The 288358-nt window shown below is 40.3% G+C and overlaps 4 protein-coding genes and 1 long non-coding RNA gene across 5 annotated transcripts in view; all 5 read left to right on the plus strand.

Annotated features, from left to right (window-relative positions):
* The first annotated feature begins 33514 nt into the window (after positions 1–33514).
* Positions 33515–175976, plus strand: SVEP1 (sushi, von Willebrand factor type A, EGF and pentraxin domain containing 1). Its single transcript, XM_089488273.1, has 50 exons — positions 33515–34002; positions 53648–53903; positions 56236–56412; positions 78135–78293; positions 79466–79645; positions 84394–84573; positions 86278–86475; positions 89953–90071; positions 90836–90965; positions 95847–95954; positions 97884–98015; positions 98670–98864; positions 100873–100994; positions 101987–102095; positions 105310–105492; positions 105998–106231; positions 107404–107565; positions 109079–109240; positions 109811–109972; positions 111643–111734; positions 112342–112438; positions 114961–115074; positions 118342–118455; positions 119086–119287; positions 121634–121791; positions 123413–123614; positions 125254–125429; positions 126346–126470; positions 128476–128599; positions 130599–130769; positions 131607–131780; positions 133230–133349; positions 134627–134803; positions 135886–135970; positions 137090–137281; positions 139937–140104; positions 142597–143269; positions 144480–147274; positions 149058–149283; positions 149948–150103; positions 152397–152460; positions 153282–153455; positions 155936–156109; positions 156347–156520; positions 159904–160080; positions 161429–161599; positions 166115–166210; positions 172621–172716; positions 173088–173181; positions 174705–175976. Exons 1-50 carry the CDS (start codon positions 33538–33540, stop codon positions 174733–174735), a joined length of 11025 nt encoding a protein of 3674 aa, XP_089344399.1. The 5' UTR covers positions 33515–33537; the 3' UTR covers positions 174736–175976.
* An 11542-nt stretch (positions 175977–187518) lies between these two features.
* LOC149323189 (maestro heat-like repeat-containing protein family member 7) lies at positions 187519–200133 on the plus strand. Its single transcript, XM_089510290.1, has 15 exons — positions 187519–187583; positions 189962–190215; positions 190410–190519; positions 190782–190919; positions 191135–191214; positions 192588–192687; positions 193103–193198; positions 193550–193651; positions 193785–193920; positions 194046–194137; positions 194909–195061; positions 195666–195762; positions 196139–196240; positions 198553–198759; positions 200052–200133. Exons 2-13 carry the CDS (start codon positions 190122–190124, stop codon positions 196168–196170), a joined length of 1230 nt encoding a protein of 409 aa, XP_089366416.1. The 5' UTR covers positions 187519–187583; positions 189962–190121; the 3' UTR covers positions 196171–196240; positions 198553–198759; positions 200052–200133.
* Positions 200134–213573: 13440 nt separating this feature from the next.
* On the plus strand, positions 213574–217021 carry LOC149323190 (uncharacterized). Its single transcript, XM_089510303.1, has 2 exons — positions 213574–214113; positions 216877–217021. Exons 1-2 carry the CDS (start codon positions 213576–213578, stop codon positions 216942–216944), a joined length of 606 nt encoding a protein of 201 aa, XP_089366429.1. The 5' UTR covers positions 213574–213575; the 3' UTR covers positions 216945–217021.
* Positions 217022–236146: 19125 nt separating this feature from the next.
* LOC149323191 (uncharacterized) lies at positions 236147–248235 on the plus strand. The gene is made up of 4 exons (XR_016280079.1): positions 236147–236233; positions 236690–236749; positions 240020–240085; positions 248182–248235. It is a non-coding gene; the product is annotated as an uncharacterized LOC149323191 (long non-coding RNA).
* A 26482-nt stretch (positions 248236–274717) lies between these two features.
* The window catches only part of LOC149323192 (thioredoxin-like), a 24855-nt gene continuing 11214 nt past the window's right edge, over positions 274718–288358 (plus strand). The window contains exon 1 of the mRNA XM_089488285.1: positions 274718–274923. Within this exon, the coding sequence (XP_089344411.1) occupies positions 274900–274923 (24 nt within the window). The 5' untranslated portion in view covers positions 274718–274899. The remainder of the gene's footprint in view (positions 274924–288358) is intronic.

The raw sequence follows: 288358 nt of genomic DNA on the forward strand, positions 1-288358 counted from the left end.
TGGCAACCCTAGATTACACCCCTCAACATCCTTGATGACTTTCCACCTTGGTGAAGCCAGATAGGAAGTGGAGTTCAAATCTCCACACAAGCTTTAGGATCATCTGATGGCATGGAGATACCAAGGACTCAACTTGACATGTTCTCCATGCAGACTATACCTACCACTGAACTGTGTTCCTATACCGTCAACTGTCTCCAGCATCTACCATTAAGATGTATGTACTTCCTGGCTGTTAACAAGCATTTTGCAAAGGCCTTTCAAATCCTTGAAACATGAGATCTTTTCAACTAGAGAAACTCCAAAGTGAACCTGGAATCTTCCACCTTTTCCACAACTTATCCTTAGCTGTAATAAAAAGGAATCCTATTAAGACTTCTTCCTTATTCTCTCCCTGTATTTCCAAGTATGCATTGAACATCTTATTTTTTGTTTAAACATGCCTACTTTCGTTTTCAGGACTTTTTCCATTCTTGGCATTTTATTGTTCACTTAATGATTAATTCTTTTGGTAAGGCTAAATAAATTCCTTACAGAGCTTTGCCCACTCTTGTTGCTGGAATGCCAGCTGTGTATTCTGTGTCAATCCTGCCATCTGCTGGTTGATTTAGTAATCTACAAAGATTCTCATCTCAGACTGCTAATAAAAAGCTGGCCTTCATCAAAGTAACCATCTTCATGATGTGTCCCCAGACAAAGATACCAGTGCAATCTTTAGTTCCACCAGCTCCTGTGGTTTTGTAGACAGGTCTTATAATTATATCAGGAGACATTTGGAAGAATAAATTCAACTTTTCAGGAATAAGCTGCCAAGTAAAGGTTCTGGGTTGTGTTGTGTTTGCACATATGGCTTTAATTAAAAGCAAGTGTTGATTGATATTATCATTGAGACCAGCTGAGTTTTATAATATTTGCTTCCATTTGTTCCATGGTGGTCTACCATGAACCCATGTCATATTTTGATGCACCACCAGTCAACTCACTTATGGAGACACACCCAGCCAAGTGGAGCTTCACATGATCTGTTTTCCAAATTCCAATTTAAAATCAAGTGTGGGGATTAGCCAGCTACAAATTTTGTGATTCCCTCCTCCCTGCGGCTACTGACTGCCTCTGTTAGGCACCCAGAGAGAGGAGAAGTAACAATTTGCCATGGGAGAAAACAAGGATACGTGTGGCTGAGCAACATAAGTTTGTGGCCAAAATGGCAAACGTTATTAATGAAAAAGGACACACAAGCTAGGAAAGGCTACTGCAGTTTGCATTTGCCTGAATCTACAGGGAAGAACAAGATTCCATCCCCTTCTCTCTGGAAAGTAAACATGTAAACTCTATGGTAGATGTACTGAAAAATTGTATGGCTGAAATCGTGCATCAACAGACATGATGATGGCACTCTATCATTGTAGTTATTATTGTTGTAGTTGACAATGACATCTCACAAAAAATAAAAAATAAAAAATGTTTGTGCCTGGCAATGCCCCAACCAAAGGCTTTCCAAGGCACTGCAGATCAGAGCAGAACTCTTCAGCACTCTCCCCCAGCCTCAGGGTACATTGAGGACAGGCAGATGGACAGACTGTTTGGGGTCCTGCCACAACTACTTGTCTCAGTGTCTTCCACAAGCAACAAGCAACAGAGTGTTGCAGACGTCAATTCCCAGTGCTTTGATCTGCAGCCATGGAAACCCTTGGTTGAGGCACTGCCAGGCTGAAAAGATTGGTTTGGGGTGTCACACTGACTCATGAACATGAATCCCTAGCATATTGTTAGTCCATTTTACAATCTCATATAACTCCTGAATGTCAGCTGTGCATTTTATGTATCTCCAACAGCCATGTGGGACAGAGATGTTATGATGTTATGAACAAACAGAGCAGCTTAGGCATCAGATGCTTAGGGGAGAGGTGGCAACCTTCCTTCCCTCTGACACCCCTCACCTAGGTATGTATGCCATATGGACTCTGATGGAGTCTGTTGTCTCAAGTGTGCATGGAGTGTTATCCCACTGTGTGTGTATGTGTCTTCAAGTCGCCTGTCAACTTATAGTGACCCCATTAATTTCATCGAGTTTTCTTAGGCAGGGAATACTCAGTGGTGGTTTTGTCAGCTCCTTCCCTTTTGTTTGTGGTGAAATAAAACTGCAGTCTTGGCCAGCTTCTGTAGATGGAGTGAGCAGTGAATCATATCTAGCTCTTTGTTTCAAGCAACAAAAGTGTCTTGGGCCTGCCATGTTGAGGAATATTTGGTTTGAAGCCTGAAAATTAACGAAAAGGTTTTTTTAGTACCTGAGTTCCTGTGATACTAGGTTGAGTGAATTTTATCCATAGATGATAAATTTTTGTCATCCATAGCCGATAAATAAAACATAAATTGTTTTTTGTGGATTTTTCAGGCTATGTGGCCATGTGGCATTCTCTGAAGATGTCAGCCACAGATGCAGGCAAAACATCAGGAATAAACTCTCCTAGAATATGGCCACATAGCCCCCCAAAAAACCCACAAAATCTATGGATGCCGGCCATGAAAGCCTTTGACTTCACAAAACATCCATTGTTTTTACAAAATGGGTGATAGTAATCTCAGATGAAGAATCCCATTACTTGCCCACAAAAGAGATCAAGCTTCTGTGAGCACTCCAGGCTTTCCAGTGCTTGCCAAGGGGTAAAAGGCTCTTTGCAAAGTGTCTGCCAAGAGCCTTATTCTAGGCTGAAATGATACGCATAGCATCAGTTTCCTTTATGAGATTCAGTGTACCAGGGGAAATTTTCCCACCCTGAAGGGATATTTTCTTAGGGTCTCTGTCATATCCTAGGAATCCAGCAGTAGGACTTTATCACAAGATGCTTGAAAAGTAGAATTAGAGCAGGATAGTAGCATCTATGGCCGTACCTTAACACATGACAGTGTTTCAGTCACTCTGGCCCTCTTCCCCCACAAAAGTCACACTCTTACACAGCAGTCATACTCTTTCAGATGGAGGGAGGTGGAGGAATAGGAGGAGGGGGAGGAGGAGGATGATGGTAATCAAAGGGAATCCAAGGGTGATCTAAAAACACATTTCACCGCAAGTCACATGCAAATTTAATACAAATTGGCATTACAACAGGATTTGAAACTTTGGTAGTCTACTGAATTTACTCATTTTTGGCATGACTCGCCATTTCATTTGGATCGGCATCAGATTCCCTTTGATCTCATTTGATAATTTCATGTGAAAAAACGTGAACCCCATGAATGCCTGTGAATGGCATTCAATGTTTGTTTGATAATCTCATGCGAAATAATATTAAATCCCATGATTGCCTCCTCATTGACTCCGTGATGACCTTCTAATTTCCCTCATGGGAAAAAGTCCAATGAGATTAATTATCCTATAATCAAATATATGATAATGAAATGTTCTCTGACCTTATTAAAAAAATAATCATATTCATATAAGAAAAACTTTATAATGTGTTGTTGTTTTTCAGTGTATTTTTATATATATATATATTTCATTTTTATAGTTCAAGCAATTGCAAAACACCACCACTGGAGTGCAGCAAGAAACCACTATTTGATCCACTTTGCTAGCCACAGATATTAAAATTTGTGTTAGTCTGGCCTAGTGTCTTTGAATATTTCTTAGAGAGTCTTTAATTTTTGAGTCAGTAAAAATATTTAGATTGGATTAACATTTCAAGAATGTGTATTTCATAATGGTTAGATATGACGATAGTAATGGTAAAAACAGTATCTCAACAATGAGATAGCATGGTATGGTGGTTTGAGTATTGGACTATGACTATGAAGACCAGGGTTTAAATCCCTGCTCAGGCAAGGAAACCTACTGGGTGACCTTGGGCAAGTCACTCTCTCTCAACCTCAAAAGAAGGCAAAGTCACAGTCTCTCTGAACAATAAGCTAGCATGTAAGACCCAAGAAAACCCCACGATAGAGTTGCCTTAAATTGGAAACAGCAACAATGACAAAAATAGTACCACTGCATGATAACTGTACTGCTTATTAAGTGTGTTCATGTTTTTAAATCTGATGGGTCATCTTGAGAAAACAACTAGTGATACAGTTACAAAAAACCGTATTGTTTGTTAAGTACTGCAAATAAAGGGATATTTTCCATACTATTTACACCATGTTTGTAGCAATGATGAAATGAAATAAGGGGAAACAACCTTAGATCTATGAGAAAAAGATGCTAAGCCCAATGCTGAATGAAATGAATTTAATAGCTATTTATAAACAGCTGTCATGTTCCAGAGTGAAATCCTTGCTCATGAGAGTCCATACGACTTTGAGGAAACTCACTAAACATGTAGGATTTCCCCCCCCCCCCCCTTCTGTCTTATGATTTAAAAGAACTGTCAACAGGAAAGTCTATAACAATATGTCAGGAGAGTCTTACGTATTTGATGTTTGCACTGAGTTCCTCAAGTCTTAATTCATGAAGTAGTATTCCACTCCAGAACTTGCCAGCTATTTGTGTTAGTCACAGTTAGATTCATTTCATGTCTGTGGTTTGTCACAGAATCAAATGATTGTTACTGTCCTCCCAACAAATCCACTATTAAACTCCTGTGGCATTTAAAGCCTACATTTGTTATCGAAGAACGCAGTGTGCACTACTTGTGTCTATTTACAGTGGCACTGCAGTCTTAAAGATACTCTTGGGTTATGACATTTTTCCCCCCTGGTACAAGACAATGTGCTAGCACATGAAATACTGCTGATTGTTAAAAGCTGTGTCCATTGTTTAGCTTTTAATCTCTTGCAGTCAACTAACTTACTACTGCTGTGTCAATAACAGACTAGATGAAATAAAACCAAACCTGATCCCACTTTAATCTGAGATGAAATGTTTTTGGCAAGCTCTTCAGAGACACTGACACTCTCTGTTATGGAGCAGGGGAGGACAATGGTAAATCTGCAGACTCGGTGGCTATGTAAGATTTGTGCTTGCTGCCAACACTAACAGTTGCGCCTTATAATATTAACTGCCACCATCAACCCTGTCCTCCATGATAAAAAAAATTTGCAGTTTATTGAGTTAATCCACATGAAATGCAAGAAGGACATGAGAAGTACAGACTACAATCTGGGATAATAAAAATCATACCAACAGGTTATAGAGGAATAGCTGTATTCAGCCATATTCACAACAAAGAACCTTGTGGCACCTCAAAAGGCTAATCAATTTTATTCAAAGATTGAATGAACTAGAGCCCATATGAAGTGTCAGTCTCAGTGGCCAGATATGTTTTATGTACACATGGATACAAAGCAAGGGTCAGCGGAGAGGCAAAGCATGGAAAGCTGCTTTTAAGAAGGAGATTGACATGCTGAAGCCATTCCTGGCTCAATTATGGATGGCTTCAGCATGTCATTGCATTCATTTTTCTTAAAAGTAACTTTGTGAGCTCTGGGGGGAAAGGCAAATAGTTGGGTCAAAATACAGTTGCCCAGGTTGGTGTCTGCATTTCTGTGCAAAGCGCAAATGTATAGAGAATTGGAGGAGTAGCCATTCACAACTGCAGTAACAGGTAATAATACAAGATAAAACAAAATCCATATAAGAGTGATACCTTTATTGGCCAAAGAAAATACACAAAACACTTTATGCAAACTTTTAAAGCTCCACTGGCTTGCATGAAATAGTTTGTGTTTTCTGCATTTTGGCCGGTCAACAATGGTGTCGATTTATTGTTTTGTGCACTGTGGTTGACCAGTGAAGATATCTCTCTTTTGTGGATGTTGTATTAACTTGCTGCGTGGCCAACACAGCTACTCCTGAATAAGTTTCCAGATAATAATACAATCTTCCTAGCCTTGCCCACATTGCACATACAGTCCTCCTCTATGGAATTGAAGTGGTGAGAGACATCAATCTTTCCATCAAGATAGATAGATAGGGGATCAAGAAGAAGATATCTCCTCTGAGATCAAAGCTCTTCTTTGTTCTTAAAGGTGAATTTCCATTCTGCTTTATAACTCTTGGACCATGATCCAAGAGACCAAGGCATGGCAATTTAACCGACTTCAGACTAAGCTCTATTTCTAGATGAATTTATGCAATATAGTGCTCTACTTTTCATTCAAACATCTAGCAAACTTGACCTTATAAAACATGACCCCTGAGGTAAATTTTGCTTTGCTGTTCTAGCTAGAGGAGATTAGGGGATGCTGTCAGCAATCTCACCATTGGTCTCCCAGGAACTCCATCTAATATGAGGTAGATTGTGACTAAAACTTTCTTCTGTCCATGAAAGCTCATATAGTATTACATTAATATGAATTTAGTCAGTCATGGAGTTTGGCAAATATGTAGCAGAATAATGCTAGCAGTTCAGCAGCCCTAGGATTTGGAGGGGAATTTTAACTGAGATCACAAGTAAATTACTCTCTTCCTAAGAGTTTTTTATTTAATTTCCTAGTGGCTATGGATTAATCTGTAAAACTGTAATGGTGAATTGACCCTTTATTCACGAGACAACATCTCATCTGGAACTTTTTTTGTAGCAAGCGACTACATAACATCACCATTTCATATTTGTAAACCACATTGAAGACATTACCAGCTAGGTGGAATGTAAACATCTTCAATCAACCATTGCCTTGTTGGAGAACACAAAGACCTATCTAGTCCAAAATGATGAGGGCAGACAACAACCAATTTTTACTGTTTGTTCTTAACTACCTGTGATATGAAGAGGGATGAAGGTTCCACTTAAACACATTGCCAGATAACCACTGGTACGCAGCCAGTCCTACCATTAGCTAGAGTGAGACATTCGTGTTTGGCACCAGATCCCAGCTGTCATGAAAGTGGAGGAAATTGTTATTGTATGTCTTACCACCAGAGAAGGAAAAGCTGTTTGTAGGGCTTTATGCTTTATGCCTCCAAACAACTTGGGATTTTATCACACCAGGATTGAAAAGTGGAATTACACCATGATAGCAATATCTGTGGCCACAACTTATCATATGATACTGTGTCCAACCAGTAGTTTATAGGTAATCCATCCAATAGTGGAATGCTCATTTTCATTCATTAGCCAAACCTGTCAGTGCCCCCCAATCTTGTGACTTTTCCACTATTGAGAAAGTGTGACAAGTTCCTCCCAAAGCAATTCAGGTATGCAGACAGTCCTGCAGTGTGAGTGGGCATGATTATGTTCCTTTCCTCCTCCCCCCGCCCCCTATTGTTGTTGTTAACCCCCTTTGAGTTGATCTCACCTCGTGGTGACTTTGTGAATGGGACATCTCCAAGGGCTTGTTCATATGATAAAAATAATCCAGGTTAAATTTGGGTTGGATCTCTGTTGTTCACATGCACCCAAATCAGTTGCGGGGGGGGGGGGGGGGCTACAAAAAACCCATTTAACCCAGGGCAAGTGAACCTGGGAATTTTTCTGAGTTTTTAAAAAAGATTTACAACAGCTGCAATGTGAATAAAGATTTGAACAGACCCAGATTAAATTTAGCATATCTTGAACAGGTTCCAAATACATTCACTTTGTCATCTTTTTGGCAAGGCGAGGCTCCACCTGGCTAGCTTTATGAGAAAATGCTCCTCCTTTTCCTCTTTCCCTGGACAACCAGTTCCAATGGGTGACTTCCAGGGATTCCCCAGGAAGGAAGTGGCGTGTCCCACACACACCACAGAGGACGACCCCGGATCTGGCAATGGAGGACCCCCCCCTTCTTCAGCCAACAGCTCTCGCTAAAATCACATAGAGATGTAGATTGATGCCATTTCAAAGTGTGAATAGCAAAACCAGAATGCATGAGTGAGGATATTCTCATTGTTCTGGTAACAAAACAACAACATGTGAATGATCCCCAAGACTCCCTATCCTCCACTGCTCTTCTTAGGTCCTGTAAATTCATACATGTGATCTCTCTAATAGAGCCCATCCATCTAGAGTATGGTCTTCTTCTCTTTCTACATCCCTCCACCTTTCCTAGCATTATTGTCTTTTCTAATGAATCATGCCTTCTCGTGATATGGTCAAAGTATGACAACTTCAGCTTGAAAATCTTGGCTTTCAAGGAGATTTCAGGTTTGATCTGTTCAAGGACCCACTTGTTTGTCTTTTTGGCTGTCTACAGTATCCCCAGCACTCATCTCCAGCACCATATCTCAAATGAATTGATTGTCTTCTTATCTGCTTTCTTCACTGTCCTGCTCTCACATCCATACATGATGATGGGGAATACAATGACGTGGACAATCTAACTTTCGTACTCAATTGTAAATTTTTAGTCTTTAGGATCTTTTCTAGTTCTTTCATAGCTGCCATTTCCATTCATAGACTTCGCCTGATTTCTTGACTGCACTCTTCTTCCTGATCGATGTTTGATCTGAAGTACATGAATTCTTGTATTTTGAATTTGTCATTCTGTGGTTTGAATGTATGTAGGTCCTCTGTGGTCATTATTTTTGTTTTCTTTATGTTCACTATTAAGCCTTCCTTTACACTTTCTTCTTTGATCTTCCTTAGTCATTCTTCCAAGTCCAGATATTTTCGGCTAGTAGTATGGTATCATCCACATACCTTAGACTGTTGATATTGCTTCCTCCTATCTTTACTCCTCCTTTCTCTAAATCTAAGCCTGCTCTTTGTATGATATTTTCTACATACACTCCTCCTCACTATTCCCAAGCAAGCTGCTTTGCTTTCCTTTTTTTCAATTTTTTATCTTTCCTTTCTTTATTTTTTACCTAATAGATTGCCATTATCATGCAATTGTGCTAAAAATAAATACAGACTGAAAGGCATACAGGGAGGTAGGGCTATGAAGGTGAGCATGAGGAAGGCAGAGACCAGGACAGAAGTAGCACCATTTGACCAGCTGTGCAATAATGATTGACTTCAACCCAGTATGCTTGCATTTGCTAGACTAATGGGATTGTAGCACTTTATGAGACTGGTGTGATATATTCCTTGGTTACCTTGGGAGGGGGGTGTTGTTGGCTGTTTTCACTTAGGAGCAAAATGGTGTATCAGACTAGATATCTAGATGTATCAGACTGCAAATTCCATGAATTGTGCATTATAGTCCAAGGCATCAGAGTGGGAAAAGTTGAATTTTGGAAATGAGAAGCTTGCACAAACACATGTAAAATCATTCTGTTTCGCTCCTGTGATCAGCAACATTTCTTCTTTAAGAAATAAATCTTTTAGAAGCAGACCTACCTGATCCATAGTCCCCAGATTAATAATAAAATTATTATTAATATGAAGATTATAAAACAAATTATTTTTCAGCTTTTGGGGCTCTTAAAATATGATGTGCTCATTGAATTAAAGTACTAGATTCCATATTAAAATGTATGTCAGTGGAAGGCATATTTTCTCACAAAATAAAAATTTTCATATGTGCATTTTCTATATTTTGTGAGAAAATATGTAGTTAAATAAACATTTTCATGTTTAAATAGAAAGCAGATTAACGCAGAAGTAGGACAGAACAGATTTATGAATGAACAGATGTAAAACTGACATAGACCAGAAACAGACTAAACATCCATCTCTGCTCTTTCTCCTTTACAAACTGCTACTGCACTTTTCTCCCTGTATTTAAGAAAAAGCTTCCAGTGCAGAACAAACTGAAAGCTCATGTTAAGGGAGAAAAGCATAATGGCCCTGTCTGTGTGTCATTTCCACATGGTGTGGCTAAAAGAGCACATCTATATCTAAGGGAAAGCAACATGTAGCCCTCTGTCGTGTTTTGTGGGGGGAATATCTCAATCTCTTTTCCACAGGGACAGGGGGTACACCAGGCCCTCTCTCTCCCTGTCCCATGTTGTTTTACTCACAAGTAAAGCTACATGGGGCAGGGACCTGGGGGCACCAGGCCTTCTCCCTCCCTGATGCGCACCATGGCACATATCAGGGAGGTGTGCGGGCACTCGCTGAGTATCACCCTCCTTGTGTGCTGTCACCCACTGCAGTCTGCACCCCCTAGTGACACCACTGGGTAGGTGCCTAGTAAGCACAGCTATAGACAACTAGGGGAGCTGAAGAAAGATAGAAAGGACAACAGGAATAGACTGTCTAAATGTTCCCAGAATTGACAAAAAGGAAATCAGAAGTGGGAAGAAACAGATGTGAAGCAGAGAAGGTCAGAACACAGGTGGAAGATGTTGAAGGTGAGATGGACAGAAAAAAAGATCGCAAATATGAGTTTACAAGAAATAAGCAGAACAGTGGAGGACAGGGGATCTTAGAAGTGAGTTGAGTCAAGGGCAGTTAACAACAATAACAGACAGGATATAAAACAGCAGGTTTGGGGATATTATCAGAGCTGCATGCGCCAGGAGAAAGAGACAGAAAAAGATACCCTTAGTGTCATCTTCTGTACCTGAGCATGTTAATGGTCTGCTCTTTTTTCACCCCAGAGATGTAGAAATAAAATTGGTGGTGACGTGGCTAGAACTAGTGGATTGCTGTGCTAATTGACTCACCTTCATTTGGGGTGGAATGAAACAACCTAAAATGGAGGAGGAACTTTCTTTGGTCCACATCCGAAATGTTGGAATAGATATAAGATCTGGGGTACAGGGTGTTCTGTAGGTCTATTAACATGAAGGTTGAATTAGAACTATAGCTGGTGAATTTATTAATAATGAATGGATGGCTTACATAAAATAGAAGCCCTGCCACCTATCTATGACCAACTTGTCACTCTGAAGAAGGCTACTTATTAAGAACCACACCAGGTCAGTAAAGACAGTATGAAGTTAACGGACTATAGTAAATAGCTCTCATTTGGCCTGAGGATCATCAAGCAAATAAATGTTCAATCACAGACATTTCTGGAAAGCGCTAATCATGTTTCTTTTACAAAAGGAATTTGCCTTCTCTATTTGGTTTTAAATAAGATACAGTCACATCCCACATCCTTGAGGAGACTTCTCATTCTGTCTATCCCACCTCTTGTATATTGGAAGTCCAATAAAGTTAAATCACAGTGGCAGGAGAAAATGCTGAAAACTGCCTTACGTTAAAAGACTGTTGATTCATCCAGTTTAATATTGTCTATAGCCACTGGCAAAAGCTTTCCAGGGTTACAGACAAGGTTTTCCAAGAACTTCATAGAACTTTTCCAAGAACTTTATGCAGATGCAGGTATTGAACCCAGGACTTCTGTACTGAAAGCATGTGTTCTACCACTGAGTTACAATAATTTCCCTAAGGTTGCCCAGACCTTGGAATGGCATTTACAGTGCAGACATTTGGTATACTGATGCGGACTCCTTCTAATAGCTTCAAGAGGATATAAATAGAAAACATAAAGCTAGATAACCCAGTTCAGTCATACTCTGTCTCAACTGTACAATAAGCCAGAATGCTGTGGATGGGCAGGTAGAATAATCTAGTTTCATCTTCATACATAATGCAAAGAGAGTTAAATCTACCTGTTACTCATATTCACTTTTTATTTAATTGTCTGTATAAGAATGAATGTGGAGCTTTATTTCCATGAGAGATAACTCAAAATAGTTCATGAAATCAAATCAAAATGAGACAACACCCAACAGTAATTCCAAAATACAAAGGAGGAGAAGGGATTTTTTTTAGCAGAAATCCATTCCCAATGAGGCTCAGATTGCAACATATTAAGTAAACAGCTGCACTGAAGTTTGACATCAGACTAAACCAAAAGAATAGCCAAACCATGTCAGCTCAAAGCTCCAAGTAAGCTACGCAATTGGGCCATAACCCTGAAAGAACACTGAATTATGAAGTAGTCAACATTTTAGAGAATTGTATTCGTTCATAAGGTTGGTACTGTGGCAAAATTCATGTAACAGGAAGATAAAGGCTCTGGTCTACTTGCTGATGATGGCTGGTGGACCAGGGCACCAGAAAGGACTGTCCATGTTCTGGGATGTCCTGGTCTACCTGTCTTGTTCAGAAGTGACAAGGACAGCATGGTGTAGTGGTCTGAATACTGGGCTACAACTCTGGAGACCAGGAAACCATGAAAACCCACTGGAGGACCTTCGACATGTTACTTTCTCTTTGCTGTGAGCAAATCCCCTCTGAACAAGTCATGCCAAGAAACCCGCATGATAGTCTTGCCTTAGGGATGCTATAAGTCAGAAATGACTTGAAAGCAAACAACAACAACAGGACTTTTTGTATAAGGAATGGCCAAAATGCCCTTGGAGGGGAAAAGCCCTGCCTAACTCCAATGTTCTTGTCCAAACCACAAGCTTCCTGGCCACCTATAAGAGTTCTTCCTTGGCCACTTGAAAGGATGACATTTGGCATGTCTCCGTCTAAGCAGCCAGTCTGTCCAACAGCACCCAAGGAAGCCTCCCTGATTTTCTGACAGGTTGGTGGGGCTGACCAAGTATTATAGATTCCTGCAAAACATGTATAATATGTAAGATACTTAATGGATTAACTGCCTTTTAAAAAATGCTGAGCTAATCATAATAGGATGCTCATTGTTGGACATGGTTGCTAAGTAACAGTGACATTATCTCTACTGTGAAATGTCCCTTGCTGTCTGGCTTTCCAGAGGTCTTTGGTGAGACTAGGTCTTTGAGATGTGCAAGTCCCTCATTCTTGATTTCACTGCATTTCTCAGTACTTTCTTCCCATCCTTGTTTTCTTTTGGGTTGTGAGGCTTTGTCGTTTTGTTCTGCATTGAAACTTCTCCAGGCATTAATGCATTTCCCCCTAAATATGTACATTCATTTTTATACTCACTCCTGGGAGCAGCCCCCATCTTTTCCTGGCTTTGCTCCCATTGGTTAGTGCCAGGGTTCTAATCCAAGTATTGTCTACAGACAGAGCCATGGCAGTTGAAGTGGTATCAAACTGTGATACCCCTGTCCTATAGAATCCTGGGTTTATATTTTGGATACACACAAAGGCTGCATCTATACTGCAGAATTAATGCAGTTTGATACCATTTTAACTGCCATGGCCAAATACTATGGAATTCTGGGATTTGTAGTTTTGTCAGATATTTAGCCTTCTCTGTCAGAGAGTTCTAGTGGCACAACAAACTACAAATCCCAGGATTCCATAGGATAGAGCCATGACAGTTAAAGCAGTGTCAAACTGCATTAATTCTGCAGTGTGGCAGCAGCCTTGGTCAATTAGCTGAAGCCTTTGGACTCTCTTTCATGTGTGTGTATGTGCCTTTAAAGTCGCCCATGAATTTCCTAGGGTTTCCCTAGGCAAGGAATACTCAGAGGTGGTTTTGCTAGTTCCTTCCCCTGAAATATAGCTTGCGGTACCCCAGTATTCATTGGCAGTCTCCCCTCCATGTATTAACGAGAGCTGGCCCTGCTTAGCATCCAAGATCTTTCATACTGATAGGTAATTGTCACCCTTTTGGAAAACTGAGCCGATCCTATAATTCTCCCTTAAAATCTGCTATGTGAAGGATCAGAAGAGACAAATAAAGGGGCTGTAACATTTCTGCTCCTTTTATTTAATGTAACACAGAGTGATCACCAGCAGCATAAACAGAAACTGTGAGGCTCAACAGAATATTCACATTCACCACCTGAGAGAAATGGGGCCATCTATATGGAATATATTTTTTTCTACAGTTGAATGGTCAGATTCTATAGACGTAGGATAATAGGAACCCTGATGACAAACCAAAAAAAAAAAAAAAAAAAAAAAGTCCTGGGAGATAAGCAACTAATCTGTGTAGATGAAAATATATAATAAAGTCAGCTGTCTGTATCCATGGATTTTTTCTTCACAGACTCAAGCATCCATGGTTTGAAAATATTTTTTAAAATGTATAAATTCCAAAAAGCAAACCTTCCTTTTGCCATTTTATATGAGGAATACCACTTTGTTATGCCATTGTATTAACGGGACTTGAACATCCATGGATTTTAGTATCCACAGTGCGTCCTAGAACCAAACCCAGTGGATACCAAGGGCCCACTGTAATGACAGTCTTCATCTGAAACTCATTCCTGGAATAGCATGACCGTGACTCACAATGCAAACAGCTCAAGCAGCAGTAGTAATGAAAATCTTGGTCTGGCAACATCTACCAGAAACCAGACACCAAACAGACAACATAGCAACAACATAGAAAGCCAGAGCAGCTGCACACAAAGCAGGAGGGAAATGTTATTCCACAAAGTATTTATTTCTTTCTTTTAAAAAAAAGAAATGTAAAAATAAATCCAAGTAGAGAAGAGACAAGAAACTTGCCATTTTGTAAACATAAAGCAGGCTAACTCTATATTGTAACACTCCAAGAGTCATTCAGTTGTTTCTTCTACATATGACCACTTTAAACTGGCCTTGTGTTAGTACAGAGCAAACACAGACTGCAGGACCTCACATGTCCAAGAGAGTCTACCACAGCTTCTAATGCTAATTTCTCTCTTTTATTTTTTATGTTTAAATTTCCCAATTAAAAATTAAGAGAATCCATATCATGAAAAGAAATGTTGGGAAAAAGAAAGCTATAGCCCCACTTTCATTGTTTCCCCCAGTGTATCTCTCTGGATCTCACTGTACTGGACAAGTTCCGGTCAGTTTCCAACACTCCATTTTTAGGCAAGTTACTAGAGCGTGTGGCAGAACCCAGCTCTAGGAGTTTCTAGGTGAGTCAGATTATCTCAACTCATTTCAATCTAGTTTCAGGCCTGGCTACAAGACAGAGAAATGTTTGGTGACCTTTGTGCAAAATTGAGGATCATAATTTTTTTAAAAAAATGTATATTGGTTTTATTGGAATTTGGAATTCTAAATCCAGAAATCCAGTTTTGCTCCATCATGTACAGAGAAGAGGAAGAGAATCTTGTCCTACCTGATAGGCTGAAGCAAAAGCTAACTGCTGCAGCCTCTCCTAGCTTGTGTTGTCTATTTCATTAATACTTTTTGCTGTCTTAATCACACTTTAATGTTAGTTGGCTACTGTGCCCAGTTTTCATCTATGAAATGTGACATAGCATTTCAGCTGTAAGAAATCAGAGAGACTGGCCAGCATAAAAATACTTTCCTACCTGAGTGACTTAAGGGGACTGGGATATAATAAACTTTAATTAGTTTAAAAGATATGGGGAATCAGATCAATCTTAGGGCCCAGACAGGCCAAAATAAAGCTGCTTCAGATCACTTTGGAAGAATGCTGTTTAAATGACACATGCATCTTAAGAGGCTGGAAACTGTACCAAAGCTGCGCTCCAGTCCTTAGGACTGGATCATGGCTTTGGTGCAGCTCCCGGACTCTTAGGACACATGCATCATTTAAATAGCATACCTCCAAAGTGACCCGAAGCAGCTTTATTTTGACTTGTCAGTTCGGGCCCTTAGTTTCTTATGTTGCATTTCCATATTCATCTGACATTTGAAAAGCATCTGTATAGAAATCTGTGTGTTTCAAATACATTTTTGTCACATTTCTAAATATTTTAATTCTCAAACACGCATTCTACATGTAGGTTGGCATGCTGTTCGAACTGTATCACTAAATTTGGAGAAGTGTGAAAGTTGAGGAATAACTTTTAATAATTATTCCCAGCCTCATCCCCATGTTAGGGGAAATATATGACTGCTTGCAGATTAACAGTGTCATCATACATTCTTGTCACAAGGGAGCACTGCCCTTAGTTGTATCTGAGCAAAATCAGGATTCAGGAGTTTCCTTTTAAGTTCTTGCTTACCTTTAAGTTCTTGCTTATCTTTCTGATGGATGAGTCCCCCAGGCCTTCCATGATGGCTTGGGAGACAGCCCCATTGAAATTAATGTGTGTGTGAATATGTTAGGCTAATGTTATAAATCATGTTACAAAATATTGTTATTCATTATTTCAAGAGGAGTAATGAGGAAAAGCAGCTGTTTTCTACCAAATCAATGACTTACATGTGCATGTCGAAAGCATTCCTCACCCCTGATTCAAACAGGGCAACCCTTAAACTCTCATGGAATTTCAAGCATACATGAGGGACCCTCACATCACATTACTAGAGCCACAATATTTGAGCCAAAGTTTATAGAATTCTAAACAATTGTTTTACTTCATTTTTCTTTTTTATAAGAAGGATTGCATCTGGAAGTTTCGGGGCATAAGCTACAAGCCACAGTTCAAATCTGCTCTCAACCAGGATCTCACAATAAACAAGCTATTTCTATGTATGAGGTCAAGCTTGACCCTGAGAAGCATGACAGGTAAATGTAATGTCCACATTTGGAGATAGTATACCCAGGGACCCCCAGAACTGAGGGTGTCAAAATTGACAGACAGATGGTTATTAATTTTGCATGCCTGTGGATACTTGCAGGAAGAGAAAAAATGACTCTTTACATCCATTATCACTGAAACATCCTTAAATATGAAGACTCATATGACCATAACATGTACTTGGAAGTACCCTCCCAAGCAAATGTGTACAGGATAGATGGCAGGCAGCCTTTACTATTCTTGGGAGAGCTCAGCGGCAATTGTTGCCTTAATCTTTCTTAGGAGTTTATCACACAATGAAAACTGAACGTTTAAAAAGGGTAGATCCCGTGTTTATTGCACAAATTAAGCATAATTGCGTGATTGGTTTTCACACGACACCGCGTGTAATCTGCTATTAATCTGATAAGAAAGAGACACGATCCGGCATTTAGGCATTCTCAGGAAAATATTGTGAATTCATTTGCACAATTGCTATGGTGTGAAAGCTAATTGCTGGGATAATCATCGATTTTGAGTTTGTTGCTGAGGTGGGTTTACCTCCTGTTCTGCTTTGTGGGCAGACATGGCTAGCTGGTGAGAGGATCACAGCATTTCATGCTCTGGATTATTTCTTTTTGGTATTGTTATGTTCCTTTATGTATATGGCAGAAAATGCAGGGATGTCCGGGAAAGCAGCCAAAGGGCTGATAAGGCAGCTAGTTCTCAAACAAACAAACCCCCTCCCAGCACAGCAAAGTCAGTGTGAGCTACACAGTCCTGGAGATTCACAGTAGTTCTACCAAAAGGGATTACCAATAGAATTGTCAGATGGTCCGAGGTTCAGGATAACAGATAGGCAGGTCGATAAAACGGTCCAAGGTCAAGGTTTCCGGGTAGTCAAGACAAGAAGCCAAGGAGCCAGAGACAGAGTCTTTCCTCTAAAAGAGTCAGATATCAACTGGCAAAGAACCACACATGCTCCAGGTGCTTAAGAAGGCAAGGAGCCGGCCTTCAGCTGTGTCTGATTACGAAGACGCTTCTGATAAAGCCTCCGAGATCTTCGAAGGCCCTCTCTTTCTGCTCGACACTCATTGAAGGTAGGCACACTGCCCAGATCCTCCTCCATGTCCACAGCCTCAGCACCAGGCAAACTTGACTGCTGAATCTCTGGAGGGGCCATAGACTCTGCTCCAGCAGAACTAGGGCCAGCCTCTGGCTCCTCCATTACAGGTTCAAGCCCCAGGGGCTCTGGCTCCTCCATTACCAGTTCAGGTCCCAGGGGCTCTAGCTCATCCTCTGAGTCCTCCAAGCCATCCTCCAGGCTGGGCATGACAAGGGATGGGTTGGAGGTCATTGAAATACATAGATAAAATGAGGATGATGAGGATAAGTACAGTGAGCCCTTGTTATCCACTGGCGTTTATCTCCAGGTCCCCACCGTGGATCTGGGTGACGCAATGACTACTCACACTCGCATGTGTGAAAGTCATTGTTTCCAAACCATTAGCGGGATATTCATGCATCTGTGTGAAAACCAAATGTGCATTCTACCCTCTTTACCACATTGGTAATGCGCCCTTATCATGTTATTGTTGGCTGCGTGTGAAAACCATCCATGCATATGCGCACTTTTGCACAATGCAAACACTTTAATACTTTAAAGGGATGGTGGCACATATCGTCCCCTTGCGATAAATTCCTTAGAGCTTGAACATTTAGTACATTTATGACTGATAATTTCTAAGGAGGCTCAAGTACATAGGACTCTTGGTGGTCCAATTTTGCTAGATCATCTCAAGAGGCTCATGCCTAGTCTTGGGGGGAACTTGAGCCCCCTGACCTCCACATAGTGATGTGATGATTGTTTGTTGTTGTTTGCTAAACATACGAGATTTTGTCTCTCTCAGTCCCTTTATATTCCTCTTTACTAGCCAAATAATATGCCAGCTTCGTGTTGAAGTGTGAGAATGTTCAGATATAATCATTTGCAAATGAAGTAATGGGGCAAGTGCTTAATATCAAATGTGATTTTTATTTTTCACGTACCTTACTTAAACAGTGTCTCTCAGCAGGCAGCAGCCATTCAGACAGCCTATTATATTGAGCACTTAACACCTGGGGTGCTGCTGACAAGATGTGTTTTTTAAAAACTTTAAAGCCCTTTTCTTCCAACACTTCACTGGTTTAAGGGGGTAAAACACTCAGACGTCTTCCCCGCTGCCACCCCAATGCAGAGGGATAAAAGCTTCATCTCATCCCCTTTCACCATATATATAATTATATTCTCATTGGAAAGAAACACAGTTCTGAAAGATCTGTTCAGCAGTAGCCTGCCTGCTTTGCTTGTGGGTTACCTAGTGGCATCTGGTACTAGCCACGTTGAGAAGAAAGCCATGGGGAGGGCCAGATAGGTCTAGCTTTTGTTGCTGTGTACTTTTAAGACATTTCTGACTATGGTGAACCTATCCTGGCTTTTGTCTTGGCAAGATTTGTTCAGAGGTTTATTGTTCTTTTTCCATCTGCTTTCCTCTGAGACTGAGAGAGTGGGACACCCAGGGGGTTTCCAAAGCTGAGCAGGGATTCAAACCCTGGACTCCAAGAGTCAGTATTAAACATGCAGCTTTTCCTTTTTAAAGTCAAATAGGACTCATTTTGAACAGCCTTTGGACTACTGTTTTGTAACTTTAATGAAAAAAACAGGAATCTTTGTTTGTGTGGTTTTGTTTTTCACATTCTTTTAATATCATGGACTTTCCAGTTCTTGCTGGGGATTTGTTTTGTTTTGTTTTGTTTTTGCTGGAATCAGATATTTTGTAAGATTCATGGACCTTACTTGCCTGTTTCAGACTGAGTTAGTCCAATGTAACTTTGTATTACAAAGTTGTATTACAAGAGGCAGACCCAGCAATATGCCAGTACTGGAAAAGATCATTTACTTATAGCTACCTTGAGAAATGCAGCTAAAGTCAGAGGAAATGAGGATGTCTGGGACAGGGTGAGTAGGTGGAAATTTGGTAGAATTCTGTCCAACTGTTTTTCAGAATGTGCATTGCTTCAGTTGCACCCATAAAAATATTGCTTAAGATACTATCCTGGTTGCTTTAAATGGACACCATGGATGTGAAAGCTGAAAATCAATTTATTTGAGATGTGGTGCTGGAGAACAGTTCTATAGATACCGTGGATTGCTAAAAGGACAAAGAAATGGGCCCCAGGACAAATCAAGCCTGAACTCTTCTAAGAAGCCAATGAGCCGGTACAGACAGGCCAAAATAAAGCTGCTTTGGGTCACTTTGGAGGTATGCTGTTTAAATGCGACCAGAAGCCGTGCCAAAGCCACACTCCAACCCTAAGGATTGAAAAGCAGCTTTGGAGCAATTTCTGGCCTCTTAAGATGTGTGTGTCATTTAAACAGCATACCTTCAAAGTGATCCGAAGCAGCTTTATTGTGGTCTGTCTGTTCAGGCCCAATATGACTCAACAGAGACTACTATACTTTTGTTCTGTCATGAGAAGACATGACTCACTAGAAAAGACAATAATGCTGGGAAAGGTGGAAGTCAGTAGGAAGAGAGGAAGAACACATAGTAGACGGATAGAGCTAATCAAGGAGGACACGACTCTGAGTCTGCAAGACCTTATAAGAGTAACTGAGGATAAGGTGTCTTGGAGTTATCTTATTGACATGGTCTCCATGAGTTGAGATCAACTTGAAGGCAATTAACTACAGCAACAATGACTTCTTGGTGATATTCATCCTTCTCTACTATTGCCTTTCACCACTATTGCTGGGCTGCAGATTCCTTTGTTCCTTGTACATTGTTACTTTCTTTCAAGACAGAGGCCTATCTATTTTTGCCTATGAAATACTACAATGCCATGGGATGTACACTGCCAAAAAAGATACAAAAATACAGCCAGCCCACCACGACACTACCTTTCCAACCCATTTGAAATGTGCTGCCATGAAGTGTTCTCAAGATACTATGGATTGCCAAAAGGACAACTAAATAAATTCTACAGCAAATCAGGCCTGAGTGCTCCCTAGAAGGCAAGATGACTAAACTGAGAGTGTCATACTTTGGCCATATCATGAGAAGACATGACTCCCTAGAAAAGACAATAATGTTTGGTAAGGTAAAAAACAGTAGGAAAAGAGGAAGAGCACATCCCAGATGGATAGACTCAGTCAAGGAAACCACAGTGCTGAGTCTGCAAGATCTGAATAGGGGTGTTAATGATACGGTGACTTGGAGATCTCTCATTGACAGGGTAGCCATAAGTCAAAGTCAGCAGTTTACAACAATTAACAGCAACAATAAATACAGTCAGAACACCTATGTTGTTTCTGACTGACATTCTATCAGGGACAAATGGAGCCGTGAGAAGAGTCTCCAAGTCTATTTTGTATCCCCAGACACCCCAAGACACCCTGCTGTTGGCTAAACAAGTGATTTATAGAAGTGCTCTTGTGCATCATAAGTGTAATTGTGCAGATGATACTCTGGGGCAGAGGGAATTCAAAGTGAACATTAAAACAAATGAAAGTATGGTTAGGTCATAGATTTGAAGGAAATAGCTTTTAAAATGCCATTCTATTTCAAAGTTAAAATAACATATCACATGTGAGCAATAAAGGGATCTGAAACTAATTATGAAGCCACCATTTGACACCAGGCAGCAAATGCTGAGGGTGAGAACAGGACAGTGCTGGGCATGCTCCAGGCAACTTGCCCTGTGCCCCTATATTAGCCTCCTGTCTCCAAATACAGTGGACAATGCTGAGTTGGTGGTGGTTCAACTGGCTTCTCTGGGCAGACTGGGAAAGAATGCTATTTTGTTCTTTGTATCAGACAGCAAAATGTCTTGGGCTGATACTGTTTGTCACAAATGATTATGCTAGTCACACTATAAATGTACCAAAAAAATAAAATAAAATAAGCCCCAAACCCTATTTTAGGCACAAAGAATGTCTGAACTATGCCAAATGGTATGCAAGCATGCCATTATTCCATTTTAAGATTCTAGTAAGAACACATGGTTAACATTCACTTGTGGTTTAATGCCCTAGGCAGCAAATGCAGCATGACTCAGGAGGACTAGTTTTGAAAGTTGTTTTTCTTAAGATGTGTACAAATGTCTCATACGGAAGATTACGTATGTGTATGTATTGGCGCAAACATGTGTCTTTTGCAAAATTACTAATTCCCTGGAAATGAAGAGTATAGGGAAGAAGCGTAGAAACCTATTCATTCCACCACCCAATTGGGAGGTTCTGTTTTCACTGGACTCCTGTTGTATTCTGGTCCTTTAGGAGAGGTAAAACATACTCAAAACCTAGTATGGCTGTGTTTGAGTAGAAATATAACACTGCTATTTGATCTCCTGATTATGGTTCAAAGAAGGGTGGTAGCATCCCATTTTCTTTTCCCTTCCACCTCCAAAGCATTCTTACTTGATAACCAACATAAATATCTCATAATTCCAGTGGTGTAATATAAATTGTGAAGTGCAGGAGACCATCATGACAGCTCCTTTTACTTACCAGTTCCAATACAAGTATCTCTGGGTCCATACAGATGGGCAGGATGCCAAAATTGGCATCCAGCTTGGCACATCGTGGCCCCAGTCTATTGGCCTGTATCATCTGTACAGGACAATGCGAGACTAGGGGGGACATGGGCACGCTGACCCATGCATTCGGCCCCTCTATCTGCTAGCAGAACAATACAAAGGGCCAAGCAAGCCTCCCATGTGAGGAAATTCCACAAGCTGAGAGCAGCTACTGAGAAGGCTGTCTCCTCTGTCCTCACCAAACATGGCTCTATCTTCTAACTTTCTCCCCAAAATGGAACACAGCATATATTCTGAGGTCCAAAAATTGTACTAAGAATAGTGACTCCCACTGTCCCTTCAACACAGATGGATTTGTAGTCCAAAAACCTAACATTTCCCAGCACTGCCAAGGTGACAGTAATGATCATCACTGCCACTTAGTGCCACAACCCATAATCTGACAGTGCCTCCTGCCTGCACATAAGGAATGCCAGCAGGAATAAAAACAGGTCAGTCTGTTGTCATCTGTCTAGGCCATTTTCATATATGTTTAAGTCTCTTCCATCTTGTTTTTGCAGCAGAGGTGGTGCACGTGTTGCCTTCTGAGATGTTAGTGGACTGCAACTCCCATCAGCTGTGGTGAGCATAGACAATGATGAAAGATGGGAGCCTCAGTTCAGCATAGACTCCAGTGACAGTCTTTTTCCAGGCCTCTTGGTTCCTTCCCTCAAGAAGGAAATGGATAGCCAAAATGCTACTGGTGTGTTGTGTTAGCCATTGGATTTTTCCCAGAGTCTCATAGCAGTTGCGAGAGAAGTCAGACAGAAATGTGTCAGCTCTGACCACTATTTCTCCAGTGCTTTCTTGCCTGCTGTTCTTCCTACTGCCACAGTCTATGCCAGTGCAGTTACTCCAGTGTAGTAATTTAACAGTATTCTAGCCTATGTTTGTGTTCATTGTGTGGGAGAATGTATCTAAGACATGTGTACAATTGTGAGTGTGTGTGTGTGTCGAGTGAGAGTAAGAAATATATCATTGTATATACTCATGTATAAGGCTAGATACCTTAGTCAAAAAATGTACCCAAAACCAATCAGTCGGCTTATACACAAGTATATATGGTAACTGAAATCCCCCCTCCCCATTATTACAAATAAAATCTCATTTATACTTATTAATTAGTTTTACATTTATATTTAAAAGAAACTTAACAGTTTTTAAATTGATTTTAATACTTTATTGACTATTGATGTTGAACTTTGCTTATGCTATTCACTAGGACATTGCTAAATTGCACTGTAGTGTTCTCAATCGTACTTTTTAAAATCATATTTTTATTATTTTTATTTCTATGTTTCAAATTGTTTTTAAATTGATTTAATTGTTGTTGATAGTTCAATTCCATTTTACTATTGAGATTTTGAATATTTTAACTTCATATGTTCCAGCTTGGAAGCTGCTTTGGGCCCTAGTTTGTTGAGAGGCCAAAATCAATAAACATTGTCAATAGCAGTAGCAACACAATATTGAGAAGAAAGCCCTTCTGAGTTTAATTAGATGTATAAAAGATTGGTCTTACAGTGGTTAAGTCTCATGAATTCAGTGGAATGTACTCTCAGCTAAGTGTGAATAGGATGAGTTAGTAAAATAATAAGACTAGAAATATTGTCTCCAACATGAATAAACAATTGACTTGCTATTATTCTGCTTTCCTTTGGAGAACTGCAGACTTATTAGAATAGGCTATGATACTATTTATCAAAGACTTATTTCCATAATTTTAGCTCCATATTTTACCTCCATATTGACTGGGCTGCAAAAAATAATCTCACTTCATGCATCCCATCCTGTATCCCATCTCTTCACAAAGTGACTTCTTCCACTATTTCGACAGTGGCAACCTATTTATTTTTTATTTTTCAGAGTAGGGGAAACCTTTAGGAAATGTCTGAACTCAAGACGGGTACAATATTTTAAACTTCTTTCTCTATTGTCTCTCAACCTCTCACTAAACTTTCCCCTCAAAAAGCCATATGGTAAAATTTTAATGGTAATTGCAATACTTGGTCACTAAATAAGAAGATCTAAAAAGCAACCCATAGCAATTCTGGAAGTGAGTCACAAACTCATTTGCATTTTTGGAATTATGCTGCATAATTTCTCTTGGGTGCTCTTTCAAAATGGATTCAGCATCATGTTTTCAACGCTGCACAAAAAAGATCTTAAGGTAGGTGTTACTTTGTGTAGCTTTGAACACAAAGCACGTATTTTCTGTACAGTTAATTGAGTTTCAAATAAACCCTAATTCAAACTGTGGTGAAAAATAATTAACCTCCCCTCACAATTAAATGCAAGCTTGCACTTTTGTTATTTTTCAGTTGCTTTAACAGAAAATTGCTTAATTTGATCAGTGGTTTAATTTTTAAAAATAGACACAGTTTAAAATGCTTTCTGGTACAGATTCTAATTTGATACTTGTTTGTTCTGATGTTCAGACCTTCTGTTTTCATATTCCACACCACCTCTTCATAACTCATCTAACCAGAAAATAGAAGCTTATATTCCTTTATAATGTTTCTCCTCTAGTAGGTTTGAATGTTGGAATAGGACCCTGGGAGACCCAGGTTTTTATCCTCACTCAGCCACAGAAACCCATTTGATAACCTTTGAGCAAGGAACATTCTCCCAGCCTTGGAAAAAGGCAATGGCAAACATCCCCTGGACAAATCTTGGCAAGAGAACCCTATAAGAATTACCATAAGGCAGAATAGCAACAAAACCACTTGAGTGAGATGATATCTATAAAGGTCAAACTGATCATCACAAACAAACACATTTTTAAATTTTGACAACTTTCTTTATGGGAACAAAATGGGAATATGGTTTAGAACAAAGAAGTGGGTAAGAGTGGAGGTGAGGAAGCAGGGTTGTTTAAATCCCTCACAGCTAGGAAAACCTACATTTTGAGCTACAGCTCCCAGAATCTCACATCCAGCTTGACTTCTTAGCTGTAGTACACAAAAGGAACTTCGTAGCTGTAGTACAAAAAAGAAATTATGAAAACTGACAGGTATGGTGCTGGAGAGGACTTCTGTGTATACTATTTCTTAGATTGTACGCCATGCACAGGTTTACTCGTATCTATTTTATTTGTATGTACAGCGCTGTGCAAATCTACAGCGCTATATAAATAAAGCATAATAATAATAATAATAATAATAATAATAATAATAATAATAATATTACCATGGACTGCTAAAAAGACATGTAAATGTGTATTAAAACAAACCAAGCTGGAAGCCAAGATGACTAAACTGAAAATGTTTTACTTTGAATACATCATAAGAAGGACTCACAGGAAAAGACGATGCTTGGCAAGGTAAACGGCAATAAGAAAAGAGGAAAACCACATTCCAGATGGACAAACTCAATCAAGGAAGCCATAGCCCTGAATGTACAAGGCCTGAGCAGAACTATTGAGGATAGGATAACTTGGGAGGGTCTTATTTATGGGGTCACCACAAGTTGAAGTTGACTTAAAACAACAACAGCAACAAACCACATGCCAGTCAAGTTATTTTGCCACAGGAGGTACCAAATCCTCAAGTCCTCCTCCTTCTCATCATGCCGGTATTAATCCTGTTTCTAGACTGTTTATTTAGTGATTTAATAGTACTGTCTTTCTCCCAATGTATTACCCAAGGAAGCTTAAAATAAGACTGAAACAAAATAAAGCCAAAAAACTGCTGACATTACCATAGAAAGATGTCAAAGTACAGACTATCTTTAAGGTTTGTAGCATCTCATACCATCCCAGTTCTATGAAGAGTGATTCTGCAGTTGTTCTCTCACAGCTCTACAGTAACATAAAGAGGACCATGTTTAAGAAATCTACTGTCATCACATGTCAGCCAGTAAATATGTCTGAGTGTAATACTTTTCTTACAAACTCCAATCCTCTCACTGAATGCAACTTGCTTCTAAATAAATGAACTTTGAAATACAGCCTTGAAGGTTATTTCACAATAATCACCATAATGATTTATTACACCCAACTGATGTAAGGAAATCTGGAATTTAATATGCATTCTGGAACGGTGTGATTTGTGACTTGTGAGCAGTAGAAAAGTCAATATTTTTTTAAAAATTGTACATCTATTGTCCAGTGAGTTGCAGCCATTTTTTATATTTTATATTCTCCTCTCTAGCCTTTAATTTGTCTCTTTTCTAGAATGTAAAAAAGCCAGACAATACATTGTAAGGACCTGTTATTAAAGAACTAAGCAATTAAATATGTACAATTAAATCTAATGTTCTTGAGAAAGACATGGAGAAAAAGCTATTGACATATTGGGCAACATGCTTGAAATTGGAGTTACCTGTAATGACAGTAACTGTGTTTAAATTTAGTCCTGGCTTATCAGGATGGAAATTCCACTTAAAAGGGAAAAGAGACACATAGGTGGGGAGTACAGAATCCTCTTGAGGCTTATCTCACTATCACTGTTGTTCCATTTGCACTTTTCTTTTGGCTGGGCTCAATTCTGGAATCAGTAGCTGGGTACAGAAGTAATGATATCATGGCACAGAATATAGGGAGTGCTGGTAGATATTGCTCAAACTTTAAAATGGACTATCCCAAGTGCTGAATGCTAGCTCCAAAATAGGTTCAGCACCTTGGATAGTTCTTTCAAAGTTGAAACTAGAGCAAATATGCTGCTCCAGTGTTATGGGAGCGAACAGCCATTGGTGACAGGGAGGTAAGCCTCAAGGGAGGGGCAGGTTTAGCAAATATTCCCAACCACCATATACTTATACTCATGTATAAGTCTAGAAATTCCAGTCCAAAATGGACCAGAAAAACCTGAGTCGACTTATCCACAGGTCAATGTAAGTTATGTAGTTTAACTCTTATATAGTGTATATATAAAAGGAATCATTCCCTGGGGAAAGACAAGAGCATAATCTGTCCTGGAAGCATCAGCCTTTAGGAAAAAACACTTATTCCTGCTGGAATTTCTGAAGTTCTTTGACACTGCTTTCCTTTGCTTTATCCTTTAGATCCTTTGTTACATGTCCCTATGTTTTACCCTCGACTTATCCATGGGTCGTATCAAAACCCATCATTTTGGCTCCAAAATCTGCCCTCGACTTATACATGAGGTCGACTTATAGTCAAGTATATTCAGTATATCCTTTGTTGTTTTAATCAAACTCTCATTCCTGACTTTCTATGTGATGGAAGCAAGTTCTGTCAGTGGAGCTTCAGGCTTGTCACACAGAGATAATTGAAGCATTCTGTTTCAAATATTTTGTATTTTTTATGATTTGATTTAAATCCCATGATTCTCCCAAACCTGGAGTTCAAGGTGTCTTGCAACATCTTTAACCTCAAAAGATTACAGATAAAACCACAAAAGATGCAGCATTAAAGTACAATTAAATTAAAAGCACAGCAGCAAAGATAGCACAAGTTTACTCATTTGAAGTCCCTTCCACACCAGCTAGTCAATTGCCAAAGGCCTGTAGGTATAAAAAGCTTTGTGCAGCTGCTGACTGAAAGATAACAGCTAGAGGAGACCAACCTAGTCTCCCTGGGAGTTTCAAAGCCAGTAGCAGCTCTGTTCAGATGCTATTTGTTGTTGTTGTTGTTGTTGTTGTTGTGTACTTTCAAATCATTTCACAATTATGGTCAACCTAAGGTGAACCTATCATGGGGTTTTCTGGGCATGTTTCTTCAGAGGCTTTTAATATGTAATCTCTTATGTGGAGGCTTCTTATTGGAATGCGTGCTTTATTTTTATTTATTTTTTTAACTTTTGTGTGCTTTTAAAATAATTTTATACTGTTCTAAATGCGATTATTTTGTTCTTAAAATTGTATGGTCAAGTTTTAACTGATATCTTTTGTGAGCCACCTTGGGCGCCACTCGAGGAGAAAGGTGGCATATAAATGAAATAAATAAGTGAAATAAATAAATAAAGTAAAATAAATAACCTCAAGCCCTTCATTGTTATTTTCCTCACATTGAAAGTGATAGGTCTGAAGAGAGGAAAAAATAATAGGAAACCACTGGAATCAGAGCAAGTCATTGGAAAATCAGAGTTCTTGCTCGAAGGCTCGCCATGCAAATAGGAAATTCTGTTTGGAATTGTCAGTATCCATGTGAGAAAACTGAGATAAAAAAAAAAGGACAGCAGAATTTGGTAGCCCTCTTCTTTATATGTTGATTCAGACTAGGTAAGTAACATTCGAATAACACTAAATTGGTTGGCACATTTTCAGCCACAATCAAAATGGGCTGTCATCAATTGCTGTGTTTCTTAATTCTTTTCTACACAGCCTGATCACTTCCTGAACAAGAACACTGCTCCCCTCATCTCTTTTAACTATTTCTGGTGTTTTCTTTGTTTCCCCACCCGTGGAATTTGTCAGCCTTTACAAAATTCTTCATTCCTTAATCCTTCAGAATCATGTACACTGTTTTACAATTCAATCTATTTTACAGGATAAATTGCCTTTAGCCTAACTAATCATACATATACATATAAATTGTATTTTGTCTTATGGCCTACTGAGCCATCAACCTTTTGACACAGAGAGTCCCATCGGGTTGAATAGGGAACAGCTGAATATATAATGACTGTAGGATCAGCAGGATGGGAATTCTGTCACCCTCTAAAATATGAATTTTCATTAATCTCTGTGTGAGAAGGATTAATGTATAATTGTCTCCTAGATTTTCAGCTTCACACATGTGAGGAGGTTGCTGAGATTAAAATAAACTGCTGCATTTTCACAGTTAGTGGTTCTCAGCATTGGCTTGTCATGTTCTGACAGTAAGCGACTGCAGAACATGGGGTTATAATAAGTGAAACTGATTAATAATGTTGTAGGGCATATGTTTCATCTGGTTAACAAATGGTCCAATCAAGTTGGAACTCTCTACAGAAAATACTAAAGACAACATTCTTCTTTGTATCAGTTGCAGATGAACATAAACTGGTGGATCCAATTGTGCACATATGCTGCTTGTGAACTTTCTGTAGGCAACTGGTCGGCCAAGTGAGAGCAAAATGCTGGACCAGACAGTCTTGTGGTCTCATCCAGCAAGGTTCTTATGTTGTGAGTCTAAAAAGTTATGATCTGTATCCAGTCATGCTATGCCTTAATAGGAAACATTATTTTGAATCTAGAATTGGTCATACTTAGACTTGGTGAAATCAGTGGGACTTCAGCCCACACTTTCTTGCCCATTGACCTCCATGGGCCTACTCCAACAACGATTGAGTTCAGATTTAACATGCTAATTTTGTGTATCCTGCCATGGCAATTTTCTTGATGCATTAATCCTCAGAAGTGGTCCAAAGGCATGATAGATATATGCATAGTTTGAATATAGATGTATGCATATTTCATTGCTGCCTGTTTCATGTACATCACATGTGTTACATTTTCATCACACATTCCTTTTGAAGTATTGGAACTTCAAAAGTTGTTGTCCTTTCAGATTCTAGAATGGTCAGTGTTTAGAAAAGAAAAGAATAGGTCCACATCTAAATAGATGAGAACCAGCAAGGTGTAGTGGTTTGAACGTTGGACTACGACTCTGGAGACCAGGGTTTAATTCCTTGCTCAGCCATGGAAATTCACTGGGTGATAGTGAACTAGTCATAGGCTCTCAGCCCCAGAAAACCCTATGATTGGTTTGCCTTAGGGTCACAATAAGTCTGAAGCAACTTGAAGGCACAAAACAACATCAGCTACAGAGATGTTTATATAGCCAGCTGAAATAAAAGAAAAACATATCTACAAGAATTGTCTAAATTGTTTAAATACATTAATAGTTGTCTTAGTTTATTAATAATCTAGTCATTCTCACCAGTCTGCTAACAATGTGGGTCTACAGGCAGCGGCTGCAACCAGGGGAACAGATCAAGCCAGCTTTCTTCCCTTTAGGGAAGCACTACCTTATAGTTAAACGTTAAACAATCCACCAACAGGTTTGGGACTTGTTGCTGCTGTTCTGTGCCTTCAGGTTGACTCCAACTTATGGCATCCCTATTCCTAGGTTTTCCTTAACAATATTTATTCAGAGGAGGTTTGCCATTTCCTTTCACTAAGGCTTGCCCAAGGTCACTCAGTGAATTTCCATGGCTGAACCAGAATTCAGACCCTGATTTCCCAGAGTCTTAGTCTAAAATTCAAACTGCTACATCACACTGGCTCCATGTATGCATGTATGTATTTGGCAACTGATGGTTGCACAGAAATGTGTTATCTCCAGCAATCCAGAGAAAGTAGCAGTCACCACGGGTATCACTGCCAACTGAAATAGCTACCACTAATGAATGTGGGCAAAGAGTGTATAAGTGAGATAATAGGGACTATCAAATCTCTGTAGTAGCAGAGTGGAAATGTATTTCCTCTCTTGTAGCCCTCCTTTGCCTTCCTCTATTGCTGAGAGAGTGTGACTTGCTCAAGGTAACCCAGTGGGTTTTCATGGCTGAATGGGGAGTCGAACCCTAATCTCCAGAGTCAGAGGACCTTATCACATTGAAGGGAAACACCCAAATCCCATGGTTAAATGGGATTTAAATCCCGGGATTGTCCCACAAAACCAGGATTGTTTTCAGAAAGTCACAAAAATGTGCTGCTTTTTACTTTCAGGAAAATCCCAAAAGTAAAAAGTGGTGTGATTTTGCCCACTTTCTGCACAGGTTAATGTCACACTAATGTTCAATTAGCCCAATGTCAACTGAAAACAATCCCGCTTTTGTGGGATATTCCAGGGATTTAAACCCCATTTATCCACGGGATTTGGGTGTTTTGCCTCCTGTGTGATAAAATCCATAGTCTAATGCTCAAACCACCACACTGCTCTGGAAATAGCTATGTAGTAATCCTGGTTCAGAGCCTGCATGGCATAGTGGTTTGAGCATTGGACTAAGACTCTGGAGATTAGGGTTCGATTTCCCGCTCAGCCATGAAAACCCATTGGGTGACCTTGGGCAACTCATACTCTTTTGTCTCAAAGGAAGGCAATAGCAACCCCCCTCTGAACCAATCTTGACAAGAAAGCTCCATGATAGGTTCACCTTAGGCCTGCTGTAAAGTCAGAAATTATTTGAAAGCACACAACAGCAACAACAATCCTGGCTTGGAAGTTTAACCACAAATTTGCAAGCATAGGTTGCTGGTGGTCAACGGATTGAAAGGATGGCATTCTGCACTGCACATTCTCTTCTTCACTGTTTGCAGTCCTCAAGACTCATTCGGTGTTGGTATTGCACATGTTCCAGCCTTAAGAGGTAACTTAATAGCAATGAAGGAAAAGAAGAAAGAAAGAAAGAAAGAAAGAAAGAAAGAAAGATGAGATGAACGGGTGGACTCTTTCACTTGTAGGGAAAGCATTTTTGCAAAGAGAAACACCCCCTCCTCTTGTCTTCTGCAGAATTCTGAGAATAGTTTAAGACTCCCTTTTGGTTAACCCTTGGACTGAGCTGATAAGAGCCCTGACCTCCTAGGAAGGTAGAAATGTGTGTGAGAGAAAGAATGTGTCTTTACTGTCAACTCATGGCAACCCCATGCATTTCATAGGCTTTTCTTAAGCGAGGAATAATCAGAGGTGGTTTTGTCAGCCCCTTTCTGTGAAATATAGCCTACAGCCCCTGCCACTGGTTGGCAGTCTCCTATCGAAGTACTAACCAGGGCTGACCCAACTTAGTTTCCAAGACCAGATAGGGTCTAGTGCCTTTTGAGTGTTTAGGCCAAAAACTGCTGCTGTCTGCCTACTATAATGGAGTTTTCATGGCAAGTTCCTTCAGAGGGGGGTTGCCATTTCCATCCTCTGAGGCTGAGAGACTGTAACTTGCTCCTGGCAACCCTAAGGTGAACCTATCCTGGGGCTTTCTTGGCAAGATTAGTTCAGAGGGGGCTTGCCAAGGCCATCCTCCAAGGCTGAGAAGGACTTGCCCCAGGGTGACCAGACATTCTCCTTTTCCAGGACACGTCCTCCATTTCAACCTTCTGTCCAAGAGGAAGGCCCAAATGTCCTCCATTTTGAGCATGGCTAAGAAGCCTACATTTACATCTCTCTGTGGTAGTTTTTATTTGGCCGGGCCCTTCATTTCTTCTTGAATGTCATTCATTTCATGAAGCCATGTCCTCCTTTGCGGTGAGGACCTCTGGTCCCCCTGGACTTGCCCAAAGTCACCCCAATGGGTTTGCAGGAATGGAAGCCTGGTTTCCAGAGGGGCTAACAACTCCAACCCTTCCACCAAGGTTGGCTCCCAAAGTGCCTTCCCTCACAAAAATAAGACCAAGGAACATGGCTAAGGCCTCATCCCCACTGTCTTCTAAACTGGATTGCAAATCGGTTTGAACTGCTTTCAATGGCCATGGTTCACACTGAAGCAATTCAGAGAAGGGGGCCATGCGCTCGACCCATTTAACCCCCTTCGTTTTGATGCTGATTTTTCCCCGTGTCTTTTCTGATAAATCAATTCTGTGCAAGTGTAAACCAGATGTGGATCAGAATTGATTTCAATGTACCCTTTGGCCGTCTGGAGCGGGTCCATTTCGAACCGATTCATTCGTCGATCTGAACTGCAAGTGGGTTATTTTATTTTGCAGCAAGGAAATGCGATTGGGGCAAATGTTGGGTGAACCACGCTCCGCTGCCGAACCGATCCATCGATTTGGATGGCAAAGCGGTTTATTTATAAGTGGGAATGCGGCCTTAAAGTCTCTGAGGTATTGAAGAGAAAGACCCAAGTGGATGGCGTTAGAGCTGTCCAAAGTGTTTCCAATTTGGGCGCTTCTCCTGGTCCTCTAGGTCCCTCTTTGGCCTTTTCGAAAGCTCCCCTCTCCTTCCCCTCCTCTCCCTCCCTGCTTTCGTCCGGTGCTGCCTGCCAGACATATGGGATCCATCAGCGCCTCAGCCTCGGTGTGCCGATGTGTGCGTTGCGTTGGGAATGTTGACAGCCTGGCAGACCCCCAGAGAGTGTGGGAGTGTGTGAGTGGGAGTGTGTGCATGAAGGGGGGGAGCAAAGACTCTGGTGACAAGGAAGCAAAGTCAGCCCCAACTTCGGTGCAGAGGAGGAGGAGAGAAGGAGGAGGAGAAAGAGAGAGTCCTCTCTGGATTAGAACCCCCCCCTTCTCCTTCTTTTCTCTTTCTCCTTGCAGGAAAGGAAGGAAGGAGGAGGCAAAGAAGGGAGGACTTGTTCTCCTTTCTGAGGGAGAAACTGAGGCGAGAGTCAGGGGAGTGTGAGGGAAGGAAGGAAGGAAGGAAGGAAGGAAGGAAGGAAGGAAGGAAGGAAGGAAGGGAGAGCTCTTTCCACCTGCCTGCCAAAATTGCTTTAAAAAGGCGGGAAGGTGTGTGTCTGTGTGTATCTGTGGGGAAGGTGTGTGACAGTCTGTGTGGGGGGGAAAGGTGAACAAGGTGTGTAACTGTGTGTATCTGTGTGGGAAAGGAGGACAAGGTGTGTAAAAGTGTGGGGGGGGAGGTGGACTAAGTAACAGTCTTTGGGTGTTTGTGTAGGAAAGGTGGACAAGGTGTGTAACTGTGTGTGGGAAAGGTATACAAGGGGTGTGTGTGTGTGTCTTTGTCCGTGTGGGAGAGGTGCACAAAGTGAGTAACACAATCTCCGTGTCTAACAAAGTGTGTGTCTTCTGGGGGACAAAGTGTGTCACAGTCCCTGTGTGTGTAACCGTGTGGGAAAGGTGTGTGGCTGTGTCTGTGTTGGGGGAAAGTGGGCCAGGTGTTGGGGCGCTGAGGGGATTGGGGGAGAGTGAGGGGCTCTCTTTCCCAGAGGATGCCTCCCTGCTCCTTGCTGCTCCTTCTCCTCCTGGGGCTGGTGCCCTGCCGGGGCTGGGTGGGGCTGCCTTCTTCCCCGGAGGAGGCCTCGGGGCTCCGGGTGGGGCGCCTGGGGCGGGCCTTCAAGGCGCAGGTGCGGCGCCTGCGGGAGCGGAGCGGGCGGCTGGAGCTGGTCTTCCTGGTGGACGAGTCCTCCAGCGTCGGGCAGAAGAACTTCCTCAGCGAGCTCCGCTTCGTCAAGAAGCTGCTCTCCGACTTCCCCGTCGTCCCCGAGGCCACCCGCGTCGCCATCGTCACCTTCGCCTCCAAGAGCCACGTCCTGCCCCGCGTGGACTACATCTCCCCCGGCGCCCACCAGCCTCGCCAGCCGCAGCACAAGTGCGCCCTCCTGGGCAGGGAGATCCCGGGCATCGGCTACCGCGGAGGGGGCACCTACACCAAGGGCGCCTTCCAGCAAGCGGCGGTGAGTACGCCTCCTCCCCCGGGGAACGCCAAGGGATCTTGGGGCACCAGTCGTCCTCTTTCCCTGGCATGGCCCTCCATCTCCACCTGCTGGCCATGCCCAAGGGATCCTGGGCCACCAACAGGCCCTCCTTTCCCACGGCACTCTCTGACATTTCCGCCAAGGGATCTTGGAGCAACAGCCCTCCTTTGCCAGGGAATGGTCCTCCATTTCCATCTGCTGACTATGCCCAAAGGGATCTTGGAGCATCAGTACTCCTCCTTTTACAAGGCACTGTCCTCATAGAATCATAATAGAGTTGGAAGAGACCCCAAGGGCCATCCAGTCCAACTCCATTCTGCCATGCAGGAAATCTCAATCAAAGCATCCCAGACAGATGGCCATTCAGCCTCTGCTTAAAGACCTCCAAAGAAGGAGACTCCACTACACTCCGAGGAAGAAGTGTGTTCCACTGTTGAACAGCCCTTACTCTCAGGAAGTTCCTCCTAATGTTGAGATGGAATCTCTTTTCCTGCAGCTTGCATCCATTGCTCCATGGGGTCCTAGTCTCTGGAGCAGCAGAAAACAAGCTTGCTCCCTCCTCAATATGACATCCCTTCAAATATTTACACAGGGATGTCATATTGAGGAGGGAACAAGCTTGTTTTCTCCTCCATTTATTTCCACCTGCTGGGTATGCCAAAGGGATTCTGGAGCATCTCAGGGGTGTGAATAAGAAGGTTCAGGGCATGGAGGTGACACTTTAAGGTGGGATGAGGACACCACTGCTCCTTCAACACCTGCATTTTGGCAGCAGTGCATTATGGTGTTTGCCAGTGTCCCATGAAAATGCTGAAGAGAAGGAGTGAGTGGGGTGAGGCTCAGAGGGAGAAGAAAGCAGAGGCCCCAGGATGGCTGTTTTTTAAAAATAATAATAATAATAATAATAATAATAATAATAATAATAATTGTAAAAAATTAAAATGTTTATTCTTTTTAAATCATCTTCACCAAAATTTACCAAATTTTCACTTCAACCACATGAAACTATGTAAAAATGCACTGAGGCCATGTGTATGATATTGTAATTTAAAGGTATGATTTTAAGGTTGCTATGATATGCAAGAATTACACTTAATGATTAACATGATTACAAAAAACATGGCTAAGGATTCTGTATGGTGTGGCATGGGAGGAGGTCAAGGGGGGGGTATGACACCATGAGTTCCCACACCGGGTGACACCAACCCTAGTGACACCACTGACCATACATCCTCCTTTTCCAGGGCATGGTCCTACATTTCCACCTTCTGAATATGCAAAAGGGATCTTGGAGCTCCTTGTACACTCAGGTTCTCTGGCAGACATTTATTCCAGCCAGCCAGGACTAGGTTGGCAACTATCAGCCAGAGAACATTTTCTTCAGCCACCCCTAGACTGTGGAATGACCTGCCAGAAGAGACTGAACAGCTGCAGACTCTGTCCAAATTTAAAACAGCATTGAAGGCTAGTCTCTTCAGCAAGTCTTATCCCAATGATGTTTAAACTGTGATTTTTAAATGAGTTTTAGATATGGATTGTTTTAATAAGTGCACATCTTATTCGTCCTTTTAAACTGATGTGTGTTTTAACTAATGTGTTTTAACTGATGTTGTTTCTATGTTAATTTATTATTATTATTACTACTTCCAAACAAACAACCAGGACAAAGGAGGGCTGGTGGGGACCCAGCTTTCAGAGATTCCAGAGTAACTGTGGTAAATGAGTGCTTCAGAAAGCTTGTGTGATTATCATGGTTAAGTGAGATGGACCCTGGCCTTAAAGACCTGGGTTCAGATCATAAGATCTCTTTGCATACTGGTTTTCCAGAATTTGAGACTGTTTCCCAAACTTCCATTCTTCAGGTGTTTCGGAGTGCAACTTCCAGAAGCCCCAACCAGCTTGGTCAGCAATCAGGAATTCTGGGAGCTGAAGTCCAAAACATCTGGAGGACCAAAGTTTTCCAGGGCATGGTCCTCCCCTGGAAGAAAGAAGTTGGTAGCATGAACTGTTCATAGACTTGTGCCTACTTCCTCAGAGACATGTTTCAACCTTCTGTCCAGGAGGAATTCCAAAATAAATTCCACTTTGAGCATGATTAAGAAAGCATGGATTTACATTTGTATGAGTGTTTTTATAGCTTTTATTTGGCCGTGTCCTCTGTTTTCCTTGAACTTCCCACACTTTGTGGTGCCTTGTCCTCCTCCTTGGGTGAGTTGGTTGTGCTGGATCAAATGAGGCTTCAAGAAATCCAGAGTAACTGCTTTGGAAATTAAGGTGTCAAGTGAGTGCTTCAGAGAGCAGGTGTGGTGATATAGTTAAGTGAGATGGACCCTAACCCAGGAGACTTTGGTTCAAAATCACTCCAGAGGCATGTGAGGAAGTAGGCTCCAGTTTACAAAAGCTCATGCTACCAACATCTTTCTTTCAGTGAGTCTCAAAGGTGCTGCAAGATCCCTCTGTGTGCTGATTTTCCAGACTAACAAGGCTAGGTCTTTGACTCCCAAACCGTGAGGTGCATTGTATGACTTTGTCAAATATATTTATAGAAAGCAGAAAAATCTGTAGAGTTTTGTTTTGTACTGAATACCAGACTTGAGAAAAGGTGACAGGCTGAGCTCTAGGTGATACACTTATTTGCCTTAATTAGAAGTGTGTGTGTGAAGTATTATCACTTCCAAGAATTCCAGGAATTCACCAAAGAGCTCACAGACATGCATCACTGCCTCAGTATTGTTGTAATAGGAAACTACAATAGAGTTTTGCATGGTCTTGCATAATGTGGATAGTGATTCTTCCAAGAAGTAGTTCTGGGTAGTATGTCTGGGATGGAGATAATTTGTCAGCAGAAAGACACTTTTTGCACAATTGGTCAACAAAGGTTCTTACAAATTACAACTTAAGATGTGTAATATCATGGAGGTCTGTCGTTTCCTGGATTCAATCAGTCCATCAGCCAGTGCAGACTGCAATGATTTCACACATACTTGCTATGGCCAATTTATTACCTAACAGCCACCCTTCAGGTGAGGAGCCTCTTTGTATTTAGACTATTTGGACCTTGGAAGGCATAGTCAACTTCCAGAATTGTATTAGGAGAAACTTGGCAGAGTTTACTCTCAGTTGGCATAGTTTTCAAGGACCTATGGTCACCTGCATACCCTGGCGACAGCTGCATTTGCACTGCAGAAATAAAGCAGTTTGACACCACTTTCACTGCCATGGCTCCATGCTATGGAATTCTGGGATTTGTAGTTTTGTGAGATATTTGGCCTTCTCTGTCAGAGAGCTCTAGTGCCACAATGAACTACAGATCCCAAGATTCCATAGCATTGACCCACAGCAGTTAAAATGATGTCAAAACAGCATTATTTCTGCAATGCAGATGCAGCCAAGATGGTAGTAAAACCTTGTAGTGAGAAAGTAAAAAAATTTAAAAGTGAGGGGGAAATGGTGAGGTGAGGGGAAAAAACATCCTGCTAAGCCCACATTGAACCTGATACAGACAGTTGTGAAGAATATTTAATTGCTGAGTAACTGGGGGCTGTTCCTCTCACACATGTTCATTTCCTGACAAAAGCAACATCAGAACAGTGTGAATGTTTGAATGGTCCATCACAGCTGTGACAACTCAGAACTTTCAAATTATCTCAATTGCAGTACATTTATGGGGAAATCAGGGCTCACCAAGAGGTGATGCAGGAAATTCATAATCTTCCCATTAGCTTGCTTCTTTCTTTCTTTCTTTCTTTCTTTCTTTCTTTCTTTTTGCAAAAAGCAAATGCAAAGGAGGGGAATGATTAGTGCCATATCATAGGACAGTGTGAGGGGCTATTTAACTCTCCTATTGCTCCTTTCTAGGTTGAAAACCATGCCTATGCACACACAGAGGCTGCTAGAAGAAAAGAGAAAAGAAAAGAGATGTACAGTACAGACACTCTTTTTTTGCTGTGACTAATAGTACTGTGGGACAATTTCCATTGGGGAAATGGTGCCGGGAGAAAAAATTACCACCAACCCAACACACATACATATAGGGGCCCCATTCCAGAGCAGACCTTTCATTGCTGCTTTTTGCCAGAACCAATCATGTTGGGAAATCTGATCTCAGATGTCTCGCATCACATCAAGTTTGGCCAAACCACATATTACATTGCAGCTACATTTAACAACAGTATCTCAGCATCTACCGCCAAATGTAACAGGGTGCCTAATCCATCCACAGGCAACTGCTTGCCCTCAAAATGTTCCTTTTAAGTGTTTTCCCCAAGTTGTTCCAGAGCTGTGCTGCTGAGATAAATATGGATCTGGATGGAATACTAAAGTGTAAAAGCATCTGCATGGAAAATCAGGAGAACTGCAGGCAAGGAATGGGATCCCTCTCCGTAGTAAAGGCCCCAGCTGAAGGGTGGTTTGCATTGTCTAGGGGCTTGTTGTTGCTTGTTGTTCTTTGCCTTTGAGTCATTTCTGACTTAGGGCAGCCCTAAGATGACTGTATCACCGGGTTTTCTTGACAAGTTTTGTTCAGAGGGAGTTTGCTTTTGATCTCCTCAGAGGCTGAGGGGTATGACTTCTTCAAGGCCATGGTCAAGCAGGGATTCAAACCCTGGTCTCCAGAGTCATAGTCCAGTGCTCAAACCACTATGCCATACTGACCTGTCTACAGGGTTATTATTAACTAAAAATTGCATACATTGAGCTGCCTACCATAAAGAATACAAGAACTATGGAGATTATTACACTCAGAAATCCTGCCAGGATAGATGCTGGATTTAAAAGTAAAAAACGGGGGTTATCGCACTTATCCATTCCCAGGCTGTATGCAACCCAGACCTTTTTCAGGAACAGGAAAATCCTGGCTGCTGCAAATGTTCGGGTTGCAGATGGGCTGCCAAGGATATGGGCTGCATACAGCCTGGGAACATGTAAATGTAATAACACCCATTTTTGGAGATTATCGCATTAGCTTTGCTGCTGGGATAGACCCAGAGTGTGACTTTCTTATGGTGGCTCTGATCGCATTCACCCATCGCTGGGCAGTATGAAGCCTGTATGCAGCCCAGGCTCCTCCGGGCTTGTCTTGCATCTTTTCAAGAATGGGTGCAATAATCTCCTAAAATACAGTGCATGTAAGAGAGTTTGGAGACTGGCAGTTGCATTTAAGAATTGCTTTCATGTTACATAGATAAGTAGTGAACATGCATGCCTGAAATAGATTTCCGGCTTTTGATAATGAGGACAAAGTAGTTTAAGGAACGACTACTGTGTGCATAAGTGTATCTATGAATGAGAGTTTGAATACTGGCAAGTTCTTTCAAGTTGCTTTCAACCTTCTGTGAACATTTTTAATCCAGGACAAAAAAGTGGAATAGAGCCCATTTTAAATCTAGCATTAGATCTACTATCTGCTCTGATATTTAAACAACCATAAACCCCACATTCAAATAACAGTATGTGTACAGACAATTTGAGCTTCAAATGTGCTATATATGTAGATATCATTAATCTGTGATGGAAGAAGAAAGTTCCCTTAAAATTTTGTGTGAAATTATCTAGCCAATGCAGATATTACCTTGAAAAATGCATTGAATCTCAGTATGTGTAAAAATCAGGGTAACTTTCTAAACAAATAAAAGGCTGGGATGGGATGGGGTGGGCGAGACACAGACTAAGAGCCTGTACAGATCAGCCCGAAAGGCCAGCCTGTGGGCAGAGTCAGAGCGCAGCATCCTGACAATGCATGCCCTCACTCCACCCCAGGGCACCATGATGTTGCACACCACTCCAGACAGCATGCGGCATCATGACACACTCCCAGTGCTGCGTACAGACACACTGTTGTGACACCCTTTCAAGGACACAAACATGAGCTGCCTTTTGCGGCTCCTTTTTGCACCGTCCAGAGGCCAGTTTGGGGCCATGGCATGAGGTTGCCACAGCCCCAATCTGGCAAAAAAGGGGCGGTTTGTATAACCCCTAAGTTCTAATATCTGTGAACGTGCTGCAGGCAGGAAGACAATGCAATATAGCAGCTATATCCAAATCCCTTGTGTGCACCATTCCATGAGCAGGAGCATATGGACAAGTGCATGAGAGGAAATATATGACCACCCAGACATATGCAACTTTCAGGCAGAGGTTGAAAAGTTACTTTAATGCGAATGAATATGATGGCATGCTGAAGCTCTCTGTTACCTAGCCATGGCAGGCTACTATCATTCTACTATTGCGTGTTTATGGGTAGTATCAGCATGTTATTTTATTAATTCATCTTCAAACTAATTTACCAGCTCCTTTCACAAAGGCACTTTTATGGCCCCAGCACATAGGGGACATTGTTAGGATATCAGAAATCCTACATTCTGTTTAACACATGGATAGGCAACCTGCGGCCCGTGGGCCGGATGCGGCCCGGCGAGGCCTTGGGACCGGCCCCAGCCCGGTCCTGCTGCCAATTGCTGCCAGGGCCTTTGGCCTCTCGCGCACAGGGGCAATTGTCTATAGAAGCCTCCGAAACATGCATTTATATTATTATTATTTTAAATCAGCAAATTTTTTCACATGTCCTCCACTTTTTAAAAAAAAGTGTCCACCATTTGAAAATTTTGTCCTACATTTGTCCCAGTTTATTTATTTATTTAAATTATTAAATTATTAAATTATTTATTTTTTGGCTTCGGCCCCCCCAGTTGTCTGAGGGACAGCAACCCGGCCCTCGGCTCAAAAAGGTTGCCTACCCCTGGTTTAACAAAATGACGTTTTAGTTCTCTGGTGACAAAGTAAACATTTATTTCCAATATGTTTTCTTCAGAATTTCCAAAAATTTTGAACATTAACACTTTAATCCAAGAATTTTCCATTTTGAAGAGGTAGCTGCTAAATATGTGTATCATGTATTGTATACAGTATGTCCACCACCAGCAGCTGAAATATGCCTATTACAGATATTCCTCAGGCTCATTATGTGTGTTTGATGACCATAATTGCTGAACATGTTGCTCAGTCTTGCACCAGTGAGTTTCAGAAGCTTTGTGGGAAGCCTGCCAAGTTGTTGACAGAGGATATTAAGGATCAGGGAACCAGGAGTGAGTTCTGAACAAAAGCTTTATCTTGGTGAAATCCATTGAGTCCAAAGCATGGGGCCAGAATGCTGAATACCCCTAAATGGACACTTGTATCATAAATGGACAAAGTACTCATAAGCACTATAAACCCACCCACACAATTCACAACTAAATACATGTCTGGCTTGCACTTTTAAACACCAAGTTACATTCCGAACGATGGTTTCCCAACCTGTCAAGTGAGGAGGAATACAGAAGAGGTGACAGAGAAAGATATACAATGAGGGTGGTGGAAACACAGGGGGAAAAGTGGTGGGCTCATCTATTTTTAGTTCTCTTCCCCCACTGCTGGCTACAGCCCTGTCTACCACTTCCATATGGCTTCCAAAAGATTATTTCCAAGGGGATGAGTATTCCACTTAAAAATTCCTTGTCTGTTCCTGTTGTAGGGCAAAGGTAAGGCTTTCATTTGGCTCCAAACGGTAGAATCATTCAATCTCACTGTCTATTTCTTTTGTGTATCAATATTGCATTATTCCTAATTAGCAGCAATCAGGATTTTTAATTTAGTCTATACAATATAAAATGCTTCCAAATAATGGATATGATTCAGTAAAAAAATAAGTATTTTCATGCCCCATTAACTTTAGTGGGAAGCTTTGACCTATTGAAACTAAGTAGGTTTAAGAATGCTTAACTTTGCCTGGATTATGTTCAGAGAGTTTTAAAATATTAATCTTTTACTATTTGTAAAATATGTCAGTGGAACCTTATTGCACCATAGCACTATGGCGACATAGTGATGTAGCAACACAACCAGTGATCATTCCACACTGCATGACGGTGTTGGTGTTCTGGTATTGTCCTGTCATAGCACCTTCACAAATGTGCATTTTTACACACTGTAAATAATCGGTTAATGACACTTTTCATGCAATCAACCAGAAGCTTTCCCCTCTTCCTTCCAGGAGAACTCCTTTATTGGGTGGGATGTGGGCAGGTTGGGGCTGTGGCCAGCTAGTTCCTATCTCAGAATTTTCTGGGAAATTTGTACAGGGAATCCACAGACTGCTTCCAGTGCTTGGTTTAAGAAGATCACTCTCAGCTGCAGCACCCTATGGGATTTACACCATAATGTGAAGACACTATGATGCCTGGGTAGCGAGGAAATGGCTGAAATGCCAAAAAGCATCCCATGACATGAGTTCAGATCAAAAGTAGGCAGTTTCATCTACACAAGATGAGGAAGAAAATGGTGGAAACAGCATGGCCACCTCCTTTTCCTGGTCAACCTCTCATGAGAAAAGGTGTTACCTAATGCCAGACACAATGTCTTTCTGCTGTGACAACATGGCAGACAAACACACACACACACACAAAAACCAATTGTGAAGATAGGGGAGGGATGGGGAGGTTATGATGTGGATACCATGGAAGAGAAATCTGTGTGTGGAGCATGCTAATAGCAAGATTATTGCAGACAAGTGGCAAGATGCAGTACAATTCATTATCCCTACCACAAATGGCTGGCTAACACAGTATAAATGCAGTAAGGGTCTTAGTATGCTTCCAGGAGACCCACTGAAAACCACAGAACTGTTGTCACAACTAACTTCAGCATCACATTCCACTGATTTTGATATATTTTCTCTAATTATCACTTAAGTTTTAATGTTTATATAAATGTAGGGACGTTTCTGATTTAAACAGGAGCAGGTAAGACATATCGTCCAATAACTTTTTCATAATTTATCCTTACAGTTCTTTTTATTTTATTTACTGAACATTTAATTTATATGTAAATTCAACATAGACAAGTGCATAAATTTATTTGTTATAATATAACTTTTTTTTACTTTTTTTTAAATGTACACTAACAACATTCACATGTGAATTCCCAAGTGTGTAAGACTGCAACCTTACACATATTTATGAAGGATTAAGTTCCACTGAAATTCTTGGATTTGTTTCTGTGGCTGCTTGGTGCTTTTACTGTGAAATAGTCCTGCCTGGTTCATATAATTTTATGAGGGACACATAGAAAACAGACCTTCATTTGCTACATGCTTCCACTTTTCCACCATTTCTGACTGTTTTCTTTTCACAAACAAAGAAAAAGGAAGGGAAGACATAATAACTGTACAATGACTTTGTGTCATTTGCTGCTAGTAGCCCTCCACATGGAAGCACCTAAAGTCAGCATCAACAGATGGTGTAACACAAAGCATTCTTGACAATAATACTTCATTGGTTTGTTTCCCTTAGGTTGCAAACCTATGCAATATTTTAGGAATAAGGTCCATTAAAAACAGTGGTACTTTCTTCTGAATCAATATGCACATGATGGTTTGGGGAGTTTGTTCAGTCTTGGGGGCAAAATACACTTTTTAATTTTAACTTTATTATGCTGTGGCACCTTTATATTGTTTAGAGTACAAATAAAGTTTAAGTCCGATTTCGTATGGGATTAAATAGCACAAATGGATAAATGTCCTTGATGTCACTTTTATTGTAAATAGAAACTTATATATTACATTTTGTCTTGAAAGTTGTTAATTTTTAACAAAAATAAATCAAAATAGCTCATTAAACAATAATGTATTTATTATGACCTAAGTTTATGTCACAATACAATAGTATTTAAGATGCTACAAGTCCTTTTGTGGTCTTTACTGCAACAGACTTAATACAGCTATTTGGCAGAAAGTATATTTGTTCATCTATTGTTAAAGCAGGAGCTTTAGGATTGTTTCTTAAATGTTTTTAACTGATATTGGGAACAGAAGAAATATCAGCTCCATAAAAAGAATTCTAAGGGCCGGTACAGATGGCCCTGAAGGGGCGGCTTAAAGCCGCCCCTTTGAATGAGGGATTGGGGCCACAGCAACCACACGCTGCAGCCCCAATCCACTATTTGCCAACTCAAAAGGAGGCAGAAAATGTTGCCTCTTTTTGAGCCAGCAAAAGGTTGCCCTTTTTGCCACTGCAGCTTTTCTCTGCTCTTGCGGTGTGTAGCAGATGAATGCCGCACCGTCAGAGCACCTCAAAGCTGGTGCATGGGTGGATGGGCAGGTGGCTTCACAGCGACTTCCTGCCAGCTTGAGGGAATGAGTCATCTAAACAATATGTCCCCAAGCCGCCGGGAAGCTGCCCCTTCAGGGCCAGCTGTATTGGCTCTTAGTTGCCAAGCTGCTCATAAGCATGTTCAGCCTGAAAGTAAATGCCACTGGAACAATATGAATTTATTCATATAAAATACTATAAATCCTATACGAAAAGACTAAACTGCAGACCTGAAAGCATTTCATAAATCCTATGGTGATTCATTTTCACATAATGATCAGAATCATTCCACCTCAACATTAGGAGGAACTTCCTGACAGTAAGGGCTGTTCGACAGTGGAACAAACTCCCTCGGAGTGTAGTGGAGTCTCCTTCCTTGGAGGTCTTCAAGCAGAGGCTGGATGGCCATCTGTCTTAGGGGATGCTTTGATTGTGATTTCCTGCATGGCAGGGGGTTGGACTGGATGGCCCTTGTGGTCTCTTCCAACCCTACAATTCTATGATTCTATGAGAATCCATTCATGTGCTTCTGTATGTGTACAGGGCATACAGTCTTGCTCTCCTCTTCTGGTTGCAACCTTTCATATCATCCTGCATACCACTGTAGAGAGCTATTGAGTTTCAAGAGAGAAGAAATTATCATACAGGGTAAGGAGAGATCGTTACCATCCTGACCCAGTTCTTATCATATCTGCACTTATCCTGTCCTTTTCCCATCAGTGGTCCCATCATTGTATTAATGGGAGTTTCCATTAATACTCAGTGACAGGGCCAGGCCGCTACAGTGATGGGAAAAGGATGGGATAAGTGTGGCATCACAGTTGCACAATAAGGATAGCTAAAGGACGGGATAAGGACAGACATTATCTGATAAACTTCTCGCAATCATGCCATAAGGACAGGAGGGATCCGTCCTTTATCCCATGTGATAATCTCCAGAATTATCAAAGGGAGGGGGAATTAGGATGGGACAAAGAAAAGGAGGAGGAGGAGGAGGAGGAGGGAAGAAGATGACAGTGTTTGGGGAAACAGGGCACATGATTGTATGGCAGATTATTTTAACTTTTGAAAAAAGAAGCTTATGTGAAGTTTGTCTCTTTGGCAATAGAAGTCCCAAAGTCTGGCTTTGTGCAGTTCTCTTCCAAAGCAGATATGTTGATCCTGGCAAAAGCTGTGGCCCATTCACAATGAAGTTAGGCACACTTTACAAACTTCACCCAGTATGTTTAGGATTCAGTTATGTGCTCAGGGACATGTGGTGCACCAATAGCACATAATAATATATGCTTGAAGATTGTAGTAGCATCTCTAGGACATTTTGAATTGATTTTAGTGGTCTAAAATACTAAGCAAAATCCAAAGAAAGTTAGTCATGCTAAAGTGAACATAAGTCAAAACCACAAGTAACATAACTCGTGGCTTTCAATAAAACTTACATACAACTAACTTTATATTTAGATTATCATTTTAAAAAATAAAGAAGTCTTAATGTGATTTGACAGGATGTCAACCCCCATATCCACTGTCATTTAGTTCCAAGATCTCCCATGGATACCAAGATCCATGAATGCTCAAGTTCCATTATATACAATGGTGTAGTATAATAGTGTCCTTTATATAAAATGGCAAGATCAGGGTTTGCTTTTTGGAAACATGTGAGTGTATGTCCATGTGTGTGAATGAATATTTTGAAGCCGTATATGATGGAACCCATGGATGCAGAATCCAAGTATACAGAGGACTAACTGTAATTAATGAAAATGAGTGCTACAAACAATTACCATTTTCTTACTGAAGTATAGAGTATCAAATTTTCATTGAGGCGGATATAATTCTTTCTTTATTTCCTTCCTTCCTTCTTTCTTAATATTTTTAGATCACTAGACTTTTTGCGAAGGCTCTCTACATTCTGGTTCCTCTTGCCAACAAGTTAGAACAGAGATAGGCCCAGTGTGGAGTATGAAAGACTACTATTATGCTAAAATGTCATTATTATAATGAACTGGAAAAGTTGCACTTTATTATAACAACTACCTTTCTTGTCTTCCTGTGCCCTATTATACTACTGTCCTCTATTTTTAAACTCTATTGAATTACACCTGTGTCTTTTGGCTAATGTTCCTAGAATGTCCTTGTGGTTTCTTTGTGACAGTCCTCCTTAACTGACTTTTAAAATGCACAGGCTATCACCCCCTGTCATAAGTTTCAGTATAATTATTCATTATTGTCTGTGGGGTGCATTTTCCAAACCTGTTATCAAGAGGTCCTGACAACTTTATGAAGGAGCACAGATAAGCAGGCTGTGTGACAATGTACTTTCTATAGCGCAAAAATGAGATCGTTCAAGTAGTAATTGGAATACTGTAGTTGTAGGGTGCACCTACACTGTAATGCAGTTTGACAGCACTTTAACAGACATGGCTCCATCCTACCGAATTCTGGGATTTGTGGTTTGTGAAACACCAGCACTCTTTGGCAGAGAGGGCTGAAGACCTTGTAAAACTACAAATCTCATAATGCCATAGGATGGAGCTACAGCACTTAAAGTAGTGTCCAACTGCATTATTTCTGCTGTGCAGGTGGACCTGTAGCCTGCAGATTTGCAGTGTAATCTTTTACATATCATTTCATAAGTAAGTCCCTTTGAGTTCATTCCTAGAGAAGTTAGGTAGATCCCACTGAACATCTGTATAGATGGTATAGAAATTATTTCTCCTCTTGTTGGATAATTGGAGTACAGTAGCCCCTCCCAATTTGTGGTGATCTATTCCGAACATCCTCCCCCCCCTCATGAAAATGGCAACTTGCAAATATTCAAGTCCCATTGAAAATAAGGGTGCACAACCCCGAGTCACACATTCAGGGCAATGCACTGGCATGCACCACCATTTCATATCTCCCTGTTTGTCCCTCCTGTGAAGAGTGAGACCGCGGACTCTAAGTCCACGAAAAAGGAGGGACAAGTGTACATGTTTCTATATACACCAGATTAAGGATGCAATCTTCTGAACACTCTCCTGGCAGAAAGTTTCATGAAACCTAGTGGACATTCACAATTAAATATTTATTATGGTCATGGATTGGCATAAGTATAGATAAACCCACAATTTAAAACATTAAATCAGTATTTCGCTACTCTTACTATATTTGCCATTTTTCTTGCAAAGAGCCCAGTCTACCTTTTACTCACACAAATATAAGATACTGAGCTCATTCAGAGATTTCCTTAAATCTGACAGTAACTTCAACCTAATAGCTACCTAAAATGGGTTACATAGGTAACACACTCAACCTATCCATTGTCACAGAGACATAAAACAAAAGAAAGACCTGAAGACTATCTTGTAACAGTGCAGATTATACAGCCATTATGCTTCATACTTTATAGAGTAGAGTTCTCTGTCTGAAGGCATCTTTTGGTTAAAGTACTGACTGAGCAACCTCTGCACAGATAAGGAACTGGGTACTCATAATCAATTTCAACATCATGCTGTCTATAGCCATCAAAATATGCCTGTTAATAGCATGGGCAAGTAGTTTGGATAGATAGTTGCTTCAATTCAATTTCAGTAAGGAGGAACAAAGCATATGGAAATTATTTTTTAAATGCATCTGAGTAAGCAAGTTAGCCATACCTCTGTGATGTATCATATAATTTTAATATATTTCTAATATGTTTTTAATTTGAATTAAATCCCTTGACTTTGGTGTGTGTCAGTAAATTTCTTTCTGGAAATCATTTTCTCCTCTCTGGGAAGTGCAGTTACTCTTTATGATGTAAGAAAGAAATGCAGTCGTATTACTGTTGCTGGCTGAACTAATTGAAGGGATGCTATTAGTTATTTTACTGAGTAGCGTTAGAGATTAAAATAGTTGAGGTTTTCCTGGCAGGATTAAGAGAAACTTTAGCTGAAAAAGAAGACTTTGCACTGACAAGTTAATCAATTGCAAGATGTTATGAAAAGCAACCCTGGTCCAAAACACACTGCAGAAATGATCCAATTTGAAATTGCTTTAACTGCCATGGCTCAGTGCTAGGAAATTCTGGGAACTGTAATTTTGTGAGACATTTAGCCTTCTCCGTCAGAGAGCTCTGGTGCCACAATAAACTACAGTTCCCAGGATTCCCCAGCACTGAGCCAGGGCAGTTCAAGTGATCTCAATCTGGATTATTTCTGCAGTGTGTTTTGGACCCCAGACCCAGATACTGGATGACCTTCCTTATGACCAATAGTCACTAGAAACCACTCCAGCCTTTGTGCTTGGAATCACTTTAGGTAATGGAAGCAGAATGCAACATGGACAAAAGCCACTGTGAAGATCCCACACCTCCTGTGGGTGAGGTACAGGTTCCTTCCACCAAGCTGGGTATGATCCATGTTTCCCTCAACAGTGTCCCATAAGGGGACCCCAGCTGGGTATGACAAGCATGCAAGCCTCATCTTCCCTAAACTATATCCAATCCCATGAAAAACTGCCAAAAGATGTGATGATGAGTAGAAAGAAAACAGATGCACCAATGGTGGGCAGGTGGGATGAAGACTGAAGCTCAACTGAAGTTCAAGCAGCCCCGGGGGGCAGGGGGTAGTATGCTTCCCATGCCACCCTGAGTAAAACTATTTCACACACTCACTGGACAACTGCCCAGTCTTAACCAGCCACATCCCACCTGCAGCAGGGAGATGAAATGAATTGGGAATACGTATTTATACTAAAATATTCTGCCAACTGTAGAACACTGAATATTTTGTCAATGTTAGTTGCCTGTCCATATTATCACACTGAAGACTTAGGCGGGTTACAGACCACCCATTTGGGGTGGGCTGTACCCGCCCCTTTCCCCGGTGTATCGGGGTCTCAATGGCCAGAACGGCAGCTGCTGAGGCCCCGATCCGCCGCTTTTCAGGCTGCGGGGAAGCAGCAAAACACCGCTTCCCTGCAGCCTGAAAAGGGGTGTCCCTGGGGCTTCAAGTCCCAAGGACACCCCGCGGTGGCGAGGAGAAGGAGGAGAAAGAGGCCGCTTGGCCCCTTTCTCCTTTGGTTCGCTGGGCACAGCCATGTGAAGGCTGCGCCCAGCGGACCAAACCAGAAAGGAGCTCCAAAATGGAGCTCCTTCCTGCTCTGCACTAAGGGCGCACTAGGCGCCCTGGCGCGGAGCGAGGACGTCACTTCCGCGCCGCCCCGCATAGAAGCGGCGTGGTCGTGACGTCCTCATGGCGGCGGCCGTGTGGAACGGCCGCCACCATTTTCTGCGTGTGGAGCGCGCACTAGGGTTAGGGGGTGCGGAAGCACCACCCTTTTCTAACCCTAGTGCGCGCTCCACATGCACAAAACGGCCCGTTTGTAACGGGCCATAGAATCACAGAATCATGGAGTTGGAAGAGACTACAAGGGCCATCCAGTCCAGCCCCCTGCCATGCGCAGTCGAAGCACTCTAGACAGTTGGCCATCCAGCCTCTCTTTAAAAGCTTCCAAAGAAGGAGACTCCACCACTCTTTGAGGCAGTGTATTCCACTGTCAAAACATTCTTACCACCAGGAAGTTTTTTCTAATGTTTAGGTGGAATCAGACTACAGAAGTAAAAAAATAATAATAAATGCCAGAAATTATGAAGCCATGGTGGGGTCAGGGATGTGGTGTTTTTTCTTTGGGGAAAGGGCAAGCAGATTTTTGGGGGGCAAATTGAAATTTGCAGTATTAGCACACTTTACATATTGAAAGCCATTTTGTTGTCATTGTTGTTGACTGCTGTTAAGATGACTGAAGCTTATGTCAACCTGGTGAATGGGAACTCTTCAAGTCACACTGTCATCAAAAGCCTCCTCGGGTCTTGCAAGCTCAGGCCTGGTTGAGTTTATCCATCTGGAATGTGGTCTTCCTCTTTTCTTACTGCCCTCTTTTCCTACTGCCTCACCAAGTATCATTGTCTTTTCTAATGAACCATGTCTTTTCGTGATATGTCCAAAGTACAACAATCTCAGTTTAGTCATTGTGGCTTCTAGGGAGCGCTGAAGCCTGATTTGTTCTAGGACTCATTGATTGGACTTTTTGGTGGTCTACATTATCCATAGAACTCTCCTCCAGCACCACATTTCAAATGACTTGATTCTCTTCCTATCAGCTTTCTTCACCATCCAGTTTTTACACTCGTACATAGAAACTAAAAATATGGTAGAATGGACAATCCTGACTTTAGTGTTCAACGAGGTATTTTTATACTTCAGGATCTTGTCTACTTCTTTCATAGCTACCCTTCTAAGCCAGTCTTCTGATTTCTGACTTATGGCAGCCCTCAGGTCAAGCTTTCGTGGGGTTTTTGGCAAGATCTGCCTTTGCCTTCCTTTGAGGCTGAGAGCGTGTGATTTGCCCAGCATCCCCCAATGTGTTTCCATGGCTGAGCAGGGATTCAAACCCTGGTCTCCACTACACTATGCTGGCAACTAGTTACATAATTGTTACAAATAATGTGGGGGAAATAAATATAAGCACACTTTTCCTTAAATGTTTTGTTCACCTCTCTAAAAGAAAATATTCCATAATGAATTGAATTTCATTTTTCCAGAATAAAAGGCTTTTTTTTTTGGGGGGGGGGGGAGGAGACAACCATTTTTATTCACATTTTCCAGATCTCCCTCCACCCCACAAGGCCTGCACAGCTCTAATTCAGGCAGAAAAATATCTTGCATTGCAGTTTCCCATACAAATATATTGAGTAAAATGACCTAAACCATTCTAATGTGAAAAGTTTGATATGGCTTTCCAAACACTTGTGTTTTCCTTTCTTTAGAACACTCTCTCACAGCAAATATATTTCATATTCCTGACATGTGATTGGGGGGAAAATGATATGAAATGCAAGGACAGGGGATTTCTCCAGATGTGTAAGGTAGTATTGTATCATCTTAGTATAATTTTGTATCCTGTCAGTTACTAGCCTACGTCCTACATACAAACAAGCATATTAACATTATTTATTTATTACAATTCTTCTGAACAGTTCTTGTGTTCAAATTGGAAAGAAACAGCAAAATTAGTATATACCCACAAACTCCAGTCCCTTGACAGTAGGTTGAACAGAGACAATGGTTTCCTGGCACATTACACACATCATAACACTAGTTAACACCTCAGTCTCATGGGATCTCTCTTGCCCATTTTAGCACATCTCCTTTCTGTTTCCCAGCTAACATCATACAGCATTCCAGTAACTCCTTCCACTATTCATCTAGTTATCTACTGAATCTCCATCGAGCATCATTAAAACTGAACTTGTCACCTCATCACTCTACCCACAAGTTTTACATTTCTATTGCTCTTCCCCCATATAACCTGCTCCTTCATAGGTTTAAATATCTGTACCTAAGCACTTCACTCTGTGGATCTGATGAAGTAGATTTATGAGTTTATCACACAGAGGCAAATTGCTTAAATCCTGTGCAGAAACAGGATTTAAAAGTCTGAAAAAACCCGCAAAAGCGAGTTGGTCTTCAGACGTGTTTGTGTAAAGGAGAAATAACACAAAAATAACCCGAACAGAAAGTCACCAAAACCCACTCCTTTTTACTTTCCAAAGTTCCCGAAAGTAAAAAGGAGTGGGTTTTGGCAACTTTCCATTCAGGTTATTTTTGTGTTATTTCTCTTTCACCAAAAGTCATCTGAAAAACAACCCACATTTGGGGGGGGGGGGGGGGGGGTCTACTTTCTGTTTGGCTTAACCCCAAACATCATGTGAAAAACAACCAACAAAAGCGGGTTGTTTTCACTTTAAATCTAGTTTCTGCCGCCGTGTGATAAACTCCTCAGTCTAAAAAAGCTAAGTCTACAACATCCTCTGTCAAATATGTTTTTGTTTGTTTATCTTTTCTGTTTACATACAGTAAGAAGAATAGCTTTTTGTTTGTATACATCAAAAGTGCTTTCCATGTCAAAGAGCATAGATCACTAGGTAGCTGCACTAGTTCTCTTTCTTGAGGGGAAATCCCTTAGTATCTAAATGTATTGATTGATTAGGGCTCTCTGCTATTGCAAATTGGAGCAGCTGAAAATATTACAATGTTTATTTTTACTTTTGTGTCTTTTTCATATTATAATAGCAATCTTATTTAATGAGCATTAGTATGGTTCATGACAGCCCAGGACTTAGTTCTGCATTATATGTTTTGGACACAGTAGTTTAAACTGTGGTTCTGCAGTTCCTGAAATGAAACTAGAGTCTGTTGGTTTGTTTTTTCCCCTTCAGAACTCCCACTTCTCCACTTCATGGGTCCATTGTCTGAAGACAGTGGAGACGCGCCAGGACTGTCTGACTTCTAGACAGCTGGAGTTTAGTGACATTTTCAACTGAGAAAGTAACAAAACATGTGAATATCAACTGAAAATTCCAACATGTAACACACACACAAGCACACCATTATCTTTAGTAGGCACAATTTCATAAAGTACAGTTGTGTTGCTAAGAATAAAGTGAGACTGCATGGCAGCAAAGCTGTTCTTAAACCTGGGTCTGTTCCAAAGTAGGAGGTTAGGGTTCAGATTTTTGGAGCAGAACAGACTTCAAAAGGGCTTCTCCTGCCTGTGGCTTTATCCACCCACAGTCTGACTTCTTAACACTTTTCTCCATTGCTGGAAACTAATATAGATGTTACTTTGGATGTGAGAAAGGCATGTGGGAGTGGTGGGTTAAGGAGCCAAAGGGAGCTGGGGCAGCCAGGGAGAAATTTAGTTCCCCTTACTCATTTGCCACTTTTATTCTACAAAATGAATCCTCATGCCGTCAGTTTGTATGTGATGGGGCATATCTAGGATTAATGACAGAGATTTATTTCCACCCCATTTCAGTTATCTCTTACAGTCTGCATTGTATGGAACTAGAGCTCCTGTATTCCTTGGTATGCTTCCTCCCTTTAATACTGTAGTTTCTGGATGTTTTAATATATGCATACATCAAGCATAGTTGTGATACATCAAGGAGTTATCTCATGATCTAAACCAGTTGATTACAGAGAAAATCTGATTCAGTTATTATCACACACAATCCAACCGATGTTATTTGCACAATACCAGTTGATTGGATACACCAGTCTGATGCACTTATATTATCTAATCTAACCATTACTAGCCAGATCTTTTGGGGGGGGGGGGGGGGAAATTGCTGATAAAGGTATTTGTTCCTCTGGGGAGTGGTGACTATCAGGATGTTATGTCTGTGTTTGCTTTTTTCCAAAGTGTGTGATTTGGCTGTTAGATATGTGGGCAAACTCATAGCATCTATATTGTGGCTAAACTTGAGCATATAAAGTGTGAGTCAGTATTTGGCTTTTTTCCACAGTCTGCTGCAAGATTGTTGATTGTATGGTGTTATATCTGGGTGGTCCTGCAAAACTGATTTAAGTTGAACAGTATGTATAAAGGGAGCACACCCTGACTGAAAAGACCATTACTAGGTCATCAACTTGTTAGCTCTTGGCTTGAAATGTTGTTGTTGTTTCTCCTTCTTGTAGCAAATACTTCTTCATTCCCGTGCTAATGCTACCAAGGTGATATTTCTTATTACGGATGGATATTCTAATGGAGGGGATCCCAGGCCCATTGCAGCTTCCTTACGTGAATTTGGAGTGGAGATCTTTACATTTGGGATCTGGCAAGGCAACATCCGAGAGCTGAATGACATGGCTTCTCACCCAAAAGAGGAACACTGTTATTTGCTCCACAGTTTTGCTGAATTTGAAGCTTTAGCTCGCAGAGCCCTTCATGAAGGTATTGCATTTTGTTCTGTGAAAGTATTAAGGTGACCTACATAGATATTGACACACACACACACACATATAGAGAGAGAGAGGAGGGGGGAGAGAAAGGGTCCATTGATATTTTATTATTTATTTGAACTATACATTTACCATGAGATTCCAGATTCAAATAGCTAATTAACTAAAAATCACAACATCGAAGGGAACACTTTTCTTAAATATAGGTACTGTGTTGTAAAATGCAAACATGCCAAAATCAAATGAGAAAACTATACAGTGAGACAACTGAGGAACGAAACAGACTGCCCCTTCTGAAGCCAGATTGGGGCTGCGGCAGCCACAAAAGGCGGCTTTTCTGCCTCGCTGTGACCAGAAGCCAGCTTTAAGGAGCGCCGGTGGCATGTGCCATATAAACGCTGCACAGCCGGACTGCCCAGAAGCCAGCCCACATTTGGGCAGCCAGTCAACTTGAATCCAGCTTCCAGGTATCTTGGGGTCATGTGTCATCTATACACAATGCCCCCAAGCCAGTTGAAAGCTGGCTTTTAATGCCGATCTGTTTTGCCTCCACCTGAGGTCTAATCTGCACTGCAGAAATAATGCAGTCAGACACCTTTTTAACTGCCATGGCTTAATGGTATGGAATCCTAGGATGTGTAGTTTGTTGTGGCACTTGAGTTCTCTGAGACAAAAGGCTAAAAAATCTCACAAAACTACAAACCCCAGAATTCCATTTCTACTTTGGGTATTCTGGGTACTAGACATTTCTGGTTTATCATTTTTCAAAACAGTCCCATTTAGGAATTTCATATTATAGTTGGCCCACTGGACCCATGTGTTCACCATCCATGGATTCAACTAATCACAGCTCAAAAATATGTTTTTCAAAAAATCTAAAAAGCAAACTAATTTTGAGTTTACCATTTTATATAAGAGATGCCATCTTACTGTGCCATTGAACAGTAATAATGAGACTTGAGAATCCATGAATTTTGGTATACATGAGGATTCCTGGAACAAAAACCCAGAAGATACAAAGGGCCTACTGTATCAGAAGGCATCATCCAGTTCTTCAGTGTGGCATGTTTTCATTCCCTTAGTAGACATTATTTCCTCCCTCCCCAAAAATCCCCCACACTATAAGCACCTAATCATGTTTGAATGATAAATGAAGGCACCAACTCTTTGTGCAGTATTAGAATCAGTGTTGAAATTGACAAGGAGCTCATTCTGTTGGCCTTGCTCAAAAAGTGAATTGAGCAAAGCCCCATGTAGAGACTGGGCCAAAATAAATTTCATAAGAAGTGATTCAAACTTTTGTGACTGGATTATGATTTTAAACATCTGAGAGAAAATCTTGTGTTTGTTTTCACAAATAAAACTGCAGACTTTGCAGTTCCAGAAACTTCCGAAGACTTAAATTCTAGCCTTCTCAAAATGTTCATTTCACACAATAATAAATGTTTAGAAGACTACCTTATCCCATATATAACCCATACTTTCAGTTATGGAAGGTTTATTGTTTGCATCATATATTGTTTACTTTGGGTCTACTACTACAAAGTCCAAGGATTCCATAGGATGGGGCTTTGACAGTTAAAGTGATGCCAAACTGCATTAATTCTGCAGTGTGGCACAGCCATTGTTTGAAGTTATAAAGCAGCAGTGATGGAATGGATGGGAGCTGTGAAACAGTGCTACTTCACACTTGTGCAGTTTACATTTAGTTGAACATGGGAATATTACTCAGTGGAGCTAGATTTTAGAAAACTTTCAACTATGCAAGCAAAGGAAATGGATCAATGAATCACTATGGCCCTATACAGACAGGCCAAAATAAAGCTGCTTCAGGTCACTTTGGAGGTATGGTGTTTCAATGATGCATGCGTCCTAAGAGTCTGGAAGCTGCACCAAAGCTGCACTCCAGTCCTTAGGACTGGAGCATGGCTTTGGTGCAGCTTCTGGACTCTTAGGACGCATGTATCATTTAAACAGCATACTTGCAAAGTGACTCGAAGCAGCTTTATTTTGGCCTGTCTGTATCAGGCCATAATATGTATCTGACAAATTTCCCTCACTCACTCTCAAATTCCTACTTTGCAGCCTGTGGGATGGGGGGAGTGAATATTATTACTTTTATTAAGCTTTCAGGAAAAAAAAAACCAACAAATTTAAAAATAGAACATCAGGATGTACTTTAGTTTTTCATACTAAATTATTGGGGGTTTTTTTCCTGATTTAAAAAAAATATTTCACTGCAGTGATGGTTATTATGTTTAATATATTTGTTCTTTTTTTTAAAAAAATGAAATCTTCTCTCCATCCCAAACCCCTGGTTATAGACCTGCCTTCTGGTAGTTACATTCAAGAAGACATATCCCATTGCTCCTATCTTTGTGATGGAAGTGAAAACTGCTGTGATATCATGGCAAGCTGCAAATGTGGTACCCATACTGGGCAGTTTGAATGCATCTGCGAAAAAGGATATTATGGGAAAGGGCTACAGCATGAATGTTCAGGTCTGTATCTATTTTCTGCTTTTATAATTGCTAATGTAGTTGTTTGAGCATTGGGTTAGGGCACTGGGAGACCAGGGTTCAAATCCCTGCTTGGCCATGGGGATCCACTGGTGACCTAGGGTAAGTCACACTCTCTTAACCTCAGAGAGGTTAACTTCTTGTCTCAGAAGAAGGCAGAAACAACCCTCCTCTGAACTAATTCTTCCAACCCCCCCCCCCAAAAAAAAACCATGATAGATTGACCTGAAATGTCTTGAAGGCAGACAATAACAAATGGAAGGATCCTACAGCTGAATTAGAGAGAAACTTGCTTTTGTTTCACTTCTTTCAATGTTTCATTAAGTTCTTCAGCCCAATAATATAGGAAGTCCCAGGCATAAGTATATAAATAGAATGAATAGATGTGTGTGTGTGTGTGTGTGTATGTGTAGTACACAGAGAGCTATCAAGCTATCGTGAAGTTGAAGGCTTTCATGGCTGGCATCCATAGTTTTTTGTAGGTTTTCGGGCTATGTGGCCATGTTCTATAAGTTTATTCCTGACATTTCGCCAGCATGTGTGGCTGACAAAAGAAGATGCCAGCCACAGATGCTGGTGAAACGTCAGGAATAAACTCTTCTAGAACATGGCCACATAGCCTTAAAAAACCACAAAAAAAACTATGTCAAACTCAGACTTTTGGCCCCTAAATACTTAAAACCAGAAATGTTAAAGGTTACAATTTAAAAATTGTCATGTATTAATGAATGTTTTTGATGAATAGGCTTTTGAAATGCCATGCATGGAAACACTTATCAGAGAAGTGGAACTGGCTGTAGCTTTCTTTTGACTGCATACTCAGTGGAAAGTTTGGTTTTGTTGTTTATGTAAAGTGTAGGAACTTTTCAGCCACTTCATGTAGGATTAGTTTTATAGACAAAACACCTTCAACACTCAGTTCTTAATGCTTCGATGTTAATGCTGTATTGTTTCTGTTTTCCTAGACATAGAACGAGTGTTAATGCATCTCTTGTTTTAATTGAGCACTGAACTTGGATTTTGGATATAGGTCAGTGGATGAGCCCATAGTTTACATATAGACATATTCAATCACAAGGCCAATCCAAAGTCAGCTCTGGAACCTAATGCTACTGACTGGACCCATACTTATAGCCAGTGAAGACAAGGCTTGGGACTGCTATTGCCAGAATTCCCCATCCCCCATAGGCAGTGACTGTGCTTGTTGGAATTTTAGTCTAGAAGAGTAATTTTTCCAAGTTCTGTTATTAAACCAAAAGACTAGCAGGAGCCAGAATTAGATAGCACACAAATCGGCTGGAGGCCTGAAGTTCGATACAAGATGAATAGAAAGGGAAATCACAGTTAAATAAGTCCTACTTTCTTTTTAATCAGTAAGTATTGACACAATTTTTCATCTCTCCAAGAATGTTAGCTATGTAGTGCTTAAGTGTTTGGAAAACAGAAGTATCTACAAATGCATTTCTGAAGCTTGTCATTACAAAATGAGATTACTACACATAGTTGTTGTCACTAATTGCAATAACAATCAAACACATCTGTCCTAGATTAGGCTCAGAGTGAAGATGGCTGGTTTATGCAAATTTTGTTTTCTGCTATGAAATGCCTGCAGTTTGATCCAGCTCCATTTTGGAGCCTGTCAGAACACCTTAATCCTTATGTTCAGTACAGCCCGCACAATATATAACCATTGAATTTTATGACTGAATTTGGCAACACATAGTTATTTTTTGTAAGCTCTTCCGCAATGCAATGGCAAATAGAAGTTTTTAAGAGATTGCATATATTATAGAATGCATAGGAAGATTTGCCATCTGCTGTACATGTGCTAACTGGAGTTCAAGTTGTGTACACAAGTCATAACATTTGGCCTGAAGGGCTTAGTTTTTCTTATAAACATGACTTTATCTCAGATTTTCCTATATTTTTTAAAAGAAGAAAATCACAAACAAGCAAGCAAATAGAATACTGTTGTTTATGGGATATTGTTGCTAGAAAGGCAACATCTGAGAGTCTTTTAGCCTTCCTTCAGACTCTGTCTATCCCTCCAAACCCCATCCTGAAAAATCACTCCAAAATGGCAAATCTCACTACCAGAAACTTCTAGTGGGGTATAGTTTGCAATGTAAATGTAATCCCTCCATTTTGCTTATGTTAGGCCAAAAAGACAGCTTGTAGAAACAGGAAGTAATCATCTAGTATCTCCAATTTCCAAAGTCTGCCTTTTGGGGGTTAAAACAGGCCAATGGAGAAATTACATATGCATAGCAATTTCAATCTCACTCCTCCCCTTAAAATTTCTGATAGCACAATTTACCATTTGAGGGCAAATATGTTTCACCCCAATCCACTTGCATCAAAAAGTCTCTTTCTTCCTTCTGATCCGTATTCCTAATTGGGCTTATTGTTTGTCTTTTGTATAAATGTCAATTTGGCAGGGACAGTCCTGATTAATCCTCTGTTATCCCACTTTTTCAACTGCTTTTTAAAAAAAGGCCCAATTTCTCTTTCTTCCTCTCACTTCGTCCTCCTTTTGTCCACAATTTACTTCAGTTGCTACAAACTGAGTTCAAAGTTTGCACTCAGTTAGTATAAGAAGAGTGGGAGAGGAGAGGAGTGGTGGATTCTTGCCCTTCAAAGGTCGTGTTCCCACTATGATTTAAAACAAATTGCTGATTGGTTTATATGACCAATGTTCCCATTTGAAACTGGTTCCAATCCTACTGTGATCAGTTTCAGTTACAATGAAGCAAAGCAAATGCAAAAAAATCTGCTCTTTCCTGACACTAGTTCTTTGGCGGTTCTTTTGAAAAAGATTTTCTGAAGCATGTTCAACAAGTGGGAACGACGGGTCTGAACTGCATCGTTCTGGAGGGGAGGGACTAATGGCAAAGGGGTGTTTACCATCCCTCCTTAGTGTTTGGTAACTCCACCATCACAGCCCCCAGTGCTGCCTTTGTGCTTGTGGTGTGGTGCATGTTTTTTTTAAAAAAAAATTGATAGAAAATTTGATTAATTGATTTTGCAGCCACTTACAATTACTCAGGTGGCAAGCCAGGCAATCGAGCCAATGGCACCTCAGTGAGGCAAGTAGCTGCAAAACCAATGAATCAAATCTTCTATCAATTTTTTAAAAAAATAAAAAACTGTTCCCAAGCCAGGCTGCCGCTTACATCACCAATGATGTACAGATGATTGACATGCATTTTGAAGTGGTGCAAACTAGTGGGGATGACAAGTGTGCCAAAAAGAAGTTATTCCAAGGGGATAATGAAAAGATCCACTTTCATAGTGGGAACGACAGACCTTTTGAAATCTATTCATTGACACGGAACAAAGGTGAACTGCAAACCAGTTTAAATGTAAGTGGGAATGGGGCCCCAGTAGGCTTAAGGAAAAGCAAACTGCAGCCACCTGTCCTGGCTTATGTGTTCATCCTCTTTAATAATTTTAGTCATCTTGACCACACACTCATGTTGTTTGGCCAGATGTGAAAGGTTGGAGGGTATGAAATCACTTCTATAAATTCTGTGCTTATGAAGAGCTTAATTTGGGATGTTCTACAACTTTGCTTCATTTCAGCAACAAGTTAAAAGAAGACTTTAAAAAGCCTTTGGGGAGGAGGTCTAAAGTTTTTATCCAATAAATATTTTAATAACTAGATAAATGTCTGGATACCCTTATAAGTATATCTAACACAAGCTGCATTACAATAGCGGCCCTGTCTGCATGGGTAAAATAAAATGGCCTCCCTGTATCCTTTCAGCAAGGAGACTGCACCACACCAGTTGCATCACTGGGGTATGTGTGTGGGGAGTGCAGACCACACCGGGTGACATCCCAGAAGGGAAGTGCCACTTCATTTCCACACACAAAGGATTTTGAATTTGAATTGACATTCTCACACACTAATGGCATATTGTAGATCTGCCCCTGGCTTTCCACTCCACCAAATGCATCTGAGGAAGTAGACTTTAAGAAAGTTCATGCTGCCCACTTCTTTCTTTCAGTTAGGTCTAAAACACACTGCAGAAATAATCCAGTTTGACACCTCTTTAACTGTCCTAGCTCAATGCTAGGGAATTCTAGAAACTGTAGTTTTGTGAGACATTTAACCTTCTTTTTGTACAGAGCATAGATTTCTGAATTCTCTTTTGAACTTCTATCTGTAAAGATAGTGAAATCTCACATGCCAGAGTAACCAAAGCTGAATGTTCAGTGATCAACTATGGCCAACATTTTCCTGCACAACTCTATTGTGTAGGGATTAATGTAGCACAATTCACAATGTGCAGAATTGGCTTTGCCTTAATGGAAAGGGCTTCTACTTGTGTGAGGTAGGACATACAATTTTATTGATTGCTCAGATGCTCTTAAGCTCCTTGGCCCCTTGAAAAGTTTCTCTCAATAACTGGAGGACTCTCCAGAACGGTATGGAATATAGCAGGAATGAAAGTACATAGAGCAGAATCCCAGCTTTTAGAAGCACTTTCCAGTAAGGCAGAGCTGCCACTAGATAGAGTGCATCCTGTTTAAGTGGTATTCCTGTACTGTGGTTAGGTATGGATGGAGACTACTGTCTAATGTGCAAATTGCCTGCATGTACAGAGTTTGGAAATAATTTGTTGCAGCTAAATTCACCTGCATTGTTAATACCTTCGGTACTAACAAGTTTATAGTCCTGTGCTTTTCCAGAGGTAGCCTAACAGCCACCCATCTTTTACTCTGAGAGGAGTAACACTTTTGCCCAATACTAATTGTATCAGGCAAAGGGTATCTTACTTCTTTACCTTGTCTTCCCTTAGTTATATGAGGTGACTTGGTGGCTTTTAAGCAAGAGTCCAGTACTGGTTAGAAAAGTGCAGACTCTGCTCCTCCACCTCATCTCTATTCCATTCATGGAGAGTGGTGTTATACAGCAGAAAATGTGACAGCAACACTTCCTGGACTAAGCATACAGTTATAACATTAGAGCGTCCCAGAATTAAAATGCTAGAGTGCCACAAAATGCTGTAGCACTATAGTACAAGGATATTCTCATATATCCCAACATTAGAGTTTCCAGGAGGCTTACCAGACTGGTGTTAGCCACGTCATGTTGAGAAAAGGAAGAAGAAGGGTGGAAGATAATCTTTAATATATGTTAAAGAAAGAAGAACACAGATCAATTTTCTGCAGGAAATGAAGTGTACTAATTTTCTGCACAGTGAAAACATTAATGTATTAATAACGCTTAACAGAATGAACTAGGAACCCCAATCAGACAATAATGACCTAAACAGCATCTACAAGTAATATAATACAACTACAAGTAATATAATAAGTTATTTTCTTTGAGCTTCTTCCAAGCTGTGTGCATATGTAATTGTTTTATGCTTTGCATTCAGATTTCACTTTAATGTCTGTATAGAATTGGTCTCCCAAGTGGGAATTTGATAATGTGTGAAGCAGTCTTGCTAAGCAGCAATGGAAAGAGCACCATCAGGTGCAGGTTCATTTCTCTAGAACTCATTTTATAAATATATAGACAACTTACTTCTACCCATTAATATGAGAGGTAGAGAAAATAAATGATAGCTGAATATATTCCAGTGATCCCATGTCTTCTCAGGAAATAGATGCCTGCAACTCTTCTTGCATGCACAGACTAGATGAGTGAGCTTTTTGCCACTGTTCAAAAGTTTTAAAGTTTTATTTAAAAATACAAATAAATAAAGCTAAGACACTTGAATCTGATGAATAAGTGCATGGAACTGGATAGAAACCAGTTATTGTCTTTTCTTGAACTTTTGATGATTTGTAAAATATATATTTGTTATTTGCTATAGTATCAAATAATAGCCCAATGTTTTATCCAAGCAGTGTTATCATCCAAATACTTTGGTGTTGGAAATTGTTTTTCTTGCTTTTCTCCCTTTCTTCCAGAATGGTTTATGATCTCAAATGTCAATAATAACCCCTTTTTTATTTTTAATCTAAAACTAAATATGACAACAAACAGTACACCAAAACAACAATAAATGAAGACAATAACCCAGATAAGGCCCTGAAAATTATAGATAAAAGGTATATTCAGGGATCCTGAAAGACATCTTTCCATAAAATTTTAGCTAAAATTGGGGGGTGTCTAGAGACTAAATCTTGCTGGATGTATTCAGTAAATGGGTTCCAAATCTTATGAAAGGTCAAACCCTTTTAAAGCCTAGCCCAGTAATGGCGAACCTATGGCACACGTGCCAGAGGTGGCACTCAGAGCCCTCTCTGTGGGCACATGTGCCGTTGCCCCAGCACAGAGTTTGGCAGAGTCTGTTACTAGAAAGCCAGAGAGACATGGCACTTTGCAATAAATAAGTGGGTTTTGGGTTGCAGTTTGGGCACTCGGCTTCTAAAAGGTTCACCATCACTGGCCTAGCCTATTCTTCAGGATGGGATTCTAGAATTCCTCTCCTTACAAAACTAGATAATAATGGAAATGATCATTGTCTTATTGTATACTTTTTATGACCAGCATACATGCCTGTGCCCTTAATGTAGAGCCAATTGTATGATAAACCAATCCCAAAAGGTGTGACATAAATGAACAATGCATTGAATCCATAAAGAAAGGAAGGTGGGACAAAATTAAAAAATGAATTTAGGCCTTGGGCTGCCTGAGGAGTTACCTTCAGTGAAAACCTCAGCCTCTAGAGAAGTTTTACCTCTGGAATAACTACCCCATATCTGATTGGCTGGTTATTCGTGCTCCTGCAGAGAGCCTGTGAAAAGTGTGCTTGCTGCTGGGAGGAAGTGTTGAAGCTGGGAGAAAATGGCACCAAGCCTTTATTTTGTTTGTCCCTCCCTGCAGAGAACCACAAAATTGGCATCCCAGGAAAGTCTGGGGCCATTTCTTCTTTGACATGCCTCATAAGCCTCACAAATGCATAAATTGACAAGATGAGATATGTTTCTTTTCACACTGAGTCTTGTGAGCTGTGAAAAGGCTATTTCTTTTTGGTTGAGATTGTGAAATTTAATGGGATTAATTTCTGTGTTTAGTCAAAGACCTGGGCTGCTGCCACACTGTAGCGTTAATGCAGTTTGGCATCACTTTAAATGTCATGGCTCCATCCTATGGAATCCTGGGAACTGTAGTTTGTTGTGGCACCAAAGCTCTCCGACAGAGAAGGTTAAATAGCTCACTAAATTACAGACCCCAGAGTTCCGTAGCATTGAGCCATAACAGTTGAAGCAGTGTCAAACTGCATTAATTCTGCAGTGTAGATGTAGCCTTAGCCATTCAATCTAAAATTGAGATTAATTTTCTGAGTACACAAGGGATGCTTCAGCTTCTTCCACAAGGCACTGGTGTATGTTCCTTAGCCCTCAAAGTCAGAGCCAAGGCTAAATTTATATTATAGTTTGCATGTCAGTGTTAGTGTCTGTAGCTTGTTTTGGGTTTGTAATGACAAAAAACAAAACAAAACCTTGGTCACAACTGGAGTAGTCATAGACTGGCATATGTCACAGTCAGTATAATGATGTTATAAAAACTATATATTAAACAGTCTGTTTCAGTAATTTATGTAACCACAACTCTTTTGCAAAATGAAATGTGAATAGATTAATTAACAGTAGAATAGATCAATAGATTAATCAGCAGTAGCCCTTGATTACTGGCAACCTGTGTATAGGGTGTTACATTTTAGCCTCTTGATCTTAATTATGGCATAGACACTACCATGAAAGTAGTACTATAAAATAGTTTAACCTTAGACACCAAAATTAGATCCTTCGTTATATTTTAATATTGCTCCATCCTTTGATGTAAAGCTTTGATTTCCCCTCCCCCACTTTGAATTTCTGAGGAAGACTTTGATTAAAGCTGAGTATCTGAGTACTATTTAATAATCTTCCTTAAGCACACACAGAAATATCCTTGGTGCAAGAATGGTTTATATAGATAACATTTTATGAGGAAGTATGTGTTCTTAGAAGAGTTCGCTGAAATTCTGAGATCTAAGGCAGACTTCCCCTTCCTTGAAAGATTTAAAAATGGAAGCAAGCCAGTCTTGTACTCTGAAAGCATTTCTTTTCAGAGTGTGAAAGAGTAAGACAGCTGTGATTCTGGTTGCATCAACCTGAAGGCCCTGCTTCTTTGGAACAAAGAATTGAGCTGCATCAAGCAAATGAATGATTCAGCCACCTCTTGTAGTGACATAGGCCAGTGGAGTTTTATTACAAAGGCAAGGCCAAACCAATGAGTTATGCCTAGACATAGTCTGTAGTCTCCTCTGTGATGGGTGCTTTGCATTTTTGGTTGACTGTTACTAAGAGGTTCAGCCTTACTGCTGTTTTAACATTGTTTCAAGTGTCACCCTAACTCCAGAAAATTTATTTTATTTGCAGATACTGTACATGCAGAGTATAAGTATAAGCATATAGGTCAAGAAAGTACTACATCTTGGTGATCTTCTGGACCCACCATCTTGCAGGCATGAGCATATACACAAGCCTTACTCTCTACTTTCTAATAAGAGATTGTATATTTTAGGGTGCAGCTGCACTATCAAGACAAAACTATAGGAGAACTGGGGCATGATACCAAGGAGCTCATTGCTTGGCTATTAAAACCGGCTTACCTCTGTCCAGTTTAAAGCTTAATTTGGGCAGCATCCTGATCTTATCAGAAGATTTTGGGCAACAAATTTGCTACCCAAATACAGCCCAGGTCCATCCCTGCTTCCAGGAGTGCTCCGCATGGCTCTTTTCAGATCCGGGAGTTTTCTGACGTAAGAAAATGGCCAGTGGGGTGCTCCTGGAAGTGGGGATGGACCCGAGCTGTATTCGGGTGGCAAATTCAGCACCAAAAACCTTCTGATAATATCAGGATGCTGCCTGGATTAAGCTTTAAACCAGATAGAGGTAAGCTAGTTTTAATAGCCAGGCGAAAAGCTCCCAAGATTGTAAGAGAATTCATTGTGGTACTGGGATGTTATTCAAATTGATTACTGAATTGTGTTGTTGTTGCTGTGTGCCTGATGGTGACCCTAGGGCGAACAAACTGGCCTCCAACTGGAGAGCAGTTTGCATTTGTTGTTGTTCGTTGTTTGTGCCTTCAAATCTTTTCCAACATATGGCAACCCTAAGGCAAACCTATCATGGGGCTTTCTTAGCAGGATTTGTTCCGAGGGGTTTGCCATTGCCTTCTTCTAAGGATGTGATAGTGTGACTTTTCCAAGGTCCTTCAATGGGTTTGCATGGCCAAGTGGGAATTCAACCCTAGTCTCCCAAAGTCTAACTCCAACACTCAACTGTGACTGTTAGATAATACATGATTCGCAATAACTTTTGTTAGTCTTATAAATGTTGCAGCTTTGTATTGTGAGAGGCTAGAAGTTGGCCTTACAGTTTATCTTTAAAACTACTTGTTATTTTCCCCCAGATAGGAACCAGCATCTACAATTAAATGGATTCATTTATATTCACTAGTGCAATAAAACATTTCACCTTAAACTAATTGAACAGCATTGACGAGAATAATGGGAACGAAGTCAGCAATTTAAAAAATCAAGTTAATATAGTGTGTGTGTGTGGGGGGGTGATTCACATTAATTCTCCTCCTCTTTAGCCAGCATGACTAGTTGTAACAGTAGAATCCCATGCATGTTGACTTAGTGGTGAATGAGTTCAGGACTGAAATATAAGAGGCTAAGACTCTCTACAAGCCAGTTAAACTTGGAACACATGGATTTAAGCCACTTTACTATCATAGATTATTTAAAATCAAGTACATTAGATTTTCTTGTTTGTGGACTGAATTTTCCCTTGTCTTGATATTATATAATTACAGCATATGGTCTAAACATATCCTAGGACTTGTTTTATCCAAGTCAGTTAGATTTATTTCTAAGAAAATTGACTGAAATTGATAGCCCTGAGCATATTTACTCAAAAGCATGTCCCATTGGGTTTAGCTGAGCTTACTCCTATATCCATATGCAAAAGGTTGGAATTCTACAGTGTACAGTACAATCATGGTTGTTTTATTTATTGAATCAAAACTTCATTAGCTATAATCTGAACCAAACAAATCATGTTATTTCTTCTTATTTCTATAGGCTATTTAATTCACCTGTTTGCTCTCTAATGCTGTGGTTCCGATCTACATTATGATCTTGCTTTATGTTAAGTTCACAGCTTGTGTCAACCTTACAATTTCTGTGCACCTCAGTTCAGAATTGGTGACTATAGTCAGCCACAGAAAATTGGCATAATGCAGAAATGGGCAACTTGTGACCCTAAAACTGTTGGATTTCAACTCATAATTTCTCACCATTAAGTTCCCTAGCTGGGTCTGACAGTCTAACAACATCTGGAAGCCCAGCAGCTATTTACTTTGATGGATTATTGCTATTTTAGCAGTGCTGGCATGCATATTTTTTACACCCTGATGGATGTGTGAGTTAAGGTGGCTTTCCCTGACAACTTTAGGTCAAATAGTGATTATACAAGAGCTGTTCCTATCATAAACTCATAAGTATTCTGATTCCTATATAGTGCAACATCAGGTCTACCCCATCCCATAGTAATGTTGCTCTCAAACTGTGGCATATTTATCCACGCTAGGGAATATATCATTGTAATTAGTTACTTTATGAACTAGCCACTTATCGGAAATGTAATATATTTTGCATTTTTAAAGCGTTTCCAAGGTGCAGTTTCTGAAGTGGCTGCTTGGCTGAGCCAGTGAGCTTTTTTCTATATTTTTAAGTCGCACAATACGAACAGTAACAATAATGTCTTAGCAACACGTAACTCTGTTACCTTGATTTAAAAAAAATATTGTTTTCTGTTAAACAATAAAAGTCAAAGCTTTGGTATTTATAGGATTAAATTATTATTTTAAATTAATAATCTTGTTAGCGCCAGTACTTGGAAACAAACATAGATTAGTAAGAGGTTTTTGGTTTAATGTTACTAGGTAGGAAATTGAATTTAAAAGCCCATTTGAATTAACATTTGATTCAGAGAGATACCCATACATTGTGTAATAAGAGACATATGTTCTTGTTCTTTAATTTTTATAGATAAATGAACAAAATCCCTAGGAGAAATATATTTTCAAAGCCTCAATAGAAACGTTTAATGACCCAACAAGATTGTTATTTACTGTCTTGAGACCTTAGAGAGATGAATCTCAAAGGCAAAAGTATTGCCTTGACCACATTCCTCATTTCCAGCAACAGAGATAAGCTGTGTTCATGGGTTAAGGGTATGGATCGTAAACTAAGCAAATAAAAGTGATTTATTTCAGATTGTTAGTTTATGATACTATATAGAGTCTCCATTGGTATTCAACATATGACTAAAATGTTTCCTGCACATTTTTCTCACTATACTATTGTGCCAGGACTTGTGCCTTTCAGTGTAGTTAAGGCTGCCAGTATTGCACCATTGTGAATGCTGGTTGTGTGCACAACTTGTCCTCCCCACAGATTCAGAAGACCCAACAGTAGGCCAGGTTTCCGATCAGTGCAGACATGGCCTGAATTGCTTGTGTGTCAAGTTTTCCTCTCACATAGGAAATACTTTAATTCTCTCTCTCTCTCTCTCTCTCTCTCTCTCAATCTCTCTCTCCCTCTCTCTCTCCCCCTCTCTCACTCATTCTCTCTCTCCCTCTCCCCCCTCTCTCCCACCCCCTTCAGTATAACCCACCTTAAATCCCATTGTGGAGAAAGACAGGATATAAATCCTGGAAATAAATAAATAAAGGGATAGGAGCTCCAAAAAGCCTTAATAACTCATAGCCTGTCCATACATGACTGGTTGTGGTATAATTGTAGTGTTTCAGCAAAAATGTTCTGTGGAATTGCTCTGAGAGGCATTAGAGCAGTGGTTCTCAACCTTCCTAATGCCACGACCCTTTAATATAGTTCCTCATGTTGTTGTGACTCCCAGCCATAAAATTATTTTTATTGCTCCAAATATGTGTTAGGCGACCTCTGTGAAAGGGTTGTTCGACCTCCAAAGGGGTCCCGACCCACAGGTTGAGAACCACTGCATTAGAGGATTCCTGTAATCAGGAAACACTTAGGACCTTATCACACAAATTATTTTCCCTGTTATGAAAATGGGAAGGGGACTCTTGGGGCCACGCACAACCAGGAAAAATAGATTTTACCACACAACAAATCGTCGACAAAATTGCCCCATTCCATTCCGTGGCGCCAAGCCGTCCCCATTCAGTGCTGAGGGGCGCCATCTTGCTTGGTCGGAAAACTTCCGATTCGAACATTTAACGTAAATAATGTATGCGATAAAGTTCTTAGAGTCAACTGCCTAACAGCTGCATTAGCAAACAATGGGTGAGAAAGGACGGCAATTACAGAGAAAGTAATTATGTTCTGTGGAACCTGTGCCCATCTTTCATACTGTTGTCTAGCAATCAGGTTAAAGTTATTAACAGAGAGGAGAATGAGACTTTCAGGATCTAATATACACAAATAACAAAAATTATATACAAAGGAATACTATTGCTCTCATTACATTAAGACGAATCTCTTCCGGCAGGCCTTTCCAGATTAGACCACCTCCATTTACTGCCTCCCCCCTCTCCACTTTTTCTCCTCTTTTCTCCATCCTCATTTCCATCCTATCTGGACCCCACTATAATATACAGCCTATAAATCTCTTACTTATTTTAACTGTTATTTTATACTATTGTTTTAATGTTCTTCTGGTTTAATCTCCTTTTAGTATTACTATGTTTTTATACTGGGGAGGGGATAGGATTTTTTTTTAGAATTTTTAACTTTATCTTGCATCTACAGAAAATGGTGACTTAATGTAAGTTTAAAAATGCAGTAAAATTAACATTTCCTCAGGTGAATAACTGAAAATGAAACCATGGCGCAGTACAGACCGCCAAAAAATGGTGGCATTCCGGCACCTGTTTTCCTCCGGAGGGAAGCTGCAGCCGCCAAACCGCACAGCTTCCTTCCGGCACAAAAAGAACCCGAGAAAAGCTGGTTCTTTTTAAGCCACAGGGGCAGCGTATCAAGTGCTGGTGCGCCCATGTACACAGGGTGCCGCCATTGTTACACTGTCCATACGTACTAGGGTTAGGGACCATGTGGTTGCTGCATGGTCCCTAACCCTAGTACTGGCCCTGGTACGCCGCTTATTGGCGATATGTACCGGGCCCATAACAGATCCTCAGAGAGCTGTCATTATCTTTGAGTTTGGTGTGAAATGTTCAGCCTTGCTAGGGTACGCTTCATTACATAAATATATTTCTGAAGAACAATGTTTATATTGCTTAGAACCAACATTTCCAACGACTAAAGACAAACATGAAACAACTGGCTTAGAATGCTTGAGAACATGTGCCATTTAAAATGTTTATTTACTTATCAGCCAAGGGTCAGATGGTTTAAGTTAGCTTGACAGCTAGAAGTACAGGCATTAGGCAACAGAAAATAAAGAGATGCTTATTCCACTTGTTTCCCCCATGTTGTGAAAGAATTCTCCTTCATTGTCTGCTTTCTCAGCATTTCCTCTGCATCAGTATGAACATGGTATTGTTTTGAAAAAATTATTTCCTATAAAATTTAATCTAAAATTTCTTTGAATATTAAAGCATCAAGTCAGACACTTCACCTTGTCACACACTGGGCCCTACTAGCCCATATTTAGGTTCATTTAGCTTCCTAAATTTCCTGTTTTGCAATGTTCTGGGGCTGTGACTGTTCTCTGGAGATTTTAATATTCTGTGTAAGTTTTTGTGCTAGTGTTTATACTCTCTTATTCTAGGTGTCAGTGAAGGCTTGTTTATTAGCCTTCCATTCCAGGCCGCCTCTAAGCAAGCTGCGACCAAAGAAAGGAAAGCAAATTCTTGTGCAAGATGTCTGTTTACACAAGTATAAGCATTCAGTAATGAAGTTCAGCTGTAAAATTGAAAATTATTATTTAAAATCCTATGCTGAATTTCTATCGAAAACTTGGCTAGTTTCAGACACAGCTACCAAAAATAGTACTAGGTATCAGCTTTTAATATCTCCCCTATCCTTGCAGAGGGAAAAGGTTACTAAAAATCTTTGAAAGATTGATATGAAGTCATCTAACCTTGGCCTCATTCGCACATTGTTGTATTTATTTTTACCTGAATGATGCGAATAACCCCACTCATGCATTCCAGGTTTGTTATTCACATCATGAAACCACATCTTTCCGGAAACTATATTGGTCCACATCTCTGCTCTCAGGTGCCAACACCACCCCCTTGTCCTCACACCCATTGGCACCCCTCAGGCAGATAGGGAGTGGGTCAGCATCCCCTTTTCTCTCCCCACTTTTCCTCTCTCTTTCTTCTTTTCTCCCCAGTGGCAGCTGTTCCACTGGGGAAGGGGCAGCGCTTTCTCAACCACGTGGGCTGTTGATGATGCAAATGAATTTGAAACCTGTTAAAAGCATGGAGAGTTTTATCCTGAGTCTATTCAGGTCTATTTGCATCATTGCTCTTGCAGCTGACAATGTGAATCTTTTGTAAAACAAAACAAAACAAAACTGGAAAAATACTTGCTGTGGAAGAGCAAGTCAACTAGCCTGGGGTAAGTGAGTTTTTTGGCAGCCCCCTTCCCTCCAATTGAGTACATTCAGGATGTGTGTGAACAACATAGATTCATCCCAAATTTATCCTGGATTATTTTCATTGTGTGAATAACCCCTTTAACAAAGTGACAGGTATTAATTTCTTCATTTATTTTAAAATCGTCATTTGCCTGTCTTGTTATGAAATCCAACTCAGTGATATATTCTGCTGCATATATTGAACAGATGACTCATTGGCACTGTCCTATAGACTTCGCTGGTGGTCTCAAAATCCTCTAAGCAGCTTTGGATCTGATGGTCTTTGTCATTATTATTAAGCTCTTCCACAGCAAGTGTGAGACCATCTCGATCAGTTCTATGTGAGCAGAATGAATAGGCATCATAATGAGTAGTTTCACCAAAAGGATTCCTAGTATGTCTCCAGGTGTCCAGCACAGTATACAATCAAAGCTGGCCTTCAAATCAACAGAAAACCTAAAGATGGAATTTCTAGAGATCCCTGCAGATTCCCTTCATTGCCCTTTAATCTGTGCTGGTGATGTACCAACTATATGGGAAGCCATAGCTAAGAGAGACTAATTCCTATCAGCTCTCCCCATCAAGAGCTCAGTGTCCTCATCTACAATCAAATGATGGATGATAGAAATTTTCGAGACCAATCTGGTATCCACCAGTAATTCCAGATGCCCTGAGTGCAAGAATACCAAGAAACATGTGGGATGTAGTGACAGAGTTCAAGCAAAGAAATAAAAGCTAGTAAAAGATCCACAGGGCAGAGCAAAACCGCAGTAAACAAATATAGCAGCCCAAAAATAGAAACAAAGGTCAACCTCACACCAGAGAGCTTTAAGTGGTTAAAGTTGCTCAGATTTCTGTAGTTGAATATAACATTTCTTAGAAAATTGCACATCACTTACAGTGTGTCACCGCTTTGTATTAAGTGCTATAGTTAATCCTATTTTAAATACTTCCAGCAATTTGAATTAATTAAATTTGAATTCATAGCCTGCACTAAATTTATGGAACAACATTTAAGCATATATCCATAGTAGACAGTTGCCTCATCAACAAGCACCTAGTGTACAATTACAGGAGTTCTAAATTGTGTAGATTTCTAACTTTGAATAAAGCACAGAACAAAATGGGCATGCATGGGAAGGGGCAATATTAATAATAAAAGAATATTTGTATTAAACCTATTTAAAAACATCTTTACAGAAGCATACTAATTTATATAATACAATAGAGGTAAAGCCAGGATTTTGACATGAAACTCTGCATTCATTTTGTAGTTTCCTTAACACTGCATACAGCATTATTATCAGGGCTGGGAAGTAGAAGTAGGAGTAAGGAGTAAAGGAGTAAGAGGTTTTTACAGGAATAGGAGTAAGAATAAGGAGTAACAAAATATTTTTGTTACTCCTTATTCCTGTTATTATATTGTACATGCAACCACCAAAAAACAATTTTATTATATTGCACTGGGGGAGGGACTGGGAGGCAAAGAGAGACATTTACACCCACCCACACACCAGCCTTGCAAAGCAACCGGGACTTTTCCCCAGGGCTGTGGAGTAGGAGTAGGAGTAAGGGGTAAAAGAGTAAGAAGTTTTTACAGGAGTGGGAGTAACATTAAGAAAAAAAAATCTTACTGTGGAGTAGGACAAGAAGTAACCCCAAAATCACCACTACACCCTAACCCTGGTTATTACTACACAAAGAGTTTCTCATATATCACAATGTTAGTTAACTGTATCTTAGAACTTTATCGCACAGGCCCTGGAATGGCCCTGTCATGTTCTGAAAGGGAATATTATGGGGATGGGAGGCGGCAAAGAACGCTGATTACCACACAGCGAGAATGCTGCCGCTGGTGCCCATCGTTCCCATCGCGTTCCGGATGTATTCCCCAGGGGCTGATTTTCAGGAACGTTTCTCAAGCATTCTTGAAAATTGCCCCCTCTGGGACACATCCGGAACGTGATGGGAACGATTGGCGGCGGCGGCGTTCTCGCTGTGTGGTAAAACACGTTCTTTGCCATCTCCCATCCCCATAACATTCCCTTTCAGAATGCAACAGGCCCGTTCTAGGGCCTGTGCGATAAAGTTCTCAGATACAGAACATCTGTTGGTTGAAAAGATGCTCCGGATGTTCATTCTAGGATTTAGAACAAATCTTTCCTGATTCTAGTAGACATGTCAGATCAGATGTTTCATGTGCAATTGCTATATATAAAGTATTTAACTCGATCCATATTTTTGCTAACTTATTTGGCTTCTGGTAATTACTCATAGTGCTTTATTAAGGCTAGGCTACAAAAGTACTAGAAATCCCCACACACCAAAAAACAAAATGAAACACAAAAACTTTAATCATCTTTGATAAGTTGATATGGGGCTTAATCATGTACATCTGTCTCACCTTTAATGAATTACTTTTTTGATAAAGTGTGGTAAAATCAGCATTTTTCAGAATGGAAACAGATTTATTTAATTAAAAGCTGGCAGTCTGCCATTCCAGACTGTGGATGAGAATCCTCCAAATCTCCCTGTTCTCCACTGCTCTCCTCAGGCCCTGCAAACCCACATCTGTGGCACACACACCCCTTATTGAGTCCATCCGTATGGCATGCAGTCTTCCTGTCCTCCTTCTACCCTCTTCCTTTCCTATCATTATTGTTTTCTTTAGTGATCCATGCCTTCTCATTATGTGGCCAAAGTACGACAACCTCAATTTAATCATCTTGGCTTAAGGAGAGTTCTGGTTTGATCTGTTCAAGGACCCATTTGTTTGTCTTTTTGGCTGTCCACGGTATCCTAAGCACTTCTCTTCAGCCCTACATCTCGAATGTGTTGATTTTCTTTCTGTCTGCTTCCCTTATTGTCCAGCTCTTGCATCCGTCCATGATGGTGGAAAATACAATGGCCTGGATGAGTCTAATTTTAGCACTCAGTTGGATATCTTTGCTCTTCAGCATCTTTTCTAATTCCTTCATGGCTGCCTTGTCCATTCCTAGTCTTCTTATTTCTTGACTGCAGTAACCACCCTGGTCCATGTTTGATGCTAGATACAGGAATTCTTTGAGTATTTTGATTTCCTCATGGTCTAGATTGAATTTATGTATTTCTTCAGTGCTCATTATTTTAGTTTTCCTTATGTTCAGCATTAATCCTGCCTTTGCTCTTCGTCTTTGACTTTCCTTAATAACTGCTCCAATTCTATTATGCCTTCTGCCAGTATTACCGTGTCGTCCACATACCTTAGGTTGTTGTTTCTTCCTCCTGTCTTCACTCCTGCTTTTTCTGAATCTAACTGCTTTTCATATGATGTTTTAAGAATATAAGTTGAACAAATAGGGTGGTAGGATGCAGCCTTGCCTGGCGCCTTTACCTATTGGGAACTATTCTGTTTCTCCAAATTTATTACAGACAGCAGCCTATTGTCCTTCTACAAAAAAAGTTTTCAGGAGATAGTGTTGAGAAAGTTTAGGGAGCAATATAAAAATAAATAAATTCAATGTTCTGTATTAAGGAAATGATTACAATTTTATTTTTTTATATTTCATAATAACTATAGAAATAGTATCAACACAGGTCAAAAAGCCACCTTTAAGCAAAACATTCATACAGTTGTATAATGCTAAGGATTTTGTTTTAAAAAAAACACAATTTTTGGGTGAGGGCAATTCACTGTTGATGGAGGGACATATCAATAAAAAATTTCAGAATTTTTGTCGTGCCCATGAGTGTCTTCTCCCTTTCCCCAATTTTGTCAGATCTCACATGCTTAGGGAAGATTTTGGAGCAAAAACCAGCTGGGGAGGGAAAGTTGAAGCATCTTTCACTTCTGTGTATTAATCTAATTTAGACCAGGCCCATATGCACTTATCAGGGAGCAAAAACAAACAAACCAAAAAACTTGAGTGGCACCATGTGTATTTAATGTATTGCATATTTTAAATTTCTCCAGACAAACAATTGAAAATGTTCTGTAATGTTGAAGCAGAAGTGGGAATGGCAGTCCTTCTGCAAATGGCATTGTTACAGAATAGAGCAAAATTATATGCAAAGTTTGGGGGGCCTTTCATACTATCATCTTTTTGTACCTTCAAATTGTTTCCAACTTATAGTGACCCCAGGGTAAACCTTTCACCTCTTTTGGCAAGTTTTGTCCAGATGTGGTTTGCCATTGCCTTCCTCTGAGGCTGAGAAGAAGGTCCCAAGGCCACCCAGTGGTGTCTATGGCTGATTCGAATCCTGATCTGCTACAGTCCTAGTTCCAGTACTTAAACCACAATACCTTGCTGGCCTTTCACATTACAAAATGCTATATGATTCCACTTTAACTGCCATGGCATCACAATGCTATATGATTCCATTTCAATTGGTATATATGGCCTACTACAGGATGACAGTTAAAGTGGAATCATAATGCTATAATTGTATTATCTGAAAAGCTTCTGGGACTTATAAGAGAAATGCAAACATTATTTGGAAAGCAATACCCAAAGCACAAAGATTTGTATTTTACTCTAAAGTGTACCCACCTGTCAATGAATAGGGTCTTCACAGAGTGGTATCTTCAGCAAATAGTTTGTATATCTGAACTCAGTCCATGGAATTCACCCCCCCATGTTTGTCCTTTTACCACATAACACAGACTTTTCATATAACATTCTAATTTTGTGTTCATTTATCATGGGAATTGAAGAGCATTGGCTTCCTTTACAATTTGCTGACTTATAATTGAGTTAAAGACTTCACATTTTGTATAATGCTAGAATAATTTACTTTTTCATTTAGTACTGTTGCTTGATACATGGAAAAGTATGATATTCAATATGATCTGGAAATGCTGTTTTTTTCTGAAACCTCTAGAGAGAAAAGCAAAGCTACGTAACAGTGTGTGGTTGCCTAAAAATACATTGAAAGTTTACAAAAGCAGTGATCAGGGAAGCGTAACATCTGCTTCCCCCGCCTCCCCTGTTCTTCCATGTCCTCCCATTGACCCCATTGTGTTTGGTACAAGTGTTCCTTGACCTGTCTTTGAAAAGTGATTGAGGGGAAATCACAAATTAAATTTCATGGAAGATCAATCTTGGATTCATGGAAATAGTCAACAGACATACAGGCCACAATTCCAAAGCCATGAGCTGCACATACATTCCTCTTTTCATCTTCAGCAACCTTAAATCCTCAGATAATCACAAAGCAGTTGTGGAGCATGAGTACATGGGCCAAGATAGTTACTGTATATGCTCACTTTTGTGTCCCAAAGCAACCCATCTACTTTGCCTTGCCATTTGTCTTCCGTTACCAATCATCACAAAGAAAAGTTGCCCAAAGCAGGAATACTTCCAGGGAGCCCTTGGAAAACCTGGCCAACATATCCTCCGACATTTCACAGGTGAAAACTGTGTGGTCAAGCAGTATCAGACCATGGTCAAAGTGGCAAATGTTACTAATGAGGAAGAATACATAAGCTAGGAGAGGTTGCAGCAGTTCACATTTGCTTGAGTCTACAGTGAAGGGAAAGATTCTGCCCTTTCTCCTTTCTTCTCCTGCTAAGTTACATTACAAATTACATTTGTGGGGTGGAATTCTTATTTGAGGCACTCTCTGGTTGTGCCAGATTTAAAGCCAGGAAGTTATTGGGCACATTTTCATGTGCATCCAAATACCTCATTCTGTGCTGTAGTGATACATACAGTCTCAATGATCAAACTTTTCATGGCACCTCACTTTTAGGGATGACTCCTCAGAGCAAACTAAATGAGGCCGGAGGAAGGTAGTAATCATGGAACCCATGTGGCACATATTGGCTTTAGGGAGGATCTTGTGTGGCCATTGCCTCCTAGGCCCCAATAGTCCCCTAATTTTTACTTCAAAAAACCAGCCACAAAATATACCCATTTCTGGCTGAAATAGCCTCTGGAAGCATAGTGTGTTTATCCTTTTTTCCTTCTTTCTTGTTCTGGAAAATGTTTTCCCCCCTTTTTTTTATTCTTTCTTGTTTTGTGTGGTGTGTGTGTGTGTGTGTGTGTGTGTGTGTGTGTGTGTGTTGTAGTTGAGATTCCTCTCCATGTTAGTATCCCCTTCTACTTGGTATGGGTTTGGTGACACTGTTATTAGAAGGAGCCCATCACTTGCTTTAGATCTCCTGAAGTGTTTGAGTTATCAATGTTTGCTCAGTATTAAAAATGTGAGAGCATGCTAATTGGTTTCTAAGCAGTGCAAAGCAGATCATGAAACGTTTTAATCTGACCAGTTATTAGCATCAGGTATGGAATATGTCATGTAAGGATTATTTCCCACTTCTAATTAAGTTCACTGAATAAATGCATTTTTAATATGTAGTTTCTAATGTATTAACCTCTTAAACATGTTCTTTTTACATTGCCCTGGAGCATCCTTGAAAATGCAACTGAGACAACAGTACTCTGTAGATACACCAGTTAGACAGGAAGAATGAAATGGAAAAAAATCAGCAAACATAATCAGAAACACACAAGGATTTGTATGAGATGAAATTGCTAAACACACATGTTAGCCAGGTTTCCTGCAAGAGTCATGGTTAACTGTACAGGGAACACTTCCCACCTGTGGAAGCTTCATTGGGGGGCATACTACAGATGGTGGACAGCCATGCCTCAGCTCATTCAGTGGTGGCAGCATGTGCACAAAGATGTCAGTGCATCCTCACGCATGTAACAACATTAAATTATATGGGTACGGCAATTTGTGGGTGTCAAATCCATGGATCACCAGCCCACTGATATGGAGGATGCACTGTATCATAAAACATATTGTTGTAGGCTGTGGATAAAAAGCATATATGTATTTGATATTACATCTGGCAAAGCAGAATGGGGTGAGCCTGTGATCTGGGTAGAAGGGAACCAGTCACACTAAAAACTTATTCCAGGGTAGCCATGTTGGTCATATAGTAAAATAAAACAAAATCCACAAAAGACTGATACTTTTATTCATCAACCAAAATATGTTTTGTGCATCTCAGTTGGCCAATAAAGGTACTGGTCTTTTGTGGGTCGCACTAAAATGTTTCAGTAAGCTGGCCTTGACTTGTCCTGTGTTACATGTTTTTTGCTTTGTAGCCTGCCCACCAGGGACCTACAAGCCTGAAGGTTCACCAGGTGGAATAAGTACCTGCATCTCATGTCCTGATGAGAATCATACCTCCCCTCCAGGAAGTACCTCTGTTGAGGACTGCCTATGCAAGGAAGGGTATCACTCTAAAGGCCAGGCTTGTGGAGGTAAACTGTCCATAAAGAAATAAATTAAATACAGATGCTGATCAACATTTCTTTCAATTTGTTCATGAAGTTACCCACAGAGATTTGTTCTCTCAACTGATCTGTTTGCAAGTTGGGTTGTCAAGTTGGGTACAGGATGAGACTCTTGTTACTCTAAGCCTGAACAGAATGAGAACCTGGGTGAGGTACCATAATACTCAGTAAAACCAGGTGAAGGTATGTGTCCTTCCCTTACCTTGAACTTTCAGCCATCTAACATGGCTTTTGCTTCCCCAGTGGAGAGTTGGGAAGGAAGATGAGAAGCACCAAGCTCTATTCTTGTCACTGGCACCTCTGCACTCCTTCGCCATTCTTAACCAGGAGACAGGAGCCATGTTGGAAGGGAATGGCTGTGAATGAAAGTCTGAGTTTGAAAGGGAAGGGAAGATTTTCGCCTGGCTTCACAGAATTTTATGGTATATTGTCCTCTTCTCAGTCTCCTTGGATTACAAGAGGACTGTCCTGTAGCCAACCTGGCAACCCTACTGCCAAGTCTGACCTCTTTGGAACCTATACATATTGCAGAGGATTCTGGGGTTCATGGCATGTTCACTCTCAATCCATGACCAATACCGGCCAAGCCTAGAATCCTGCCAGATCTCTCTTGTGTCTATCCATAGTGAAGGGAAATAACAGAGATCAGCAAAAATTATTTTAGAGACCTTTTGTGCCATTTATTAATCCACATCAGAAAGTGCCGGGATTCCTAAGAACACATGTTAAATGGTCCTTTAAGCAAAATGACTGCTATAATGTTGTAAATGTTATTTTGTTCTATTAGCTTTATTATAGAATGGTAAGACAGTGTAAATTTTTTGTGAAGCATACAGTATACTTAAGGATGATAAGGAAAGACAATAATTAAGGCTGCAGCACTACATGCCAGGATGGCCAACTTGTAATGCTGCAAATATTGTTGGACTAGAACCCCCAGTAATTTCTCATTGATTGTGCTAGTTAGGGCTGATAGAAGCAGTCCAAAAATATGTGGAGAGCCACCTGTTACTTACCCAACTATTAACTAATGAGAAAAAGCCCCTTTGACAGAGGTGGTCTTTCTTTTGAGTAGATAGGCATATAAGTGTGCTGTCAATTGTCCTTACCAATTTCTAATTGTTTCTTGCTCTGCATAGTGATCCATTGCCCTCAGCTTCACCCCCCTGAAAATGGCTATTTTATCCAGAATGTCTGCAACAATTATTTCAACGCTGCTTGTGGAATCCGCTGTAAACCAGGATTTGATCTTGTGGGAAGCAGCATACGACTTTGCCAGCCAAATGGCCTGTGGTCTGGTTCAGAAACAACATGCAGAGGTAGGGAGCTTTTTACTTTGAAAAAACAGCTGATTTGGCTTTGTTACAATTATATTATATGCCACACACTCCTGTGTATTGTGGAGGATCAAGAAGATTACACCTATCTTCCTGCCTTATGAACCATCCATGAAGTGACTGCAGGTATGTGTAATGTAGGCTTGAACTGTGGATTTAATGTTGCAAAATAAGATTAAGGAAGCAAACACATTAGGGAATCTGAGTCATGGTGCCTACAGATATTACAGTAAATTTTGTGTACATTCTATCCAAATATTACTAGCATATGTTTGCTATCTAGTACTCTCAAAAAGGGTACAGAAGAGAGATTAGGGAAAAGCAATAGCTCAGCTGGGCCTTTGTTAAAATGTTTAGCTGAACAGCAAAAATTCCACCTACCATGTGTCGGTGTCTTTCTGTGTATGCATGTGCATGTGCACTTGACTCAAGCACTGTGCATCATCACATGTAGCCTTTATAGGAAAAAAAAAGATTATCAGGTTTTAATGAAGCACTACCCCTTGAAAACCATGACTTCTGTGAGTTTCATATGTTAAATTTTGAAACAATAGGAGAATAAACCCTTAATACAAAAATAATCATGTTGCTTCTACAACATTATGGAAAGCAATCCACTTTGTCTTTCTGCAGTCTTACATATACTTCCATTACTGTCGCTAACATCCAAGTGAAATATAAAACTGAATATTACTAAGGAAATTCTGGCTGATATCGTGATATCAGAAATGTTCTGTGGAACCTCATGTCGTGCTTAATCACAGGATTTTTCATGCTACTGTTATATTCATTCGATGTTTACTTTGAAATCACAGAATGACTTCTGTGATTGACAGCAAGTATTAAAAGAACGTGCTCCGTATGCCCACAAGCAGATGTGCCAGTACAGCAGTTTCCAGAAAATGTATGTGTCGTGTAAGAAGAGAACCCAAAGATCAGATTATCAGCTACTTCTAAAAGAGCATACACAGCTTTGGCCCCCAGGTTATGGAACAATCTTCCGGAAGAGATCCATTACATTACGACCTTAAGATGCCTTTAAGAAGGCACTAAAGACGGATCTCTTCCGGCAGGCCTACCCATCTGACCTTCTATAAAGAACTATATAAAAGCCACCCTGTTATGATTATATATTAAAAAGCCAGCCTAAATACGAAAGGAAAGCAGGGATTAATGCAGTAATTTCTCACCCTTTTGCTGAATTGAAATCATAATGCCCACAAGTGCATCAGTAATTCAGAACCCGAACAGACAGGGCAAAATAAAGCTGCTTTGGGTCACATTGGAGGAATTCTGTTTAAATGACACACACATCTTAAAAGGCCAGAAGCTGCACCAAAGCTGTGCTCCAGTCCTTTGGCATGGCTTCTGGCCTCTTAGGACACATGCATCATTTATTTAAACAGCATACCTCCAAAGTGACCCAAAGCAGCTTTATTTTGCCCTGTCTATACTGGTCCTCAGAGAAATGTGGAAACCATCACAGTGGACCATGTCTAAAGTAATCAGTTCTTAACTGTGGTGGTGAAGCATGGTTGCATAGCTGAATTTGAGCATTAGTGGCCACAGAGCTGGAAAGATTGTTGTGCAATGTACAATGTAGGAACAAGGTACTCTATCACAGAAGTTTCACCACTATGAAAAGAATGAAAAGTTCCTTCTACCTAATTTCTGTTTTACTTGGGTTCTGGTAAGGAAATCCTTTTTGCTTAGTGAGCTAGAATTCTAGTCAGTGATGCAGCATGGAGGTAATAAAGATTTACAGGACTCTCAAATATTTGGCATCTAATCTAAATAGTGATAGATAACACTGCCGCAAATTCCTGAGTTTATAGCTGTAAAACAACAGGCAAGCAGTTGAGAGATTTACATGCAACAGTGTATCTCTGGATATTGGTCTCCAGAGTATTATATAGGTATTATAAGTGCCCTGGCAACTGGCATATTTTGGGAGCAGAGGGGTTGTTGATTGTTCTTAAATCTGTCACTGTGGATTTTTTTTTTAAAAAAATCCTGGCACTAAGGTCCTCAAGTAAGATGGAAGAATTCTAGCTGTTGCTCATCAATCCAGAAATAAGTGAATCTGCCAAAGTAAACATAGCTGTAATAAAAAATATGATTCCAACAGCCCATGCATTTTAAAAATCTGCTTGTTTCTTTCTATTTTTTTTAAACTCAGAAAGCATGACAGATTAGAGAGGGTCACTATTCTGGATCTCAGCAGCGAGACAGTCCTAATGTACAGATGTTGGAATGTTTGGACTGCTGTTTTCCATTGTACTCAATTGTTTTAAAGCTCTGTTTTGCAAGCCTTCAACTAATACACTCCCTGAATGGGGGTGTGTGGTGCTTTTGCTTCTGTTGCTGCTACTTCTACTGTTGGAGTTGTGCCTCAAAGATATACAACTATTTATTTGTACAGCTGTCTTAATTTGATTAATATCTCTGAGGATGTTGTTGCTTGTTAGCTTTGGAAATGCGGGAATATCTCTGGATGACCTCCCATTGCATGCTTGTGGTTTTCCCAGTTCATATTTGACAGTTGCTTCAAAAAAAAATAATTAAGATTGTCAATTGCCCTTTAGAGCTGGATTTTTTAATGTAAAATAAGAGTTGAAACTTGCTTTTTTGTCTCTATTCATTCAGTATCACACCTCAGAGGTTCTGCCTGCAGGGAAAAATATAAATCACACTTAATGTTTCCTTCTTCAAAAATACATAAAGAAGAGTTGTATTAAATCCATTAGAGCAAAGCCCATTTGATCAAGCCCATCTGACATCACATTTCCAAGTTACTGTTTTTTGGATTTAGGTGGGACAAGCTGTCTGCAAATAATTTCTAAACTGTTTTAGGGCTTAAACTAACTTTAAAAATAGAATGGGGAAATTGCTTAGAAAAAGTAGTGGAAGAAGGTGACAGAAAGTTCCTACACCTTGTCATTAAAAGGTATTATGCAGTTATTAGAAGAAATGATAGGAAAACATGGGAGGACTACAAACAAGATGTTACTGTAACACACACACACAACAAAACTTTCATGAATGGGTTAGATTGAGTTGCACAATAAAACTTTGTCTGGAACTATCTTAGGATGAGGTAAAAGAAGTTCTTATTTTTTCTATATATTTAACATGGGATGCCGTTTTGCTCAGCCGGAAGACTTCTGACCCGAACATTTAACACCCCTCAGCACTGAATGGGAATGGCTTGGGGCTGGGGAATGGAATGGAGCCATTTTGAGGACACTTCGGTGTGTGATAAAATCCATTTTTTCTCAGTGACGCGTGGCCCCAAGTGTCCCCTTCCCGTTCCCATAATGGGGGGGAAATGGGTGCGATAAGCTTCTAGGTGTTGTAAAGTCTATGAATCAAAGAAGCCTTTTCATGTCCTAAATAGCAAAACAAACTCTCCACTTTGGAAACCTTCTCAGGTTCCATTGAGGGGCAATCAAGCTTTTGGTTTCCCATGGAACCTCTATGGTTTGGAATTGACATAAAGATATACATAGCACTCCAAAACCTAACCTTTTAGCTGTAGTCAGCCTCCCTGCTTGTCTGGTGACTGTTGCCCTCAGGCTTCAATCCAAGTTGCCGTTTCTTTGTTCCCATCTGCTTCCCTGAACCTGCATGCTCAAGCCTCATGGTTTAAACCACCCCTGCTTTCCTGCTTTCCATGGACCATCTCTTTAGGATCAGTTGATACACTCCTTTATCCAGCCCTCAACCTCCATTATCCCCTTTCACCTTTCTACATCAGTTAGCTCTATATGCTGCATGAGACTGTGAGTTACTCTAGTATGTGTGTTCTATATTTCTCCCAACAAAAGTTCATGTAGTTCGCCGTGTCTGGAGTCTCTATCAGTTATTACCAATATAGCTGTTGTTCAGTTGCTGAATCCACTCTCAAAGCCAAACAAAACATTCCCCTGATTAAAGGTAAATTTTCAATATCAGTGGAAGCTCTAGAAGCCTCATACATTTTGGATAACACAACGCCCTATGGAATTCTAGGATATGCAGTTTAGAGAATGGTACTTAGAATTCTAGTGCCTCACCAGACTACAAGCCCCAGGATTCCATAGGAGGGAACCATGGCAGTTAAACTTGAATCATAGTACTATATTTGTATAGTCTGAAAGGGCCCTGAGATGATGAGATGACTAACAGTAAGTTGAACAAGATAGACATATGCAGTTTATATGGAAGGTGGTCTCATGTGATATTTTCTTACTCCTTACTATTACAAAGCAAAAGCTCCAGAGTGAATGATTCATGTAAACGCTCTAATTTACGTGCTGCAGTAAAGAGCAATGTCTATAAGGATATAGATATAGATCGCCTAGTTTTACGGATCAATAGGACTGGGAAAAGATTTTTATTTGGAATAAATAAGTATAGGTAAGTAAGTAAGTGCATAAGTAAGATCCTTTTGCTGAGTCATCTCAAGAGACATTTTACAGGGTACAGTTTCAGGCTGTCAAATATTGCATTTTTAATATTGACAGTCTTACTTGATATGTTGTCTCCAAATATTGCCGTATCTGCATTCTCTGATCTTTAAAATGTATGAATCTCTACAGTTAAAATCTGAACAGAGTTTTAACAGTTTTGTCATTACTATTATGTATAGTTTAATTGAATAGAATGTGGCATGATTACTGAGAAGAGTACGTAATACTCTAGATATTTTCCAGTAAAAATGTTAAATGTATTTGTTTTAACCTCTGCAGTTCGTACATGCCCCAAACTCTTTGCCCCTCAAAATGGGCAAATTAATTGCTCACTAAATGAGATCTCCTATAAGACTGTATGCTTCATGACCTGTGATGAGGGATATGAACTAGAAGGCAACACAAAACTCACCTGTCAAGGCAACTCACAGTGGGATGGAAAGGAACCAAAGTGTGTGGGTATGTTTTTGTTATATTACCACCCAGTGGCATTCATTGTTGTGGTTGTTGATGATGATGATATGGGAAGGAGGAGGAGGATATTTTTGCTCTGTACAGTGGACCCTTGTTATCCGCTGGGGTTTGCTTCCAAGATCCCCCGTGAATAACAAAATCCATGAATGCTCAAGTCCCATTAAATATAATGTCATAGCAAAATAGTATCCCTTATAAAAAATGGAAAATCAAGGTTTGATATTTGAAATTTATACTTTTTTGGAACACTTTCAAACCATGGATGCTTGAATCCATGTATTAAAAAAACGGTGTATAAGAAGGGCCAACTATATTTTAGATCATATACTCTCACAAGACAGCTTACATATACAACTCATCAAAATTTATTGCAAAATTTATCACAAAATTACAACTCATCAGCTGCAACCAATATGTCCTATGTATATTTTAAGTTAATTGCCTTTGTTTTAATAACGATTAGTCACAGTTTCTCTGCCTCTTGTCATTCAACTTACTGGATTTCTTCATGAACTTCTGTTTCCCCCTCAAAAGCATTTTTACCTAAGTAATAGGCTTGTGGGTATTCATTAGAATATGGAAACAAACATCCAGATGGTTCCTCTCTTCCAGAACTGCAGACAGAAACATGAAAAACATATGGTTATGTATGTTATAAAAGCATGGCGATTGTACCAAGTTAAATAAATCCTTCCAAAGTAAAATAAAGTTTATGTGCATTTTTGGTAACAAGGTCACAATATTCCAAGGAACTGTATCATCAGGGAATTGGTGAAAAATGATATTGTAATACATTAAGCCCATTTGTCTAAATTATACTGAATATTAGCTTTAAAGGCATATAGTGTGCTTTCATTACATCCTTTGTAATAAACTGGGCACCATGAATGTAAACTGTGCATAAATGTGAGGTTCTGAACTATGGAATATCCTTCATTCCTACTGTTGCTTTTGGCAGCCATCAAATATTGCAGGGTGTCAGATTTATCTGCAGAAAATACTAGGTCTTGTGCAGCTGTACACAGCCACTTAATCACACTTGCAAATGCTTTATTTGTTTAGCTAAAGAAGTTGTGTCAAAAATATCAGTTTTTGCAGAAGTTCAGGCCATATTTCCAGAAATGACCCTTCTGCATTTCAAACTGATGACAACATGCAAGACAAATAGTTCAAATTTCACCACATGTAAATTCCTTCTCCAGACACAGAGAGAAAGATATATAAGGAGGAAGTCACCAAACATCAATGAGGTTGTAGTTCACCATTCCCCTCTTCACTAGGGTGGACGGGGAAGAACAGGGAAGGAAGAATAGACTTGAACCCAGCTCTAGTTGTGGATTTAGCACTTCTTGCCTAGTGCCATATTCACTCAAGAAGGAGCAAGTGCTGTGCTGAAAACCAATAGGACTTCTGTCCCAGCATGTCACCTTTTTGCCCTCTCCTATATTGCTGTGGGTAGAAGAATTAAGACTGTATGTGGCAAATTTAAAGAACCATTTTGGTCAGTCCCAAGATAGATGGTTACAGCAGATTTTTAAGACAAGTGAAAATAACTTTGTTCACTATTCTCTTTGTGGTGGAGGGGGGCTTAAAAAGTTTCTGACAACATCCTACATTCTTCTGCTGGCTTTTAGCAATCCTTCCCTCCAACCTGATTTAATGGCTTTCCTATGTGCCTCCTTCCTTTAGAACTGCGTTGTCCTGCCTTCCAGAAACCAAAGCATGTAACTGTTCATCCACTTATGTGTGGACTTGAGCCATCCAAGTATGGAACTGTGTGCAGGTTCACTTGTCCCAATGGATTCCTTTTGTCTGGAGTTAGAGAAGAAATGAGATGTTTAAGCACTGGGAAATGGAGTGAAAATGTGCAGAAGGCTTTCTGTAAAGGTATGGATTCGGTGATTGTATCCTTTTGTTAAAAAGAAAGAGAAAAGTTGGAGAAGGAGACTAGTGAGGAAACTGTATGTTTGATATTAGAATAGCCAAGATTGAGGTACTTATACAAAAGTGTTAAATAATTTGTGCTGAATGATCAGTATTGTCTTGGTGCAGACATAACCATTTCCAGTCTTATTCAGTGGCTAAAAGATCAGGAATATCCCAAAGGCTGGTGGGCTCTCCTTCTACCTCCTGGACTTACTCCTTTCTTCTTGCCTTTTCAACATTACCCATGATGAATCATGACATTTGGATTTCTGCAACGCGCTCTACATGGGGCAACCCTTGTACCATACCCGGAAGCTACAATAAGTGCAGAATATGGCAGCCAGACTGGTTACTGGCATATCCAGAGCCAGTCATATAACACCAGTGCTTAAAGATCTGCACTGGCTGCCTATTCGCTTCCGGGCGCAATACAAGGTGTTGGTTATTACCTATAAAGCCCTAAATGGCTTGGGCCCAGGATACCTCGAGGACCGCCTCTCCCCATACAATCCGCCCCGCACTCTCAGAACATCTGGGCAGCAGCTATTGAGGGTTCCAGGGGCCAGACTAGCCTCTACCTCAAAGAGGACTTTCTCCATCTCGGCCCCTACCCTCTGGAATTCCCTGCCCATTGAGCTCCGCTCGGCCGCCTCCCTGGCCCAGTTCAAAAAGGGGCTGAAGACCTTCTTATTTAAACAAGCATTCCCAGATGCAAGCCCCGACTAACTCCTCCCTCCCCTCTACATCAGCAGTGGCAAGCTGGCTGGAATGTTTTTACTGTATTGTTTATGTATATTTTAATATATTTTATGAATGCTGTACACCGCCCTGGTTTTATAGAAGGGTGGTATATAAATAAAAATTTTATTTATTTGCAGCAGAATCAACCCTAGTCATGGCTAGCTTTTTAGTTAGTTTAAATAGAGGTTTGAAATTCTGTTGCACAAGATCAGAGTTAAGAATGTGGAAACCCATTGATTACAACAAGCATGTGCCATTCTATGTTGACTTTAGTCCTGTAGACTTTCAGAGAATTTTCATAAGTGTATCTTCTATTGGCATGAACAATTCTTGGGATAAAGAACTATGATTATTAAATGTACCACAACAGTGTCATTTAACAATGCAGGGCCAAAAATCAAAAGTAGACAGAAAGGGTTTGGAGTTTTATTTCAGTATGCCATTTAATTTTTAATATTGCTTCCTGGAAACATCCAGATCTAACCTTCTGGGCATACACACAACCTATTTAATCCAAGACAATTATTACTGTGTTCATGTTTTTTACAGTAAATGAATGAATGAAAACAAGCCTTTTAGCCCATGAACTGAGTGATATGCTTAAATAAATACTTGAAGATCAGATTAACATCCTCATCACAATCATTATCACTACCATAACAGCCACCTATTAATTCCCCATTGTCCCTTTTGGATGCTAGAGTGACATTAGAGGCCACATCTGACAAAATTCCACTCTAAGGAATTATATAGTACCATGGATAAAAATAGTGTGGCCCTGTAAATGGGATTGAACTGCAACTCCCAACATTCCTCACTACTGGTTTTACAATAACATTTGGATGGTATTACTGTGTGCCGTCAATCATTTCCAACTTATTGCAGCCCTAAGGTGACCATATCATAAGGTTGTGTTGGAAAGAGTTGTTCATAGGAGGTTTATCATGGCCTTCCTCTAATGCTGAGGGGGTGTAATTCACCCAGAAGTAATTCACCCATGACTGAGCAGAGTTTGAATCCTGGTCTCTCAGAGTTCTAGTCCAACACTCAAACCATTACTCCATTATGGCTCTAAGAAATATTGGGAGGGTTGCACAATTCTCACCCTTGCTCTAGATTTATGAGTCTTGATCTCTTTTACCTACACACTTTCTTGTTATCAATGGTACACAGTTCTTCCTGTCCTTTATGTGCAGTTATGCTCTTCTAGTAGCTTACTAATGAAACACATTTTTATTATGCAAAAAGTCCCACATTCAGTACCTGGCATCTCCATTTTGGGTGAAAGGAGGAATCTTCAGTAAGATAGCTGAGAAGAGTTTGTTCTGGAGATCTTTAAGAGTTATTATTGATCATAATCTGCAGTAGGGGGTTAACAGATTACTGATGCAGCTCAGTATATTGCAGTTTTATATTTCATCCTAGCCTGTTCCTTTTTCAACTTCATGTCTACACCATCTATCGTTTCCTGACATTCTTACTTTTCAGTCTGCATTCTGTTGAACATCAGGTTATTTTTAGGACTTCGAGGCAAGAACTACTTCAGAGCTGAATGATGTTGCTTATGTATGATGAAAACATAAGAGTATTAATCAAAGAATACTGTTATAATAAAGTAATCATAATGTGATTTTTGGACAGGCTTCATGCCAAGGAAATAAAATAGTCTTACTTGTGAAACTACAGATGTCCTAATTATATAAGACAATACACTGCTGAACATAAACATATCTGATCCTTTTATTTATGTAAAAATTTCATTTAAAGAATAAAAGATACCAGCAACACATATTATTTCTTAATATTATTCATGTTTTACCACAACACATATTGTTTCTTAATATTATGCATGTTTTAAAACTAAGGACCAGCAGCTAGCTGCCGCTGATCAAAATCTGCTCCTGTGCTCACTGAAGTGATCTCATGCCTACAAAATTTAAGATTTGGGTCATTTTTTTGTATAGTCGGCTCTTTGTATCTGCAGGCGTTCCATTCTAGACCTATGCACCAAGTAGATAGCAAAATCTGTGTGATCTAAAGTCCTGTTGTTCCCAGTGGTGTGCAGTATGCACACAACCATGTCAGCTCAGCCACATGGATGCACCACCAATGGGAGCAACAAGGTGCAGCCATCCATGGATACTCCAGTCTACAGATGGCTAGCCCACAAAATAGGAGAGCCGACTGTTCTTTCTTTGAGTTTTTGTTTATTTATGTCAACATGGTAATCCATAAGCATGTTTTATAAAAGAGAGATAGGATTAACACTCAGCTTTTGAAAAGACACAAAACCTATTGGTATCAGCTGTGTGTATATCATATTGAGAAAATGTGCACAATTTTTTGTGCTATTTCATTAAAATATACAGTATGGATAAGAATGACAGCAACCTTTATTTAGGTTAGAAATAATAACCTCTATGTGGGTTATCGATAATTTACAAATCAAGACATAAAAACATGTTTCTGTACTAGAAGAAAGAAAATTTTCCATTCAAAATGTTGTTGTTGTGTGCCTTCAAATCATTTCTGACATATGACAATCCTAAAACAATTCTATGACGGGATTTTCTTTGCAAGATTTTTTCAGAGGAAAGGGTAACCTTTGCCTCCCACTGAGGCTAAGAGACTATTGATACACCAATATTTTCAGTAAGCCCACAGTGAAAATTGTCTTCTTATATCTTCTTGGCACAGACATTGAACCACCAAATATTAGCTGCCCTGACAACATTGAAACTTCTACACTTGAATACCAGAACTCTGCAAATATTAGCTGGGAGCTTCCAGAAGCAAAAGATAACTCTAGAGAGGAGGTGAGAGAAAAAAACAGGGGTGTTTTACTTTGTTCACTCTTTTTAGGGTTAATTTATATGTTATATATTATGAATTACTGAAACAACAGGTAAGGGTTTGTATTTTCAATAATAATAATATAAGTACAAAATGTGGTGGTGGTGGTGAAGAATATATGCCTATGGAGGGGAAAGAGTACTTCTGCCTTCCCTTCTCATTCAGCTCAAATAAATGATGTTGGCAGAAATTTGGATGTGGAACACTAGCAAAGAAGAAAGGGTTAAGATGCTCCTCTTTATGGTGCCAACCTTCCATTGGAGATTGTAGCCCAGATGGATGCTTTAAGTATTTTTTTCAGAAGCTAAATGTATATTTAATGTGTGTTCTGACTGTAAGTACCCAGTACTTTAAAGGGTAGAATACCAGTGTTTTCAGACAAATAAAAACTGAAGCGAATACTGGAACTGAAATACTCAAAACTAAACTGATTGTAAAGAGGAATCCTATATTTATGAGTTGCTGCTGTTGTGTGCCTTCAAATTGTTTCTGACTTATGGTATTCATAGATCTATATTTATATAAACAATGTTTCTTTGTTATTAGAACAGTGAATGTTGATTCAGCCAAGTAGTCTGAATACTTAGATGTGCTAGACAGCTTCTAGATTCTTCATATGAACCTTAGTTCTGAAAATTGTTACTGAGAACTGTTTTCTATCATGAAATAGAAGTTGTGACTGAAAAGTAAATGCTTAGTGTTTCTAAAAATGTTGTTCCTCTACCAGGTGTCAATTCAGGTAACTCCAGCATTTGTACCCCCTTACCTATTTCCAATTGGAGAAGTTGACATCACATATACAGCAACTGATGGATCTGGAAATCAGGCAAGCTGTACTTTCAGCATCAAAATTATTGGTGAGTGGTGCAAAGAAATTGTACACATCCATCCAAAAAACGTCAACAACTTAATTTAATGATTAACTGACAACATAAACTGAAAAGAATTTCTTAAAATTGTTCAGATTTATGCTTTGATCTGTCCTCGAGAGAAGACATTTCTACAGTCATGGAGTGGCATGTATTTTTGCAGTGATGTCATGTTATTATTGGGGGGGTCCTATATGTATCCCAACTTTTTCCCCAGTTTGGGACTCAAGGCAGCTTACGGCAAATAATAATAATAATAATAATAATAATAATAATAATAATAATATAGTTTATTTATATTTTCCCACCTCTCCCTGATGGATCAAGGCGGGATTACAGCTCACTAAAATTCACATAAAAACACATCAATAAAATAAAATAGCAATTAATATTAATTCTAGCTCAATTATCAGGTGGAAATGCGATAGAGTTATACAACGGTCAGGAGGGTGGGAAGTATCTCTTATATAAGGTCAGGTGGATAAACTCGCCAGAAGAGAGCCATCTTATGTGCCCTATTAAATGCCTCCAAGGAGGCTTTTAATGTATGTACAGCGATGTGCAAATCTACAGCGCTATATAAATAAAGCATAATAACAACAACAATAATAATAATGTATAGTTGTGTTGCTGCCTTAATTCAATTCTAACTTGATTGCTGCTTGCTGTTTATTAGTTCATGCAAGTTGCTCTTGTTGTTCTGTGAGTACAAGAGTGGTAGAGTAGTTCTGGCCACTGTATAATGTGGTTGATGATGGATTTCCATATTGTCACCTTCTGTAGAAAAGAATAATGACTGTTGCATTTATTTTACCTTTTCAGCAACATTTTTATTTACTGCTCTTATTCACTGAAATTACCATTCTGTCTCTTAAACCTCCCATCTTCTTAAACTCAAAGCCTATCTTTCTTCCTTTTACTCAAGTTGACAATATAGAGTGGCAAATATGGATTGGAAACTGAGCCATTCTAACCAATTTCCCCCTGCTTGGATGGGGCTAGTTTTTGATGAACCACCTTTCCCTGGCTAAAACTTGAGGCAGCATACCAACATCATGTGGGATTCCCATTTATAGCTAACATTTTACAATATGTGAGACTTGTCTCTTAAGCAGAAATGTTTAAAAGGCAATAGCAAGTCCCACTCCTGTGTGAGCATGATTCCCTTAAACCTCCAGATAAAACTGCTTGGGTGAAGTTGCCCTGCTTTTTACAGTGAGTCGCAGCTGTTATGTTTCTATTTAATGTTTATGGTTATAGCTCTAGTCCCTGTATCGATATGATTTCCCCCCTGTGTCTTCCCGTGGTTCAAAAAGGAAGGAAAATCCCAAAATAGAAAAAAGACTTCAGTTTAAGGCAAAGAAGAAGGAAATGTGGATCACCAGGGAAATGTGAATCATGGTTTACAGCCCCCACATGGTAATACAAAACATGGACATAATGATGGATCTTCATTGTACTTTAAATTCTCTACAAGTAAACCCAAGGGGCATTCCAGTGTTTAATTCCTTGAATGTGACAAAACAAAAACCAACCACCTTCATAAAAAAAACAAACAAACCAGAATTAAGGTTGTTGGGCTGTACCCTCAAAGCGTAAGGAAACCGGTATTACATCACACCTCCCTCTACTTCTTTATTTTTTAAAATTTAAAATATTTTATTGATATTTAACAATAGTACAATCTCAGTATTACAATAATTCACACTCTTGTAACAAACAACCCACTCCCTCTCCTAGTACATAGTACATAATAGAAATACCACTCTGTCAAAACTTGTACATCTGCAATTTCCATTCTGCTTCTTTACATCTTAGTCACTGGATCTAATTATTGATCCAAAATTTAACTTGGTCATTTGATGGTTTAAATTCACCATTATCTTGACTTATAAAAGAAAGAAATGGCTTCCACATGTACTCTGATAAGTCTATAGTCCCTATCCTGGTTAGCCAATTTTTAATTGACAAGCTCTATAGTTTATTCCAGTCTTGCTGTACATAATATAAGTGATATGAGGTTTTTATGTGATAAATCCTTATTCTCCCTTTCAGATAGAGGTATCATTAGTAATGCTTCTCCAAAATATTCCCCACACATACTATATGACTTATTCATGAAAGAATCTCATCCCAGAATCGTTGCTCACACACCTCTCAACTAATTCTAAATATAAGCAATCATATTCACACTCCTTTCTTGCACCTGAACATCCACCCCATGTAAAGGCAAGATATGTACCCCTATCTCAGACACAACAACTTTACAACCTGATGCTTTAAAAAAAACACTGTTGTTTCAGAACTGGATAGAGTGCAATTATTTACTTCTTTACTGAGAGGAAGTTTAGATGAAATGGAAAACCTGGAAGAACAAACAGTAGGGGGAAACATTTCCATTTAAGGATGGAATCCTATATATAAGTTGTACCATGTTTGTTTTATTTATATTACACCTTTGTCCCATAATGTTTATTTGTAGAATTATATATAGCTGGCATACCTGACACCAAGGCTGTTAAGCATAATGTAACTTCTTTTCCCCAGTACAGTTCATTTGGACAGGATTAGTAAAGATGGTCTAACAATATATATCTGCTCTTTTTAGCTGTTGACATTATCACAGTTTGTGTTTCATTTTAGCTCTTCAACACCTATAGAAACACACTATGTAAGAGGTGAGGTGACTAATGGGCTAGTACTGTGGCTAATGGGCTGGACAAAAATGTACAACAAGGTCTCTCAGTTTGTCCATGTTTTGATTTACCCTGGTGAGGGAAGGTGGATCTGTGGTCCAAATTTTGAGCTTGTCTGCACTGGGCAAAAACCCTGGACTCACCCCGGATGCAATGAGTCCTTACAAATTTGCTTCTTTAAGCCATTAATCTGGTTTAACAGAAAACACTGTTTTCTGGGGCATCCCGGAGTATCTTGGCCCGAAAGCTGCCCCAACACTCCCCCATTACAGAGGCTCTCCATTCCAACACTGTTCCTGCATGCTTTCCACCAAGCTGCCCAATGTGGCCTCCGCAGATTGCTTCACTCTGAGGTCAGAACAAGGCACTCAGTGACAATCACATGGGTCCCTCATTCTGACCTCAGAGCACGCAACTCGTGGCAGTGGCAGATGTGCTGGGTGGTTCCTGGCATCACATTGGCAGGCTCCAGATCTTCCTGGAAGATCGAGGGTAAAAAGTAAGGTTTTGCAATTCATTTTAAGGACAGCTATATTCCAATTCTGGGACAAAATGTGCTGGATGTCATCCAATCTGTTTGCAGCAGAATCAGGTTTGAGGCCATGCACTGTGAAGTCTCCCTACAGAGAGAACAGGGAAGGGCATTTTATTTGACCTGTGCAGACAGGGCCTGAAAAAACAAACAGCTGCTTACTGAATGATTAATTTAATTTAAATTCCTGTAGGAACCCCACACATAGGAAGTGTGTGTAATAGCACCTGGCTGATTGTGTTCTCCATCAGTTGATATTGATAAGCACAATTGCATCTGATACTGAAAGCAATATTTAATAACAAAACTAGTGGCACTTAATAGTTTTATGCTTCCATAAATGTGTCTAAGTTTTTTTTAAAGTTATCCAAGTCAGTGACCACTGCCACATTTTTGTATCAGTAAGTTCCATAGTTTAACTGTGCACTGGGTGAAGTACTTCCTTTTATTTGTCCTAAGTCTCCCACTCTTCTACTTCATTTCATGATCCCAGATTCTAGTATTACCTGTATACTTGTGTATAAGTCGAGAAATTTAGGACAAAAAAATTGACCCAAAAACCCTGGGTTGACTTATACACAGGTCAATACGGTACTTGATCCGAGCCTCTCCCCACCTGGGCTGCCTCTGCAAGGGGCAGCCCAACTAAGGAGAGGCTGGGAAGGGCAATCAATCACCCTGAAGCCTGTCCCCAGCTGGGCTGCTTCCTGAAGTCTGACCCTCGGTTTATCCATGGGTCATACCAAGACCCATAATTTTGGCCCCAAAAGGTGACCTCGGCTTATACACGAAGCCGACATAGTCTGGTATATATGGTATGAGAAAGCTAGAAAATGTCTGTCTGCTTTCTCCACACCATCTATAACTTTATGTACCTTTTTCATATCTACTCATACTCAACTTTTTTTCTAAGCCAAAAAAGCCCCTAATAGTATACCTTTAATCCACTCCTCTCCCATTCTTCAGTCCTGTTTGGCATGATGTAAAAGATGGTTATGACTCAGCTCAAAGGATTTTATGGTGTAGACCATGTAGAGTTGCAGTGAGACATAGGTGAAGATGTAGTTTCATGGCTACATTGAACCCAAATTGATTTATATGGGAAAGATTCAGGCAGCATTCCAGCAGCTTATGTTTCTGCTGAGAATGTCCTCTATTCCATGCTGTTAAAGCACTCTTATGATTCTTATCAGGTGAATGGTCTTATTAAATGCACATTTCTTGAATTAAAAGCTTGCATTAGTGAACTTGTCCCCTCCATTAACTTGAGGAATAACTTGCCAATGCACATACACTTAGAATCTCCAGCTGTGGCCTGCACAGTGTCTGGTGGTTGAGAGCTAGCAGGGGACAGATAAATGTCTGCTTTAGTGGAAGTTGTACTGCCAGCCCTGTAGTCTTAAACATGATATATAGGTATCTGTGTGAAGTATTTTTACTGCCTTCGTAAACATAATGTTTAAGTATCTGTTGTCGTTATTGGCCTGAAATTGTAAGTATTTCCTGTCCCAATGATTTAAAAGTTCACAGGGAATAGTTATTTTAGGATTGTGTGGCATCTCTGAATTTCACTTGATGTTCTTGTTTACATTTTTCTGCTGCCTTAAAATCAGTTTCTTTTGGTGCATTCAAATTGTTTAGACACTGAACCTCCAGTGATTGATAAATGCAGATCACCACCACCAGTTCAAGTAGCTGAGAAGGAGTACAGAGTAATTTGGGATGAGCCACAATTTTCAGATAACTCAGGTGAGTGATTGTGACATTAAAAAGAAGAAGAAGACAAACCATTCAAAAAGGAAGAAAAAGATGCTCCAAGAAATAATTTGGAACATTTATTTGGATTACATTTTGATGAGTTTTGGGACTGAAGTTAAAACACATCTATTCAAAATACATTAAGAAAAGTAGTAAGCATTAAGATAGCATTAAGAAATGTAAGATCTTAGGATAATCCTTTTTTGTAACAATGAGAAATAATCAGTACCATTTTGTTTTCATTCTTATATTTGCTGGCAGCCACAGAACAGGAAATTGGGGATAGTATTAGCTGAGTTATGGTATACTAGCATATAGTAATAAAATATTTTTAAAAGAACAGTATTTTCTATTATTTTACAGACAGTGGTGATTTCAGTTCATATTACTTAACATATTTTTCAGTCAAATAGTAAAAATGCAGTTGTTAGTATCTTCAAATACTTTTTTATGATGCTATGGATTCACATGGATGGTGGTAATAGTGAAGATGATTAGATACATTTGTTCTACTCATATATCACATAAGGGTGGAAATATGCCCATAACCATGGACTGGAAAAATAGCACAAATAATTTCATCCATCCACTGCTCAAGCCTGGAAGCAAAGCATCTTCCCTCACATCATGCCACATGGTACATCCCCCCCCCCTGTGTTGAGCTGACACCCCTCTAAGTCACACACCTTATAAGGAGGCAGAAGATGCATTTTGTTGTGATAGAAGTGATTCTAGTAACATAATACTATCTGTCCCTCATCACAACATTATTAACTTTCTCGGCTACTTTTTCAATAGAGATCCACCAAGTGAGTCAGCCTCTGGTAGGGTTCACTTGGCTCTTCTTCCTGCATGATAGGTTTTATAGTGAAAACTTCAATGATTAAGCTTCCACTTTCATTCAGGGAGATCTCCAGGCTCCCTCATTGATGCAAGGGTGCAATCCTTGATTGGATTAGACTTCATAAGCAAGGTGTGCACAGTGGCCTCACAACAATAATGCATAGCCATCAATTTAATCTGACCACCTCTTTTAGAAAGGTGTTACTCTCAAGATGACCCGTGAGAGTTCAGAGGTAATTCAAATGCATAGAAACACTATAATTAAATGCCTTTAAAAAAGTATCCAACAATTCCTCTTCTTCTAAGGAAAAAAGGAGGGATTTTATTTTTCAAGAAAAGTACTCAGTTTGTTTACTCACAGTCTTTCCTGTTGCTTTCTTTCTGTGTTTTGGAAAGAAAATAAATATTCATATAAACTGCTTTTGTGACTTTCAAGTGTGCCACCTGTCCTTGAAAAGGAGGTGGACACTACAGTACTGCCTATATCCCCACCAGCCTTCCCTCTAAAGAGAAGGAGGTAGTGGCACTGGTGCCCCTTGCTCTCCCCAAAGGGAGATGGATAGGATGGTGGTGCAAAGATGGAGAAGTGGTAACAATGTTCACTGAAAGGGAGGAGGAATTGGTGTTGACCCTGCGGAAGAAGAAAATGAAGTGAAAGCTGTTGTACCCCCTGTCATTTCAAGTTGTCAGTTCTGGAGGCTGCTGGGTAGAGCATTAAGAGGCTTGTCACAGCAAGAGAGGCCAGTGCATTCATCTCTCCTGTTCAGTGACTGTCTCACTGAAGCTACAGGTAGGACCAGCCTTGCACTTTGCCCTTGGAAATAAAAAGAAATCAACAATTGGCTAGATGATAGTTAGGCTGAGATGCACAAAGGGATCACTCCAGAAACTTTGTGGGATGTGCTACATATTTTATTACAGAATGTGTTTCTGGGTTGCACTTCAGTGTCCACTACAATCAATTTCTACTTGGTTCTAAAGTCCATACCTGTGATTTAGAGTCCACGTTTGTAGATATGTAGAGTGTTGGAACTGGAATGACTTCTGCTTCCCTTTTCTTATCTCTGGCTATTATAGGAGCTGCCTTAACAATAACTAAAAGTCACTCACCTGGGGATCTTTTTCCCAAAGGAGAGACAGTAGTTCAGTATACTGCCACTGACTCTTCAGGAAATAACAGGACCTGTGAACTCCATGTTATTATCAGAGGTATGTGTTGATGGTGTTCAAATTTTGAAATTCCAAAAGGATTGTTTCCCAAGAGGATCCAGAACTCATTCTGTCAGTAGGAGTGATGTTTTTTTAATTTGAATTTTATTCTGATTGCAGCATACATGCAAGTTTGCCAAAACTTTTCAGTCATTTGGTTCAGTTATGCATTCTCTCCAAGCTCATTAATAACATGCAAAAAAGGAATCTCAATGTGATTACATCTCAGTTATATCTAGAGTATTTTGTGATAGTTGGTTTACTCTCACAATTTGTAGGTATACATGAGTAAAAATGCTGCACAGACAAATTATTGGTATAATCATAGATGTATTCCCCTTAACATCTTTTGTTGTAGCATCTTAATGAATGTGTACATGTTGTTAATATAAAAGGGAAAGTAAAGTTGTGAGAAATTGTGCAAACTTCGGTTACAAAATGAAGGTTAGAAATTCCCATTAAATAAAAATTCAAGAAGAGTAGACTTTGAAGAACAAATTTACAGAGCAATAAAAGAAAGGGAAAGGGGAGATCCTCTCATCCTTTGTGTGCCACAGCTTCAGTATCCAGATTAAAGGAAATTAGTGCACTACATACAAAAAGGGAATGTAGAAATCTTCCTCTTATGTGGCTTTTTGTGTGGGTTTTTTCCAGGTTCCCCTTGCGAAATTCCTTTTACTCCAGTGAATGGAGATTTCAAATGCACAGTAGATGAGACAGGAGTTAATTGCACATTACATTGCATGGATGGATATGATCTCACAGCAGGTTCCAGTGAATACTATTATTGTGCCTACGCAGATGGTATATGGAATCCACCTTACTCTACGGAGTGGCCTGACTGCTCTTGTAAGGTTTATTATATATTTTCCTTTTCAGGCATCTGTTCTGTTTTTGTTCTACTAAGCAATACAGAAAATAGAATCTGGAAATTATAGATATAGTATTCATTTTGGTTTGTTTTGACAAAGTACACAGATCAAGGGGCACTGAATACATTTGTTCAGAGCCTGGATAAAAATAAGAAGTCCGGCTAAAAGAGGCACATATGGTATTACACCATATTGTGTAGTATTGTACTTACACGTTCTTTGACTTGTGGGATAGCAAAGCTAGAGATTGAGATAGCAAAACTAGAGATTGTAAAGTCATTTAAAATGGATTGCACAGAACAGGATTCTGTGCAGTTATGCTGGCTACATGGTCACAGAGTTGTCCTCGGGCAATGCTGGCTCTTTGGCTTAGTAATGGAGATAAGCACCACCCCCTATGATCAAACAGGACTGGACAACCTTGTCAGTGGAGAATACCTTTACCTTTTTTATACAGCCCAAAGGAGTCTTCTCACCTTTCCTCTGTCAAAAATTCTCCCCATATTGCCATTGAGTTTACCAGAAATGTCATGTCTGCTATGGAAATCCTCCCTGAGACCTATAATGAGCTGAAGAAGATGATATTTTGACAGCCCTGCTTCTTCTGACACAATTATGGCATTCTACTAGTTGAGCCCTCTGAGTGCCATAATTAAGCTTAGAGATCTGAACCATAGATCGTGTCTCAGCTAGTGATTTCTGTAGCTGCTAGTGATATACTCCAGAGAAGATCACAGCATGGGCTGGAAGAGATTTTTGAGAAAGGACTTTGTGAGAAGGTTTACCCACTCCTACTGTTAGGGATGGTGGGAGAAAAGCCTGTGGAAGTTACGAGGAAGTGGAAGATTCGGGTCATTTGGATAGAAGAAGTTCCCTGCATTATTAAAATGCATTATTAGCTTAATTCTGGAATGTAGCCCCTCTAAACCTAAACTCAAAATAAACGGGCCAAAAGGAGACACTTCCAGCTGCTTTGGGGTCATGGCATACAAATGACACATGCTGCAAATGTGCCCGGAAGCCACTCTGAGGCCATCTAAGGCAGCCCAAGGCCACCGGCGAAAGGAGTGGTGAAAATCCATTCCTTGCTAGTGGTCTGTTTCAGAGCAGGCTGTCCAGTCACCACAGTCCTTGGCTGATCTCAGGGCGATTACAGCTGGAGCGGCCAGAGGCTGCACCTAGCCACTGGTCTGTTTCACCCCGTATTTAAACAAGTGATGTTGGGGGCCAAGTAAACCTAGTTGTAAGTATGGTGCCATTTAAAGGTTAATTGTTTGAATCACATCTGTTGAAATAACGATTGTGCTGTATTATTCCATAGAGATTTAAGGAGAAGTCTGGTATTCTAGCAACTTTACTCTCTCCCCTTCCAGATGACCTCTCTAGAGGAGAAACTCAATTGAATCCCTAGCCATTAAAATATAATTTAATTTAAGTTAATGATTAAATAAATACAAAAATGTCAGCAAAATATTTTTCTTTTTAAATGTTATAAACATGGATCATAATTTGAAGCACATGTCCTTGGAATAAAGTCATATAGATTTCAGTTTGTTTATTTTAAAATTATGAGCATATTCATTCTAAACTTGGAAAAGTTATGTTTTTGGACCACAACTCTCAGACAGCATCACCAGTGGCTATGCTGGACAGAACATTTCTCAGAATTTGGGTCCAAAAAAGTCATTTTTCCAAGCTCTGTATTTATCCATTCTACACACACACACACACACACACACACACACACACACACACCACTTAGGACTACAGCATTATGTTAATTAGGTCCTGATTTCCCAATATATCAGCTAATACTTTATTTAAAATGCCACAGGAGTTCTGACCTTCTTAGTTTTTGTTTATGCAAATGACTCAAGAAAATTGTTACCATTTTAATGTAATATATCCAACATAATCTAGTATAAAGTAGACCAATATACTTTTCTGCTGCAATTACACTGTTATTTCACCCCACTGTTTTTCAGTGAATCGTTTGGCAAATCATGGTTTCAAATCCTTTGAGATGTTGTACAAAGCAACACGGTGTGATGACAATAACCTTCTTAAAAATTTTGTGGACGCTTTTCAGAGTGCACTTGGTAAAATGGTGGGTTAGTAATACATTCCAAAATCATCTTTTTATAAAGGGATTGGTTTTCTTCAAAGTGTTGAACACACAATTATGTGTTATGGAGGGGGAGAATCTAACGTAGAAGTAATTTTTTTCTGTTACACTTCAAATATGGATGCTTATTTACTGTATAAGTTGCAGGAAGGTTTGGGGGGCAAAATTATGGATTTTTTATTTGACTCATGGGTAGGTTGAAAGTAAAATTTGGGGGCATATAACAAAGGATGTAAAAGATGAATTAAAGGAAAACATTGACAAAAATTTACAAAATTCCAATAGGCATAAATGTTTTTGTTCACTCTAAAGGCTGGATGGATAAGGAGAAAAATGTATTATTTCTCATGCATTTCAAACAGCATGTGAAGGAATGCATAGGGAGAAGGGCCCACCGAGATCTGATTGGATGGGGCAATGGCCCCCATGCTATCTGTCTACCTCTCCTCTGCAGTATGAATTAATTTTGTTTTTATAAAAGTCAAGCCATTTTCCTGCTGGAAGGAAAGACCAGAAACAGTTCCATGGCAGAGAGAGGGTCAGTGCTTCTTTTAAGTTCTCCCAGGATAGACTGAGTTCTCACCTTTTGCTACTCTGCTCAGAGAAGGGAATAGTTCTTTTTTATATAAGAGTACAGTACTTACATTGACCTGTTCATAAGTTGACCCAGGTTTTGGGGGTCAATTTTTGGACAAAAATGTCTAGACGTACACCTGAGTATATACACTAATTATTCTAAAAGTTTATGCTGCTTGAATATGTTTATGCTTCTGAATGATGTTGCTGACTACCTTTATAAACAGTATTGATTGATAGAACAGTTTTGTTTCTGAAATGGGATGTAACATTTAAAGTAGTTAATGCCAACATCATTCAAGCTTTATATGGATTTCTATCTAAAGAAATACAGAGGGTGGTATGTTGACTTTGTGAATTCAAGCCTTTATTATTGCTTCTTCAAATATGGCTCATAGGTCCCATCGTTTTGTAATGATGTTGATGACATTGACTGCAGACTGGAGGATTCCCCACAGAAACATTGCTTAGAGTATAATTATGACTATGAAAATGGCTTTGCAATTGGTAAGCTAATTTTTCTGTTACCCACTGTTAAGTAAGGCAGTATTAGAAAGCAGCTTTCAATTTATTCCCTTCAGCAAGTGAGATTTTTTGAGATTATCGCATGACTATTTTTGCCCTGGCTATGCACAGGACGGGATTGGGTCAGAATGGGGGGGGAAACAGGTATTATCACACAGTAAATTGCTGCTGTGTTGCCGCCCGACTATCACCCGTCCCCCAGATGCACTCTGCCAGCCGATTTTGATGGTATGGAAGGCTTCCATACCACCAAAATCAGCTGGCAGAGCATGCCCAGGGGGCATGATGATGCACACCTGACTCCACCCCCCCAGTGCACCCTGATGCTGCATGCTACTCCAGACAGTGTGCGGCATCGTTTTGAAGGGATGCCATATAGCCATGCTTTTGTTCTGACATCATAATAGGTTGCTCACTCTGAGATCAAAATGAGGTGCCCAGCCATGTGATTGGCACTGGGCACCTCATTCTGATCTCAGAGTAAAGTGATCTGTTATGAGACACACCGAGTGGCACAGCAAGACATGCATGAGAACAGCCACCCGGCATTGGAATGGAGGGCCTAGTGATGGGGGAGATCGGGGCAGCTCTGAGGCCAGGATACTGTGGCTGGCCTTAGAATATCTTGGCCAGGGCAGACAGGACTAGGAAGGTTTAGCCTTCACTCATTTTCTTTATGATGAGATAAATGCCCCCTTTTAGCTGTAAGGGATTCTTCAGATGTTGCTATAGTTCTCAGTTTTCAAAAATATTCAAACAGCATTCCTGTTGTCCTGGACTATTTTCTAGATATTCCCAGCACTAGCTACAACATTTTATTCCCATCCTGAAAGGGCTTTCTTTTTAATTCCAAGATGTATCAGAACACTGTGTTCTCTTCCCTTCTCCTTATTTTATTAGAGCTATAGGAGTATAGTGTATCAGTGAAATGACACTTCTGCACTATAACTCTAAAAAAATAAGAACATTTTAAAATTCAGAGTGGAGAGCATTTGTTCTTCCAACTATACAACAGACCATGTCCCGGTTTAGAGGAAAAAAGGAAGGAAAGAATCCTTAGAGAGTCTAGTGTAAATCTAAGAGATACCTACTAAGACATACCCCACTTTGATCCACTGGGACCCGCTTCGATCCACTGGGAGAAGTGGAAAAATACACATAAACTTCTTTATTATTATTATTATTATTATTATTACTAGCAGCCCACAAAAAAGAACTGAACAGGTTGGTGCAGGAGCAACAAATACTGACAAAAATCAGCAAAACACTAAGAACTATCTCATGAGAACTCAGGCTTTTTATTTAAACCAATGTGAAAGAATCCTAAAATGTGTTGTTTGCTCCCAGTTACATTTCAAGAAGGATGGACAGGTACATATATGATTGAACTGGGGATTTTGCTATTGCAGCTGCAGAAAGGGGGGGGGGGGGGTAGAAATTTACAGAGGTTTTCTATTTAAACAAGTCCTAATCATTCTCTCTCAGAGGTTTTTGTTATTTAGCAACGGTCTACCAGACTTTCTCCATCCCTGCTTTATTACATAAAGGTCAGGAGTGTAGTCAAATATGGCAGAGGAGGGCCAAAAAATCCCACATGTTTCTTTAAAAGAAGGAAATGGAGCACAGCTGTGCAATAAAACAAAAGTGTGAAATTCCATTATTTTAAAATAAAATCTTCTGATCAGAAATAATAATAATAATAATAATAATAATAATAATAATAATAATAAATTATTTATTTTTATCCCACCCAATCAACGAGGAATCTGGGTGGCTAACAACAGTGGAAGTACAATAAAAAAAATACAATAAAAAACAAACTAATCCCTTCCCAGCCCCCCAGCCATATAAAGCAGACAATAACAATGAACAATATCAATACAGTAGCAATCAAAGGAAAACGTTACATGTCAGAACGTTACATGTCAGACAAGGTTCATAGAAAATCCTTTCCCCAACCCCTCAGCACAAGTCCACATCAAAACAATATTAAGCAAATTAATATTAAGCAAATTATGACTAAGATTGTCCACCTCCCGCTGTCCACAAACTTGCCCTGCCCCTCCATCTCTATGCCTTGGTGTTTCTGGGCAGGCTGAAGGCTTGGAGTCCGCTGGCCAGTGTTCCTTGGGGCTCGGAGGATGGCTTTTTAAAGTAGCCTCACCACACCCTTCCTTGCTGCTGAGCCTCTGTTTCTCTGCCTTGGTGTTTCTGGTCAGGCTGAAGGCTTGGAGTCAGCTGGCCGGTGGCAAGAAGTCTGTTTGTTGAGAGGTTATTCCTGGGAGGAACATAAGCAAGACTGGAAATAGTTGATAAACGATTCATAGTGATTGTCAAGAACTGTCCTTTCCCCCCACAGTTCAGTGAACCAGCCTTCTGTATTTCAGATAGCAAAAGCTTTATTCCAGTAACTGTAAGTGTTAGCAGGAAGACATTTGCCGAAGACATCCCCAAACACCAATCCCATATTCACAATTGCCTGCCCTAAAATTTGACAGACTTGACTGTGATTTGCCCATAAATCAATACATATCCATGTACCATCCTTCCTGGTCTAATCACCGAGCCCCCCTTGAACACTTTGAATTTCCCTTTCTACATTTTTTCTCCTGTGAATAACTGCATCTGACACATGTCTGTACATTCCTGTACCAAGCAATTATCTTCACTGTAAACCACCATCAACATATTTTTTCCAAACACTACACATGATCATAACCCATATCCACAATACACGCATTATACAATTTTAAAACAATACCTCCTTTATTATTACATTAATAACTAAATATCCAAACATACACATAACTCATGACAGATTCGATCGGAGTCTGTCAGTGATGAAAAATGAAAAACAAAAAGTGTGGTATGTCTACTGATAAAAAGCACCTATGTGAAAAAGCCTATAATCTTTGGTTTGTTGTTGTGGCTGTGGTTTGTTAAGACGGAATTCCTGGTTCTCACATTATGCTAATTCACAGATTAATTATTTGTGGTTTGTTTAGTCACTCCCACTTAGAGTAGGAGCAGGCAAGTGGGTACATGTTATCCATAGAGATCTGAGGCTAGATCTGTACCACAAGGTCTTTCTCTTTTTTCTTAAACTATTTGACAGTACTTGATATGTTGTTGGCATCAGTGAAAGTTTTTTCTTATTCCATTTGCCCTGTTTCCTCTTCTCATTAATACTTGTCAGGTCCCGGTGGCTGGGGTGCAGCAAACAGACTAGATTATTCTTATGATGATTTCCTTGAAGCAGTTCCTGAAGATGAACCATTATCTGATTCTGTGGATGTGGCACACACACGGGTCAAAAGGCATAAAAAGATAAATATGCCAATGTCAGACCACAAAATAAAACTTGTTTTTAATATCACAGGTAAGAAACATGTCCTTTTTTATTTTTCAAAAATGTAATTTTTCAGGTCAGTATCCAGTATGTCATTGGTACTAGTGTAAGGCCCGGTGCACTAACTGTTGTGTATTTTCAGAGCTATTGCAGTAGATGATCCAAGGTTCTTTTTATTTCACAAGCAGCTGTATGACTATTTGACTTCACTGTACAGCCATTTGCGTACAGGTGAAAATGCAGCTACTGTTGTGCAACTAATCTAGTGGGAATTTTTACTCTGTTTGTACTAGTTTACATTAACACCCTCATGCTCTACTTGATTATAAAACAAGAGTATGGATTTGAATGTCTTTTATGAACCATTTCCTTTTGCCACTGCACATAGGACTGGAGTCTACAATTTGAGTGTCACAGAATTGTTATGCTCTTCCATCTCTTGCTCTCTCTGCTCTTATGGCACATTGTGGCAGTCAACCCTGTAATGTCTCTGTATATATGTGTGAAGTTTCTCTGTTTGTTTTCCTAATCCCAGCTAGTGTACCATTGCCTGATGAAAGAAATGATACATTGGAAGCAGAGAACCAACAACGCCTTCTAAAAACACTAGAGACTATAACAAAAAGGCTGAAAAGGACTCTCAGTAAGGATCCAATGTATTCTTTTCAGTTTTCTTCTGAACTGCTTATAGCGGACACCAACTCACTAGAAGCTGAAAAGGCCTTCTTGTTTTGCAGGCCTGGCTCTGTTCTCAGGGGCCGAATGTGTGGTAAGTAAAATTCTGTCAAAGTCCTGGTATTTTGTATCATTTTTGCAGTATTTGAAAGGAATGTAACCTTTTTTCAAGTGGGGATTAAGGCATCATTGTGGGCTGTCAGTATTTGAGGATTCCAGTTTATGCTATTCCATTAACTAGTTTTTTTAAAAGGGTGTAATATGAAAAAGGCACATTCTTTCCCATTGTGACTATTCACTTTCTGTGTCTGGATTCTATCAGGATATTTTGATGCTGTGTTCTACATAGAACATTTTATTAGACAGTAACATTTATTTATTTATTTATTTACTTACTTACTTACTTACTTACTTACAATTTTCAGTAATTTTTTGTGATATGACAGCTATTAAGCAGAATCCAACTGGTTGTGCATCCCCATCCCACAAATAAAGGGAGAGAAGAGTCGGGTGAGGAGGCAATTTCCAACAACTCGTTCTCTTTCTGTACCTCCAGCACCTTCCCAAAATCTGTCTGGTGGGTATTCCAACCTTCCAGAGCAGATTTGGAAGAAGAGAGTCATTGAAAATCACACACACCTTCACATACCTTTCATACAATTGACAGATCACACATCACACACATGCCCTTCATACAACTGACAGAAGCTTTTCATCATTGGAGGGAGCTACTCATATTCCACCTATAATTTTAATTTTTAATTTTTAATTTTTATGGTATTATTTTCAAATGGTAGAGGACACTGTCTCTGTGGACTATGTCATTTCAGACTGCAAGTGTGGAAGTCCACATACAACTGAGTGTCCTACAAATAAATGATTCCTACATGTGTAAAATCCATACCGATTGAGCTGCAGAATGAACAGGTGAAGTCACGGCTGCATCCATACTACAGAAATACTCCGATTTGAGACCATTTTAACTGCCATGGCTCAATGCTATAGAATTCTGGGACATGTAGTTTGTTGTGGCACAAGGCAAAGCAGCTCAATATGTGTGGTTTATATACATGCTGTTATTATTTATTTGTAGGACATTCAATCATATGTGGACCTGTGGACCTGCTGTCTGAAATGACATAGTACACAGAGAAGGTGTCCTCTACTGTTTGAAAACCATATCATAAAAAAGCAGTTACCTTCAAGGTTTTAAATTCCTATTGCATGACTAATGTTTTGTTTCATATTTAATCTGATTAAACATAGTTAACTGTCCTTTGGGTACCTATTACTCCCTGGAACATCATGCATGTGAAAGTTGCTGGATTGGATCTTACCAGGATGAAGAAGGGCAGCTAGAATGTAAGAACTGCCCATCTGCTAGCTACACTGAATATCTCCATTCAAGAAGTGTTTCAGAATGTAAAGGTGAGAGTTTAGCAAACATGCAGTACATTTGTTTTTATCAGCTTCAAACCAGACACATGAAACACTTATAAATGTTTATGTTTCTAAAATTATGTTATAATCTATTTCAAAATGTTTGGGACACTCTACACTAAACATTTAAACTTGATTCTACTCTACTAGTTATGATAAGAAGCTTTTGCTTAGCCAAATCTAGAAGTGTGAAGCAAAATACTATAGTTATATTGCTATTTTTTTTGTTCTGTTTATAAGCTAACTTTATTTGTTTATAAAGTAACAGCAGCTGATAGAATAATGTGTGAGATAGAAATTCCATTTATCCTGATAAATAACGTAGCTGTCCTTGAAAATTATGGGCTGCTGAGATTGCCAAGATTCTTCCCAGAAACCAAAATGAAGGGGCACATCACAATGTCACCAACAGCTACCATTTGAACTACCTCTTAAAATTTGAGAGAACACTTAGATGTTGGGAAAGAAGATTTAAATGTAGACTGAAACCACTAAAATAAACAAACAAACAAATGATTCCTCTACTGGAATTCTCTGTTAAATTATAGAACTGTAGGGATATCATTGGAAATCAACCTTTTTTTTTTTCATAGATTCATTTTTAGTAGCTTTATTTGTTTGCTTGTTTCTGTACTAGCTGAAGTGAACCTAGCACTGCCTGGGACCATACCTAATACCCAAAAGGAATCTGAGGGCATCCTGTTTTCTTATAATTTTATTTAATATCAGGAAACTTAGAGTCTTAGCCTACAGTGTGCCCACTGCAGTTTTCTGATGAGTTATAGCTGCCCCTTCTTTTTTGCTTCTGGCTTTGCCCTGCTGAGAGGAGGGTTCATAGAGCTTAGAGGTCAGGGATCTGTTATAAAGTGGTAGAAATGTGTCTAAGGGAACATTAGATTAGAACTAGCCTGGAAATTGTTGTGTTTAATAAAAGGTCTTGTAGTAACTTCATTTTCTGTGTTAATCCACCCACTACCTGAAATCCTTCCATATCAGAGGCATAATGGGTCTTAGCCATGCATATACAGAGACACAGGGAGATATATGCCTATATATTTTTCAGTTACCTTATTACCCTTTAGACAACTCAGAGGATGGTTTGGAAGAAGAACTGAGGTGTGATGGGCTACTCTAGAATATGGAAAGAGCAATCTGGAAGGGGGGTTTCACATACAGTACAATTATAGCATAATGATGATAATCAAACAAGATTCTTTCTAGTTCATTTTTCATATTTTGCTATATAGTACATGGTTCTGATGGTCCATTTTAATCAAAACACTTCATTCTTATTTCATGTTTTTACTAGTGATGGATGCTCCGTGCACCATGCATTTTGCAATATGTGATACATAGATCCTCTGGGTTTATAAATAGCCAGTTATACTTTGTTTCATAGGTTATTTTTGCCATTGACTGATTGGGTTGTTGGCTGTTGGCCTTGGTGCATATTTGAAGCGAGATGTTGCTTAATTTTGATGTATTGTTCTTACATAACTAGCTCAGTGCAAGCCTGGAACCTATTCTCCAAATGGCCTTGAGATTTGTGAATCATGCCCTTTTGGCAAATATCAGCCTACAACTGGATCGAAGCAATGCATTTCTTGCCCAGAAAATATGTCAACAGTCAAAAGAGGAGCAGTGGATATATCAGCATGTGGAGGTTTGTGACATCTGAATTCCAAGAAAAAGCATGTTGCTAAACACTGCACAGAATAAGCCCACATTCCAGATCTCTGCATAACTCGAATATTTTTGAGTCACAGCATGTGGTCATGTCTTTCTTCTTCTTTCTTTGTAAAGCCCACAATTTTCTGAGAAAAGTAAACAACAGAGCTACACAAAATCCATATGTAGAGAAAGATGGGCAATGTGGGACTAGAGGTTGCAGAAGATCTCTGGTGTGTTCAGGAGGTTTGTACCTTGACACTTCTGCTGAATTTGCTGCCATCACAGTGGCTGTAGGAAACTTTTCTTTCAGGGAAAGTTGTAGTCCTTGGATATATATATATTAGCCATACTAAAGGTTTGACAGATTACTGGCCTTTCCACAGAATGTCTAAAAAATGCCAGGTGTCTAGTTTGGAATTGAATTCTCAATATTCTCTTCTTTTTCTGCCTCATCCAGTTCCCCATTGATCAAAAGTCTTCTGTGTAAGAATTATTTATGTGACTGGATGAGAGTAAGCTGCCATTGTAATAGTTAAAATGGGTTTTGTTTTACACTTCACAGTACCTTGTCCAGCTGGAGAATTCTCTCGTTCAGGTTTAATGCCTTGCCACCCTTGCCCTAGGGACTATTATCAACCAGACGCAGGGAAGTCCTACTGCCTGTCTTGTCCATTCTATGGGACTACCACAGTGATTGGTGCTCGATCTATAACTGACTGCTCGAGTAAGTTATTTTCTCTAAACAATACAATAAATTGGTGACAAAAGTAACAATGAAAGCCTGCTATAGACTCTCTTCACCCATTTTTCACAAGTTTAAGAAGAAACAGAACAGAATGGTTAATTAGCAAAGAACCATCAGCCCAGGTTCCATGATGCATATCACATGGGTCAGAAATAAACAGAATGGGATGACAGTGTACAGAAGAGATTTTCTTTATAGGGCAATAGGACTTCAGGGCTCCTTAAACCATCTTGTGTCTAGATGGATTAGTAGCCTCATCCCTCTAAAAAATGGCTATGGACAGCAAGGATGGCTAAAGATAGCCTGTAGCACCCTCTTTTAAAGACCATTCCTCTCATAGTTTTCATCTAGTAAGTAGTTTAAGTTTCCTTAAGAACACAACACTATTGGGATAGTTGTTTGATAGACACTAATAAAGTTGCAGCCTGTTTTCTTCCATGTGTAGATCTTGTTTTTCTCCTCTGCTCCTGTCAAAATCACTGTCCATGTTTTCTTGGGCACCAGTCAGCTCTGAGCTTAAATTTAATATACAAATCAGGAACACTGAATGGAATTTTAAGACTGGTTTTGGCTGATGGAAGCATTACTAATGCTTTGATACTGACAGCCAGTGTGAGTATTACAGCTCCATGAGAAATTTTCAGCCTTTTTCCTTGGATGTATCCACTGTGGTTGCTGCCACACTGCAGAATTAATGGAATTTGACACTACTTTAACTGTGATGGGAGCCTGGGATTTGTAGTTGTGGCACCAGAGTGCTCTGACAGAGAAGACTACAAATCCCAGAATTCGATAGCATTGAGCCATTGAAGTTAAATTGGTTTCAAACTCCATTAATTCTGCAGTGTAGGTGCAGCCTAAGAAGTAGTTCCAATCTATATATGGGGGGAACTACATGTTACATGAGAATAAATATTTTGTCATTCAGTTTCAGTCTTGTGGCACTTTAAAGACTAACGTTTTATTAGGCATGCACTTTCATAGACTGCAGCTACTTCTTCAGGTCACTCAAAACTCTTTGTTGTGTCTGTGATCTACTTGCTCAGGTATCTTTCATCTGAACAATTACATTTTTAAATGATCAAGAAACCTTAGCTCCTCATTGTGTTATCCTAGGCAGACATTGCCAAAGCTCTCCATTATCTCAAGATACCCATTTATTTTAAATGAGGTTCCATTGACAATATTTTGTAGGAACTAAGATGGTAACTCTTTGGACTAAACTGTTTTCATGATTTTGCATATTGAACTAAGTACCAAACTAGATGGGACTGGTGTCCCTTATTGGTGTTCATGTTTACTGTTAAAAGAGCCCACTTTCATTTTTTACATATTTCAAGTGGGTTGTCATCTAAACACAGAGATTTGCCAATGTCACATCTGTACTGGCCCTAAAGAATTTGGTTGCTCCCAATAATTCTGTGATATGACTTGCTGCTCAAAGACAATAGAATTGTGAATTGAGCTATCATTTTTATTTGTTGGGTGGTTAAACTGAATATGTAATTAACATAAACTTGAATAGCTGTATCTCCGCAAATCAAGGTGGAACCTTTTCCCATCATTCTGTCCCTGATTGTGTCACAATGTTACCTTCAGCAGTCTTTGCAATAGAACTTTACAGCTGATTTCATGTCAATCCCATTTAGGTTTTGGCTCTACTTTCTCTGCAGCAGAGGAGAGTGTAGCATTGCCAATCACTCCAGAAAATATCAGCAAGGAATACAAAATCAGCAGCCAGGCAAGAACAAATATAATTTCCAAAAATCCTAGTTTTCTAGAAATAGTATTAATGTTAAAGCATCTTGTGTTAATAATAATAATAATAATAATAATAATAATAATAATAAATAGTTGTATTTTGCCTTAGTCATCTTCTTCATCACCGCCACCATTATCTAGTTCCCACGTTTGCCCCATGCTGTGTACATGTATATGTTTTACATATACCTTCATTTTCTTCTCATAGCAATGCTTTTATGTTATTTACGCTGACAGAAAGGTGGTTCATTAAGGGAATTTCATGACTATGTGGAGATTTGAACCTGGTCTTTCAAGTTGTAGTCCAGTGCTCTAACCGCTGGCTCTTTACAGTACTGGCTAATTGTACATCTGGAGGAATGAGCCAAAATCTGAGTTAAATATCTATTCTGAACATTTCTTATGTTCATTGCAGATAAGACAGCATTGCCACTGAACAGGGTTTGTGAAAGCTGTGATCCAAAAGATCTGGAGGGTGCCTGGTTACCTATCCATGAGCCAGTTTGTTGTTTGTGTTTGAATAGGCATGATTTTCTTTTTCGCCTTATGTGCTTACATAAGAAATTGTCTTATTTCCATTTCAACAGATATTCCATGAATGTTTCCTTCAGCCATGTCATAACAGTGGGACTTGCAAACAAGTTGGAAGTGGGTACATATGTATATGCCCACCCGGATATGGAGGTAAATAACAGAGTTGGGATGCTGACAGTGTGAAACAACTTGTATAACACCTTTCAAATTGTCACTCACTGATAAATATTGAAGAAGGTCTATAAGTATATCACATGCACTTTGATGAAAATATTGGCTTGGATCCAGATAATTGTGAGAGGAGAGAAAAATACGTGTGTGTGTATGCACACATGTGTGTTGTGAACACAAGTGCTAGAGAAAGACTTTTTCAGTACAGTGCTTTATGGCATCATGGTACAAGAAACATTGTGACTTAAGGAAGATAAAGGCTATTGTGTTTACATTCAAGTGAATCAGTAAAAGGTCTTGAGAAAGAATTTGTCAACTTGCAAGAACCTGAATTTGAGATGATTTGCCTTTTGCACTGTTGTTCCACTTGAAGGGAAGAAGCTTTCTACTAAGAGAAGGAAAGTTTTGGACCTGAACCTGTGAATTGTTCTCAGGTTTCTGTGGGGTTTTTTTTTCTTTTCTATTATGTGACACTGTTTCTCTTTACTGGAAAAAGTCTAACATAAGATACATTGTAAAGTCGAAGGCTTTCATGGCCAGCATCCATAGTTTTTGTGGGTTTTTCGGGCTATGTGGCCGAACTTTTCTGAAACATGGCCACATAACCCGAAAAAACCCACAAAATACAATAAGATACATTTTTCCCAGTACAGCATAGGCATTTTGAAACATATCTGTAAATTGATTATCACTATCTAACATTTTCTTTAGTTACAGATGAAAAACATATTTTGTTGTAAGGAATATATAAGGCCTTGTGTCAGTATTTTCTCATTCACACTGACAGTTCTAATACATCTAACAGTACAATCTTATATATGTCTGCTCAGAAGTAAGTGCCATTGAATTCAAATAATCTTACTCCCAGGCATATCTATATGGGATGGCAGCCTAAAGTCGTTTGTGACTTGTTATATCAGGACTGACTTGTTTTTATTGGTAGGATGTGCAACCTGATCCTGTGCATCTTTACTCCCACCAGGTTTATTGATACTAAAATCCTATATACAGTACTAAGGGTGAGCAGCAGATATATCTCTAGGCATTTTTTGTTGTTTATTTATTTCATTTATATCCCACCTTTCTCCCAAACATATTCTCTAGGCAATTCACAACATTAGCACATCTCACAGAGAGCACATGATGTTATAACATTAAATCACTTCAGTTAAAAATGTATAGTCCTCACTTGTTAAAAGTCCCTCCCTCAGAAACCAATCACTTTACTACAAGTCACTTCAGCAAAAAGATCTTTGCCTATCAGGTGAGTCGCAGAGAGTAGGCTAGCATAGCTTCCATTGGAAGTAAGGTCCCTATTGCCATAGATAAAGAATGGGTTGATAATGATTTCTGATTCCCAACTGTTGGAAAATGACAACAACAATGAAAAATCTCTCCCCACCTCCGAGATTAAATGCTGAAATTGAAGATATCTTGAATGGACTTTTGTTTCAGAAAATACTGTGAGTTCAGATGAGTACTGCTACAAAAAGCAAAACCCACAGTTCAGAATTCTTAAAATCAAAATATATGTCTGTTAGCACCAGACTCCAACTGGGAAATCTCAAAGTTCCAGTGAAAAACTTTCAGACCTGAACCCTGCTCCAGTAGTTCACTAGGGTTGGTGCCACCTGGTGCAGGGTAGACACATCAGCAGCAGACTGCTCCACCCTCACCTCCCTACCACTGCCTTGCCTGTCTGGCCAGAAAAAAACAGGCAGCTGGGCAGGCAAGGTAGAAGACTGCCCCGCCCTCCTTCTCTCCTGCTGCCAGACCTGGAAAAACCTAAGTGGCTGGATGGGCAGGTGGATGAGGCAGCAGACTGCTCTGCACCCTCCCCTCCCTGCTGCTGTCTCATCCACCCGCCTGGCCAGACCTCGAAAGACCAGTGTGGCTGGTAGGTGGGTGGGCAACCAGCAGATTGGTCTGCTCTCCCTTCCCTCCCACTTTGCTGCCTGTATGCCTGGCCAGATCCAGAAAGATGAAGGCAGCAGGAGAGATGGGAAAGGGGGCAACATGATGTAACAGCAGCATCCTCCCCCCACACACACACACACCCTTTTGCAGAGGTCTGGCTGATGATGAGAGACAATGAGGGATTTGAGACAGATGACACACAACTGTCTCACCAGGTGTTTTCCCCACTGAGCTGTTACCTGGTGCCATCCAAACCCCGCATGCTCCCCTAATAACACCCCTGCACTGGCTACCCCTTTCTATCCTCTCCTTTCTGGTATAAATTGCCTACTCTTTCAGTGACACTTACTTCTGAACAGACATGAAAAGAATCAGACTGCATGTTTGATAATTCCAACTGGCTTTGTAGGTCTTTGTTGTCATACAGACTGTTTTCATGTGTCCCTTCCAAACAATTTTAATTACAAAATCTCATTTTGTTTATTTTTATGTTTTATATTTATTTTATGTTTTGCTTGCTTTGCTTTCAGTAATCCACATGTATATTTTTTTCTTTGTTTTCTTTCTTTTGGGCTGTATTATAGGCTTAAAATGTGAGAAGGACATTGATGAGTGCAGTTCATCCCCCTGTCTCAACAAAGGGATTTGCAAGGATGGCACTGCAGCATTCATTTGCCAGTGCCAGCCAGGCTACTCAGGTGATAAACAGTGAACTAAAGCATCAACTCTTTTGGAAACAAAAAAGTGTGTGAGAGTCATATTGGCTTCATCTTTACAACTTCCTGCTATGGATTTTTTAAAATAGAGGATAACCCTCCTCAGTGCACTGATGAGAATTTCTAGAAGGAAATGTATACGTAAAATCACTTAAGCATATAGGAAACATAATGTGATGTGTGTGTTTACATAGTTTGATTGTACAAAATTATCTGGATGAATGATTGAGGATTAAATAAGATTTCAGAGGCTGCAATCCAAGCATACCTAACTCACAGTATGCTTCTCCAGGCCCCCAGCATGCAGGCTATTTGTTGTTCTTTGTTTGGGTGGTCTGCATGCCGAGCGACTGGAGACTTTGAGAGACAGAGAGAAAGGGCCTTACATTACAGGGCACACTGCAGCACAGCCACACAACTGTTTGAAGCTTGGCAGAGTGCATGTGAGAGAAATATCAATAGGGAATCCTTCTTCATGAATGGGAGAAAATGAATCGTGTCACTCTTTGATCAGTTTGGCATGTGGTCAGAATTTCAGGTCTGTATGGGAGTTGAAAAACACCATGTTACCACGGGTTGTAATAAGTTGATTAGAATACAAAGAGTCATGTGACTAATGTACCTGTTCCAGGGAAATTTGGGCTTCTGATTCTCAAAGTAGCAGATCATTCCACATGCCAGTCAGCAAATAATTTTTCAAAAGCAAGTATGATATGGCATGGTAGTTTACTGCTCAAAGGAAGGAGAGAGAGGTCTTTGGCACTGTTAAGGCAACTCTTCATATGACATGGTTTATGCACATGTGTTATAATTTCTAGGCATTTTTCTTCTGATTGAAGTATGTGGCAGAAATTCAGCAGGTGCCGCTTCCTTCATCATGGCATCTCTATTTTATTGGTTCAATTTGTCCCTATTGTGCAGCTGTTCCGAAAAAGTTGTATATTGTAATTATGTGAGAACTCTTGTATTTATTTATTTGAGCAATCGATTAATTTATATGCCACCTTTCTTTTGGAATGAGAGCAAAAGTGGCTCACAAAAAGAATTAATTAAAACTTAACAATAAAAACATTTAAAACAAAATCATCACATTAAAACAGTATAAAATCATTTTAAAAACTTACAAAATTTAAAAAATAAAGCATACCCCCTTATAAGAAGCCTCCCTGCAAGCAAATATAAATTAAAGGCCTGCTTAGACAAAAAAGCCTTTGCCTGCCAGCAAAAGGAGAGAAGGCAAGGATCCAGCCTGGTAGTGACTGAGAAAGGTCTTTCCCGTGTCCTTGCCACGTGAGTCTGTGATGATGTGAATCTTAAGGCTCTAGCAGGTTCATTATAGGGAGATACTGTCTTTCAGGTAGTCTGAACCTAAGCCATATAGAGCTTTATAAGTCATGACCAACACTTTGAATTTTACTTAGAAACAACCTGGTAGCCAGTGAAGCTCTTTCAACAAGAGAGATATATGCACACTGTTGTTAGCTCCAGTCAGCAGTCCAGCCACAGCTTTTTGCACCTGCTGAAATTTCCACACAGTTTCCAAAGGAAGCCTAACAAAGAGTGTGTTAGCGTATTCCAAACAGGATGTATATAAAGCATATGTCACGGTAGCCAGATCTGACATCTCAAGGAATGGGCACAGCTGGTATACCAGTTTTAGCTGTGCAAATGCACTCCTGGCCAGTGCTGAAATCTCAACATACAGGCTCAGAGTTCAGTCCAGGAGAACACTCAAACCATGAGCCTGAAATTTCAGGGAGAGTGTAACTCCATCCAGCACAGGCAGAGTTCCTATTCCCTGATCTGCCTTTCAACTGACCAGGAGCACCTCTGTCTTGTCTGAATTAAGTTTCAATTTGTTTGCCCTCATCCAGTCTATTACAAACAGCAGACACTGATGTTCAGTATTCAGACAGCTTCCTTGGAATCAGATGGAAAGAAGAGATAGAGTTGAGTGCCATTGTCTTATCAATAAAAACCCAAAGCTCTGACCTCTTCCAGTGTTCTCATGTAGATGTTAAGCAGCATGGTAGAAACATTGAATCCTGAGGGTCCTCACAAGCCAGGCCACATAGGAGATGTGCACTGTATAAATAGTGCACCCCCAGTGCAGCCAGAAGCTACATCCTTTGGCCTGTGTGTTTTGGGCCACAGCTGCTTGTTACATCTCACAATGACATACATTTTAAATGACAGTTTAAAAAGTGGAGAAGTGCGGCCCACAGACTACATGTTGCACCAATACAGTTTTGGTGGCCCAGACATGCACCACCACCATCCACAATAAGAGGACTTTTATTTTAACAAGAAGTGACCTGGAAATTGACCATCGGTTGTAAAGAAATCAGTTCGGGGATGCAAAATATGGGGAAATTGCTACCCAAGTCCTTCAAAGGGTGGGGGGGGGGCATTTTGGCACACAATTTTTTTTCAGGGGTAAGGGGTAGTGAGGTGGGTGTGAAATGCAAACCTTTGACAGTTGCCTACCCTGGTTTACTCTGTGGTTTATTGAAACAAACCAGTATCTGATTGATTTCCAACCCAAATGTGTTCAGAAACAGTGGTTTTCCATAGTCTTCTTCTTGCTGAAGGCTTTGTTCTTAGGTAAAAATTGAATCAGATTATTATAATCTTCTTCTCACAGATACACCAGAGGAGAGGGAAGAGATGTGTGTGTGTACACCTAATATTTATTAAGAAAAAAAAATCCTATACCATTATTTAGGTTTAACATTTCATCCAAATTGAGGTGTTCGCTTAGTTCTGCTAGAGAAAATAGATAATCTACATTACAAGATTATCTATAATATAAATTCCTTCATACTATAAAGTATTCCTGCACAATTTGTTCTTAGAATAGCTACATACAATCCATATGGGGTTCAGTGAACCTTATTTTTGCTGTTTGTTGCTGCAAAATACCAAGAACTTATCAAGTCTGGAAGGTTGCAGTATACCAAGTTCTGAGGGCCTGCCATAGTGGGGTGGCCATATAACTCCTCTGAAAACTGGAAATGTATGAATTGGGTGGAGAGAAGTGAGTAACTACATTGTATTTGGCTCTAGGGTGAATAAAACAGGAATGACTAAATCTGCAAGTATCATAGGTTTAAAAATATATTGTTTACTGCCATCTCTGGAGCATATACTTCAGTGTTTCAAAGATGTGCTAAATGAAAATCCAAATATGACAGTGTCAATAATGTATGTATATGCTGTAACCTATTTTGTAACTTTTACTCTTTAAAGGCTTGTTATGTGAAGAAGATATAAATGAATGCAGTTCAAATCCATGTCTTAATAAAGCAGTCTGTGTTGATGATATCAATTCTTACCGGTGCTTGTGTACAGAAGGATTCACAGGTAATTAATTTGATTATTTTTATCAACAGTTGCTAACTTTTAAAATTAATCCTTACTTCTGTGCCTTTAGCAGTGGATTTACCTCTGTAGACATTAACAGGAGATGCTTAGATTCATGTAGGTTTCACCCACCAATATGGTGCAAAAACCACTACATTTTTGCATCATAGAAAGCCCTGTTTCAGATGTTTCCAATTAAATACAGCCCTCAAGGAATTTTGTATTATCCACACAATGTTGAAAGAATGGGCAGGGAGGCGTCAAGCTTTCACTTTGAAAAATGCACACGTTTCATCATTTTAAACTCTTTTACTCCCTTAATACTATAAATTAAAGTTCTATTATATGAAAAATCAAAGGCTGATACAGGTTAATTTAAGACGTCAGCAAAATTGATTTCTGCGTCTTCTGTATAACTAACCGCCAATCTATTATAGTGAAGGCCTTATTAGGTTTTATAAGTTTTTGTTTCGAATGCAGTTAGTCGATTAGTGTTTCTTATTTTTCATTTGTGAAAAGATTATTTTATTTTTTATTTATTTTTATTTTTAGTTTCTTTAACTCTCTATACTTTTTAATATTTCCTACTGATTCTGGTTTTTGGTCTAATTTGCTTATATTTTTCTTTAGGTACTAACTGTGAAATCCAAATCAATGAATGTCTTTCAAACCCTTGTTTAAACAAAGCTACCTGTGAAGATCAGATTGGAGGTTTCCATTGCAAGTGCCCTTCTGGATTTATTGGGACCCTGTGTGAAAAAAACATTAATGAATGTCTCAGTAGACCTTGTAAAAATGGAGCCACATGCAAAGATGGTATCAATGGCTACAGGTAAACAAGACAGAACCTCTAGGCATTTATTTTGTATAATACATGTTATAAAAGGTCATTTGAAGGATTTCATCATTCCATTAGGATAATGATATTCAAAATCTTAGTGAGTATAATGCTGTTGTGTTGTCAGACAGTCTATTTTTTTTTTAAAGAAGCAGGGTCCTTAAACAGAACTAATAACCTAGTTCCACATCCAATTGTCTTGACTAGAGTAGATCCATTGGTTTAATGGAATTTACATAAATATTGACTTAGGGCCAAAACAGATGCTTAATGTAGCCCCTTTGAGTGCCAGATCAAGGCTGTGGCAACTTCACATCGTGGCCCCAATTTGACATCTTTCCAGCCCAAAAAGGAGCGGCAAAATGCTGCTCCTTTTGGGGGAAGAAAAAAGGTGCCCTTTCCACTGCCTTTGCATTTTTTCCATGTTTCTGTGGCATGTGTAAATGCCATGCTGCAGAAACACTGTGACTCCACCCACTGTGTGGTCAGCAGGGTGGTGTGATGCCAGCCTGGGTGGCATTGGGACATGTGGCATGCCACCCTGAAGCCGGCATTTTTTCCGATCTGTTTTGACCCTTAACCAGTTATCACTAATTCAGTTTGTCCATTCTAGTGTGGACTAGCAATAAGATTTGAGCTCTAATTTTTCCCTAAAATTGCAAGAAGTGGGTCAGTTAAAGAAACCTAAAAATGTTTGTGTTGAGAGAAGTCTGACTGTCTTACCAAAGGGGACATTTCCCATTCCCTCCTGATTTATATCTCACCTTTTTGGCAAAACTGGAACTCAAAGAATCCTGCAAAGAAAGAACACAATAAATTATATTATTAAAAGAGAATTTTAAAAATCAAAAGCCCACATGAATAAGAAGATATTTTCTTACTGGTAGAAGGACAACAGGAAGGGGGGAAACCTCACCATCCTTGGAAGGGAATTCCACAGTGGGCCTAAACAGATGGGTGGGATACCAAGAGTCAGTCCCATGGTATCTTGCCTGTGGTTCCAACCAAGGTCACTCCCATGCTGGCACAGTGATGCACAGATGCTCACCCACCCACTCACTACCACACCGTGGATCCACCACTGCCGCACAACCCTTTCTGGTCACCACTATCACATCCTTTTTAAGTGCCCCCTTCTGACAGGTGCTCCCTTCCAACAACACACACCACAGTGGAGGGCTTCAGAGAAGATGTGACAGTTGTGTCAGGTGAGTATGTGGATCTGTACGGTCTGTTGGTTGTTGCAGCAGAGTTTCAACACAAACAGCTGGTCATTTTAGACCAGATTAAGGGTCTTTTGGGCCAGGATTAGGCCAGATCCACTGGATCTGCATCTGGTCTGCCCAGTCTCAGCCAGGGCCTAATAGCCTGCATCTTCAAGACAGGACAACCCCAGGATGGAGGGAGGGAAGGAAATGGACTTTTTAGCCTGTGCATACAACAGCCCCAGTCAGGGGAAAAGTCTCTCATATTTTCACAAAACATTTTTCTAAGAGTAGTGGAATTGAGAGAATGCTGTTCCAGGCAGATCCCAAAGCCCAGTCAGGCTTGTATGGGAACAGAAACGTGCATTATCGTATCTGCTCCAGAAATAATCTGAGTAAATAATTTGCTCCAGAAATAAATGCATACAGTATATTTCCTAAACATCCTTCAAGTACCCAGAAAATGTACCCTGATTACAGAATTGGTTGAAAATAAGAATCTATTAAGCCTAAGACCACTGGAGGCTGGTGGCTAATATGTCAATGGAACTGTGAATCCCTTCCAGAATTTAACACAACCTCTAAATGAGCTGTCCAAGGTGCTGATCCTGTCTTGGGAATTGTGTTTGTTACTTTGAATAGCTTGTTTGAAGGTCAGACTAAACCCCAAAATGAATTCACCATTCCACTGAAGGTACTAGCCACTACTCCTGGACATGATTGCTTCACACCAAGCTTTGGTCCTCACTTTCCCTACTTTACCCCCATGATTACAAGCTTTCCTGAAGATATTATATATATGCAGCAACAGCCAGAGCTTCAGCATCTAGAGACCCAATATTGGGAACCACTGAGCTGGACTGTGGCCTCCTAGAATCTTACCTAGATGCATTTTGGGTCCATATTCTGACATTTTAGGTATTATGTGGATTGTTGAACTACAACTCTGGAGACCAGGGTTCAATTCCCTGTTCCATGGAAACCCACTGGGTCACTTTGGGTGTGTCACACACTCTCAGCTCCAGAAAACCTCATTATACGTTTGCTTTAGGGTCACCATAAACCAGAAATAACTTGAATGCACATGATGACAATGATAAATATGGCTTTTGTTGTTTTTGTTTTTTGCTCACAGATGTCACTGTGTCACAGGATACACGGGGCCACAGTGTGAAGTGAACATCAATGAATGTGAATCCAATCCCTGTGTGAACCAAGCAACCTGTGTGGATGCCTTGAACTCGTACGTTTGTAAATGTCCCCCTGGCTTTACAGGCAGCAGGTGTGAAACAGGTACACAGGACCAAAGTATTAGCAAATAGAGTGCTAGGCAAAATATATTGAGCTGATGCTAGATGACATCCATTCATATAGCAGGCTTTGCAATGGGCAGTGTAGATAATCATACATTTTAAAAAGATGAGTACTATGCATTGGGAATGGCAATATTTAGAGTTATTGCCTTTTTCCAAGTTAGGTTTACTTCCACAAATTGCAAAGCTTTAGTATTATTTCCCTGTTGCTTTGTGCTGATGTGCTTTAGCAGGTGATCTGCTATCTCTTGTCCTTGCAGTCAAACAAAATACACTTGCACTTTATTAAAGAGAAGAAGTGGCTCTGTCATCAACATTTTCGCTTCCCAATAATCGTGAACATTTCTCCTGCCCAAAGTGTTGTATTTTGCATTCCAATATACTTCCAGTCTTTGCAACACCTTGAACAGGTCTGATACTTCAACCTAGTATAATTCACTTCTCCCAGTTTAGAGAACAGTGTTAGTGAAATTGTCTTAAAATCAACTGGATTTAATGGAGCAGTTAAACACATACCTTTTTGATTTCAATTTACCATAAGAATGTTTCTTTTTCTGTGGTGTTTGCTCAAGTATGTTTTTTACCTTAATGCATGCTAATCTATATCTTTGTTGATATAAGAAATTTATATTGTCCCTCTCCCCTTCAAGAAAAAGTAGTCTCTCAAAGTGGATTACAATATCATCTGTCTCTGTTTGTGTGTGTTTATCTGTTTATCTATATTTTATATTACATATATTTAATTAAAATACATTTTGAGCAGCTTAAGGCAGTAACAAAGAAAAAAAAGTGTCATTTAGTCCACCAAAGCCCACATCCATTAATTCATTAAGTCCTGAGGGTGTCACAGGACTCTTTGTTGTTTATGTTGAGATGAACTAATATGACTTCCCACTTTGGGAATCAAAACAAGAAATCAATAGATAAAATTAAACAAGAGAGGCAAATACAGCCACTTCTTATACTTAGGATATAAGCTCCCCTGTCAATAGAGTGAATATTCCTGTTTATCTGTGTTCAGCTAGCAACTAAAAGAAGTCTCCCTTTAAGCACAAATGGACAAGTCTTTAGTAGCTGAAAAAACACAAATAAAGAGGAGGTTTTAGTGAACTGGGAAAGACTATTCTGTTTAGATCCTGAGTGTAACATGAATCAAATTCTGATACTACATGAAGAAAGTTCCAAACAGTTTGTTCTGGATAACCCAAATAGTAAAAGATGTAGTGGGGAAGAAATGAGTGTTACAAACATCTCGATAGCTCTGGAGCCCTGCATTCAAGTTAGGTACTTGCCTGCCTAGTAACAGGTTAAAATGTCTAAACTTTGTGATTGCTTTCAACAATTAGGTATCTCATTCACTACAGTTCGGTATCCCACTAAATGGGGGAGAGTTAGAAGGATAATTGTATATATGTACTAAGAACTTTAAGGTGTGTTTGAGACTAATTTCTCCATAGCCCATTAACATGACAGACATAAGTGAAAAGGCCATAGCTCTTCAGATTCCCTTTTCTTCATTGTAAGGATAAGCCTATCTTTAGGTAAGCCACTGAAACAAAAATGTAGAAAACAGAATTGAACATTTTTCTTGTTTGTTGCAGAACAGTCTTCTAGATTTAATCTGGATTTTGAAGTCTCCGGAATCTATGGCTATGTTATGCTTGACAGTGTCCTCCCTTCATTAACTGAAATTACATGTGCATTCTGGATGAAATCCTCTGATACTACCAATTATGGGACTCCAATTTCTTATGCTGTGGAAAATGGAAGCGACAATGCATTTCTGCTTACAGATTACAATGGGTATATGAAATAGCAACAAAGCTTAATTTTTCATCTGGCTCTCTTCCTATTCTTTTGAGGCTCTGAATTCACCTGAGATAGAAATGCATTTTGCTGCTTATGTAACCTAATCCTAAGTACTGGTATACATCAACCTAAACCTAAACATCAACAACAGAGAGAAAAATATGACATATGATACATTATCTTGTCTACATGTGTATGGAAATGCATATGTGAGAAATAAACAACCTGTTGTCCTCCTGACTTTCAACAGTTCCAAGTTCCTACTCAGCATAACTAGTTGTGATATATTATAGTAGTTGTAATCCAAAAGAAGCATAAAATACCAGGTTGCCTACACCATTAGTGCCTTGGGTATAGATATACCCAGGCAAGAATCATTGAGATCGTTAATCTAATGTCAAGGTATATTACAACACAAATTGGGACACCAGATAGAGACAGGAATAAAGATTGAATTATTACAGAGAAAGACAAAGGGGCAAAACAGACAGGCAGTAAATGCCAGGTTGAAGGGGTGGTGTCTGAGCCAGGCCTTTAGACACCGCACACTCTGATGCCGCCCCCATGCCACCGGGAACCCACACAGCTAACTGCACATGTGGCAGCTTCACAGTGTTTCATCAGCATGGCATTTACAGTACATATGCCGCACTGCCAAAAAGCTGCAGCGGTGGCAATAGCACTATTTTTTACACCCCAAAAAGGAGCGGCATTTTGCAGCTTCTTTTGGAGGCAGAAAAATGCCATATCAGGGCCGCTGCATGTGGTTGCTATGGCCTCTGTCCGGCACTCAAAGGGCAGTCTGATACTGTCCCTTTAGGGCTGTCTGTTTCGGCCCAAAGTAAATGTATATATAGCATTTGGAATGGACCAGTGATAATTTATTCGAAGATGTAGAGAAGATAGGATAATGCATGGGCGAGACAGGAAGGCACAAAAGGAGGAACTAACAGTAAACAAGAAGGAAGGTAGCTGTACATTGGTCTGAAACAGACAGGCCAAATAAGGTGGCTTTTGGCTGCGTCGGAGGTGTGGCATTTAGACAATGTATGACCCTGAAGTGGCTGGAAGCCACTCTGGGACCAGCTTAGGTGGCCCAAAGCCTCTGACAAAAGGAGCGAGTTTAAGCCTCTCCTGCTGGTGGTCTGTTCAAGACTGCAACAGCTGTCCAGTTGCAGTGGTCCCAGAGCTATCAGGGCCGGAGAGGCCTCTGGTTGCCCCTTTTGGCCCATCTGCTTCACCTCTAACAGACACAATGGGAAAGGGACTAATGTAACACTTTGGTTTGAAGTGACACAGGAAGCTATTTCGATTGTTAGAGTGGCAGAATTAGATCACACCTTCCTCTTAGTGAGAGGATTTCAGGATAGTGTACATAAAAATTAGAAGTTCAGTACAATAAAGCATAAAACAGTAAATTAAGAGATCAAAATGATTGATCAGCATTAAAGAAGACAGATTTAATTTCATATGTTTATCTGTAAATGAAAATCTTTTTACCAAACGCTAAAAGAAACAAGGTTGGCACCAGGCAAACCTCTTCTAATGTAAATAATAAACATCTGCTTTCCAGTGATTTACATACAACTTAATCTTCCTTACTCCCTTTCTCTTCCTCTTGTAATAAATGTAGGTGGGTTCTTTATGTGAATGGGAAGGAAAGCATTACCGATTGCCCTTCTGTGAATGATGGCAATTGGCATCATATCGCTGTCACTTGGGCAAGTATTGATGGAGCCTGGAGAGTGTATATTGATGGAAAGATATCTGATGGAGGCAATGGCTTATCTGTAGGATCAGAAATCCCTGGTATGGCTCCTTTTGTATTTTCTCAACTACATTCCACTTCTTGTTCTTATTTGTACATCATATAGACTGGAGCATTCCTTGTGCTTGCCAAGAATTGGGCCTAAATCAACTGTCTTTTTAATTTTTTTTTCTTTTGTAAAAATGCACTACTTAAAATGATTAGGTCCTGTAGAGAGTGTTGGGGGAGGTCTTCAAAAAAGGCACCAATATCCTGAATAGGAACAAATACCAAATACATCCAAGTGGCAGTGAGCACATACATCTCTGTCACAAAGTCCTAGCGCCTCTGTTCGAGTGAACATCATTATCTTGCACTTCACAGAAATTATAATACCAGGGCTATGGTGAATGTACTTCAAATGAACATTGAAAAGATGACTATCTGTCCTTTATGTGGATCTAGGATTTGACTAAAGGGCAGAAGAAATATGGCCGGCATTTAAGTTCCGCATCCAAAGAAAATAGCACAATAACTAGAATGGCAGAGTTGCTTAATAGTTTTTAAATTTATCCATGGATAATTCGCACCAGAAGAATGGTTCCATGCCAGTACAATAACATATAAAAATAGGAACCATGTGGGTTGGCCAATACAACATGCCCACTCTGTACGACTTGCCCACATGGGAGCAAGACTTAGCTTCCATGATAAAGCTAAGATATGAATTGAGCTATACTAAACTCTTCTAGTCAGCCACAAGTTGTGGAGTGGAACATTTGTCAGTCCCCTGAGACACTGGTGACTATTCTATCAAGTGTACTACAGGCTACAGTCCATGTAATTCATTCTATATAATCCAGTAAGTGACTTTGAAAGTAAATCTATTTACTGAATAGAATAACAATGAGTTGCATTCAGGTTTTCATTAATCAAACACTGTAGCTTCTTCTTGGGTTGTTTTTCTTTTGTGAACAGGCGGAGGTGCATTAGTGCTTGGACAAGAGCAGGACCGAAGAGGAGAAGGATTCAATCCAGCAGAGTCTTTTGTTGGTTCAATTAGCCAGCTTAACATTTGGGGTTATGTTCTGTCCCCTGAACAGGTAAAACCGTACCATCTGGTTTTGTTCCTTTAAAGAATAATTTTTTTTTATTAAAATCGAAATGAATCATTGTTGTTTCTTTAGATCATGGTTAGCAGTATTCATCCTTTAGTCATACAGGTTGCATAAAAATAGGACTATGTACAGATATATTAGTACATTGTTCAAGCACAGCTGACCACACTAAGCAAAGGGTGGTGTGAAGGTGACAACGTGCCACTGCCAAAAGCTCTCAAAATCTTTCACTGCTTTTTAATGTATGTCACCGTTGCCACCAATTTGTGATGGTTATGGCCATTATTATACCATCTAATGTGTCCCAAACCTAAAAGAGTTTTCTTAATGTTGCTAGCGTTTTTAAAGCTCTTCTGAAATCCTTCCAGAGAGCTGCTTGTTGAAACAGAGTAACAGATTTATTTACAAGTCAGGCTGAATACAGGATCCCTTTTAGTGGATGGTGTTCACAAAATGGTGTTTAAATGCTTTATTAGAGACACAGTTTGATGGTTTCCTTATCTTGTTTTTGTAATTGTTTCCTTATAACTTTATATATGTTTCCTTAAAAACTAAGGGCCTGAACAGACAGGCCAAAATAAAGCTGCTTCGGGTCATTTTGGAGGTATGCTGTTTAAATGATGCATGCATCCTAAGAGGCTGGAAGCCATGCCAAAGCCATGCTCCAGTCCTAAGGACTGGTGTGCAGCTTTGGTGCAGCTTCTGGCCTCTTAAGATGCATGTGTCATTTAAACAGCATACCTCCAAAGTAACCCAAAGCAGCAGGGGGAAGACACAAGTTAACTGCAAAATAGCTTCTAAAAGCAACATGGTGTGCATGATGAAAGAAAACTATTCAGACTTCTGTTCTGCTCTTATATCATGCTTCTGCATTTTAAAAAGATCATAAATTATTAGAATATGACAGAATACTAAATGCAAATCCTAGGATCAGATATAATTTCTGTACTTCTGAGCTGTTCAAAAGTTGGTAGGTTTTTTTCAATACCAGTCTTCAGATTTATATATTTAAGAAATGACAGTTTATTGTTTCACAGTCAAAATCCTGTAATTCTTTCGATATTTGCAGCAAAAAAGTGTCTTGAACCTAGAAATTATTTGTATTTCAACCATCAAATGAAATTCTCCAGTCAAGCTTGGAAAATATAGATCCACTATCAGTCGTAGACTAACTATAACTGAACTAACATGGATGTGGGGAAAACATAACAATATTCTTTGTGGAAATGGGCATTATTTCTTAATGTTTTGGAATTACGAAAATGTATCACCATGTTTCTTTTTTTTAAAGATCGAAATCATGTAAATAATCCCACTTCTGAGAGACAGGCTTCTAGATTTAGCCTATGTGGGATTAGTAAAGTGGGAAGGCTAAAAATGGTTGATTGCATTGTTTCAGACTTTCTCTTGACAATGGTAAAATAATTATTCTACACTACCAAAATCAATCAAAGCATTATCATGAGTTTTAAAGACCTCCAAATTATATCTTAAGATTTGAAGCTCCACTATGGGCTGGAACAGGTGGCCCTTTAAAGCCACCATCCGGATGTCTTGGGGGTGTGGCATTTGTATGCCATGTGCTCTGAAGCTGCCTGGAAGTCAGGCAGCCTCCCTGACATGGGCGGCTTCAAGACATTCTGGCGGTACAGTGTTTACCACCACAGCATCTTGAAGCTGGCTTCCAGCTATAGTGGGACTAGAAAAGGAGCCTCTTTCCTGGTCCAAAAAGGAGTGGATCTTTTCTGCTCTTTTTTGGGCAGTGTTCAAGGTGGATTGAGGCCACAGCATGTGTTTGCCATAGCCCCATTCCATCTTTGGCAGGGGCAGCTTCAAGCCTCCCCTTCTTGCCAGTCTGATCTGGCCTTATGTTGCCTGAAGGGGAAAGAGTGTTTTGCTATGTTTGTGTTTCAATGTATTTATTATCAACACATTACTAATATGTTAATTAATGAACTTGTATCCTATCCCTTCTCTTTTAAACTGTAAGGTGAAGTTGTTGGCTACTTCATGTCCAGAGGAACTTCAAAAAGGCAATGTATTAGCCTGGCCAGATTTTCTTCCTGGAGTTGTTGGAAGAGTGAAGATTGATTCCAAGAGCATATTCTGTGCTGGTTAGAACTTTTATTTACTGAAGGTGCAACAGCAGGATAGTGCAGTGTTTTTCAAGCTACATTCAGAAAAATTCTAGCAACAATGGAAGGTTTTCAGTGGTGCCACAGAGTGCATCTACACTGTAGAAATAATGCAGTTTTATACCACTTTAACTGCCATGGCTCCATCTTACAGAAACCTGGGATTTGTAGTTTTGTATGAGCCACCGTAGGGTTAGGGATAGGGACACAGTGGCTTAGTGGTTAAGATGCCAATTCTGATGATCATACAGTTGGAAGGTTGGCGTTTGGAAGCATAAGTGCACCGTGACAAGGTGAGCTCCCATCACTAGTCCCAGTTTCTGCCTAACTAGCAGTTTGAAAGCATGCAAATTCAACCTACTGTCAGTTATGACTAGACATCCATGGCCAGTTGAAACTTTAACCTTTACCTATGAGCCACCAGCACTCTTCAGCAGAGAGGGCTAAAGGCTTGTAAAATTACAAATCCCAAGATTCCACAGAATGGACTGAGAGCACTTAAAGTGGTGTCAGGCTGCATTATTTCTACCATGTAGTTGCACCCCCCAGTGAGGAAATCAATAATAGCTGAGTAAGTCCCTTGAAAGGAAGCTGATTCATAACTTCTGATCCACATTTCCACTTCTGCTCTGGGATGTGTTCTCAGTTCAGGGAGGGGGTGACAAATAGTAGCCATCCACATGCAAGCACAAAAAAGAACACATCATATCATGACAGAGTGGAGGAAATATGAAAACATTGGAAGCAAGATTTGTTATTGCTTATCAGATACCAGATACGTTTTGAACATTTCTGTTCTTTTTCTAAAGAAAATGCTTGGCATAAAACTCAAAATGATCAACCCTAATATAATTCAGTCCCCAGCCAATTTAATAAACCAGTTTCCATGTTCAACATTTTATGCAGTTAAGCAGTCATAAATAAGCTGCTAATTAACTGTTATAGTTACATGCATGGAAGTTGAGTAAGTTATTTAATTAATATAAGCTTCGATAGTAAACAAATGATAATGCTGCTGGTTTCCACTATTCTATTTTTTCCTTGTTTTCCTTGGTGAAAAATATATCAGGAATCTGGCTAACTTATCTGTTAGTAAATCTTCTAGTACCTATTGAATTTACATTTTCTCTATTTTTAAACTTTCTCATAAATTGTACATGATGGACAGTGTGACAGAATCACCAATCACATACAGAAATCCCATGACAGTTTCCTGAAGAAAACTTGAAAATCACTAATCCACAGTATTTATTAGTGCTCCTTATGGCACATGAAACTTATGATGCAATTATCCCCTTGGTTCACTGGCCTTGAATAGAAAGATTTGATCATTTAATGACCGGAACATTCAGTCTTCATTCTTTAAATTCCATTGTTGTGTAATAAATGTTCATTGGGACCTCAAGCAAAATATTTATGGTTTCCTGGATCCAGATGTTGAAAGAGTAAAGATTAGAATGGGGGTCAAATGGAAGAAGATTCCAGTCTTCCGTTGGAACAATAAGTTAAATTTCTTTTGGCTCCATTTCTCTTTTTCTTGTTTCTTTGTTTTGTTTTGTTTTTATTTTTATAAAAAATATTTTAACCCTATGGGCTGAGAATGCCTTATACTTTTCTTAGGGGAGCCAGGAAACTATTTTTCTCTCCCCTTGTGTAATATCTAAAACCCTGAGTGATCAGAGTAAAACGTCAGGAATCTAAGTTGTTTATTTGGAAATGGTTACAAATCTTTCATGCTCCCAGTTCTTAAAATCCATGCTGGCTCACAAGGGATAATTAGGTGATATATAGCCCTTGCTCATCTACAAATGAAGTCGTGATTTAGCAGATGTAGTATGGTGTACTACCTCTACTAGTTGGGAATGTACTAATGAGATCTATGTAGCCCAACCATTTGTGTCCTAGGCCTGTTATTTGTAATGGTCTTTAATGAGATTGATCTAACTCATTTTATCTGTGCATGCTTCTTTGTTCCCAGATTGCCAACCTTTACAAGGCTCCATACCTCACCTGAGAACTTCCTCAGCTAATTTAAAGCCAGGATCAAAAATCTCCCTGTCTTGTGACCCAGGCTTCCACATAGTGGGTAATTCTGTCCTGTCCTGTCTAAACCTAGGACAGTGGACTCAACCTCTTCCACGCTGTAAAAGTAAGTGGATGCCCTCAGCAATTTTTGACTTGAGGGTAAACTGCAGTGTCTCAGAAGATCATAGCCTGAACCAAAAATGAATAGTAAGCAAGGCACTGGGTGACTCCTAGGATATACCTTTCAGTATTCTTTTCATAAAATAAAAACAGGATTGTTAGGTTGTGATGACAGATAATTGCAAAATGCATAACTGTCTCATAAATAAGTCCACAATATTACAATCATTTTTCCTACTAGTCTATAACCCTGTCTGCACTGGCCAAATAAAACATCCCCCCCCCCCCCATTGTGAATAGCCCTGACAATGCAGGGCCCAATCCAAAGTTCTGGTAGAAAATGTCTGGGCAACATCCAGCCAATTCAGCACTAATCCTTATAATGGTTTAAAATAACTCACTTTTTGCTCCAGTTATTTTCAGAAGATCCATAGCCTGCCATTGTAATTCAGGACGGCTGTTTACAAAATGCCCCACTGTGCCACCTTGTGCTGCCACAAGTCTCTCACTCTGAGGTCAGAACAAGGTGGTCAGCCATGTGATTGACACTGGGTACCTCATTCTGACATGAGAGCTAGTGACTTGCACCTGTGGTGATGACACCAGTTAACACAGCTAGGATACACTTGCAAACAGCCACCTACCAGAGTGTCCAGTTAATGTTGGGGCAGCTTTGGAGCCAGAATAATCCGGGCTATTCCTGGGGTAGCCTTTTTTTGTGGATTTTGGATTGTGTTGTATTTTGCTGTATGAACAACACAACTACCCTGAATATGTTTCCTAAATTAAGCAAATATGTTTCACCTCCTAATATGTTTATTCGTATATTGTCTTAATGCAGGGATTAGCTGTGGAATGCCTCCACCTTTAGAAAATGGCTTTCATTCTGCTGAGGACTACTTTGCAGGAAGCACGGTTACCTACCAGTGCAACAGTGGTTATTACTTGTTGGGAGATTCCAGGATGCTTTGTGCAGACAATGGAAGCTGGAATGTTATTTCTCCATCTTGCCTTGGTGAGTTAATGAGCCCTTTTGACCACATTGCTAATGTCATGAGGCTCATTTATGTACCCCCAAAGGCCTGTTGATGCAGACGTGAACTAAACCTGGCTGGAGTAGACCAGTTCTGAGGGATCAACTTCAAGCATGCCTATACTCTGGCAGGCACCAGAGGGGTTTATAAAAATATTTTTCATTCAAAGTGCAGATCTCTTGTATATTGTATTCCAATCTGGTTTTGAAAGTCTCCATAGTTTCAAAGGCAGTTTTCAACATAACTTGGGAAACTGCTGTTCAAGACATATAAGCTACAAGCTTCTTCAGGGATACAATGTTTTGAATACATTTCCTTGGATCCAGACAGTAGGATATTTATGTAGCTCATGATGCATTTCCTTCATAGTGTGTGTATCCAAACATTTCTGAATATTATTCAGATTACATTTCAGATTGAATTTAGTAAAATAACTTTCAAGGCATTGCTTACAATAGGAAGAGTGCATGTTTGCATTTTTGTCATCTCTCTGAATCTGTTTGATTTAGTACTTTCTCATAAGTTTTTTCTTATGTCCTTATAAAGCAACAGCAAATGTAAAGCATGGGTAAAAATTGCTGTCCTTGGACATTTTTTCATGCCGTGTTTTTAATACATCTTGGTGGTATGAAACTTCATATCTGTATGAAGCAACAGGCTGATTCCCTGGGACTATAGTAATTTGTGGACCACCAAGGGTGACATTACTGTAGCTGTTATTAATCTAGTGCCATCACTGTATATCACACTTTGGGGAGTAACATAAGCATAAGATAGGTCAACATTCCCTTGCAGTCTAAATTTATATCAGGATGAAAGTAGAAAAGGAAGATATAAGAGAGTGGTGAGATGGGAGAACTAAACTTAGCAAAAGATACATCGGAGCAAAAGTGTTCCTATGTTCTTTGGTTTTATTTCAGTTGGAGGTGAGGATTAAGGGGTACAGCTACATAAAACACCTTGTTCAGAATTTTGGATTTGAAGAGGGTGAGAAGGCAAGGACACCATTTTGGTATTCTGAGAAGGAATTCTGAGAATAAGAAACAGCAAATGACAAGAAGATGAGACTTTTAAGAGTGTATAAAGCTATCAGGATGTCCCCTTGTGGAAAGATGTGGGGAGCAAAGATCATAAGCAGAGACAGAGCAGGAAAAAATGACCAAAAAGCAACAACCACAACAACAACAAAAACCCACCAGAAATTAAACTTCAGACTCACCAAAAAGAAAGACCATATTGGCAAATGCTGATGAAATCAGACAACAAGCAATATGTACAATGTACAATGTTGTATGTTTTCTTACTGTAAAGCACTGGCTCTTAATAAACTATCTGAATTGTCACCACTGGAATATCATCTTTCTTATGGGTGTAAAAAATTTATTGCTAACAAACACAGCTCTGTTGCCTTTTTATTTTCTTTTTTGTAGATGTTGATGAATGTGCAGTTGGCTCAGATTGTGACTCACATGCCTCCTGCCTTAACACTGAAGGTTCATACATATGTACCTGCATCCATCCATATAAAGGAGATGGCAAGAAGTGTACAGGTAAAGGAACAGTAGTATCAAACAGTGTGCAGTAGATACCAATGAAAGGGACCCACTCACATACACCAGTCCTGCCAATATTTTTTGTAAATCAATAAAATAAGAAAAACTCAACCTGCTGAAAGGGTTGAAGTTTAATAACCCAGATAGTTTTGGCAGTCAGCTAAAAATTGCACCTGACAATGGGCTCCAGGTTTGTTCAAGGCAAAACGCTTGGTTCTCTATCTTCCATGTGTGAAGAGATCTGGGTACCCCACCTTCTTAATTCCTCAGGCTTCATCTGCACTGCAGAATTAATGCAGTTTGACACTGTTTTAATTGTCCTGAGTCCATGCTATGGAATTCTGGTATTTCCACTTTGTTGTGGCACCAGAGCTCTCTGACAGAGTATGCTGAATATCATAAAATTATAAATCCCAGAATTCCATAGCATGTAGCCATGGCAGTTAAAGTGCAGATGAAGCCATAGTGTCTCATCTCATTCAAGCAGCTTGTACATGGAGGAAGGAGCTTAAGGCAGTCAATTTTAGTCCTGGCAACTACATGAAAGAAAAGCCATATATGAGAGAGACCAAAATATCCAGCCAGCAATGGGATATCTCCACTTTTTGGCATACTCAGATCTCCTTTAGCATAGGCTTCTAAAAATCAAGATCGCTACTGCATAAAATATTGTAATTACCTTAAGAAATTACATTAACAAAAAAACTGCTTCATTAAATATATAGTGTGCAATTTAAGGGTGTTTGAAAAACAACTCTACAGCAAGTGTGCTTGACCCAGCATAGGTGAGGATGATTTAAAATTTTGCCATTTGGTTGTAATTTTATCCTCTTCGCTGCACTGTTGTTTATTTTTTATTGCGTTTTCCATCCCTTGCAGAGGGATTTTTAGGCAAAAATTCAATAGAGAAAGATTTAAGTATCCCATACCTGTATGTATTGGTCCCAAGCCAGACCAGAGCTGTGCACTCCTCTTTCAGAGGAAAAAAAGAGTGGGTTCTTAAAATATATGACCTGTATTTAATGTAGTGTGTGATCTAACACTGAGTGCAAGATGCCCAATTGCAGTATTGAAGCAGTCTCCCCAAAGGGTAATGTGGATGAAATTGTCTGAATATATATTGCCTGAAATGTATATTCCCATGCTCTTGTGACTGGGCCTTTTTTCTTCTCAAATTACCTGCTTAAATGTTGCACGATTTGTTTTCATTTTTAAGCACATGAGCCACACCTGATGTCAGTAAGCTCTGTTTTACCTTGTATCTGATTCCAAAGAACCAGTAAAATGCAAACATCTGGGAGATCCTGAACATGGTCATTCGCATGGTGCCAGTTCCAGTGTTGGTAGCGAAATCAGTTTCTCATGTGACATGGGCTACCAGCTAAAAGGAGAGACTAAAGTTGTGTGTTTGGAGTCTGGGGAATGGAGCCACCTGATACCATACTGTGAAGGTATTGCTTTCTACACAGTTATTGTGATCACACAAATAGAAACAATTGAAACAAACAGGGTAAACTATTCAATTTTAGTTCACCAGGAAAAGCTCTTTAAATATTATTGTTATTGTTATTACTATTACTGTTAGTTCATAAACATTCATCCACAGATGCTAAAGATGGCTTGGTAACTTGAGCCTCTAACTGACATTGGGGCAAAACAGACCGGCAAGAAGGGGTGGCTTGAAGCCTCTCCTTCCAAAGGTGGATCAGGGCCGCAGCAACCACATGCAGTGGCCCCAATCCACCTTGAAGCCAAAACAAAAAGGGGTGGCAAGGATCTAGTCTTTTTTGAGCTGAAAAAAGCTGGCTTTTGCGGCTCTGCCACAGCCCAAAGCCAGCTTCAAGCCACTCCGGCAGGGTGCAGCATATAAACACTGTACCACCAGAGTGCCTTGAAGCCACCCACATCTGGGAAGCCGGACCACTTCACACCAGCTTCTGGGCATCATCAGAGCATGCAGCAGAAGTGGGCTTTTTTTCCAGCTGTCTATATCGGCCCATAATGAGCTTTTGTAGTCTGTCTGCCACTGTCCTGGTTAAGTTAAGGTCATATTCACACTTTACCCTTAACCTGATCAGACAGTCTTCTCCACCACAAAGGGCCCTGGGGACCATGTCACAGTAAGTGATGAATTCTCAGCAAATTCACCAAACTATGGATTCTCAGACTACCAGGATTCTTTGCATAAATCCCAGAGAAGGAGAGAGAGAGAGATTTATATACTATGAGAAGGATGGGAAGTACAGTGGATGTCTTTGCTGCTCTTTCTCTTCAAAGCTAAGTGACAAGATCTTGCAGTCTTTTGCATCTCTGCCCATAATCCAAAGCTTTCTGTTCCTCACTGAAGCCCTTTGTCTTTATTACTACAGCAGTTGAAGAACTAAAATATCTCAGTCCTTCAGCTACTCCATATTAAAATTTAATCAGGCTCTCCTTTTTCTTCTTTCTCATCTGCGCAAGACTAATAGGAAATTTTTAAAATAATTATATTGTTTGATCAGAATGATTTTTACCCTTTTGATTTTTCTTCAAGCGATTTCCTGTGGAATCCCAGATGTTCCTGAAAATGGTGCAGTCAATGGCTCCAATTTTACGTATGGTAGCAAAGTGATCTATAGGTAGGAGAATTGTTGTGTGTTTGGAAGTTTTGCTTGGCAGAAAATATGTAGTACTAATGAGAAGCAACCACAGCTAAATTCTACCATCTTGACTTTACTTGAAGAAATCTGGCTCTGAGGGGGAGATATATTAATTTTGCATTTGTCTGGGAGAATCTGGGAGATACTAGGTTTGATCAGGGTATCTATTGCACCTGTAATAATACAACAAGAAAAACAACACTTGGATATTGTGGGTTTGCACAATATAATGTAATATATTGCTAATTCATGAAATTTCTATCACGATTCACATCTTTACCCCACCATTGGCATAAATGTATATCCATGGAGACTTCACTCCATGCACCTCATGAGTTAAACTGAGGTCCAAAACACACTGCAGAAATAATCCAGTTTGCGACCACTTTAACTGCCCTTGCTCAGTGCTAGGGAATCCTGGGAAATGTAGTTTATTGTGGCACCAGAGCTCTCTGACAGAGAAGGCTAAATGTCTTACAAAACTACAATTAAAGCAGTTAAAGCTTGGGGTGTACCATGGTGTTATAGCATGACTTTTGTCCTCAAAACCACTATCTGGGTACAGCCCGGCTCTAATGCGTGTCACTGAACTCACATTGTCAGCCATTTTTCAAAGTTGGAAAGCTCCCTACATTGAAAAATGGCCACCAAAGCGAGTTCAGGGCCCATATTGAAGCCATGCTATACCTGAATGACAGTTTTGGGGAGGAAAGTAGTGCAATAACACCAGGGTACAGCCCGAATGAAGCTTCAATTCAGCAGTGGTAAGACGTGTTTTTCAGTGGTGCGATAATCTCTCAAAACAGAACAAGCAAAACTAATTTTGCCAGTGGAGAGATGGAAGTCTGTGTCCTACATGGTGAGGCACATATTGTTCTGCAACTGCTCAAAAATCTAAGGAATTGGGAAATCATGGTAACTTTAAGGTTAGCTGATGGTTGTGAACCATTTTGTCTGGTATCATTAGAATCATGATGTAGGATGTGTTAAACATCCACCATGTTATCCTGTTATAGTTTCTCTGAAACAACAGATGAAATACTAGAAAAAGCCATATACATGTACATGTTTATATTTTCCTTTCTTTCCTAAATATAGGTGTAATAAAGGATACATTCTGAAGGGTGAAGAAGAAGCAGTGTGTCTTCCAAATGGCGAGTGGAATCATTCATCTCCATCTTGTGAATTAGTAAAATGCCCCCATCCAAAGGAAATAAACAATGGAAAATATGTAATGAGTGACACAACATACCTTTCTAGTGTATCCTACACCTGTGACACAGGATACAGGTAAACAAACTACCAGGTTGTACTTAATGTTGTGAATATCTTTTTAAAACTGGAGGTAAAAGAAAGAGCTCTTTTTTGTATCTATGAACTAAGAGTGACACTTATGGAAAATAATTCATATGGAATTGGGAGAGAAGGCTCTTTAAGATATTTTCTGTATTTCATGTAAAATGTAATGCTGCTGAGAATTCATATAGAGTTAGTCATCTGAACCAACAATTAATTCATTCTTTAAAGTATGTTTTTGCTTGGCAAAATCTGCAAATTACCTTATGATTAAAAGACTTCTATTTATACACTGAAGACCAACAAAGTCTTAATTGCTTCTTAATTAATATTACTTTTTTTAAACCCAGAGAACTCTGAAATACTCAGCAGAAGAATCTTCCATTAAATATAGTGACTGAGAGCAGCTATGTGTATTACGGTGATGTGGGGAACAGCACACACATTTTGATTATCATTTCAGAATGTAGGGCTTATGATATATCACGTGTAATAATGTTTAACTTCTGCCCACATTTTGAAATGGAATAGTTCTGCTATACTTTTCCAGCTAAAGGATTAAAACAGCTACAATTTTAGTAAAAATCTTGACAGATGGCTTCCCACTCCAGAATAGCAGGTCTGTTTTGCTGTTTAATTTTATTAAATGCATACTATTCCCCACTTCATTCCTGGAACAAATATGTTATTATTATTATCATTATTGAACTACTAAAAACAACACCCACGTAGCAGCTATAACAGGGTTCTTATGTCACAATATATCAGGACACTATGGGAACCAAGGCTTATAGTAGAATGATATGGTTGTGCATGCTGGCTTATTGCCCCTCCAGGAGCATAGGAACAACTCATGTTCATATTCGGGAACATATAAATAACCCATATGCTGGAACAAATAAATGGCCACCTTGGATTCAGCATGTATTCATTTATTTTATATCCTGCTTTCCCTCCAATATAGGACCCAAGAAGACAGTTTGAGTAACTAAGGCCCGGTACAGACGGGAGGCTCCGTGCCACCTGTCTTTCCCCCTCATCAGTGCCGCAGCAGCCACACCGTGTGGCACAAGATGCGCTACCAAAAAAAAGCTGCTCTAAGGGATTTCTTTTTTGCGGCACCGTAAAGGGGAAAGGGCACCCCCATGATGCCACAGTGATGTACGGACACTGCGCAGCGGCGACATCATCATGGCAGCCACCGTGTGGACAGGAGGCCGCCATGATGATGGAGTCCATACGGATTAGAGTTCCAGAGCATGTAGTTGGTGTGCACTCCGGAACCCTAGAATCAGCACCGGCACTCCGCTCCCTGCCCATCTGTACCAGGCCATAATACAGTTAAAATAATCAAATTAGCATAGAAGTTTTTTTAAAAAAAATGAAAAATCACATTAAGACAATAATTTAAAATTGTTTTGAAGAGCAGTTAATATATAATAATCATAATACAAACACAACACCCTCTATTTAAAAGACTTTTTGCATCAGACAGTTAACACTCAAAGTCCCAAGTGAACAAATTTAAAAAGGATTTGTTTTGTAACTTGTTAGAAAATCCTCAAAAGTAACTGCTTACTATATTAGCATATTTTGGTTGCTTCTTACATTAGTCATTACATTACTAATTATTTGGGGGGGGGGCAGGGATCAAAAGCTAAGTAAAATGGCTTAAATTTGGGGGGGAAATCCCAAAATGTCTCCCAAAGCATTCTGATCCTCAGGGGGAGCTACAAAAAGACCACCATCACCCCCCCCCCCCTCATAGTTCCAAAAAGTAACATGTTACACATAACATCATTACGTCAAATGGGTAACCTCCAAACTCTGGAAGAGCAAACAAAATAACCCATGGTTTATGGTACACTGTTTCTTTGACTTGTTGTGGGAGAGAAAAGCCAGAGTGCCACCTCTTTCCCATTTCAATATGATAAATAGATTAGGGATAGAAGGTCATTGATATGTTTAGCCATTTTCCTAGCAACCAGAAGCTAGCACACAACCCACATGTTGGCTGCTCTACAACAAGCCTAGTTTCTTCAAAATTTTAGGGCCTGAACAGACAGGTCAGAATAAAGCTGCTTCGGGTCACTTTGGAGGTATGCTGTTTAAATGATGCATGCATCCTAAAAGTCCAAAGCTGTGCCAAAGCTGCACTCCAGTCCTTATGACTGGAGAGTGGCTTTGGCACAGCTTCCGGCATCTTAGGAAGCTTAAATGCATCATTTAAACAGCATACCTCCAAAGTGACCCAAAGCAGCTTTATTTTGGACTGTCTGTTCGGGCTCTATGTTTGCTATTATGTTTGAATGTACCCCATACCCTCCACTAAGAAATTTGGCTATCTTTGCTATATTTTTAAAAAATGTATCTAACCTAACCTGTTGTGTGTATGACAATGTTTCCCTTTTGGCCAACATCCTTTGATATGATATAAAAGGCACATATCTCTTGGGAATTTTTTATTTGCTATAACAATCACACCATCTACAACTTAAAAATCATAAATATGTACCTCTATATTGATTAATAAAAGTTAACCATTCTCAAGGAAAGGACTGAAAAAGTATCCTTAGGATCATATTTGGATAGAAGAGATTTCCTTCCTGCTTTTTCTATCATTTTCCTTTTTATGTTTATGTTTCATAGTCTGCAAGGAGCCTCAGTACTTGTGTGTGAAGATACAGCTAACTGGAGCAGTTTACCTCCAGAATGTGAAATAGTTTCTTGTGATCTTCCTCCTGTTATTAAAGATGCTATTGTAACTGGGAACAACTTTACCTTTGGAAACACCGTCACTTATACGTGTAAGGAAGGGTATGTAAATGAACTCTAATAGATTGTAACTGTTAACTAATACAAGTTGCCACTCTCTAAATAAAGTCCCGAAATGCACGGGCCAAAGAAGCCACTTCAAGCACCCTAGGGCATGGCATTCAGATGATGCATGCCCCCAAAGTGGTGGAAAGCTGCTCCACAATCCAGTTTTTTGGAGTGGATAAATAAGAAGCCAATTAAATCTGACTCCTGGTGAGCTGTCTGCTTTGTCCCATAGAGATGTAAATCATACACATGGAAAAATTAATAATTTTACCATTTTTCTCCTCTCTGTGAGAAGGTTGTCAAAAAAAAGTGCAGTTTCCAAAAACTATTCACGGTTCAGGATTTATTCTGTGTTAAAAAAAAAAGTGCATGTTGGATTTTTGTACAGAAACCAGCATTTTCTGCACAGAAAAATACTTTCCAGCATGAAAAATTGTTTTCTGTGCAGAATGCTGTGCAAAAGAAGAAGAAGAAGAAGAAGAAGAAGAAGAAGAAGAAGCTGTTTATGTACAGGAAAATCGTTTTCTGAACAGGAATGCATACAAAACACACACAGATTTTTTATTTTTATTTTTATTTATTTATTTATTTATTTTGTGGAGCCAAAAGTTTCCTGCACAGAAAACAGCATTTTCTGGGCAGAAATTCATTTTTCAACCATTTTTAAAAAATATACCCATTTTTCCATATTTATTGTAGAAATTATGATAATTTAAAGGGGGGGGGCTCTGTTGAAGAGACTTTTGCTGGAACCCACCACTCTACGTAATTATTATCCACTTTTTAATCTTTCTACATAAAAGTGTGGTCTTAAAGTGAGTGCTGGCAGCACAACTCCATACACAACTCCATACTTTTTGGATTGAACTAATTGCTTTAATCCATACCAAGATGGTTTCAAGTCTGTTTATGGGACTAAAAGAGTATTGTTCTCCTTGGTGGGTGAACTGTTGGATACTGGACAGTGAAATGTATCAGTTCTGCTGCACTTTTCAGCAGCATTTGATACTATCAGTCATGACATTTTACTAGATCTTTTGGCTGATAGGGGATTTAATTAAAATTAATATCACTCCACTGACTGTCGGTTAGTTTCTGGCAAAGTACAAAGTTCTGGGGAGAGTAAGAAATATGTTGTTGTTGTTGTTGTTGTTGTTGTTGCTACTGTTTTGTGATTATTTCTATTTGATTGAAAATTTCCAGTAAGTGATGCTTACTGTTCAGTAAGTGTTGTTCAGCATCGTGGATTTTAGTCTGTGAAGTTCTGCAAAGTTCAGTACTGTCCCTTATGTGCATTAACACTTGTACAAGGAGGAAATCAGGAATTTGAGGGATGGGTCATAGATGATACCCAGCTTTCTTTCTCAGTTGATGCCAAGGAGGTGCTGGAAATGCATTATTTGGGCCCATTGCCTCGGTGCATACATTGTGGCTCAACACAGACAAGACAGCAGGAAAGCCTGTCTGACATTACAACCTATTCTGGATGGCATGTTAGGCTCTTTGAAAGGAGAACTTTGGGGGTTGGGGTTGCTCTTAGATCTAACTTTGTTTCCAGAAGAATATGTGATTGCTGTGACAAAGAGCACTTTTTCCAAGCTTTGGCTAGTGCAGGGGCTGTCCTCCCTCATAACAAAGATAAATTTGGCCAGAGAGGTTCATGACTTAATAATCTTATGATCAGACTACTAGAAGCTTCAAGCAGTGCAAAATACAGCAGCCAGGCTGAATTGTTTCATATCCGTTTTGGACCTTAGAATCAGACTTGGCTTTTAGACAGGTTTATTGTGTGTTTTAAAAATTTGGCTTTTAAAAATTATGTTTATCAGTTCTGCATCAACTTCAGAACCCTGCTGGTTTTCAAGGTGATAAACAAACACTTTTAATAAATAAATAATACTGTATTTCTTATGCATAACAAGTGATGCAGACAAATTATCTTGGATGATTGTAGAAAAATGGTGGTCATCGGTAGGTGTCTTCCTCTGGTCCCCCAGAATTGTATGCAGTTGTTTTTATCTAAAAAATGAAGTATTGCAGCCTTACCCAAATACTGTTATAATAGTGGCCTATATTATGTATGGATACAGTACAATTAAGGTCAAATATTTTAAAATTCCATTGTCGTCAGTATGCTGGGTGTCACTGGGTGTCACTGGGTGCAGGGGACTGCTGGGGGGGGGGGGACCAAAATCATGCTCCTCTGGCCCCAGGCTTTCTCCCTGGGAGGAGAGATTTTAAATTCTTTGAGACTTCCACTGAAATCATTGAGACTTTAAAATGCTTAAGACTGGTAGAATCGTGCTGTGCCAACATTTACAGTACTTCAGAATTTTAAATTATTTCTTAAATCATTTAAAAATAAAAATTTCCAAAGGCTTATAAGATTTTTTTAACAAATAAAAATTTCAGGTTTTCGATTTTAAGAAGACAATAAAAGCTATCCCTTAGGAATCTAATATTGGTATCTTTTTTCCACTCCACAGTTACACATTAATTGGCCCAGAAACTGTTGAATGCATGGTAAATGGCAAATGGGACATTAATCACCAACAGTGTGTTGCTGTTTCATGTGATGAACCGCCTCCTGTGGAACATGCTTCTCCAGAAAGTGGCCACCGGCTATTTGGTGACATAGCTATCTACTACTGCTCTGATGGATACAGCTTAGCTGGTAATTCACAGTTACTCTGTAATGCCCAGGGAAAGTGGGTTCCACCTGCTGGCAAAGATGTTCCTGAGTGTATAGCTGACTTCTGTGAGAGACCACTGTCTGTGTCATACAGCATCTTGGAATCCTCAAACAAAGCCAAATTTGCTGCAGGGTCAACTGTGAGCTTCAAGTGCATGGAGGGTTTTGTCTTAAACACTTCTGCTAAGATTGAATGTGTTCGGGGAGGGCAATGGAACCCATCTCCACTGACTATCCAATGCATTCCTGTTCGCTGTGGGGAGCCTCCAAGCATAAAAAATGGCTATGTGATTGGCACAAATTACAGCTTTGGTGCAATTGTGGCTTACAGCTGCACTAGGGGATACTATATTAAAGGAGAAAAGAAGAGGACATGTGAAGCAACGGGAACTTGGAGCGGCATGATACCTACTTGTCATCCAGTGTCCTGTGGAGAGCCAATGAAACTTCCAAATGGAGTTATTGAGGTATTGCTAAGCTCTTGAATGCATGGAACATTGATAATATTTATGCATTTAGCAATTCTGAATAATTAAATGTAGGGCCCTGTCTCCATGGGCCAAATAAATCAGCCTCCCCCCATCCCCTCAACAGGCAGTCCAAACAACACATGTCCCAACCTCAAGTCTGACATGAACAGAATGGAGGACATATGGCCCATTCAGCACCAAATCCGGGTATACCCCTGTTAAAACAGGTTTAAATAACTCCCTGTTTGCCCCACATCTTCTTAGAAGATCCAGAGCCCTCCATTCCAATGCTGGGTGGCCACTTAAAATGTGTCCCACTCTGCTGCCTATCATGGCCACTAGTGTTGCGTTTCACTCACTCTCAAGTCAGAATAAGGTGCCTAGCCATGTGAACAGGGCTGGCAACCTCCTCCTGAACTCAGGAGTGAGACTCATCGTGGCCACTCCAGGCAGCAGAGTGGAATGCCTGTGCAAACAGCCACTTGGCATCTGAATGGAGAACTCCAGGTAATGCGGGAAGGTCAGTGCAAATAGGACCTAGGCCAATAAACATGAAAAATAATTTTTTAAAAAAATAGAACAAATGGTGTGACTATTTTTTTCCAAATGAAAGCAAAAAACAATTAAAAACAGAATAATCTAATTATGGAAATATCCTACTGTCAATATCAGGCTTCTCAAAATCAGATATATACACTTTCATCCACTAAGTGCAGCACTTTTAAGAAGGATGCACACAAAACCAGAAAGCATGTCACTTGCTAAGTTTTCTAATACTCCTCTACAGAGGGTGACCAGATTAATAGAGGTATCAAGCGATAATTAAAAACCACTTGTTTTTTCATTCATCACCCATAAAAATATTGAGAAAGGGAACTGGATCTGCTCCTCACAAACATATACACAGACAAACACAAATGCATATCACTTAAATATTATTTATGTTGTTTATAATGATGACTTTCAGTATTTTGATTTCAAAATTTTATGTTAACCTGATGTTATAAAACTAACCTGGGAGTTGTCATATCTTAAATTACAAAAGAAACTTTAAATTGTGTAAAATTATTACATGCGAAACTGGGGAATATCTTTGAGGTTTTTGAAATCAAGCTCTTAACATTTCTGGACTGTGATAAAGCAGTGCTAGATTTATGACATTTATGATATTAAATTCGTAACATTTGCTTCTGTTATCCATTTTTAGATAATAACAGGACGATCCTTTGGAAGTGAGGTGAGATATCAGTGCAATGCTGGTTACCAACTGATTGGAAGTCCAGTGTTATTTTGTCAAGCCAACCGTCAATGGTATAGCGAAGCACCTCCTTCCTGTATTCTCCTCACTTGTGAGGAGCCACCTCCTATCCAGCATGGATTCAGAAAGGGTGAAATTTTTGAGGTGGGAGCTAAGGTCAGTTTTGTTTGTGATGAAGGCTATGAGCTGATAGGAGATGCTTCTTGGATCTGTCAGAAAACTGGGACATGGAACAAAAAGCAAAACCCCAAATGTGTCCCAACAAAGTGTCCTGAACCACCACTAATTGAAAATCAGCTTGTCCTAAAGGAGATGGCTGATCAAGTGAGTGTGGTGCAGTTTTCATGCAAAGAGGGCTTCATTTTGCGTGGTGCCTCTGTGCTGAAATGCTTACCATCACAACAGTGGAATGATTCTTTCCCAGTCTGCCAGGCGGTACTATGCCGTAGGCCTCCTTATATTCCTTTTGGGGATCCTGTGATATCATCCCTTCATTTTGGTAGCACAGTGACCTACACCTGCATGGATGGTTTTTTGCTGAAAGGAGTTTCTACCATCAGTTGCCAAGAAGATGGCACATGGAGCTTCCCATTGCCAGAGTGCATTCCAGTGGAGTGTCCACAGCCAGAGGAAATTCAGAATGGCATTGTGGATGTGCAAGGCCTCACATATCTCAGCACTGCACTATATAATTGTAAACCAGGCTTTGAACTAGTGGGAAACATGACTGTTCTTTGCGGAGAGGATGGCCACTGGCTTGGAGGAAAGCCTACTTGCAAACCTATTGAATGCTCCAAGCCCAAGGAGATACAAAATGGCAGATATTCATATGCTGAACTGCACTACAGGCAAACAGTTACATATTCATGTGACAGAGGATTCCAGCTAGAAGGACAGAGTGTTCTGAGTTGCTTGGAATCAAGGCAATGGGATGCTGATGCTCCCTCTTGCATTGCTATCACTTGTGATCCTCCACAACCTATTGAGAATGGCTTTGTGGAAGGTGCCGATTACAGCTATGGTGCCATGGTGATATACAGCTGTATACCAGGATTTCAACTTTCTGGCCTTGCCATGCAGACCTGTGAGGAATTAGGATGGTCTAGTGTTAGTCCAGTATGCCTTCCAACAGACTGTGGCCTTCCTCCCCATATAGATTTTGGGGGGTATATAACAATTAATAATGAGGAAAAACTTTATGGCCAGGAAGGACTATTACCAGAGGGGTTCCATACTGCCAGCCCACCTATTTTCTCTCTAATACTTGAGAACCAAAAAGACATGCAAAGTTCTTCAAGGGCCATTAATACTTTGCCACTGTCAGGCTATTTATATGGGACTACAATATTGTATAGTTGCTTTCTCGGCTATGAACTCTTAGGAAATTCTGTGCTAGCCTGCCAAGAGGATGGAATGTGGAATGGTAGTGCTCCAGTCTGCATTTCCATTCAGTGTGAATTACTGTTGCCTCCAGAAAATGGCTTTGTACATTTTACAGAGAACACCCTTGGTAGTACAGTTAAATATACCTGTAAACCAGGTTATAAGCTAATTGGCTCAGAAACAAGATTTTGTACATCTAGTAGACAATGGAGTGAAGCAGCACCAAGCTGTGAGGTGGTGTCATGCACAGTGCCAAGCAAACCCATGAATGGCACAGTAAAAGGGGAAGTTTACACTTATGGGAGCATAGTCCAATATGATTGCAATCCTGGGTTTCAGTTAAATGGTTCAGAGAAGAGAACATGCCAGGCTGATAAAAAATGGGATGGAAATGAGCCAATCTGCATTCCCATTTCCTGTGGCCAAGTTCCCAATTTAGAGAATGGCCAAGTAACTGGAGAGGAATATACATTCCAAAAATATGTTGAGTACAGCTGCAGGGCAGGTTTCCTACTGGAAGGTGACCAAAAGAGAATCTGCCTTGCAGATGGAAGTTGGAGTGGAAGGGCTCCTGTATGTAGAGCAGTCCAGTGTCCTGTGCCACTGAAACCTCCTCATGGGAAAATTAATGGACCAGAATTCGGTTTTGGAAAGAGTATAGAGTATCAGTGTGATGAAGGTTATGTCATGCATGGTGCACCCTCACTTATCTGTCAGGCTAATGGTTCCTGGGATAAAGAGGTTCCATTCTGTGAGCCTGTCAACTGTGGGCCTCCTGAGGACATTGCTCATGGCTTCCTGAATGGGTCAGTCTTCAGCTATGGGGAATATATAGAATACATTTGCTTTCCTGGCTATGAGTTACAAGGAAATCCAGTAAGGCAGTGCACATCTAATGGCTTGTGGACTGGAAAACCTGCTTCTTGCCTACCTTGTGAATGCCCTGTGCCAACAATTCAGAATGGTGTAATTAAAGGTAACAATTTTGGCTGTGGCAAGAGAGTTGAATTTCAGTGCCTAGAAGGTTTCAAACTGCTAGGACCTTCAGAAATCACCTGTGAAAGTGCAGGCAGATGGAGCTCTGGCTTTCCCCACTGTGGGCTGATCTCATGCGGCCCTCCACCAACAATCCCCAATGCATTCATCAATGGGAGCAGTTCTGTGGATCAGAATACGATAATGTATAATTGTGAAATGGGCTATGTGATGCAAGGGAGCCCTGAACTGACATGTACAGAAAAAGGAGTCTGGAGTGAGCCATATCCAAGTTGTGCATTGCTGACCTGTGGTCCACCACCTTCTGTACCTCATGCCTTTGCTTTAGGAGACTCACAAGCCTATGGAAGTAAAGTCCAGTACAGGTAAGAATAGTTTTAAATATACATACACACACATCAGCTTATATGTTTGTCAGAAAGAGGTGACAGGCTGGTTGATACTCACTGAGACGGCAGAATTTTGTCTTCCCTATTATTTTTATTGTCACCATCACCATCACCATCTTTATTTATATCCTAGTTTTCTCCCCCAAAAAATTGGAGTTCAAAACCACTTACAGTTTCAAACAAGTACAAGACAACTAAAAACATGCAAAAGGTGAACTTTAAAATAGAATCAAACTAATTACAATATTAAAACAAGTTAAAATATAGACTTTTTTAAAAAAGCAATTGAAAACAATTCAATTTAACGCAAGACAGCACCTCTTAAAGCTCATTCCTTAAAAATCTATGGGTATTGGGGGGGGGGTCAGTTTTGCCTTTTTTGCCTCCCCTCCTGGGTCATTTTAGGCCCAGGAGAGCCCTTTAAAAAAAGGTGTGTTTATTTCCTGTCTTTTAACAAGGCCTCCCTGAGGTCTGAAATGACTCAGGGGGGTCAAAGATGTCACCCATGCCCCAGAGGGCATTTGGAGGGAATGACCCCTAGGAGCCACAAAAACAGTCCTGGAGGCCTCAAGAGGTCCATGGGCCACACTTCTACCCATCCCTGGAATAAGCCTATCTTCCAGTATGAGATTGCCCAAGTTTACAAGAAAATTAGCTGATGAAGACGATTGAACTTGCTGAAGTGTGAAAATGATCGATTTCAATCAAATCAAAACCTTAAATAAGTTTAAGAAAGATTGGGAAATTTTTATCACATATTTGTAGTATTAATCAGCTTTGGTCCTATAAAATAAACAGAGTTGGTATGGTACAGAAGCATAAATATTTATCATATATAAGGAAGCAGTGAAAGAGTGATATATAGCCATTAGTGTCAGGGGGAGGCAATAGTGTATGTTTATGTTTGTTAAGTAGTTGAGTTCAATTTGCTTTGTCATTGTTTACTATTATAGTCTGTGTTTTAGATATATCTATACAAATTGTTGCTGTGGGTAAGATTAATGGAAATGATTTTAATTTTAAAACGAGAAAAAGAGAGAGAACTTGCCTGGGTTTGAGATCCTCACTGGAGTCTCTTCTCTCATTCCCAGGACCCTCAGAGGAAGCTTTGGTAGGGATGCATGAGAAGACATGCTCTGTGGCTGCTCCAGATTATGGAGGTTTCAGGTTCCAGGAAGACTAAGTTGCTCCCCGAGCCTTGGTTTCCTTCCACATGCAAACAAAAAACATTCAAATAGACTTTGGGAAGTTGCCTGGCTAAGTGGTTTTATTAACCACTGATGCTGTGCGTTATTATTGTTGCATTCTGGAAATGCTTTTCCCCTTGCTGTTTTTTTATAGTGGAATTGGTTTAATTTTTATTTTATTTTTTTAGAATTTTAGCGTTTTGTGATTTTCTTTGTATATGTTCCTTAATCTTGTTGTAAACCACTTTGCACCAGTTTTTAGAAATAAGATGAACTACAAATCAAATAAAAATAAATCAAATAATAAATAGAGAACAATCTAATATGATGCCAATGTTACCATTAAGTTTCGATTTATTCACCTATTTCTTTAAAAATGTTTGTAATCTGTAATGCATTTTGCATCAAATTGTAGGGAGCTTGCCCATAATTAGTTGGAGATATACACATATTCAGACATTTTTTAAAATCTAAAAATGGAAATACTAATTGGAGTGAATAGTGATTTTTCATTTTCTTTTTTCAAAAATGGTGCTATTGCTGACAGCAAGGCTGCACTTTGTGTGTTACAGATGTCTGGAAGGTTATGTGATGGAGACTGAAATGGATACTTGCACCTGTCAGGAAGATGGACACTGGTCTCCTGATAGCATTTCTTGTTGTCCCAAAAAATGCCCCTTACCAGTAAATATAACCAATGTAATTATTTCTGGAGCTGAATTCACTGTGAACAAGAGCATTACCTTATCATGTCCAGAAGGCTATCTTTTAATTGGGGCAAGCACTTCTACATGCCAGGTAAAGACATATCTTCCTCCTTTTTTGTTTCCGTTTTAGATGTCATTGTCAGGGATTCTACAAAACATTTCATACACACTGAAATATACCTACAGCTGGAAAAAAATAATTACTGGGAACAATGGAGAACATGTGTTCATATGATTCCATGGATTTCTAAAGAATATCTTGTCCAAAGTATACTTCCTATGAAAATCCCTTTCTGCTGACCAGTAGAGATGTTTCTGATAACATTTCTTATTGCACAAATGTAGGCTTCCACCTGATGAGGCAAACAGTGGAGAGACCTGAGTGAAACACTACCTCTTGACTTCTGTAAACATACATATGTACATGGCAGATGATAAACATTTGCACATATCTGCCTTTTCAGTCACATAGAGGCTCTCACTTGAAATAACAAAAAAGTAAGTTGGCTGCAAAGAAACCCTATAGTCACACCCTCACTGATTGTAGGGAACCATTTGCTAGGATATTTCACTCCATTGCATACATCTCTTGAAACTATTTCTAAAGTGGCTTTCAATGAGTTTTGAAAGGGCATACATGTTAAGGAGTCTGTGAGTCTCACTTTCTAAACTGTATAGAATATTTGTAATGTTTTCTGTTGTTTTTATGCTACCTAGAAAATCTTGAATATGCTTTCTTTTTTCTTTCTTGTTAGAATCATGGTAACTGGGTGCCATCGTTTTCAAGTGATATCTGTGCACCTGTATCATGTGGAAAGCCTGACTCTCCAGCACATGGAATGGTGGTTGGCAACAAATACAGTTACAGAGACACAGTTCTTTACAAATGCGGCTCTGGTTATGAATTGAGTGTGAGTCAATGATACTTACTTTATGATCTGCTGGTTAGCATGTAGTGCAGTAAATAACATGTGTAGATCAGAATGAAGTTTATTCAGATTCCTCAAGTGGGTCATGCTTTCTTAGTATGGCTTCTCCTGCCACCTTGTGGATATCAGTAGAGAAATATGGATATAAACTAGAAATGTGTCACACATGAAGGATATATGCCTGCCTTATTTGGCATTTGTCTCATAACAATACAAGGATGTTGCAACCCCATCTCTGTATATTGGAAAGGATTAATAAGCAATATGTGCATATTTATTTTGCAGCCAGATGTAAAGACCAAAAGCTAATGTTTGTTTGGGCTCTTACTTCTAATTACACTTCTGCATTTATCAAAACAAAAACTACATCTGAATAAGGTGGTAATTAAAAGAAGACAAAGTATTCTGTATTACTTCAAAATGCAAATAGGGAATCATATTTTTGAATGTGTTGTGGCATTTAAAAATTCTTCAAGCAGGAGACTAACGCTGCAGGGAGAGTACTAAGTAAAACTTTTTCTGTCTTAGCTGTTTGAATTTATAAAAAGTTATTTACATGTGCAAATATTGAGAAATCATATGACCACCTTCAGTGATACATCCTTGGGATTCTCTTGTGTAATTCTGTTGCTTATATAATAACCAATGCACTTGTAAGTTTGCCTTGAAAGTTAAATAATAATAATAATAATAATGACTATTTAATATTGAGAGCCGGTGTATGCCACAGTAGTTGTGAAGGGCACTCCTGCAGCCTCTAAGACATCATTTTTCTCTGTCTGTATATAGTGCTTTGGTGTGAACAAAGCCCCAGGGTAACACTAATGCATAAAAATAAAACTCAGTGAGGAAAGATTAACAGAATAGAACCAAAATAACACACACACACACACACACACACACACGTAACCATATTAGAGTTACAGTAGTTCTAATCATTTCTCAGTTGAAAACCAGGTAATGTGTAGGGTGGACCTGCAGAAAAATATTACATTGTGGAGCGTATCTCTTCAGGCTACCAGCCACCCATGCAGTCCTCCCAGTAATGATTCTACTTGTTGTGTGCCTTCAAGTTGTTTCTGATTTATGGCAAACCTAAGGTGAATCTGTCATGGAGTTTTCTTGGCAAGGTTTGTTCAGAGAGAGTTTGCCATTGCTTTCCTCTGGGGCTGAGAGTATGTGACTTGCCCAAGATCATCCAGTAGGGATTTGACCCCTGTTCTGCAGAGTCTTGGGGCCCGTACAGACAGGCCAAAATAAAGCTGCTTCGGGTCATTTTGGAGGTTTGCTGTTTAAATGATGCATGTTTTCCTAAGACACACACATCTTAAGAGGCCAGAAGCTGTGCCAAAACTGTGCTCCAGTGTAGATGCATTCTAAATGGAGAGCTCCTGCCAGTTCGGTTAGTACACCAAATTATATATCCACACTATGCCCAGGTTTTGAGGTAGATTTATACTATTTTGCACCACCACACATAAGTGGATAACTGACCGATCCAGTTGGGAATTGTGGTTAATGAACAAAAATCCAACAATGTCGTTTACAGTCAAAATCTGGGCTAAAGTTTAGGCCCACCACACAGCTTGTATAGAAAGATATTTTTTCTTCAATGAATCTTCATGTAAGAAACAGGACATAAGGGATTATGGGCGGATGGGAGTCTTTGGAGCTCCTAGTAAAATTCCATAAAAGAGGCAGGGTAACTGTATTGTAAAAGCTTCAATTTAGTAATACATGCTGTATGTGGAATGTGGTTCCCACAACACTCTTATGTAAAGGTAAAGTCTTACTTTTTGTTTTACATATTGTACTATTATTTTCTTACATTTTCATTTTCCAAACATCAACAAGTTGGCTAACAATATCTATGCTAATAAAATAGGATAACTTTTTTTTAAATCCAAAAATGTAAAATGTAGATGGATTTGGGAAAGACAATTTTCCTCTAACCCACAAGCCTGTTGAACGAGCCATATCTGTACTGATTGTTAAGAGTCAAAGGAGTCAGGTCATATTTTATTTATGAAAAATAATTTTATTTATTATTAGATGTAGCATCAGAATAATAATAAAAACTATTTGTTACTGCAAAGTGATAACTAAGTGAAAAGTGAACATTCCATTCCCCAGATTTTGTTTCATGCCCTCAGTAAATCATGCAGAAATTAAAGCATACATATTTCTGATTTCCTTGGCTTTTCAAGGACTGTAAGATTATGACAAAATGATGGATATTTCATGCTATTTTCTGAAACCTTCTCTTGCCTGATAGGGTGATGCAGAACGTATCTGTCAAGCAGATAAGCAATGGAGTGGAGCGACTCCAGTGTGCAAAAGTAAGCTATGCATTAGTTTTATTACATGTCAAGTTCAGCCTGAATATGGCTTTTTAAAAGGAGAAAAATAGCACTATGTATATTGATTTTGACTGGAGAAGCTGAGCTTCTTTTAAATAGCATTTAAGAATAATTTAGTTCTGAGTACAAGAATATATGGTGGAATTTTAAAGGTGTCTATTAATTATAGATAAGGTAAGCAATTTCATTTTGGACAGTTTGGATTGCAGAAGCCACAAGGCTTGGAAAGGATCACCTTTTTCAGCTTTTTGCTGGAGTCACACAGGATAAGCTGCACACATGAAGCTCCCCTTTCTGTCTTTAGACTTTCCAAAAAACTGCAAAATACCTTAAGTATAAGAGGCACTGTTGCATCTAGAGTGATTTGCCTTTCAGCATTTCTGTACAAGTGTCATTATGGTCTTCCAAATTATGTACCTTATTGTATTAGCTGGTGACTATTAACATGTATGTTTTGCTTCCCTCCCCACTCCTGACTTTTGGGTGAAGCTTCATTATCTTAAACACCTTAAAATGACTGCATTACATAGCAGTATAATCTAGCAGCATAATCTAGCAGCATTATTGAATGCTTTTCACACCATTCACCAATGACTGGCTACTATCAGCTTCTTTAATTCCAACATGTCAGTTACTTGCGTTCCTAATAAGTTGCTAAGGCAAACCCATTGATGTCAATCAACCACAGACCTAAACCTACCTATACAGAAAAAAGGGGGAGAGTGAGTTTAAAAAAAGAAATCACATGTTTCTGTACATAAATACAAATATAAGGTTAATCTTTGTGTGTTCACATTCAGAAATATCCTGTGGAGCCCCTGAAACCATAGATAATGGATCCATTATTGGCAAAGATTTCTTGTTTGGAGATGAAATTCTTTACAGCTGCAATCGAGGATTTGAGCTACAGGGACCAGCTCGAAGGATCTGTCATGTTAACAAAAAGTGGAGCCCCTCAGCCCCCTCGTGTGTGAGTAAGTAAAGATCAGTATATATGGGCCAAACTACTTCAAACAATATATACAGCAGAGTAGCAAAGTTCCCCACAATGCAGCCCTCTCTCTGAATGTCTGCCATTCATAAAGCAATACTGGCAGTAGCATAACACAGCAGAGTTAAAGACTGCATACTGTGAAACTTTTCCAGAGGTAAAGCTCCTAGTACTAACAATGAAAACGCATTGTACTCTGTTTTTCCCTCTTTATAGTGCAGTGCATGTGTGTGTGCTAAGAAAATAGATGGAATAAATTTTGAGAAAATACATCAATGGAAAATTGCTTCACATCCAGCAAGTGGGGGAAAACCACATGCATCCTGGTAAAATTCTGTGTTTGATGAAGCTAAGTGGAGGGAGATTCAGAACAAATAAAAGGACAATATGTTATGGCCATCAACATGTACAGGTTTAGAAGGGCACTACACAAATTCGTAGTTAATAAGGCTATCAATGGCTGCTAGTCATGAAATATATATATATTCCTTCCAATATCATAGGTAGTGTAGCTTTTGGCAGCAGGGTTTCAGTGTTGGGCTAGGACTCTGAGAGACCAGGGTTCAAATCCCCACACTACCATGGAAACTCACTGGTTGCGCCTTGGACAAGTCACATGCTCTTAACCTCAGAGGAAAGCAATGGCAAACCCCCTCCAAACAAATCCTGCAAGAACACCCTGTGATGGCCATAGGGTCGCAATAAGTCAGAAGTGACTTGAAAGCACACAACAAGAAGTTAGAATATGAGTAGGAAGATGCAGCTGCACTCATGTGGGCTTTCCATCTGAAGACTTAATAGGCGTTTGGTCTGATCCAGCCAGGTTCTTTGATCTGATTTAGCCATACTCTCATTTTTATCTTCACAACAACAAAGTGAAAGCATATTAGACTGAGAGATCCTGAACTAATACTGATGATGTTGGTGGCAATTCAGTTTTTTGAGGGGGACAGAAGCTAACTTTATTCCATATTTACTTAATTATTGGAGATCTGTTAAAGAGTCTACGGTTAAAGTTTTTCCTAAGTTGTGTTTTCAATATTTATCAAGCTGCAAAGTCTGGAGCTCAAGACACCAGAGGCTGCTTGAATCATATCCTGCTCTAATTGAAAATTCTTCCAGTTGGAACTCAAGAGAGAAACTCCGTGAATATATTTTTAACCATGATGTGCATCTGGATAGACTGGTTGTTAATAATTCGAAATTTTCCAAATGGTTTAGATTATATAAATTGGACCATCAGATGGCTGTTTACCTAGGGAATCTTACATTTCTAAAGCTTAGACAGGCTTTTACAGCTCTCCGCTTTCAAACAATGCCCTCAGCCATGATTGACGGTAGATATTCACATACACCTAAGGATTCCCGTTTATGTATTTGTGGAGCCCCACAAATCGAGGATTTGCCTCATTATTTGTTTTCTTGTTCACTATATACTGGTCCAAGAACTAAATTTATGGGATCTATTCTGTCCAATTTACAGTCTAATACCATTTCCGAAAAAATGTATTATCTCTTGTCTGATATCGATTCTAAGGTAACTTATAAGGTTTCACTGTTTGCTTCAGCAGCAATCAAAATTCGGGCAAGGGTAATAGCAGACATTGCAGTTGATTGCCAGGGGGATGACCTTATCTAAACTTTGAAGCCTTTTTTTTTTTAAATGTTTTTAATGATTGTTAGGTGGATGATTTTACCCAAACCTTGAAGTGGTTTTTTTTCTCTTCTTTTAACGCTGTCCTATTTAATTGACTGGAAGTATATTATGTATTAAATCTGGATGTTATCTGATGGAATATTTTATAATTCTGAATTGCTGTTATTGGTTTTATATTTTATCATGCGAATGGCCTTTGGCTTAAGCATTAATAAAGATTGATTGATTGATTGATTGATTGATTGATTGATTGATTGATTGATTGAACTTTATTCCATATTTATTTTATTTTGTTTATATTTGTGTTATGATTTATAATCTACTTTTGAGCTAAAAAGAGTCTTATAACAGTGGATATTAAAAATAAAAATAAATATACATTGAGATATTCAAGTGGCCTACTATATTCATGAGCTAATATTATGAAAACAAAAGCCAAATTGTTTTATAGTTGTTTCTGTTTGTGAATGCCTACAAGTCATTTTTGACTTATGGCAACCCTAAGGCAAACCTATTATGGGGTTTTCTTGACATGTTTCTTCAGAGGGGTTGTCATTGCCAAGGCTGAGAGAGTGTGACTTGCCCAAAGTCTCCCATTGTTTTATACTTGGGGATTAAAATCATGTTTACCAAGAAATACCTTGATATACCATGTAAAAAGGCCAACAAATGCCCTGAACCTAAACACATTTCAAATATCAATCCCTGTTATGCTTCCCTTTGCTGTTTTGGTGTGGGATACTGTTTATTTCAAAAAAGAATATATTGAAACATCAAGTAAATTAGATTATTCTTTCTTCTTCTAGGCATAAAATGTGAACCACCTCCAACTGTAGAAAATGCCAACACAGTCGTCTTAGAAAACACATACAGAAGCAACATTTCCTTTGTATGTAATTTTGGGTATCATCTCCTTGGACCTGAGAACATCACTTGCTTGGCCAATGGATCTTGGAGCAAACCCCTTCCATTCTGTGAAGGTGATTATTAGGTTGTGTTCTGTGACTGTGATGTGTTTGATTAGATTTATTATCTGTGTAGTCACTAGTAATCCAGTCCTCTGAGTTAACATCCAGTCCTCTTATTACAGTCCAAGGAGAGATCCATCTACAGAATCTCTACAGAAACCTTACGTCACTCTAGATACTGATATTCTTCTGTGTTATTAAATGATTGATTGGGAAAGAATTGTCTTAATTACACTGGCCATTTTTTAGAAACCAGATGTGAAGATCCAGAATTTATTGAGAATGGGAATGCCCTCTATGAAAACAACACTATTGGCAGCAGGGCTGCATATTACTGCAACAGAGGTTACACCTTGGAAGGAGAGCCTATTGCAGAGTGCACAGAAGCTGGAACTTGGAGCCATCCGATACCTCTATGCAAACGTATGTTCCTTTGCAATAATAATGGAAATTGGTTTTATTTTAAACCTGGGTTCTGCTTTTTCAGAAAATACTTCTGTTTCAGAATGAGACTGGGTCTTTTCCTGAAGTTTATCCAGACTTATGCAGAATAAATAAGAAACTAGGAATTTCTTATATACAGTGTGTCACAAAAATGTATATATCCTTTGACAGCTAATGGTAGCTATGGTGATTATTTAAAGGATAAGTAAATACATTCCTATTGAATAATAATAATAATAAAGTTTATTTATATTTCCCAACTCTTCCAAGGATTGAGGCAGGATTACATCAATAAAAATGATACAATAATACAAAATACGATCAATAAAACACTAATACTGAATTAATCAACATTCCTATTAGTTCACTAAAATAATAATTCATCAATTCATCAATAGCCAATATAATTATGATAATAATTAGCATTCCAATTACATTTTAAAAATACAATTTTATGTAAGGTGTTCAAATTGGCATCCCTGTGCAGCAATGCACTGCTCACATTGTCAAATCACAGAGGTGCAAACATCACCTAAAGTTTCTCTTGTAATTTTGTGGGACTTCTCTACTATTGTAATCTTTAATTCTTCAAGTGCATTTGGTTTTGTGGTATAAACTCTATTTTTAAGGTACCCCCCCCAACAAGAAGAAGCTGTTAAGGGTATATACATTGGAGGGGGGACACCCTGTAAATTCTCGTGTTATACAGTACCTTTAATGGATGGTATTACTTTAAATTTACACATTTTAAATTACTCTCAAGTGTCTTGTTATAGATATTCTGAACAGCCACTGCTAGGCTGCTACATTATGCTTCTGTCTATATTTAATTTCATGCATCTTATGCATCTTATGCATCAAGACAAGAGTCCCTGACATAAACATAAACTTTATATGATGACCATTAATTTCAGACTTTTAGGTAGGCCAGAAAGCCAAATAAATTTGTCCTTGAGCAAATCAAGCCTCCCTAGAAGCCAAAATAACTAAACTGGTGATATCATTCTTTGGACATATCAAGAGACTACATGATTCAGAAAAAGCGATAATGCTTGGAAGGCAGTAGAAAAATTAGACAACCACATTACAGACATACTCAACTCAAGGAAACTGCAGCAATGGGTTTGCAATATCTTTGCTGGACTGTTAACTAGGTGTCTTAGAGGTTTTTCATTCATAAGGGCTGCATCTGCTCTGCAGAATTAATGCTGTTTGACTCCACTTTAACTGCCATGGTTCAGTGCTATGGAATCCTGGGATTTGTAGTTTTGTGATAGATTTAGGATTCCCCAGGATGGAGCCATGACAATTGAAGCAATGTCAAACTGCATTAATTCTGCAGTGTGGCAGCAACCACAGTGGATACACCCAAACAAAAAGACTGAAAATTGAATCCCAGTACAGTAGTAAACAACATTTTATGTAATTATCTAATCTGGACTGAAGAGGGCAGCAAAGATTCTTTATATCAAATACAACATGAGAGAACCATATCAGGTCTTTTGTCATTGGTCTTCATTGTTGTTGTTGTGTGCTTTCAAGTCATTTCTGACTTATGGTGACCTAAGGTGAACCTATCATGGTGTTTTCTTGGCAAGATTTGTTCAGAGGAGGTTTACCATTGCCTTTCCCTGAGGCTGAGAGCATGTACCAATGTTTTTTGTGTTTTTTTTTGGGGGGGGGGGAGGTGTTGGGGGGGTTACAAAAAATGTTTTAAAGCAATTTATGGGGAAAGTACATTTTCAGTTTTCCAGTTTTTCCAGTCAAAGTTTGAACTGTGAATACTATTTGGAAAGTGCAGTTAGTTCACATTACAGCTACCAGCCTCTTGGATTAAACCTTTCAATATGAACATGCTGAAATAATTTGTTTCCAGTCCATTTACAAGCACGATTAAAACTGCTGGTTTGTTGTTGTTGCTGTGTGCCTTGAAATAATTTCCAACATAAGGCAACACTCAGACGAAACTATCATGGGGTTTTCTTGGTTTCTTCAGAGGGGATTGCAATGGCCATCTCCTGAGGCCGAGAGTGTGCTGCTGCTTCCCTTTAAATCCCTCTTACTGCTCAAGGCATAAAATCCTGAAGCAGGCTTGGTCCTGTATTTGTATGTGTATTCATTTATTACATCTCTATTTTGCTTTTCCAATAAAATATAATGTGCAAGAAGAGGAAGTCTTTTTAAAAAATCAAAAGAGATTAAAGACATGAAAAACAGGGTTTAAAACCATTAAAATCATTATATAAATCAAGCTGTTAAAGCCAACAATAATCAGTAAAGCATTGTAAAAAGCCAGTTTGAAAAGAGGTGTTTTCAGATGCTTCCTAAATGCATTGTGAGTAATCACTCCTGCATCCCACAGTCTGGAGACAACACAGGGCAAAGCCCTGGCTCCTTCTCAAGATGGGCCTTCCAGACATCAGTGTGGAAGATGTCTTTACTTCCACAGGCTTTTAGCTGTATTTTATTGCTTTTTTTAAAAAAAAACTAACAAGTTATATTTCATTCATGTTTTTATAAACTGCTATGGAAACCTGACTGAAGGATTCTGTATATATTTTCTGAGTAAATAAATTGGATGGATGGATGGATGGATGACTGTTGATATGACAGGCACAATGTAGATTTTTTTTCTACAGTAAGATGAATAACCAGTTGGGGTGGGAAGAAGCTGGTCTTTTAAGCCATGAAAATAACTTCAGGTGATCTGATAATGAATATTCTATCTGAAAAGCTATTTAGACGTGTGCTGTAACAGAAAGTGATGAATTCATGTATGGTTCTACCTGTCTCATTGGAAGGAGAGACAGGTTATATGGGCATATTTGTCCTATGATATCAATATATCCCACTGCTTAACACTGAAAGTGGAGAGTACTGACAAGCACATTTAGTGACGGGATGCTCCTGTCACAATTGTGTGAAGATTATCAGATGATGTTGAGCGAAGTCACCATAATTCCATCATTATCCCATGAATAAAAAGTAATTTTAGCACCACAGGAAAGTTCTGTGAATGAAAAGTGGTGCTAGAATTACTCTTTATTCACGGCATAATTATGGAATTGTGGTGATGTTGCCTCATAATCTTCATGCAATCCCGCTATGCTCCCGTCACTTTAGCAGTGTGATAAAGTCCTTTGGCTCTAGCTAAGTAGCTAGTAACTAAGCAGCTAGCAAAAATAGAAATTAACCATTTATAAGCTTCTGGGAGCATTTTTGGCTGAAAGGTGGGATATAAATAAATAAATGAATAAATAAACAATTTAATTTCATATGGCAGTTAATTTCATTAAGGGGGAAAAAATATCCTAACAGACCTTTTAAATCTAACCTTTCCATTTTTACTTGGTCTTAAATAGCAAATCCGTGCCCTGTGCCTTTTATAATCCCAGAAAATGCCCTCCTATCAGAGACAACTTTTTATGTTGGGCAAAAAGTATTTATCAAGTGCAGAGAAGGGTATCAGCTTCGGGGACAATCTGTCATTACCTGTAATCCTGACGAGGCTTGGACTCCAACCAGAGCTAAATGTGAAAGTAAGTATAGTAAGGAAAACAGGCTTTCCTTTTTGTTTTGGTTGAAAATGTTTAGTTTTGTTGAAAATGACTACAGTCATGTTTCCACTGATGCTACAATGCCAGACTAATTAAACCAAGTAAAGAGATTGTATAAACCAATACATATTCATAAATGTATACACACATAAAAGAGTTGATTATCATAACAATAGTTATCAGTGGTAATCCAAGGCAGGCAAGCCTGTGAACTCAACTTTGCATTTAGTTTATTATGCAAGCGAAATGAATGTTGATTTGCTTGTTGTTTATTGAGACTGACATCCTGATCTTCTACCCTCCACTTCCCTCAGAGCCAGGATCAATCCAGGCCAGCTCTGCTTAGTTATCTGCCTGGAGTGCAGAATCCCAGACACTCTGTGCTTGTGTGGAAAATCCACACTGGAGGTTACTACATTTGGCATTTAAACTGCTATTACAGTTGGGGGAAAATGCCTTTGGCTATACTTATCACACGATGACACCTCCAACCTGTAGCTGCTATGTCTCCAAAGCACAATTTGGGTGTCCCTTTTCACTGATGGGGGAAACCACTCAATAAGCTGCCAATCATGCTAGTCCTCAGGTGCAAAATGTCACTACTAAGGCAGTTGCGATATTGGCAGTTACATGGTGTCAGTATCTCCTCCTTTCCCACTGTCTCCACTCCCCCTCGCTATTCCCAAGCTAATTTCATTTAATTTTTTCTCTTTCTTTTGTTTATTTTTTAAAACTAAAATTGCATTAATAGAACTCCAGAATTGCATTACAGTAAGGCCTCAGTCTTTGGTTGGGCCTTACGTAGATCTGCAGCACACAGGTTATAGAGTGGTAAGAGAGCGTAGCATCTAGACCAGTGTTAAATAAACCCATTTTCACTGCCATGCTCTGTAGTTGGTTCATTCTGGTACCTAGTAGCGAACTCTTCTATTTCTCCTCCTGGTGGTACAAATGTTGGGACTACATAGTCTGAAATATGTTCACAAGTGTTCATCCATCTCCTGTTTCCGTCACTGAAGTTCTACTCATCCACCTCTCCTTCCCTTTCCTTCTCTCACTTGTATAAAATAGAGAAAAGAGGTTATACTCTGGAAAATCCTTGAGGAGGAAACTGTATGCCTTCTCCCTATATAGACTAGATGCCTTAATTTCAGTCACCCACACCTGTACAGTATATCAAGATGCTGAAGTCTTTGTGCAGGTTTGAAGTTACAGTTGTCAGTGATGACATTTCTATCTCCTTGAGGTTTCTGAATAGTCATTTTTTTCCTGTCCCAAACTGTGAGGGAGTTTACAATTTAGTAATGGTCCTGCTATTGTTTATGTCTAGAGATATCTTGTGGGCCACCTTCTCATGTCGAAAATGCTTTGATCCGTGGAACATTTTATCAATATGGAGATGTGGTAACATACTCATGCTACAGTGGGTACATGCTGGAGGGCTCTCTTAGAAGTGTCTGTTTAGAGAATGGAACTTGGACTACCCCACCAGCTTGCAAAGGTAAGTAGCCATTTGATGTAGCAACTGTTCTGGGTGGCCATTCTCTAGAAGTAACTATTACATTATTGTTGCCCTTTCAAAAGTTTCCAGAGGTTAAACTACAGTTGACCATCTGCTGCTGCTGCTGCTGTGTGCCTTCAAGTTGTTTCCAACTTATGGCAGCCCTAAGGTTTTCTGAAGAAGAGAGTTTGTGACTTGCCCAAGGTCATCCATTCGGTTTTCATTGCTGAGTGGGGGTTTGAACCCTGGTCTCCAGAGTCATAGTCCAATTCTCAATCCATTACACCCCGCTAGATCCTTTGCTCCTAAAGCTCATAGTCACAATGAAAGAAACATTACCCAGCACAGTGCATGATTTTGCTTTCAGGGATCATATTTCAGGGAACAGCTTTCCTTTTCTAAAACTCCCTTTTTATCTACATTATTTCTTAGGCTAGATTTGCACTACAGAAATTATCCAATGTGATACCACATTAACTGCCATGGCTCAGTGCTGTGGAATTCTGGGAACTGTAATTTTGTGAGACATTTAGCCACCTCTGTCAGAGAGCTTTGGTGCCACAACAAACTATAAAGCCCTACGTGGCTTGGGTCCAGAATACTTAAGGGAAATCCTTCTTTCGTACTGTCCATCCCGCACATTAAGGTCCTCTGGGAAAAATTTACTTCAGCCAAAAAAATCCAGGCTAACTTCAGTTACTCAGAAGGCCTTCTCCACCGCTGCTCCGAAGTTATGGAACAACCTGCCGGAGGAGATCCACCACATTTCTACTCTTACAGATTTAAGAAGGCTCTTAAGATGGATCTCTTCTGGCAGGCCTTCCCAACCTAGTTTCCTCTCGCCGAATACGAATATGATATGACTCGATCGAGATCAATGTCTCTCTATCCGCCCAATTTTCCCCAATTTTTATCCTATTGTATTGTAGTGTTTTTAAATTGTGATTATCCTATATTGTAGTTTTATGATTGGGATGGGGGGGGTCGGGAAGGGATTAAGTTTGAATTTTATTGTATTTTTAATGTATTTTTACTGTGGTAACCTGACCAGATTCCTCGTTATTGAGCAGGCTATAAATAAATCATTTATTATTGTTATTATTTATTTATAATTCCCAGTATTGCTTCATTTACTGTATTGCCTAGCAAGCCAGCAAGAAGACCTGGGGCATTACCCTAGCTTGGTTTTATGAGGAGCTGGTGAAAATATTTAGGGGAAAGGCAACATTGGCCTGAAACAGATGGGCCAAAAAATCTGACTTCCAGCCACTTTGAGGGTGGGGCATGCAGATGATGCATACCCCCAGAGCAGCTGGAAGCCAGTCTGAGACCACCAGAAAAAGGAGCACTGGAAAAAGGACCACGGCAGTGGCATGCTTTCAGAGCAGGCCATCCAGTCGCCGCAGTCCCACACTGAATGGGAGCTGATAGGGCCAAAGTCTACTCCAAGCAATTGGTCTACTTCACCCCATTTGTAAGATCTGTTGGGGGAAATTTCTCCATTTGAATTCAAGAAAGATGATGCATCATCTTCTGTTGCTGATCAGAGATCCATGCAAGTCAACTCCAATATATCTGCTCCAGTGGTAATTTCAGTGCTTCTAGAGAAAGGATCTGTATTCTCATGATTCATGTCATGGCTTTTTGGAGAAGGGGTTGTGGATTTTATTTTAAAGAAGCATGTTATAAATAATGCAGGCTGATTGCCTAACAAAAGACCTCCAGCGCTAAAGCCTTTGAAGGGTCTACATCAGAAGCAGCATGAAAGCAGCTGATATCAATGACTCACATAGATCAACTACTGGTCTACAAGAATAATATATCCTAACTCAATTAAGAATGTATTAATTAATTAACATTTTAAGTACCGCTTTTGTTCTGAAGAGGGAGTACTGTAGTCCACAATGATTTCTGAGCAAAAAATATATATGCAGAATTCTGGCTACTATTCAGCTCATTGTAAGTCAAAAGTTGTCCACTGCAGTCAAGACATATAGATATATAATCCTCACCTCCTTTAGTGGCTATCCAGTGGATGTTAGGTTGAGGAGGACCTGGGCTCTAGTAGGTCTGTAGAAAGCTTTAGGTCACATCTCTACTGCCAGTGGAAAGCACATTAGGTCAAAGTGCATTTGGGGAGTATGGAAAAGCCAAAAGCAACTGTGGGTCCAAAAAATCCAACTCCCCTCTGTTTCCCTCAAGAGTCAGGGGGCTTACCTATGTCAGCCTGGAACCAGCATTAGCTGGCATATAACATTAAAAATGTAGATCTGCTCTGTACTCTTAACTGCTTGCTCTGTCCAGTGGCAGAGCTTTTGGAACAATAGGTGATGTGTCCTTTCATCTCCCATCTTGAGGTCCTGGTTAAGAAAACAAATAGTGTATCCAGTACTTCAAATATTCCCTCTTCCCCCCCCCCCCCCCAAAAAAAAGGCAAAAACAGTTTGGTTACAAATGTATTCATAGTTTGTTATGGGTCTGCTTTATTTAATATGAAAGATGGAATAAAAACATCATGTTTTCTCCAGATCTTTTACTGTAGTCACTCCACAGTTCCTGCCTAATTACACAGACATAAGCACTCCTACACATATTCTAGAATTGCAAACCACACACAGAATGTCATATCACTGGAGAATAAGTCAGATTTATTAGTTGAGATGGGATGCTACAGCCAAAAAATGCATGTATGCAGCATGTATGCAGCATGTACAGTCCGTCCTCGCCTTACGCAGGGGATCCGTTCCGGATCCCTCGGCGTAAGGCGAATTCCGCCTATGCTCGAGCCCCATTGGAAACAATGGGGCTCGTGCGCGGCGGTGCAACGGGTGCGCACCCATTCAATTGAATGGGACACGCCGCCCCTTCTGCCCCGCGCGCTGAGCGCGTATGCTCAAGGCCGCGTATGGCGCGCCCGCGTATGGTGCGGGCGCACTGTATGTACATTAAAGATTAGCCTAAGCATAAACTATATATGTAAATTCATCTGTCATCCCTGTAGCATGGATTGTGTCATTGATGTTGTTATATTATAATGTCCAGTGAACTAATATTATTGCTAATATGTGATTACTTTAGTTTAGATTTTACAGTAAAATGCTATTATTTCCATTTCAATTACTGCTTACCAAAAGGCCTCTACTCAGCATGGGAAATAGTCAAAAACAGGACCAGACAACTCCATATGTTTGGGGAATAAACATTTAAATAAATAAATAAATTGAGGGATAGGACCACAACAGGAGTAGTATAGCACTCCATGGTTCCCTGGGCAATGCAGTCCATTAAACACTAGAGTTACCCACTCCTGGTGTGAGTTTTTGATTATGACTGTCAGGCAGAGATGTACATTTTCTAGTTTGTCTAATTCTGGTCCGTGAGAACAAGAAGGCACAATTTTGTTCTGCCTCCCTGTGAAACAACAGGATATTTTTCTGACAGCATTAACCAAGTTTTATATATATATATTATAAGAATTGTTTTTGCACAAATTTTGCAAAACTAAAAAAGAACTGCTGTCAAATTGCATCAGCATTTACAACTAAGAAGCACAACTGCAACTCTTTTATATCAGTCAGCTAGTCCTCTGTGCTTGCTGTGCATGCTTTACTTCACAAATAGAAAAGACAGAAAAAAGTTTTGTGCAGACATTTTACAGAAACTGCAGAAATTTAAACACACACAAAAAAAATCCTTGTCTTGTTCTTGCACTAGACATGAGAAATCTTAAGCAGGTCATTGATTTCTGAATGGTCTCTACTGGCATATTAAAACAGCCTGTATTCTGATGAGCAAGTAATTTTACAAGATTGTACACATCCTTTGTGTACAGTTACATTTAAAAATGGCTGAAATAGGTGAAATATTGCATCCACAAGAGGGCAGCATGTGTAAATGTGAACCTACTGCTTCAGCAAGTGTGTCCTTTCAATTACACTTTGACTTGTGGGAATCTTATCATAAGGTTTTCTTGGCCAGATTTATTCAGAGGAGGTTTGCCATTACCTTCCTCTTAGAGAGAGTGTGACTTAACCAAGGTCCCTCAGGCAGGGTCTCCATAGCTGAATGGTGATTTGAACCCTGGTCTCCCTCAGTCCTAGACCAACATTCGACCCACTGCATCAGCAAATATAGGGCCTAAAATATGGAGCTCTTTTTCATAATTACACCAAGCACTTCCCCCACATTATTCTAGTTATCCATCCAACAACCTTGAAAGATAAACCAGGACTGCTATTCCTGTCTTGAAGCTGCCTTCTCTTGTTAACAAAGTGAATTCAAAGTGAAGCCACTTTTAATCCCATTTGGGAGAAAAGTGGCATATAAAAATAAATTAAATGGCTGAGAGAGAAACATAACTGATATACTTCATCAGACATTATTCTTATAGTCAAGGATAATTTATATGTCAAGATAGCTTAAATCTCCTAGTGATATTTTGAATATGTTTAGTCCAAGAGCCTAACTCCAATTTAACTACCTCATATTCTAACTTGATGTTGTTCTCTTTCCCAGCTATTTGTCGGTTCCCATGTCAAAATGGTGGTATATGTGAACGGCCAAATGTGTGCTCCTGCCCTGAGGGATGGATGGGACGTCTCTGTGAAGAGCGTATGTACCTTTGTCTGACAATGCAGTATTTATTTATTTGTTACATTTGATCCTGAGAAGGCCATGCTTCTCAGGCTATCTGATGTTAGAGATCAACAAATAATTTCTTCTTACTCGCCAGGAGCTGGCAAAGGATTTTGCAGCCAGTAGCTCAGGACACTAATCCAGGGACCACTACTTGGAGTAGCACTGTTCTAAGGAATGCTAGGTTGATTTTTGAGTGTCACTACAATGCTGTGACGTGGTTAGACTAGCAAAGAGAAAAGGAGAGACTTTGCTATGCTGTTGGGGATATATCAGTTCCTTTTATTTAGCATCTTTTTGTCCCTTTAGTTTTTAGAAATTTGTCCAGTATATCTAGCACAGTATGTATGAGATATACACTGTAGCATGAGTAAAGGATGGTTTCTTCTGAAAACCCATGCCTGTATCCTAAAGGCTTGAAATGTGTTGGACTGTTTGCAAGACTAAAATCTTCTTTTTCAAAACCCTGAGACTTTTTCTCTTCTCTACATCCTCCCTTATTGCCAATACTGATCAGCTATCCCCACACATACAACTATAGAGAGGAAAGGTAGGGTCACACATGTTAGCCCCAGTTCCTCTGTCACATTCTTGTCACCTAGGCACATGTTGGTTAGCTAATTTTGGCTAAGGTTAGAGGAGGAGGGAGCTCTATCCACCCCCTTGTGATGTACAATCCAATATTATTAGAGTTTTAAATTATATAGAGTGTCTACACAGGCAGGTGAAGTGTAGTGATGGGGGGGGGAGGTGATCCACTAAAGTTATGCTCAGCTTAAATTCAGTGATATACTGAAGTAAACTTAAGTCACAAGGTAAAGCTTTATTGATGACAAATTAATGGGGAACGGGTCAGTAACAGAAATTATAAGCAAAGAAAGTGTCCTTTCAGCCATATTCTGACACAGCTTCAAGTGCAGATAGTCCCTGGATCTGCACTGGATGTTAAATTGTTCGCTTCACTATAGATGGGCCTTTCAAAGGGAAAGGGAAATTCCCACAGGTTTGAGTTATATATGTAGCAAGGTTGGCTTTCTAGAAGCTGAGAGAAGCTCACAGGGTTTCAGGAGAGCTTAAGTTCGCCTTCTTCTTCCCCTCAAGACTTGGGGCCTGAACAGATAGGCCAAAGTAAAGCTGCTTCAGGTCACTTTGGAGGTATGCTGTTTAAATGATGCATGCGTCCTAAGAGGCTGGAAGCCGCACCAAAGCCAAACTCCAGTCCTAAGGACTAGAGTGCACCTTTGGCACAGCTTCTGGCCTCTTCAGATGTGTGTGCCATTTAAACAGCATATCTTCAAAGTGACCCGAAGCAGCTTTTAGTTGGCCTGTCTGTTCGGGCCCTTAGAGAGGAAGAAGATGCCTGCTCTCACAGAGAGAGCTTCTTATCCACACCTTATCTCTCACTAGTGCATCAGTTTACTTAAGACCTCCTTCCAGATTACACGAAATTTAGCCAGAGAACACAATGCTGTTGCGAAACAGTTAAATATGGTTTTAAAAACAAGGTATCAGGTATGAATTATTATATATTATAAGGGACGTGTATGATGGATGAGAAACCCTGTTGCTAAACTCCTCGCTGATCTTCTGCAAATAGAAGTCAATACAAAAAGGCCTTTGCTTCATGCTTTTTCATCACACATGTGCATGGTGGGTGGAGCTGAGCCAACAGTAATGTAAAGCCAGAGTGAGGACAGATGGGGCAACCCTGATCCTTCCCCTCTCACATGATTCCAGTCATATGAGTAAGGATACTGGCATCTCACTTAACTGAAACATGATGTCAGCTTCTTTAATGGTACAACATAGAGCTTGATGACTGAAAGAGAAACAGCACCAGTTTGTTTGAGAATTTCCAGGCTACAGACAGATAGACGTGTGAAGAGACAAAAACAGGTGCAGGTGTTTCTCCTTCAGCATGAGCTCCTCAAAACACATATATACAACCTCCAGAAGAAATCTAAAGCATCTTTTTGCTTAAGCTTAAAATCATCTATCGGTTTTGGCAAGGATACAGCAGCAGTATGTTATCCTTAAGTGTATTAAATTTTACAATTCAAACATTTGCTAGCATCTTGTGTTGGAAAAATACTCCTGACATGTGGTTGGAAGTACGTATGTTTTGGCACAAAAGGTTCACTCTAAGGTAGGCTGGGGCAGGTTGCGGGGGGGGGGACATAAACATCCCTCATGGGCTGCACTTTTTCTATTCCCTGCACTACTAGATATGCATCACTAGTAAGACAATGTCTCAGTTTCTCAGATGGAAAACAATATGGCATATTGCATTTGCAGTACAATGTGAGTAAATGAGCCCTTTAAAATATATATACAACATTGTGTCATCTCCATTTACTTTTGCAATTGAAACACTGGGTGCATCCTACTGCTCTCTTTCAACTGCCTGCCTGTGTTTCTTTCTCTGAAGTGCAAATTTATGCTTGCATTTGTAGAAACCCTTTCATGTTGTGTACAGTTACTAAAATACTAAAAAAAATGAGGATACTGTGCACCAGGTGCTACACACACACATAAAACCATATATATTTGTTGCTCTGCATATTTCAGTTGATCTAAGCTTGCGGGCTGAGGGAGAAGGAGTGTTGTGATTATATTTTCTTTTTAGTATTTCATGACTAATGCAGTACCTCTTTATGGCTGGACTGCCCATAGGTATGCCGGGTGAAATATAGGACAGCGCTCTGGTCCCTTTAACAGTTGTACAGATGAGAGAATTTCAGCAGGTGTTACTTGTTGCAATTCCTTCTTCTACACATCCATTAAAGGTACAAGAGCCCTGCTCTATATTTCACCTGGCAACTCTAACTTCCCGGAACAACAATGGTAATTTAGAAGGAATTGGGAATATACAGAGGTTAGATGTATGTAATTTCTTCAGTAAGCCTACTCTGGAAAAGCACATATCAATTATTGTCCCTAGAATCAAACCTGTTTTCCCCTGACTTACTGCTGGAGCCAGGTTTGCAGAGTGCCAATTAATAAGACAGCACCCTCATACTAAGAGTACTTTCCTAGCTATACAGTATATTGGGTATTTTACAATATTTTACTGTAAAAAGAAAAAGAAATCTTGTTTTCAAAAACTAAAAGTAGACTTTCAGCCATTCCTGGTTTTATTTTAATTTTTCCCTGGGGAGCATTTTGGCAGCCCATGTAGTCCAGGCAGAAAATTACCTCTCCAAACCCACCAAAGTTGTCAGTTCTTGGATGAGCGAAGCATAATAAAGTGTCTTTTAAGGTAAATATTTCAATATCTACAAATGTAACAGCATCAGATTGCCTGTAAAGTGCTTTTGAACTACTTTTAAAGGACAGGTGCTAGAGATTCAGCAATAATAGTGTTTGGTGAGCAATGCCGAGAATATTGTTTGGATTGCATCAGGAACAGTTTATGGTCCAAGGAGGTAGTGCTAATTTCAAAATGGCAGAGTGAGTGCAGTGCAATGTTATTATTATTTTTATCTTTGTTGTTTTTAATTTATTTTTTAAAAATTCTGGGATTCTGTTAAAAAGACAGCACACTCAGAGCAGCTAATGAGAATCACTGGGGTGGGGGAATTAAACAATAAAATCATTCAAATTATCACAGTATTCAGTAAAAAAAAAAATCAAAATTGTTTAAAAGCCCAGGTTGAAGAAATGTGTTTTTCGCACCTTCCTAAAAGCGTCTGAAAGTGGAAACTGTTTGCAATCCTGAGGGGAGCACATCCCACATTCTGAGAGCAGGACTTTCTCTTTAATTGTGGAGCCTGCGAAGCACCATTCTAGATATGCCTTTCTTTGTGTTTACAAAGTTCAGTGAGAGGTAAAGTAGACACACATCTCCTTGCAGTCTCTGGCTCTGCATTTGATATGTCACCATTCATTTCTTTACCTTAGTTCTGGCAGTGATGTTAAAACGAAACATCAACATGTAGGGATAGCTTTTATGCTCCTAGTCATTATAATCTGCCACTCCAATTCACGTTCTTACTCCCTTTGATATCCAAGGGAGCAGACAGCTGTCTGAATCCATCAAGGCTCTTACTTGGGTAGGGAGGAAACTGGACATAGGTAGCAGCGTGCTGGGAGAAAGGCTTAGAACTGTCTTGCCTACTGTCAGTTTGCAAGGGGATCTAATGGTGAGGAAGCCAACAACTGCTATTTCATGACACCTCCAACATGGAAAAGTTAAAGGTTGCTGGTGAAAGGGAAATTGGGAAACATGGAATGGCAAAATGACTGTACAGAATAATCTGTAATTGTAGCTAATCCACACAAATCTTATTTATACAGGTTGAGTCTCCCTTACCCCAAATTCCAAAATCTGAAATATTCAAAAAAGCAAACATTTTTATGGGTTGCTGAGATAGTGCTCTCTGATTATTCAGTATACACAAATTTTATTTCTTGCATAAAATTATTTTAAAATATTGTATAAAAGTACCTTTAGGCTATGTGTCTAAGGTGTACAGTGCATCTGTCCCAACCGCAGGCTTGTCAATTGTGGATTTAATCATGCATGGATGGCAAGCCCCATTGATTTCAATGGTCATGCATTTGCTCACTGCTATTGAATACTATGAGACTTGAGGTCTCACAGTTTTCACCATCTATTTTTTTTTGGGGGGGGGTGTGTCCAGAAAGGGATCACCATGGATACACCACTGTATATGAGACATAAATTATTTTTGTGTTTAGATTTAGGTTCCATCTCCAAGATAATTCATTATTTATGTATATCCTAATGCAGTGGGCTCTCAGTATCTGTGGGTGTTTGATTCCAGGACCCCTGTGGATACCAAAAACTGTGAATGCTCAAGTCAGTGTTTAACATTTAAAATTCCCTAGAAAACATGTTCTGGGCACTATGAAGGCAGTCTTCCTGCATTGTTTCCCACCTTCCTATCACAAAGCCTCTGCTAGATTTTAAACCCCTTTGCCACCAATCCACCTCAGAGAGAGGTAGCAGAATGAGTGGGACAAGAAGGTGCATCAGCACGAAAGGGGTTTAAACTCTGTCAGAAGCTTCCATGTGAGAAGGTGGGAAACATAGGCCTGAGACAGACGGGCCGAAAGGGGCGTGGTGGCGGCGATACTAGGTTTCTGGACTGTGCAGCAACCGCATGGTCCAGAACTCTAGTATGTAATGGCAGCGGCCTGATGGCAGTGTCCCATCCACACGGCCACTGCCATTTTCAGTGCATCCATTACGTCATGAGTGTGCCATTGGTGCACTCATGACGTAACCTGAGCACCAGTAAAAGAACCCAGAAAAACTGAGTTTTTTCAACTGCAGAGGGACATTGCATGATCTAGCAGATTCAGCTTCCTTCTGGAGTTAAAATGGGCACCTGCAGACCGCCATATATGGGCGGTCTGTACTGCACCATAGTGAGGCAGGAGTGTGAATTCTGGCAGAGGTTTCCTTGTGAGAAAGTGGTAGGGGTTTAAATTTTGGCAGGGGCTTTGTGATATGAAGATGGGACAGAGAGTGAGGAAGAGGTTTAAGTTCTGACTATGGCTTTGTTGTGGGGTTGACTTCCATGAGGAAAGGAGGCATCAGCTTGCCCGGATCTTGCCTCAGCCTCTGCTACTGTCCTGGGACCACTTCTCAGCCTGGCACTTGCAGGTTAAAAAATAAAGGTTTCTTTTCAATCTGTGGTGGCTCAGATCTGTGGATAGCGAACTGGCAGATACTGAGGGCCCACTGTATAGGAATTTCAAAATCCAAAACTTTCTGAAACTGAAAACACTTCTAGTCCCAAGCATTTTGCATAAGGGAGATAAAGTCTGTACACCCAGAATGTTCTTATTAACAGATCAAGAGATTACAGCTTGCATATGTTAGTGCCTGACTTGCCACCTTGTATCCCACTTTGGGGGAAAGGCAGGGTATAAAATCCAATAAATAAATAAAATAAGTCCCTTTGCAATCATATGCATGGAAACAGGGTGTGTGGCTGAAAATGAGCAGGAATTTACTAAGGAACACATTTGTCACAAGCTAAGAATCCTGTTTATGTGAATCATCCCTCATATGTTCTTAGTATGGCAAAACCCATCTGTGAATGTATTCATCATCTTTATTAATTTTGCTCTGGCATATTTCAGGACGGCGCTCCCAGATAGTGAAGGGTTTTTGTTTTGTTTTTTGCTTTTATCTTCCTGCCCTAGCTCACTCTACACGGTAATTTTGTGTTTGTGTAAGTCTGTTTGTAGCACTTTCAAATTAAGCAGCCCACAAAAATACAGTACAGCAAAGTTTAAATTTTTCTTTATCATTATAGCAATGTTGTTTCAGCGATGTAGAGAAATCCTTCTCATGATAAATGACATTAATGTTTTTGATAGCTGGTCCTTTTATTTGTTCCCTGTCTATTTAGCAATCTGCATCCTACATTGTCTGAATGGAGGTCACTGTGTGGCTCCTTACCAGTGTGATTGCCCAGCTGGGTGGACTGGATCGCGCTGCCACCAAGGTAAGCCTCTTTAAGTTCACATGTCACGCAATCTAGCAGCTACATTTAGCAAAACAAGCATTTCTTGTGTGATGATGATCAGTGTCAAGCTTTGGTGGCGGGGGGGGGGGGGGGGAGGGAACAAGATTTCATTTCCATTGGGAGGAGGTCACTGTAAGCATAAGTTCAACACTCAAACATCTACATCAATCTGGTTCCCTGTGTTCCCATGATTAAAGAAACAAGCCCTCTGTTTGCTCCATCATCATGGCTGTATAATAAAACCAACAAAAAATTCAATCACAATTGAATATATTCAGTGGGAACAATTCTAATAATGGTGAAGAGTGTGTCATAATCTAAATGATCATCAATGTGATCTTTTAATACAGCCGTCTGTCAGTCCCCATGCTTAAACGGTGGGAAGTGTGTACGACCCAATCGGTGCCATTGCACTTCACCATGGACTGGACATGACTGTTCTAGGTAAGTAAAAAAAAATCTTATATCAAGATTTTGATCTAAGATAAAATAATTTGATCTACATTCTGTGTTAAAAACTAAAGAGATAATATGGCCTACTGTGGTATTTCAAATAAGACCTTGAAAAAAAGGTAGTAGTTCTATTTTGAGTTTCTAGTAGAATCTAAGGGTTTCCTTTTCAAATCTCTATCCATAGAGCCTGCTGTTCACTTTCCAAGATTCCCAGCTTGTGTGTCTCAGAACATTGATAAAAAACAATAGGACTGCCTTCCTTGCTCAGTTACAAGAGCCTCTTATCCAGTAGGATAACTAGGGAAGTGAAGGGGATGCGGCTGCACTGAGTAACACCCCAGAAGAGAGGTGATACCCATTCAGGCCCTTCTCCCACTGTGGGGTGAAAAGGGCCAAGTGCACACCTCCTGAACTCGCCACAGTGTGCTGGTCTCTTCATTAGGAGGCCAGTACTGATGCAGCAAAAGAAAGGGTCACGCTCACTCCTGAGTTAACTGCAATGGCACTGTTCTCCTCATGAGGAGATTGGTGCTGCTGCAGAGCAAGAGAGGACTGAGTGTGCCCTTTTGGCCACCCTCAGCAGCCCACACACACACACTGGGTGACACCAGGGTAGGGACACCACTGCTCCTTTCTATCAAGTGATGACTGCCAGCTTTAGAGACTCTTAACAGGTTCAGCTGGCCTTAAGGGCAGCTGTCAATCTGACACACAAAGCATACTAATTCAAGATGTTTCCTTGAAGTCTTGTATTTGGCTCCATCTTAACCAATCTGGAACTGATAATTTCCAAATGAATACCTGCTGGTTACAGTGTGGTTTCGGTCTCAGCTGCAGCATATCACTGCCTATGTAGCTCACCATCTTGAAACCCAGTCAGATGATGAGTAGTGGCACCACGCCTTTGGATATAAAAGAAAGCTGAATGTTACACACTGCCACATGCACAGAAGCAAATTATCAGTACTGTTGAAAGTGTGGATATAAATCTGTACTTATTGCTTTCTTGCATGGAATAATGAAAAATTTCATGAGCTTTATCCCCACTGGTCAAGATTACAAGAGTTTTTGGACATGTTTGATTAATTTCCTCACCCCCCCACCAAAAAAAACTCTTTTTGCACAAAACTTAATGCTATTTGAAAAAGAAAAGCTTATTGGTTGGTTGCAGGAAAAGGTCCCAAAAAGAAAATCTCTTGCAACAGGTCACAATTTTATGTAAATGCATTACAGTATGTCAAGGCATTATTTCTAACTGAGGACATGAGTATTTTTACATCCCTTATTGAAAATAATCCAAGACTGGGTGGAGTTCCTCTTTTAATAGCTAAAAGGGTGTGCATTACACTTATTTGTGTGAGGATTGTGTGAAGGATATTTCCACATAAGCCTATATCTGAGAACATTTGGTTTGGGCAGGGGCAGGGCAGCAGTCTTCATGATACAGTATGCCCTAATTTGTATTTAATGCTCTTCGTTCTTTTTTGTGTGTGTCTATTTGTGTGCTAATCTAGGAAAAGGAAAACTGGATTCCACCACTTTTAACTTCAAAGTGACTACTATGAACATTTTTATTCTGATCCATCAGGCCTTGGTACTTCAGACACTGTAAAATCAAATCTTGGGGTGGGGAGTTAAACCGTCTGAGGTTTTTAAAATGTTTTTTTTAATTATTTTGTATTATATTTTCTTATATTTTTTATTTTGAAAGGAGCCACTTTTTTTTCTACCTGTAGAAGTATATCATTTATGCTGCTGTCAATACATGCAAGGGTACAAATAATGCCCACTGACAGAGAATAATTTGCAGTCTTCTTTTATTATTATTACAAATCCCAGAGCATGTGTTGGATCAATTGCTAGTCAGACAAGAAGCTTTAGAACCAGACTTTATGTGAGGATGGCAAATGAATTTTTCTTTTCATTTGTCCATCCACATTCAAGTTGCAAGTATGTAAAAGGAGTGTAAGAAACAGAAGTGCTGGATCCTTTCTCCTCCCATACTGTAACTTCTTAAAGTCAGTGAGTTGAGCACCCTTTTTTTTCATTCCTCTTTCCACCACTGGAACTATATCTACTATTTGGCTCGATGGAGAGATACTAAATCATGGGAGAGTAGAAGATTTGATAATTCTCTCCCACATGCTTCTTTTAATTGTTAAAGTACATACCTCCTACACCCAGATTTTTGTGTGTAAATAAGGCAGACACATGAACAATGGCTCTGTCAAATCTGGTTGTGTCCTTAATCACCTTCTGCAAGTTCACCATATTTCATTAGTTGTGGAGGAGGCAACATTAGTTACTGGAGTCTGGTGGAAATTTTAAACAAATTCATCTGGGGATCTGTTTTAGTATAGTGAAAGGTTTGCAAGTGCTTAGTGGGATTTATGGTTTCTTTAAAAACACACATACACAAATACACACACAGCAGATCCACACATCCCTGTCATTGTGAACCGCCTTCAACTAACCTCAATTTTCATAGTTTTCCATGTAGCCTGGAAGGCTAATGTCTGAAAGAGGCAAGTCCAGAGTTCCCTTGGATATAATTCTTTCTGACCTGAGCCTAAGAGTAATCAGTAGTGAGCCTTATTTGAGCCTTTTCTGTAGGCATGCCATTGGATGCACAAATGTATGGGATAAGATGGTTTGACAACCTGGGACTCTCATGTGTATAACAGCTAGCTGTGAGAGGTGAAAATGTGTGCTTGGGGACTGAAGGGTCTCCAGAGTACATTTGGTGTTCTGTTTTCTTTTAATTCAAACCTGTTTTACTGAGATGATACACTTGTGGGGGCGGGGTGGGGGTGGGGGTCTGTAAATCTATTGTTCGCATATTTAAAACACACACATTTGTTGATTTGACATTTGGCTATCATTTAGTTAAAAGTGAAATAAGCTAAAAAACCTGGAAATTGGGCTCTTTGTCTACCTATTATTGATATTCTTTGTCTACACAGTTCATATCCTTTCCCCACTGTCTAAGGAAGACAAACATTATATCATTTCCATTCAAAGCTGGTCACTAGTAGTAAGTATCTTAGATAAAAAATGCAAAAAAAAAAATCCTAAGCACTACAACTAATAAGCATATTTTTCTGGAAAAGGTTTCACCTTCATGTCCCAATTCAGAATGTCTAGTAGTTTACTGTTGTGATTGAGAACAATACAACTGAGCTGTGATTAAGTTCTGTAATTATTTATTACCAGAGAGCACAACTGCAATGATTTAGCTATTTAAAAGGAAAAGGGTATTGTTTGGTACATGTGGCAAGAAAAAACTAGTTGCTGAGGAAGCCCTGGTGGTGCAGTGGTTAAATGCCTTTACTGCAGCCACTCACTCACAAACCACAAGGTGAGTTCAATACCAGCCAGGGGCTCCAGGTTGACTCAGTCTGGCATCCTTTTGTAGATCGCTAAAATGAGTACCAGCTTGTTGGAGGCAATTAGCTTACACTTTGTAAATCGCTTAGTACATCAATAAGTGGCATAGAAATGTACTTGATATTGCTGAAGAACATACTTTACTTAACATAATCAACCTTTTCCTTGTCACAGTTTGCTTACATATCAGCCATTTTCTCCAGAACTGACACCTTCTGCTTGCTTAGTTATGCAAGAGAAACTGGACCACACCAATGTTTCCTTTCCCTCCCCCATTTTATCTGGGGGTTCAGACAGGATTATTTGTGGCTTACTCTGTGAATGCATAGGTAAACACAAAATGACTTTCTTAACTTCTGCAGACTAGTGTTCTACTGTGATCCATATAATGTTGCACTGAAGAAAGTGTCTTCTTGCACACTTTCCAGTTACATTAACAACAGCATTAGCTTGTATACAACAGTCTCTCCCATCATCAGCATTTGCTATTAAGACTCACAGCAACATAATAGCACAATGTAAATACACACATGCACAGACACAGAGACCATTGCCCTTGAATAGCAGACTTTTGCAGCTACACCGTAGGTTAGTTAGTTTTGTTAAGGAGGGATGAAAACAGTGGCTTCATATATTATGAGTTTGTGGGCAGTTTGTGGAAGTTATGGTCCAATTGTGTGGAACCCATATTTAAAATTTTCAAATTGTGCACCTGCCCTTTGCATTTCCTTCTTCCTTTTTCATTGTGTACAGTTGCACTGCATGGTATCCCTTTTGCCCATGTCTTTACAAACTCTGGGGAGGAATGAGAATACTGTATTTGATATACTCACTTGTACTTTGCCGCACACTTATACATATATAAAGTGGCAGGAGGTGAGCATAGAAATTAGCTCAGTGGCTCCATGCAGAACCAGGAGTTATTCACACTGTGAAAGTAATCCAGCATGCATCCAGGTGAAATCTCCATTGTTCACACACATCCCAAATGCACCCAACTGTCAAAAAAAACCCCACTTAATCTGGGATAATCAATATTGGGGTTTTACCCAAGTTGTTTAAAAGGACCCACATTGTCACTAGTGTGAATAACTGATGCAGATAGACCCAGGATAGAATGCTGCATACCTTGAACATGTTCTGAATGCATTTGCATCATCGATTCCATCTTTATTTGAAGGCTTGCACATGTGAGCAACCAAACTTACAGATATGCACATTGATGCAGTTCCATAGGGTGAATAACAAACCCAGAATGTGTGAGTGAGGTGATTCACATTGTCGCACTAAAAAAATGTGAATGACACCCCAGAGATACATTATGATAACTGTGGAAGATCACTGACTAGTTGGGAATCTCTCCGTGTCTGATTATTGCTGGAAAGCTACATTACAAAAGTGGGGAGGAATAATAGTAGTTCATATAATGGTTCTGTTTTGCCCATGAGGCTTTCTGTGTACATATAGATTCTCCCTCTCTCATGCATGCATACACTGAGAATTTTTATAATGTAAGTCTTCTGAGATGGGGGTTTACACATTTAGAAGAAACAGGATAAAAAAGAAGACATTCTAAACCCCCTCTACAGTTTTTTTTTTAAATAAAAAGAGAGGAAGTAGAAAAATATAGATGTTACTCTTTATTTTTAAGGAGAAACAAAATAAATGTATGCCTTGCCAATCTGAGTGATAGTAATTTGTCCATTACCTTTACAACATTTAGTAAGTGACTCAAATGGTAAACTGTCCCACAGGCTCACATCAAAATTTCTTCCAGATTTGTTTTTCCAGTTGCTTTAAACAGTAACTTGAAGTCTCCATAACATAATGCACACAGAAACTGAGATATGGGCCACTGAGCTGGAAGACCCATAAATAAAAAAACATTTCCAAATATTATCATCCTTAATTATCACACATATACTCCCAAACTCTTTATAGTGTGATTATATGCATCCCAGTTGCATGATTACTCAGAGGTAAGTCCCACAGAGTTCAGTGAGTATTACTCCTACATGTGTGTAGGATTTCACTCTTATGAGTTGTTCATAAAATGGGAATGATAAGAAATTAAAATTATGCTGTTACATTTCATAATAGTTTCTCAAATCCCCATATTTCCACTATGATCAAGCATCAAAGAGGGTTTTTTTTTAATTCTTCATACTAGAGGTTTATATACTTTCCAGTTTATATGGTGAACAGTCAGACTTCAAAAGCTAGCCCAGAAAGAACTTTCAAGGTAGACCCATGCTGGCTCAGTGTGTGATGCCTAGCAGGAAAAGACTGAATGGTATAATTAGATAGCTGTTTGCAGTATTAAATCTTCAAATCATCACTTTTTAAAAAAATAATAACTTTTAAATGCAATTAATGTACTGTCATTTATGTCACTGCTTGCCATGTGTTTTAACAACTTTTGTGTGATGCACTTTACATTGTAAATAAAGTTGCACCCCATTTAGTACCCATAATGCTAATCTATTTTGTTTTTCCACATTAATATTTGATAGCTTCTTATTGCTCTGACAAGACGGTTCTGTAGCAGGCTTAGCTAAACGTGGGAGCCTTCCCATTTGTCTCTTTACACTACTGCAGCCCATACCAGCCTTTGAACTATTACAATGTGTCCTTGCATCTGAGGAAGTAGTCTACAAAAGCTTATGCTACAACTTTCTCTACAGAATTAGTTCCAAAGGTGCTACAAAATCCCCTTGCATACTGATATTCCAGATTAAGATAGTTGTGGCCCAAAACAGACAGGCCTGATAAAGCAGGCCGCGGCTGCTCCAGCACAGTTCACTCTGGGGCTGTGGCAACCACATACACCCAACCGCGAACTGAGCCACTGCCTTGGTTTTGAACTAGGCCAGCAAAAGGAATGATATTTTACCGCTCCTTTTTGAGCCAGTTCTTTGTAAAAGACACAGCCACAGTGTGGTCTCCAGTTGTACTCAGGGTGTGCGTCTTCTAAGTGCTATGCCCCAAACACAGCCGGAAACCAGTATATTGGGCCCGTTTGGTTTGGGCCTATGGTGGGTTACAGTCCGCCATTTGGGACGTCCTTAGGACGTCCCAGTTTAAAAAACTGTAGGACATCCTAGTTTAAAAAAAAGACTCTGTCCGTAACAAATGGCGGCGGCCGTTCCACACGGCCGCCATTTTGACGTCTTGGAAGCCTATCATCCAGACGTGTCGCGGAGGAAGTGATGCCGCGAAAGCGCGCCTTGCGCTTTGCAGCGCCACTTCCAGGGCCCAGGAAGGAGCGCTCCTTCCTCGCAGCGTCCGGGAGTCCCGCGGTTTAGAAGCTGCAGCTCCCGGACGCTGCAAGCAGCGCCGGCAGCAGACCGCCGCAATTCGGTGGTCTGTAACGCTCCTATGTTTCTGAAAGGTGTCATTAGGCAACAGCCTTCCCTCTTCAGAATGAGGATAGCACAAGGCAAACCTACCTTTATACTACTATGGTAATGATATAAAGATGCATCCACACTAATTGAAAAGTCCCAGAGTTTGTTCCTCTTCCTTTCAATATTATACTGGGTTAAAATTGGGGAACTGGTATACCTGGGGAGCTGGTATACAAGTCTCTGATCATACCAGGAACTGATAGCAACTATACTGGGATGAACAAAACATGCATGGATCTTCAAAAGAAATTGGAAATAACAGGCACAGCTACTACAATCTATTTTCAGTACTTCCATGCAAACAACAGTGGCAGAAGCACCCCATGCCTTGCAAGTTTTTTTCACAAAAGAAAAAAATTGAAAAGATGCTTTCCCAAAACGCATGCTACCTTGATCAAAACTGGATTAAGTTTGGTGTGTCCTGAGCAATAATTAAACAGGATGTGATATTTATCCTCGGTGGCCCATGATGTCCCAGTGCAGGCCACACCTGCACATGCTTCTCCTTCAGATGTTGCCAGAATTTTAATGAGTTCCCTTTGGCACTGAAAAGAGCTCAGCCTAGTACAATTTCAGAGAGGATCTTTTCCTTCTGAATTCCGCAATAAAAGGTCCATTGAAGAAGTTGGCTTAGTCAATCTACTACTGTCATTTTTATGAGGCACCAAGAACACCCAATCCTATTTTATTTATTCAGACCCTTGTGTATATCTTAATACATGATAAATTATAAGACGACAGATCATTACTAAGGCCCGTTACAAACGGGCACTTTAGTACGCGCTCTGTGCGTGCTAGGGTTAAAAAGGGGCGTTCTTTCCAGACGCCCCCAACCCTAGGACGCGCAGAGCGCGCACAAAATGGCGGCGGCCGTTCCACACGGCTGCCGACATGAGGACATCATGACCACGCCGCCTCTATACGGGGCGGCGCGGAAGTGACGTCCTCGCTCCAGGGCGTCTAGTGCGCCCTTTGCGCAGAGCAGGAAGGAGCTCCGTTTCAGAGCTCCTTCCTGGTTTGCTTCGCTGGGCGCAGCCTTCAGATGGCTATGCCCAGCGGACCAAAGGAGAAAGGGGCCAAGCGGCCCCTTTCTCCTCCTCCCTGCCACCGCGGGGTGTCCTTGGGGCTTGAAGCCCCAAGGACACCCCGCAGCCCGGAAAGCGGTGGATCAGGGCCTCAGCGGCTGCTGTTCTGACCACTGAGGCCCCAATACACCGAGGAAAGGGGTGGGTACAGCCCGCCCCAAATGGGCGGTCTGTAACCCGCCTAAGATAGCAGAGGATTAATCTTTTACATCCTTGCTGCGGTTCAAAGGGGAGCCAACATGCTACTGGTGTTGGGAGGAAATCCTCATTGATATATACTGTGTTATGATTCTTAATTTAGCTCTTTAAGAGGTCTGGAAATGGTGATAAGGGGCGTCATGATGGATTTCATCATATTTAGCTTCAACGCTACTGCTTTTGAAATCCCAACTCTGGGGACGGTAACCCGCCATAGGCCCAAACCAACTCTGTGTATCTTGCATCTCCACAGTGAAGGGAAACTGTATTTGTTTATCCATTTCAAAATAATCCATATTTCAGCACTAAACTATTACCTGGCCAATTGTACATCACAGTATAGTTACTTTTTGCCTGTGTTTCATAAGAGATATTGCAAAGAAATATTACAAACATAACCAGAAAATGTCACAAATAATTTTATATCACACAAGGCTAATAAATCAGGATTCTAGTAGAATAATAGTGTCTTTGGCTGCTACTTATCGCATGATGGCACGGCTCATCCGTACCCACATTCCACTGCAATCAGCAGAGCACACCTTTTCATAAATGGGAGAAATGATCAATAGCTCCCATTGTTGCTGCTTTTCCATAGTACAGGTAGTGCAATAGGTCCCTTCAGCTGCAGTTCCAGTATTCTGGCAGTCATGTGGAGTGAATGGCTGTGATTCTCCTCCTCCTCCCCCTCCCAAAACATGCTGAGGTTATTTATTACTAGGCTGAACAAATGTAGTTGTATCCTAGGACTTGGCCTATGGTGTGTTCTGGGTGGGAGCTGAAAGTACAGTATAGCCTTTTAAAATTCTTTTACAGTACTGAATAGAGGAGGGGTACCATTTTAAGGGTATTTCTTTTTATGTGAGGGAACATTTTGGCTAGGCTGTAGCATGGGCTGAAGAGAACCATTGAGGGAAAGTGGGAGCCTGCATGCAGGCTTGATGAGCATGCCCAGACGGGTGACAGGCAGCCCTCTTTCAACAGGATGGCTGGGGAAGAAGAAGAACCAAGAACCTCACTGCCATCACCTCTAAGCATCAAGAAGCAAAGTCTAGAGGAGTTGGCTGTGTGACGTCACTGAAGAGGAGGAGGAGGATTTGGCTCAGCGCATTTCATTCAGCACTCACCCATTTCCCCTCAACTGCTCCCTCCACTCTCTTCCATCGAAAGAAAATGAATATATTTCAAATGGTAGTCCTCCCCCATTCAGTACAGGACAGATGAGCCATTTGTGTGAATCACAGAGGCCACGAGAAAGAACTTGTACACCTAACCAACAATTACAGGGGGGATAGTTACATTAAGCATATAACACTCTTGTTAAAACAGCTTCACTGACTACTTGTTTGTTTCCAAGCACAATTCAAAATGCTGCTCCTGACCTATTCAGCTTAGGTCCAGGGTATCTAACAGACCACATCTCCCTATGGTGGGGCCAAGAAAACCTTTCTCTGTAGATTTTAGAGATCTGGCAGGTTCACTGGGTTCTGGCTCCTCCAGATTTTGATTCTATGTCCACCTTCCAGCTGGATTTTCCAGAATGGTTGGCCATTTACAGGAATATGTTCCCCAACTCAGCTCTTGGTTGACCATTCATCCCTTTCTTAAAATATGTAATAATATTGTAGGATATGATTTTGTAATAAGACACAAACTCTATAGTAATGCAATAAGTTAATGTCCAGTTTCAAACAGAGAAAAGCTAAATTTAGGGGCGAAAAAAAGATGGTCAAAATAAACAGGTTTCTGGCTGGCTTTGAGGTGGGGCATTTAGATGACGGGTGACTCGAAGCCAGACAGAAAGCACACCCAAGTTGTGCTACGGGGAGAAATTCCAGACTAAAAAAGAGCTGGATTTTTCTGTTTCTTCCTGGAAAGTGCGCAACTTCACATGTACATATAAATGTACCCATGCCAGGATGGCTCTAAAGAGGCAGTCTTTCCAAACCCTAATCCTAATTGTGCATGTAAACGCCCCATTGCAGGAGCACATTTAAAAGAGATGGAGCTGCCATACCCAAGCAGTGAGGGTGGTACTGCCCAAAAGAGAAACCGTCACACCACTCATGGAGATGAGTACAACATACACAAAACAGACAGTCAAAGAAGGGGTATGGGGTGAATGGGGGTGAAAGAGGGGCATTATTGAACATTGCTGGCATCTGCATAGGCACATCTTTGCTCCAATGCCCTGTCTCGGTGATGGCAGTTGCCAACGAAGATGCACAGGGATGGGGGCGGGAACAGTAAAACAAATTACTCAGCAGCATGGCTTGAAGCCGCACCATGTGGTCATGATATGTACACTGCAGCCACCTTGGGAGCAGGCAGCTGCTTTTTCCTGCCTGTCTGTTTAGCCAATTAGTCAAATATAACATTTCTGAAACTATTAGTACAACCTAAGAGAACATTTACACACATTTTTAAAAAACATGCAGGCATCCTTTCAGATCACTTCACGTTCCTTCCATGTATTAGGAGAATAGGGGCTTTCCAGTTAGATGACCTGAGATATTTTGAAAGCAACTCTGGCACCAACTGCCTATGACCAACTTTGGCCTTCTTGAGTTATCTCTTGGGCTTCTGCCACATTGCAGAAATAAAGCAGTTTCACAGCACCTTAACTGTCTTGACTCACTGCTATGGAATTCTGGGATTTGTAGTTTGGCGAGATATTTAGGCTTCCCTGTTAGAGAGCTCTGATGCCTGCCAAACTACAAATCCATCACATTGAGTCATGGCAACTAAAGTGGCATCAAACTGCTTCATTTCATCAGTGTGGCAGCAGCCTCAGAATGCTACAGAATCCCCAGTTTACAGGAAGTGCTGGATGCATCTGCCTTTTTCAGTCACTCAGTGGGAATGCCATTGGCATTACTTGTGGTAAACTATTAATTCAAAAGCAGTATGGCATCTGGACAGAAAAACGCCCCAGCATCGTCATTGCCCAACTCCTAAATAGCATACAAGGTTCTATTTGTATCTATCTGCATGGAGACTCAGGGGCTTCACAATCCGTAGCCTGCAGCCGCCTCTTTTAGCACCAGATTGGGACCACAGCAACTACATGCTGAGGCCCCAATCTCTGCTTTCTGCAGCGCAAAAAAGGAGCCTCAAAATGTGCCTCCTATTTGCACCCTGGAAAGGGCACCATAACCACCGGTGCATGGCTTTTTCATGTTCCTTTGGTGCTGCATCATGTAGATGTAACACCAGAGGAGCTCCGTGACACCACGTGCCATGCGGTGCAGCACGTGCCGTCACCCCAGCCTGAAGATGGAGTTGGGGTATGCATCATGTGGACATCATGCCCCAACTCTGCGCCCAAGCTGGTCTTAATGGCTGGTCTGTACAGCCCCTTAGACATATCAACATATATACTCAGAAGATGTCATGCTAACTGGGTTGGGTTCAACCATGGGTCCTTTACACTATTCAGTTATAGCATTACAATTCCAACTTTAATAACCCTGGCTATGTCCTATAGAATCATCTCCAAACTACAAAGCTCTATGGGACAAAGGCAGGATATAAATCAGGGCTGAAATCCTGTTGTGGAGTTACAAATGTGTAAGCACCATAGTGCTTACAGTGCTATGCGATGAATCTGGGCTCAACCTCCATTCCCACTTACCTGGATGCAGCTGCTGCAGTTGGCCGGACCTGTTGCCCTGTTAGTGAAGAAACACATGATTGACAGTCCCACCCACCCACCCCCCTCGCAGGTGAGATCTCTGGTGTGACAGGCAGAAGCAGGACTCCTGATGCAATTCCCCTTCATTTTGGAGATTGCCTTTGCAGGGGGGGGGGGGGTAGAAACGTCAGCCAACACTTCCCAACTGACAGGAGAACAGACCCCCATTGAACACAGTGGCTGCTGACCAATAAGAGAACAGGCAACTTTCATAACCCCTGTGTATTCCCTAAATTAGAAGCTATGTGGGGATTGGGCAACATTCATGGCCCCTATGCATTCACTAAATTAGAAGCTACATGGGGATTGGGCAACTTTCCCTAAACTAGAAGCTACAGAGGGATTATGAGTACAAAATAGTATTTGCCTGATGAAGAAGCCAGTGATGATTCTATGATTCTATGATTTTATAACTGATCCCCTGTTTTCATCTTTTCACCAGTGTCAACCACACTCTCTCAGCCTCAGAGGAAGGCAAAGACTCTGAATAAATCTTGCCAAGAAAACCCCATTATACCACCCAATTTATCAGCATGTAATGGGCATGGAGGATCGATAGGCAGATTGATGTATATATGCATCTCACAGCACAAACACCACAACGAAGGGAAAAATATATAACTTGACAGCAGTACAACAGCCCATGCAGAGAGGGAGAGGGACAGACAGATGTCACACCATCAAACAGTCGTTGTTTTAAAATCACATCACTGGTGAACAGCCTGGTGCTCCTATGCTTCCCTTTGAGCCAAGCTTTGAGTGGCTTCTGGAAGATGGACTGAAAGGTTTCCACAAAGCTCTTGAAGTGGCTTGTAATGTGTTTAAATGTCATAGGCGTTGAAGCCAACTGCTGTGCGGAGAACCTCTGCTTCAACATTTCCTTTTCTATCTCACTCTAGTCCTGGCAGGAGAGAAGCACATTTTACAAGCTCCGAATGTTGCCTGCTTTGTGTTCTTGTGTATCCACACTTCAGCTACAGCATGGGAGCTATTTAGCCATGGACTCAATCCACTGGTTTTCTGTTACATTTAAGAACCTGAAACTAAGTGGGAGAGACCAGCTGCACAAATTCGTCCTCAGTTGGGTTCAGGGGAGATGATCAGGTGGGAAAGATCCAGGTGACATACAGAATCAAACTATTGGTCCATCTAGCTCAGCATTGTCTCACTTACAACGGCTCGGATCCTGCTGGTGAAATATGCAAATGTAATTCCACCTTATACTTGCCTATGTAACTTTTTGCGTAGATAGGTATTCCCTTGTTCCATCAACAATGACCAAAGTCATAATTCAAAATGACTTTAATAGATTAGAAAGCTAGCTCAAAGCTAACAACATTAATTTCAATATCGAGAAATTTAAGGTACTGTACTTGGACAGAAAAAATGAAATGCATAGATATAGGATGGGGACACCTGGCTTAACAAGAGTACATGTGAAAGGGATCTAGGAGTCCAAGTAAACCACAACCCTTTGAGTTGCCATCTCATTTGAGCCAGTGGCTTGGGAACGTAGCGTTTACACACCACATGCTCGGAAGCTGACCAGCTGTTTACATGGGGGGGGTGTGGATTCATGATGCTCTGGCGGCACAACATTTACATGCCGCTGGAGTGTCATGAAGTTGCTTCCCTCTAGGAACAGCAATTCTCCTTTTAAAAATGGATGCAGCCCCAAACTCCTTCCATGCCTGATCCCTTCTCCATCTGGTTTCATAGCATTTTGCATTTTTCATCTATTTTAAGCCATTTGAGGGCATGAATTTCTGGAAAATTTGTTTTAAAAAATCTTTAGAGATGCATGTTTTTGGGAGAGGTATTGGGAAGCCAAAGAGCCAGAAAAAGGTCCTTGAAGTCTGTATGGGGCCGGAGGTCAACAGTTTTCCCAGCCCACTTCTGTCAAAAGATCTCCCAGTTGAAAGAAAAGTATCCCATCCAGACCAAGACGGATTGCAGCTCTCCTCTTGGAAGGGGAAGGGGCTAAAGTGGGGGGTGAGCCAGCTCTCCCAATGTTCTTGACCCCATGCCATTCCCCAGAAAGACTCCCCTGAAAGGGATCTGATCTTTGGCAAGCCTCTGTTCATCTTGTTCCAGCCTTTCTGCAAGCAGATATGGACACTGGGCTTAAACCAAGCTCTCTAAAGTTCCAGGTGACAGTGTTGGGTTTCAGCAAGTCATCTCAGGAGATCCATGAATTGGATCATGGAAGGAAGGCGGGAGAGCCTTTGGGTAAAATTCCAGCCGGGGAGAGGGGGAATAACAGTGACACCACTGTGTAGGTCTGCTTAGACCTCCAAGTCAGAGTGAAAAACTGAATGAAGCTTAACCTAAACAAATGACCAAACATTTGAACATTCAGAATGAGGAGATGGAATAGGAATGGGCCCTTACAACTGATATCACTTGTACATGAAACTGGCAAGAATGGAAGGTCCAACAAACTCCAGACTTGCCTTGCTGACAATTTCATTGGAACCAGGTACACCAAAGTCTAGTACAAAGAGATGGATCGTGTTAGTTAATTTTAATTAATTTCTCTGTCCTCTCCTCATCCATCCAGATGGTGGAAGAACATACGCCCAAACTCATGATGTACCTACAGCTCTAGATATCTGTATGTGGGTAAGTTGGATAAACAAACTGAACACCCTAAAAAAACCCTATCTTCCATGAAGACAGGAGGTAGGAAGCTCAGTTGTGGGGCTGAATTCGCTCTACTGTGAGACATCATCCATCAGAGCATATACTCCTTTGTGACATGTCCCTGCTGGCAGCCTTTAAGAGGCTTGACTGAAAGCAGCCCTTTTGTGGGAGTAAGGAGATCGAAGTAGAAGGAGGGAGGAGTTGTTTGAGAGAGTTAGAGCGAGTTAGTGTCAGCCTTTATTTTAATTAGTTAGAGTTTAGAGATTTAGTTTGTTTTGTATCCTTTTAGACATAGACATAGCTGTTTGTTTTATTTATTTATTAGTGTTCTGTTATTAGTCTTATTAGTGTTTATCATTATTACTTAGTAGTTACTTTTCTTTTCATAATCTTTCATAATATATTCTTTAGAGGGAGGGTGGGGTGTAGATTAGAGAAAAAACAGGCAAGGAAAGTGGCAGTCGATCTCCTGAAAGATGTGAGTAGCCTTTCTTTCTGATCTCTAGTTGTGTTGCAGTTTTCTTTCTGTTTCGGCCCTTCTGACTGTCTCCCTCCAGCCACGACCCAGATCCAACTTCCATTCTCTGTTGCCAAAAGGGACATATCCTCAGTTGAGCAGTAGGCCCTCTGTATCCACAGCTTCTTTATCCATGGATTCAAGCATCCACCGCTTGTAAACATTCAATATATAAATTCCATAAAGCAAAGCTTGATTTTTGCCATTTCAGGTAAGGGACTATGCCACTCTATTTAAAGGGATATATCTATATTATATTTAAAGGTCCTGGAACCAAACCCCAGTGGATACCAAGAGTCCACTGTACATCTCATTCTCTTTTTTGACTCAATAAGAAACTTTCGGTGTTTTCATTGATTAAAGCCAGTATTATTCTTTATGAAAGGCAATGAGAAATGAGTCAAGATTTTAAACCAACAAGGCCCTGATGGTTTGCTGTGCCAAATATCGTGGGTGCAGGATTGGACCATTGTTAATTTGGGAGAAATCCTGGGCTTAGCTGAGGGAGTTTTTCTCAAGCGATTCTCCTCTTCATCTGCTTTGTTTTCACTATCTCCAATCCTCCCTCCTGCCCCAATACTAAGTCACCCAAATGAGAAGCAAATTCACTTGCTTGGGAACATTTTCTTGTTTCACCCTTGGGGAAAAGGGTCCAAGGTTGAAGTATAGAGATCCCAGTTTCTAGCAGGTTCTCCAGGTGAACAGTGTAAACTGCGTGGGCTGGGGTTTATAAACCGGACTCCTGTGGCCTAAAATGGCAAGCTCAAATAAGGCAACTACTTCTGGGGTAGCAGAATGCTATGGGGAGGAGGATTACCTGCTTCTTAGCACCTATCTTTCAGGATTAGTTGTGGAACATTTCACGTGAAGGGATTGCTAACCACAGCGGCTCATTCCCACTTGAAGTATAACCCGATTTCTGATTGGTTTTGCCGCTTGTCAGCAATCGATTCCAAAATGTCCCTTGTTCTCGGTACGAAACAGGATCTTTTCCTTACTCCGGTGTAATCGGGATTTTGGAGCACGATCGTCATCCCCATTAGTTTGCGTCACTTCAAAAATAAATATCAATCATCACGGCAGGTGGAGTGTGGAGTTCCCCCCCCCCCCCATAATCTACAAATTATGGGGAGGAAAGCCCCCTGCTATGCTTGGACTGGGCGATCCAAGCTTGACAGGGGTCTTTTTAAAGAAAGGAATTCATTGAAAAATTGATTCATTGGTTTTGCAACTACTTGCCTTTGCAAATAGTTGCAACATCAATGACTCGAATTTTCTATGAATTTTATTTTTTAAAAATGCACCCATCAGTCATACAAGAAGCAGCTTGCTGTATCATGACAGGATTCTATCACATTGTGACAGAAACTGGTTTCAAATGGGAACGAGGGTCATTTACACTGATCGGCAATTTGGTCTGGTTCATAGTGGGAACAGCCCCCATGAGTTTTAAAAGTGGACGAAGGACTTAGGGAGCAGCTATCAAAGGGCAGAGGGCAGAGTCTAGGGGCAGCCAGCAAGAAATACAATGCTTTTCCCCACATACAACTATTTAATTCTTCCTATTGCATTCAGTATGATTTATGCCAAAGTACGTGTGAAGGGAATTGACTGCAGCCTACATTTCTTTTGGGATTTTTCATCAATCCATTAACTTTTTTTGGTTAGGGAGTCTGGGTCCAATGTTGACTAATCATTTCCCATAGGAAGGGCTCTGGCCATCCAGTGCTATCCATCCAGGGCCATTCTGGATGTAGCCTAAGCTCAGTGGAGATAGAAAGAGCCCATCCGGAGCAGGAGACCCCATTTCTCAACATCTGCTTCTCCACCCTCCTTCTAGGTTGGGAAAGCTGCTGGGTGTCTTCCGTAGGAGAAGCAGAAAAGTTGGCCCAGCTCCAGTGGACATTCCCATCACTCCTAAAAAGCCACCTAGGGCTGAAGGGAAGAAGACCCCGTGCCGTCGCTGGTGGTTCTGCCGGGGATGCCAGAAGCAACCTCTTATGGGCAAGCAGCCAGTCTGCCTTCATTATCCAGATCCCCAATACCTGTCTAGCAAGATGGAGAGTATCCTTGCAGAGAGAGCCAGTGCTTTGGGTGAGAAGATCCCCAGGGGTCTGGAGGATCTGTGGGGAGGAACCAAGGCTCTGTCTACCTGGGTAAAAGGAAGGGGGTGCCTGGAGTTCCAGCTCCCAAATTCTGCAAGGCCTCAGGGGAAAGTAGCAGCAACATCCTCTGCAAATGAAGGAGGCCAGGCTCACATGGTCCTTCTTTCTTTCTTATATCAACAGAGAGTGTGGAGTCTTCCTGTCCACTTCCCACCCTTCAATCGGAGACAAATCTGCCCATGAACGTAACAGCCATCTCAGAGATGTTCATCAAAATCAACAGCAGAAAGGAGGTACAATCTCCCTTTAGGGCTTTCCTACCCAAAGCCTGACTTTCCACAACCCTTTCCAGGTCACTTCTTCATCACAGGATTCTGAGTGTTGAGATTCTGTACATCCCCCCACTGGGACCAGGCATTCAGAAACCTGGCAGTCCTGAAACTCTGTGCTTGGGATGAGTCCCAGTCCCAGTCACAATCTGGGGCAGGAGGACTTGGATGACCAGAGGTGAAGAAAGATCCTCCTCACTGACAGTCTGACTCTCTTGTCTTCCAGGACATCCTGGTATGCTCTGACCAAGAGAAGCTAGACTTTCTCCGGGCTCTCTCTGCCAGTTGCATAGATGCCTTAGAGATGGGGAAGAAAGACCCAGGTCTCCGACCCCCAAAGATTGAGTTAATCAAGGCCATTGTGGTGAGTGACTGATTCCTGAAGGGGATGGATGAGGAGCCCTGGATTTGGGCACTGGGGAGGAAGAAAGCTCCCGTTTGAGGTGGGAAAACCTGGGAGGAATGTTTGGAGAGACCTCTTTTTCCATTGTGTCTATTTTTTTTGAGGGGAGGGTACAGTGTGGGAGCTAACAGGGCCTTTCCTCTCCGCTTTGATTTTAACCTTTCTCTCTCTTCCAGGTGGTGCTGGAGAGCCTACCATTAACCTCCGTGCCTTCTCCTGTGCTGTCTTGTGCCATGCTGGCACTCTACCATCTCAGGTACCCAGTGGCATCACTAAAAATGGATTTCTCTTGTGTGGTATCTCATGGTGTCACCCTCCACCACCCCATTGACCTCACCCCATACCCATCCATACAGAATCTTTAGTAATGTTTTTTGCATAACGTTATTCATAAATCGTAATTCCTGTATATCACTGAATGTAATGGGAACAGGTGAGTCATAAATAATTAGCTCAATTAAAATGACATTTTAAAATTACAACATCATATGCACACCCTGAATGCATTTGCATGCACATTGTTTCATGTTGTTGAAGTGAAAATCTTGTAAGATGTAATTTTTTAGAATACAAATTTTAAAGAATATATATATTTTAAAAAAGTAATGTTCAATTTTAAAGTTTAAAATTATTTTTTTAAAAATAAATAAAATAAAACTGGGGACTCTCCTTCCTCTTCTCACTGAGTTTTGCTCCACTCACATCATCATCACAGCATTTTAAAAGAGTGCAGGAGAATGCCACAGCCCATTTCTGTCAAAAGGCTGATGTCTGGGGAGCATTAGTGTCACCACCCTCAAGATGTCACCTGCTGTGCTCCCCACCCACCCCCTACTCCACTAGTGATGCCCTTTCATGTACCTAGGCTGCTTTGGTGCCAATGGCATTTGCACTAGCTGAGCCTTCCTCAAGCCCACAGAGTGTTCATGGAGAGGCAGTGAGCCCTGAGATTTCTAGTCACGTTCTTTGAAACGTCCTCTGGCACAAACTTAGAAATGACTGAACCTTCTTTTCTCTCTTAAGTAAATGTCTGCCCTTTCTGCCTCTTGAGGGCCTTTAAATGTGTAAGAGGCCCTGGCACAGATGTTTCTGCAAGGTCAAGCTAGGGAGAAATTTTGTGCTGCCTTACAGACAAATTTAGATTGGTGCCAAAAGTGACCGACTCTAGCCATCAGATGAAGTAAGTCAGAGTCAAAAAATATTTCAGACAAATCAAACAGTATTGTCTTCTTGGTGCCACAACACTTCTCATTCTTCTGCTGATGACCTTTGATTCCTTCCTCCCACCCCAAGTTCCAATTTAGATTATGCACATTTTTAAAAATCTTAGAATTCATTGGGGGTCCCAGCATGAAAAGTACTTCTCATTTAAAAAAAAAAAAGGTGGGGGGAACAGTGTGAAGAATCTACCAGAGATCTGGGAAAGAAGGCCAGGACCTGATAGAATTCCCTTTATTTACCATCCTCACAAATGCGGGTGGTCATATTTCCTGGGAGACTGTCCAAAATAGACAGAGGTGTAGGAGGAAGATACTTCCAAATGCCTTCCTCTTGGACTAGACGGAAGGATGCACTCACCTCCCTCCCTCCGTTCCCATTGATAGATTTCTCCTTTTTTCCCCCCAACAGCAAGTTCAAGCCTTCACTCAATCGGGACATGGAATCACATGTTCTACGCCTGATTTTATACCAGGTCTTCACCATGGAGAGCTCTGCTGACCGCAAAGAGGTACATTTGAATAAAACCCACCTGGGTTAAGTGTCTGTTGACCCAGCTGCCTGAGAGATGGCCCTGCTTCAGGAGGCAAGGGCCCAGGACTCACAGATACCCCAGGGCAGTCAGGAGAAGTTTGTTTGCGGAGGTATTTTGCTTCAGAAGGAAACCTTCCCTTTGTGTCCTAAGAACTGTTTCCTGTTGGGGTGGAGATCTTAGCCCCACAATTTAGCTTCTTTATAGTCAGCTTGTGTTTTCTCAGGAAGGGCTAAGTCACTGGGTTCCATGTTAGGGAGGTCACCCAACTGAACCTACAGTACTGTTGATTTCTTATTGATTTCATGAGTCTCCTGTAGATGACACTCACAAGAGGATTTAGGCTTCTTTGCCTCTTCCCATTCCCATGCCTCCCTTTCTTTTTGCCTTTCAGGACTTCTACATCTCCTCATGCTCAACACTTGAGCTTCTGCTGAAGGGTTTTCTCACAGAGGCCGGAACTGTAGACCATCTGCTCTTCCTGCTGAAGGTCAGTGTTCCCAAGAGATCAGTCATTCAGCCTGCTCTTCAAATTCTGAAGGAGACTCCCACTGGAAAGGCTGTTATGGCTCACTCTCTCAAGCCCACTTGGGACTAGATGAGAAAAGCCCTATGCAACCAACTCCTGATGAGAAGGTGACTCCTATGGGCAGATTAAGACTGTCACCTCCAAGTAGGAGAACCCCTTGTGGAAGAAACAGGGTGACTCCATTATCTCTTAAACACCATAAGAAGTAGTGGATTTTGTTTTATGTCAAGGTAGGTATCTGTAGGAAGACTTGATTGAGAAATGGAAGCTTCTTGTAGGTGCTGCACAGTATCTTTCTGCTTCTTTCCGCAGCATATTAATTTTTGGCTGCAAGGAAGCAGGGAAGAAAAGCTCCGGGCCCTAACATGTGCTTCAGCCCTGATTGACCATGCCACCGATATCCTAGGCCCTAAAGTGAGTACCACAACATGCCAGTCTGGCTCAGAGACCCTACCTCTCAGCGATCCTTACCTGAGAGGAAGGAAGGCCAGGGCAGTTTGACAGAGAGCTACAGGGGAGAGAAAGTTCTTGATTTCTTTCCTTCCAGGCAGCAGAACAATTCCCTGAATGGGGTCAGATGGTGTGCCAGTACATCATCCATATCAGTTCCAGCAACCCGGTAGTGAGTGAGGCAGCGAGGGATGTTCTTTCATCCATGTACAAGTTCCTCTGGATCCAGAAAAGTGAGTAAGCTGGAAAGGAGGACACAAGCACTCTCCTCACTGCAAGAAACATCAAGAACTTGGGCCATTCTGATGGAAAGACCCAAGATGCCAAGCAATTGTAAAAAGTGAGTTTTTCCTTTCAGGGTTTTCTCTAGCATACATCCAAGAGTTTTGGTGCCCTGAATACTGTGACACAGAAATGCTGGGCTATGTGGATACCTGTCTGGCAGTAGAGGTAAGCACACACCCCTTCCTTTCAAGTTCTCAGCTTCCTTTTAAGAGCACACTAAGGACCTGAGCACCCAGGGAGCAAAATCCAGTGCCCCTCAGTGATGTGGAATGTTTTTCCTGGTACAGTAAAAGTCCATTTGATCAAAAGTCCACTTGATCAAATGCAGCCTAAGGAGGGTGGGACATAGGTGTCTCTTGAAGAGAGAAGGGAGGGGAAAGGGGAACAGGGAAATGGAGAGCTCATTTCTCTTTTGGTGGAGGTGTGCCTAGGGCTGGAAGGATGGCAGGCACCTGAGAGCTCCCTCCTCTCTGCCCCAGATGGGGAGGGTTTAGGAAGAAGGAGAGGTACATTTTTGCAGCCCCACTCCTTGGAATGCCTCCCCATTCCATGAAAGAAGTGAAGGGCTGACGGATGGAGCCAGGAGCTGTGAGAAACTGAGGCTTTTAGTGGTAGTCTCTGTTCCCCAGCAAGGGTAGATTTCAGGAAGAAAATATTATGTTGTCCTTTAAAGGCCAACAGTATAATAAGCAGGAGGTAAGTAGAAGAGAGGTCCAAAGGAGTCCTAGATAACCCTCTCTTCCAAAAGACAAGCAGCTGTCTTCCTTCTTTGTCCTTCTTGCCACTGTTTTCTTGAAGCCATCCAAGAGCTGTATTCTATGAGTATTATAGGAGAGGACAATTCCTTTTCTGCTGGGTTATGTTCATCCCCTCTTCTACTGCTTTGCCACCCCTGGCATACTCCCTTAGCGTAATGCAACCACATTTTGGTTTTAGGCATTTGAGAAAATTCTGAGTGAAAAGCAGAGGGTAGGCATGATCAATGCTGCCTGGTTGGCCACTCATGACCCCCGGCCAGATATCAGCGTGCCTGGATTGCTGATACTTTATGCGTTTGTGGGGAAAGCCGATACCTTTTTGAGGACAAACGTAAGTGAACAAACAAGGTAGGCTGAACCAGAGGGAAAAGCAGGGCTGTTTCCTTGTGAGGGTCAGTGGGGCAGTGGAAGCTGGTCTCAAAGGGCTTTTCATCAGCAGGAATAGTGCTATCACCAGCCTTCCCCTCAAGCTTCCCTCTCCCCTCCCAGTTTGTCTCCAGTCCTCAGAGGAGATGAGTTTTGCAACACCTCAGGTTCAAGGGTAATTAAAATCTTGCACACAGAAGCTGCTAGAATAGGATTGTTCCTCCATATTTGGATGCTCCTTGGGGACATAGTTAGGGGACTGATGGTGAGTGTGAGGCACTCATATTGGAGCCCTTCACACCCATCAGGACATTGGAGGCACACCTGAAGAACTGTCCACAGTGTGTATGTGTATGTGTGTGGGGGGGGGGGCAAGGTTAAAGGGAGTAACAGGGAACGTGGAATGATCCAATCACCATTTATTTAAAGTCCTAGCCAACATCCCTCCAGAAACCTCTGAGAGTTCACCCAGGGATAGATCCAATTGGAATTAACCGCCCCTCCCTCCCCGGGAAATGCCAAAGAATCCAATTGGGGAGTCTGATGGGCTGCATTTTCTTTCTTTCTAGCGAGAGGTTGTGCAGAAGAGTGTCTTAGATGCTGTGCACCAACTGAAGAAAAAAAATAAGATACCCAGAGCACTGCAAGTCCTTTTACACACCCAAGGTAACAGCTCTTCCAAAATATCTGAACCCCCAGAAATTTGCTGCAAACTATCTAGAATTCAGAAGGGTGGAATTGTTGGCCCTCTTTACTAGGTTGGTCCAAGGGGTGTGTCAGTCAGGCATTATCTGGCTTTGGCTCTCTTGTTCCTTGGCCAAAATGGAAATGCCGGAATTGTGAGGCATTCTGTGGCTCAGAGATGCTCAATGGGAAGAAGGGTCAGGTAGGATGGTCTTTGCATCCTGAAATTCCTGGAAAAAGAACTAAGAAGAGGAAGGATCCTGTCTGTCACCTGGATAGATAGGTGAGTGTTTTTTGTAGTACAGCCTCTCCACATCCGTTTTACAAACATTCCTTTCTTCTTTTCTTTTTTCTATAGATGATTTGATAATTGAAGACCTTGAAAACTAAGTCAACCATACACTATGGCTGTGCCTGAGAAGTTTGGTGGAGACCCAGGTGGCAGCCTTTATTGCAAACTGTAAGCTGATTCTATGGGGAACTGGCTGTGTTTTTGTTGGGTACCTGTTCACCTTGGGAAAGCAGGAGATAAATTAGTTGATTTAGTTGCAAAAAAAGAAGCAGTAGCTTTGCAGTACTCTGTTATGGATCCTTCTTTGCCTTTATGCCCGGAGAGAAATTTAAAATTTAGGAGGGAAATTGTTAAGCAATGGCACCACAAGAGCAGATTGGGTACCCTTCTCCTGTCTTGAGGCATTCATATTTTTATCAAGCAAAGTTAAGTTTATCAAGCGTGCCAGGTTTGGCTTTTCAGGTTACAAATGAGACAATGCACACAGCATGAGGGCTGCAACCGCACTGCAAAAACAATCCACTTTGACACTACTTTATCAACCATGGCTCAATGCTATGAAACTCTGGGAATTGTAATTTGCTGTGTGTGGCACCAGAGTTCTCTGACAGAGAAGGCTATAGGTCTGACAAAACTAGATTTCCCAGATTTCTGTAGCATTGGACGATGGCATCTTAAAGTCGTGTCAAATTGGATTATTTCTACAGTGTGTGACTGTGAAACAATATTTTATGTATTAAATATGTAAGATGTTAAGTCCAATATTGTGGCTAAATCCTGTTCTATGAAAATAAGATTACACTTCTTTGTCCAAGTATCTACCTGTGTGTATAATATGTACATTATTATATAATGTGTTAGTAATAATGATGTAGTATAATAGTTATTAAAAACGATGATGGTAATCCTTTATGTTCTTCCTAGCAGCTGTTTCAAAGTAAATTAGGATTGCTTTCCTAAATAATGCACAGCTTTTCTTCTGGGTTGTTTCAACATTTTGCAGTCAGCTCTGTTGGAAAGGAGACACTTGCAAATAGGCCTTATAGACATATACCCTGTTAGTCAGGAATGATTGAAATGTTGGTCATGTTCTTCTTTCTTCTTTATATTGTATTCCTTCCCAGTTTATGAATCTGATTTTGGAAAATTTCCCAGCGAAAAGTATCTTTGACAAAGGTTCCAAAGTTTTGTTCCACAGGGCATAAAATGTTCAAACTCCATCATGGCTCATCTTAACCATACTGCATGCTGCCTGCTATTGTGTTAGAAGGTGGTTGTTAAACTGCCCAATACATATACAGTAGACCCTTGTTATACGCTGGGGTTTGGTTCCAAGATCCCCTGTGGATAACAAAATCTGTGTATGCTCAAGTCCCATTCAATATAATGGTGTCCCTTATAAAAAATGGAAAATCAAGGTTTGATGTTTGAAATCTATACTTTTTTTGAACATTTTCAAGCTGTGTATGCTTAACTCCGTGTGTAAAAAAATTTGTGTATAAGATTGTGTGTGTGTGTGTGTGCGCGCACACACACATACATATGGCAAGATTCTTCAGAGAGGGTTTCCCATTGCGAACCTTTAAGGCTGAGAGATTGTGATTTGCCCAAGGTAGGTTTTTATACTTGAGTGGAGAATTGAACCCTGATCCCCAGAGTTGCATTCCAGCACTGAAACCACTACACATGGCTCTCACATACACACACACACTCACTCACTCTTACAGAAATTCTTGTACCTGTTACTTTTGTTTTTTTGGTCTTGATGTTCATTATGCTCTGTTTTTGTCCATCCATGACTCATCCATGACTATAACAAAGTCAATTGGATGGATTGCTTTCCTATACACATTTGGAAGTGGCTGAACTGTAATACCTAGCATTCTATGCCATGAGGTACACTTGCTAAGGCTGATGGGAATGGCAGTCCAGCCACATCCAGTGAGGTCCAAGCAGCTCATCTTTGTTTTAATGGATTCAGCAGGAGATCCCAGAGAGATGTCCTTCCTGCTGAACTATCCTTTATTTCTCCAACTAGGTTGTGGAGTTGTGATTACAGATCTGACAATATGAACTAAAGTTCACAGAGCTTGTCGCACAAGAAATGTGTTAGTCTTTTAAGGACCACAGGTCTGTCTGTTGTTTTCCTCTAGTGTGATAAACTCACATGGGTTCAGGGTGGTAGGACCAAGAGGCCACGTGAAGCTGGTTGTGGTTGTGGTATGCCATCAAGTCATTTCTGACTCGATCCTATCATGCGGTTTTCTTGGCAAGATTTGTTCAGAGGAGATGTGCCATCATTACATTCCCTAAGGCTGAGAGAGTGTGGTTTTCCTAAGGCCACCCAGGGTTTCATGGCCAAGCAAGGATTCAAACTGTGATCTCCAGAGTCAGAGTCCAACACTCAAACCACTACGCCATGCTGGCTATTGCAATCTGAATAGCCTTGTGAAATGCTTACTGTGTTTTTCTCTTGACAGGGATATGGAGCAGATTATCCCACATTCCAAAAAAACCTGAACTGGAACACAAATTCAATAGGAGAGCATTGGAGAGGCTGTACACATCCAAACACTCTTAGGGGAAAACCTATGGAGAGCACAAGCGCCTCTTGGAGTTTAGTCGTGACCAGTATCAGGAGCTGCAGCACTACACAAAGGAGATTGTCAGTTTCTTTACTGCCTCAGGTATAGATGAAGTAAGGGAGATGGAGGCTCAAGGCTTCCATTTTGGTGTTTAAGAGACTTCCACTTTTGATGCCACACACAGACACTTTTGATGCCACACACATTTTATAGCTATATAAGCTATACAATGTCGTTAATAAATGTATACATATAAGAGTTATTTTTGAAAAGATTAAACAGTTTATAAAGTTAAAACATTAAACATAAAAAGCATACATGGTGACTTTTGTCTCTCCAAGGATACTGTCCAGCTTCTCTGGTTGGAATGCTAATTTAGTACACAGATTGGTTCTTCAGTTTTTAATTAATGCATGGCTTTTATTCATAAACAATCGTATGAGATCCAGAGTTATCTTTCTTGCTGTTGTGTGTACCTCCGTTTTGTATGCTTGTGGGTTTTCTGTGCACTTTCTTCCATTTGATTCCAACATAGGGTTATATTCCATTAATCTTTCAACTAATTTGGGGGTGAAGAGCACATTGATTCATTGGGGGAGGGGGAGTTACTGGTGAGTGCAATGTTGAATTGGGATTTTAGTTTTAAAAACCCCATCTTTTTACAGATGACTAGAGAATCTCTGCATGAACTGGATGTTCCATTTTTATTAAGGCTGGCCTGGGAGTGGAGTCATGCATGTCCCAACTCCGCCCCCAGGGCACCATGATGCTGCACACTGTTCCACATGGCACATGGCATCACGGCACTCCTCTGGCACTGCATCCACATGACACAGCACCAAAGGAGTGCCTTAAAGCTGTGGCACCGTGGTGCTGTGGCTATTGTGCCCTTTCCAGGGTGCAAAAAGGAGCTGTTTTTGTGGCTCCTTTTTGCACCCTGGAAAGGCCAAATCGGGTCTGCCCTGTGCAGTTGCCATGGCCCCGATCTGGTGCAGCTGAAGGCCCCTGCAGGCCACCCCTTAGCTGCCCTCTAATTGTAAACAGACGCTGAGATCCTGGTAGCAGGAAAAACAGGGCCACAAGTGCAATAGCCATCAAGAAAGTAGGGGTTTGCGTGGAGCTAGCTGGCAGGGTCTGGTTTGTTCATCACCTTTGCTTGACTCCAGAGCAAGTATTCAGGCCAAAGTCTTCAGACCAGTCTGTGCCCCCCCCCCCCCCAACTTTCATCTCCATTGGGTTTACAAGAGTCTCAGTCAGAACAGTGGCCAGATTAATGTGAATCTCAAACACAACAAAACCATGTCTACTTGTATTGTAACAGCTGTTCTCTAAATCCTAGGTGCCTCTAAGGAGCCCATTCTTTATCATGTCCTTCCACACTTCTGTCTTTCTAGGAATATCAGTCGGTCTTTATAGATATTCCTATTCCAGGCACAAGACAGACATAGCCATTTCTGTTGCAGCAGTTGTGATGGGAGTTAAAGCCCTAGAACACCATATTATGCTGGACAAGACCTGGAAAGGAAGGAAGTGATCATGAGGTGACCCTGGAGCCCAATGAACTGGTGGAATTGGTGAGAAACATCCGCATGGTAGAAAAGGCTATGGAGTGGCCAGTCAAGCAGCTCTTGCCCTGTGAAGTTGCCTGCAATGAAAAGGTAACTGTGCTCTTGTGGGCCATTTATTGTGGATTGAATTGTCCCTCCCCATTTCACTTACTGAAGGCAATAGCATCCATAGGCATATGTCATAAGGCAACAGAAAGATTGTCTTCTAGCCTGTGTCTTCCTCATTAAGTATTCCTGTCAGCAGTAGGGCTGCTAGCTTTAGTCAGCTGGAGACTCTTCCAATGTTTTAGGTAGCTGTTTTCAGGGAATTGTTTGAAAATAAATGATCCAGCACCTTGCTAAAAATTAAAATGTGAGAGTAGTCAGTGCCTGGGTGGAAGGCCACGTGGGAACCCTGTGTGTGTTTTATGCCATCAGGAATTCATGGGAAGAAACTCAGGATGTAAGGAAAATCTGGGCACCACAACTCCATGGCCAAAGTTTTGTTTTTGCTCATCTGAGCGCTCAGGATTTCGACAATGCACCTAGCTGCAGGATCTGTCTTCTGAATTGCTAGTGGGAAAAGTACTTTACAATCTGATGAACCATAAGCTTGGTTTTCACATCTCTGAGCTGTGAGTGCCCAAGAAAGAGAGAGAGAGAAAAAAATTGTAGTATGATGGGATCCCAAATTTGAACGGTAGTATGTTTAACCTTGTGAGAACGTGTCATAATAGATTATCACAAGGGATGTCCCCACACCACCGTCTTCCTTCACGGGTGGCTGCTAAGATTGGGATGAAAGAGATCTTAGCAGATGCTCTATAATAATATAATTGCTGGAAAAGAGAGACTATTGTTGCAGTGTTGGGCCTACTTCACATTAATAGCTTGCAATATATCTTCCCCAATTGACTTAGCAGTCCTTGACTCATGCACACCACTGAAATCATTATTCTGTTCATAGGGTCCAAACTGAAGTCTTTTCCTCTTGTAAATGAAGCATTCCACTGAAGTTGAGAAAGAGGGATTGATTCAGGGGTGCTTTGCAATGTTTGAAAGCAGTGTTTAAGTACCAGTTGCAGGGAAAGGGCAAATGTTTTTAGGTGCTGCTTATGGACTTTTCAAAATAGCTGGCTAGCCACTCTTGGAAACAGCATGTCAGACTAGATAGATTTTGGGATATCCTTGTGAGAATGTCACATTTTCAGTTCTTAACCACATCTGTCTCAAAACCTTTCTAGTACAGGAGAGCCAGCCTGTAACTTAACCTTCTTCATTACTCTTTCTCTAGTTGGGAAAATCTGGAATTGCTAAAATCTGGATCCCAGAAGGCACAATGTTTATTCTGGACATGCTGACAGCCAAGATAGGGGAACCCAAAGATTACCCACCAGAAGGCATCTTTGATTTGCTTGGAAAGAATGTCAAAGTTACAATTGTGGAAGATGAAACCATTATTGAAGATGTCTTTGAAAAAAGTGAAATTCTAAATTGAACTGTTTGTGTTAAGCTGCAAAGTTACAAAGAAGAGGCTTGGAGATGTGATCCCCTGGGGTCTTTTCTTTCTGGCAGGTGAACATGCTTATATAGCAGCACATTGGTCATTTTGAACAAAGAGTAACTTATTTGCAACTAGTTGTTGCAGAGCTCTGGTTCAGGCAACTTTATACAGGGTGTGCCAAAAATCATGCCTCGTAGGCAATCTAATAGTCTAAAAGAGGCCATTATATTAGAATTTGGGAATGTCCGAGAAACTATTACTTTATTTAAGAATCTTCTTTTTTTAAAAAATAAATAAATTTTATTAAGCATAATAAAGCATAAAACCAGATTTTTTTTTAAAAAAGCACACACATACTGATCCAACAAAATTCCTACATCCACATCCTTGTTATTCCACATTGCACATACCGTCTCTTTCAATCTTTCCTCTATATCCAACTTCACCTGTTGTTTATTTGAAATAATAATAATAATTATTATTATTGGCAATTATCATTATTATGTACTGTTCTTTTGGCACCGTTAGTAACAATCAATCTTACTACTACTACTACTACTAAAACTACATGAAATGATTGATCTAATTCATGAAACAAGAAAAATAATAGACACAATCTGTCACTGTTAATCTGTAAAGCTGATAACTGGCATTTCACCCCACGTATTACTAATATATCTTATTACTAGTTCGCAAACATGTACGAATCTATCTATTTTTTCATCTTTCAAATAGAGATGTTAATTTATCTAGTTCTGCCAACTCTAACAATTTTAAGAGCCAAAGCATCCCCGATAGATGGCCATCCAGCCTCTGTTTAAAGACCTCCAAAGAGGGAGACTCCACTACACTCCGAGGAAGGAATGTGTTCCACTGTCAAACAGCCCTTTCTGTCAGGAAGTTCTTCCTAAAGTTGAGGTGGAATCTCTTTTCCTGTAGCTTGCATCCATTGCTCCGGGTCCTAGCTCCTTTGGTGCCCTGACAGTTAAAAGCAGGCTTGGAGCTGAACAATGGGTAAAAATGGGGCATTCTTGCTGAGCTCTTGTTTGAGAGGTTCTCTTGGCCTCTCCATCCCAAGTACTGAACAGTGCTTGCCAAGGACAGAACCTAGAAAGACAGCTGTCTTGGGAACAGAAAGGCTATAACAGTACCAGAAAAAGAGACATCCCCCCCTTTCTCTGTCAGGGATGATGGGAGTTGTAGCTCTTTACCTCTGGCTCTAACTCACCACCTTGTTATGCACCAGCGCTGACCAGTTTTGGCCAGTGGTTAATGCTTTGCTCCAAAGCAGCAGAGTTTCAGAGAATAGGCTGAAGACCCTGACAAACTCTCCAACCCTTCTCACTCTTCTTCCACAGAAGTCTTCACACTTCTCCAGGATTCTGCTGGCTCTTGTATCTTCACTCAAGACAGCAGACAACTCAGTAGTCTTATATAAAAGATCTACTTTATTCTACTATATACAAATACTAATGCCCTCACAAATCACAATCTCTACAATCCAAACTACTCACAAAACTCCACAACTACCCACACAATACATTGGCAAACATAGCAATTATTATAGCCATTGTCAAACACCACCCACTTAGTCAGTTTCCACCCAGTGGGCGTGTATATTCATTTTGATTGGTTCTCATAGTTCAACCCATACTTAATGATTTCATCATCTCACCTTGTACACTTAATGATTCTCAGGTGTTTCCAATTGTACACTCTACATTTCTGTCTTTGGCATTTAGGACTTCTAAATTACATTAGCTTTTACACCTGTGTGGTTTCTTAATTGCTTTTGCTTAGTCATAGTGACTTTCACATACATGTTTTATTTCTTCTACTGTATATCCCATGTTGCATTTTCCTTAACATTCTCAACTGGAGGGTCAAACTTTGGAGGTTTTCTGCAGGAGGATCACGTTGTTATTATTATTATTATTAACCTTTATTTATGAAGCACTGTAAATTTACACAGTGCTGTACATACAATCTTCCAGTAATGGGCAGGGCCCCAAAAAATGGTGTGAGTGCATAGGGACCTGAACCAAAGATATCACCATACTTTAGCTTAAAGCTCTTGCTGTCATTGTGGGCAGGAATGTGTGTGTATAGAAACCTAGGAAATTACAATATGATTGTATCATATGATTGGATTACTATTGAGCTTTACTGGGGGATGGGGGACACTAGGGAGAAACACATCGCCAAATAGTTCAGCTTCTGAGTAGGGCTACATGTTATTTGCCTGATGAAGAAGCCAGTGAATCTTTGAAAGCTTGTATGATGTGTTTTATGTTTTTTAGCTGGTCCAATAAAATTCCCACTGTTTTGTGGACTGTGGCTTTTCTTGCATGGGCAATTGGACTACCCCTGAATATGCTGTTTTTAGTTGCTCTTGTACCAATCCCAACTCACTGAAAACAGGAGCAGACTGCATCTCATTCTGAGTCAGTTATCAGTCACTTAAGTAGATAAAGTAGACACTTCCCAAGGCACCCAGACAACTTTATTATTTTTGCCATTTGTAGGGTTCAGGAATTCAGTTATCAGTGCTGAGCTCCTGTTTGGCACATCAAACATGCAATCAGAGCTCCAAGCTCTTCCCTGAAAGAATTTTGTTTGTATAAAAAGAAAAAAGGGAATTAAGCAAATTTCCACAAATTACACCAAGATTATTTGACAACTCTTCAAGCCCAAGACTGTTCCAGTTATATTTCAGGTAACTAGTGGTTCACGTTTCTTAATTTGCTCTCCATCATACTAACGAAAGATATACATCAGTGATGGTGAACCTTTTACAGACCAAGTGCCCAAACTGCAACCCAAACCCCACTTATTTATTGCAAAGTGCCACATCTCTCTGGCTTTCTAGTAAGAAACTCTGGCAAACTCTGTGCTAGAGCAACATCATGTGTGCCCACAGAGAGGGCTCTGAGTGCCACCTCTGGCATGCGTGCCATAGGTTCGCCATCACTGATATACATACTTGGTCAAACATACTACAGATACAGAACTGAACACTAGAACTGATTCATCCAAGCTATTGTTTTTCCAATTGCCATGTATGGATGTGAGAGCTGACAGGGAAGAAAGCCCATAGAAAGAAAATTTACTCACTGGAGTTGTGCTGAAGAAGAGTGCTGGGAATATTGTGGACAGCCCAAAAGTGGAACAAATGGGTCCTAGAACAAACCAAGTCTGAAGTCTCCCTGGAAGCCAAGATGACTAAACTGAGGCTGTCCTACTTCGTCATACTTTGGCTACATCATGAGATCCTCCAGATCTCTGTGTCACTCCTGCCCCCCCCCCCCCAGCATACAGGTACAGAAAGAGGAGGAGGATACAGGGTTTATTGAGGTCAATGGGATTTGCAAAGTTAAAATGCTGAGAATGAAGCTAATATCATCTCTCCTCCTCCTTCTCCTCCTCTATAGTCTATAGAAGTCTATCATCAGTGAGCAGTAGGAAAAGATTATTGCATTACAGATTAATTTACTGAATAAAGGAAGCCACAGCCCAGATTTTTTTATTAACAATAGGATCTCTTGGAGATCTTTCATTCATTGGAACACCATAAATTGAAGCCAACTTGACAACACAATAATACAAACCTACAATCTTGAGAGGTAGGGACAGATACTTGAGCCTTTCCAGCTCCAACAGTTTGCTCCGCTCAAAATAAATTCCTATGTATTTATTGAATTGTTTGGAACTAACTACTAAGTAAATTGCATGGCTGGGTATTTCTTTTAGCCTAGGGGAGCCGTGAAAAAAAATATTGAAACAGTAAGGGAGCCATGAACTGAGAAAGTTTGAGAACCTCTGGCTTAGGACAATCCTGGCAACCCTAGTCACAATGGCCCCTGAGCTGGGCCTGCCCTAGATGCTTCAACTCCCAAGATCTCTCAGTGCAGGGAAATGAGCGCACAGGGTCAATTTCCTCCTACAAATGGATCTAGCCCAATACCCAAACTGCCACCCTTCACAGTGTAACAATAATAAAGCATCTAAAAGCAAAAGTTGGCAACCCATGACAGGATTGACCATCCCAGAATCCATAGGTACAGTTTAAGTCAAGGGAACATGAATGGAAGGAAGAGTGGATGGGCTCCCAATCAGGGAGCATTTATATGCTCCCAGGTGGACTGAAGTGAAGACTCCCAACATCTGCACAGTGGAGTCCTGTCTCTAGCTAGGCCATCAGCCTTTAGATAGGCTAGTTTTTCTCACCATTTGCAAGGGCTCCTTGGAAAGAAGACATGCTGCTGAACACAGAAAATGATGGTTCCTTTCTACTATGTCCTTCTATAGGTTGCAAGCAGGTGCTCTCAGTAAGTTGGGAGCCTGTGCACATGCAATCTGATAAGACACACAACCACTAGCACAATCATAATGCTGTGCAATAGGAAAGCTCCAGCACAATTGTGGCCACAGACTCATTTCCCTTATTCCTTTCATCTTCTTAGAAATACAGATCAACAGGACAGAAAATGGTTTCCTTGTTAAATTGAGCACCACCCAAAACAAATATTATAAATGATTCATTTTATTATATAGTGTTTAGAAAACAGCCTGATGACACAAATTCTGCAGAAGTAGAAAATCTCAGTCGGTAAAAAGCAATTTGGCATTTATGATGTAGTGCTTCCTGTTGAATTCCCCCACACTTCTCCAGCCTCTCCTTAACACATTACTTGGCCAGGTTGGAGTAGCAAAGGCAGCAGCAATAATAACTGTGAGAAAGGGTACATTTTTCATCTTTCTCCCCCATCTTTTGGTTTTTTTTTTAAATTTTATTGTTATAACAGATATACAAAATTATGAATCACAAATATCAAAACAAAACAAGACAAACAATACAATCTTCTACATTACAAAAACATTTAACACCATTATATTAAATTTTCACACTAATCTGTTGACAAAAGGCTTTTTAAATCTTTTTAAAGATTTAAAATATTGATATTTTTTTTAAAAACGGAAAAATTGTGCATGGACATTCAGATGTGTACTTCGTTTACTCATTTGCCTGATACAAATATTTTAATGCCATTTCTTTAAATACAATTTTATATATATTATATTCCCTATATACACTATATATATATATATATATATATATATATATATATATATATGAAGAACTCATCACCAATATTCTCTGCCAGTACAGAACTATAACTGTGTGTTTGATTTAGTATATTATCATAGAATTACAGCACTGGAAGGGACTGCTGAGAGAGAATAATGTGCGTTTGAATTAAACTGGGAACGAAACACATTTCTCTTCCATCTGTACATGGAGGCTACAGTCTCACATGCCGCTGCACAACTGTACCAAATGAAAATGCTACTTTCCCTGTTTTTGTTGATAGTTTCAGTATAGACTCATAGACTCTTCCTTATTTCTCACCCTTCTTACCAAAGATAGTTCATGTATATTCTACCTATATGTTCCTGGTTTTGATTACAAGTCAATCTCACTGACCTCTTCTGTTTTTAATAAATCAGATAAAACTAACTTGGTTCCTCCTTAACCTCAAATGGCTGGGTTATTATGACACTTAAGTCTTTGATAAATTATTTTATGATGAAAAATGAGGATGGCAATGTCAGTCTATGCTAGTGGTAAATGAGTCAGATAAATGGCAAATGTGCAGCATTAGCAACTTCACTGAACATCAGGCGATGTGCTGCTTATGTACAGTTAGTCTCACCCATCTCTAACCTTTTTTAAAAAAAATTGGCACATCACTGATTTGGCACAAAACTAGTCATGTGTAAACACTACTGTGATTCATACTTAAGACCAGGGACTTTACTGCACCAGGGTGCTCTAGCACAGTATAGCACAGTATTCGTGTAATTTCTTTAACATGTTTACAGCAGCAGCAATAATGGTACTACTTCTGCATTACCTTTTAATAGCACGATAGTCCTTGCTTTGTGATAAATGTTAGTGTTCTCCGTTTTCCACACATTACACCAGCCTCCACCCCCTTTGTTCCATGCTTTGTGCATGCATTTAAAAAAAAATCTTCATTGTCCCTAGGTATTCCCTAAACTAGTGAATACATAGTGATTGTACATATGAACCAGTCACAAATCCATAACTCCAGATTACGCATTTATAATGTCCTTAGTGAATTCTGATCTGTATGTTTTGTTTTGTTTATTTATTTTGGTTTGATTTGGGGAGTTTTCTACTTTGTGTTTTCTGGTTCTGGGTATGTGGATGAAGCACATTTGATTCTGAGCACACAAACTTGCTTTTGGACATGGATTGTGCTTATATCCAACAACATATTGGAATTCTCATTGGGATCAGAAAATAGTTCACAATGCACATAATCATAGGCATGATCATTAAAGAGGAGCAATGTATAGCTACTCTTCAGATAAACTTTAAAGGAGGATCAAGATCCACATTTCCTTTCTTAGATTGCTTCTCCTTTGGCACAGAAAGTACTGTTATTTATAACACCAAAGAACATTCTGAGAGATCTACATATGTTTCAACTGAACATGATCCTTCTGGAGGAAAACTAGTCTCCACATTTAGCACTTTCCCTAAAACTCTGTGATGAATGATAAAGAAACAAAAGTATCATTGTTGATTACAACCTACGGAAGTTCCTTAACACTGTTCAGTCATGTGCGTTTGAATACACCCTTAATTCCAAATAGATTCGCATCCAAACAGTCAGCATTTTAGTACTTTGGGAAAAGTTTAAATCTCTGCTTTCATCTTGTTTTTGTTTCCTGTCCTGTGATCATTTGCTGTTAAAATTTAATTATACTAATTAAAGAAGAAGGAGAAAGGCAGCCAGGTCTGGTTTTTACAACTTTCAGATAGATAGCCTTAAAAGATAGAGAGTAGCCTATGCAGAGATTAAAGAGGTTTATCAGGTATATAATCCTACTAACTCCAACATAAGGTGCTAAGAGTCTTATGAAGTACTGTAGAGGAGGAAAGTGTGCTCTCAGAGATGAAAATAAAAATGCACTGAGTGGATCTACTTAGCCATGTTCAGAATGCTACCATTAAAGTGTTGATAGCCTAACAGGTGTTGTTCAAACCACCTTCAACCTAAAGTGAAGATGGGTTGATCATGTAGGCATGCCTAGCACACAACAAATGGACCCAAGATAAGTGTTTTATCTTGTGGACCAAAACAGAGACTAAAGAATACCTTGTTAATCTTTACAGACAGTTGTCATCAGCATACCCAGAATAAAGAGAATAAAGAGAATTGGAGCTATGTAGATTGATGTTGTTAGTGAAAAGCTGGAACAAGGACACATCTGGAAAGATATGATATCAAGATAATAAATATTATTATTCAGATTAATAACTGCTGCATGCAAAGTCAGTTGTTAAAACCCTGGAAAGTGCTGCAATATCTTTGTTTAGCACTTCAGGCTATGTCAATCCTAAAGAGAGCCCTGTGACAAGAACAGTTCAATAAAAAATAGTTTGACAACTTGGGATTTCATAGGCCCAGAACAGACAGGTGGGAAGGAGTGACCCAAGGCCACTCTGGCCACAAGTGGGATGGGACCATGGTGACCGCATGGCCTGCTCCAAAAGTGGGCCACCACTGCTGGCCCCAATACACACTGCCAGGAGCCGGATTATCCTGGCTCCTTTTTGTTCGGGTCCAAAGGACAGGAGCATGGCATTGAAGCAGCTTCAAGCCACTTGGGAGCATGAGTCATCCAAACACCATGCTGCCAAAGCAGCCAGAAGCTGCTTCTTTTGGCCTGTCTGTTCCAGGTCCCACACCCCAGGCCCAAAGACATCCCTAAATAATGACAACTCCCATTTTTGGATGCTATGTTAAAAATATAAATATAAATGTAATACATATAAACCTTATTTATTTTGTAGTTGGAGTGCTGCAATTATTACTTTCTCACTTTTGCTCTCACAGACATTTTTGTATTTTATTTATGTACTTATTTGGACATTTACAACTCAAGCCATGTTGCCATAAAATATAAGTCATAATAAAAATAATAACCAATAAAGCAAACAGCAGTAAAACAAGATAATATAATATGATCATAAAAACTGTATTGATAGTAGCAGACTGGAATATTTATTTATTGCTGCTACTACTACTACTTTTACTACCACTACTTTTGATGCTCCTACTCCTACCAGAGCTTAGGAAAGTACCTTTTTAGACTATTAAAAGGGTAATTAAAAAAAAAAACTCTGAGTACTATACATTTAATTAGCATTGGCATTATGCTAAATACAATATAGGTCCCAAAAAGAGTTTGTGTGTACAGAGGTGATTCAAGAACTCCAGGAGGGATTCAGAAGCAGTGGGGTGGGAGAGATTCAGTTAGGATTGCTGACTTTTCATTTTGAAATGCCATCAGTGGTGATCGATGCAGCAAAGAACTCGTTCTGTGCTGCACGGATTGCATCAGCGGAGTCTCACCCACAAGAGCTGTTCAGGGTGGTTAAGGAATTAACTCAATTACCTGCCACCCTGAACCCTTTATTAGAACCAACTACAGCCTGCTGCGACGCTTTTAATGACTTTTTCTCCGATAAAATCTCTCAGATAAGGGCTGATCTTGATGCTGGCTTTTTGAAAGAATCAATAAGAGAGGTATCCAGTAACTCTGTAAATAGGATTAAGCTGGATCACTTTGAGTTTGTAGATACCGATGACGTGGACAAGGTCCTTGGAAGCATAAGGAAGACGACATGCCTCCTCGACCCTTGCCCTTCTTGGTTGACCGTCCAGGGAGGAGATGCAATAAAAATATCATTACAAGTTATAATAAATGCTTTCGGGAGGGAATATTCCCTTCTACCCTAAAACAAGCGATAGTGAAGCCGGTTTTGAAGAAACCCTCCCTAGATCCCCTGTTGAGGAATAACTATAGACCAGTCTCCTTATTACAAGTTCCTTTTTGGACTACAGTTCCCAGCATCTCCAATTCTGGTAGGGAGAGTCCAAGTAGGTAATTTTTCTAAATTCTGATCCAGAAAATGTGCTTATTGTTGTTAATAGCCTTCAGTTCATCCCTGACTCATGGCTGCCTTATGGATAAGACATCTGCAAGACCCCTGTCCTCCACGGCTCTGCATGCCATCTAGCATGCAGTCTTCTTCTCTTTCTACCACTTTCTACTTTTCCTATCATTATTGTCTTTTATAACGAGTCATGTCTTCTCATGATGTGGCCAAACTACAACAGCCTTGGTTTCATCATCTTGGCTACCAGAAACATTTTTAAGAAACATGTGTTTGTCTTTTGGGCTGTGCATGGTATTCTCAGCACTCTTCTCCAGCACTGCATCTCAAATGAGTTGCTTCTTCACTGTCAAGTCCTCCTATTCATACATGGGACATCAAAGAAAATTTTAAGCCGATGTAATTTGCCAGTCCAATAAAAAATAAAACAAAAAGTGAAAAGATACTTAAAGCAAAACATAATCCATTCTGAACCAAAATAAAATAGATGAAACACCAATTCTTTGCAAAGCATACAACATCCTTACTTAGCACTGCTACAGAGCATTATGTAGGGGAAATACAATTTATCATATTATATACCAAATGATCATTGGATTTTTGCCAGGGAAATCTGGATTTGAGTGATGTTGCTCTCCACTTAGGTTTTTTTGTTGTGTTTTCTTTTATTGTTTTGTTTTTTGTTGTTGCTCTTGTTTTATTCCATGAAGAGCACTATCTTTCCTTGGCGAAAGAATGGGATACAAAAATGATAGACGAATAGATAAACCCTGTAGATTTGTAATCTGCAGGATGGTTGTCCTTCTGTGTGACGTCTTGCTTGCTTTAATCAAGCGATATGAAATCTTTGACTCGCCACATGTTTCAGCTTCCCTTTCTCACCCAGCATAGACATTGGTAAGAGTCTGTGAGTGTCAAACCACCTCTAGTGCCAACTCCTCTTTAATCAGTTCTGAAATGATGCCACCTTGCTTTGATTAAATATACCTAAATTGTACTCTTTGTGAGCTGGATAATGCTCAGTCTTTCCTCCCTTTACTTTCTAAATATCTGTCAGTTCAAGATTCTGGCACTTTGATCCACTCAAAGCCTTTAAAACCATCAGTGGATTATTAATATGTTGGTGACTGCTTTCCAGGCGAGGCGGCGCAGCAGCAGCAGCAGCAGCAGCAGCGAGGGTGAGAGAGGCAGCGTCCTTGGGGCTAGGCAGGCCCCTGGAGTATCCCCCCTCCCACCTGGCAGCCCAGCAACAGCAACCAAGGTGAGGGCACCGCCCAGGGCCCTTTAAAAGAGGCCCAGGAACAGCGTCCTCGGCGAGGCGGCGCAGCAGCAGCAGCAGCAGCAGCAGCGAGGGTGAGAGAGGCAGCGTCCTTGGGGCTAGGCAGGCCCCTGGAGTATCCCCCCTCCCACCTGGCAGAGAGTGTGTGGTGAAACTACTGATATGGGCAATAAAAAACGTTCTAGAACAAGCCCTGATACAAACAAGCAGAATAAAGCTTCCAAACAGCTTAAAATTGATGACTTACTTGTTAATGAGGAAACTGCGAGTACTCCATCTAAATTGGCAAATACAAACTTAGAATTTTCAATTCCAACTGCTAACAACTTTCTTGTGTTGGGGCAAGAAAATGAGCTTTTATCTGAACTTTTAGTATCTTCAGGGAATGAACCGGCTAATATTGGTGGAGGGGTGTCCCTGGAACTAAATGAGTCTGTATGGGAGAAATTGCCAGATACTGAGAAGGAACAACTCACAAAGCAAAACAAGTTAAATCCACCGGATTTTGTGACAAAACAATGCCTTTTAACAGCTCACACTGTCATTTCAATTTATGAGCGCTTAGGGAAAATTGTTAATCAGGTAGAGCTTCTCAAACACTCCTTTGAGACTTTTATGCAGAAGCAATTAGTGGCAAAAGAGAATTTAAATTATGTTAATAGAGAAATACCCTGTAAAGCGAGGACTTCCACTATCAATAACCCCAGAGGCAATCTATCAGCAACTTTTAAGGAGATGGGGGAAAGAAACCATGGTAGGACTTTACAGGTAAACCAAGTTATGTTGCAAATTGCCTACAACAATATAAACAACGGTAGATGGAGATCCAAGAGAATTATTAGATCCTCGCTGAGCCAACTTCTACAGGTGCCCTTCTACGACATTGATATCCTTGATGTGGAATGGCTTCCTAATACATCAACTTATAAACGAATCTTGTTATCTTTTGAACAATCTACAATTCCTCTCATGTTGCTGAAAATGAAACCTTTTTTATTCAAATTCCAAATAATCCCAGCACAGGTTTTTCGGGATCAAATTATATCTCCTCTGTTCCCTAATAAGTATGATAATGGGGGGCCTGCAGTTCAAAGTAATGCCCACCTGACAATTTCTAAAGGAATCCCTAAAGGGACCCCGAGTAAGACCACACCGAAGCCCAATTCAGTTAAAATCTCCAACAGCACGGCAGAGAGGCAACCCACAGAGAAACTGGCCACAGATTTAAGTGATTTAATAATTAATATAGAACAACATGACATCACATCCAGAGTGGACGACCTTAAAAATATGCTGCTTACTACAAAGGATTTGGCCATACCACTGTGGAACTCAATAACTACCGCTGAGGCCCACGATGTAGAGAGGGCTTTAGACATGAGTTCTATTGATGCTCTCTTATCAATGAATAAAAAGGATTTTACAACTATATTCCCAGTACAACCTTTGGAACCTAAGAGAGTTAATACTGTACCCTCCCCGCATGAAGCAACTAACAAACGAAAGGGTCCAGTTCAAACAGAACTCTTGAACATTGATAATGATATGGACTTTACATCAGCCTGACAACTAAGCTTATTAAGTTGGAATATCATGGGCTGGGGAAATAAGTTCCATGATGCAGATTTTGCAAATTACCTCCAAACTTTTAAAATTCTATGTTTACAAGAGACATGGGCCCTTGAAACTAATTTGCCATCTCTTTATGGATTTCAAGCATTTTCTGTCCCCGCAGCTAAAAGTTGTACAAGAGGCCGTGGTAGTGGTGGTCTTACAATATTTATATCGGTAGATTTGCAGGCAGAGATTCAACCAATAACTAGTGCTTTCCCACATTGTATACAGGTGCTAGGTATCAAGAGCAGGAATTTTGGTTTTTTAATCTGTATAAATGTTTATTTCCCCCCTAACTTAGCAAAGAACGTAGGTCCTAATAATATTTGGGATAGTTTATCTGAAACCATATTTTCCTTAGAGAGCCAATATCCCTCTACAAGGCTTTTACTTTGTGGAGATTTTAATGCTAGAATCGGAAATGACTCAAGGCAGGTGGAGAGTACTAACCAAAGATCAATTGCTTATACTGCACCAGTTCCTAGGGTTTCAAAGGATATAATTACCAACAAAGCGGGCTCTAAACTTATAGAAATTCTTTCTTTGCACGGCTTGCTGTGCCTTAATGGAACCCATTATGATCGGACATCGGGTCCATATACGTATGTTACCAACAGGGGAACAAGTACAATAGATTATATAATAGTATCTGCAAACCTGGTTCCTGATATTTGTAGATTTGAAGTTATTAGTCGTGTTGAAAGTGATCATTTCCCTTTGTCATTATTATTTAATACTGGGTCATTTCATCTCCCTGGTACTCCCTGGTCATCTCCCCAAAATTTAAATTTAAACTTAAATTTAAATGGAATTCATATTGGGGAACGGAGAATACGGTGGTCAATTAATCTGGGTAGTTCAGTCCATCAGATGCTGGAGAGTATTACTTTTAAATCCCTACAATCAGCTATTTTAAATTCCACTTCAGATATTCTACATACCTTCCAAACTATCATTCAAATGCTTAGGCCCAAGTTGGTGAGTAACAAACAATTTAATCCCAACACGGTAGCAACTAACAGATGGTTTGATTTTGAATGTCAAAGTGCTAGGAAAGCACTGATGAAGTGCTCTCGGCAGGCACTTAGAAATAACGACAATATCTCTCCTGAAATCTTAGCCTCTATGCGATCAGCCTATAAGGCACTTTTAAAACACAAAAAAGATGAATATATCAGAACGCAATGGAAACAACTAGCGCAAGCGGTTACAGAAAAAAATGAGAAACAGTTTTGGGATATAACTGCCTCTAGCATGAATAAGATTAGACCGGTTATTATGGGGCATATTACACCACAACAGTGGTATAGCCACTTTAGTAAGCTCTATGGAGCTACAAATGCAGCGCATTACTCTCCTTTTGTTTTAAAAAATACCGATCTGCCTCAATGGCCCCCAGTTTCAGAATCCGAGATAAAAAAACTGATTGCAGCTCTGGCATTGAATAAAGCCCCAGGAGAAAATATGATGCCCCCAGAAATATACAAAAATTTTTCTGATTGGTGGGCTCCAATATTAGCTAAGGTATTTACCCAAATTAATAACACTGGGATAACTCCAGTAGGCTGGAAGCAGAGTGTAGTCGTCCCCATATATAAGAAGGGAGATAGGCAAGATCCTAATAACTATCGGCCTATAAGCCTGCTGGATGTGGATTCTAAGTTATACAGTAGATATTTATTAAACAGGTTGGAGGATTGGGAATTTAATAACCAGATTATTTATCCTGAACAAGCTGGATTCAGGGAAGGCCAGAGCACTATTGACCACTGTTTGACTCTTTATTATTTAGCCCAGAAAGGAATCGAAGGCCCTACAAAACATCTATTTGTTGCCTTCATTGATCTAGCAGCAGCCTTTGACTCAATTGACAGAAACTTGTTATGGCTTAAACTGGCCAATACCAATATAGACAATCGCTTATTGTTTCTGATTAAGGAACTTTATACCAATACAACAACAAGGATTAGAGTTGGTACTTCTGGCTCATTAACTGATCCCATTCCCACAAATAAAGGAGTTAAACAAGGATGCCTTTTGGCACCAACACTTTTTAATTTATTTTTGAATAATATTATCCCAGTACTTTCTGGCCCAGAATTCTTCCCGCCTACACTTGGATCTAAAAAGATATCTATTTTGTTATATGCCGATGACATGGTTTTAATCTCACTTACACGTATAGGTTTGAGAAGGTTACTTTCCAAGTTAGAGGCATTTTGTTCAAAGGAAAAGCTTGTTATTAACTACAAGAAAACAAAGGTAATGGTTTTTGGGAAAAGACACGCTGTTTTTCGTTGCTCTATTAATGGTCATCAGATTGAACAATGCAGAGAATTTAAGTATCTCGGCATTCACTTTACAGAAAATCTTTCTTGGAAGCCCCATATAGAAGCCAGTAGAGCAGTAGCTGTGAGATTAATTGGAGCAATCCTTAGATTCTATAATCAGGCAGGGGGCCACTTAGTAGCGCCTGCTGTTAAAATATTCCAGAGCAAAGTTATAACCCACATTCTTTATGGCGCGGCCGTATGGGGGTGGGATGATTCCCAACTGGCCAAACTGGAGGCCATCCAGAATATGTTTCTTAGGAAGTTACTCCTACTTCCACCTGGCACGCCTGCAGCCTTGGTTCGGGCGGAGGTTGGCCTTCCTTCTATTAGAGCCCGAATTCATTTTACTTTATTTAATTATTGGAGATCTGTAAAAGACTCTATGGTTAAGGTTTTTCCTAAGTTGTGCTTTCATTATATACCAAGCTGTAAAGTATGGAGCTCAAGATACCAGAGGCTGCTTGAAACATATCCTGCTTTAACTGAAAATCCTTCCAGTTGGAATACAAGAGAGAAACTTCGTGAATATATCTTTAACCAAGATATGCATCTGGATAGACTGACTATTAATAACTCGAAATTTTCTAAATGGTTTAGATTATATAAATTGGACCATCAAATGGCTGTTTATTTAGGGAATCTTACATTTTTAAAGCTTAGACAGGCTTTTACAGCTCTCCGCTTTCAAACAATGCCCTCAGCTATGATTGATGGTAGATATTCACATACACCTAAGGATTCCCGTTTATGTATTTGTGGAGCCCCAGAAATTGAGGATTTACCTCATTATTTGTTTTCTTGCTCACTATATACTGGTCCAAGAACTAAATTTATGGGATCTATTTTGTCCAATTTACAGTCTAATACCATTTCTGAAAAAATTTATTATCTTTTGTCTGATATCGATTCTAAGGTAACTTATAAGGTTTCACTATTTGCTTCAGCAGCAATTAAAATTCGGGCAAGGGTAATGGCAGACATCGCAGTTGATTGCCAGGGGGATGACCTTATCTAAACTTTGAAGCTTTTTCCTTTTTCTTTTTTTTACTTCTCTTCTCAATGCTTTTAATGGTTGTTAGGTGGATGATTTTACCCAAACTTTGAAGTGTTTTTTTTCTTTTTTTCTTTTCTTTTTTTTTTCTTTTTTTCTCTTTTCCCACTTTTTTTTTAATGTTGTTCTATTTGACTGATTGGAAGTATATTATGTATTATGTATTAAATCTGGATGTTATTTGAGGGGATATTTTATAATTCTAAATTGCTGTTATTGGTTTTATATTTTATATTTTATCATGCGAATGGCCTTTGGCTTAAGCATCAATAATAAAGATGAGATGAGACTGCTTTCCATCCCTTTTAAAAGACACCATGAAAAATGGGCACTCTACAGGCAGCTGCTGTTTTTCCTCAAACTCATATCACTTACACACAAATACACACACACACACTTAATTTAAGCATTACCCTTACCTTACCATGCAAACAGGAAAGTATGCCAGACTATCATGGAAGATGGAAATCTTTAGAATCAAGCAGGAATGTAATTCTGCTCTTGTTTTGTTCTTCCATGCAAGAATGAAGAATTTCAAATGTTTTCTCCCAACTGTGATGATCCATTTTTGATGATTTTTCACATTTCACCAAAATTCAAAAAATAAAGAAAATGGCAGTTGTCCTGGTTTCTGTTTATCTCAATGTGTTCAGAACCCTTTTCTTGCTCAAGCTGAGAAATTTTATCATGTGTAGAATCACTGCATGATACACATATTATGCACATTGTAAACCAGCAAGACACCATCTGAAAACTCCGCACATCATGAGATGAATATAGCATTTGCATTTGGCCTCATATGCTGTCATAATTGTTCCTGGTGAAGTTCAGAGAATAATAGGAACTGTAGTGATTTTACATGCTTTTTTGGAAATATGTTCCATTTAACTCAGTGAGGATTATCCCTAACAAGTCCATTTAGTATGACAGTTTAAACCTGGCTACAAAACTTCCAACCATTAGAGAAAAGAGCTGTCTTTTTAATTTGGGACAAACAATGGATGATTTGACACAACATTTCTACCATGCTAGATGTTAGAAGGTACTTTGCATCTATTCTGTCTTTTCTCCTGAACTAATTTACGGAGATTAAAAAATAAAATAAGAAATTGAATAAATAAAAAGATGGAAGACATGGAGGGAAAACAAGGTAGGATTGTAAATGGAGGACAATATTATGCAAAGCCCCTGTAAAATCCAGTAAATGCAGCAGGATGGTGCTGTGATAAAAGTTAGTAGTAATTAATTGTGCAAGTTTGATATCTAGTTGATGGTACATTCTGTACTTAAAACCATAAGTCAAATTCTGTTAGTGAGGATTCCTTGAACTAAGAGTGCATCTTCTTGTTGTGTGCCTTCAAGACTTATTTTTATTTATGGTGACCCTAAGGCGACTCTATCATAGAGTTTTCTTGGCAGGTTTCTTCAGAAGGGGTTTGCCATTGAAGCTGTGAGAGTGTGACTTGCCCAGTGGGTTTTTATGCCCAAGCGGAGAATTGAACCATGATCTCCAGAGTGATAGTCCAACACTCACACCACTATACCACACTGGCTCTCCCAGGGGTGTACCTACACTATAAAAATAATTCAAGTTTGACACTACTTTAAGTGTTGTAGCTCCATCCTATGGAATCTTGGGAGTTGTACAAGATCCTCAGCCTTCTCTGCCAAAGTGTGCTGGTGTCTTACAAGACTACAGATCACAGGATTCTGTAGGATGGAGCCATGGCAGTTAAAGTGTTGTCAAATAGTGTTATTTCTACAGTGTACATGGATCCTAGGAGTGCTATGCCTTGCCCCACCGCCTTGCTTCCAATCCTTACTGACACAAGGCAGTTCATACAACACAGGCCTCAGACTGGATTAGTACTCTTGGACTTTTGTTCATTTGCCTACTCTCTGATCCTAAACTAGGCCAAGCATAACAAAGCAAATAGTTATCTGGAAACTTTACATTATGTGGGCAAACCTCGTGCGACTACATCTGTGGTGAAATCTGATTCATAGTGTCTTTACATGTCCTCTGAGAAAGTCTACCTATCACAGTATCTGCTGACATTTGAAAAGGCACAGTTGTTTGGGAACACCCTATGTTAACAATATTTCCAAATGCAAAACCAGAGAAAAATGCTAGATAAGCAAAGGCCACTGTCTCATGGGCTGACTAATGTGGGGTTTTTTGTCCCAGAATCATCTGTTTATAAACCATGTATAGTTATTATAAAGTTAGCCCAAGATTAGTCCAGCATTGCTTTTGGGACATTAGAACGGACAAAAGAAACGTATGAGACTTGGTCTCTGAGCAGGTAGCTGTCCACTTGGTTCACCAAGAAAGTTTAACACACACACACACACACATATACATATTATACACACACACATGCACACACACATATAGTGTGTGTGTACACAAATACATATACAGTTTATACATATAAGATGTAAACAGGACTTCAGCTTTCAATTAATAGTGACAGAAGGATCTTTTTATTGGGCTGCGCTGTATTTTTAGCTATAGTATACTTTGAATATGTTTTTTATTCTTTTAAATGTTTTAACTGGGTTGTTTGTTTTTAACTTTTGTATTATATGTTGTTTCAACTATATTCTGTTTCAACTTATATTGTAAGCCACACTGGGTTCCATCTTGGGAGAAAAGCAGGATATAAATAAAACAAAATGTTCTGTTCAGACATATGACTGAACCACAAACAGCCGAGGGAATCCATAATGCAGTTTGATACCACTAACTGCCACAACTTTATCTTACAGAATCCTGGGATTTATAGATTTGTGAGACAGCAGCACACTTCAGCAGAGAAGGTGAAAGAACTTGTAAATGTACAAATCCCAGGATTCCATAGGATGGAGCAACAGCACTTAAAGTGATGTCAAACTGCATTTTTTCTACAGTGTAGATGCACCCTTGGTTTTATGGCTGCTCCTCCTGCAATTGCTGCAGCTAACAGAGAGTCAGAAGTAGGAGAGCTTCCCTATAACACAGAGCAACCTCAGGAGGAACAGCCATAGAACAGCCTGGATTTGCAGACTCTTTGGGAATGGATGCACTTGTTGGGACTGGTCTGAACCTAGGCTAACTAAAAGCTAGTAGGAGGCTATTGCAAGCCCACAATGGCACACACAGTCCTCTGAGCTCGTAATTAACAGGCTAATTCCTCTCCAGGAACACAAGCCTTCAGCTGATTCGGAAAAGTTTATTCTGTAAGCAGAGTTGATCACAGTACATAGTTGTGAAAAAATTTCCAGTTACACAGTATACAATTCACCCCCTACAAAAGCTTTCATCCTATTTGTCAGCAGTTCAAATGATTCTGTCTTCCCAGGTCTTACCTCTCCTTCTTTCTCCCCTACCAAGCTACATCTTCCTGCAAGAACAAACTTCCTAAGTTGTAGTTCATACTTCCCAACACATCTGCTCGCTGCAAATGATATGCAAACTTTTTTCCCCCAGCATGGCCAATAGGATAGCATACCCCCATCATCCCACATGAACATACATATATAAGGCATGTCAACAAAGCATGGCAGGACCATGTCTGGACCATGATCCTGACAGAAATCCACTCATTTAATAGAATCTTTTGAGAATGGTTTCTATCAGAAACTTTTTAGGATGAATTGATGAATTGTTGGAAATCCAGATATGGCAGCATTCCTGGCTGCGCTGTTTTGAAGCCCATTAAGCCAAACATACTGAGAAATCCTTCCATGCTGAATGTGTGGTGGTCTATGCATGTCCCTTGCTTCTCAGAAGAGCCATAGCTAAAGCTTGAGTGTGGAGCTGGAACTGCACTTCTCAAAGTGGCTATGGAGTGAAATTGGTCTTGGAGATTTATGATACTAACTCATGTTTATCATGGGTTTCCTTTGTTGACATAGTCCCTCAGTTTATTTTGTCATTACATATGATTTTCCTTACCTATACAGTATATCTTGCATCTTGCATGTTTTGTTTAGTCAATATTCTTTATGGAGTAAAGAGAGCTTAATTTGCTTGTATGGCATATATCTTTGAGGAAATCCCATTGTGGGAGATGAAAGAGGGTTGATCATAAGCAATGGTGGCTCCTATGCAGTGAATCCTTTCTGATTTGTAGTCCAGGTGTTAAAGGAGCTATCCAAACCCAGTTGTACAAGGAGTCATATACAACTCCTTTAAAGTTCAGACTAAGACCCAGAACAGATTCCCCACTCCACTGACATGGGAACCTCAAATTGCCACTGATCATAGAGAATATGTATTCCTTTTAACATCCTAATTGGCCCAAGGGGTCTGGCAATTTAAAGCACAGAAGACAACAGGAGATGATCTCCCTTTTATACTATGGTCTATTTTCTTTTCTGCCTATAGCCCTTGTAACAGTAACATCAGAGTGGGTGACAACCATGAGTATGGAAAGCAGGAGCATACATAATACCGAAATTGCTTTTTAAAATGTTTTTAAAAACCTAAAGTAGCCAGAAGTCCAGTTTTGGGTGTGAAAAGGGGCATGCTTTAATGTTAAACAGTGTATTGAGTCCCAGCAACCTAGTTAAAGGGTAAATCACTGTTCCTAGAGGCTTCCAGGAGAGGCAGTTAATCCTTTCTCCCCAAAATGCAGACGGTCTAGGGGATGGTAAGGGCTTCCAAAACAGCCTCAAGAGACTCATTTGTCTCCTGGGATCCATCTTGTTCACCTCGGGCCTTTAAAACAGCCTTTGGCAATTCAATAGCTCGTGCATGTTTTTCTGTGGAATGGAAACAACACTTGGGGGAAATCTTGAGCAGTGATTCTATAATCCTGGCTGCTGTGTGTGAGAGAAAAAAGATAGGTGGCAACCCTGAAATTGTGCTTCCCAAAAATGAAAAGTGCTGCTCTTCCATGAAAACAGACCTTTTGTTTAGCTCCCATATGTGATGGTGCAGCTCAATGTTAATTACTCAGTAACTCAATTAATTACTCAGTTATTACTCAGTCCAAACAACACAGCACCCAATCCCAGAATCTGGTGTGAACAGTCCATTGAATTATAAAATTCAGTAGTTACTCTGGATCTTCTCAGAAGATCTGGAGCCCTCTGTTCTGATGCTGGGCTGTGCATCCTGCAGTGTTGCCTGGTCCTGCTGCTGTGGATTATTTTGCTCTGAGGTCAGTGCAAAGCACCCAGCTGGGCACCTCATTCTGACCTCATAAGAGAGAAAATTACTATGGTGGCCACCATGCCAACTGGCACATTGGGACACACATGCAAACAGCTGCCCAGATTGGGACAGAGGGACAAGGTGACAGGAGGAAGTTGGGGCAACTCTGCAGTAAAGACCTGAATCCCCTTCCACTGATAATCTGTGAGAGAAGAAAGTTGCTTCAGCAGGACATTATGGAGGCACCTATAATGCCACAGAATATTCAAAATAAGGCAAGTATTTTAATATGGGACATGGAAGAACTAGCTTGATACTTGACTGAAAGCCAGAAATACAATTGGCAGAAATCAATTTGAAGCTAGCCCATTTGACCTCAATGAGTGAAAAAGAGGCTCTTTCTTTTTTTCAGGATTTGGTGGCAGGAGAGGTAAAATTATGTTGCAAATTCTGTTGTGACTGTCAGAGGTGATGTGCCCAATATTTTAAAAGCCTGCACTGGGAAATGTTATGCTCCTGTGAAACAACAATGATTATTTTTAGGCAGTGTTAAAAGCTCTGTTGAGTTGAGAATCTGGCTAGGAGATTCTAGGAGCTGTATTTTTTAAAAGTAACTTTTCCCATATTTTGGCTAGCAGTCAGGCACAATTCATGATTCACTAAGTCAAATACAACCCCACCATTACTAAGAGCTCATGAAATCATCTGCTTTTGCTGAGTGGTTCTTAAATACTGGGCAAGCCTCCATATTAAATATTTTAGAAGGAACTATGGCAAATCCCCTCAAAACACATAGCTTGTTGGATCAGCTTGGCAAACATGTTTTGCAGGAAATAAGTGACATCAAATTCTTTGTAGATAATCTGAGATAAGATAGCATGGCATAAAAGTGGGTAGTTCAATTCAAACTATTGTTTTAGATCTAAAAGATGGATTTAAAGGAGAAAAGACTATGCCATAGTTTAAATGCACAGTAGAAGAGGCTAGGCAATTGTATGAATGCACAGTAAAGGAGGAGAGAGTCAGCATGGACTCTGGATACCAGGGTTTGAATCCCCACTCGGCCATGGAAACCCACTGGGTCACCTTGGACTCAGTCTCTGAAGAAGGCAATGGGCCTGTACAGACAGGCCAAAATAAAGCTGCTTTGGGTCACTTTGGAGGTATGCTGTTTAAATTATGCATGCAGCCTAATAGGGCAGAAGTTGCTCCAAAGCCATGCTCTAGGCCTAAGGACTGGAGCACAGCTTTGGTGCAGCTTTTGGCCTCTTAAAATGTATCTGTCATTTAAACAGCATACTTCCAAAGTGATCCGAAGCCACTTTATTTTGGCCTGTCTGTACAGGCCCAATGACAAACCCTCCTCTGATCCAAGCCTTCCAAGAAATATTTAGGGTAGCCATAAGTTGGAAATAACTTGAAGGCACACAGCAGCAGCAGCAGCAGCAGCAGCAGCAGCTAGACAATCTTCAAACTTTGAGAAGAGCCATGCTTCCATTTGTACTAAGTAAACTGGTGAGGTGTGTTGGCTTGTGTTCCCCTTCTGCTTGTTCCTTCATCGTTAAAGGTTATTACAGTGAAGCACACAATTTTGTCAATATGTTTTCACAACATTCTGATAATAAATAAAAGGAAGGTATATTACCTCTTGGCCTTCTCTGCACAGTGACTGCATGCAAACACAAATGGCCAGTGCTTTACTGATAACTCTGGTCATCTGTTAGAAGGAAGAATGTAAGTTGCTCTGTACCTGTATTGCCCTAAGTGCAACAAGATACAAGTTGAGTCTCCCTTATCTGAAATGCTTGTGACCAGAAATGTTTTGGATTTCGGAGTTTTTGGATTTTGGAATGTTTGCATAGATGTAATGAGATATCATGGAGATGGGACCCAAGTCTAAACCTGAAATTCATTTATGGTGCATATATACCTTATACACACAGCCTGAAGGTAACTTTATACACAATCTTTTTAAAATAATTTTGTACATGAAATAAAGTTTGTGTATGCCGAACCATCACAAAGCAAATGTGTCACTGTCTCTGCCACCCATGTGGACAATTTTGGATTTTGGAACATTTTGGATTTCAGAATTTCAGATAAAGGAGACTCAGCCTGCAATGGTGTCTAACAAAAGCAAAACACATATTTTCAGATGTGATTTTATATGTAACATATTTTCTCTTTTTATTACTCATTCGCATTTGCGCAATGACAGGGGTTCACCCCCATTAACACAGAGCTCTACCATTCAGTTCATAGTATTCTCACATTATTCACACATTCAGTTTTGCTGTTTCCTATTGTTGTGGTAGTGTGCCTCTTTCTTGGCTTATTTTGGTTTATTTGTCCTTGTTGTTGTGTGTTAGAAATGGTTACTTGTTTGTGTACTTACTTCCCAAACAGAAAGAATTTGAAAAGTTTTTGGAGAATGCAGGACCCCGGCTTGTTGTCATTGACTTTTCTGCAAAATGGTGTGGGCCTTGCAAAATGATTCGCCCTGCATTTCATGTAAGTCTAACATTACCATCACTCTCCCCTTGTCCTGCCAAATTGTTACTGTTGTTAATTGCTGTTGTCAGGTTGACATTGACTTATGGTGAGCCTATGAATGAGAGACCTCCAAGACAGTCATTAATAACCCTGCTAAAATCTTGCAAAGTCAGGGCTGTGGCTTGATTGATAGAGTCAATCAGGCTATCTTTCAGTCTTCCTCTTTTCTAGAAGAAAAATGGAAATCCATTGCTGCTTTCACATTACTAACACTGACTAACTATGTTGTTACTTTAAAGGAGCTGTCCAAGATGCTGAATCTAAGTTGCTTCAGCTCCTTGAATAGCTTTTTCAAAGATAAGACCTGGAGCAGATGGTTCCTTACACCACTGGCATGGAAGACACTAGCTGGCAAGGAGCTAAGGCTGCGAAACAATACAGAGAGAGGCATCTCCTTCACATGCCTGATTCTGAGTTTAGATGAAAGAGCAGCAAATTGATACCTCTTTTCTTTGTTGTTAACCGCCATCAGGTCAATTTTGATTTATGGCAACCTTATGAATAAGAGACGTCCAAGTTACCCTATCATCATCAGCCCTGCTCAGGTATGCAAACCTGATCAATTTTCCTCTAACAATCTCCGTTTACTAGGGAGAGTTCAGGTTTCATTTGTTCTAGAACCCATTTATTTATCTGTTTGGCAGTCTGGGATATCCACAGAATACAATCCACAGAATGCTGTTATTACTATTGTACATTTATTGATAAAGATGGGGAGAGGTTACGAAAGGTGTACAAACTAAGTAAAGAAAAAAAATCACATAAAAGGAAAATAAATAAATAAGAGAACAGTGCAGAAAAATAATCATAAAAAGAGCAGAAAGTCCTCTCAGATACAGAAGAAGAAGAAAATGAATTATCATCCACAAATGAGGAAGAGGACCATAGTGAATCCGGGCAAAAAAGTGACACTAAGAGCACAGAAGAAGAAGACTCAGCCTCATAGAATTAATAAAGTAACTAGGCTCAAAAATGAAAAAATTGTTAAATATATTTTCTTGGATTGTTAAGGGAATAAATTCTGTTTACAGAAGGAAAAAAGATCTTTTATTATTTTGAAAAGAAAAAAACTGTTATGTTTACAAGAAATTAAGATCAAAAAGAAAAATGCAATATATCTAGGGAAAAAACCCTCCAAACTAGGACAAAATTTTCACTCTCTGAATGAAAAAAGAAAACAAGGCATTGTTCTATATATAAATCAGAAGTTAACAGGGAAAGAAAAAATTAAAGCTAATGAAATCTATAGTGTATATATAAATCTATAGCGTTAAATAAAGTATAATAATAATAATAATAATAATAACAACAATGACATTAAAGGTTACACATTCCAATCACAACAACATAACTCCTTTTCTAGAATCAATATTTTATGATTTCTGCGCTTTCAACACCAAAAATAAAAGAAATGTCGATCTTATCCAAAATTGATTCTGACCATAATCCAATTTTATTGGTGTTAGAAGATGGTACGAAACAATTTCACTAGAAACTGAATAGTAAACAGTTAGCAAATGATGATTTTGTTCAAACTATGAAAAAAAAACCCTTTTGTTTGCAGAGAATAGGAAAGAGGACTCACAAATGAATTCAGAGAAACAGAGTGGTTTCCAATAGGCAAAGGAGTCAGGCAGGGCTGCATTCTGTCACCGTACTTGTTCAATTTATATGCAAAAAACATTATAAAGAAAACAGAGCTAGAATCAGAAGGAAGAGGAGTGAAGATAGGTGGAAGGAATATCAGCAGTTTAAGGTACATAGATGATACCATAATAATGACAGAAGGCATTACAGACTTGGAACGGTTACTAAGGAAGGTAAAAGATGAAATTGCACAGGCAGATTAATGCTGAACGTAATGAAAACAAAAATAATGACCACTGAAGAAATAGATAAATTCAATCTAAACAATGGGGAAATCAAAAATGTCCATATTTAGGATCCAAAATTGATTGGAAAGAGTATCAATGAAAGAACTAGGAAAGCTACTGAAAGGTAAAGATATACAACTGAGCACTGAAGTTAGAATCATCCACGTATAGTTGTGAGAGCTGGACAGTAAAGAAAGCAAACAGAAGGAAAATCAACTGATTTGAAATGTAGTGCTGGAAAAGAGTGCTTAGGATACCGTGGACAGCCAAAAAGACAAACAGATGGGTCTGGGAACAGATAGAGCCAGAGGTGTCATTAGAAGCCAAAATGATTAAATTGAGACTGATGTACTTTGGCCATATAATGAGAAGACATGGATCACTGGAAAAGATAATAGTGCTAGGAATGGTAGAGGGGAGAGGAAGGAGAGGAAGACCGAGTGCCAGATAGATGGACTCAATCATTTACACAGGCATGGGCTTGCAGGAACAAAGCAGAAAAGTGGAAGATGGGGTTTTTGGAGGTGTCTCATCCACAGGGTTGCCATTAGTTGAAGTCGACTCGAGGGCAGTTAACAACAAAGCAATAGTAGAAGTAGAAGTATTAATAATAATGGTGGTTATGGTGGTGGTGACAGTAATGATCCCCAACCATTAAAAAAAAAAATCTGACAGAAACATCTTTCGCTCATGCTATGATTACTGGTAGAATAGACCTTCTTCTCCCCATGCCTCTGATGCCCTGAAGAGTAGATAGCAGGGTGTTACGGTAGTGGCAATAGTGTCACAATCATGACTAAGTAGCAATTGTGAATACAGAACAAATATGCCAATCGCCTCCTCTCGATCAACAGTATATATACCCTACTCTCTTCCTTTCCAGCATTCTCTCAAGATGCCGGCCACAGCTGCTGGAGAAACATCAGCAATAAACTCTTCTAGAACATGGCCCCATAGCCCGAATAACCCACAAAAAATATGCTCATACATTATACCTAAAACCAGTTGCCCCATCTAGCTATTTAACTATTACTGACAACAGGTCCTGCAGGGGACAAACAGCATTCTTTTGCAGCCCTACTTGGAGATCTCTGGTATTCCTTGATGATCTGCCATCTAAGTGCTAATCAGGCCTAACCCTCCTTAGCTTCTGAAATCAGATGAAATCCAGTGTGTAAAGCAGCCAAATTGCTATTTGGAGGGAGAGCAAATTGCTAATGCATCTTGCTAAAGATCACAACAATGGGCTTTTAGCACTTAGAGTGAGAGGAGTTTTGGATTTATTTTCTTTTAATGGATCAAAGTGTAAGTCCCAAGGGTGATTTTGTGGAAAGATTTTAAAGGTAACAGAGGAAGTATGTTCATGAGACAAAGTATAGATCACCTGCCCTTTTCTAGCTATATGCTGAACAAATACCAACAGCTTTGTTCACTCCATAGACCACTGAATCATGCCTATTCCTACTTGATGACAGGTGAAGCCCAGTATAAACACCACTAATACTTTACTACAGAGCCTAATACAATTACATTTTTGAACTGTAACTCCCAAATCCACCCTGTTGCCTAACAGTTCTCCTACTATACTGAAGGGAAGGGCCATTTTCAGCTCCAGTCACTTGGTGACCTACGACGATCACCTGGCAGAGTGCAAAAGTGGCATTTTAGGCCTTTTGTTAGGGTTGTCATTGTTGTTGTACACCTTCAAGTCATTTCCAACTTATGGCAACCCATCACATGATTTTCTCAGCAAGAGGGGTGTTGCCATGCCCTTACCCTTGGGCTAGGAAAATGTGACTTGCCCAAAGTCATGCAGTGGGTTTCCATGTCCGACTGGGGACTCAGACCCTGGACTACTACTGGTTCTCTATTTCAGGGTGCCTTCTTTTAAAAAATAGGTCCCCTGAAGTCAGTTAAGGCCAGAAATGGTGGGGATGGGCAAAATTGTAAAATAGTAATGGGGAAATTCAGTGAGACTTTAGGGGCATCCAAGATCCCTCAATGACAGACATGATCCCCACTTCTGGTCTATTGTAAAGACTGTGAGTAGAACTAAGGATGCTTGTGATATTGCTGTGTCTCTTGAAGCAGCCTCATTGATTATGTTCTGCTGCTTTCCTTCATAAAACACAGGTTATAATTCTATATTGGCTTGGTGGTGAATAAACCTCCCCTAAACATAACACAGGCCAGCGATTAAAAAACCTTTCCCAGTATTATAGCTGTTTTTAATGCATTTTTATCTGCTGAATCCAAAAAAACACAATAAAAATGTCATACCACACATAGTTCTTTCACAAATTTGATATTTTTCAATTGTTACTCATCTTTAAGTACAGGTGCTGATGTTCCAGTGCAGTTTCTTTTAGTGCTATTGAATGGATTTTTGTGTTTCATATCAGCAAATTAAAGTGTTTTGAAAGTCTATTAGAAAACTTTACTTCCTTTCTTACTCTTTGCAGGATAATTCTTTGCAGTATCATTTCATTCAGTCCCACATTACAACCTAGAAACTTCAAAGCAAGTTGTGATTAAAAAAAAAGTATGTGATAGAGCTGATCAGAGCTCATTTTTGGATTTAGAAGGCCAATTCCTATAAAACCAACACACATCACCCTCAGTTTTGCAGGCCTGTGCCACCCACAAACATACATATGCAGCTGGTTTTTAGTTTGCATCAATGTTCTTGTCTATATGTTATGCCAATTATAGTATGGTAGAACATTGTATGATGCTGTAATGTCTATTGTGCTGGGTAGGTTAAGGCAGAGAGTCTGCTGGAAAAGTGCTCAGAATGTTGGAAGTGAATGGCTGAAAGTTTGAAAGAGTGTTTGAAAACTGGTGGGTGACAGATGAGAATAACAAGGTTTTTGTAGGGCGCCAAGGTCAGAGAGAGTAGGGTCAGCACTGGTTATTGTTGTGGCTGGATTTAGAATGGGTACTTGTTTATATGAGCAACAGTAACATATAAAAAAGTGCCTGTCTACAACCATATGCTTCTGTATAGTGAAGATGCATCTGCACTATTAGAAATAATGCAGTTTGACACAACTTTAGGTACTGTAGCTCCATCCAATGCGGCCCTAGGTTTTGTAGTTCTACAAGTTCCTCATCCTTTTCTGCCAAAGAGGTCTGGTGTCTCACTACCCAGGAGTCTGTAGGCTGGGGCCAGGACAGTTATAGTGGTGTCAAACTGCATTATTTCTACCTTTTCTTGAACTTCTGTTTGAGTTAGAAGCAGTGTTTCACTCTCTCACACACACTTCTTTACTAACTATGCTGGTGGTAAGAGGTGTCCATCACAATTGTAACTGTGGTGGCCATGATACAACACTAATGTACAATGCATATAGCAGAAATCCAGCTCACAGCTGTAAGCTTCTAAATGGAAGAAAGTATAACGGGAGGCAGAGACTAGTTCTGAGGTTTGTGCCTCAATGCCACAAAGCAGAGGGGGAAAAGAAATCCCTGGGACGCAGTGTTTTACTGGCTGGTTTGAGTATATACATTTAAAAGGAGGAGGAGGAGAAATAAAACGTTCTTCTTCCCTCCCTCACATCTGTCTATCTCCATTAAGAGGAGTGGGCTTGTTAGTGAGGTGTGCATGGTTCAACAAAGACACATTGCTGGAGATTTATCACAGAGCCTTTTAGTCACAGAGCTAGCACTGAAATTGGGCAAAGTGAAATGAACACCTCATAATGTAGATGCTTAAGGCACGGGTAACAGAAGTAACAGCCTCCTGGCTATTCTTCCTCCCAAACTCCCTGTCTGTATTCTATTCATAAATGTAGATATGCCACACAAGCACTCCCCAGCCTCCTAGTCTGGCCTACTCCTTCGGATGTGGCAGAGAATACTGTGCCATCATCAGTGCTGAAGTGCTGAAGAAAAATTTAACAATCATGCTTCTGTAGATGGCCTCATAAGCCATCCTGTTTTCTCTTCAAGTGACAAAATGTCTTGATCCAGCATAGAGCCTCCAGGTTCAGTGCACAGCTGGGGACAGTTAGGTCCTGGACTACAACTCCCAAAATTCACATCCAGCACAGTCACCAATCATGCTGACTGATTCTATGAGGCAAAGGGCCCATACGGACAGGCCAAAATAAAGCTGCTTTAGGTCACTTTGCAGGTATGCTTTTTGAATGATGCGTGCATCCTAAGAGGCCAGAAGCTGCGCCAAAGCTACCTTGATTTCCAAAGAACTTACAAAAGACGAACAGTTGCTGGATTATATCAAGCATATTTTTCCTGGCTTGCTGATACACTCCGTCCTTACCAACAATCCCATGTGCCTGCATTTTACAAGAAATACTAATAGTCTTTTGGGCAGCTTGCCAGCTGAGTGAACTTATCATTAAGAGCCTCTCAGCCAGCTGTTAACTGATCCTGTGGAGTGTATTTGAAAACCACTGCTTTAAAGGGGAACCCTTATGTTTGCCACTTTTTTCTTTTGAAAAGCTATTGGCCTTTCTCCCCATTTGCTGCCTCTCCCGTGCCAACAGATCACTGCTATTATGAATACTGTCAGGCAGAAGGATGGAGCACCACCTAGCCCAGTCTACTCCAAGCATCTCATGGAACTCTCAAAATGCATCAATGCTGAGCCTGTACCAGCCAAGACAAGCTAAAAGCATCAGCATGACAAAGGCACAGCAATCCATCAGCAAAGAAGGGTGCATTGGATTCAATCCAGCAAAAGTTAATCACAAGTCGGCTAACTTGAAATCAATATGGTTTATTTTCAATAACAATTTGTTTGCTTGTTTATCTGATTACTATTATTATTTCTGATTACCATTACTATGTCAATCCTGCCTTATACAATCATTTAAGACAACATGAATGGTTTAAAACAAGACAGCAGAATAAGTAAAACCCATAACACCCCTCTCAATAAAAAGAGAATCAGAGTATAACAACTGAGCTCCAAAGCCTGGGAGATGGACGAGATTTAGTTTGGCACTGAACTGAGGCTGAACCTCAAAGAAGAGGATGTTCTTTAGTCCAGGGGTGCCACAACCCAAAAGGCCCTTTCCTGCGTCTCCACACAATGTACTGCTTCCAATGATGGGACAAAGAAGACACTCCTGTTGCAATGGTTGTAGGAGGGAGAGCTTTGGGGACAGGGGTCTATCATATCCACTTCCATACTCCAAGAATAACAGGCTTTTAGGAAGATCTGGTCTAGGATTTTTCAGTTATGCTTTAAAGAATGGTGTTTCCCACAGTCTGTTCCTGGTCTGGCATGATTTTTTCCTAGCCAGTCTTCTTACAACCAGACATTGTGACATTGCTGTCTGTTACTCCACACAATTCAGACAGAATCATCCTCTGACTTCACTGGACCCAAATGGAAGTAGTACTTTCAGAAGCTGTCAACTGTGACAGTTATGTTTGGGCCAGAACCTTGAGGATTGTGTGCTGGGGCTCAATTGAAGGCTAGGCCTTGAGGTTGTTGAGCTGGAAGCTTCTGGTGCTGAACTCCAGAGTTAACCCACATGCCTCTGTGAGCTCAGCTATTCATGGTCCACAAGGCCAAAACAGGGATGCTGAAGTCTCTTGGTAGGGAGCAAGCCTATTTATTATTATTATCATTATCATTATTATTATTAAATATATTTTATTGAATCTTTAAAACTACACAAACATTTAAGGTGTACAAATTTCCATAGACATTACACAAATAATCATATCACACACACCACAACCAACTAATACACTACAACCCCCACTCATATATCACTATAAGTGTAAGAATTCTTGATTGCATTACCTCCTGCTCCTTCTAGGTTATATCTTCTATATCACCCCACTATGTCCCTCTTCCTTTTAAACTCTATCCTCTTCTCCAGTCCTTCTTAGAGTCCATTCTCTTCTCCCTCTTGTCTTTACTCTAGCTCCTCTTCTCAACCTCCTTTCACTTCTACATACATCTTATCCTCAATCCACATTTGTCTTAACCCTCTATCTGCATGCTTCACCTCTAACCAACCTTCCTTACATCTCTTCTGTCTCTAATCCTTTTGTAATGCTATCAATAATCCTCTCTTGTTAAAATTAACAAAACAACTTTACAAAAGTTTTAATCATCAATCAAACAAATAAAACAAAAAGTATTTACCTTATAAGTTACAAAGAAAGTACTGTAGCAAGAGATGGAGCTTAGTTAGAGATATGGATGTAATAATTGCAAGTGTAGAATCATTCACTGTAGAGTAGGAAGTAAATGGATGAAGACAAATGGTAGGGAGCAAGCCTGACGGTTTCCCCTCTCTCCTCCTCTCATTTCCTCTGTCTTTCCAATCCCTGGTATCTTTTGCCAGCCTTCCTTTGCATCTGAGCAATCTGTGTTCATAGACCTGAGATGCCACCATCACCCCAACAGCTGGCTACTCCCTCAGGGTTTCTCCATTTCTGGGCCAGTGGCTATCTGTGCACTGCCTGCACTTTATGGGAAGCCTGGGACCTATGGCAGCCTTCTGATCTAGCTAAGGTGTTTCTGTGGTTGCAGAACAGTGGCACCTCACAGTCCTTCACAACTGCTTTAACCGATCTTAATGCTCAGATAGGATTTCCTTCATGTTTTGAGCTCCTAAGCTATAGGACTTTGGATATGATCACTGGCTTTTTAAACCAGGACTAGATACAACTAGTGAAGATTCCAGTGCACTTAACTCGTGTAAGGTATTTCTGCTTCAGACAGCTAACATGAATCAAGGTGCTTTTAGAAGATATGTTTTATTTTAACACACACACACACACACACACACATATTGTAGAGCTATTGTCTCTTTCCTTCCTTAACAAATTATGTAAGCCAAAGATGTAAAAAGTGAGAAGAAGATTTCTGGAGAGGTCATAAATAGAAAACCACAATGATGTCTGCCCCAACCTCCATGCCCAACTCTATAAAAGTGCTTGAAGGAAGCAGAACAATTCTACAATAAAACCCTTGTCTGGAAGCATCCTGGCACTACTAGGCTGTATCCTATTCCATATTTTCCTACCGGACTTACTTTTGGAAGTGCTATGCTGGATTGTGCCTATGAGCAGGACTGAGGAAAAGGCAGCTTGGAAATTCGTTGAGGGTGAGGGCCTGACTACTTCCAGGATTCCATATTAGGTAGAAAGGGCACATACGTTTGTACCTTGTTTCGCGCAGGACATCAGAAAGACTTAGAGGGTGCTTCCCACATGAGGCTTTATTTAGGAGTGATCCTTGGGGAAATGAAAATTGGTTAAAATATGCTGAACTGTTAAAATCATCCCAGGGAACTGTAGCAATGAAATCTTTAGACGATCTAAGAGTGGAAGGTAAAGTGGTTAGTTGGTTTTTATACGTTCAACTTAAGGAGAGACTTAAAGTGGATCTTAAAACTTGTGGGATATGGAGTAATAGATCTGAATTTGAAGATATTATATGGTCAAAAAAGGGTGTTTCGATGTCAATTATGTATAAATTGTTGTTAAAATACTAGACTGAGGATGAAATTGTAAAAGCAAAGATGGTGTCTTGGGCACAAGATATAGGAAGAATGCTGGACTTAAAACAATGGGAAACTACATGGACAAAAGGAGTGAAATATTCTCTGTGCCAGGACATAAGGGAAAATTATTATAAATTATGTTACCAATGGTACTTAACACCTACAAAAATGTGTAAAATCTATGGAAACTCCAGCAACAAATGCTGGAAGTGCATTTTAAAAAAGGGATCATTATACCACCTATGGTGGAAATGTAAAAAAGCATCAAAATATTGGTTAAACATCCATGAACGGATTAATAAGATATTGAACATTAATTTGGAGTTTAAGCCCAAAATATTTTTGTTAAATATGATCAATGATGATTTAGGGGGGAAAATATGGGTGTGTTTTGTTCTATATGATTTCGTCTACCAGAATTGTATATGCGAGGTATTGGAAAAGTAAGAATGTCCCGAACTTTGAAGAGTGGATGTTAAAATTGTATGCAGCACTTGAGTTAGATAAATTAACAAGAAAACTAAGATATGAAAAATCAGACAGATTCTTAGATACATGGCGGAAAGTGTTAGATTGTCTAGGGGGAAATGGGGCCATCAGACAACGATCTTTTTAAAGGATTAAAAAAACCTGTTGTTTAAATAAAGTAGTTTTGCAGAAAAGATTGAGTTAAATACATTTTATCCATATATTTCATTTAAACTGTATAAAATTAAATTATATACAAGATTAAACAGTGTAACAGCAAAGCTTGCAACTCTTGCAACTGTTGCCATTGTTGAAGAGTGAATAAATCTTTTTCATTATTATCAATTTGACTGTTGTTATAAGGTAAAGGTTTTGCTCAAAAAGACAAAACAATAATTTCAAATACGAGACTGGAAATGGACTAATTGGAGAAACAGGAAGGAAAACCTTTTTGATTGTAGTTTAGCAATTAAGGTGAATACTATTGTGTATATATATATATATATATAGAGAGAGAGAGAGAGTAAATTATTGCTAACCATGTAATCAAGATATTATGTCTTTGTGTTTTTAAAGAGTTCCATATTTGTAAGTTCTGTATGTTATATATTTTTCTCAATTTTTTCCTTTTCTTTTTCTTTTTTCTTGTTTCCTTCTTTTTTATGTTTGTAATTTATGTTGTATTTTTTGCATGTTATGTAAAAAATAAAATAAATAAAGACTCAGAGGGTATGAAAATCCCTAGGCCTTAGATCAGGGCAGGACAGGGCAGGGCAGGGGAGACTTTTAGTTTGTGCTTTCTTTTTCACTTCAGCCCCAGATGGGCAAACTATAATTTCCATGATTCCCGGCTGGCAAACTGGCATAAAGAGTACCAAAATGACAGAGGGGAGGCTGATCTGCATACACCCAGAAAACTATTAGCTTACAGTAGTTCCAAGAAATCCAGTTATCTATTCAGTTGGCACCAATGAGGGCTTTTATACTACTGTACTATTATGTGTAGTGCAGGAGGGATGGTTTTCACGATGGAGGGTCATAGCTGGGAAAGAAATATTAAACCTTCCATGTAATCCACCATAGTCCTGACCTAGATCAAAGGCCATGTACTTCAGAGTTTTAAAAGCTACACTTTCAGTTCCACTACCATCTCAGGCCCATTTGGTCAGAGATGTGAGAAGGCCATGTTGGTTGCCACTCCCAGGCTATGGACCTCTCTCCAGGCTTAGCTGGTCCATCTGCATTTTTCTTCTAACAGGGGACAGTGCTGCACTTTTCTCCTTATGTTTTAAATGCTTTTATAATGTTTTAAATTGCTGCTGTTCTTAATAGGACAGTTTATTTAATTTTCCCCATTTTTTTCAACTGCTACAATTGGTTTTTAGCTGTGTTGTGAGCTGCCCTGGCTTCCATATTGGGAGAAAATGTGGGATATAAATAAAATGAAACTTTTAAAGAAAGCGTGTTCAAGAGCCACTGGTGCAATTTTTATCTAGTGCCAGAAGACACAGGGTTTTTTCCCCCTCCTCCTCCCCCTTCCACTGTAGTTCTCCATGATGGCAAGCATCTGTTGGGTGGTTTCTTTAGTTCACCAAAACAAGTTTTTAGGATACACGGAGGGTGCAGGAGGAAGAAGGAAGTTGTGACGTCCAGTAGAAGTATATCATTGGATCCTGATCTGTATATTTAATGTAGTCTGACCGTCAGAGTCCGTGTGATGTGGTAATTTGAGTGTTGGAGTATGACTCCAGGGGACCGAGGTTCGAATCCCCACTCTGCCACAAAAAGCCACTGGTTAATCTTGGCCCATTCACTCTTTCATAGCCACAAAGGAAGACAAATCCCCTCTGAACAAATCCTGCCAAGAAAACTCTGTGATAGGGCTGTGTTAGGGTCACCCTAAATCAGATATGATTTGAAGGCACACAACAACGTTTAACACCTAGGAGACAAAATCCTACTTTTAATATCATGCAGTTTATGTTTTTTGATCTAAAGTCTTCTGAACACTTACGTTTCTTTCCCAAAACATCGGTGCTACGGTTTTAAAGAGAAGAAAGGGTTAGCTGAAGAGACACTAAAGGATTATTGAGACATAAGCCAAAAACTTGAAATGGTGATTCAGACAAAACCAGTTTCTGTGCCAACTAACATAACTGATCCTTTTTTGTTCTGAAGGAGCTGGCTGTTCGGTATGAAAATGTGCTGTTCGGTATCGTTGATGTGGACTTGGCAAAGGTAAGCTGCTAAATTCATAGGACAGATTGTGCTGAATGTTTCTATTTCTTACACATTTGGAGTGAGTAGTAGACCTTTTTCAATATGAAAATATGCTATCCTGCATTGTTGGTGGGGATTTGGGAGAAGGAATTTAACTAAATTACAGGACAAATTAACATGAATGTTTCTCTCTGTTAGAGTAGCCTTTGCCAACTGGCTGTATATTCTGACACATTTAGAGGGTATGAGATTAAGGAGTTTATCCCATGGTGTTTTAATTTGTCTTACAACTATCTGGTTCAAACCTTAATTCAGGAGGCATCCTGATATTATCAGATGGCTTTTGCCACCTAATTTGTTGCCCAAAAACAGCCTGGGTCCATCCCTGTGGGCCATTTTCTCAAGTCAGAAAGGTCCCTGATCCAAATAGGCTCTGGAAGCATGGATGGACCTGGGGTGTATTTGGGCAGCAAATTAGGTGGCAAAAACTGTCTGATAAAATCAGGATGCCACCAGAATTAAGATTTAATCTGGATAGAGGTAAACTGGATTAAAATGCCATGGGATAAACTCCTAGGAAAAAGATATTGCCCCAAAGTTGACTTTGCTTCATAACAACTGCTTTTCTGGAGCACACCAATGGTAATCCAGTCCATCATGATTCTCATTCCAAGATAGAGTCTGCTAAAAACAGCTTTCTCTACCTTGGCTCCTTTTAGATGTGTCAGATTACAACTCTCGTGAGTCAGTATAGTCTCTGGTCAGGAATCGTGGAAGCTGTAGACCAAAATATCTGCAGGGATCTGGTTGATAAAGCTGCTCCAAAATCCCACAACATGGCCCTGTCTGCATCACCTTTTTTCTGCTGGTTCTCAGACTTGAGAATCAACTTGAGATCTGTCTTGAAAGTATCTTGCAAGGACCTGAGACTCGACTTGAAGGTGGAAAACTGAGACTCAACTTGAGACTTGGAGGAAAAAGACTTGACTACATCCCTGTAATTCAGTACACACTTTACAGCCAAGCCCTTGTTAACCAGATCCCTGTCTTCTGTGTAGGAATAAGTTTTTAATGGTGTTCTATAAAATATATAATAATAGTAAAAGTGTTAATAATGCATGGTGATAAAAGAAAAAAAAAGGAAACTGTAGTAGTCAGAATGAACGGTATATCCAAATGTTTAATTAGATGAATTTGGCTTTGTTTTGGCAATTTATTTAGTCAAATCTGATACTTCCAAGCATATATTGATTGATGATGATGATGATGGCTGGAATCCTGTTGGAGAGTTACAAATGAGCAAACACCATAGTTATAGTACTATACAGTGAATCCCATCCCATTTTTCTGGATCTCCACTTACCGGGCAGCAGCTGCTGCTATCAATGGGAGTCTTTTCTCCTGGCATTCCCAACCTCCCTGACATAAGGTCCTGCATCTGATGTTACTACCCCAGAGATTGCTCATTGGGGTAGGAACATCAGCTAGCTGCTTCCCAATCTAGGAAGGAACAGATCCCAACTGATCACAGCAGCTGCTGCCTGGGAAGTGGGGATTGGGGGACTTATACAGTCTCTATATATGCTCTAAACTAGAAGCTAAACAATCTGGAAGCAGCCAAAGAAAATGCTCTTTGTGTAACCACCTAGTTTTGGCTGACTGACATAAATGCCCCTAGAGGATCTGAATATACAGAGTGGGTCACAGGAAATAAGATGATCTTGCAGGTAACCTTGACCCAAACCATGCAGTGGTTTTAAAGGTAATAACCAACACTTTGTACTTTGCCCAACAACCAGTTCTGAAAATCAAGTTTTCAAATTCTTTTACAAAAATATAACTTTTCTGAGTTGAACACTGTTATTGGCATGGATAAGAGGCAATTAAGAGAATTCCATTTTTGGACTGATTCAAGAAAAGATCTGCAGTCAATTAGAACCTCACAATTTTCCTTTTGGTTCTCCTTTTTGAAGATTAAATATTTTAGAGCCAGATATTTGACTAAATTCAAGTCGCCTACTTTAAGAATTGCCTTCACTGAGCTACGATTTCAAGTAATGCCTACTGCAGTTCTAGACCATCGCTACAACAAAGTGTTTTTTGAGAACAGACTATGCATCTGCAGTCAATCTCAGGTGGAGGATATTGTTCATTACTTGTTAATTTGCCCATTGTACAGCAACCCTAGAAAGACATTTTTAACACCCTTGCTGACAAACAAAAGTGGGCGCTCTACTGCTGATTTGGTCCAATTCCTTTTAAGTGACACCAATGACTATGTAACACAAAGAGTGGCTCTTTTTTCCATGGCTGCAAAAAAGATTAGAAAGAGAGAGTTAAATAAAATTGCCATAAATTGCCATGGAGACGCCAAGTATTAATTAGATTTTATGATTATATTAAATATGTTTACTAACATCCAGGAAAGATGTCTCTTTTTCCTTTTGTCATTTTTAACAGTTAACTATTTTAACTGCACACTAAATGTTGGGACATTTTTTGTCCTTTGTAATAAAATAAAATAATAAAATAAAATAAAAGTTTTATTTCTATACCGCCCTTCTTCAAATCAGGGCGGTGTACAGCAAAGTTAACATTACGGTATACATCCAAACAATACATTATACAAGAAAACATATCACAATAAAACCTAAACATATTAAAAGCATTACAACCTCGTGCCAGTCTAATGCTGGCAGAGGGAGGGGGAAGGAGAGTACATATTCAGGGGGAAATATTCAGGGGTAGGCTTGCTTAAATAAATAAGTTTTCAACCCCTTCTTAAATTGGGGTAGGGAGGTGGCTGCGTGGAGCTCCATTGGCAGCGAGTTCCAGAGGCTGGGGGCCGAGATTGTAAAGGCCCTCCTGGAAGTAGAAGCTAATCTGGCCTCCGGAACTCTTAGAAGTTGCTGCCCCGATGATCTGAGGGTGCGGGGCGGATTATATGGGAAGAGGCGGTCCATCAGATACCCTGGGCCCAAGCCATTTAGGGCTTTATAGGTAACGTATTCTGTGCCTTTTGTTTGAAATGTTTTATGCTTTTTGATAAGCTCATTTCGTCATGGCCTTTGGCTAGTACAATAAACGTTGACTTCGTACTTTGCCCATAAACTAATTAGGAAATTTGGGAAATATCGGGTGCAGCTCAAATAGATAAGGTGTAAAACACCTTGTCTTTGTTTTTTTCTCATATTTTTTCTTAGAGATTTCTTTCAAAAAATTCAGCATCTGGTATACTGTAATGATGTTCTTGATTTCATGATATATCATGCCATCTCTCTTCCCCAGGATGTGGCTGATCTTTGCAATATCGCCGCCATGCCAACATTTCAGTTCTTCATGAAAGGAGAAAAGGTATTTGTCCTTAGAAATACACCCTAGTGGACTAGACTATCTGCATCTTTGTCCTTAGCTAACAGGCTCCAGTCTAACTCTTTTTGTCCCAGCTCTAACCCTTGGTGGCACATAGCAGGGCAGTCTAAATAAACATTAGCAGTCTTAATCTGCATGTTTTACTGGTCCTAGCAACCACTCCACTCACAGACCCAACACTTGAATTCCAGGACAGTCAGACAGGCCTTGACCTACTTGGCTCCACCAGCTATTGTTTTATGTAGCCAAAGAGAGCCATGATTTGGCTATAATATGGGTACGGTCTGTAGATTTCATTAAAGATTCTTGCCCTTATAATCTGAATTTTTATCACAACAAGTCAGCAAATGGTCTCAAACACTACCACTAGAGCAAATATAGCTGCTATTTCTCACCGAAGTGTAGCCATTCACCTTTCTCCTTTTGGCATGATGTGAAAACAGCAGCATAGAAGTATATGTATGGGTATCTCTACCTTTTTGTAAGTCAAGTACCTAAAAAATATAATACACTAACATTTGGGGGGGGGGGGACTGAAAGGGGGAGAAAGACAGAAAACGTCAAATCAGGACTCTCTTTGGTAAGTTTCATACTTTGGTCTTCATCCTGATCTAACTATCAGCCTGACTTTAACATGGCCTTCTTAATTTCACTCTGATTGTGTAGGACATTAAAGTAGGGGTGTGAAACTTTTCATACTCCAGATGTTTGAGCCTACAATTTCCAAGAGGCCCACTCAGCATGGCCAGCAGTAAGAGATTCTGGGAATGAAATCCAAAACATCCAGAGGACCAAAGGGTTATCCCAGAGCATCTTGGGAACTATAGTTCACATGAACTTATGCTAGAACTCTCCAGTAGAGAATTTTAAGTATTTCACCAAAATAAAATAAACTAATATAAACCAGGATTCCTTAGACTGGAGCTGTGACAGTTAAAATGATCTCATACTGATACAACTTCATAGTGCAAATACTTTTTGAGACAATGGCTTGACTAATGTCAGAAAGGTTACAATCCTATATACACTTAGCTTAAAGCAAGTCCCATAGAACTCAATAGGAGTTATCATTACTGTATTTTTTTGTTTTGGTTAGGGATGTAAAGAATAGTTGTAAATTTTCTTGCCTTTGACAAGATAGGATTTATCAGCAAATTGAGAGACCCAATGAATATTACAACTACCACAAGATTCTTCATGGCGAAAATTTTGCAAAGGGATTTTTGCACAAAAACCATTGTATTCTGCTTGCACAAACACTCGCACATACATATGCATACATTTTTGCACAAAACGGTTTTGCATAAAACAGGGGTTTTGCACAAAATACTGTTTTGCAAAAATCCTTATAATTTTCCCCTGAAGAAATCCAAAAATGCAAAAAGAAAGCAAGAAAAGAAAAGAAAAGAAAAAGAACAAACACAAACTCATAATCTCAACCACTGGAATGAAAACTTTTCCTATATTTCAAAATAAGGAAATAATTAGACCAGAATCCTGTTGGAGCACTTTGTTGTTGTTGCTAACTGTCTGCAAGTTGACCCCAACACATAACAACCCTGTGGATGAGAAATATCCAAGACCCCTTACCTTCCATTGCTCTGCTTAGAGGATCCTGCAAATTCAGGCCCACAGCCTCACTGACTGAGTCTGAGTCTAGCCATCTGGCATGTGGCCTTCCTCTCTTTCTTCTGGCTTCTACCTTCTCTAGCATTATTGCCATTTCTAATAGGTTGTGCCTTCTCATGATGTGGCCAAAATACAACAGCTTCAGTTTTGTCACTTTGGCTTCTAGGGAAAGTTCAGGTTTGATCTGTTTAAGGACCCATTTGTTTGTCTTTTTGGCTGTCCATGGTATTCTCAGCACTCTTCTCCAGCACTATATTTCAAATGAATTGATTTTCTTCTGATCTGCTTTCTTCACTGTCCAGCTCTCACATCCATACATGGTGATGGAGAATACAATGGCTTGGATGATTCTAACTTTAGTACTCAGTTGTATATCTTTACACTTTAAGATCTCCTCTAATTCTTTCATAATTGTCCTTCTCATCCTTAGTCTTGTTCTTCCTGGCTGGAGTCTCTGTTCATATCAATGTTTGGTCCAAGGTATGGGAAATCTTTAACTATTTTGATTTTCTTATTATGTAGGTTGGATTTATGTAGATCATTATTTTGGTTTTCCTTATGTTCAGCATTCAGGCTTTCTTTGCATTTTCTTCTTTGACTTTCCTTAGTAGTTCTTCCAAGTCTATAATATTTTCTGCTAGTAGTATGATGTCATCCATATATCTTAGATTGTTTATGTTCCTTCCTCCTATCTTCACTCCTCCTCCTTCTGAGTCTAAACCTGTTCTTCATATGAAACGTTGAACAAATAGGATGATAGAATGCAGCCTTGCCTGACCCCTTTTGCCATTCTGTTTCTCCATATTCTGTTCTAACCGTAACCTCTTATCCTAAGTACAAATTTCTCATTAGAACTATCAAATGGGATGGCACTCCCATGTCTTTAAAAGCAATCCATAGCTTTTTGTGATCTATGCAGTCAAAGGCTTTGCTATAATCTATAAAACACACGCTGATTTTCTTCAGTAACTTCTTGGTGTGCTCCATTAACCATCACGTTTTGCAATGTGATCGCTAATGAGGTATTACATTAAACATAAAAACACTAAATATAAAAATCAATGTGCATGTAGTTACACTTTCCTGTACATGCACTCATGAGTACCACCATTTGTTCTGCAAACATGCACATACAACACTCTCTCTCAGTTGTGAGCAGTTATGCACCAGATGAGCTCAAGATTGTGGTGTCCATTGACCTATTGGTTGCACAGCTGTATAGTCCATCATAATTGCACTGGAGTATATTTATGCTATAGTAAGGCCTCTCAGTTCAATACCCCTTCAACATAGTATCAAGATCCACATGCAAATCTTATGCTACACTGACTTATTTTACAACCATGATGCCATCTCTTACAGGCATTCCATGCTTCAAGTGAGCAGGCTGGATTGAAGTAGTTCTGACTGTTCCTCCCAAATAGCTGGATGCACAACAATAACAGCAGCGCTGAGATCCACAGTGATCTTCTGGAAGTCTCGGCACTTCTGTAATCATTGTGTATTGGATTGGGGGGGGGGGGGGGTGAGGAGAGATACTTTAGATGCTGTGCAGAGAAGATGGAAACACAGACCTCTACAGCACCTGAAAAGCACATCTGCAAGCATAAGGGACCTGTACACATGCAGATGTCCCAACCTGAATTCTGGCCTATACATGCATAGGATCTTGGCTTTACATCACTATCAGGGATGTATAGCATTACAACATTTCTTCTGGGAAAGGAGAAATATTCGATGCTTGGACTTGTACCTCATTCCCATGTGTGTGTGTGTGTGTGTGTGTGTACGCGTGTGCATGCGTGCCTTCAAGTCACCAATCAACTTACGGCAACACCATGAATTTCATAGTGTTTTCTTAGGCAAGGGATACTCAGAGGTGGTTTTGCTAGTTCCTTCCTCCGAAATGCAGCCCACAGCACCTGGTATTTATTGGTGATCTCCCATCCAATACTAACCAGGGCTACTCCTGCTTAGCTTCCAAGATCAGAGGGGAATCTCTAGTATTTAGGGTATTTAGGCAGCCCCTTTATTATACTAACTTTTGCATAATTCTAAGAGCACACATAACCAGTTCATCTGGTTACAGTTGTTTTCACTATGTGCAGATTTCTATCAAATTGGCAGTGATTCTTTCTGCTTATACACACACCCATTAGTGTTTGTGTTAATTTGAGCCTTTTCTACATTGCACACAACCCTGAATATTGGGAGAGAAAATGTTAAAAAACAACAACAAAAAACAGTGGTTCAACTTCTGAGTGGAAGCACGTTCTAGCCACTAGAACTGTTATATTCAGATTGCAGCCATGGGGAATGAAAACACTGGTTTAAGCACGATTTAAGAAATAACCTCTTTGTCATAGTGATTCAGTGCAGTTACACTGCTTCAGCTCCATTACATTTGATGGATTTTAAGCAGCTTGGATCCAGAATTGCAGCCTAAGGGTGAGAGTAGACATAACATTTTAAGAGTAGTGGAAGACACTGAGATCAGTGTTTCTGTATTCCAAACAACTGTATATATTTTAAACAAGAGCAAGAGAAAGTAGTTCTGTGTGTTTATTGAAGAAAAGCAGGCTATAGTGGGGCAGCTATTTGTGAGTGCTCATAATATTTCCAACACATCTCCGATAGGTTGTCCATGTATCCTCTTTACAGAAACCATTTGTCTATTCAGAGAGGTGTTGTTGTCCAAGAGCAGTACTGAATTCAGTGATTCTTTATGTGGAGAGCTGTCCAATTCAACCATAGTTTAAAGAAATGAGGCATAAGAATAGGGAGAAGGGCACTTGAATCCACTCACCAATACATAGCATCTGGATGAAAGCAAACACACAGGTCATCTGGTTCCAGTTGCTCTCTCTATATTCAGACAGTGATAGTGATTCTTTCTGTTCGTACAAACACACACACACACTAGTATAAGCAAGTTTTATTAAATGTAAGTCAGCACTTTCTTTTGTTGTCATTTGAGCAGCGGAGGGACGTGTAAGTGACTACTTGAATCTCTCTGACAATTCCCAATGCACTCCTGTAGTTGTTTTTAAAATATGCTCAGGTTGAGGTTGTATAGAGAGTAAGGAAAAATGATGAACATGTACACAGGTAAACTACATAAATCTACTAGTAGTATTTATTTAGCTGAATAGCTCGCTCAAGGTACAGGAAAAGTGATTCCACCTCAACATTAGGAGGAACTTCTTGACAGTAAGGGCTGTTTGACAGTGGAACATACTCCCTCGGAGTGTGATGGCGTCTCCTTCCTTGGAGGTCTTTAAAGAGAGGCTGGATGGCCATCTGCCAGGGATGCTTTGATTGAGAGTTCCTGCATGGCAGAATGGGGTTGGACTGGATGGTTCTTGTGGTCTCTTCCAACTCTAGGATTCTATGATTCTTTTTATATCCCTTTCATTTCAATCATAATATTTATATCTCACAGGTTTAGCATTGTTGCTTAGTCTCAACCAATTTCTAAAAGGTCAATGAATCAGTAAACAATAAAAGCTATAAAAGAGGAAAAACCACAGGAGCATAAAAACCTCAGGAATACCTTCAGACATAACACATACATCTAATTTTATCAGCCTCAGACTGCTTCCAGACCAGAATTTGTTATTTATCATTATGGCTCAATCACCTTTGTCTTTTACTGTGCAATAGCAGTGTTCGTGTTTAGAGAAGCTCCAAGTGACATCAGATGGAATCTTGTTGGTGACATAGGCTTATATAACATTCCAATACACCACTTTATGTCTGTTTGTGCTTGCTATGAGAGAAGATCTCTGGTACTTCCACCACAGAACCCTGCCTCTTGCAACAGACATTTGAAGGTGGTGGATTTACTCCTTTGGTCAATATCATCCACTTTGACTTGTGGGAGGTACCCTGGGGGCCTGAGAACATGGCAACAATTCCTTTTTCTCAGCTGCAGAACTCCTTCTGCCATCATCCCCTGACTGGATGTGCCACTGCCTTCAAACTAGTGTCACACTCCTAGCAACAGTGGAAGCCCAGCAAAAGTACTCTGGTTTCACTGAAACAGGATCTCAGCCGGTATCTTCAGTTTGTAGCCTTCCCTTTGTCTTGTCCGCCAATTGTCTTATCAGAGAAAATTCATAAAGTAGAAATAGATAGACTGCTGTACATTGGATGTTTCTTTCTGTCTGGAAGCAACCAGTGTTTTCTATTTGTAGTCCGCATGTTTCCAAGGCCTGTTACAGACAGGCCAAAATAAAGCTGCTTCGAGTCACTTTGGAGGTATGGTATTTCAATGATGCATGAGTCCTAAGAGTCCAAAAGCCACACCAAAGCTGCACTCCAGTCCTTAGGACTGGAGCATGGCTTTGGTGCGGGTTTAGGACTCTTAGGACGAATGCATCATTGAAATACCATACCTCCAAAGTGACTTGAAGCAGCTTTATTTTGGCCTGTCTGTAACAGGCCCTTGTGCTGCTTCTGTCTGGCTTTTAAAAAAAAACACACAGGAGGAAGTCTGGCTTTCTTTTTCTTTTTTGGGGAGACAAGAGAGGATGAAAAATTAACACAATCTCCAGAGTGTTAGATGTCCTTAGTGCTGCTCTTCCATCTTGTTAAAGACAATTGGTAAGACAATGTGGGAAACGAGATGGAAAAAGGTGAAGGGGTAACATAATGAAAGATTATTTTGTATAGACACATCCCACCCGTGCCAAATGCAGTGGAAGAGGTAGGGCAACTCCCAAGTTGAAGGTGTCATCTCAAAGCACTCTCAGAATAACCTTTGCAGTGGTTTTTAACAGCTTTTTAGTTTTAATTGGTCCTTTGTGCTAAAAGCACTTGTCTGGCGACTGTTAGAGCATATAGATTTATATAAATTTTGTAGTGGGTGTGGAATTCACTTTGACCCCAAGCTGACCTCCTAGGGACACCCCATTTCTCCAAAGCAGAGATGTCATGTAAGCAGCTTGAAAAAGGAGGGGGTAGGAGCCCAAGAGAAAAGGACTGGAAATTCCCCATAGGTAGTTTGGGAGTTGCTAGACAAGAAAAACCATCATCTCCAAAAGCCAACACAATACTTGTTGTTTGCAGCCTTACACTTAATGGCCCAGTGATTAAGTCAATGGCCACCCATTCATCTGTTTGCCTTTCCTTGACACTGGAGGACTTACAGATACCTAGAGAAGTGTTCTCTCAGTTCTGGCTGATGTTGACTATAGAGTCAGGCTGGAGGACCTAGGGATTCCCAGAGACATACATAATAATCAAATCCATGAATAATCAACTCTGCAAAAGTCAAAGCCACAAATGTGGATGGGGGAACTATATAGCAATCTATATAGGCATAGCGAAACACCTCTTTAATGCTCTTTTTAGAAATAGCATTTTTAAAACTTTCTGTTCACCTCTTCCATTAACGGTCGTACTAAACTAACGGTGGCTAAAAATATCTTTTTAAAAATGGTTCCTATCTATAATGGTATATTGCTATGCCCCTATAATGTTACTTTAGAGGAAACATATTATATAGACATGCTGTAGAACTGTAAACCTATATATAGCTGATTCAAAAATAATTCAAAACCACTTTTCTGATCACCTCCTCCATTAAACACCTTGATAAAATGATGGTGAAATGCATTATCGTGTTATAGAGATCTAACACTATGATACTCTCTAAAGTGAGATTTTGCTGTTTTAACTTTTTTAATGCAAATATTATTATAAATAAATAAATGTGTAATTGAAATGATGCCTTACAAATGGTATAGTGAATAAGTACAAGGTGTGGTTGATTCTGGTACTCAAGGAGTTACTACTAACATCAAAACCATACCATTTAAAAAGAGAGAGAAGACTAGCACTAAGGTCACCAGTGTGGATGGAACATAATGGATGTAAGGCACAATGTCCCCTGAAAGTGTCCATAGTTGTTTGTGGCAGAAGTGGTGAGAGATGTCTGTGCAGAAGGAGTCATTTTAAAGGGCTTTGATAGGCATGTTAATTCCTTCAAAGTAAATATGAGATGAGCTTCTCAGGGGAGAAAGAGTCCAGAACTTGGGCACTACAGCCCCAAAAATGTTCAAAGGTGCACTTACACTGTAGAAATAATGCAGTTTGACACCACTTTTACTGTTAAGGCTCCATCATACAGAATCCTGGGATTTGTAGTTTTGTGAGGCACCAGCACTCTTTGGCGGAGAAGGCTAAAGACCTTGTAAAACTACAACTGCCCTGATTCCATAGGATGGAGCTACCGCACTTAAAGTGGTATTGAATTATATTTTTGCTACAGTGTAGATACACTCCAAGCCACCAACCACCTGATCTCAAAAGGTGAGAAATCTGAAGAAGGCCTTGCAAGGACAGATTCAGTAATATAATGGGCAAACTGATATAGAAGGGATGGCTACTTCTCCAGAATTCGTGGTTCTTCAATTAATTTTATTTTTATTTTTGTTTATTCCTAGATTTTTGAACTAACTGGTGCTAATGCAAAAAAACTTGAAAAGAAGATTAAAGAGCTGATGTAATCCTTGAAGAAAACTCCTGATGCAATGCCATGTTGTTGCCTACAAATGCCAGTAAAATAACATGTTCACAAGCTGCTATGTAGTTGAAGGATACTCTCATTCAATGAAGCTACACAGAAATGGTCCATTGAAGGCAGAGATATAGAGGATTCTGTGCAGTGGAACAATAGACTTGTCATTCAGTCATCATAGAAAGGATGCAATTCAGTCTCATGCCCCATTTCCATAGGGATCATGTTCTGTCTGAAATCACAGGGAATTGCCTAAAGTCTTAAGATGGCACAGATAGCCACATGGGAGAAAGTGTTCTCAGCAATGTCCCAGGCTTTGAAAGACCTCTTTGGTCTTCAGACCTCAGGGAGGGTTTTGGAAGTGTGCTAATTTAGTAGGTTGGAATCCTCTACCAATTCACCCGGGAGTAGCTGCTTGGAGCTGAATAGGACTTGCATCTAAGTCAACATGTATAGCAGAGGGTGGGGAAAGTGTGGCCCACTGTTTCTGAATCCTCTAAAGACTGCCTTCAGACTGGTTTACCTCCTAGGCCTAAGACTGGTGGGCAATAATAATAATAATAATAATAATAATAATAATAATAATAATATAATTTATTTATACCTCCCGCCTTTCCCACAGATCGAGGCGGGATTACAACCTTAAAAGACACTTAGTACAATTTACAATCAATACAACAATAAACTACTAACACTGAATTTACCAAGAATTCCTATTAGTTCTCTGAAAATTACAATTTTTCCATTAGCCAACAATCAGAATCAAGGAAGTGCAGTTGTCATAACCTTTTTATATGGAATTCAGTGGATAAGCCCGCCAGAAGAGATCCATTTTGAGTGCCTTCTTAAAGGCCTCTAAGGTAGTAATGAGGCAGATGTCTTCCGGTAGGTCATTCCATAATCTTGGGGCCGCGGCAGTGAATGCCTTATATGAAGTTGTCATTAACCTGGTATTATAATATTCTAGTAAGAACTTCCCAGATGTCCTAAGAGTGTGGGGCGGGATTATGTAGGGAGAAGCGCTCCCGCAACTAACTCAGGCCCGAGCCATGTAGGGCTTTAAAGGTAATGACCAACACCTTCTTTTGCACCCGGAAGCTAATTGGCAGCCAGTGGAGAGATTTCAATATTGGTGTTATATGGTCAAACCTAGATGTTCCGGTGACCAATCTGGCTGCTGCATTTTGAACCAATTGAAGCTTCCGAAATTGATACAAGGGTAGCCCCAAGTAGAGCACATTGCAGAAATCTAACCGAGAGATTACCAGTGCAAGTACTACTGCTTCAAGGTCCTTTCGGTCCAGGTAGGGACGCAGTTGGCGTATCAACCAAAGCTGACACCAAGTAGAAACATGGCAGAATTGACCCCATACCCCAGGAACTCATGGGGGACATTTTGAATTTTAAACATTTAAAATTGTGCATGTGTGGCATGGGATGCAACCCTCTGAAGTCTTCAAGTGGTGTATATGGTTCTTCTTCATGGTCTCTGTGCCTCACAGAAACATAAACCCATTTGTGTTAATGCACAGATAGAACTATAGTTACAGGTATGCAACTTTTCCTTCTTGGACCTGAAGTGGTTGTCAGTCCCTAATGTATACCTTTATGCTGTGACTTGATCCTGGTACATCTATACTCAGTTGTTTTAAAGAATGTTGCTGTTTTTAAATGCTTTTTTTTATTCTTGTACTTTATTGTTAATTGATAAATTAGATTATTTGATATGGTCATGTGGAAGGGGTATGCTGGTTAGCTGCCTGGGTTATCTTAGGCTGCAATGCTGTATACAGTAACATAGGAGTAAGCCCTGTTGAAATCAGTAAGACTTACTACTTATAATACATGCATTGGATTACACTATTATTGATACACAACTAGGAAAGAAATTCTATTTTAATTCCTTCTCTGCAGCCTCACATGTGTTAAATCTACTTTAATGTGTTTACAGCCATGTGATCAACACAAAACTATGTTGGACTGATCTGTATGATAGCAGATGAAGAATATGAGTGTCTTGTTTTAATAGAAATTACAGTTTGCATTCACAAAGGGAATTCCTCCACCCAGCTGCCCCAAGACTTTTCTATGTAATAGCCCATCCAATAAATTTCATACCCATCCCAAAGAAAGTTCTCTGACCATAAAAAGCAATTTTGGTGCTAATGGTGGTACAAAAGCTGCTAAACATGATGCTCTTGGAAGAAGTGCACTGTTGTGTGTATTATTTATACCAATATGCTTTAAATATCTACATAAAAGGACTGGTGGAAGTCAACTGGAGAGTGTGAATACAGGGCTATCAGAATGCCGATGATTCACTTTTCTATCTCTTTGTTGGACTCTGCAGAGGCACTAAAAATCCTAGACTACTTTGATGGGCTGCATTGGGGATAACAAAAACTAATCAGGAAAAGACAGTGATAGAGTTGCTCTAGATCTAGATACTCGGGCTCTTCTGAATAGAGATGACTTGCTTCTGAAGAACGTTCCTAGTCTGGAGGGCTCCTGAATATTCCTATATTCAACTGGCCTGCCATCTAAGTACTGTTGGAATCATGCAATGGGAAGAATCCTTAACCAGATATGGTCCATCAGGCCAAGCACTGATGGGCAGGAGAGCACTGAAGGAAATCAGCTGGAGGGACCCCAAACACAACAGAATTAGCTTGCTGCACTGTGAAATAAAGGAAGGAATACACATTACCATCTAATATCCACAAAATGGTGATACCGTTTTTAGGCAACGGTGTTTAAAATCATACAGGAAAAATAAAAAATATATTGCAATGTTAGAGTCACAGGCCTGCATTTTGTAAAGACGTTGCTGTTGTTCACTGTTAAGTTGGTATAGCGGGACACCCATGTAGGCAGACCACTCCTCCTTCTGGCCAAGTGAGCTCTGGGACACAAAGAATCTTAAACTCCAGGAAATTTATTTGAAGGAAAAAATTATATGAAGAAGCTGGTGGAACTTCAAAAGCTTGAAAGATGTATTTTGTGCATTGTGGTCGACCTAAAAAATAGTATCAATGTTTTGTGAATTTTGGATGTCATTGTACTTTACTGTATGGCCAACACAGCTACCCTTGGATACCTTACCATTTAATCTCTCTCTCACACACACAAACACACACATATTTGATACTGATCATAAAACTGAAAGTGTAAAATTAGTTAAGTTCACTATTTGCAAAGGTGTTGTTGTTGTTAGCTGCCCTTGAGTCAACCTCAACTTATGATGACCCCATGTTTGAGACATTTCCAAGTCATTTCTGCCCAAAAGAGACTACAAGCCACCGCCTGAGAGAGAAAAAACATAGAAGAAATGAAAAGAAACCAGCTAATGATGACTGTGAGCATATGCAAGTATTACTGCCTTGGATTCTGCTGTGTTTGAGTCTAAAGTCTTGGAAGCTTGTCAAGTTATCATCAGTCTGGGACAGCGTCCAAATAAACCAAATGATCCTTTTTATCCTGTGATAAATAACTGTCTAGATTCTCATGAAAACCAGTTAGTTTAATGTAGGAAGTGAATGTTCTATTTGGGAAATTCCACCCTTATGCACGCTTTAAAGAAAGTCAGGATTTATTGCCTCTTTACCAAATCTGTATGTTTATTTTTCCCCTGACAGTAATTCTTATAATGGATGGGTTTTAACTAGGGCTATCAACTATTCTAAACTTCTACAGAAATATCTTTTGGAGGAATAGTCCCAAACTTTGGATCCCTAGATGCTGTTAGAAACTCAGACCATCAGTTATGCTGGCTCTGGAGCTGAAGTCTAACCACCACTAAACAACCTGATTAAAGCCAGTGGAAGCTGGTGGCTCCCATGTCAATAGGTTTGTGAATCTACTCCAAACTGTAGTCTGAACTAGAAATGAACTATTCAAGGTAGTGAGCCATTCCCTTAAAATCGGTTCCATATCTTAGATAGCTCCAAGTGTAGACTAGAGGAGAGTCATTGCCATAGTAATGTGACAGCCACCAGCCATTGCTGTATAAAGCTCACACCCAAAGACTTTGACACGTTACAGACCGCCGAAAAGCGGCGTCCTGCACCTGCCCCTTTCCCCGCCGGATCGGGGTCTTGGTGGCCAGAGCGGCAGCCGCTGAGGCCCCGATCCGCCGCTTTCCAGAGACGCAAGACCAGGAAGGAGCTCCGTTTCGGAGCTCCTTCCTCCGCCGCCAAAAGGGCGCACTAAGCGCCCTCACGCGACGGCGTCACGTCCGCATCACCTCATTTGGAGGCGGCGCATTCACGACGCCATTATGGCGGCCCCCATGTAGATGGGGAGCCGCCATCTTGTACGTCCTCAGGACGTATTAGGCTTGGGAGCGTCAAGAAGTGACGCCCCTTTTTAAACCTAGGACGTCCTGAGGACGTCCCTTATGCCTGTCTGTAACGCGCCGTAGTTTCCAGCATTCAAGTGATATAGGCCATTGCTTATATAGTAATACTCAGAAAATATATCCAGAGATAGCCATGTGAGCTATATAGCAAATACAATCACATTCAAAATCCACAAAACAGTGATGCTTTTACTGGACCAATCAACATGCACCATATATGTGTTGAAAGCTTTCCAAGCTACACTGGCTTTTTCATCAGGCAAAAGGTGTTAAAAATCATACAGGAGAAAGGTCAATATTAGTCAAAGGTCTGGATTTTGTTAAGATGTTGTTGCCCTCAATTCAGATGGTATGGAGTGGTATCTGTGCAGGCAGACCCTTCCTCCTTCTGTCCATGTGGGTCCTAGGAGATTCTTAAAGTCCAGGAAATAAACTTTAAATTCCATTAGCAAGACACATGATTTTCAACACCTTTTGCCTAGTGATGAAGCTAGTGGAGCTTTGAAAGCTTGCAACATGTATATTGTGCATTTTGGTTGGCCCAATAAAGATATCACTGTGAAGTCGAAGGCTTTCATGGCTGGCTTCCATAGTTGTTTGTGGGTTTTTCAGGCTATGTGGCCATGTTCTAGAAGAATTTCTTCCTGACGTTTTGCCAGCATCTGTGGCTGGCATCTTCAGAGAATGCTTGCCTGGAAAAAGTTGGGTATGTATATAGTGTGTGAGCCTGGGAATTCAGGAGTGATTTGCATGTGTATTGTTCTGTTGCTGATGGCAGGCCTCAGACTGGGAAACTAATGCAAAAGACACTAATGATTTCATCACCACAGTCAAAGACTGAGAAGAGTAGAAGTATGGGCCCAAACGGACAGGCCAAAATAAAGTTGCTTCGGGTCACTTTGGAGGTATGATGTTTAAATGACACACGCATTTTAAGGGGCTAGAAGCTGCACCAAAGCTGTGCTCCAATCCTTAGGGCTGGATCGTGGCTTTGGCGTGGCTTCCAGCCTCTTAGGATGCATGCATCATTTAAACAGCATACCTCCAAAGTGACCTGAAGCAGCTTTATTTTGGCCTGGCTGTTCAGGCCCTTTGGTGGGTTACACACCGCCACTAACGACGCACTCCGTCCGTGTTAGGGTTAGGAAGGGGCGTCCTAGGGTTAGGAAGAGTTGCCCCTTCCTAACCCGCCCCGCACCCAACACACGCGGAGCGCGTCATAAATGGCGGCGCCCATCCACATGGGCGCCGTCAATTTGACGTCTTGGACGCTGTGCATCCAGACATGTCACGGCGGAAGTGACGCCGCGAGGGCGTGCTCCACCCCTCACGGCACCACTTCCGTGTTTTGAAAAGGAGCGCCATTTCGGCGCTCCTTTTTCGCTGCGGAGGGAAGCCTCGCGGTTTGGCCGCTGGGGCTTCCCTCCGCAGTGAATGGCGGCGGTGGGAAAACGGCCCCTTGAGGGCCATTTGTAACCCGCCTATATCTCTCACCAGATGATTTAGTTAGACATTAAACTCTGTTGTTTCCTTCTAAAATGTTTTTACGGTAGGCCATTGTAACCATAAGCATTCCAGTGAGCCTGTACCTCCATATCATCTCCATCACTTTTTTGAATATCTCTATTGATTTTACACCATTTAGTTGGACATACATGCTATCTATGAACTACTTTACGTTCATATTTCTTAGCTGCTCCTGAAACAGATTTAAATGGGGGAGAGTAACAAATTCTGTTTCAATGTTCTTCAGAGATTCTGAGATTACTATTGCTAAGTCTGATTCCCACACTAGTTTTGATCCTATTGGTTTGCCAAAGCATTGTTCTATTACTGTTTTATATAGTTTTGATATTAATCCAGTTGTTTTACTAGTTTCTGCTATACAACAAGTCTCAAATAATGTTAATGCTCTTGGAGGTCCCAGCACTCTTTATAAATAAGATGCAAATGGTGCGAGTTGCAACAATTGCAACCACAAAACATCCTTGTTCTCTCATGTTATTTGCAATTGCCCTGCTGTTATAGGTTTAATTCCTTCCTTTCATAGAGCTATTAAGTGTACAGAAGGAAACACCACCCTTTAGTATTTTCTTTTACATACACACAGCTGCAGCACATCGGAAGTAATATAACCTTAAAAAGTAAAGAAATGTGTCTGTAACTCATTCAACCCCATAGATTTACTGAACAAATTAATTAAAGGTTGTAAACTGATTAGATGTTATTCTGGCAAATCTAAGAAGCATTCTATTTCATGTTTCCTGCTGTAAATATTTGATACCAACATTGAAATAAAATTGACTGAGACCTTAATAACAGAACAGTGGTGCTTAATCTATGAGAACTCAACCCTATACTTGCTTCAAGTCAATTCGGCACTGTAGTAAAGAATTAATCATATCTACATGCCATTGGCCCGATTTAAATGAGCCTTTGTGCCGCCCCTGTCACGTGCTAGGGGTTGGCCGAGGATGCAGCATCCATACCGGCCTCACCTCAGCACATGACGGGGGCGTCAAAATGGCGGCGCCCTGTACACACGGGCACCGGCATTTTGACGTAATGGCCGCGTTGCGTCCAAACAACACGGTGCAGCCGTCACGTCTTGGTGCGCCGCTGAAGAGCACTTGTGGCGCCCTTTCAGCGGCGCCAAAAGAGCACTTGTGGCGCCCTTTAAACGGTCGCCCCAGCGATACAGAGAGAAAGGAGCCAAGCAGCCCCTTTCTCCCTTTCCCCACCGCTGTCAGGGTGTCCTTGGGGCATGAAGCCCCAAGGGCACCCCTTTCCAGGCCATGAGGAAGCAATGTTTTGCCGCTTCCCCGAGGCCTGGAAAAGCAGTAGATTGGGGTGCTGCTGTGGCTGCTGAGGCCCTGATCCATCGGGGAAAGGGGCGGGTGCAGGACGCCCCAAAGGGGCGGTCTGTATCCCGCCATTGTCTACTTGCATATACATGAATGAATATGTGCATTGTAACATCTTGCAAGAGCATCTGTCTACTCCACTTTTCTCTAGTTTAATTTCTACTATTGTAGAATGGAAGCATTTAAATGATGTGCTGAATAACAGTTTTAAGAGCAGCTTTGATTGTTAAACAAGAAATCTGACCTTCATGCAGCATGCATAGTCCGAATGTTGCAATGAAACTGATGCTTTACTAACAACAAGGGAAATTAATGACTAATCATATTGAGGGAGCGAGATCACAGGATGTTTTGTGCGTGGCCACTGTCTCCCAATTTACTCAGCAGGGTGAGAGGTGGGGCTGGAATCATGGCCTTCCCAGCAGATTTAGGCAAAAGCAAACTGCTGCAGCCTCTCCTAGCTTCTCTGTTCTTCCTCATTAATAACTGTTGCCATCTTGACCACACTTTGCTCTCATGTGGCCACATGCATCCTGGTTTTCATATGTGAAATGTTGGAGGGTATGGCACACAGTTGTAGCAGTGGCCCTGGAGCCTAATGGCTGCCTTACCAAAGGCAAGTCACAGAGTTGTGTATACAGAATGCTACACTCCCCACACTTTAATCTAAGATTTTGCCCAGAGTTTTACAGGCAGTTAAAAAAATGTATGAGCCCATTATTTCCAAACTGATAGTGTCAATACAACTCATTGTGATATCAGGCCCAAAGAAATGTACAGATTCAGAGCTAGAACTTGCCTTCTTCCTGAAGCTCAAGGCTTCCAGAAGCCAAGAATTTTTGATTTGTAAGCATACTCATTCAGAAAAGTGATTTCCCACTTGTGTTTTTAAACAGTGTGATCCATGAAGGGGCTGTAGACTAGGTAATTTCTGATCGTTTGAACTTAGAGTGGGTTTCTTTTTCCATTAACCTTTTCTTTCTCTCTGTTACCACCTATCCATGGCTGACAGTATAGATGCGAGCTTTTCTACTGCTCCCCTTTTGCTTTCAATGAGATTTTTATAAGTAAACTTCATCAAACATTGGTTGAGCCTCCATAACTAACATAAGGTCAGTCAATAGATTCTGTGCACATCCTGGCTCTGAGAAGGAGGCAGGTTGTTTCACAACTGACATAAATCCACTGCTGACTCCAGATTCTCTGACAACCAGAAAAACAGGTTTGCCCTGAATTCACTCTAACAAAGTATGTTTTGCACACAGCTTGGAAGTTACTTTTATGCATTACGGCTCCCAGAATCGCTCAGTTATCACCAACTCTGAGAGCTGTAGCCTAAATAAGTACGTTTCCAAGCTGTTTTTACATGTGCTCTAAACACAGTGTATAGCAATCTCAGCACTTAAGTGTGCCAGTCTACATCTCTAGGTATTGTTTCAAATGGAGATTAAAAGTAATGAGTTGTGGCAAGATCCTGTAGGACAGGTACATATTAATGTGGAATTTTATTGTCAGGAATGCAGGAAGGTGGCACAATGAAGACATTTTGGCATCAACTGTGTTAGCACCCCTGCATACCCTGTGCTGCATTTTGGGGGTCCTCATATTTTCACATCTCATATTTGGAGATAACATGTTTTTGAGGGATTGATTACCTTTCAGAAACACTAGGTCAAGTTCCAGGGAGGCATGTGCACATCCAGGTAATCAAGACCATCAAATCTAAATGTATGAATTAAGTGTTCTTTTTCCTTTCCCCAAATAATCTGCATTTTCTCTCACAACGTGAGACAAAGGATCTCCTCACACTCAAAGCAATAAGCCATCCTCTCTGCCTACACACTGTTGTGTCCCCAACCGAACTTCCCTGACCACCCCTCTCAGGGATATCCTGATCCAATCACTGTTTTTGTGACACTAAAATTAAAGCCATCAACAAATATGGAATCCCATCATTGATTCCTGGGAAAAGACATCCAACTTTTGTTACCTGACCAAATAGCCCATTACTTGGGGCTAGTTTTAGATATAAATATGGTTCCAAAACCTAGGCTCTGCCTCCAGCTCTGCACACTCAGTTAACATACACCTCCACACTCTGTGTATATTCTGTGTCACCCTCAGGCCTCCCAGTCTGAGCTACTCCAGCCTTCCATGGTCTGCTCATCGGACAAGTAATTATAACCCCACTGCAAACCTCTAAAAACTTCATTATCCCGTTTTCATTTATGTTAGCTCTGTATGTTGTCTGTTTTGAATGGTTATAGTGTGTGCGTGCATGTGATAACACTCTGCATTTTTCTAAATGAAACCTTCTCAAGTCACCCCAACCTGGAGTTCTCCTTAGTTATTACTGGTATAAACAGGTACAAATGGTCCAAAGTTTACCCAAGCCTTTCCCCCCAGCATTTGAAGTAATGCTGACAGTCCCCCAGTCCTTCCCTCACCTGTTCTTTGGGTAACAGCTGCTGGGCATATAGTTCAGTAAAAGAAACGGGTTCAAGTTGTTCAACAGCAAACTAATTTTAGATGACTGGGTGTGGCAAAACCAGATGAGCCAACATTGTGGGCATACATATAATAGCAAAATAGCAGAGTAAATTATAGATTATACTGTTATTAGCATGTTTCAAAGGCACTCGGTTCAAGTTTTCTTAATGGAGAAGTTCTGGCCCTACCATTAGGCCAAATAAATCAGTTTTACTTTGGTGGACCTCGAGAGCTAAAGCAAGAAAATGAGGGAAAGAACTGAATGAATCATCCTGTATCCCTTAGCTTAACTCGCTGCCTTCAAGGGCAGGGGATGAGTCCAGCCCACATCCCCAGGGCTAAATTAATATTTAATTATCTGCCTGATCAACTTCTGAACATTGCACAAGAAGGGCTGCCATCTTATTCCATTTGGATTACTGTAACGCACTCTATGTGGGGCTGCCTTTGGAAGCTTCTGTAGATCCAAAATGCTGCATCCTGAATTTATGTATTTATTATAGCAAAATCGAGGTTTGGGTTTTTTTGAAATGTATATATTTCCTAGCTATGGATGTTTGAATCCTTGGATAAAGAGTCCATTGATACAGAGGGCTGACTGTACTTTTTAAGGTGTTGTGTAAGGAGGGATCCCATACACCCTTGCCCAATATCTTTCCCTGGTGACTCAAGGCCATCTGGAGACTACCCTCATCCAATGGCTCTGTTCTACTCTTCAAACAATAACTGCAGGGATACATGCAGAAACCATCTGGCTGCTCTTGAACATGGGAGAAAGAAGAAGCATACATTTCACCCTGTGCCTCAACAAAAGTACACTGGTGGAAATGCATACTTCACCAGTTGGCCAGTAAGATCTTTGTTATTATCAGGCTCCCACAGCTGAAGATCCTTTCAAATGTATATTAAATAAATGTACAAATGTATGAAATGTATATTAAACAAATAATTTACATTTAAAAATAACAAATCTGATGGGACCAGCAATAGCAAGATAGTGGATTGGTGGCAATGGCCCAGTACAGACCACCGCTTTGTGGCAGCCTGGGACCAAAATTAGGACTCGGGAGAACGGAGCGACCACACACTCTGCATTCTCCCAGAGCAATTTTGGGCATGTGTGCATTCAGACAGCAAGCAGCCGATGATGTGCCGTGTTCACCATGTCCAAATGGGGGGGGGGGGGCGCACAAGAGATGTCACCGCGCCGCTCCAGGGCACTGATGGCACCTTGGCAGCAGTGCGGAAAGGAGCTGCATTTCACAGCTCCTTTTTGGAGCGGATCGTTGCCGTGCCCATGTGGTGTCTGAGACAACAATCTGGGGCAGAAAGGGGCAGCGCCTCATCATCCTCTCCTGCTCATCTGTACTGGGCAATGTCCCTTGCTACCTTGGACAAAGTAACCTTGTGTGCTAATTACAAAAGCCTCTGCACCTTGGTCATTTGGGAAATGTGCTAAAACAGCTCACTGCTGGCACATTGCAAAATTAATGAACTTGGACACTGCTTTAACAGCCATGGCTCCATCCTATGGAATCCTGGGATTAGTAGCTTGCTATGGCATCAGAGCCCTCTAACAGAGGCAAAATAGCTTGGAAAACTGCACAGCCCAGAATTCCATAGCACTGAGCCATGGAAGTTACAGAGGTGTCAAATTGCATTAATTCTGTAGCGTACATGCAGGCTTAGACAGGCATTTTCCTCAGCAAATTCATGTCCTGTGGCACTGTCTAACACAGCAACTCCCGATTTCTTTCACACTTTGCAATTACAACTCTTTGACTTCATGTTGACTGCCATGGCTAAATATACAATTCTAGGATTTGTAGTTTGGTGAGTCACTACTAGAGCTCCATGGCTGAGAATTGTAAATGTCTTTCCCTAAACTACAGATCCCAGAATTACATAAGATGTTGCCATGGAAGTTGAAGTAGAGTCTTAACATTCTGTTGTGTGAAAGGGTTCTAAGTGATAGGTGTGGGATAAAAGGTAAACTGTTGTAGCAGCTGTATTGAAGGACGGCATCTAATAAATCCTTTAAATTGTATAAACAAATAAACAAAAGGCTTAAATTCCAGCAGTCACTCAACACTGTGTGCACTGGCGACTTCTGCATTTGTGACAGGATATGTGTGTATGTTGTGTGCCCACAAGCATTTCTGACTTAGGACAACCCAAAGGTGAACCAATCAGAGGGTTTTCGTGGCAAGATTTATTCAGAGGGGGTTTGCCATTGCTATCCCCTGAGGCTGAAAGAGTATGACTTGCCCAAGATCAGCCAGTGGGTTTCATGCCCAAGCTGGGAGACAAACCCTGGTTTCCAGAATCATAATCCAACACACAAACCACTACACCCGATGTTGGCTGTTGGCACATAGTATATACATACAAATATTTTGTACACAGAAGTTGTGCACCTGCCTAAACAGGGCAAGTCCTAGAGAGAATGTGCTATTTGCTTAAGTAGTGATCTACGCCCACACTGCAGGAGTAAGCAAGAGCACACAGTGATGTTTATCACACGGAGGTTTTTGCAGCTCCAATCTGGGGTGACTCCTGGTTCAGCTATGTGAATTCATGTTGTAACGTGAATGTTTTATCACACCTGGTTGCCCTTCCATTGCCCTTCTGAATCGAGGGGGAATCGAATCCAAGGCAAGTCACGTGATGCGGATTCACACAAAGTGGAGTGAGTGCAAATTGTATTACCCCACTGGTGCATACCATGCAGATTCAACGATTCGAATCGGCACCCTTGTGCATGCTCAGTGGGGGTCTGAACGCATCGTGACCTTGTACGTTTCCAGGGTGAAAAGGGGTGCAAGTTCTTGTTCCCTGTTTTGTATGATTGCATGAATATTTGCCTCGTGAATATTTCTGTGTCTTCTTCATCCCCTTTTTTATTTTCCCTTCCATTTCAGCAATTTCAACATACAGATAGATAGATGATAGATAGATAGATAGATAGATAGATAGATAGATAGATAGATAGATAGATAGACAGACAGACAGACATATCTGTATATTCACATTCACGCACATACATACATATATATATTCCAAAAAAATGAGTTGCCCTGAAAGTAAAAGGACCACTGAAAGGAAATGGGGGGAAATTGCAGCGTCGCATCATGGGAAATTTGCAACCCAGGGGTTTGCGGTGGTGTACCAGAGCAGAAGCAAAGTTGCATTCCACACCAGACCAATTTGGAGTGAAATCGAAGTGAGCTTGGAAGTGATTTCTGTGAATTCGCTTGTTATTGATTTTGCCAAAATGAGGGGTCACTTTAGAATCACTGAAGAAGCGCCACAGAAGGAGCCCCATAGAAAGGAATCACGTGTGATAACACATCATGTTATCGCGTGAATTCGCATCGTTGGACCTGCAGTCACGTCGGAACTGAGCTGCCAAAAGCTGCAAAAACCTCCGTGTGATAAACACCAGTATCAACAGGTGGGTCATTGCAATCAATACATCTTTGGCTGGCAATCAATGATTAACATGGATGATGTTCTTAATTGAGCAAATGTTAAAAGACCAGCGACTCTGTCTCTGGCCACAAACATCAAAACCCAGGCAAAAACCTTTTTAACCCCATTCCTCCTACATGATCCTGTCAGAGTTCACCGTTTTACAATTTATTCACAATGGACGTTATCACACAGGAGGAATGTCTCCCAATTTCGGGGGGGGGGGGGGGGGAGAAAGTAGGGCCAATTTGAAAATGAACGCTATGGTTGTCAAACACACAGAAGAACACAGCGCCCACTCCAAAGCTAAGGCATTGCGAATGCAAAAAAAGTTATCATATGAGGACATAGCCTTCGTAGTCTAGAGTTCAAATTAGTATCCCTGTACATGCGCAGTAAGGGCAGAATTGGATCGTGACCTTTTTACACTTCCGGTGGAGGCTTGCCTCCTGTTCCCATGGTTTTGCCTTGTTTCACATTATTTGTTCATTCATTACCCTTTATTTCACGTTATTATGCAATTCAAATTACTTGTTCATTCATTACCCCTCATTTCACGTTATTTAGGCAATTCACCAACTCAAAACCAGTCCAAAGCAAACATGTACTTGGTTTGAGCATTGGACTCTGGCTCTAGAAGGCAGGGATGGAATCTCACTGGGGGACCTGGTGCAAGTCACCCTCTCTCAGCCTCTTCAGAAAATGGCAATGGCAAACCCCACCTGAATAAACCTGCCAAGAAAACCCAAAAAGTGGGGTGGGGTCTCCAGATGGTTGTGTTTGTGAGAGAGAGAGACTGTGTCTGTGCCTTTAAGTCTCCAGCTATGGGGGGAATGGGGGGAGAGAAGGAGTTCCTCCCTTTTGGGAGAGCCTTGCTGCAGTGAGGTTGTGGGGGCCCTGGGTCCTCTCTGGTTCTAACCTGGCCCATTGGGAGTCCCATTGAAGGCAATGGTGCTGCTGCCAGTCAGAAGAGGGGAAAGATGAGGGGAAGCTGTGCAGGAACCAGAGCTGGCAACTAAGGCTACATCCACACTAGAGAAATAACCCAGTGTGGCACAGCTTTAACTCTTTGTGGCTCAAGGCTATGGAATTCTGGGAATTAGAGTTTGTTGTGAGCCCGGAGCGATGCCCCTGGGGGGAGGAAAACAAATCCCCATCCCCCAGGCTGCCCCACTCCATCCTCCCTCAAAGGAGGAGTAATGGGGGAAGAAGAACTCTTTGGGGCCAATAAAAAGGGGGGTCTCTCTTTTTGAAGCCCCCTGGCCCTGGAAGAAGGAAGGGAGGGAGGGAGGCAAAAAGGTTCCTGAGGGACACAAGGGGCCAGGAGCAGGGCAAGCCCCAAACCCACCATTTTGGGCACAGAAAGAGCTTGCAGGGCACCTCATGGAGAGCCACTCTTTCCTGTCAAAAACAGCTGCTTTTCCTCCTGGCTGCTGGGAAGTCCTCGGAAGCCAAAACAAAACAGGGGATCATGGGAATTGATGGGGGGGGGGCACCAGGGCTACAGCAGACATGCATATTACACCAAACACCACATTGAATGTGAAGTCGCCTGGGAATAGGATTTGTGAATTCCCTAGTTCACCGAATTTACTTGAGTATGGATTGGTGCGTGATTGCGTTCAGAGTGCATTCGGAATGCGAGCGAATGCGTCTGATAATCTTTCACGCAATAACGTGAATACGCATGATTGAGTTCAGGATAACACTGGATTATACTTCCAATTTCAGTCGTGTCATATCATCCAATGTCTTAATTGATAGTGTCCCCTTGTGAGCAGCATCTGAAGTCTGGAATAAGGTATGGATGTGCACATTTGAAGGGTGGGGAAGTGAAGGTAAACAAAATGCATATGTCCAAGGATTCAACCATCCACAGTTTGAAAATGTTTTAAAAATATAAATTTCAAAAGACAAATTTGATTTTACCATTTTATACATGAGACACCATTTTACTTCACCGCTGTATTGAACATCCATGGATTTTGGTATCCACTGGAAGTCCTGGAACCATACCCCAGCAGATATCAAGGGCCCACTGTAGCTGAGAGACAAAGGCTGAATCTGTACTGCAAAAATAATGCAGTTTGACACCACTTTAACTGCCATGGCTCAGTGCTATGGAATCGTGAGATTTGTAGTTTGTTGTGCCACCAGAGCTCTCTGACAAATAAGGCTAAATATGTCACAAAACTACAAATCCCAGAATTCCATATCATGGAGCCATGGCAGTTCAAGCTGTGTCAAATTGCATTAATTAATTCTGTAGTACAGACAGAGCCAAAGTGGCTTGATTTCTTTGGATCAGAGCCTATGCTGGGGGCCTGATGAAGAACATATAAGGCCTAGATTGAACAGACAGTTTCCTGTTAAGCGTTTTCTCTGTAAACATTGTCTCCTTGTCTCCTTATAACTGCATATGTATAAATTTGTGTATTTTCACCTGAAATAATGTGCATGGAATTAGGAATTGCCAGCCAAATACAAAAACAACTGAGCAAAAAAAAAAATGCACTAACTTTCAGACTGATGTCCAGGATTGTATGAATCTGTCCATGGTTGTCAAGTGTTTTGTTTTCTCACTAGTATTTTCATTCTATCCTGCCTTGGATTCTAAGAATTATTTTTTCATGCACAGAAATGTGTGTATGCTTTCATGCACATTGTAAGTAATGTTTACATTCTTTTGGTACATATTGTAAGCGTACTCATTTGTGGCATGCATTTTCCCATTGCTAAAAGTGTGTTTCTGGCCATATTTCAACTGCAGGCCTTTTGAATTATGCACGTTTCCCAAGTGTATGCATCAACTTGTGCACATTTTTGCTCTGAAACTCTTGGCAAGGGGCAGATTTCAGGGATAAACTGTTTTCTGTTGGGCGTCTCAGAGATGTGAAATGGTCATTTCTACACATGAACCCAAAGGATTTTTACTTCTTTTTTGCCAATCCTAGTTTTATCAGCATATGTGTGCTGAATGAGTAAGTGAATGAGGGAGAGGGAAAGAGAGCCAGAGAAAAAAGAAAGAAATTTGGCTTCAATGCCAGGGTTTTTTTCCAGCAAACATCAGCAGTCACATTTGCACTTTGTGCACATTCTTCAGTTCTGTTGGCCATGCTACAACAGATACTGCAAAGAGCATAGTGTATATTTGTTTTTCACTGCAGTGGCAGCTGCAGGGATTTCTATTACAGCTACTTCCCTGTATGGCCCTGCACCCTGATGTGTCTCAGAATCTGTTCCTGTTCCTTGTTTGGTCTGAGAAATTTTGCAATAAAAACAAGAAATTTTATTTGTGATAGTTTAATCATGTGTTATTTGGTAAAGGTTTTTCTCCTACCCTGACAGATACTGCAGTCACACGGTTGTTAATCATTCATGATGTGCTTGCTTCATCTGTCATGGCTAAGATAAACTTTTAAGAAGGAATTAGGGAAATGATGATCAATGATGTAATGCCTCTTCAAAATACTAGGTGCACACACCCAACAGCAGCCCTTAATTACATCGGCTCTTCGTTTTAGCAGTGTCTGCTGTTATATCCACTGCCTGGGGCCCTTCGTTTTTGGAACAAATGCCACATAGGGGTTATTCAGACTTCATTTTTGTTAGGGCAACTATGAGAATAATGTCACTCACGCATTCTGCTTTTCTTGTTCACAGGTTTTTTTTTATCGGAACCGAATCTATGTGAATCTCTGCAAGTTCTGTCGCTCACACATGTCAGCACTGCAAATAAAGATGGAGTTCATGATACAGTTGTATTCAAAATACATTCAAGGCAGGGAGAGTTTTATCCCAGTTTATCCCAGGTCTATTTGCACAACCAACAATGCGAATCTTTTAGGATTTTTTTTTAAAAAACCAAGATCGATTATCACGGGTTAAGTGGTTTTTTTGGCACCCCCCCCCCCCCCCCAAACTTACTTCGGTGCATTCGAAATGCATGTGAACAACAAAGATTCAACCCACATTCTACCAGGATTATTTTCACCATCTGAATAACCCCATACAGTCATAACTTTGAGGTTCCCCCTCTTCAGGATCAAGGTAAATACTTTCGCTTTAGAAACCCTCACAGAGTAGTTTGCTCAGAAAACCACTAAATGCTTTTCTCCAGGAAGAACAGCTCCAGTCTATACATTATTTAATGCCTTCAGTCATTAAATTGGATTGTGCAGAAAGGGTTTATGGGTTGATCTTCTTTCAGTCAACAATGAGATGAGCTGACATTTGGCACCTCCTTGCCCAGAGGAAGAGCTTGGAAAAGTTTACTTTTGGGGGAGTACACCCTAAGAGAAGCCCAGACTCTGGGACTTGTAGTCCACGTAGGTAACTTCTCCAGGGTCTGTCTTTGGAGTATCTGTCAGCAGCATTCTGCCTGGCTGCAACAGAAAGAGATATAGGGTTGTTCTACCTGCTAATTTCACTTGGTCCCTCAAATGTTTTTATTTACTATAGTCACCACATAAGAAGAATTGTGTTGCTCGGATTCAGTCCTATCATTAGAGGGGAGTAAGAAGTTGCCTTAGGGAACAGATGCTGGAACCTACAGAAAAATGGAACTGTAAGTGCCATGCAACCTTCCACATCTCTTAAGTTGGCTGTTAGCCTTGAACATGATAGATGAAGTTGTCCTGCATTCAGGACTGAAGCAAAATTGAATTTCCAGTCTGATCAGTTTTTCTATGAGGAATAGGAAGAGGTGCCATCATTTCCTTTGCCAGAGGCAGCAAAATTTTTAGACAGCATGTTGTGTGCCTTCATGCCATCTCTGACTTATGGCGCCCTGAAGGCAAACCTATCATGGGGTTTCCTTGGCAAGATTTGCTCGGAGGAGGTTTCTCATTGCCTTCCCTGACGCTGAGAGCATGTCACTTGCCTAAGGTCACCCAGTGGGTTTCATGGCCAAGTCTCGGTTCAGTTAGTTCTCTGTATCCAAGGATTCTTTATTCACAGATTCAAGCATCCATAGCTTGAAAATATCCAAAAATGTATATAAGTTCTACAACAAACTATAATTCCCAGAATTTTATAGCATTGAGCCAGGACAGTGTCAAACCTATTATTTCTGCAGTGTGGATGCAGCCTGAAACTGCTTAACAATAGCAGCCTCAATGGTGCATTCCCCCCCCCCCCCCAACACAGTTGGTGACTTATTAGGACCAGCCGCCTTAAGAATGAAAGTGAGTCAGGCGAGGCCAAGCCGGGAAAGGGAGAGGCATGTGAAGGCTGGGTGTGGTGGACTGTGTACTCCACCGACTTCCTGCTCATCATTACACAGCAGTTTTTGCTTTCCCCAGTCCAAAGCCTGTGTGAGCTATGAAGAATCGCCTAGAATTAAATTCAAACTCAGGCCCAGCAAGTGCCAAGCAGGCCCTTTAAATCTAAAGTCAAACAATCTTTCCAGTCTGATTTTATACAGTTAGATTTGAAATATCTACCCCCCAAAATGCATCCTTTTACCATCTGCTCTCACTGCTCCCAAAGGCAAACTGTGTTTGTATTTTAAATTGTGTCACACTAAGCAATCTTTGTTCAAACCCTAGGATTCCTTTTCTCATGATCCATTCTTTCCTTTCTGACAAGGTACAGCAGGGTAGTACCATCAAGGCATAGGACTTTATCACACCGGGGGGGGGGGGGGTAATCGGAGGGTTTAAACAGCCATTATCTCACGATCAAGGATAATATTAATTACAGGATCAAACTTTTTCTCCATCAGAACTACAATACACAAATGCTTCTCCTAGATTGTTTAAGAGTGCAAAAGGAGGCTTCTATCCCATCCTAAAAGTATACAATGGAATACATGGGTGAAAATGTCTTACATTAAAGAATGTGAAACATTGGACCCATACAGACAGGCCAAAATAAAGCTGCTTTGGGTCACTTTGGAGGTATGCTGTTTAAAAGGCACACGCATTTTAAGAAGCCAGAAGTTGCGCCAAAACTGCGCTCCAGCCCTTAGGACTGGAGCATGGCTTTGGCATGGTTTCCGGCTTCTTAGGACGCATGCATCATTTAAACAGCATACCTCCAAAGTGACTCGAAGCAGCTTTATTTTGATCTGTCTGTATGGGCCCATTGTTACTATATTATGAATTTTAGACACCTAACTGGCATAGAGCCTGGGATTATGAAATAGTCCTTATTCTGAATGTTTACTTGGGAGTACCCTAAGTTGCAATGAACCCAGTGACAGTTATTCCTAAGTAAAGATGTTCAGGACTGAACAGCATAAAGGATTCAAAGCTGATATAACTGCCATACAACACACTTGTTGTTCAGAGTGAGATTGTTGTGCAAGATGTTTAGCAAACATGGATATTAAGAATTCACATTCCATTCCTTGCATAAAGTTTTTGTTCAATTAGATTTTTAGTTCACACACAAACTATTCAAGCAGTCAAGAAATCCAGTTATCTGAAAATGTAACTTGGGGACAGAGAGGTGCTGTGAATTGCCACTCCTGATGGTGTGTACATTATGCAACCCCTCCTGCTGCCATCCACATGTGCAGTTTGTATATTTATCAAGGGAGGGGGTCTCCACAAATCCATTTTTATATGTGTGCATACAAGCATGTGGTCACACACAGACACACAAAAATGAACTCTCCATGCATGCTGAAACAGACAAATGGGAAGGATGAGCAGAGTTGCTTGGCGGATGTAATAGTATTCTGCTGCCCTTACACTTATATAACCAAAATAACTGGTCAGCCAAAAAATAATTGATGATATACTTCATTAGTTTTTTTTTACACTGATCTCTGTAGTATGTATGTAGAGAAAAAAGGCTTTGCCGGGCCTGATTAATGGTTTCAAAGTTTTTAAATCCCCCAAGAAGATGTGTCACTTCTTGGCTATTATATATATCTCAAAATCTATGTTAGGCAATCTATTTCTTAGGTTAACCAATAAAGTGTGCAACTTGCAGAGTTGTTCAGAGTTCTTCATCATGCTGGATGTTTAGCAAATGGAGGGGGGAGGTGAAATATGGAAGGAGAAAAAAAAAGTTGATTGATGCAGAAAGCCAAAATCTTTACTCTTCCAGGTAACAAATTAGAAGGGGATATTTATTTTCAGCTGCAAGACCTTGTCATGGTGACTATGTCTTGATAGTGTCATGAAGTGCTTCATTATCTTGTTTAGATTTTACATTGTGAAACTAAACTTTAATTGTGTGACTTAAAAAACACTCTTGGTTAAATAAAGACATTCTTTCACAAGACCTTTGGTTATATGCAAAAGAAATGCAACTGAAATGGAAGCTGATGCAATTCTGCATGTTTGGCTTCTGGAGCATTCTGAGTAGACCAGGTCTTTTGCATATTTATTCAAATATAAGCCTGGCTGAGGACCCTTTCACGTTTCCCAGTTGTTATTGTTGTCGTTGTTGTTGTTGTTGCTAACTGCCCTCAAAACAACTTTGACAGCTTGACATGACTTTAAGTGCTGTATCTTCATCCTCTGGAATCGTGTGATTTGCAGTTTCACAAGGTCTTTAGCCGACTCTGCCAAAGAGTGCTGGTGCCTCACAAATGCCAGAATTCTGTAGCATTGAGTCATGCCAGTTAAAATGGTGTCAAACTGCATTATTTGGACAGTGCAGATGCACCCTTAGAGAGTTTTGTTCATAAAGATGCCGTACGTCAGTGTTGAATTGAAAGCAGTTAACAGCAAAGGTTGTGGCTACGGTACATACTGGACTAAAACCATAGGCTGGAATTGTGTTGGTGTGCTATGCTAATGCTTGAACTTATTCCAGGTTCATGCACCAGTGGTGTAGGAAGGCAGAGAAAATCAACCAATTCTGAGCAGTCTGTTTCTCTCTTGCCTTGCTTTCTTCATGGCCACTGCACCCATGGCCTTTTCCCTCCTGCCTCCACAGGTTTAATGGAGCAACAGGATGGCCTAATGTACTGCTCCTAATGTTATCAATTAAAAGGCACTGTGTAATTATTCTTTTTCTACCTTAAGAGATTATTTGTGTAAAGAAGAGAGAAGGGAGAAGTTGTAAGAAACAGGAGAGCCCACCTCAATCCATGGAGTCAGACAAGTAAGATGTTGTTGTTGTTGTTGTTGTTGTTGTTGTAAGCCAATGTCTGGAAAGTACCAGCATCCCAGCAATATAGCACATGTCAGAGGCAGGGAAATGGCAAATTGAATGTCTCTTTTGGAAGTATTCGTGGGTATTTAATTACCATTTTATTAATGGAAGACCTTTTTATCCTCAGAGTTGCTTCTTCTGACAGAATGGAAGAATTGTGATTTTCTTCAGTTTCCCATTCCTTTTACGTCCTCAAGCTCCTGCTATTCTATGGAATCCTGGGATGTATAGTTTGTTGTGGCATGTGTGCTCTCTCTCACAGAGAAGGATAAATGTCTCACAAACTACAAACCCCACAATTCCATTGTGTTGAGCCATGGCAGTTAAATCAGTCTCAAACTACATTAATTCTGCAGTGTAGATCCACTCTGCCACCTCCCTTTGCTTCTGGAGGGACCCTACTATGGGAGGAGAAAAAAGGCATTGTCTCCCTCCAGTAGGAATCCCCCGCCTTTCAGGGTTTTCCTTCAGTCTTGTTTCTAGTATTGCAGTAATTTAAAACTTTAGTTGAACCTTTAGAAGCAGATCTTAGGCATCCAAAGAAAAGGAGCAGGCAAAGTTACCAAGGAAATGTGAACCCAGCCAATATAAGGTGCGAATGATTTTCAGTGTCTCACTCTTTGTGATGCAGAGATGCAGAGATGGAAATTTGGGAATTAAAGAAAACTTTCAATGGAGGGTAGAATTCTTATTTGAGAGAGCAATGCCTTAATCCTCGCCCCTCCTGTAGTTACATCTCTGGATCCCCCTATACACCAGTATAAATTTTTGATGGAAGAATAAGCAATAAACATCCCCCTCTTATTTCCCATTGGGAGCATCTCTTGAACAATGCTCCTTGTTCTTGTGTGCCTTCTAGTCATTTCCGACTTATGGCGACCCTAAGGTAAATTTACCATGGGATTTTCTTGGCAAGTTTCTTCAGAGGGGGTTTGCCATTGCCATCCTCTGAGGATGAGAGAGTGTGATATGCCCAGGGTCACATAGTGGGTTTCCATGGCTTATGGAATCTCATGATCCCTGCCATTTCTTCCATTGTGAAGCTGACAATTGTCTCTGGTACACTGTAGCTTCTAGTGTGCATACTGTAGAACTGGTTTTTGCATATGCTCATTTTGTTCCAATGAAATCATTGAGATAAATAAAGATATTTAATTGGCAATGTGCTTTCTAGACTTTGAAATTGGAAATGTCCTAAGACACAGCTTCTTGAAATTGTTCCATCATCGTTTCTACCTTGAATCATAGCAACATTATCACTTTCCCTTTCACAACAGTGAACATTTCCTGGAGTAGCTAGATTCCCCACAAATCTCACCAAAAGGTTGTAGAGCTTGTCTTTGTATGTTACAATCCAAAATTCACAAAACAGTGATATTGTATTGGCCAGTCTAAATGCACAAAATCCATCATGCAAACTTTCCAATCCTCACTGGCTTCTTCATCAAAGATCTTTAAAATCATACAGGAGAAGAAAAGTACTAAAGGTAGAGCCACAGCCCTGCCTTTTGTCTCAGACTGTCTCTTACTTCTGTTGTCAGTTAAGATGATCTGGGGAATCTCAATGGGGACTGGGGACAAAGGGTAATAAAAGGCAAATAATAAAATTTCATCTCCATTAGCAACAGAAAAATAACTCTATGCCTATGTAAATGCTGGTGATGTTTTTCTCTATTTTTATACCATCCATTTTGCCATTGAAAACAGGGTGGGGACCATATAGCTGTTGGATTGCAACTCCCAGCATAACACATCATTGTCTAGTCTGGGTAGGACTGATGGAATTTGCAGTCCGGTTACATTTAGAGGACCATAAAATCATTCTATCCTTGTTCTAAAGGCTATGGTTTAAATCCAATGTCAACTAGAGCAGACCTTTGGAATCAACAGGAACACGTCACGTCAACACTTCACATACATTCCATTGATTCAAGGTATAAAGATATAACATTCTCCTGCTCTAGGGCCATCCACAGTACAAAGTGACAGAGTGTTTAAAAAGACACATGCATTCTACACAAATCCGTACAATTCTGTGCACATTGTCTTGTTGTTGTGGCTCTTGCTATTAGTTGGTCTCCAAGCAGCAGATTTAGGGCTACAACTGCAGAACAGACATTTTTGACCTTACTTGTATGAGCAGAGAAGAAAGCAAACTGTTGTGACTCATGAGAGAACAAACAGAAGATTTGGGACTACACCTAAAGAAAATAAATGTGTCTTTTCTTCCCCTGCCAAGGGGGCATCATGTGGACTTTCAGCCTTGTCTTACCAGAATGACAAACAATGTATCTTGATTCATTTCTGGATGGCAATCATGGGGGGGTGGGGGGTGGGGGAGCATGAATGAAATTCTAGCCAGTGAAGCTAGCCTAGAGAGTTTGGGTGTTAGACTAGGATCTCAGCAGATAGGGTTCAAATCCTTGCTCAGCCATGGAAACACACTGGGTGATCTTGGGAAAATCACAGTCTCTCGGTTTTATAGGAATGCAAGGACATTGGCAAACCTCCTCTGAATAAATCTTGCCAACAAAACTCTGCATATTTTTCACATTGTAGACCTTTCACACCAGACAATTATAGCATTACAATTCTCTTTTAACTGCCATGACAACAGCCTATGGAATCCTGGGGTTTGTGGTTTGGTGAGGCATTGAAACAATCTGGGTGAAACTTCTAAATGATTCTCCCTAAAGTAAAAACCCAAGAATGCCATAGAATATTGCCAGGGCAGTTAAAGTGGAATCATAGCACTATACCTATGTAGTGTGAAAGGACCCCCTTTGATGGTGTCTCCATTTGTCAGAGTCAACTTTATTTAATTAATTTAGATACTGCCTTTCTTCCAGCACAGGAACCAAGGTGGCACATGGTAACAACAAAATCACATTCAGTTCAAGCATCAAATGTGAAAATATGTTTGGTCTGTGCACAAGATACCCTCCAGTTACAGTGTGTAGTATACAGTCTTAAGCATACATGCTCCTAAGAAATCCAACCTGCTGTCACACTGCAGAATTAATGCAGTTTGAAAACACTTTAACTGTAATGGCTCTACCCTGTTAAATCTTGGGATCTGTTTTGGCACAAGAGCTCTCTGATAGAGAAGGATAAATATCTCACAAAACTACCTATCCCTATCATTCCACAGCACTGAGCGATGACAACTGAAGCAGTGTCAAACTGCATTAATTCTGCAGTGTAGTGCATTCTCAGTTGACTTTCAGTGAAAGTAAAGAAGAGGGGCGCTTTGGGCCTTTCAGATGTCCCCAGCTCCCTAAGTTGTTCCTCATAGGACATGGTTAGACCACCCACCCCTAAAATAAATCTACCCATTTTATTTTCATTATACCCATTCATAAACTTGCCAGCATTGTTTCCACTCCAGCCCTCTGTCTTCCAAGAGACAGGTACAGCTTTTTGCAGCCTGGAACTGCAGAACCTCTTGAATTTCTTAAGCATCAGGAAGTAAACACACAGGAACTTTGAAGACTCAAAAAGTTGACAGCCCTATTGGAAATTTCCCTTTAAATTTCTATCACTTTGCTTTCTTTCTTTCAAGTAAACGGAAGAGGGTTTTTATAGATGAGAACATTTGCCTGCTGCTACACTGCAAAATTAATGCACTTTTACACCACTTTAACTCTCATGGCTCCATCCTATGGAATCCTGGGCTTTGTCTTTGCTGTGGCACCAAAGCTCTCTGACATTATTGTGAGATATTTAGTAGCTCTCTGGCTAAGTATGTCACAGTAATACAAAACCCTGAATTCTAATAACATTGAGCTATGGAGGCTAAAGTGGTGTCAGACCGCATTAATTCTGCAGCACAGATGCAGTTCGGTGTCAGATGAAGCCAAGAAGTTTCTAAAAGCTACTTCTAAAATAATAATAATAAACTATTAAAACACTCATGGAGGACTCAGGTGGAGGAGGATTGCTTCACCCCACCCACCATGATGATGATGGCTTTAGAATCAACATTAATTAATAGCCACTCTAATCTAATATCCAACATTTCCGCTTCCTTCTGTTTTGATTGTTTAACTAATGGTTTTAATGTTTTACTTTATATTTTATCACTGTGACATTTAGATATTTTGTTATACACTCGTCCCTCCATATTCTCTAGGGTTAGGGGCACAAGACCCCTGTGAATACGGAAAAAACAGAAATAACCCAAACACCTGAGAGGACACATCCCTGGGAATCTGTAGGTCCTCCATTGCAACTCTGTGGCCAACGTCCGACAGACACTGACCATAGGACTGCTCTGGAGCAACTTCAGATACCTCATAGAGTGATCTCTCTAGGAATAAGCTCTAGGTCTTTCAGGGCAACTCTTAGTTAAAGCTGACCATAGAGTTGCACTGGAGGAGGACCTAGATATTCCCAGAGAGAACATAGTAATCAAATCTGTGAATAACCAAATCCGCAAATATCAAGGTGCAAATACCGGAGGGATGAATGTATATGTAAAGAGGGGAGGGGAGGAAGGAATTATTTATACTGTATTATATGAAGAGTTGTATTGTATTTTATGTGTGTGTTGGGTTTTTTATTATTGTATTACTGTTATTTTCTTGTATTTTTAATGGATTTTGCTTTTGTCATTTTGTTAAACCGCCTTGATCTTTTGCAAAAGTGGTATGTGTGTGTGTGGTATTATTATTATTATTATTAAATAACAATAATAATATGCTCCCTCTGAGTGTTGTTTTTTTTAAATCTTATTTTAGTTTGCAATGCCCTCCATTTCTTCTTGGGATATCCTCCACTTTAGGATAGGTATCCTCCATTTCATAACGCCTCGTCCTCCTCCTTTTGTGGGGAGGAGGAGGAGGAGGAAGAGGGCCTCTCTTACAGAGGGAGAGCTACAGAAAGGCAACCCCAATTCCAATTTCTGGGTCAGTTTGGAACAAGGAGGGGCTCCCTTCCTTGTGTTGTTGGTGGTGGTGCTTGTGGTAACTAGTGTAACTGCTCCAGATGGAATATTCCCCTCAGTGCCAAACAGTGAGCCAGGCTGGCGCATGCGCACTCGAACCCCCTCCGGCCTCCCCCCTCCCACCGCTCCTTGCGCCTGCGCAGAGCCTTCCTCTCGCTGGGAGGCGTCCCTGGTACATAATAAGAGAGGATGGAGGAAGGCGGCGCTAATCAGGAGAGCAGCACTAGCCCTCCTCCTCCTCCTCCTCCTGAAGCAGAAGCATCAGCAGAGGCGGCCATCGCGGAGCCCAAGCCAGAGCCAGAGCCAGCTCCAGAGCCTCCAGCAGAGCCTCCAGCAGAGCCTCAGCCAGAGCCTCAACCGGGACCCAGCGAGGAAAGCCAGCCGCCGGAGCAGCCTGCAAAGATGGTGAAGACCGTGACGAGCCTGGTAAGCCAGGACAGGCCTCTTCTCTATGGAAGGAGGACCCCTGTTGGGGGAGCAGACCCCCAGCAAGCCTTCCCCCTCCTCCTCCACAAAGAGGGCGTCCTCCATTTCCCGGACGCGTCCTCCTTTATTTTTCCTCCATTTGGAGGACGGCTGAGAAGCATGGGTTTGTGTTTTATATAGCTTTTTGTTTTAATCATATATATATATATATATATATATATAAGATTTCTGTCCAGGAGAAATGTATATATATATATATATATATATACACACACACATATATCCTCCATTTGGAGGACTGCTGAGAAGCATGGGTTTGTGTTTATATGGTTTGTATAGCTATTTTGTATAGCAAATTGTTAAACATATACAACATAACATTAATAAAACAACACAATAACAATTTATATAGTTTTATGTCTATATATATATATATATTTCAAGGTTCTGTCGAGGAGGGATTTGGGAAAAAAAGAAGTCCATTTGGTCCTGTCCTCCATTTCAGCCTTCTGTCCGGGAAGAATTGCAAAACGTCCTCCATTTTGAGCATGACTAAGAAGCACACATTTGCAGTTCTGTGAATGTTTTAACAGTTTTTATTTGGCTGCGTCTTACATTTCCAGCTTCTTGCCCTGGAAGAATTGCAAAATGTTCTCCGTGCTGAGCATGGCTGCGCATGGCTGAGAAGCATGGATTTAGATTTATCTTAGCGGTTTACAGCCTTTATTTGGTAAAGTCCTCTCTTTCTCTTGACTGCCCTCCCTTTTGCGGTGCCTTGCCCTCCTTTGCAGCTATAGGACCTCTGGTCACCATGCGCACTCTCTCAGCCTCAGTGGAAAGCAATGGCACAACTCCTCTTAGGGAAGAGGTCCTCCATTTCCACCTTCTGTCCAGAAGGAATTCCAAAACGTGTTGCCTTCTGGGCACGACTGAGAAGCATGGGTTTACATTTATATTGGGTATTTTTAGCTCTTTTGGTTGGTTGTGTCCTGCCTTTTTCTTCTATGTCCTACATTCTGCTGCGCCTGGTCCTCCTTTGCAGTTATAACGTCTGTTCACCCCTTGCAAACCTGCCTTGGGGACTCTCTCTTGGGTTGCATCAGCATGAGCTGTGGGGCAGGCTTCCTTCCTTCCTGCTTTGTGCCTCACGCTCCTCCTCCACCAGTTCTGCTTTTCCTCTCATGAGGAAACAGTGGCATTTCCCAGCAGTTTCACCTTGATATATATATATATATAGAGAGAGAGAGAGAGAGAACTGCTGGGAAATCCCACTGTTTCCACATGAAAACCGTGGCAGTTCCACTGTTTCTGCTCTTTCCACCGGAAGCAGTGCCAGTGCCCAGCAGTTTCACACACACAACACACACGCATATATAGTTAAAAGGCGAAACTGCAGGGAAATGCCACTGATTCCTCATGGATACACTGTTTCCACCAGAAGCAGTGACAGTTCTCAGCAGTTTTTCATAGGTGTGTGTGTGTGTGTGTGTGTGTGTGTGTGTGTATATATATATATATATATATATGGCAAAACTGCTGGGAAATGCCACTGATTCCTCATGGATACAGTGGCAGTTCCCAGCGCAAGCAGTGCCAGTTCCCAGCAGTTTCTCTCTCGCACACATACACATATATATTTAAAAGGGGAAACTGCATGGAAATGCCACAGTTTCCACTGGAAGAGGTACCAGTTCCCAGCAGTTTTTCACTTGTGTGTGTGTGTATATATATATATATATATATGGCAAAACTACAGGGAAATGCCACTGGTTTGTCATGAATACAGTGGCAGTTCCACTGTTTCCACTGGAAGCAGTGCCAGTTCCCAGCAGTTTTTTGTGTGTGTGTGGTAGAACTGCTGGGAAATGCCACTGATTCCTCATGGATACAGTGGCAGTTGCAGTTTCTACTGGAAGCCATGCCAATTGCCAGAGGTTTCTTCATTCTCTCTCTCTATACAGAGAGAGAGAGAGAGAGAGAGTGTTAGCCATCCTTTTTTGCAGGGGATCCATTACAGACCCCTCATGAAAACGCAATTGGCCTGAATATAGGCACATGGGCACGCGCCCCATCATTTCCCCCTCTATTCCTCCCTCGCACATAAGCGAGGGACGCAAGTTTCAAAACCATGGAGAACGGAGGGAGAACTGTATATATTAAAGGTGAAACTGGTAGTAAATGCCATTGTTACCACATGGAAACAGTGGCAGTTCCCAACAATTTTGCCTGTCTGTCTGTCTACCTGTTTGAAGTTGAAACTACTTTGAACTGTCACTGTTTACACACGCACACATATATGATGTAGTCAGCCCTCCACATCCACAGATTATTTTATTCACAGAGTCAAACATCCAGGACTGGAAAATATTTTAGAAATCTATAAATTGCAAAAAGCAAACCTTGATTTTGCCATTTCATAAAAGGGACACCATTTTACTGTGCCATTGTATTTAATAGGACTTGTACATTCACGGGTTTTGGTATCCATGGCGGATCCTGGAACCAAACCCCACCAGATACCAAGGGCCCACTTGTGTATATACCGTGTTTCTCCGAAAATAGGACACTTTCCACTCCCTTCCCGCCCCCTTCTGTTCTGCGCCAAGCCTATCACTGTGTCTTATTTTCAAGGTATAGCTTATGTTGTGCAAATGCTTAGAAATCCTGCTACGGCTTATTTTATGGGTATGTCTTATTTTCAGGGAAACGGTATATACACGCACAGCTACATGTACATATAGACACATACTTGGTTGGACTCTTGTTTGTATTCACTTGATTGTGGGCTGTTGACATGGCTGGTTCCCAGAAGTGGCTCACCCTCCTTTGGCATTTCTGGTTAGTTTCTGATTAACTACCCAAATAAAACAAGCTCTTCTTGTTTTTAAGACTCCATGTACAATCCCCCCTCCCACCCCCGCCATGTGAGAGACAGAGAGCAAAATCATGTACTGGTTGACAAGGAAGTTAGACCCACACGCTTCAGGCTGGTTTTTCTAAACCACAAAAGAGTCAATCAATTTGTTTTAAAGGTGCTGTGTGATAGCACCTTGTCCCTCCCTATTTTTTTATGCTGAAACAGCCAAACATGGCTATTTGAACAATTATGGGGAGTTTACTGCAAGGGAGGTATGCATGGTATAGTGCCTTAGAGGGGATACCTAGGTCTACTCAGACGTAAGTTGGCACTTGATGTTGTTGTTTGCCTTCGACATACAGCAAGGGTGACCCTATCACAGGGTTTTCTTGGCAAGTTTTTTCAGAGGGGGCTTGCCATTGCCATCCTCTGAGGCTGAGAGAGTGTGACTTGCCCAGGGTCATCAATCTAGGGTTCAAACCCTGTCATAGTCCTACCCTCAAACCACTACACCATGCTGGCTCTTACAGGTAAATGGGTATTTGCTGTTGGACTTAAAATGCTCAGATCTGTGGTCTGGCCTGTCCATGTTTCAGAGCCCTAAGGCAACCAACCTCTGACCTGTGGTATATATCTTGTGAAATCCTCCTTGCTCTTAAGGTCCCCTGTCTTCTTTGCAGCAGACTTTAATGGCTGCGCAAATGGGTGCAGTGCCCGCCAAATGGAGCAGCGTGAGCGATCTTCGCTCTGTTGCTCTCGACTCTCCATTGGGGGAAAAAAGGAGGAGGGAAATGGCTGGAGAACAGGAGGGGACGCTTTTGCAGCCAAGAAAATAAAATGATTACTGCAATAACCTGGCACAGAGACTCTTTTGCAAGCTTCTAAGTCTTTTGTAAAGACATTACCAGCTGTCTGTTTAACCTGTCTTCCTCACTTCCACTACCTGCAGGGAAACCTTTGTTTAAATGTGGCTTTTTATCTTGAAATAGCTTACTCTTCTTAGTGTGCTGATTAATTTCTCAATTAAAACTAGCATCCTTTTGTTGCTGTTGTCCACCATGTAAGTCCTTGTTATTTAATTTTAGGGCTAAATTCACTATTTCGTGTACAATGGTAATATGCTCCTCAGTTGCTTTTTAATTTTGCAAGAGCTCAATGTCAGTCTGAAACCATCTAGGAAGAAGGTTTTCAGGGCTCTTATTATTCTGAGCAACAAACCATTGTATCTGCTCTCGGTCTTAATTCTCCCTGGCTTTAGAAGCTGGAGCAGACCTGAAGAGCAAAAGCTACTCATGGGAGCTATCTCACATACAAACGTTTCTGTGAAACCATGTGAACAGAGGATGGTTGCTGTTGTTGTGTGCCTTCAAGTTGTTTCCGACTTCTGGTGACCCTATCATGGGGTTTTCTTGGCAAGATTTGTTCTGAGGCGGTTTGCCATTGCCTTGCCCTGGGGCTGAGAGCATGTGAATTTCCATGACCAAGCAGGGATTCGAATCCTGGTCTCCAGAGCACAATACTCAAACCATTATGCCACACTGGCTTGAAGAGAGGAATAGTTCCCTGTTACTGATAACTGAACTTCAACTAGTTGGTGATTAGTATAGGAGAATACAGGTATCTGCCTCTGTGTGTATGCATTTCAGTGGAAATTAGAGCTACCTTCACTGCCCTGCTTATGGAAAGATGATACGTAAATTAAATAGATACATCAAATGTGAAACAAGTGGCTTCTAGCAGCATGTGACTCAAGGAGTCGGAAACTCTCCTTCCCAAGGATGCATGCCTTGTGTGCTTTTTGTTCTTGCTCCCAAATCCAGTTCTAGAGCCTTTTTGAAATTGCACACTATGATTCCCTCTTTAACTGCCATAGGTGCATCCTGTGCAATCTTGGAGCTTATAGGCCTGTTACAGACAGCCAAAATAAAGCTGCTTCGAGTCACAGTGGAGGTATGGCGTTTCAATGATGCATGCATCCTAAGAGTCCAGAAGTCGCACCAAAGCCATGCTCCAGCCCTAAGGACTGGAGCGTGGCTTTGGTGTGGCTTCTGGACTCTTTGGACGCATGCATCATTGAAACACCATACCTCCACTGTGACTCGAAGCAGCTTTATTTTGGCTGTCTGTAACAGGCCATAGTTTAGGAAGGCACTAAAGTTCCCTGGCTGAGAATTGTGAATTCCTCTCTCTAAACTGCAAATCCTAGGACTCCACAGGATGTTGTCATGGCAATTAAAGTGAAATAATAGCACTATAAGTGTGCAGTGTGAAAGGGGCACTGCTGTAGAGAAGCTTTTTTTAAAAGTGGTTATCCATTACATTTAGAAAATCTGTAAATATAACTGAAAAGAGTCCTAGGCTGCATCTGCACAGCAGAATTAATGCAGTTTGACACTGCTTTAACTACCATGGCTCAATATGGTGGAATTCTGGGATGAGTTATTTTGCTTTCTCTTGTCAGAGCTCTAGTGCTGCAACAATTTAGGAATCCCAGGATTCCATGGGATGGAGTTAAAGCGGTGTCAAACTGCTTTAATTCTGCAATGTGGCAGCAGCTTCAGTTCAGATACAGTATAGAAAGAAACTACACAATCTGTCTCCTTTCTCTCTCCTCTTCCCTTCGTATCTATTCTTGTGTGTATTTCTTTTTTATAATATTCTTTTTACTACTCTGAAGCTCAGGAGACCAGCCGCGCTTCGCTTTCCCTGGAATCTTGACACACCCTACGCAGGAAAGCAAATGACCTGCTTTCACTTTTCCCAGCCCCCACCCGATCTTTCTAGTCACCGCTGCAAGGCCTCAACTTGAGTCATAATTGAGTAAAACTTTGTTCCTTCATCTGCAGATGTTGCAACATCAATAGTTGACTGGTGCAGCAATGCTGAAAAGTGCTGCTTATATTTAAAAGGGCTTGGGTTGTTAGGGGAGGTCAGAGGATGACAAAAATGCTACTTTGATCTAGACCATGGGTGGCTGGTTGTGTCTGTCCAAGTGCTGTTGGATTGCAGTGCCTATAATCCCATACCTGTGGCAGTGCTGGCTAAGGCTGATGGGAGTTGTGCATGTAAATATTTTTAGTCTGTGTATGATGCTATAAAGATAAAATTTTAATTTTGCTGGTTATTTGTGTCACAACTATTGTTGTTGCATTCAGTGATATAATGGAATTAATATGAAAAACATTACTATAGATTCTGTATGGTATGGTATGGAAAGCAGTCAATAGGGAGGTGACACCATGAGTTATCACACTGGGTGATGCCAACCCTAGTGATGCCACTGCATTTTGGATGACTTTTAAAAAAGCAATCCTTATGTCAGTGCTGTAAGATATGTCGGCATTTTATCTCTATCTGTTGAAAGTGGGGCTTGATCACAATGCTGATCAGCAAGCTGAAGAATCCAGGCCCCAAACTGGATTTTCTTCCTTGTAAAAGCATTCCTGATAACCGCTTCTCCATTTCTTGCTTGAGAAAAGTAGGTAGGTCTGCAGCTGGGCAATCCAGTCTATTGATAACTTGATAAGTATTCTAATCTTCAGCTGAAATCTCTTATTCTTGTGTAGTCTTTAGATATATTACTGGTGATCTGTTCCCCAGTGAGATGGAATTACTTTCTTTTTCCTGGCATTCTATATAGCCCAAACCTTTGCTGTATGAACAAAGGGTAACACATGACCTTTTCGAAATTGTTGAAATGCATTTCCCATCATCCCTTACCATTGGCTAACCTGGATGAGGCTAATAGAAGTTGCAGTCCCACAACATCTGGAAGACTTCAAGTTACCCACACGGTGCTTTTTCTACAGGCTTAAAAATCCTTGGGGCTGCAGTTTGAAATACATTAAGTGTGGTGTAGTGCTTTGAGCATTGGATTAGGTCTCTGGAAACCAGTGTTCGAATCTTAGCTCAGGCATGTAAATCCACTGGGCAACCTTGAGCAAGTCATAGTCTCTCAGCCCCAGTTGAAGGCAATGGCAAACCCCCTTTGTAGATACTTGCCAAGAAAACCCCATGATACGTTCGCCTTAGGGTCACCATTAGTCGGGAATGAGTTGAAGGCACACAATAACAACAAACTGAACGCAAGGGATTTATGCATAAATTGTGCTGAGGCAGAGCACAGTGATGGTTTATCATCTGGAAACTCCCTTATAGCTTGCTGATATGTTGTCTTTTTGATTCTGTAATCAAATTTACTAATCAAATTTACCTAATGGCTAGTAAACCATTGCTGACTTTCTGTGCTCTTGCAGTAACCTGAAATGACACCATTCCTCCCTATTTATATCACCTGTGAACCTAATTGTACTGTCGTCTCCATCTGAGTTCTTCAGTAGTCTGCTCTCTGCTTTTTGAAAAGGTGAATAGCATTAACCTAAGGGTACTTTGGTTAATTTATGGTGAGCGCGCGCACACACACCTTGTAGGGCTAGCTGTTATTCTGAGTTCTGTAAATGGCAGCTTAGATGTTTCTGCCTACTAACAACATCAGTGAAAATGGTGCAGCTTTTTACTCCCTGACCATTTCATAATTAGAATGGCCTGCAAATTGCTGGTAGAGTTCTACTAATTAGAGTTCTAAAGAAACTTTCTTTTAAGAAAGAGGTAATTTATATTGAGCTGCTTCACAATATATCTGTCTTAACTGAAAATCTCTCCCCAACAGTAAAACTACAGGTAGCCAGAGGGTGTTTCCACACTGCAAAGTTAAAGCAATTTGATACCACTTTAACAACCATAATTCTGTCCTGCAGAAATTTGATTAGGCACCAGAGTGCTTTGTCAGACCACTCCAAATACCCCCACTATCCCAGAATCCTGTAGGATAGAGTTGTGACAATTAAAGTGGTGTGAAACGGCTTTAGTTCTGCAGTGTGGCTATACCCAGAGATGTCTGGTTTCTGCATTTGTGGTGGTTTTGAGAAGAAAGCCCACCCTTTCTCAGAGCCAGTGTGACTTAATATATTAATCTGCATGCTTGTCTGAGAGTCTGTACAAATACCATAGTGGACTGCATGAACAGCCCAGAAGATTACCTAATTGAGTATTGGCTCCAGGTGTGTAGCAGTGAAGAGTGTGTGCCTTAAGAGTCTACACAGAATTTCAAGAAACTGCCACCATGAAGGTTTTCTGTAATATCCTGAGTATGAGGTAACCAGTTTTCAAGCACTGGGATGTGGAACCTTTTGGCCAGCCAGGTACTTTGGACTACATCCTCCATACTTTCACTTGCTATGCTGGTGAGGCTGATAGGCGCTATAGTTCAAAACCACTAGAGCGACGGTTCCCAACCTGTGGTCCATGGAGCCCTTATGGCTCTGTGAGTCTAAAAGTTGGGAACCCCTGCACTAGAAGATCCACCTATGGGATACCCGAAAAGTTTTTTTAGATGTCTCTCTGTGGGTATATAGTGTCTTTATCAACCTGGACACCTGCTCATTGATAGACTTGCTGTGTGGCTCTAGGGAACTAATCTTGGTTATACACTCATCTTTAAAGAGAGGAAAATGCTCATTTCTGCCTTTTCAGAACATCCCTGGAGTCCATAAATCATTTTGAATGTGTTCTCTGATTTGGCTGCAGTGCAGTGCTGTAAGCTGCCAGTTGTACTAATGGTTAAAGACCTTGAATTTCAAGTTTTCAGAACTGAGGAACTCTAAATTGACCGTCTTGAGTTCTTAATGTAGGGTTCTGGTAGTGATCTGGTAGATATTCTATTTTTCCAGCTGCTATAATATTGAAGCTTGAGAAAATCCTGAACTGCTAATTAGACCTTTACACTAAAAAGCCTGTTAGGTTTTTAATTAAAACTGAAAAAAATCAATGAATGATCCTTTGCCTCTTCTAAATATGCCAAAGAATTCATGTCCTTCCAGACTGCACCATCTGCTGCCACCCCATTGCAGGGAAGTGTCAGGGTTGTTGTTTTTTCATTTATCTCTGGAATAGTAATGCACTCAAAACACCTAGAAATGCTACTGGCCATTTTGCTGCATATGAGGGCCTTTGAGGACACCTCAAATCCTTTAGACCTAGATCAAGCCATTTTTTTGTAGAGAAAGAAGCCAAGTCTAGGCCTGGAACAGGTGAAGAGGGTGCAGAAATACACCCAAATACAGTGAAATGGCCAACTTTGGGAAGCATCACGGACCATATTGGGATGATAATCCAGATTTTTTTGGTATTAAGTACAAAAACAGGGTGTTAATCCAAAAGGGTGTGTGTGTTAAAACAAGGATCTTGCTGGGGGCTGACACAGAGCCCTCAACCCCTTGCAGTTGCCAAGCCCTATATATAAGAACTTTGGTGCCTGCCTGGGGCTGTGATGAGATTTTACAGGAGATAGTGTATCAGTAGAGAGAAAATGCCATATCTTTTCGAAAACTATAATATCTTTGAATAAGAGTGTTTTGGATAATCTTGGGCTTTTTTTGAGTCCATACTACATTAGGATATCTTGGAAATAGTTACAAAATTCTTATGCAGATAGTTAGCACAACATATGTTAGTGTTGCCTTTCTGCCTTCTGAACAAAATTCTGGGAGTGTGTGTGTGTGTGTGTGTGCTTTCTGGAATGGGTATTCTTGAAACTTCATAATAAAGCCACTTACTAAGATGTGGATACATAATGTTCGGCCAGCAACAAAATGCTGCATGCCAGTGTGTCCTGCAGCAAACATTTCATAATGCTTAATGCAGAGTTGGCTGGGAAGTGAATGGGTTTTTTTAAAAGCCCTAAACTAATGCAATCTGAGTATTGTAATTCAAAAGGAATATTTCTCTTCAGATTGGCTTATTTTCATTGTTGAGCTGTTTCTTAGTTGCCTTTACAATATGTTTGACTGCAATTGGAGTTGTGGAATTTCTTGCACCTGAGTACAAAGCAAAGTTGCATCAGTAGGTGCAAGCTTTGCCTTAGTTCTGCCACAATTGGAGGATTTGTAGATAATGATAAACGGTGCTTTAGGGCAGGGATGGGCAATTGTTGGAGGTTAGGAAGTTGCATGTGGGCCACTCATCCCCTCCAAATAAAAATGAATAAAGCATTTTTTCAGCAAAATGCTTCCGAACTAGTGGATTTGGAGCTAAATTCATCTTGTTTTAGTCCCCAAAAGGTTTTTTTCCCAATAGAAAGAAATGGCAAGGTCAATTTCCAGGTCATTTTTTGTTAGGAAAAAAAATCCTTTCCTGGGCCTAAAATGGTGTTTGGGAGCATGGAGGGGAAGTACTTTTTGAAAATCGGGTGCTTAAGAGCTTCAGGGGTAGTATACACTAACACTTTCCCCATCCCTGGTTTTAACACACTCTGCACAAACAGAAAGGAACCTGGGTTGTTGCCTGGAAGAAGGATAAGCCAGTATTTCTCTAGCATGGCCCAGAGAAGGACGAACAAACCCATACTGAATTTCACTTTGCGGGTTTCCTAACTTCCTAGTTGCAGGAGCCATATTTCAGACAGTTTTAACTAAATTCTAGCCATCTGCTAAGCAAGCCAGCTACAAACTTTAGATTGTCTGGTTTGCCAGATCAACCAGACAGACCACTATTCTTGGCTAACAGGTAACAACAAACCAGGAACTGGCTCAAATGAGACTTATCACTTGAATGTACTGTACCTCTTGCTTGTGCAAGAGGAGGAGAGGAGGGATAGGGCTATTATTATTATTTGAACTTAATGCTTTACACAGAGCTTTTCCCTTCATGAGCACATAACAATAACCTGTGGTTTAGTGATTTTATGTGAACGTAGAGAGTAGTGCCTTGATCCAAATTCATACTGCACAAGCCAGGGAATTTACACTGTACATGTTAAATGAATGCAGTTGGATCTGTTAAGGGCTTGCTTTTATGAAGATGGGTTTTATCTAATAACAGCCAAGGACTACAAAAGTTGACTGTGTTTGGTAGCCAGCTATCTTTCTTTACTAACCAACAAGCTTTGGGTAAATATGGTGTCTCTTTTTGTCCCTGAGATCCAGTCTATTGTGATAGGGAACACAAATGGGGAACTGCTTGCATAAGGGGATATTGGATCCTTCCATTACCCAAGCAGGTAAAATGGTGTCCAGCATAACATCCCAACATGATTCTGTCCAATGTTTTTCCTGCTTTTAATTTGCAAACACAAGACTTTATTTTATGGCCTGAATTCTATTGTTAGTTCCAGTAGAGTAGACCTGTTGAATCAAAGGAATTTGTATAAGTACTTGGATGGGAGACCGCCAAGGAATACAAGGTGCTGTAGAAAACAGTTCGGAGGAAGGAAGTGGTAAAACCATCTATGAGTATTTCTTGGCTAAGAAAGCCCTAAGAAAATACCATAAATCGACAGCCGACTTGAAGGCGTACACACACAACACAGAGATAAAGATATATGTATAACAAGTTCTTCCACTGGTGAGAAGTACCTAAAGTAAAATACTTAGTTAGAAGTCAGCAAAGCACAACATGCTTTGAATTGTATTCAGATTTTTACTTGGAAATTTATGTATACCTTATTATAATATTTTAAGATATGGCATCTCAGTGGTATACATTTTAACTACTTAAATGCAATCATAATGTGAACGGGAAGAATAAATAACTGAAAACTATTAATTTAACAAGCTGTGCATAATCTGTATTCCTCTTGGGGATCATTGCCAGGAAGGAATGAAGGAAGAGAGGAAGAAAGAAAGGAAGTCCAATCAAATTAGTCATATCAGACTCTCCTCCCATTTGATGTGCTGCTTTCTGAGTAACCATGAACTCTGGAAAGATGAACTCAGATACACCCAACTGCAAGGAAGTGGTTTGGGTATTGTCCACAGAGTAATGGGCATGGATATTGATGTACAATACTTACAAAGAAGCCTGTGGAAAGCTAAGTGCATGCATTTAGTGAGCTCTTGGGAATGCAACCCTAGATCTGCTAGTGAGTCATCAAACTGAAAGCAACTCAGCACAAACCAGGTGGGTAAGGGAGGGGAGGTCATGCTGACTCTTTTTACAAGGTGTGCCTGGATTTATCTAGGTGTTTCGTGGTGGAAGAGACAAATTGTCCAATCTGTACTTTTCTCAAGCAGTTACAGATTGTGTGATATGTCTGTAAGAAAGCCATGATGGGGTTGTGAACGTCTGGGGCCATCCCCACCACCCCACAACAACCTACCAATATTGGCAAATTTGCAAGTATGTGCAAAGGATTAGAGATTTAGAAAATTCAAATATAAGAGAAAGCAGACCTTTTCAATAGTTCATCCCTAGAATGTTGCAAATCCTTCTTTCCTTGTGCAGCAAGGGAGGCAGACAAAATGAGTCTTGGCTCAAGCATCTTGGTGAAGCTGAGGTCCTAGTACAGTACACTCCATTGCTGCAGTAGAATTCCCTTCTCAAACTGAAGTCAAGTGTGTTGGTCAACAATTCTTGCTGATTGGCTGAGTTTTCTATATCTCACTCTCCTCAGCCTTTAGAACAAGAATGAACATGTGGTGCCCAAGACCATATTTGTAGCTAGTAAACCTCTGGTCTAAAATTTTTTGTCCTGCCCTTCCAAGCCTTGTGCAATCTGTGGTGTGTCCTGGAGTGGACAATTTAGCCCCTGGGTTACCTCAAGTTAGCCACTCATGATCACTTCACCAGTTCCAAAGCCTTTCAGAATTCCCCGTGTCTTTAGATTCCAGAGGTTTCCTTCTGTTTTGTTTGAAGGAAAGAGAGAGAGAGACCCTATTCTGACTTGATGCATTAAGAATACAGTCTTGAGATGTTACTTCATGCCTCATTTATTATTTACTGAATTCATACCCTGTCTTTTTGTTAGGAAAAGGGCACTCAAGTCAGGTAAAAGTGATGACATCAGACAAGACGAAATACAGTTTAAACATAAAAACTAAGAATACAGTTGAAATGAAGAGAAAACACCATCACTCAGCCAGCCACAGCTCCCCTTGGGAACAGCCAAGTAGGGATGTTTAACCCAAAAAATCTTCACCGGGGCACAGAAATAAAACAAGAACCATCATATTTTGCAGAGAACATGTCATGTGGTCAGCACATGGAAGTAACGTCCTTCCATTAAATTATCTTGATTGCATAAAGCTGGAGTGGTAAGCACATAGCCTTCCAGGCGTTATTGGACTGCAGCTTCCAGCATTCATCACTGGCTATGCTGCTTAGGGTTGCTGGAAGTTCCAATCCCAGGATGTCTGGTGGGCTACATGACTCCCACCCTGGGAATAAAGAAACTTGGGCGGGTTACAGACCGCTATAAAGTACGTATTCAGTACGTACTAGGGTTAGGAAGGGGCGGTGCTTCCACACACCCCTAACCCTAGTATGGACTGAGTCCGTACAAAATGGCGGCGGCCGTTCCACACGGCCGCCGCCACGATGGCATGACGAACGCACCGCCTCCAAACGAGGCGGCGCGGACATGACGCCATCGCTCTGCGCGAGGGCGCTTAATGCGCCCTTTACACGGAGCAGGAAGGAGCTCCGTTTCGGAGCTCCTTCCTGGTTTGCATTGCTGGGCGCAGCTTTCAGATGGCTGCGCCCAGCAACGCAAGGGAGAAAGGGGCTTTCTCCTCCTCCCTACCG

Source organism: Sceloporus occidentalis, unplaced genomic scaffold (genome assembly GCF_023333645.1).
Source record: "Sceloporus occidentalis isolate IW3139 unplaced genomic scaffold, rSceOcc1.0.p SCAF_1, whole genome shotgun sequence".
Lineage (NCBI taxonomy): Eukaryota > Metazoa > Chordata > Lepidosauria > Squamata > Phrynosomatidae > Sceloporus > Sceloporus occidentalis.

Bases quoted from the DNA above. Each gene is read 5' to 3' on its own strand.
- SVEP1 (XM_089488273.1), top strand. From the start codon at position 33,538: ATGCCTCCCTGCTCCTTGCTGCTCCTTCTCCTCCTGGGGCTGGTGCCC. The intron at 56,413-78,134 runs GTCTGTATCTAT...TTTGCTTTGTAG, and splicing joins GCTACAGCATGAATGTTCAG to CCTGCCCACCAGGGACCTAC. The intron at 156,521-159,903 runs GTATGTTCCTTT...GGTCTTAAATAG, and splicing joins TCCGATACCTCTATGCAAAC to CAAATCCGTGCCCTGTGCCT.
- LOC149323189 (XM_089510290.1), top strand. From the start codon at position 190,122: ATGGGCAAGCAGCCAGTCTGCCTTCATTATCCAGATCCCCAATACCTG. The intron at 191,215-192,587 runs GTACCCAGTGGC...TCCCCCCAACAG, and splicing joins CTGGCACTCTACCATCTCAG to CAAGTTCAAGCCTTCACTCA. The intron at 193,199-193,549 runs GTCAGTGTTCCC...TTCTTTCCGCAG, and splicing joins ATCTGCTCTTCCTGCTGAAG to CATATTAATTTTTGGCTGCA.
- LOC149323190 (XM_089510303.1), top strand. From the start codon at position 213,576: ATGGGCTGGGGAAATAAGTTCCATGATGCAGATTTTGCAAATTACCTC. The intron at 214,114-216,876 runs GCTCTAAACTTA...TTGCTTCAGCAG, and splicing joins TATAATTACCAACAAAGCGG to CAATTAAAATTCGGGCAAGG.